Here is a 263,332-nt window from a genome sequence, read left to right as displayed (position 1 = left end):
AGTAGACCAAGCTGAACCGAGAAATCATTTGTGCCTGTTCCTGTTCCCCTTTGTGTGAATTTCAAAAGAAGCCCCTGACCTTGTGCTTACGCTGTGTGTTCAGGTCCTTTTGTACCAACAAGATGCTAACTACACAAAACACTGTTCACACATTTGAAGTGGAACATCTGTTAAAGTGGAGAATAAGCTCCTTTAATCTTCCTGAGCCATTCTGCATTGAAAGTTGCAAACATGGAATTGGGGTTTCTGTTGTTCTGCAGCTATTGTTGCAGAAACAGAGCTGAGCTGACGTATCTGTAAACGAGGGACGAGGTGTGAAGTTATAAGGATGTGTAACGTCCACAGCCCATCACCAGTAAGATAACTTAAATGAAGAAGTCAGAAAACAATCATGTCTGTGAATTTTGGATGCAGCAAGGTCCAGACACAGATTAGCTCCAATTATAAGGACAGTTAAAGTCTTCATATGAGATTTTTCACACTTAAATGTAGAAATCAAGTATATCTTCTGAAAATAACTCTGTGAGTCATGACTGTCTACAATGGGTGTAACACCCGAGTCCCACTGTCTGTGATGTTTTCAGAGTTTTCAGAGTCCTATCTTCACTTTGTTTACATCGCCCGGACGGCCGGCTGACTCCTCCCCTCGTGTATAAAAGTTGTTTAATTGAGGGACTAGAGAAAAGAAGAATAACATACTGTACTCACTGCTTAACTGTGTTTCTAGATCACGCTCATTTCAGGTAAATTTACATGCAGTGTGAAGATACGAGCATAATAAAGATCGCTAGCATTAGCATGCTAACACAACAATGCAGCACAAGTTGTTTTGGTTTCATGCTGGCGCAAAGAAAGCCTTTAAGGGCCGATCTTTAAGGTCTGCAGAAAGCTGTGGATAAAAACTTGAAGTATGGAATTTGAAGGCTAAGCAAAATCACATATAAAGCCTTTAAAGACATTTTTTTAATGTTTAGAAAGGAATGTCTCAGCTGAGGCGTTTGTAATATGCCACACAGGAAGCCGATGTATTAGTCACTGTTTTGCTTCCCAATGGCAGCAAGCATGATGGGTAAAGTCTGTCATATGGGAGTGACGGCGTTGTTCATGGTTAAATGTAAAAAAGCAAACCCAGCATATTTATAGCACAGTCCTTTAGGTGCTGTTTGAAAAGAATCTTTTAAGCTTGACCTCTGATCTTGTCTGAGTTAAACACAATTCAAGCTCTCCTGTCTTGAGCCAATGTTAACATATTGTTTGTTTTGTTTGAAAAAAAGCCCAGGAGGACACACACATGTTCATTTCAAAGACACAACAAGAAGAAGGAAAAAAAATCACGAGGAGCAGGTTCAAATGAGTGAGAGTGGGTTGGCGTGTGAGCTCATGGTTTTGGCACTTTAGAGCGGTTTGCATGTCTTCTTGAACTTCAGATCAACTTTGAATCTTAATAATTTAACAAAGATGAAATCCAAAATCCCCACACAGGCCGGCTGCCAGGAGCAATTAAAGCACAAAGCCAGCTCCGCTATGTTTTAAACAAAAGATGTTAGTCTTTGCACATTTGGATTTGAATTAACAAAACTGACAGGAGGCACCGTTGTTTTTGTCTGTGCTGTCTTTCTGTGGGTACATAGGTGTGCCAGCCCCAGGAGCTGATTGGCCTATACCGCTCATGATTGGCTGCAAAGAAACTGTTAAAAGCATAAAGATGAAGTCGCTGCATCACGGGGGGGGGGGGGGGGGGGGGGGGGGCTCCATCTCCCTCATCTTCCTACCAGCGACGCCACCTTTCCTTTGTTAGGCTGTTGTTCTTAGTTTGCTTTGTGTTGTGTGATGCACCACCATAAGGCGTCCCTTCATTGGGGCTAACAACAATCCACAAACTGACCCACTAAAACACTTCAACAAAGTCAAAATCAGGGGATTAATTATCAATGGACCGACAGACTAAATGATAACAAAACACAACAGACAATCCCTGACTTAGCAGCCGCGCAGGCCTCTCCTCTCCTGAAGCCAGCACCGGCCTTTTAATCACTGAGGCCAGGCGTAACCTCGTCCGGTGACCAGGAGCTTCACCTGGGCCGAGCTGAGAGCAACAGGAAGAGGAGGCGGTACAAACAGCAGAGGGAAACACACAGCAGTAACAGCTAGGTGTTGTAGGGGTGAATATCCAGTTAATTAGTGCCCGAGCAGGAATAGAACAGAATAGATGTTTATTGCCATTTGCACATGTACAGGACAGTACAGGTACAGGACAGTACAGGTACAGGACAGTACAGGTACAGGACAGCACAGGTACAGGACAGTACAGGTACAGGACAGCACAGGTACAGGACAGTACAGGTACAGGACAGTACAGGTACAGGACAGTACAGGTACAGGACAACACAGGTACAGGACAGTACAGGTACAGGACAGCACATGTACAGGACAGTACAGGTACAGGACAACACAGGTACAGGACAGTACAGGTACAGGACAGTACAGGTACATTGGAGTTTTTGTGCGTTTCTCCCTGAGTCAGCTTCTACAAAAAAGTAAAAATTATATATAAAATAGAATAGCATTGTAAGAAAAAAAGACCTTTATTCATGCTGCGTCCTGGCTTCCCCTATAGGCGGGGCCAAACAGGGAAGGACTGGAGCTGAATAACTTCGGCTAAGTTTCTAAAGGCTGCTTCTAAACCACTCAGGATGTGTGATAATCGAGAAATGAATCCTGCTTCATCGTTACCAAAGAAACTGACAAAAAAAAAAAAATGTCTGTCCAACCACAGCTCTCAATTTCTTAAAAAAATGTATGAATGAACTTGTCACTGCTGATGACGCTCAGGCTCGGCAAAGAGGTGGCATGAAGAATGAAAGAAGAAGTGGAGGATGGATGAATTTAAAAAAAGAGAGAGGAGAGGAAGGAGACAGAGAGGACAGAGAAGGATCAAAGACGGAGGGATGTCAGAGAGGAGAAGAATAAAGAGAGGTGAAAAGAGAGAGAGAGAGGGATGGATTGAATCCAACTTGTGTTTTTTAGTGAGAGGCGTCTAATCCCTCTCCATGAACGGAAAGCTCACTTGATGCTTCCCACCCACGTTAACCCTCTCCTCTCCTGCTGGGAGTCGTCATCATTTCACAGGCATGCACATGTGTTTGTCAGGATGCTGTAACTTTTTAACCCTCTAAACAAACCTGTTGTGACTTTATCTTAGTTTTAGAAATGATTCTCCAGAGATTGCAAACTGCTCTCTCTCTCTGCAGGATGCATGCACAGATTTACAAATGTTAATGTAAAAATGTAAATGCATATGAGAATTCATGTAAATGTAAATGCATACTGCAGCAGAGGACAGCTCCTGTAGCTTCTCAGCTCTGAACCAAATCCAGGTAGAGGCTTTACAGCAGATTTAATGAAGCTTTGCAGGGGAGACCAAGATAAAGAAGAACCTGGCAAAATGAATTTTTCATCACTTTCTCAAGCAGGGAGTCACCCGCCCAGAGGAAATCCAGCAGTTCTTTATCTGAGTTTTTGGCTTTCAGGATAGCAGAAGAGGAAGCCATTTTAATGGTCATGAACAGCTGGGTATCTCAGGGGAGAAAGTGAGTTTGTTGGTGGACCAGAACTCTGCTAGTGGCTTCAACAATTGTGCTGTTTTAACATGTTTTTTTCTTTTTTGGTTCAACATGCAGTTTGAGGGCTGTAGCATCGTTTTTTAAAGCAGGGCTCGTAAATAGAACATGAACTCAGCCCGCCTCTATATCGAGAAGTCTCCTGTGATTTCAGACAGCAGGGAGTCAAAACAAATGTGATTCCACTCTAGGTAACCTTAGCTTTCATTTGCATGCATTTGCCTGCTCTCTTTTCCTTAATTTGCCTCCTGTAGCCTTAATCCAAGAAACTAGAAAATACACAAACATAATGAGCCAGGACTACACTTTTATCTAAATTGATTTCTTGCTGATGCTTCCTACTGTCTTCTAGATTATCTCTAAAAGATTGAGATCATAAATCATTCAAAATATGCAAAAGATCCCTGCTTGTGCTGTAAAAATTGATTCAAAATTAGCAAACAAGATGGAAGTTTTGGTTCTTTTTGAAGATATGAAAAGATTAGAAATGCTTCATTTTGTCTCAGCTGGATGAAGATGAAGATGAACTTTATTTGTCCCACAAAGTGAGACATTAGTCTTTGGCTCTTCAACCATGCCACAGCCATTAAAAGACAACATTTAAGAATCATTCACATTAAAAAAATAATAATGAACTTTAGTAAATAATGCCCAGACAAAAATGAAGAATCAGGTTTTTAAAAGACCATTGCAAAAACACAGAGACAAATTATAGTCCAGTTCCTTTCCTGTCTATTTGTCACTTTTTAAAAGTTTTAAAGTCACTACAGGGATAAATTAATCTTTAAACCTGTTCAGTCTACAATGAGGAACTCTACAATTCAGTTATCAGACGCTTTTATCCAAAGCGACGTACATCAGAGAGTAAGAACAACACAAGCAAGGATCTAGAAAAAAGGGAACAATGTCAGTAAGAGCAAACGATCAGCTTTGAGTCTGATTGGACACACAGGTGCTGACAGGAAGTGACCAGAGGCAAAGCACAACATTGAGGGCAGTTCTTGAGAGCTCTAATCAGTATAGAAACCATCTTATAAGTCGTCGTTATCAAACAAAAACCATCGTCATTACCATCATCATCATCAATAATATGGAGACCATCATCATTAAGTTAGTAGGTATTCATGAAAGAGCTGGGTCTTTAGCTTTTTCTTAAAGGTGCAGAGGGACTCTGCAGATCACATGGAAACTCTGAAACTCTTACTGGAGGGCAGCAGCTCATATATGAAGAACATGGGACGGGTCACTGACAGTCTCATTGGATGCCTCAGAGTAGCCTGATCAATTAAAGTCTGCAGCGATGTTTAAAGTTTATCTCACATATCGCATGCTGATTCAGAACACAGACGTCTTTTTATTCAAAAATTGCAATAATAACTTTCTGCATTCTTTTGAGGCTAAAATTCAGACGTGGAAAAAGACAAACCATCTTTTTTAAATCTCATGTTAAGTGTGAAATTAAAGTCTGGTCAGTCTAAGTTCATTTTGGTTGTAATTGATCCCAATGGGAGACAGTTTTCAGATTTCCAAAAAGAACCAAAACTTTCATGGAAACTCAAAACTTTAACGTCCCTCTGTAAGCTTTACTTTACTTTATCACCTTATTATGGTGAACATATACTGTTTACTTGTTGTCCCAAACACTCAGATGAATAAAAAGTCGAAAGACAGACAATGAACTGATAATCTTTGTAATCAGTTACAGTTATTGTCCCTAAAAGCCAGATATCGTCCAGAAAATTTAAAATGTCCCACAGGTTTTTTTAAAAGGTTTTTTAAGGTTTATTTTTGAGACTAGAAGAAAAAAACAGTATTTAGTTCAGTAATAAGTTAGTTTTAAGAGGACAGAGTCAGAAACCAAGGAGAGAGAGAGAGAGTGGGGTATGACATAAATGTTCACTACTTCCTGACTTACTACGACTTCCTTCATTTGGCTGATTAATCCGCCTCTTTAATTTGTTTATCGGTAATGAAAACAGTATTCACCGCTCTGCAAAAAACAAACTAAACACACACAAACATGTAAAACAGGAGTTAGTAAACTAAGCAGACACGGGTCATGTGGTGTATTTGCATGCAGACAAAGTGACTCTATACTTCTTGTATCCCATTAGTTAATTAAAGACATACAAGAGGAAAACTATCACAGCAAACAAACTCAATTTGAGGTCAGTAATCCACCCAGCAGCCTCTGCAGGTGTCCATCAAGAAAAGGAGATTAATTCCATGGATTAGATGAGATTAGATTTTTACAGAAGTGTTAAAGTCTACGCATTAACTGTCTGAACACAGTAAACACACACACACCCGTCCAGATTGAAAGGATTTGTTAGCAAACACTTTCTGCATTGTTCTAACATTAACATCACCTCGAGCAGAAACATCCTGCAGAGTGATGGATTAGTCTGGATAACGATTTTAAAACGGTTGACCCAAAGAGCAGTGAGATCAAATGACTTTGATCACATAAAACTTTTAGAGTGCACCGAGGTTGGATCAGACAAAGAACACTAAAAGCAGACTAATCCACGAGGAGACACTTTATAGAGCAGCTTTGTCAGTTGACTCCCCTCTTAGACATCATGTTTATGTTAGCGTAGCTTTGTTTATGTTGTGGTTCACCCTTAGCAGCCCCTCCCGTCCTCATGTATGTTGTTAGTTTTCCTCTGTCTGGCCCTTTCCGAATAGCCACAGTTCAGTAGGCAGTACGTACTTTTCAGTAGGGAAACTTTTTTTTGGGTCCACCTCAGTATTCTGAACATTTCAGTATGGATACTAACTTCCTGGTTTCATGCAGTATGGATCGGATGCGTGCTTTCAGGAAATTAATTGTATTTTTGCCACCCACAATGCTGTGCGAAATTAAACGTAAATCATCACGTCCGCCTCCAGATGAAAACAAACGAGCGTGGATTAATTTAATCTAGAGTTAAAGTCCCGACTGAAATCACTACTTTTAATTAACAACAGAAAATAAAACAAATATCTGCATTATTATAAAACCTTTCCCCCTCTATTTAAAAAATGATTTCACTATTTCAATGCTTCTTTATTGGTTTATTTTATATTCTGTATATTACTGTCTTTCATTTGTTCTTTCCTTTATGTACTGTATGTTATTTACTTATTTAATCTTTTACTTGATTTACATTGTGATATTGTTTTTTGTTTACCTGACTGTATATGCACATTACTCTTCTTGAATAAAGATAAACAAAAAAAAAACAACGGGTGAATGGGGCCCTTTTTTTCTTTTTATTTGTTTAATAAAGACGCATTTAAATAGTGAAATCATTATTTAAATAGTGAAATCATTATTTAAATAGAGGGGGAAAGGTTTTATAATAATGCAGATATTTGTTATATTTTCTGTTGTTAATTTAAAGTAGTGATTTCAGTCGGGACTTTAACTCTAGATTAAAAATTGATTCAATTAATCCACGCTCGTTTGTTTTGATTTGGAGGCGGACGTGATGATTTCCGTTTAATTTCGCACAGCATTGTGGGTAAAATACAATACATTTCCTGACAGCACGCATCCGATCCATACGGCATGAAAGCAGGAAGTTAGTATCCATACTGAAATGTTCAGTATACTGAGGTGGACCCAAAAAATTCCTACTGAATGACCACGAAAGTTCAGTATACTGAAACTCCTACTGAAAAGTACTGACTGCTGAACTGTGACAATTCAGAAAAGGCCTCTGTCTCAACCCTCTGTTTCTCCTCCCCTGTGAGTGCAGGTGGGCGTGGTTTTCTCCCCAGGCAGCCCAGGTGCAGACAATCAACCTCATCATCAACAGTTTATCTCCTCCGGTCCTTTCACCGCTCGTCGCCTGAGTATACAATATCTCTCTGTGGTGTTATCCTCGTTTGGCTCTTATCTTTGATTATAGTTCTGTGTGAACTACTCTCGTTGCTAACTTCTACCTCTGTGTCTCTCTGCCTCAGTGTCCGGTGTTTCGTTCTCTGGCCTGCCTGCGTACTCGTGGACGTCTCTCCCTTGTGGATTTTTTGGTTGTTCCCTGCCAATGCCCTTTTTGGCATTGTGTTTTTTTATGTTGTTGCACAATTAAAGAACTGTTTGGATTGTGCTTCTGTGTTCGGCGTTGTGCTTTTGGGTCCGTACTCTCGTGCCGAGTCTTAACAGTTTAGCTTCTCTTTTTTAAATCTTTATCTATGTTATAATCCTCGTCTCAGTTTGCTCTCTACACTCTGTTTATCTGTGCTCAGTGGTGGACAAAGTACACAACTTCATGACTTGAGTCCACGTACAGATACTCCTGGTCAAATATGACTCCAACACACAAGTGAAAGATGCTCAGTCAAACTATCACTCGAGTTAAAGGAAGAATGTGTGACTTTTTAATCCAGTTGTTGTCGCTCCTTGAGCACCAGCATGAAACCAAAACAAACTGCTGTTTGGCCACGCCTCCTCTGTCCTCCAGTGACACACCCCCAACCCCCCCTTGAGTTATCAATTAGAACGCACCATAATTAAAAACCATGAACCATGACATCCAAATAATCAGTGAGTATGTTCTTCTTCTTCTTCTCTAGTTCTTGACTAAAACAGCTTTCATACACAAGGGGAGGAGCCGGCCGTCCCGTCCATGTAAACACGGCTCTGACAACAACACAGCCAGCGGGACTCGAGCTTCTCCCTCATTGTAGACAGTCATGACTCAGAGACACATTTACACTGGACTGTCGCACATACTCCTTTAAAGTGGAGGAGAAAGTACTTAAAACTTAAAACTTTGTATTTTCACTTTGCACAAGTGAATCTAACAACGTGACATAAGTCATACCCTCCACACCAGGAAGCTTCTTTTTATCAATGGGACCTTTTCTGTCCGACATTTATTCATCTCCCACCGAGACGAGGTTATTGGATTTCATTGTCTGTATGTTACATGATATTCCTGAATAGTTGATGCTGTGTAAGACTCAGGACAGACATCACAAAGAAAGGTCATGTCGTCTCAACAGCTCTGCGTCAATAACAACCACAGGGGGTCTGAATAATTACACCCACAGCAGAGAGATAACAGGATGGCATGAAAATAATGGAAAGGATTCAAAAAGAGAAAAACAGAATATGAAAGTTTTATCTTTTTTTAAAAGTGATAAATCATTGTTACTTAAAGGTACAATATGAAGAATTTGATGAAAATGTTTACATAAAAATATGTAAATGAATTAAAAATTGACTAAAACCATGTTATATATTTTTTTGTTGTTGTTGAGTACTTACATGAACTCAAATATTTCCAACAGTTAGCAAAGCCAGAGAAATCTGTAATTTTAGAGTTTAGAGCCGCCATGACAGACGCTTAATGTTGACCGTTGCCAAGGAAACACCGGATTTTACATTCTGTGCATTTAAATAACAATCACTCCTACATGGAGAATATTATTTTATCATTTCAGTTTAAAAAAAAAAAAGAAAAACCTCATAATCACAACAATGAAATAATGAAAGATACATATATTGTCACGGTTGGAGGAGTCAGTATGGTAACTTAGCACTTTTATGGCACCAGTGAAAATGAGTCGGCGGCAAGAATTATAAAAAAATTATGAAAATACTTCAATAAGAGAACTGATTTATTCCTAATTTAAATGTACAGACTGAGACGGAACGACAAACACAAAAAGCAGGGCGGAAGAATTTGCAGATTTAAAGAGCGAGACGAGATGGACTGTAGCTGACCGATTCAGATATTCTAATAGATGCATGTGAGATTGTTGGGTGGATAGCTGAAAGGACTGAGAGGCCGTGAGATCAAGTTGAAGTCATGAACACTCAGTTGGTCATAGTCTGTAATTTCAGAGGGCAGTGCGGCTGGAGGAACCTGCATGAACTGCTCATGAAAAAAGGGGCAAAATTCCAATCATCTCGCTGTAAAAGCCGCCAGTCGAATCAACACAACTCTAATATTCCTCCTCTTAAGCCCCGGCAGTGGTCTGTGACAACACCCGTTGCTAACAGGCTTATCAAAGGAAAATAAATAAATAAGTCAGTAAGTAAGAAAGCCGGGCTATGGGATACACTTCCTCACAACAAAACTGCATTCAGCCCCTCGGCTCTGCTTGTAAGGCGTGCGGGGCGACAAAGCAGAGAGCCGGTTGGGGGATTTTTTCCTGAACAGAGGAACCATGTTGCTAACTATGTAGATTCTCCTTCACAAAGTTATCTGAGGACATACACACACAGAAAACCAGAGAGGGCTCACACACACACACACACACACACAGCAGGATGTAAAGTAATAAAGGAGGAGTTACAGAAATGCAGAGAGGAACTCTGAATGGCCTTCTCTAGAGTCGATGCTCACACAGGTCACCATGTGGTGGACTCTGAAGCTTCAGTGTTTATCCAGCTCTGCATGGGTCTGTAAACCTTTCTGTGTTCTAACCTCTCTCCATTTTTCAAAAGCATCTCCAATATTGATCCTAGTTTGAGCACGTTTCTGCTCGTGGAGCTTATTAGAAACATGCAGAGGCTTTTTAGGTCGGGTACAATCACTTCTATCTGAACCACTTCTCTTGCCCGCTTCCATCGCTGCAACACCTGTTGACCTGATAACTGCTCTCATATCTGACAAACCGAGGGGCGTCCAAAACGGCCGTGTGGTGGAGGTGCCTTAAAAGCGCCTACCTTCTCTGGTCCAAACAAATCCAGAGCATTCAGGAGCAGAATCTAAAGTTAGAAGGAGGACATACTGGCTGCTGCATTGTTGTCAGAGAAGCCAGCACTTCAACATAGCATGTTTCATTAATGTCTGATCATATAGTCAGCTCACTTTATAATTTCACTAAGTAGATATCTGGAGACATATTGGACCTTTAACGTTATCAGCTGTCTCCAGTCTCTGAATTTTTCCTCAGATATATTAAGTGTTTAAACATCTTTTCTTTACATCCTTCAACTTTACTCTTTTGGATCCCACTGCTCTCGTCTGTGTTCTCTCCACATCCAGCAGGATAAAAAAAACGCCCAATATCTCACGAGCAGGTGAACATAGTGTATCATTTAGCAGCAAAGGAGCTGTATGTCCCTGAGGAGTTTTTGGAAAACAAAACAGCTGAAGGAAAAGTGAAATCATAAGTTGGAGGTACAAAAACACAACCCGTAATGAATGCTAATGCTGCTCTGTGTCTGGTGAAATACACAGTTATTGCTGTTTTAAAAACAGGGTGGGTATTTTTTTTTAAGAAGGCACCAGATGCAACACTGCTTCTAGTAAACAGAAATATAACCACACAGAATCCAGAGTGATAGAAAAGCAGTGAAGGACACTGTGTCTGAAAATGATAGAAAATCAAGCAAAGCACCTCCTACGCTGTTTACTGACGCAGGTGAGCCAAAGAGCAGAACAACAACGCCGCAGCCATCAGAGTAAACAAGATAAATGTGCAAATTAATATCTGTGTTTGTGTTGGCCAATATGTTCGACTGTTAACCAGGATGTTTAACACCTTTAGGAAGCTCACGTCATGCCACAGGCTGCAGGCAGACATAAGGTGCACTGAATGTCTACCAAACAGTTTTTTCAGTAGTTTCAGATTATGCATTTGGCATGTTTGTGTTTACTAGAAAGTTTTTTTTTTACGAGAGTTCAAAGTGAAGCCAGCCAAGAAAAAAAAAATTGGAGAGGAAGAGATGCACAACAGAAGGTCGTAGTCTGATTCCACCTCTGCTACATCTGTTACAGCGAGGAAACAAACACAGCTACAAGGCGTCTCCTCGACTTTAAAGGAGCACTCCACTAATTTACAGAATGAGCACAGTGAGCAGTCAAAAAGTTTCTGACTGGGCTAAATGTTTGGTGTGAAATAACCTCACTCATCCCCTAAAAATCCCCTAAACATTTGACTTGCATCGATAGACAGAATGCATTCACACTTTTGTGACATAGTCCATCTTGGGTGTCTGCTGGAGGTGATGTAGGAGTCCGTTGAGAATCATTCACTTTTGCTCCTGTTATTTCCATTTCTATCTATATTAAAAAGGAAATAATCTTCAGAAAAGGTAAAGGGGGTGATAGTGGAGTTGAAGTGTCTAAAAATGTAAATTCTGGTTGGTGTTTTTTGGTTTTGGAGTTTGAAAATGTCAAAAGAAAAATCAGAGAATCGAAAAAGACCAAGTACTTTGAGTTTTCTGTTGGATCTTTCATCACTGGAAGAAGTACACTGATTTACACAAAGTCTTAAAACTGTGAGTCTCTGTGCAGCAGCTACCCTGAGGGAAACTTCAGAGGGATCCAGCTGCTAGATGGTTCGATTAGACGGGCCAGTAGTGCTGAACCACAGCGATCTGATCCCAGTCACAAGTTGCTGCTATCAATGTGTGTTGTACCTGAGAGATTTGCAAGAGGCCGTACAGTTGCCATGGCATCTCGTATAAAGCTTCAAAGAGGGTTATGGTCTTAGATAAAATTTAACCGACAACAGCAGAAACCTTTATGGAGCAGAGTTACACAAACTGCCATGAATTTCTGTCCTTTCCTTTGTTTTTTATTCTTCTCCTCACACACACAGTGGATCCTACCGGCCGGTCACACTTCAACTGATTGTCGTCCAACCAAAGTCAGTTTGATGCATCCTCACTCTCTCTTCCTCCTGTTTTCTGTCTCTGTTAAGATTTCCTATCCAAGGTGCGGTGCAGATGGCCTAGCGGTTATGTTGAGCCCCCCCCATGTATGTATGTATGTAGGCTATAGTCCTCATCACAGCAGCCGTTTCGGTCGGTTCAAATCCAACCTCGACCCTTTACTGCATGTCGTCCCCTGCTCTCTCCTCACAACATTTCCTGTCTCTCTTCAGATAGAATAGAATAGAATAGAATAGAATTACTTTATTGATCCCAAACTGGGAAATTGTGGCGTTACAGCAGCAGGTTGTCCAAACACACAATATTAGCAAATAAACACAATATAATATTAAATACAAAGTAAATAAGCACTAAAAATATCAAAACTAAGAATGGGAATATATACAACCAGGATTTAACTTAGCATTACTAGTCTTAAATATGAAAAGATTAAATACAACATACTTTCCTGGAGATAGATGTAAATGTGCAAAAACAGAGTTGTAAATGGACAGTAGAAGTCCTATCCAAGAAAGGCCCAAAATAAAACAATAATGAATGCCAAAAAATAAATAGATATTGCTTTACTTTAAGAGGTACGAACAGCTGTTGTTGAATGCAAAAAATAAATTCTCATACAGTCTAAGGTGCAGTGAAAGAAACATGAGATCTTTTCAAACAGACGATGAAAGGCCCGTAAATAATCCCATCACTGCCACTCTAACTGCTGGAATTTATTAACCAAGACAAATGTTGTAGTACCCTCGTCATTCACTTTACAACAACCTGATCGTACGTGTTGTCCTGAATACTAAATGTTCTAAACATTCAAATATTTATATAAGAAGGTTGTGTAGATGATCTTATACTCCTCCTTATTCCACGGTTACATCAGATATTTTCTTGGTAAATGTTAGTGCGCCACTGACTTGACATTTAACTGACATGTTTCAGATAAAGGGGAACAAGCCTGTGTGTGTGTGTGTGTGTGTGTGTGTGTGTGTCTCAGGGGCTGACTGTTCATATCAGAGCTGACTTCCCATGAGCTTGGTGTAAAAAAAAAAAAAAAAACACCTACGCACAAGGTAAACACTTTGTTACCATAGAAGCTGTAACTATGGATCGAGAATCAGGCTTCACTACGGACACACACAGAGACACACACACACAAACAAACACACACACAGAGTACACAACTAGAAGGTGGAAAGACTTTTAAATTAAAAACTGTTAATCTTGCTGACTTTGTTTCAGTTTTCCCACCAATGACATTTACAGAATTTAACTGTAATAATGAAACAGGTTGAGGGAGAGGGAGGGAGTGCGCCTCCTTCTTCTTCTTCGGTATTTAAAGCGGTGTAACTCATAAAAAAGGTATTAGTCGGTCTAGGTGACCCACAGCACACACTATGAGAACATTATCCCCTACATTTTGATTTAAAGCAGAATACACCTGTGGTTTTTTATTCTCATGTAAGTGCAGAAAACAAGACGGGGGACCATGTGAATTTTTCCACACAGTTAATGAATATGTGTGGGTGTGTGGAGAGCACTTTAACAGCAGCCTTGCATGTAAACAGCTGAGTCTCTCCTGCCTGCACACTTACAGCTGGAGTCTCACTCTTCACACAGGAGACAGACGAGAACATACAGAAAAAAACAAACATGCAGGTCAGTAGTAATCATTTATTTCGGTCACACGAAAAAACAAAAACATTTTGACCGAAAAGGTGTCGGCTGAAGCTTTAGTTTATTACACCTACCCTCGTTACAAATCTTATTATTTAAGACACGACTAGTTTGGTTACAAAAAACACAAAACATATCAGAACAAAAATTTGTTCCAAGAATTTATTTCAAAACAAAAACAAATGAAACAAACAAACAAACAAAACAGAAGTCACACTCACAAAAAATAATCAAACCGACCTTTTATATTTTGTTAAACACCATTTTTTTAAACAGAAATTTAAATCTGGAAAGTGAACGACACATTCTTAATTCCATGGCATAAGTATTCCACAAGTTAAGTTAGTTAGTTAGTTGATGTGTTTTCTTGAACTGTAAATAAAACCATGTACCCACATGTGACGTGATGAAAAAGTGCATTTCACATGATGGTAGGAAATGCTCACCCACACAGATCAAAATAAATCTGAGCGACATGGCAGCGGACACTCATAAAGGATGTTTTACTGGATAGGGACTTTCTGCAATCTTGTCCAGTGTCTTTAAAGAGGTCATATTCTGCCCTTTTTGGGGTTCATATATTTAATCTATGTATCTACTAAAGTATGTTCACAATAGATAAAGTTCTAAAGAAGTGTCTGTTTTCATGAACTGCCGCTCCATGCACCGGCTCTCTTCTGACTCTCTCTAAGGCTCTGAAGTGCCCACGTTCAGAGTCCCCACGTGTGCCAAGTCTGATCTGATTGGTCGGCCTGCTGGCTCTGCCGTAATTGGTCAGTCGCTCAGCGCGGTTCTCGGAAATGTCACGCCCCTTTTATCATATTGGGAATGCAGCCACTTTGGCTCCGAGGGGAGCATAAACATTAGCACCTTAGCACTACTGTGCTACCGCAGGCTACGGCATATCGTGGGCGTGCTACAGAAGTTAACGGGCGTACAACATGAGCTGCTGGGCTTGCCACAATGAGCCAATGGGCTTAGATCAGTGATCTCACACTGACAATGACGTCGGACTGACAAATTTTTATCGAGGGGGGCTAGAACCGAGCGTTACATGCAGCTAATGCTACAGCTAACAGGAGGAGGTAGGAGAAGCCGCGTTTCTGCGGACTTTGAATTCTTGCACATAGATGTGCCTAAACATGCACAGGACACTTGGAAAACACACTAAAGGGCATATAAAACCAGAAAAACATAATATGGGACCTTTAAGGAACGGGACAATGAATCATGCTCGTGATAAACATGAAGCTGACTGATACGCCTGTAGGAGGAGTATTTGTGAATTCTATTCTGCATCATGAAGACTTAGCTCTGGGAAATTGTGATGTGCATTTAATTTGATAGTTTGACTTTTTCTAGGCTTGTTGTTGACTCTGAATATAATATGGAGATAAACTCCAAATGAGAACAGTCGTAGGAGGAAGCTCTTATTGCATAAAAACATGAATGTGCATTTTATTTACTGCCTTTAAGACTCTCTAGCAGCATCTAAAACCCACTTCATGTAATCATTCAGCTGTTTGACAATTTGTTTGAATGTTCTGAAACTGACAATTTGACATTTGCTCCGACTTCACTCATTTTGTCAGCCGCCTGCAGGTGAGAGAGTCAAAATGATTCTCTCTGAAGCTCCCCCCTTTTTCAGCCTTTACGCAACGTCTTATGTCACTGTTTGTGTGTACAACCACACAAACGCCTATGAGGAGGGAGGCGTTCCGAGGCTCGCGCCCTTATTCCCATTTGTATCACTCATGGTGTCAGAACTACAAAAACAAGCAAGAAACTAAATGACATGGAGCTCCTTAAGTGAGATCAGGCAGCAGAGACGGAGAGACGTGTGTGTTTTGATGTCTTTTCTTCCTGAATGATTGAGATGAATCCACAAAGACGTGATGCTGTGCAGTTTTGGTGAGAAGAGCCCGAAGCTACAGTGCAGACATTTTTGAAGTCAGAGACAGAAGTTGAAGATCAGAACATTTTATGATTCAGCAGGAATAGTGTTGTAGTTTGTTTGTTTCAATTTGAAGTGGTGTAGATCTAGTCCAAAGTTAGAAATCCAGAAATGTAAGAAGTTTTGAAGCCCGTTTATTTACCCAACGAGTTACTGTAACACCTCTACTATTTGCTTTACATACTTTATTAATCTCTGAGGGGAAATTCTGGTTTACACTCTGTTATTGAGAGCTGTTTGGGGTTCGGTGCCTTGCTCAAGGGCTCCTCGGTTGGCAGTACTCGGGAAGCGCCCTGGCACCTCTCCAGCTACCAGACCAACTTCCATATTTTTGGTCCACACCGAGACTTCAAACACTTGCGTTAACTAGAAGTGTATTTCCATATACTTTTCAGATTCAATAACGCCGTTACAATTACAGAAATTAAAAACAACTTGTCACTCGTTACTTAACGTGAAATGGCCAAGAACTACATTACATTAATGTTACGCTAACATCAGCACAGTAGCATCCTGGGAGAAAGAACGTCACTCACAGTAAACACACAAACAGACTGATGATCATTCAGGCGGGAGATTTATGTCTTAGAAATACCGACGTAATAGTTCCCTGCTTGAGTTAACTGACAAGAAGCTAGTGGTGAGTTGAAGTCTGTGTGCAAGACTAACAAAAAAACTGTCCACGGCCAACAACAGTCATTCTAATCTCACCAAGCACAGAACTAAACAACAACATGCTTCTACTAAACTAGTTCTTAGAGAGCCCGGTGATGCAGACACAGGAGACCAGCAGGAGCAGCTAGCGTTAGCTCGACCAAAGAGGAGATTCTCCATTCAAACAGACAAGGCTTGATTTTTAAAGGCTTTATATGCGATTTTTTGATCCAGCAGATGTTGCCCTTGAGCACCAGCATGAAACCAAAGCAACTCGCGGTGCATTGTTGTGTTAGCATGCTAATGCTAGCGATCTTTATTATGCTCGTATCTTCACACTGCATGTAAATTTACCTGAAATGAGCGTGATCTAGAAACACAGTTAAGCAGTGAGTACAGTATGTTATTCTTCTTTTCTCTAGTCCCTCAATTAAACAACTTTTATACACGAGGGGAGGAGTCAGCCGGCCGTCCCGGCGATGTAAACAAACTGAAGATAGGACTCTGAAAACTCTGAAAACATCACAGACAGTGGGACTCGGGTGTTACACCCATTGTAGACAGTCATGACTCACAGAGTTATTTTCAGAGGGTATACTTGATTTATATTATATTTAAGTGTGAAAAATCACGTATAAAGACTTTAAACATCGCCAGCTCCATGATCTGTTAGCCAGGACCAAACAGACTGATAAGACAGGTCTGTTGTTGACGACATGCTTCATATCAACTGTTGAGTCTGTCGCCTTCAGTACATATTGAAAATGTTAAGTGAATGTGACAGCTGTTTCCTCTCACGTTGCCACAGCAACACTAAATAATGTCAACATAAAGATGAGTATTGAAGACTAGTAATGCCCAACCTTCTAGTTACTTTTAATGCAGTTACTCAGTTAGTATCTCTGTGCATGGTTACTTATTGTCAGTAACTTGCTCCCACAGCTAAACACAGAAGACCTTTTAAAACTGAGCCGTGACCTCCAGGCTGCATGGCAGCTATTCTAACCTGTAGGCTAAGTCGTTTTGAAGAGTTCAGGGACAAAGGGTCCACAGCACAGTCTGGTCAGCGTGTCTGCTGTTGGATGGACGGCCAAGAGGATTGGCTCTGGAGTCTGGAGGCCAGGTAAACCAGGTCCCAGATTATACCTTCAGCTAATCGAGGCAGAGGCCGTGCTGCACAGGTGACAGAGAGGAGACTTGCAGACAATTCAGAGTAGACTTTATAACATCTACCTGCAGAGTTTAAACGAGAAATAGAGAAATGGTTTCATTTTATCTGAGGAAAAACTTCCCGGAGAGGACCAGGAAAACTTAATGTAGCCATTTTGCCACTGCTGTTATGTCTTGCCGATTTGTGTCGCTGAGAGCTCATGATGGATTAATGTTGGATTTTCGTAGATAATAAAACAAAGAGTAGAATATCTGCTGTTTAGTTTAGCGTCTTGATATAATGTTTGTTATAAATTGGTGCTTTAGGAAAAAAGATTGATTGATTGACAAAGTTGATAGAAGAAAAATATTTCAATATCAAACTTTTCTGTGGGATAATTTGTGATTAGGACGATATCTTTATGACTCATTGGCACCAGTGGCGGTTCTAGACCACTTTTACTGAGGGGGCCAAACTGGGGCCAGTTGTTTTGTCAGGTATATATATATATATATATGCCAAATAATAGCGCACATCATTAAATAACACAACATAAAATACCATGATTGATGTTTGTTTCAGTAACAGAATTAAATACTAGATTGTGAGTCAAATACTGTTTACGTGTTATGTGTTATTAGGTGAGTTCTTCCTATTGGAGGGGTAGCCACAGGGGGGAACCAAGCTCAGTGTTACAGGGTCACTGGCCCCTGTTGGCCCCTGTCTAGAACCGCCCATGATTGGCACAGGTTAAGCGGGGGCAAAAAGCAGAGCAATCCTTTTGTGAATCAGGACCTGAGAGTCCTAGAGCACCGGCCAAGCGAGCCAGAGCTGGTTGAGATTGATTGATCCTCAAACACACACTGTACAGTTACATTTCTTCTTAGAGCCGATACTTGACAGCCAGTTTGTCTCCGAGTGGTTCATTACAGGCCAACACAACCCTCCCCTGAGTTGTTATGCTGCCATGTCCATGACACTTCAAAACTGAGGAGGAACAGCCTCTGGACCCGCTGAGCAACGACTACAAATGACTACAAGTGAAGGGGTGTGATGAGTGGCGCTGAGGCTAAAGGAAAAAACACTGAACAGGAAGTCTGTTGAGTGGGTCGTCCCTCCAGCGTTGGCAAGTTGAACTCATACCAACACACATCTGCATTTTACAACTCACCGCGTCAACTCATAGCGAGTTGCACAATTGCATCCACCAATGAAGCGTAACAACAAGGGGACAGTGGATGCATGACTTGTCCTCCATTCTGCAGGACTTAGCCGCTCGCCTCGCCCTCGGCCTCGCCTGCTTGACTTCCCCAGCCTGACCCAAATATGATGTCCCAGAATGCATCCGGGGGAACTGACAGCTCTTACTCCAGCTCTATTTATTCTTTTTTCTTTAAAGTCTTTATATGCGATTTTTTGATCCAGCAGATGTCGCCCTTGAGCACCAGCATGAAACCAAAACAACTCGCGCTGCATTGTTGTGTTAGCATGCTAATGCTAGCGATCTTTATTATGCTCGTATCTTCACACTGCATGTAAATTTACCTGAAATGAGCGTGATCTAGAAACACAGTTAAGCAGTGAGCACAGTATGTTATTCTTCTTTTCTCTAGTCCCTCAATTAAACAACTTTTATACGTGAGGGGAGGAGTCAGCTGGCCGTCCGGGCAATGTAAACAAAGTGAAGATAGGACTCTGAAAACTCTGAAAACATCACAGACAGTGGGACTCGGGTGTTACACCCATTGTAGACAGTCATGACTCACAGAGTTATTTTCAGAGGATATACTTGATCTCTACATTTAAGTGTGAAAAATCACATATAAAGACTTTAATGTTTTTTTTTTATTTCTTGGTTAATAAGCCGATATCTCCACCCGCCTTTCTTGCTCCAGCGATCTTTAGATTTCCGTCTCTCTCCCCGTTGCTTTCACTCCGTCTCGCTCTCTCACCTGCTCTGCCAGATAGCTGCGAGCTTAAGCTGATGGTGGCATTATAACATTACCTTGAAAAACGTCTCAAACATTCAACTTATCTTAATGCCACGGCTCTTATCTCCCCCCCTTTACTCAGTCTGCTAATATGCCAGGCCCTGTCGCAGAAGAGCTTTCTAAATGAGATGCATCACTTTCCGCTCAAGAGTTCAGGAGCTGCTCGTTTCACTCTACTGATCTACTTCCCCCCTCTTCGTATACCATAAGAACACACTCGATGACACAATGAATGGCCTTTCATAGTCAAGTGTTGGAAATGCACCGGGCGACTCATTGTGATGGAGTCGTGCAGCGATGCTTTGAATTCAACAGTTTGTATTGTTTAAAAAACTGAACCAAAGCTGAAGCACCGCTCAGTTTAACAGCGTTTCTTTGAAGCGCTCGTCATTTTGAAGTCCCTTCAAGTAGCAACCCAAACACCTCCTAAACTTCTGCACCGACAAGATAAATACACAAAAGATTATTTGAAAGCAAATTAAGCCGGCAGAAAAGGGGGGGGTCTTTGTGTTTGTAACAAGGCTCATCTCGGCTTCTCTTTGAAGGATAAATGTGTCTCTTACAGCGGAAAACTGAAAGCACAAAAAAAAAGAAAGAAAAGGGAAACGGAGAGAAGCAAGAAAGTAATCAGCATCTGCCATGTTGGTGGTCTAATTCATTTGAAGATTCTTGTTAGAAACAAGTCGTCGTTAACTTTTAACAGGCATATAAACATTAAACTTTAAAGTTTGCAGCTTCCTCAATACCTGATTATAAAACATTTGATTCGGCGCAAAAAAACGATTGGAGAGCGGAGAAAAGGGTGTGACTGTGTACTTTTCCAGAGTCAAGGAACTACCCTTCCCACAATCCATTGCGAATTCTGTAGTTGTTAAAGTGTTCAAACTGTTGATACAAGTGTTGTACTATCTTGTAGTTTTGTGTTGTTGAATATATAAACTACATTCACTGCGTCATTATAATGTTATCATTATGATTTGTGCAAGCTACCTGACTAGCTAGCACTGAGAGCAGGATACATTTCCATGGCAACAGAGTGCACCACTAATCATGGACATCATGTGTGACACTCTAGGATTGTGGGTAGTGTAGTTCTTTTCTCTAGATCGAGGATAGAGCATGTTTTTTTTTTTCTTAAAACAATGTTGATATCATACAAACTTGTGACAGGAGCACAAACCATCGATTCACACTCAGGTAGCTCGGGGTAAGTCGACCTTGGCTAATAATTTAATCCACTATGGAGAAAATGAATGAGATTTTAACCACACTGTTGCAGCTTGCTTCCCAATTGTTTATCTTTCTTTATTCACATTACAACCCAGAGTGTGTGCTTGGCTGCCCTCGGGGTTCCCTTCACACAACAGGATATCAGATCCTAAATATTCTACATCTTTAATGTCGACTATTTGATGTTGGAGTGGCCCCGCAAAGTTCTTCTGAGCAGATCAGAGCACAACAGAATCTAGCTAAGAAGATAAACTTCAGGACCTTAAAAAAAACATGTTCATTAAAGTGGTGCACACCTTCCTAAATCCAAATTAGCGAGAATGTATCCACAAGTAAATCCTACATGTGACAGATGTAAGACTGTGGATGCAACACTGATCCACATGTTTTGGTTATGCCCCAACTTAGAGGGGTTCTGGAAAGCTATTTCCATTCTGACTGTTAGAATTGACCCAGACCCCCTTACGTCTCTTTTTGGAGTAGTTCCCGAGGGGACGCAGCTACCAATCGGAGGGAAAAGAGTTGTAGCTTTTACCACTGTCTTGGCTCACCGCCTGATACTCCTGAGGTGGAAGGATACTGCCCCACCTTCAATTTCAGAAGGTGAAAAATCAGATGCACACTGCGTGGTTCTGAAAATAAATTCAATGAAATCTGGAGATCGTTCCTGACATTCTTTGGCAAACCCTCCACACATGTACAAGAATAAATAGTGAATTTGCTTTGCCTTGACCCTTGACCCATTCTATCTACTGACCTGGTCGTGCTGCTTCTGGCTTTTTTTAAATTTATTTTTATTCCATCGTATCTATACATCAGAATATTATTATTAATACTTAATTGTGTATGTTTATGTTTATTTGATTTATTTTTCACCAAGTGCCTCAACTATTCTTTCATCTTAGCCGTCAACAGAATATGGCGAGGTAGTGAAAGAGTCTCTATATGTGAGTGACAGCAAGGGGTGGGGGATTGTGTGGGGTGTGGGATCTGTTTGTGTTAATGTGTGTAATTATCCAAAATTCAATAAAAATAACTTTGAAGAAAAAAACATGTTCAGCACACATTGTTGTTGTTTCTGAATGCAGCCTCAGAGAGTTGTAGTGAGGCGGCGTCTCTTCTTGAATATGACGCCCAGCTTTTGACACGCGCTCCGCTGTGACAGAGATCCGACCTCTGACTCTTCCATTGTCTCATTACTAAGCATGCCATCAGCGCCGAGTCACAGAGGCACCAAGTCACCCCTAAACAAGCGTTTGGTGATCACATAGAAAATAAATGGCTCTTAAGTGGTATCACATTCACATGGAGACACCAGGGCTTAAAAAGAGTTTACTACTAAGTCAAATATCTCATAAACCTTTGTCTTTTTTCTGTAAACATTTTTTTCACACAAGTATAGTTCATATTTTCCCCATTAAAAAAAAAACTAAGCTTAAATTCACCTGGATGAATCAGGTAAGAGCTGGCAGAGTTTAAGCAGCAAAATGTGCAAATGTTTGTCCACAGCATCAACGTCCACACTGTAACTTTCCACTGGGATGCTGCTTTTCTTTAGCTTCACCTCCTCCGATGAATCAGTTCCTTTTAAAGGCTTTATTTGCGATTTTTTGATCCAGCAGATGTCGCCCTTGAGCACCAGCATGAAACCAAAACAACTCGCGGTGCATTGTTGCGTTAGCATGCTAATGCTAGCGATCTTTATTATGCTCGTATCTTCACACTGCATGTAAATTTACCTGAAATGAGCGTGATCTAGAAACACAGTTAAGCAGTGAGTACAGTATGTTATTCTTCTTTTCTCTAGTCCCTCAATTAAACAACTTTTATACACAAGGGGAGGAGTCAGCCGGCCGTCCTGACGATGTAAACAAAGTGAAGATAGGACTCTGAAAACTCTGAAAACATCACAGACAGTGGGACTCGGGTGTTACACCCATTGTAGACAGTCATGACTCACAGAGTTATTTTCAGAGGATATACTAGATTTCTACATTTAAGTGTGAAAAATCACATATAAAGACTTTAAACATCGCCAGCTCCATGATCTGTTAAGCAGATACATTTGAAATGTTCAGTCTACTGAGTTTATTTATTAAATTAAAATGTGTCATCTGTGCTCCATGTGGATTTGGATTTCTCAGTCATTTACAACTTCTCACTCTTGAAGAAAAAATAAAAAAAACATATCACATTTCAGTTTGGATATTTGTCACATATTCAAATAACTGAATAATCATATTGGATTGAAGCCGTTGGTTTTCCCGACCGTGCACCTCTCTCCTCTCTCCTGCCTGGCTGAGCCTTCACAAAGACTATAATCCCAGATTTGTGAATCCATTTCATGAGTAGCAACATGTAGCTAAAGGCTATTTTGATACCCTTCCACAGGACTGCCGCTGCAGGCGAGGAACTGCGAGCGCTGTATGATGTTTTGGGTCTTGTGTTCTTCTGATTATGCAGCGTGATCTCCCCCCCCCCCCCCCCCCCCCCCCCCATAAAGCCGGGGCAGCGGCAGCTTGAAATGAAAGAAGAAGCCGCCGTGTGACGAGAGCTTTTATCAGTTTTGTGTTTTTTTCACCTGCTGGCAGACACATCCCAGGCGGAAATGAAAACGTGTTTCTCTCCTTTAATATCTTACACATTAAAGCAGCGCAGGGTTTTCATGAGAAAAAAACATGAATTAAGAAAGTTAAAACACAATCCTAAAGCTAATGACACGATCATGATCCTCCCCTGGACGATTTATGGGACAATAGCAGAGCTCAGTGTTAAAAAGGAGGGTGAACATTGAAGGATATTGCTGCGAGAAATGATTCATTTTAATCTCCAATAACGTCTGAAAATAGCAATAAACATCCCATCTCTATATTTCCGTCGCCCTGGGTCTCAATACTGCATGTTTGTTTGTGTCACAGTCCAAAATATTAAAAGTATTTCAGTACTTTTATTGCTATAAACATTCATCCCAAGGCTGTTTCTGCTTCAAAATCACACAGCAGCAGGGTTCATACAAAGTTTAGATGGGCTTACTTTAAAGTTTATATTTAAGGAAGATGTTTAATTTTAACACAATCAATAATGTGAACTGGAAATCTTTCATTTGAAATAATTAATCCTGATGTCTTATTCACCATGGGGGTCTCAGCAGAAAGAACAATAAAAAGTTAAAGGCCAGACGGTGGCATTGGTCCCCCTTGAAATCTGGTTGGCCAACCCAGTCGCCATCCCAAAATCCAAATGTATGATTGGCTATTTGCCCATCAGAGGCGGGACTTAAGTACAAATCAACTATTCTGGCTGTTTTTTTAACAGGATAATTTAACTACTTTCAGTTATACATAGATACTTTGCTTTTTCCATTAAACATTTTGTGGGAAAAACTCATGCATACTGTCGAACTTGCAATAGACTTAATTGCAAATAAATGTATTTTTGCATGTTAGACAGCGTACAAGAGTATGCATGCAATTTCCTAAGTACTTAAAATGTGACTTTGCACTTTTTTTGTTTTTGAGTCCCTAAAGAATCAAGATTAGAAGATATATATGTTGTTGCCTTATTGTGTTTTTTTTCTTTCTCTAACTAATTTTTCATTTATTTTTCATTTATATTTTTTATTTTCATTTATTTATTTATATGTTTTGTTTATTTTCTCGCTACTCCCCTCGCTGTTTTGCTATTTTGTGTCAATTTTGTCTGTTTTATTTTATTTATATTTTTTGTCTTTGTTTATTAGTTCTCACTTTAGTTGTCATGTCTATATATTCTTGTTTCTTTTTGTTCACCTTATCAAAAAAAAAATATATATATATATATATTGTGTTTTTTACAAGTCCATATTATTAGTGGGGTTAGAAAGGGTAATTAATTTGCATGTGTGTGCCCACAAACGTCATGCCTCCCCTGCATAAGTCAGAGCCTCAGGTGGGCCACCCCAGTTTAAAAAAAAGTCTGAGACACGCCCCTGTTTGGGTAAGTGTAAAAAAACACAAGAAAATCTGCTTTTGTCTTCTGTCTCTTTTGTAAATCAGGACAGCCTGCACCGTGTTATTCTCCTGACGAGCAGCAGTCTTTTCTAACTTTTAGAGCGTAGCACAATTTTATCTTTCTTTGAGTTTCATCAAATTTCACAAGATTATCCCGCTGCTAAATGCAAAAGGCGGTATTTGTGAGTTTTCCATCTCTACCATTTCAAGCCTGCAGTAAAGAAGTTAAAAACCAACAGTGTGGATGTTTGCAGCTGTTTGAATGATAAGTAGACTACTGGAGCATGCAATCCAGACTGCAGCCTAAAGGATAAGAAATGCAAGCTTGCTTCAAATGTTTGGCAAAAAAAATGTATGCCATACAGGTGTGAGTAGATGTATTATTCTTCTGATAAAAGATCTGTAAATGTTGGCAGAAAGATGTGAAAAGCGTGTCAGTTCTGCACGTTTTCACCTGCGTTGGGAGTCCTTGGCTTTGTGCTGCAGTGACACATTGCCTCTGGTGATCAGCTGGCATTATGTTGGAGGCGAGTTAGACCGTGGCTGTGTGTGTGTGTCCTGGAGCGTCCTGCTGCTTAGGGCCGTCACTGTCAGAGCGGTGACATGACCATGTGTGACAGCACCAAAACACTGCACAGGAACCATACACAACGTTTCCTCATGCAGACGCTGCTACAGTGTGACCGCAATCATGCAAACATACATTTCATCAGCTGTTTATTTTCCTCTGCATGGTGAATTTTCTTAGTTTTAGACAAAGCTAAATGCATGATATTCATGTCAATGAAATCATTAATAATTGCATGCTTTCATGCTAAATGTTGGGTAATGTCATATTGAATCCTGTCGCATCATGTTTGACCTTTGTTGTGGAACAGATGGAAGCAGAGAACAGTTTTAAATATTGAGGACATGCAGACATGACGGAGGGCCCGAGGGCTGCGACCCAATCCCACAGAAGAATCGAAAAGCAGCAACATGATCCCGTTTTTTTCAGTCATGATTTGAGGAGAATTTCTTATTTTAATGAAATAGAAAAAAACTGAACTGAGCACTAATTGTGTTCGCTAACGCCGGACATATCTTAATCTTGAATACTGAAAAAATGTATGTTGAATGAAGCATCAACCGGCGTTATTTAAACCATAGATATTGTGTCACCATGTCACTGCAACATTATCCAGTAACAAACAGCATCAGCCCTTCAGATATTTAAAGTCTCCATAGAATTCTTTGTAACATGATAGCTCGTAGTATTGTGGCGTCTCATGATGAATAACTTTCAAGTGTCAATAAGAAGGACAGAGGGAAACAGAAAGTTCTGGGCTCATTCAAAATACGGCTGACCTTATAATAATATTCATGTTCATTTATTATATCTGTTAAGAGGAGTGTTATTAATGCCAATTCACATAATTCAACACCATCCAAAATAAATGTGTAGGGGGGCTCGTCATGACAACAGAGGGGGTAGACTATGAAGCAGGATTTGCTGTTATCGAGGTAACTTCAGGGTTAACTCTGTTTCAGTACAAGAAGGTAGTTCACTTCTTTGCCCGGACTAAATGCGCAGCTCCGCCTTTTTCTGTGCGGCCGCTCCAGAGGGCTCAAGTTGAAAATCTTTCAACTTTTCAGAAAAGGCGCCGTTGACGTCACCGGCACGCTTTTCAAAATGTATGTGTTAGTACGGATTTTCATGAATTCATACATTTTGGTAACTTTGGTATCATTTGTGAATGAAGCATTTAAATCTGTCTACCATCTAAGAGTAACTCTTCTCTTAGGTTGAAGATGTAACCATATCTATGTATCAACATCTCAGAGCAGCAGAGTTATATTTGGTTTGGAGCCAACTGTCTGTTTTAAGCAAAGGTTTGCTAAAAATGAAATGTATATGTCTGACATTTAAGAGTCAAGCTGATGTCTTCTTTCTTGCCTTATAGAGATGTACCAAAGTAGCCAATCATTTGTATGATATCCCCCTACTGGTTGTGTCATGTGTTCACATCCTCCCTGCTCCGTGTCTGATCTGGAAATAAACGATTTAAAATAAAAATAAAATATGCAGTAAAAAGTAACGGAGCCGTGTCGGTCAAACAGCGGCCGTTTGTCAACAGACTGTCGTCATAGAGACAGGACGGACATGCAGCGCAAAAAAAAACCGTTTCATACAAGCGCTCCTAATAGTACAGCCAGCGCTTTTCTGCTGCTGGTGCAGAGGGTAAAACTTTCAGTTTGTTGCACCTTTTAACTGCAGGTCCAACCTAATGTTACACCCAGACGTCTGCCCAGCTGGTGCACTCGGCTCGTGAGGTTAGTGCTAAAAAAACACAAATATAATGTAAGAGGAAAGGGTGTTCAAAGATATGATGGGCAATACCAAGTTCTATGGATGCACACATACTGCCATGTTTGTTAACTTCATGGGATAGATCATTTTTAGAATAGAATAGAATAGAATTACTTTATTGATCCCAAACTGGGAAATTGTGGCGTTACAGCAACAGGTTATCCAAACACACAATATGAGTAAATTTAAACACAATATAATATTAAATACAAAGTAAATAAGCACTAAAAATATAAAAACTAAGAATGGGAATATATACAACCAGGATTTAACTTAGCATTACTAGTCTTAAATAAGAAAATATTAAAAACAAATGCATTTTTATTTTATTTTATTTTATTCATTTTTTCTTAATGCATTGTGTATTCATTTTGAATCTCTAGTGAATCACTCAGATAAGGTGGTACTGCAGGCCAACCCAGAAGTCACTGTAGGACAGGGGTCTCCAACGGGTAGCTCGGGGGCAGGTTTTTAGTAGCTCACCTATAGGTTGAGCGACTGTGTTAAAAAATTTTTTTAAATGCACCTCTTTCTTGGACTTTGATGTGGATTTTCAGCACCATAGCTCAGTATGTGGCACAATAAGAAGTGTAAAATATTCATGTTTTTTTCTTGGACTTTGATGTGAATTTAATATTATTGATAAGCATCGGCTTATTGCAATTTCACACAGTGTACAAACTGTAGCTTAATTCAGCTGATGTGTTGCTATGTAAATAAATGCGAGCGATTTGATGCAAGTAGCTCTTGGTCACTTTAATTTTCTTTCAAAGTAGCTCTCAGATAAAGAAAGGTTGGAGACCCCTGGTGTAGGATTTATGATTTCTTGTTCACACAATCCTACGTTTTCAGAATGATATAACACTACCTCATAGAAGTGCAAACACGTATGCAGTTGTTTTGTTTGAATCAGCTGTTAAGAGTTCACAGGAACTGACAGAGCCATCGGAGACAAGCTGTCAACAAACTGAAAAACTCAAGTGAATCTGTATGCACACAGTTCAGTCTGCACGACCTTTAACCCTCACACATCGTCGACAGCAACTGAGCTCCCACTGCACCAACAAGAACACCATACTCTGCAAAACGTGCACATATGTCAGATCTGGTATGAATATTTAAAACATGCTCACTGTACTTTTCTAAAACTTAAAGCTGATACTTTCTTCTTCCTGGTCTCTATATTTCAACATGTTCTGCAGAAATCCCCTCCTCACATCACATCTTTCATACGGGGATTTGTATTCTGATTTACCCAGCTGTGTCTGATATTTGCTTTTTGAAGCATGAGACCCCTGACAATAATTATAAAAAAAGCTGAATCAGACACCAGCTCATCATTCCAGCACACATGACTCTGCGTGCCACTGATGCATCTTCTTGTTTTTATATCAGGAACAGGGAAGTGACTCAGATCTGCCAAACATTACGATTGCAAATTTAAACCCTACTGGGGGATGATCACAGCATCTAATGAGAATCTCCACAGATGTGCCCGCTGCTCAAGAAATATCCAACTAGGAGGAATGTTTTCGACTGGCCAGAAAAACGCTGAAAAAAAAAAAGAACGACTCAAGACTCAGACACACTATTTCTCCTGACACAGCGTCAACACCCCCAACTAAAAGATTTGTGTTGCAGTCAGCCTCCTCTGCAGAGATGTGAGAGTGCGGGGTCAGCCACAGACTGGCACTCAGTACGTTGCTCAAGGACACTTCAGCAGAGCATATGCTTGCTGTCATGACGCCCGGGTCCTGACCTCACAGTTGAAAGACGCTCTCTTTAATCATTTTAAAAACTAAACTGCAGAATAACAACGCCTGTAGCAACAAGCAGTTATCCACACACACTCTGAACGACCTGTCCACACATTTCTACTTCTTCCACCCTTATTTCTTATTCCTACTTTCGGTTGTTTAGTGTTGTTAAGATGAACCTTTGAGGACCTTAGCTGCGTTTAAGTCAAAACAAAGTGTAAGTGAAATCATGACATCTTCCATATCTGCACAAATAATGCTCATGTTTGACTCCAGGAAGCTTCCAAAATGAACATTTAACCCAGTATGAAACGCTGGGAAGCTCAGTGGTTATTAGATAAATTACAGACGATGGAGCTTAACGTTGTTTTTTCAGTTAAGTTTTGTGTTCAAATCAAGGCTGTCAAACTTTTTAAATTTGTAATCGTGATTCATTTCTAAATTTCAGTAGTTACTGTAATCGCATGTTTGAAATTCCAATATTTTACATTTTAAAATAAAATTGTTAGGCTTTTATTTTGAAATTGTATTACCGTTTTAAACTGAAAGTACATTACTCGCTGTTAGAATTCAACCCTGCTTTTATTTTGAAATAAAGTAAGGACCTTCTGGTAGATGAAAGGTTAGGACATGAAGTTAAGCACAGAAACAGGAAGTGGTTAGGGATCCCAAATTGACGTCAAACATTTCAAAGGAATAGTACCAAAGGTCAATGTGTGATGTCATCAGGTCAATGTGTGATGTCATAAGGTGGATATGACTTTGGACTCGTCAGCTGAGCTGTCTGAGAGTTTGTTAAAGTGAAATGAGACATTCAAAGATGCAGCAGTGTCCTTCTTTTACATCACTGAGACTACAGGGAGACACTGAGGACGAGTATCTACGGAGAGCCTGAAGGGACAAAATATCATGCGATTAATTAATTAATAATAATTAATTTCAGACCTTACAGTAAATAATTGCAATAAACGAGTTAATGCTGAGATTTTAACAATTTTGAGAACATTGTCTTTAATACTCCTGTGTTCTAAGTCTTATGAGTCAGTCTTGAGTAACTTTAAGTTTAACAAAGGTCAAGTCTGAGAGACTAAACTAAGAGTTTATAACACAAAGCCTCATTACAAACACCTGACTTTGAGATAGAAAACAATGTGGGAGCTTTAAAGGATATTGTGTCTTTCATTTTTTTTGTCCTATAAATATTGACTTCCTCTCCTATTCACCTTTGTTGAAGTCAAAACTACGGATGAACTAAGGCATGTGTTTCCTGCTGCAGGCCTTCGCAGACTTGCAGGTCAGACAGACACCTTTGTTCAACTGCGACTGAGCGGATGTGTTTGAATTAAAGCCAAAAGAAACATTGATTAAAAACAGTTTAGCATGTTTCATCAACAGATGAAGCACTTGGCTGGATGTACTTCATACTTTTAGGGATTTCAGCAAACCAACCCAAAGATTATACAAAAAAACACTGTCAAAAAAAGTCAAATAATTAATGCGTTGGATTTGTTTTGGTAGACTAGATTTAGAAGAAAATGGTAAACGGACTTGAGCTTGTGTAGCTCTTTTCAAGTCTTCTGACATCGAAGGGGTGGGAGCTAAGTTAAGTGTCTTGCCATGGGACACATCTTCATCTGGCTGCAGGAGCTGAGAGACGACCGTCTCTACCAACTGAGCCACCGCCGCCCAATAAAAACACAATTTGTGTACTCGAAGCCAACCAAAGCAATCCTTCTGCAACCTAAACCGACATATTATTGTTTCACATAAAGGGCCAGCAGGGTACCCCCCATGTACAGCATACACGTTCTCGGGTGTGCACGGTTGCAGGAACACATCATGAAAAATGAAACAAAACTCCAAGGCACACTGAAAATAACTTTACGGTATTTTACTGTATTTTATTGTGAGCGAAGAACGCGTTTCGCCTGCAGCTTCTTCGGGTTTGTGCAAACCTGAAGAAGTTAATAATTATGTTTAAATAATTATATTGATAATTTGTTTGTCTGTTACCAACTTTAGGCCGGTCAGGTGTTAAATCTCAACAAAGCCCAATTCAGATAAACGGTCATCTAAGACATAAGAGAAAAATAAGACGATACTTCTGTTTAGTGTCAAAACTATAAGAGGTCAAAGTTCAAATACAGAATTAATATTTTGTATTCAAAGCTTCAAACTATAGTTTTTATCAGCACATAACTTTAAAAACCTTTTATTCATCCTGAAACATATTGTACCGATATGTCTGCTACTTAAAAAAATTCCACTGAATCTCTGATGCACATCATGAAGAGCTTCGATCTCTGCTTTGTCCTTGGTTCAACATCTTTTGAAGTTTTCCCCTTCGGTGTCTTTCATGTCTGAGCGTCCTTCACTGAGTCTCTTTACGCCTCTCTGCTGTTAAGAAAAATAAAATAATAAAACCCTCTGGCCTTCCTTTTTGATGAGTGTTTAATAAACATTACCTGAGCTGCAGGAGTCTACCTTGAATATTTCACTTCAGTGTTTGACCTCACATCACACTGGCGTCAGTGAGGTGAACAAAAAAACACACCGGCACATGATAGCTGCAGATGGGTTTCCCTGGCAACTGTAACCTCTCTTGAATACATGCCAGATTTCCAGCGGTCCCTCTCTTATCTGAAATCCACCTAGGCGTGGTGTCTTAAGGAGAGGGAATCCAGACGTTAATGAGAAAACACTTTCCAACTGGGATCTGCTGCACGATGCTGGCTGGCATCATCATCTCCCCAGTGGCGCTCACCCACAGGCGTGAAATGATAATGATACAACTGCAGGAAGGAGCCTAATGCACCTCTGTTCTCTAGTGATGGCTGACTTACACCAGTATTAATTAAAAAGAATAGAACACTAGCTGAAAATGTCAAGAGACTTTCAGGTGGACTGCGCCTGAAATCCTCCTGATCTGAAAGAATGACGCAGAAGTTGCAAACCAAGCAACAGAATCTGCTAAAGAAAAATGTTTGCCTTAAAGAGGACATATTATCCCCCTTCTCCACCTTTTCAAACAGTCCCCCTGTGGTCTAAATGAAACATCTGTGCTGTGCTTTGGTCAAAATATAACATGAATCAAGCACCAGAGGAGGTTTGTGACCCTGTATAAACCAGCTCTCTCAGAACGCTCCGTTTTGGTGTGTGTGTCTCTTTAAATGTAATGAGCCCCCCACAAGCAAGTTGACAAGCGTCAACACCACCCCCTCCCACTCGTTAGAGGTGAATTCTCCTGATTATATCCTTCTGCGTTCTCACATCAGCTCACATGGATTTTCTGCAGAAAAAAACACCAGAAGGCCGGCAGGAGAAACTCTGGATAAAGTCAGAGTAAAAATTCAGTCCGTTTGCGTTCACACATGCAGCTCGCCACAAAAACTTCAGGAGTATTTCAGGAGTTTTGTGCGAGTGTGAATAAGGCTTATGAGGGACATGCAGTAGGTTACATTAATTTTTACTGGTTTGGGGAAAGCATGGGTTGTCACACATAAAACCTTTTTTTACCATCTGAGTAATTGTGCCTATTTCTGTAGATATATCCTGCCATGTTTGACGCGAGCCATAATGAAGCAGAGCTATATGAACACCACTTCTGAAAGGAGCTTATATGCTCCCGGTGTGTTGGCATGTTGCAGCTGTGTGTTTTACCGGGTGCGTGTAGGTGTGAGGGAGGCGAGGCTTTCATGCTGCAGCTCAGAGCTGTTAGAAAAAATGTTAGAGAGAATATGTCACAGAACATTTACTTTGTGTAGGTGTTAGCTGATAGACATTTGTTGCTGCTTCACTGATAACGCCTCCCACGAGCTCGGAGCGTGTTTGAGACAGAGAGCAAACGTGTCAGTCGATGGCGTCAAACATTGATGAGATTATAAAGACGCTGTTACCTCAGTGAAATGTCACGCAGTGATTGTAGAAGGAGTGATGATCGAGCGATGCTAATTACACAGAAACATCACAGTCAGAGGTGTTTCTCAGGTCGATAGTTTGACAGTTAATTGAATTCCAACTATGCAACTACATTTTCCTTTATGCATCCAGGTAGTTTTAATGTGACAGCGTCTGCAGATGATCCACTTTATAGACAAGCAGCTGAGAGAGGAGCTTAATGAAACTGGTTTAAAAGACAAAGTCACAGAATCTATCATCACTTCCTGTCAGTTTGCAGATGAAACTACAAGTTATTGTCAAAACACAATTTGTCTAAAACATTTTTTTTAAATGGCACATGTGTCTCTCTGCAGAAGTAAGGTCTTCATGTAGGTGATGTCATTCTAGGTTTCACCTCCACCTTTAAAAAAAAACCACCTTGAACAGGTGGTTTTATGGTGGCAGTGCGGAGGAAGATGAGAAAGTTGCAGTAGTTACACACAACAAGATTTTTTTCTCTTAGTCCACTGCACAGCTCCTACATTGCACCTTTTGTACATTTTGTATTTTTTATTTTTATATTTTACATTTTTTAATTCTATTTGATATATTGTAACAGCTTCTTATACTGTAATATTTAAGTTGTTGCTAGTTCTGCTTTATTTCCTTGTTAACTGTTTAGCACCAATACACCAAGTCAAATTAAGATAAGATAAGATAAGATATACTTTATTCATCCCAGCAGGGAAATTTAGGTGTTCCAGCAGCCAGCATACATACAAACACACAACACAACACATATATACAAACATATCCCACCCATACAAAAAACATGAGCCCACAATACCTAGCCAGGATAAAAAAGTGGTATGGATGGTCCATGTGCACAAGTAGCTGTTACTCATAGATAACAGTACAAAATACTAGCTCTGCCAGTGCATAGTATGATCGATAAATAAAGCATTATTATAAAAAAGCAGTCAAGTGTGCAAAATACAGTTTGATATATGCAGCTCAGGCTAAATTCCTTGTATGTGCAAATGTACTTAGCAATAAAACCTGATTCTGATTCTGAAATACGGTAAATGGTAAATGGACTTAAGCTTGTATATTTCTTTTCTAGTCTTCCGACTACTCAAAGTGCTTTTACACCGCAGGTCACACCTACACATTCACACACTGATGGTAGAGGCTGCTGTGTAAAGTGACCATCCATTCATACACATTCACACACTGCAGACGAAGCAGTGGGAGCAACTTGGGGTTAAGTGTGTTGCCCAGGGACACATTGGATATGTAGCTGCGGGAGCTGGGCATCGAACCCCCGACTCTACCAACTGAGCCACAGACTATCCAAATTGAAGCATTGCAGTTTATCTGATTTAAATTCTATATTTTTCTGTTTTTCATATAAGTTTCATATTATAATGTGTTAAATTCCTTTAGGTTTTTGGACTGTTTAGTCACAGTTGTTACTCTTCTTCTGACATTTCCAAACTTCCCTGGTCCTCTGTTCAGACTGAGATAACAAATAAGTGTTTGATATTTCATCATTGGATTTGATTAAAAAATGTAACACACAAGCTATGACTGTGTTTGAGATTTATTTCGCTGTGGAGGTTGTACTTTTTGTTCTCTGATAAATCTTTTAAATTCTTAAATATATAAATATATCTGAATAAGAAACTGTGATCCAGTGTTAAATTTCTGCTTGAAGAAGTCCACACTGTTTGTACCACAGGCTGAAGTGAAGATAGAGCTACATCCACTCAGCCCTGAACAGAGCTCCACTCTGACATCTGCACCACCTCCAGTCACAAACCGCTGGAGTGGAAACTACTTTTCTTCACTTGTCTTATACATTTTAATGCAACAACACGTTATGTTTTACAACAAGCAGCTCAGCCATCAGTGCAAAGGGAGTTCCTGTGACATGCTGTTGCAGAAATGACAAGCTCTGCAAGTCCCAAAGGTTTTGCTGCAAACCAGCCTGTTTTCATAAAAACAGACCTGACAGATCACTGGATACATCGTGTTAAATATCTACACACGCTCTGCTGCTGCTATTAATACACACATCATGGCCTTTTGCTTACACCCCGTCCAAAATTCCGGTGAACCCAAAAATAATAATGAATTCCCCGGAGCCTCTCTAATCAAAGGAATGTCAAAACTGTGTGCGCAAGCGTTGTCTGCAGCTGAACTGTTATGAACGAACCAACAAATTTCCACATGATTTCCAATTCCCCGTCCTGCATCATTGGGTGGGTGCACCCATGGGTGAACTAACAACTTCACTGAGCAGTGGTCTGCTGCTCCATAGGATTAGGGACATGAGCCCCCCGAGTGCTGGTGACAAACTTGAATCTCAAAAGGCCAACAACATATGGCGCACTGGCTTATGGGATTACCCAATTAACAAGGTGACTCAGAGAGCTGCTAATCTGCAAAATGTTCCAGCGTAGTGTGTTTCAGACTGTGACGCATGGCGGGGTGTTGCATCTTTTTGACCATCCACGACCCACTTAAACACACACACACATTATTTCTGTGGGTTAAGCAGCCAGCTCTAATTGTATTACACGTAGATCCAGGCGCGCTCAGGCTTTCTGAGTGCCCAAATAAACATCTCTCTCTCTCTCTCTCTCTCTCGATGCGTGTAGAGCTGAGCACGTCATGCTGTCAGCAAGAGGTTCATTAGTTGTCATTATGTGGACACAAAGTGCGCCGCAGGCAGAAACATCACCTCTTCATGTGCGCTTTTTAGCTGTGCCGCGCAATTCCGGCACTGACGCACGGGCGGACAGCAATTCCAATGCGTGGACACGTTTTCACGCAAAAAAAAAAAAAACACAGAAGAGAACCTGGAGAACATCCATTCAAAACGGCCGCTTGCTGATTCATGTTCATTCATGGGAACTAATGTGTTTGCATGCAGAGTTTTTTCGCATGCCAACTGAGTGTTAGACTCAGTAATGTCGCTGATTTGAACTGGAAGGCAGCTGATCCTGGATTCCTGATATTTCTCACACCAATAAATCCAACATGAAAACAAATTCTAACATCCAGACCAGTTTTTAAAAGTGACTTATCCCAAGATATCACACTCAGTCAGTGTATGTGCCCATTGATCTCATTTATGTGATACTTTTGAGAAACAGGATGAGAACGCTTACCTTCTGGGAAAGCGTTGGGTTGCACCACATACAGAAATCCGTGCACCAGGTGGAACAGGATGCCTATCGGTCCCGGTTCGTAGTGTGCCAGAGTCTCGTAAACTCCCGCAGGCACATAACCGAAATCCAACTTTCCCGGCGGTGGGAGTCTCCGCGGCTCCGTCTCTTGTTGGAGTTCACCGGACGCCTGGAGCACCCACAGGAGCAGCAGGAGAATCCCGCTCTTCCACATCGTGCTTGATTGACTGACTGGCCTTCAGACTTGGGGGTAAATTCCCGACCCAAAGATTAGATGGAAGATGACCTGCCTGGATTCGTATCTTCCGTATCTGAGCTGAGAGTCGGATTTTAAAGTGTCCAGATTAATGGACCGCAGCTTTTTTTAAGTCCTGCTGCCAGCGGAGAGTCTCGTTTTGAGCATCGTTCCCCCCGCGGTAAGAGGTCTCCTGTCGGACGCAGACCTGGGTGGTGATCCTGTCTCCTCCCGTCTCCGCTCCTCGACGCGATCAGTCCCACAGAGATGAGCGCGCCTGTCGCTTCCACTCCAGCATCGGTGCGCACGGGGAGGCGCTGCGTCACGGGAACGGGGAGCGGGAGGGGGAGGGAGTGCGCGTCTCCGTCACTTCTACAAGAGGGGAGGACTGGTCCAGAGGGAAGCGCTCCTCCTGCCGGGGAGTGGAGGGTGGAGTTTAGAGAGGAGGAACATCTTGTGTTTCACTTTCTCTGTTGTGTCTCGTGGGTCTAAACAGTCTTTTGTAGTCAGTTGAATCAGATTCAGGCTGACACGGATCCTAAAGGGGGGGGGGGGGGGGGGGGGGGGGGGATATAACTAAGATAAGAGAATGATGTTCTTCATTCACAATAAAGCTCAGTGTAAAATACTGTTTAAAACACTAAAAACACATCACACTCATCAAATGAAATGCCCGTTGTGACGTCAGTGTGGTCCCTCTCAGAGCTGAATTCACATGGGAAACATTTCAGTGTTTAGATGTTATAGCCGAGGTGGATTTAAGGGAAAATTGTTAAGGATATTTCATCTTGTTTTAAAATCTCTGAAAATCAATGCATCAGTCAAACATTATCTGCATCATACAAATAATAAACCATGTAACTAGTACTTTGCTTTTTCTGTTTTTAAATCACACATTGTATATTATATTTAAAACAAATCAGACTGTGGAAAGTCTCATCTGATGCTTTCCACAGTCTGATTTAAAAGTCTGATTTTTTAGTCTGATGCGACTTTAAAAAACTTGGAGGCAGACACATCTGGCCGTAGATGTTCTGCCTAATATACTCATGATTTCAATATGAATATGAATCAATATTTGCTGGTTTCAGTGGTTATTCAATGTCTTTTTAAGGTATGATGCTCTTTGTGTGGCTGCTTATTATTTGTCAGAAAATTGAAAACTGAGCTGCCGCATGTCTTAGCCAGGACAACACGTGGGAAAGAGATTTGTAATCCCAATGAAAGGTGAAATAAACATAAATAAATAAACTTAGTCTTAAGAATTTTTACTTTGTAATTTTACTGCTTTAACTCAAGTTATAGATCCTAAAGACACTAAAGTTTGACAACCTCAAGATAAGCTGATTGGCCTGTTGACAGACCCTTCCTCATGAGATAAATTAATCAGTTAGGTTAATTATAAAACAAAAAAAGCCAAACACATATTGCTTTTAACTTGTGTAATGTGAGGATATGACTCTTTACTTTTGATTGTGTTGTCACAGACTCAGTATCTTTGAGGATTAGAGCACCTCACCTCTGACTAATACACTGAAAAATAATCAAACAGGTATACAAGGAAACAAATGGTTGCATTGTTGTTCTTCATTATAGCAAATGGACATTTTTCCAGTCATGAATTTGGCTTGTAGTTTGTTCAGTAGACTTTAAAACAAAGAAAACTCACTGACAGTCACTTGCTTGTTTGACTAAAACGTCCCGTCTCTAACTTCCCATCTGTTCTGCCAACAGGTGCTCTCTGTCTACCTGACCATTGGGCCCTTCTGCCCCCCGAGGACAGACAGAGGACACCTGAGGTGCAGCCCAGAGGAGCTGATCCGATTGGTTGAGCAGTGAGCAGGTGGGGCTCTGCTTCTGTCTCTTTGCACAATGACATCCTTGTCCTCTTACTGGAGCATACCTGCTTTGTGGCCCTTGGACCCTGGAGACAAGGGGGACTCCTGTTTGGGGGGTCTTTGATCAGTGACTGTGTGCACCTTTCTGCACTGGTCACACACACTCATTAGACCTGCAAACGGGCAGATGGGACTTTCAGCAGCATAGACTTTTTCATACACTGAAGAAGGATATGGTATGACCTGCTAGAGGACTTTCTTTAGCCATTTTCACACATGCACTCCTGAAAATTACTAGTACATTTCCAGGACAGGCTGCCCCTGAAATCGTCCTGAGCTGAGACCAGCCCTCAACAGCAGGAGATGTTAGCTTTTAGAAAGGGAAGCAAAATAAGTCACAGCGTTTTCTACGTAGAGACACAGTCTGACACTATAATGTCAGTTTTTTTTGCCTTTGAATCAATGCACATGTAATCAATTCACAGTATCAACAAATGAGTGAAAAAGAACATACTGGTAGGTAGAAAAGAGTTTCAAGTAGATTCATAACGTACAAGAAGATCGAAGCCGGTCGTGCAGCACTTGCAGGATATATATACGTCATCATTCCCTCCAGCTTGCTCGCGGTGAATTGTCCTGAATATTGTTGACAGTCATGACTCACAGAGTTATTTTCAGAGGATATACTTGATTTATATTACATTTAAGTGTGAAAAATCTCATAAAGCCTTTAAGGTGTGGGCCATTTGAAGCCAGACACAAAAAAAGAGATTCATTAATTCATATAACTCAACCCCAAAATGTTGATGAACTTTTAGGAGTTTTGTGTAAGTGTGAACATGCTTCATGCCCATCAAACCAAAGAAGGTGTTTCAGAATATTATTTGATCTAAAAATAACTATTATTTTGATTTTTTTTAAAGTAAAAAAGTCATCATAAAAAGCCGTTCCCCCTCATATTATTCAGAAAAGTCTCACTATCTTGAAATAAATCCAAATAAGGGCTGTATGGATTCAGTTTCCCTGCTTCCTACTTAGTCTTGTGTTTGCTGCTGATCTTGCATGTCACACTTTGCATCATAACATCCCTCCTCAGAGTCAGACAGCCTGGATTCTTTCCAAGTACTACTCTACTACTGTTGTCCTGTCTGCACACCACTTCCCTTTTTTTTCTTCCTGCAACCGAGCTAAAGCTCATCTCAGTCTCCAGGTCTGTAAGGAGATTAGCTTTCTAAGAATGTCTGCTGAAAGGTTTACCCTACCTGATCTCACCTCCCCATGCAGACACAGTGCAGCTCAGCGTACAGATAGGTGAGGTCAGAGGTGGTGTAAACATTAGGTTACAACTTATAAAAACCTCGGTGTCGCGAGCTGTAATCCTCAATCATTTCAAAAGCAGGGAATGTCAAGGTTTGTGTACTCGCCTCTCAAGGTTCACTTAGCTAGCTTTTTCAGAGCTTTAAGCCAAACTGCACAGCGTTCATCAGGAGTTGGGTTTTCTCAGTTGTCATAGTGACTGATCCTTTAATGTTCAACCAGGAAAGCCGTTATCATTTAAACAATGTTGGCAGAGAAAAGTGAAACATGCAAGTTGTGTGCTTTAAACCTCTCCATCACATCCCACTCCTGCTTTGTGACATTGTGCATGAGTGTGTTTACATTGACCATGACGAGGAGCACCTGATGCTCAAAAACAATGCTCAGATAGTTTCAAAGGGGGCTTTGTGAGTCAGGAAGTATTCACCACCAGCAGTGAGGGATCGCTCATCAGCGGTAGTTTCCTGTTGTGAATTGAGAGGAGTGAAACCTGCTGTTGTCTTTCTTCCTTATTCTCTTAGTCAGAGCAACAGATGAACCTTTTGACCTCGTCTGCATGCTCTGATGCATCAATCAGCTGTCCCATGATTGGCTTTAAAGAGGATTGCATTAACAAGCAGCTTTACCGAACACTCTTCTTAATAAGTTTATCAACACAAAAACACAAATTTATGACATCCTAAACATTTCTAAAGGTTTATCAAAACCCAATTTCATGAAGAAAAAAAAGACAATATTTTTCAAGGTTTTCTTTTGTTTCACGCTATAATTTATACAAAGTTTGGCCGGAGAACGTATATAAACATGGACGTATTCTCAGTGACATCACCCATTGGTTGCTGAAGCAGGCTTTTGAAGCCTGACCATGGTGGTCGCCATATTGGAAAAGCTGTCTCAAACTAACTTTCATTCATAGAACCAGGCGAAGAGCTGGATCTGAGGGGGGGGGGGGGGTCTAAGCCTCCTGACAAACAGCCAACCCATCAATCAGATTAGCCACACCCCTTTTTATGAATATCTCGTATCCTTCATATAATTAAAACAGATGAGTTGTAAAAAAAAAAATATGCAATGTACAATTGGTGCCGATCAAGAAATGAACTTTTTAAACCGAAATCATTTTTTTTTTAAATGAGGCTGTAAAAAGTTTCAATTGCCTCAAGTGGACAGTCGAGGAACTGCAGTTATTTTGCATTTTCACATTAGCTTCCTTAAGGTAACCAGAGGTTTCAGCTTGACTTTATCATGTAATCTGTTGATATAACACATGGGACATGAAAATACATGATGTGTGAAAGCATCAGATTTCACATTGTTTAACTTTTAGTTTATCAAAGGTTTAACACTTTCAGATGTTATGCATAAAAAAATTGCACAGCACAGAAATCTGTTCCACTGATACTTTTGGTATGGATAAAAATAATATATATTTTGCTTTTGATAAGGGTGGATATGGGATAATAAATAACATTTCGTAGTTCTCTGCTAATAGTTCAAAATCACTCAATTTGATGAGGTATTTTAATTATGCGTACATTTTTTTTCCTAATTGTGATCAAAACCTTCATGAAGAGGATCCAAACAAGTCAAAAGACTTACTCTGAGCAGATGGGGAAGTGGATTTAACTTACTTACTCTGCAGCTGAGTGAACCTTTCGTTTCAGATCTTTAGGAAGTTTGTCTCATCGTGACCCCGAATCAGGACGCTGTCTGGGACAACAGGAAGTCTCTAGATGAGTCAATCCAGCAAGACTGGAACAGGGAGAATAGAGAAACGCGGGGTATCTTCACAGAAACTCTTAGTTCAGGACAATGATTCTGCAGCAATTAAACAACAAAGTTAAGAAACAAACTTTTATTGATCCAAAAGGGGCGTATTAATACAGTAATCGAGGTAGGAATTTAAAAAAAAGAAAACCAAACTGAAACAAAGCAGGCAGTGTACTGGACCATCGCACTCCTCAGAACAACGCTTCTGCCTCGTCTCTGTTAGCTCAGACGAGCTCAGATGGGTCCGGTTGTGGTTCTGACAGGCTCTTTTTGAACCGCAACGAGACCGAGCTCAGGCCAGTGGAGACGAGACATTTCACAAAACCACAAGCAGGGACTGAGGAGAGTCACAGACTTCATGCGCAGCAAAAAATCACATCACAAGTGGCAGCTCCAAAAACAGAACCAACGTCCTTATTACAACGGTAATGAACAAAATCAGAATCAAATAAAAAGCTGATATGTGTTTTTATTATAAACATCATTCTTCTGCATAAGGAAAAATATGAGGATTCTCTTCACCATGTGGAAGTTTCTGCAGAAGCATCTTTAAATAAATTATTGCTTCAACATGTAGGACTGTTGAATTCACACGGCAGAAAAAATACCTTTTTGATTCAAAAATAAATTAAGAGTGCAGCAGAGATAATGAACCTGAACTCAAGCAGACGTATTAAAAACATTGTTGTGCGTATAATTCTGATTTAACTATCCATGTTGCAGCACTGAACGGTTCCTGTAGCAGAGACTTGTAAATATGGCAGGAACCACTTCATGCTACTAACACACACTCCTCTGATTCAGATCACATTACAAAAGTCCTCGGAGATAAAATAAATATTTGGCATGGCTGCAGAATTATAAAACTCTGGTATAATATCAGGGTTAGACCATTTGATATATAGCTTACACTCTATTAAATGTATGGCTGACGAATGAGCGATCGATGATATCTGATCTGATAAATAATCTATTCATAGATTTATTTATTTTTCTTTGCAATGTCTGTAAAGTCTAAATCAACAAATTGTAAACAAGCATGCAAAAAGGCATTTTGTTGTGGAAGTATTGCTTCTATTTTCTACAATGTAAACATTAGAACAATTATTTTTTATGACCCGACAAACTTAAGACATCACGGTCCGTCAGTGCAAACATTCTCCAAACATGAAGGACAAATCAAACACGTGTTTCTGATAAAAGCGGCTCAGGTACGTTGTGAAGGTTAATGTAAAGTGATGAAGAGATCATGACTGAGGATTGAAAGAATGTACCCTAAGAATGAAGAACAATTAAGTTATCGTTCAGTATTTTTAGCGTTTTTTTTTGTATTTATTTGACTTGTTTGTTTCCCACATTTCTTTTTTCAGTAGACCTCTGAAAAAACGTAAGCAGCTGGAAGAGGCAGCAGATTTAGTGTCGACTGCTTTTCACATTTGTTAAGGTCCGGCACAAATGGGTTCTTTCATTTGCTGGGGCGGACTGCAGCATACACATAAATGCATCTGTTAGCTGAGTAAACTGAGAAGCTCTGTCTACATAAAGCTCTTATTAAAAGTCATATTCATATACCATTAAAAGATGTTAAGTGTAAAGATGCATCACTTAAATTCTCACTGAGGTTTAGACTTCTGAACTGAGCAGGTAAAGCCTCTTCTGGACCTCTTTAAACAAACTGATGTCTACTTGTTGAGCCCTCTTCACCAGTGTTGAAGTCCATGACTAGTTAAAGTTACTTTGAGTAACTCAGACACATGAAAGCTAAAAAAATATGCAGCAATTCTCAAGACAACTTTTCTAGACCTTGTGTGGGTCATGACCCTCAGGTTGGGAACCGCTGGCTGTAAATCTCTTATTAAAGGAACCTTTTAGACGCCTTTCACTTCTGAGCTTAAACTCAGAATCTGAATGTGTTGTTGTGTAGGTATAGCCCGAGGGTCGGATCATAAAGCCTGAGCGGTAAAAACAGGCTCACATTTCTTGCAAACTGTGCGGATATGTTGGATGACATGTTCAAAAATACAGATGAACAACCTTCATGAAGTCTCATAATTCAGGTGTTTCCTTTAATTTGTGGGTTTTGGAAGTTTCTCTGTCTTCTGACTGATAAGTTTAACTGAGAAGTTTCTCTCCTTCTGGTCCCAGTGCTGCTCTGACGGGGAAGTGCTTACGTTACACCCACACTTTTAACACACACACATACATATTTACACCTGCACACACACACACACACACACACACACACACACACACACACACACACACACACACACACACACACACACACACACACACACACACACACACACACACACACACACACACACACACACACACACACACACACACACACACACACACACACACACACACACACACACACACACACACACACACACACACACACACAGTTCATCCCTGACGACTGGGCTGCCACAGTCTCACTTTCTGTCAGCCAGCTGAAGTTTTCTTTGTGAAACTTCTTGACTTCAGGCTTCAGCAGCAGCAGGATCGTCTGACACCGAGCGCCCGTGTTCACAATAACTTACTGTGCTGCCGCTGGCTTTAATAAATACTCCGCTTTCTGCTGCTGTCGGCGAGGAGAGCAAACCTGAACGGCCCTTTTGCTCTCCGTCTTTCCTGAGTGGTTAATCGCTACATCAGCAGCGGCTCAGTCGATGCGGTTACCACAGATTGTGAAACGGTCGATCTCCAACAGATCTTTTTTGGGAGTCCTGTGCTTCAGCTCTGAGTCTCCTTTTACCTCCCCCTCCCCCTCCTCCTCCTCCTCTTCTTTGGAGAGTGATGTTGCACTTTGTTCAGGTTCAGGTGGGGGTGTACGAGGTGTGCAAGCTGTAGCACCAGAAGAGGAGTCAGTGGGCGGGGGAGGGAATAAGTCAGTCCTGGGAGTGGGCTGGGTGGTCACAGAGCAGGAGGGGTACGGTGGTCTGCTGAGTGGGGTGGGGATCTCCTCATCTTTGGATTCTCCTGTAAGGGAACAGAGAAAAACATATTTCATGACAAACAAATAAGCTTATGTTGCTCCGCCTACTTAATGGTCACTGTTGATAATTTACTAAATGTTTCCACAACAAATGAGGCGTTCAGGCACAGAGCTGAGTGTAGGTCAACTGAGCCAGCACTCAGAGCCCAACACTATATCTTTAGTGCCCAGACTAGAAGCATAAAAATAGTTATATGTATGAACATATAGCCCAAGTAAAACCGGAGTTACACTCCTGAGTTGTTTAAAAAAACAGAAGCAGAGCTGTTGTGTTCAGACGAGATGGTCAACCGAAAAATCTCAAGTTTGTTAATGTTTCTTGGGAGGCTTTAAAAAGTAAGACTAATATCATTCTGATCTATGTGGAGCTGGAAACAAGAGGCAGTTAGCTTAGTTGTTTCCCCCTGTCTCCACTCTCAATGCTAATGCTAAGCTAATGTCCTCTTAGCACATTGACATCACAGTGGTATCAAACCTCACATCCCAAAGTATGTCCTGTTGATTTAATGTATTAAACTAATGTTCTATTTTAAAAGGGGGAACAGAAGTGTCAGGAAAACACAAGACGAGACTCCTCTTGTATAATGTGGAGAAAGTAAAAAGAAGAAAATAAAACATGGGGGAGGGAGACGTGCAGACCAGGAGCATCGATTTCTCAGCCTGTAACACTGTTCTCACCTGAGTGACGGGGAGTGATTCAACCTGCCGGATTCACAAGTCAGCCAACGTATACACCCACCTGACTGCTCGCTATGAAAGCAGCACGGAGGCAGAATAATAAGATGTGGCCAGAGAAGAAAGCTGCACGGATGGTTTCTACTGCAAACTCCATCACATTATGTGAAAACACTGCACGGCCTCTTTAAACGTTGAGTGCAGTGTGTGTGTGTAACCAAAAGGAATAATTCATCATATTAGAGGGAATATTAACAAGAGTGTCCTCAGAGACGAGCACAGCCTGAGGCTACTGAAAAAAACTTTTATTCTTACAGTAGACATAGCTGAACCAACACTGTATCGAACCACCGCAACCCGCTGAGCATACAGTATATACAGAGAGGCTTTAAGAAGAATCACCAGTATGAAACAGGCCAATGGAAACAGACATTTGAAGCCAACTCATATTAGATACCGTCAGGTTGTGGAGCTAGATTACCTCGGGTTCTGCATGAATAATTCAGCAGCGAATCAGAGAGGAATTTATAATAAGGCAAGCTGTTGATAGTCAATAAATAAACAAGTTCAAAACATCTTTACGCATTATTTCTTCTTTTTCTTTAGTTTAACTTTGATTCCACGATCAGACGATGAAGTTTCACTTTTTCAGATCACACATTCTCGTCATGACTTTGTCGAAGCTCATGGCAGAGAGAGAGAGAGAGAGAGAGAGAGAGCAGGTTATCAACCTGATGGACGAACGTTCAGCTGAGTACTTTCTCACTATGTCAAGTCACAGGACCATCACTCCATTCAATTGGGAGATGAGCAGTTGGTAGTGCTGTTTTGAATTTCCCTCGGGATCAATAAAGTATCTATCTATCTATTCAAAGTGTTTCTACATTATGTATGGTGTGAAAGGCATTGCTTGTTATGAGTTATCATCAAACTGTGAAGCTTTCCACTGCCTGATGGAAACACTCAGAATCATTTAGACAGCGAGGAAACAGACATGAGGAAGAACCTGTGGAGGTTGCAGGTGCTCTAAGGCCGTCACAAACTTGAACTTTGGAGAAAAAGATGCATGCACAATGCATTATAAAGGCTTTATATGCGATTTATCACACTTAAATATAATAGAAATCAAGTATATCGGACAGTCGTGTGCAAAACTTAAAAAACACATCACAGAAGCCTATCTGTGCATGAGTTTCACAGAGACTGTTTTAAAGATATTTAAACAGCGAGATATTCGTTAATTAGCATGTGTGCTGCTGACCAACATGATGATTCTCTGCATAGTTTGTTTTATTAATGTGTCCAGTTAGCAGCAAAAAAAATATTCAATATAATCTGAAAGATGATTAAAAGGATTTTTGGGGATACATTTTCACTTTGGACAACTTTTTTCTTTTACACACACTAAAATAAGGATCATGTTTGAATACTCGTACATATTTTTGCGTGGTTAAAAACCCCATTAAAGGCTTTATATGTGATTTTTCACACTTAAATATAATAGAAATCAAGTATATCCTCTGAAAATAACTCTGTGAGTCATGACTGTCTACAATGGGTGTAACACCCGAGTCCCACTGTCTGTGATGCTTTCAGAGTTTTCAGAGTCCTATCTTCAGTTTGTTTACATCGCCCGGGATGGCCGGCTGACTCCTCCCCTCGTGTATAAAAGTTGTTTAATTGAGGGACTAGAGAAAAGAAGAATAACATACTGTACTCACTGCTTAACTGTGTTTCTAGATCACGCTCATTTCAGGTAAATTTACATGCAGTGTGAAGATACGAGCATAATAAAGATCGCTAGCATTAGCATGCTAACACAACAATGCACCGCAAGTTGTTTTGGTTTCATGCTGGTGCTCAAGGGCGACATCTGCTGGATGAAAAAAATCGCATAAAAAGCCTTTAAGCATGATGTGCATAATGTACTAATATATGAGTAAAGATGTATGTTCATGTACACACAGATCTGTCTACTGTATGTACACACACAATGAATTCATCATCACTGGTTGTCAATCATACACTAACGATACTGTATACCTCTATACCAGCGTTTCATCACAAATATATGGTGGATGGAAACGTTTTTTTTCTTCATTTCTTCATTATGAAATCAGGTTTTTGTTGTAATCTGTTAAATATGTAAAAACTAAATATGCTCGTTTGGCCTCCGTCAAGTCGCAAAGAGAAATCAAGCTAGCAGCAGTGATAACATCAGCAGTAGTCCTTTTCACCATGTTTTTTTTTCTCTTGTAATTGCACTCCTGTCTGCTTCATTAACATGTGTAAATACACTTCATCCTTAGGGGTAGGCATAACAAAAGATTTGGGAGAAATATTATTCTAGTCAGATACTTCACCCACACTCACACTCAGGGTCTTTTCAGTTTTTCTCTGCTAGATATGTGAGCTTTGATAAAAGTTAACCACCATCTGGAACTTGAAGTGGCTGATGCGAAAGCCCTCATTACCCGTTTCTGCCCTCTGGACAATAGCAGATGGCATAGCCAGTGCAACGTGAATACAGATCATTGTAAAGACAAAGACGTGCCGATGAACTTCACGGTGCAGGGAATCCACCGGAGCAGCAGGTGCAGCTCGAGGCACAGACCGGGGCATTTGAATGTTAGAACAGCGAGTGCGGGATGTGAGGTTGCTGGTTAAAATCCCAGCTCCTGAACGTGTGGAGAGCAGAAGACTCGCATTAATTCCCACTCTCTAAGTATTATACTCTATATGCTGGAGCATGGGCGCCTTAAGCCGTGTGTGTCTGCCGCTTTCTGAGAAACCCGATTTGTTTGAGACACAAGCGCTGGCAGGAGCTTTGATGTTTGATATGACACGAGGCACCATCAGGATCTTTGTCGTTTTAAAGCTCCTGGCTCAGCGTGGCAGGCTGGTCTGAGGCGCGCGGCAGAAGAGAGATCTGCAGGGATTTGGCTGCGGATGACAGGGAGATACTGCCTCCTCCAGATCTGTGTTTTATTGTCTGTGTGCCTCAGATAGAGGGCCTGTTCAACACTTTGTCCGGATATTTACATGAATGTTAATGAATACATTCATATGTTGATATTTGAATGATGGACTGAGGGGGTGTTTGCTGTTTATTATTTTAGATGTCAAGTCATACATGTTGGCTTCCAAAATACAAATGCATCTAAAGTCTAATAGATGGTGTCATGGTTTTTATTATGAATGAGAATTTAGGTTAGAAGGCTATAAAAGTTAGAAAACAGTTTCAAATGAACTTGAAATGTTATTAGTGATCAGGAGCATCACAAGAGGCCTGCATGTATTTGACTGAAGGGCTAACTAACTCACAAGCTAATAGGAGTTATTTTAGAGCTACAACTATCTTTAATAAAAAGTCTCTCCTCCCATTAACATTAAATCTATGTACTAATGATATAATAGTGGAGACATGATATGTTCTGAACTTATTGTGTCACATGCTATACCTGCAGCATCACCATCATGTACTGTCACATTTATGATCAGATCAAAACAATTAGAGCATACATACTGTAAATCGGGAGCGAAAAATGTACAGTTTTCTTTTCAGGTGTTGCAGCGATGGAAGCGTGCAAACAAACTGGTTCAGATAGAAGTGATTGTACCCGACCTAAAAAGCCTCTGCATGTTTCTAATAAGCTCCACGAGCAGAAACGTGCTCAAACTAGGATCAATATTGGAGATGCTTTTTGAAAAATGGAGAGAGGTTAGAACGCAGAAAGGTTTACAGACCGATGCAGAGCTGGATAAACACTGAAGCTTCAGTGTCCACCACATGGCATTGTGTGCATATCGACAATAGAGATGAGGGGGCAGAATTAAAGTGTTGAATTGAATTGAATTTGGACTGCAGTACCCATTTTAAACACTAGGTGTTCTCCATTACTATTTACAATAACTAACTAATGACATAATGTTCCAGTCAGGATTTTGTTTCTCTGATTAATGCAACTCCAGGTGAAAACAGACTGAATATGTCCATCAGCCGTCTGAAGCTGGACACTGAGCTGCCACCTGCTGACCTATCTGTCTGCATGCGAGTGTCAGCTAAATGTTAAATAAGTTTAATAAGCCTGGTGTTACATACATAGGACCAACACAGTGTTTGGAAACATTATCAGCAGAATTTAAGATATTAACGACTGTTATAAATCTTAAAATCAGATATACTACAGCAGTGCCTTATTTCCTCTGTGTTTTTAAGGAACATTGTGAGACACTTCTGTTTTATTAGTACAGTATATCAAAGTGCAGAGAGACAGGAGGGTTCAGCGAGTGAGTGAGTGAGTAGGAGGCAGAGAGCAACATGCAGCATTATTCATAAGTAAGAAGAAATCCAAGGACATCTCATTTATTCCATATATCTGAACTGCAAGAATCTTCTCTCAGGTCCCAACACTTTATATGTCTCTAAAATGTTACATGAGTTAAATATTCCAAGCCCATGCGCTGTGATTACAAGCTTTTGTGAAATTCCTAATAAACTAGTTTACGATGTTTTCGGGTGCTGCTCACACGGCAGCTGTAGATTTTTACATATTCTTTTTCTGGATTCAGATTCAAACTCAAACTGCTGTGTTCACGCTGCATAATGACCTCCAGCTGAGGGTTCCTACAAACTCTCAGAATTGTTCATGAAGCTATGTGAGCACACAAAGTAACATTTCTAATGTCTAGTGTTAGTGCTCCGATCCATGCTCGAGCACAGTACACTTCCTTGGCCCTGGAAGAGGTGTGATTCGGCAAGGTACACTTCATGCACGAGCACAAGCACAAGTACACAACGTGGGGAGCCTTCTGTTATCGATACAGTGTGTGTGTAGTTACTCCTTATGATTGAAATTCCTGTAGAGTATTTCATGTTTATTTTTTATTTGATAACATATTGTAGTGTTGAAACAGATCACAGATGATCCACAATCTGTTTGGATTCATTTCATTTGTTAGCAAGTCCAAATACGTAGATGAACAACAATGTTTTCTGAGCCTTTTGGCAAAAAACAACAGATCTATAATCTGTGTGTAAACATAAGCCCTCTGACTTTAAAAAAAAAAAAGAACATTCATTATGTTTTACGCTGGGGGAAGGAACAGGAAAAAAAAAGATGTGTTTGCGTTTACCTGAAGGTGTTGGACATCTGTCTTCAGCTTGGTTGGGGCCTTTCTCAGAGGAGGATGGAGTGGCTGTGGGCTTCTCAAACAGTTTGTCCTCCATGTTGGCCCTCTTGACGTAGATGCACGACTTCCCCAGCAGCACGATACTGTTCAGAACTTTCAGGGAGACCAGCCTGCGGAGGGAGAAGGCTGCAGTTTAGAGCTGTGCAGATCGGACGTGAAGAAATGTTTTCTTTCTTTCATCACAAAATGTCCCATGTACGGAGGCTATATTCTCCAAGCATTTTGCCCAGGTTCGATTCCGACCTGTGGATTCTTTCCTGCATGTCATCTCCCCCCCCCCCCCTCTCTCTACAATGTATGACCCTATCCACTGTCCTATCTCTAAATAAAAGGCATACAAAGCCCAAAAATAGATGTAAAAAAGATGAACTCAGCTGGATGAATAAACACAAATTAAATTTCTCTCTCATGGGTTGATTACACTGAATATCAGCAACTGACAATGTAAAAACATTTCACATTTCTAAAATACATGGAAATGTTTTTTCAGGGGGCAAGTTGGTCTATTATATTTTTATGAAAAAATAACAAGGATTATGATTTAAGTCATAACTGAGCAGCCATTTGTCCTGCAGTAGTGATGTGCAGCAGTGTTATCACAGTGCTGTCTTGAGTGCCGGGCTGCAGCTATAATGAATCTCTTCTACCATCTGGTTTCGATCGCCAGTGTTCACATCCCACCACTGACACCGGGATGTTGATGTGCACCATCCTTCTGTGTTTCTGGGGCTCTGCTTTTAGGCCGGCCTCTGCCACCGTGACGAGACAAAGATGGACACATTTGGGTCTGTGGACCACTGCTCGCCGTGACAGGACGTTTCGTACTGAGAGACTCAGTGCAGCTGAGTCTTAGTCAAGGCGCAGCGGCCTGTGTGAGGCAGAGCTATTTTTAAACCAGGGGGTGGGGAAGGCCAGAGATGGCACTAGAGATGACAACATTGTATTCTTCACCCCGAGGGAAACTCTTCAACGGTACGAGTCCAATGGGATCAGGCGAAAGAGAAGGAGCGAGGCTATCAGCAGCTCAGGGAGAATGTGAGGGCACAGTGTTAATGCTTATGTAACTGTGTGTGTGTGTGTGTGTGTGTGTGTGTGTGTCTGAATCTGCGTGTGTGTTTATGACAGTTCCTGCATGTGTAAGTGTGCATTCAATAGACCCTGCAAGCATGTTCATAAGTAGAGCATCAAAGATTGTGTGAGTCACTGTGCATGTTTGACCAAAACAATGTAAACAATAACATGCAAATACATGATGAAAGAAATAATAAAATATAGACAGTTTCTGCAAGAGGGTAGGAATGACAACATGCTTTATCAGCAGGTTAGTCTGCATGTTTAAAAATGTGAAATAAAATCAGTTTTAGCTTTAAATCTCTAGTACATAAAGTACAATTTATGAAACACACGTCATATTAAAATGTCATGTTCAGTGTAAGTACAGCTTTATAAGACTTTAAAGCTGCCTTGATTTTCAATCAGTACAGGGCATGTTCAATACACTCCGATAATAATAATAACAGTAACATCAAAGAAAACTGTTTAACTCCAGCGGACTTACCCGAGATAAAAGAGGAACACACACGTGTATGAAAGAGCCCCCTGCACCTTCACAGAACTCATCACCACTCGGATGAGCTGTACAACATTAGAAAGCAGAATGCATGATAAAACAATGGTGAGAACCATCAGGCAGCAGCAGCTCTCATCTTAATGCATTAAGATTAGATTTTGTAGAAACATCCGGCAAACATAAATGTGCCATTCACAAACATTCTGCTGGTATGTAATGTCTAAATGTCTCTTACCAGCGCAGCCAAAGGCAGAGGGATGAAGCCCATCCTCCGAGCCACTGAGTCACTGTAGTCAGTACAAGCCTACACAGTGAGAAACAAGCAGATTACAGCTCTCCACAATACAGCATTGATTAGCTGTGTAGGCTTAACGCTGTTCATGAAAGTATAATAACATTATTGTGAAAAGAGAGACACAGCTTACATTCTTCTGTCGACTGCTGACAAGATCGAAGGCCAAACTAGCTCGGTATTCACTGTACACCTGGAAGAGAGGCGGGTAAAGAGCAGACACACATATGACAAGTCGTTAGTTGGTGAATAGAGCTATTTAAGAATGATTAAATATTGGGTTTTCTTCTTACATCCGCGGTGATGTCGTTGAACTTGGTGATGAAAGCGTGTTTGATGATGTCCACGAGAATTTCAGAGGAAATGACCATGAAGACATCAGGGAACATCACCCACATGTGGTCTGAGGGCAAAAACAAGGAAACAATGACATTTTCTTTCCCCCCAAAATCAGCTGGCATCAAGTAAATTATCATATGACAACAAAATAAGTGTAAAAAGATTATGTTGATCCAAACAACATACATTTTAGCCATCAGGGTTCTTCCAACCGTAGTATAAATATTTTATAATCACAATAGTATCAGAGTGTTTTTGGTATCAGCCTCTTCTCAAGTCTACAAACTGGAAATGCTTGTATGTCTAAATCTCTCATAGCAACAATATTCACTATTCAGAGCAGTAGCCATGAAAGCAAATATCACAAAGCAGCAAAACACAGACGAGTGATGCTTTAATTTCCTGTTTAGCCGATGTTTTGGCTAAATAAAGAAGTGCAAATGCAGCATGAGAGATAAGTAAATTACTGGGGACTTGTGATTGGTATACCTCTTTAGCAACAGCAGGCTGTAACTCTGCTAGAATTAGCACATCTGTATTATGATTTCAGCTGACAGGACACGTCTGTCATCTACTGTGTGTGTGGCTCTGAGACTGGCAGGAAGAGATGACTGTTTTCAGAGGGCTGTCACACAGAAACGCCCCGCTTTCATTCTTCACGTCTGCTCTGTGGCAGGTTTGTGAGGGGGAAGATTCCCAAGGTAACGCAGCGGGTCAAGAGAGTCAGCATGTTTTGAGGGAATGTCTATCAAGCCTTGACAATAAAGAAAAAAAGCCAAACAATGGGGAACAAACTGAGTGCCTGCTGCTTGTTTGCATTTACTTTAATATAAAAAAAACAGATAATTACCTGGCTTCCAAAGAAACTGCTCCATATTCCTGAGACATACGATGAGCAGGAGAACGTAGCTGGTGAACCGCTCCTTGATATCTGCAGGGTCAAATCGACATTTTTGTGATTTCAATCTCTCAACTCTGGGAAAAACAACGTAGATAAGAAGCATTAACATTCCAGACACGTCTGCAGAAACTCTCACCCACACTTGGTTGCCTTTCACAATAGTTATGTGTTTATGCAGGTGGTGTTAAAGAAGAGTTGAAATGAGTCAGACCTGTCAGTTATCCTGCTTTGCTGTCAGAGGCGCTTTGAGCACTTCTCATACATCAAAGCAGCGTTGTTAAACTGACATTTAGTCTTACCCTACTATTGCATGCTATACACATCCATCTACTATAATTTAAAGACGCAGCTGTAAATGTTTAGCATGTAATCATCTGTGCTGCTAGCTTGGAGCATTGCTCAGCTCCTTAAACAGGAAATCTTCCAAGACATGAGTGAGCAGTGGGAGGGAAATGGCAGCTAATTAAGGCTTATTCTCTTCTGCTGTCATTAGAGCACAATGAGTGTGACAGAGATCAAACCTACAGCGTCAGGGAATCAAAGGGAACATGAACAATGCATTTAATATCGCTGCATTTCAGAATGACAAACAGATACACTCGTACAGTATGTGACTATGCGCAACCCTTGTTGTTGAATGCTTTTCCCATGTTTGATGCTCAGCATTGTTTTGAAAATCAGTCATAGTGATTAGATGTCAGTCATACATCTATCCAACGGAGATTCAGAAGAGCTTGTGTTTCATCTTTATGATATGCTTAAGTCAAAAGTAGTGATTTAAAACATGAAGGTGTAACTTTTCTTAAGAACAATATGATGTCAGATCAGCTACAATCTGTTGGTTCCAGCTTCAGGATTTGCAGCCTGTCTTTCTTTTGTTTCAAATGTCAAATATTTTGTCACCAGGAAAATTGACAAACCAACTCCCATTGCAGCTTTCAAAACCACAAGATTTGATTTAAAAGGACCCAGAAAAGAAGGTGTTCAAACTGTTAGGTTTTAATGGAGGGTTTGGTAAGACTTCATGCCAATTGTTTTTACAGTTAAGTTTTCTCTTTTTGCAGCAGGGAAGAAGTAATGAGCTTGTGCATGAAACGATGATCACAGATCTTTGGGACACTCAGTGATCATGAATATTCATACACCCTTTCATTTAGTAAATTCCAGTCTGTGCAGCCTGACATTAAAGCAAATAGGAATCCATTAAAGGTGCTATGTGAACAGATCTTTTTTAAAATGTAGGTACTGTATGTTTTTGTCCCTCTTGCTCTTTCCAATATTTTACATTATTATCTATCAATTTATAAAAGACACATGCATGTGCTATTTCTGATTTGACTTTGAATATCTTACCACTGTTCGACATTTGGAATAAGTTGTTCTTCCCAAATTTCTTGAAAACACTTCCTTTGATCTCGACAAACTGTTGTAGAGAACAGGAGGACAGAGGGAGAAATACAATTAGCAGAATTTGTGATCCAGAAAATACAACAGCAACAAGCTTGTTGCAGCTCTAGCGGTAACATTTCATCAGCAACATGCCAAGTGCAAAGTGACTGTCATACATCTGCACACAAATGATATAAGTGAAGCGTCATTTGTGAGCATGTGAACATGTGTTTTGTTTGCAGAAAGGACTGAAGCCCACAGAGCCCCTATAGTAACATAAAAAACTATATTCTGCCCACACAAGATATTGACTTGTGCATAAATATATGAACTTGGGCACACAACATAATATCTAGTGTGCAGCACAATATGTACATTTTTTTGCGATTTTGTTTTTTACTTTTTGCAACTTCAGGGTCTCCGTAGAAGCAGCTTGAACAATTTGCATGTGTGTGTGTGCATGTGTGTGTACTTACATTGTTGGACAACATGATGGTGAGCAGGGACTTGTTGTGTGAGTTGAAGGCGACGTTGAGGGTGGAGGCTTGGACCATAATGAGGATGGAATGGAGGACTGAGAAACAGCCACTCAGGAGAAGAACTGATTAATAAAAGCTTTTAGCACTGAGCACCACTTCATTACAACTCTAATAAAACATTCTTCACTGAAGGTCATGTACTTTAGAGAAGCTAAATTAGATGAAAAATGAATACACTTTAGCTTTTTGTGTTTCTGTCCATCTTGTTGATAGAAAATCCAAAACAGATCTCATTCTGGTTAATAGCAGCAAAGTCTTGAACCCTAAAAGTCTTCACTTTTCTTCACCAAAAAATGGTGACAGAGAGCTCCAGTCTTACAGAGAAGAAGTAAGTTATGGGCTTTTTCTGAGTGTGACTACATGTCATCTGTCAAATATATCACTGGGAAATAAGACAAGGGACACCATTTGTCAACACAAAAATAACCTCTACAGCCATATTCCTGCTGAACCAGAAGGATACAGACGTAAAACACGGCCATGATGAAGTGAGGGATGACTCCTATGCTGTCTCTTTTCCGTTCTTTGGGCTCTGTGGCCGTCCAGTAGAGAGCATCCAAGATGTCTTGACCAAACGAGGAGAAGAGGCGGTCAGCCACCTAACAGAGAAATGACAGATAAGATCATGAATTACTAATAATTCAATGAAACTTCCACCAATATGCTTCCTACATGAATGCATCTTCTTCTTATTGTTTCTTTGTAGTTTTTGGTTGTTTTTCAGCATCAGTTTTAATGATGCCAACTTTTTATTTTGTCTTTCGAGATAAAAACCATTTGTTTAAATTTAATGCAAGCTGTCTACTTTGTTAAAATCTGCTTTCTTCACTTCATTATGTCAAATAAGAGACCATCCCAACTCCATCAAATACAGTCTTGCATGAAGTGAACCTCAATCTGTTAAAACAAAAAGTAGTTTGTAGTCAACCAAAAGCTACTTGAGATGTTTATTTATTCATTTAAGACATTCAGTATTTATTTAAAATTGTGTTCTAGGTCTGGCTTCTCATTTAGCGACCTGTTTGTCTGCTGGACAAACGTCATACACATACCTTCTGAACACACATACGCTGTCATTCTACAGCACCAGGTGTGAGTGTATGAATGTGACTTACCTCCAACATGTTGTAGATGATGTAGAGTTTGATGACTGACTGTCCTCTGATCAAGTGGTACATCATGGAGTAGTCCACATAATGCATCATGGAGAAGCACAGCACCAGGATCAGGCCCTTCAGCATGTCACACACCTGCGCCGGCTGCAGCAGCCGCGACCCGCTGACCACGCACACAAAAACACAAAGATACTTTGAGTTCATCTTTCTATGTTGAATGTAAAAAAAAAAAAAAAACAGTCACACATTTAAGAGGCTTCTGAAACACTGATCACACAATTTTCATGCTGGGAAAATGCAGTATATTCTTAAGCAGTGAGTATGCTTCACATGCACACATAACCTCATTATAGTGACTGAGTGAACGGTGTAATGTGTTTGTACCCAGACACGACATACATAGGTATATGCTGATAGACAAAAACATACTGAAATGAGTGACAGCAGGAACACAAAAAAGTTCCACTTTTATCATCACTGATGCTCAGATCTACATGTGAGCTTTGACCACGACAAATATTACTGACTACAGCTGGTTAAAGACGCTCTGAATAACCACGTCTTCTTCTAGGACAACACAGACGGTGAAGAAATCATTTCCATTCAAAATAAAAGATATCCAAAAATGAAAAAGACACCAAGTCTTAACAACAGACAAGCTCACATTTTAATATTAAAGTTAGGATCTCCTTGATACCAAAAGGTGCCTCAGTCACTTTTAATATAACGCTGTTTTGTCCTGTGCTTCAGCCCCAACATGATTAAATCTGGGTTCTTCTTATCTACCAAACAGAAAATAGAAAAAGGAGGAAGTGCACCCGTGTAAAAGCATCTATCCTTTTTTAGAATAAGTCAAACTTGGTGCAGCATTTTAGACCAATATGTTAAATGGAACAAAAGTGGGTGAACATGCAAACTTGCCAGATCATGTTTAGTGGGTGTTCACATGTTTGGTACGTGTGCAGCTTTCATAATTAACAGCAATGGTCGGAGCATGTTAAGAGAAGGGCTGACAAATCCATAGGACCCCTTATTTACTGTGACAGGGATAACCGGGAGAGCCAGAGAGGGCTTAACTCGTAAGACGTCCTGCATATTCCACATGTCAGCTATGTGGCTGCTCTATACTGTATGTCTGCATGGCAAGCACCACAAACTACAAGAGGGAGAGTATGATTCCTCTTCTCCCAACATGAGCTCTGACTGACCATGAAACCAGTCTTCAATATGTATACTTTATAAAGATGGATACTTTCCAGCTGATAAGACTGTTAAAACAGATAAACTACAAGATCTATCTGAAAAATAGAGCAACACAATTCCTCTCAATAACATCCATTTGTCTTATTATTACTAATCACTATAAACCACAGGAACAAATACTACACAGACTCACTAGTGCTCTAAACAGCAGGACAATGAGCTACTCTAATACCCATCATTACCTTCACTATAAGCAGCTGGTGGTAAGTCTTGCATCGTAACAACAGGGCTACTCCTCTGCTCTCACTATGTTAACACAGGAGTGAAATCATGAATCAGTGGGGGTGGGGGATGGGGGATTTGTAGGTATCTTAACAGTTTACAGAGCGAGCTGCTGAACTTAGATGTAAAAAAAACACAAGCTTGGGAAGACGTGTAAATTAGCTCAATCAGCTGTATGTAGTGAATTGTAGTATTGTATCTCACAGTCTTCAGAGTCTGTGTGCAGCTGAGCTGTGAAGGGAACAAGATGGGAGGAACATCTGGATCCTTCTTTTTCCAAAGGCATTAAATACCAAAGAACACAATGAGTGTACAATATGGTTCACATTTACATGTATTACACTAAGGTGAGCTATCATACGATACATTTACCTTCACTGCTTTCCTTCCTAACTATACATATTACTAGCCCTATTATATTATCCTCAGAGTGAAAATGTCCTGGTTTTTTTCTGTGGTACTACAGCTCCATCCAGTGGTCAGACATGTGAAAGAGGCATGGCTCAAATATAAGAAAACTTTGAGGTTTGTGTTTTTTCTGTAGAAGAGTGAGAGGATAGAAGAAGTGAGAGATTTGAAGTTTTTTCCACCCACGATTTACTGTTGAGTCATTCCATGTTGAATATTTGAGGAGACCGTTGATCCAAGAATTATTTTTCTTACAGCATCACAGTGCACAGTTCAAATACATTACCACTATTAAAACCATTCTAAGGTTTATGCTTGACAACAGAGTCGCTTTGCAATGCATTGAGAAAATCGTTTTCTGCATGCAAGCCACTTCTCAACGTATCTATACTTTTGTTTTTTTATCACCAAATAATAACGTGTAATAAACAAAGTCTTGCTTTAATCTTTCTGGGTTGTTTGTTGTCTCAGGGGTATTTTCTGTTGTACCCTCGAGTGTTTGTTGCTTTGCTGCAGCTTTTCCCAAAGTAACCTGAATTAACTGTATTCCACTGGGTTTTTTTTCTTTTTTAACTCATTTGCTCATTCCTGTTCAGAAAATATTAAAATTGTAGTCTACCCTTATTGTCGTTTTTTTTTTTTTTTTTTTTTTTAGATGCAGGGCTTTAGTTTCACTCGTTTTGTATCGCTGTCTGTCTCTCCTCTGAGCAGTAGTTCAGCTCTGCCTGCGGTCTAACGCCATGCACTGTAGACGACAGCTAAACCCAAGAGACTTTCAGACTGAGCTGAGATAAATGAGCGCACGTAAATGAGGTGAAAAATAAATAAATAAACAGGCTGATCTTGTTTTTTTTTGCTCTGGGTTGTGTGTTGTTTTGCTGTGAGCGGGGTTCACCTTTCTGTTCTTATATAGGCGGTGCTCAGCAGACTGAAACGAACACAGAGAATAAACAAAGTGGCAATGACTCTACTCCATAAACGGCTGTACAAAAAACACCTGAGTGACAGCTGACGACGTAAAGCAACAGTTTATCTCAACATAGCCAGTGCCATTTAAATCATAAGCTAACAAATGCCTTCTATCCTCCAAACAAGTACTCATGAATATATGAGATCTTTTGCATAAGATGGACTTAAATAAATAAACGGTTCCTTTCAGTATTCTGACTGAACAAGATGATTCAGTCCTCTAGTTCTAATCAACAATATCACACTTCTTCTTTTAGAAACGAGTGCTGGTAAACAGCAGCTTTGGTATTCAGGTGGTTCAGGTCTTATCCACAACATGTACGTCACACGGCTCCCTGGAGGCACAAAGCTGCTGCAGCCGGCTGGTAGCGCAGCCTGCACAAAGCAGTCCTCACTATCTCTCTTCTACAAGCTTCTCCATAACACACATGTAAAGATTACACATTGTTGAGTTCAGTTAGCCATATGCAGCATTTTAAGAAGCCATGACTATGTGCCATTCATACATTAGCTTCAGAGTAGGCATTAAGTCGGTGCACTAGGAAAAGAAGAAGAGAAGGCCTGATTTCTGATTACAAAAGCTTGTTAGAGAAGCAGGCGGTTGACAGAATAGAAGCTGTTTCGCTTCTGTAGAGCATCTGGGGGTTTCAGTGCAGGTAGGAACGGTTTTCACCTTTCTCTAAAGCTGCTCATTGGAACCATGAAACAAGAAAAAATGAGCCCCAGACTGATCCAGAGGAGCTGGGCAGTAGGCAGCCCTCAGGTTGAAGCATGTGCAGCTGTACACTAACAAAAAAAACAAAAACAACACCACGATAAGAATGTGCATGCACTCTCAGCAAACCTTCCCTGGATGGGAAAAACAAAAGACTTATGAAGAACCAAGATGGCTGCTCTAGATTGGAGACCGTGACTTGAGGGGCCAGGCTGTGTATTGGTGGACAAAATGAAGATGGAGAGAAACTGGTGAAGGGATGTGCAGGTCAGGTCAGGACAGTGATAACTGTGAAAAGGGCTTTAGGGAGCATACCTGCTTCTTCTGCAGTAGGGGCATGTGCGTGCCCTGCAGGTGGTGAGGAAGGAAAGGAAAGAGTCAAAACAGAGGGTGAGATGGGCAGGAGGACAGGAGGTGTCCTTTTTTGGGGGGGGAGGGCTTGGGGGAGTACGCCTTGTAGCATTCGATTACAATAAAACATTCTTTCTACAAATTATAATGATGCTTTTTTTAAGTGAAACAACTGTAAAAGAAAATACATTTAAATATTGTGCAAAAGCTACAATGAGGAATGTTTCCTACATCCTAATTAGAGGTAAACCATTAAATGAGACAAAGTTGGACAGCTGACGTACAATGAGTGATGGACAGGTACCTTTAACAGAATCTCCATACAGGTAATGAAAACAGCTTCCTTGAACAAACTTCTACTGCAACCCCCTCTTTGTAATGAAATACACAAACACCTGAACTGGCGCATAGATAGTATTATTAACTGCAGCTGATCAGCGTCCTATCATGCTGTATATAACAGGAGCTCAGAATGTGGAAAAGTACTGCTAAGAAGAAGTAAGCATACATGACCATGTCTGAAGAGACAAACAGCATCATTTCTGCATGGCGCTTTTTGTGCAAATGTAGCTCATCGTCTACTTTAAAAGTGCGTCTGTTCAAACCTTTAAATCAAATGTCTTATTATTATTATTATTATCATTATTATTATTACCGGAAAATAAAAAATAGAAAGTGTGAGGTAGCACAGCTTTAAGACAAACCATGATTGTTTAAAAAAAAACGGTTATTCTGACCAAAACCTTTACACAAGTGTTAATGTACACACTATAACATGTTTGTATTCATGTTGCATTTCATTAAAGGGCTGCACATTTAATTACCCTCTCTTAGACACTGACACTTTGTATTGAGATTTTCTATCTTGCATGCTTTCTATAACTTGCCTTAAAATGTAATCAAACAAGAACATTACAGGACAAAGTTAGTTGCATTACATTGTAAAAAAAATCCAAACTAGCAAGGAAATATTATGATATTCTACTCCTCTGCTACCACACACACAAAACTACTTTTAAATAAAGCTTTTAATGTAAAAATTATGAATTCATGTATACAGTCAAAGGTGCAGAGACATGGCAACAATCAACACTTTCAAGACTTTAAAACGGACCTGACATTATTTGTAACTCATAACACACTAAAGTTCAGAGTTCAACAAAAAAAAGAATTATACTTGAGCTTGGAAATGTCTAACAAATGATAATGCTGCTAATTATATAATCATCTGTTCAACATTATAAAAGTTAATATTAGTTTAGCTGTAATTGTGCACATATTGAATGTTTGCTCACAATGTGTGTGTTTGGACCTGAGGCTATAGTGATACTGTGCAATTATAACCATATGTTTTTGTGTTTGATGTGTATAGGAAGTAGAGTTTGTACAGTTTTTTTAGGCTCTGACCTGAAGCCACAGCATGGCAGAGTGAGGAGGCGGAGCAGGGCCAGCAGCACCCTGAGGGGCAGCAGGGTGAAGACGTACAGGAAGGCATCCACACACAGGAAGAGGCCAAAGGTCATCAGCTAGAAAAGACACACAGCAACACCTCCAAGTCAAACCTCGGCTGTCAGTGTGAACAAAGGTTAAGAAGCATTTCTCCGTTTAAAACAACGACAAAAACATCAGAAATAAGATATCAAGATAACAGCTAATTCAATTAGTCAATCTTTATTTCTAAATAACTAATGCAAAACACATCTTATTTCCAGACACACTAATCATTTTTAAACGACCTAACATCATCCACCATGAGTCAGCGGCAGACAGAGGGATGGAAAGAGGCTGACAAATACAGAAACAACAACAACAACAACAGATTTATGGCTATTACTGCCACATGTTACACTTAAAAATTAAGGCTAATGCCTAAACCGAGAGAGCAGTCACATACCTTAGCAGCTGTCCATATACTTTCAAACACTTCCATGTCATATTTGAAGAAGGTTTTAGGAGAGGTAACGTTAAAGCATGCTGATGTGTTTAAAAAAAAAAAAAGCTTGAGGGAGGCTCTATCCCTCATTGGTGGATTTTGTGTGACTTTTCTTGGGGCCTTGTCAGGCGCGGGTGAAGTTGGTAAGTGTGCTTAACATAGTGAACTAACTGAGGTCTTTTATGTTTGCACACATTCCTCTCTCTCCCCGGAGGAAGAGCGAGTGAGAGCTACATGAGTCTGGGCTGACTTGTTCAGATGTGTTTCTGTGGAGGGACAGTCTTCTCAAATTCCCCCCCCCCGGACCTTAACATTAAATGCAAACAAACAGGATACCTATAATGCTCTTATTGTTGGATTTACATTCATAACTGTGATTTAGCAACTTCAATAACTTTTCTAAACAGGCTACATGTTGACCTGTGTTGATCATGGTAAAATATGTGAGATAGTCCTAGAAAGAGGGGCACATTTAGAGGAACCCATATTTTATATCTCAACACTGCCCTCTAGTGGTTCATGGGGCAAACAACAAAAACATACAGCAGAAAGTAAGACACATGATAAATGAAATATATTTTATATTGGGTATACTTTGCTAGTAAATTATACAGATTAAGGAATGTGTTTTATAATGCAGCTAATGTTTATCTTAATAACTAACTCTTATTTAATGTTTAAAATAGTAACAATAACATAGTTTAGTGTTGTTTTATATATCAAAAGCTACTGGTTATAAATAAAACATTCTCTTTTAAATGAGATAAACAAGCTGATTGTATTTAAACAACATGTTTGGTATCTTAAACTCAACAAATGACCAAAACAATTGAATCAGTTCAGCATTAATACACAACATGTGGGATGATTATTCAGTGTAAGACAGACTGAAACAATCATGAGCTTATTGTACGTATTGTGAGCTGTAAACTGACAACATGTCTGATGTGTGTTTTTGAGAAGGACAGCACACAGATGGAGAGATTTGAAGAGGAAGGGGTGCAGCTGAGTGAGTTTAGGGCCTTTGTTGTACCTTCTCCAGCTCCTTGGGAATCCGCATGCATGTGTACACTCTCTCTCTGCGCTCTGTGTATTTTGCCTCATTGTGTTCGAGGAAGTAGCCTCTGGTGAGCTCTGCAGAGATGAATCGCGTCAACGATGGATCTGGAAAAACATTTGAGCACCAGTGTTAGCACAGGGCCATTGTCTGCAACAATTACAACCACAACTATCAACACAATGACAGCGCTGACCTTTCCAGTGTCCCATACCGCAATGTGAAAGAGAAGGAAACTGCTCTGAATGGTACCAACTGAGGGGAGCTTACTGTCTGATTCAGTAAATTAATTGATACATCATTATAATCCCTGATCAAGCAACATCTGTCTCTTATTGGTTTACAGCAGCTACTGTCATGGCTATCATTCTCAAGCATGAAATACATGAACTGAATGACATACAAGCACATGGCAAAAGGTCAGAGTCCAAGACAACACCTTTGGATTGCTTGTGTTGTTCAGAACTTAAAGATATTCAGTACAGTTTTTTGCTGTTGGTTGTTGTCTTGAAATATGACTTTCAAAATAGTTTGTATTTCAAAACTGTTGCCATTCATTATTTCTGCATCAATAAAAATATAATTCAGCTTTAAATGAAACTGCTTTGAAAGTACTATAATGCTTTATTCTCGGGAATGCATCCTTTTAAAAAACAGAAATGAAGAGACATATTAAAGTCTAGTTTTGTGTCTAGTGAAATCTAGTGTTGTGAAAAGGGTTGGTAAATAGTTAAAATAAAACTTTTTTGTTGCAAACAAACAGGCTGGTTTGGGTGAATTGTCTCTGTCCGATCTAAATGCCCACATACCATCTTTAAATTATGTCTTGTTGAGCTCAACTCGTGAGAACCTGTCAAACATGTCATGCCTCATAACCTGAAGACAAAGAACAATAGACATCACGTGACCTAAATATTTAACGTTTGCTCAACATGCCACAGTTTTGCTGTTTAAGTCAAAGTCGCACATTGAGCGAAGTTTCTCAAATGTTTAACTAAATTTAGAGTCGATGCCATGAAGACGATGTGATAACAAAGACAGTTAACAGTCTTATTAACCAAAGCCCATGAGCAGTGTGCACACTGTAATGCAGTAATAAATTTTAATTACATTGTAAATGTTCCCTCTTGTGCAAATTTGCTTCGAGTCCCAGCTACAGTGTTTTTGGTAGTGGTACTTTACTCTGTTCAATATTTATTCAGTAGTGTAGTGTTTATGCAACCTGGGATGTTGCCTTGACTTGTTCTTGACTAGATAAATCTACTATCTCTCTGCAGGGTCAAATGAGGATCCATGAACGTTTGTATGGTCCATTAGTTATACCAACATGAGGTGTCTTATTTTTAATGTGTTTTATATTCAGACCATCAGTTACAAACATAAAAATATTAAGTTATCCATCATTTATGACAAAGAACAACTCTATTAATCAAGTCACAAATACTTCTTCCAGTCTTTAACCTTACACTATTGTCATCATATCTATCAAAACTGAAGACTCTCTTGGCGTCTAAAATGTTCAAAATTTGACTGTACAGCAACTAAAACCTGTGACCATGTCAGAAAAATACTATCAAGGCAGGCAAGGCTCTGCAGTGCTCAGTAGGTGGACTGGCACATCTCCAGCTGCCAGGACAATTTCCAAGCTGGGTCCGTACTGGGACTTGGGGCGGTGACCCTCCGGTTCCCAACCCAAGTCCCAGCTGAGCTACTGCCACCCCAAGAGGGCAGCAGCACACGTCATAATAAGTATTACATGATACATGAAACATGAAACAAATGTGTGTAAATACATACCAAACTATCGCTAACGTTTAAAGGTAGATCTAAGAAAGATATCGGCCAAAGAATTAGTTTATCCTCCCTTATATCGATATCAGCCCCAAAAATCCCATATTGGTCCTAGATAAAATTGATTTATAGCTACACTGCCAGTAATAATGGTAAAGTTAGGCTACTAGTGGTGTTAGGTAATAGGCTTATTAGTAGGGCTGGGCGATATGGACCAAAACTCATATCTTGATATTGTTTAGCTGAATGGCGATACTCGATATATATCGATATGTATTTTATTAACAGTGAAAACACATGGAAAAATAAACTACCTGTTTGTGAATTTAAAAAGTAATATTATAAAATAAAAATGTTCCTTAAATACAATAAAAGAGAGAGAGAGGAGGAGCAGGGTGAAGAGGGACAGACAGTCAGTCATCATCAGTGAGATTAGAAAAATAAAACTATATCCATATTAACGATATTGTCTTACCCTATATCTTGTTTGAAAATATATCGATATATCTTAAAAACTCGATATATTTCCCAGCCCTACTTATTATTAGTCTAATAAATCAGCAACAACAACAATAATAATGAAGTGGGAGGACTTGTATGTTAATTAAATATAAGTTTAGCAGCTTAACATTTATTGATATGAATTTGTATGTAACCCGGATGTAAACAATGACGTATTAAATAACTGATACAGAGTGGAGTGAGGTCGTCATGGTTACCGCCCACTGGACTGTTAGCATACAGCTACATGGTGGATTACTGTATGTAAACTAACTTTAAACATTAGCTTCACTGCAAAACAGAAGACCCAGGACATGTTTTTAATGATTAACTCTACTCTGTGTTATCCACTGAGCTGCTATTCTTAGTTTAATTATGTATTTAAGGAGTTAATCAAGCTAGAAAGCGTGCAGTGACCGTAACGTTAAACAGGAGCCGTTGGGACGTTTACCTGCTGGCTGCTCCAGGTGCTCCCTCCTGACAGCACCGATGTCGTAAAATCCCAAAGTTTCCGGTAGTTCTGGAGTTATACGGATTTTACCCGACCTGTGCAACTCCTCCCAAGGTCGTTTCTGCCGTTTCTTGAGCTCGCTGTCTGTTTCTTTCTCGTCTGACAGCTGCTCGGTCCCCGATGTGTCCGCCATCTTTAACTCTGTGCCGCCGCGTCGCCCAGTGCAACGTCATCGCCTTCTAGGTGAAAACAAATGACGTCACCGAGATTAACGGGAACAGGTAGATTCAATGGTTTTGGATAGATGTATCTCAGGATATTGTTGATACCATTTGACTTATTACAAATGTAGCCTACTGTTTATGAGGGACAAAAAATGACTAAAGTATAAATAAATAAATAAATAAATAAATGTTGGGAGAAATGCATACAATAATGCATAAATAAATAAATAAATAAATAAATGCATCAATAAATATATAAATGTTAAAAACAATACATCAATGAATAAATAATAAATACACTTTGTTAATGAAAAAGGCTATTTATATATTTTTTACATGTATTTATTCATTTATTAGCGTATTTCTACAGTTATATATGTATCAATGCATACATTTCCACATTAACTGAGTTATTAATTTATTTCAGTATTTTTACATTTACACATCTATTTATTTCTGTGTGGAAGAGGAAAAGTATTTATGTAAATTTGCTTCTGTCTGTTTTTCAAAATTGTCCAATCCTACTTCAGTAATGTTAGGACGGCCCACTTAATTTACATATTTACTTTTCCTTGTACAACATGGACACAGAAATACATAAATAAATATATGAATATATTTATTTATATATTATTTTTATATGAATTGTTGCATTTATATATATATATATATATATATATATTTATTTATATATTTATTGATACATTTATTTAATTATGTATTTATTTATACATTATTGTATGCATTTCTCCCAACATTTATTTATTTATTTATTCATTTATTTATTTATTTATTTATACTTTAGTCATTTTTTGTCCCTCATAACTGTTTGGTTTCCACAACAGCAATAGTTAAAAAACAGAAATAAATACCATCTACAAAGCCAAATTTAGTCACTCCAAACCTGAGCTTAGCTTTAAAAAAGGAAAATGAGCAACCATATTATGTGATTCATAAAATTAGAGAGCTGCTAAAACTCTTGTGCTCTTTTTCCATGAGAGCTCTTAACTTGTTAATGCATGACTTTGACAGTAGCGTATATTTCAGGTTTTAATTAAGACGCTAAAAAACTATTTAATAGTTCGATAAGGTTCAGGTTTGTAATTTGAAAACATGGGTGTTTGAAATATTTTGATTTTGGACAATTTAAATACAGAATTATTAATTTATGGACCCCAACGTGTCTAAAGGTTTGGTAGCATAAAGAAACGTGCAAATCTTTAGAGAAAGAAGAGTGCTTAAAGACTATGACCTACATTTTTTAAATAGCCTACTTTAATAGAAATAATGATAATTTTATTCGTAGGTTTTTTAAAACACATGTTGGGGGGTAATCACAACTTTAAACCAGAAATAATGTAGACTTGAAAATCGTGTTCGGCTTATTGATGAATATTGGAGTTATAGAGACAAACAAATAAATGATGTAGGCCTATTTTTATTTAATAATAATAAAGCCATACTGGTTGTTTGAACACATGAGTCTTTTTGAGGTTAAAATGAATTGACGACAATTATTGACCTTATTCTAAAACACTTGGATACTAATTGTCTAAATAAAGAATGTCAAACTAGTCATTTCTATATGATTATGAAATAATTATTTAAATTAGTATATTAAAAGTGATTTGATGTAGTTATCACTGGGGTCCACTTGGTGGCGCCAGAGCTCCATCAAATCGTACTGGTTTTAAAGTTTACCCAACAACAGCGCTGAGGCTCCTATACCGAGTTATCTGCTGAACTTTTCTGAGGATAAAACTCAAAAATAAAAATACATTTATTCATGTTCCAGGTTTCATTTGAAAATGTATTCAGGTAACTCAGGTGACTCAGGTGACCAGCTGCTTGAATATCATGGGAAATACAGGGGAGAGCACATCTGCTACATCCATTTATAAGTAAATCTCAATACATGTAAGAGTCCTGCATTCAAAAAAGTAATTTATTTAATCAGAAAATGAGCTTAAAGCATTAAAAGTAAAACAAAACAACCCAATAAAAGAATATTGTTAAATGCAATAACATTATTGTCACTCACGTTCACATCAAAGTAGGATTGTACTGTTGTCATAGGTTCAAAACATAAGAGAGAGCTGTCTCTCCCCCCCCCGCCCCCTCCTCTCTAGAGTCCATGCTCACACAGGTTGCCATGTGGTGAACTCTGAAGCTTCAGTGTTTATCCAGCTCTGCATGGGTCTGTAAACCTTTCTGTGTTCTAACCTCTCTCCATTTTTCAAAAGCATCTCCAATATTGATCCTAGTTTGAGCACGTTTCTGCTCGTGGAGCTTATTAGAAACATGCAGAGGCTTTTTAGGTCGGGTACAATCACTTCTATCTGAACCACTTCTCTTGCCTGCTTCCATCGCTGCAACACCTGTTGACCTGATAACTGCTCTCATATCTGACAAACCGAGGGGCGTCCAAAATGGGCCGTGTGGAGGGGGTCGCCTTAAAAGCACCTACCTTCTCTGGTCCAAACAAATCCAGAGCATTCAGGAGCAGAATCTAAAGTTTGAAGGAGGACATACTGGCTGCTGCATTGTTGTCAGAGAAGCCAGCACTTCAACATAGCATGTTTCCTTAATGTCTGATCATATAGTAAGGTCACTTTATCATTTCATTCAGTAGATATCTTACAGATTGCTACTTAAACAAAGTAATTTAAGAGTTTGAACACCAGGGCATGTACAAGATGATGACCTCATGTTAAAAAATGCATTGTGGCTGCATTGCATGCTGGTCTATATTTTTTCTATATTATTAGTTACTCTGCAATCTGATGAATACATGTTGGTAGAAGTTGCAGCTCTGGGAAGAAGCTTTTCCCGTTTTTTGCAGACTGACACAAAAACAGCTGATGTTGATGTTGAATAATGTTCTGCTATTTGACTTTTTCATGGATGCAGAAATATTTGGATGTGCTTTCCAATCACCTCCTGTCACCTGTTAGCATCTGGAACAAGAACGAGTATAGATACACTCTGAGAAATGAACGTTGCACTGAAACCTTTTTTTAGTGACATGGATGATAATGAAACTGTACCCTATTCCCATGTCACAAAAAAACAATCAAATCCACTTTTGTTAGCAGAAAATCTTACTGTCATGGCAACGTAGTCTCTCTCTCTCCATAGAGTCCAGTTGTTTTGGTTTTGTACGTTTTAACATTTCCATTTCTTCTGAGCGTTCTTAGTGATTTTAAACTTGCCGGAAAAGACTAAATTAGAATCTCTAATCAGATGAGAAAAGTCACAACATATTGTTTTCTGTCAGCTCCTGTTTTTCAAAGTAAAAAAATGAACTCTCCAATAGCGTCTCAAACTAAACAGACACAAGGTTAGTGTGTCACATCAAAATGAAGAACTGGTGGAAGGCCGATAGCCCAGTGGTTATGTCCTGTGTGGAGGCTGGACTCCTCATTGCAGTGGCTGTGGGTTCGAGTCCGTAATTCCTGTCACTCGTCAGCTGTCCTATCTCATAAAGGGGGAAAAAAAAGGCCCAAAACATAACTTAAAAATGAAATAAAGAAATGGTACATGCAAACATGTGATGTCTGTAGCCAAATGAAATCGATCTCCTTTGTAAGCACGGTTTATTGGCACACATAATGGTAAAGCATACATACCAGACATCAGATATGACACTGAACACCTCTGCTATATAATGTACAAATGGTGTCTAATAATACTAGGCTCAAACATATTTAGAAATGTGTTAGCTTCCTTACAAATGCACAAATAAATACCCATAAGATCCAATTGTATAAAGACGTCTGTGGCTGTCTTCTCGCCCATTTTTCAAACTAAAGTCCAACAAAAACGAGGATCAGGGATATAATATCGATTCAAACAATCGTGAACACAAACGCAGGGATCTCAAAGCATTTCTGCGGGGTGGAGGTGACTCGATCTGCGTGTCATTTTTAAAAAAATGTTTTGTTTTCCCTTGTCATGTCACAGAATACACAAGAAATGTGATCGTGTGACGGCTAACTTTGTGGCTTTGGTTCTGCACTAGCTCAAGAGGGAAACATAGGAGGCAAACAAAGTCCATCCAGACACCACCCGACAGAAATCTGAGTCTCCTGCACAAAACAAAACAGCTGCCATATCCAAACTGCTTTTTCAGTGGCTGATTTTACAGTGGACAAAATAGATTCCACCTCTATGTACAGAGCTACAAACCTTTTAACAGTGTTCCCAAACTGATGAACCCGAAAAACAACGGATGGTTTTTTAAAAAGTACATATATCAAAGAAAATAAAAAATCCTATAAAATCATGCAGGAAAAAGGCTTTTAGTATCAGTTTGGGAGTTAGGTCGTTAAAGGGAAAGAAGTCCAATTTTTCAAGAAGGGAGAAGGAAAAAAAAAATCAGCATTAACGCATCAATGTGTGTTAAGTTCACTACTAAACGGCAAAATTACAACGTGATTGCAGAAAACGGGGTGTTCTGAGAGAAGCAAAAATACCAATTGACTACAAACACAATCAAACTGGTTTGCATGAAATCACAATCTGTGACGCGGTTAAATGTGGAAAAAAAAAACAATCCGAGGACGCAATTTTTTTCCTCGTTTGAACGCAGTCCATTGCGGTAGAGAATTTCTTTATCTCCCCCTTAATTGGAAATGGAAATAAAAAAGCAAGAGCAGAAAACAAAACCAACAGCAAACTGAGTCTAGAAGAAAAAATGCATTCGCCCTCAAACAGTGTTTCATTTGTCTCCGCTGTGGTGAGATGCTTCCAGTGGCTGTTTTTTTAAAAAAAACACCTTGAATTCTCACGGTTGAGCTTTTCCTTTTTTTTTTTTTTTTTTTTTAAAGACATTTTGTTTGTTGTTTTTTTTATTCTTCTTTTTTCTCTCCTCACTGTCTACCGTCAGCATGATGACTCGTGACCTGCAGGTCAACCAATCACAGCTGCTGTATTCCACCAGACGAGCAGTTTGTATATCCGAGGGGTCCGAGGAAGGAGAATCTGAACTGGATTTTCCACTGCATTCCTCCCCCCCAAAAAATGCAGACGCCTCGCCTTTTTATTTTTTACATTACAGTTGCATACGACTTGTACACAAATTTTGATGTCTGTGTCATGTGGATATTGCTGTGCCAACCTCAATGTTCTCTGAGATGTTACAGTGATTCAGAGAAGAAGAAGAGGACATATTTTGGCTGGACATGCCGGTGAAGAGTTTGCAGACGGGGGGCGGGGGAGGAGTGGGTTCAATGTTATGAAGCCCTCAGGGGAAAAAAGGGGGGTAAGGTTAAAAAAGTCCAGTCCACATGGAGCCGAGGAGGATCTGTTGTTTTTCTTCTTCTTCTCTTTCTTCTTCTTCTTGTTTTACTGAGAGGCTTGGGGCGCCGTGCTCTCGGGCTTGCTGTCCTGAGCGGCCGGGGGTTTGCTGCTCCAGGGGCCGTTGTTGCCCAGCGCCGGGGAGCCGTTGAAGTCGTCCTCGTCGTCCAGGCCGTTGGTGGCGTCGTACTGTGTGTTCTCCAGACGGGTGATCAGACGCTCATCCTCGTCCCCGAACTCGCCGCCCATCAGGGTCGGCTCGCCCACCACCATCACGTCCTGGAGAGAGAGAGAGGCCAAACAGGGAGAGAAAATGGATCAACTAAAAAGACAAGAGACTTTAAATAGCTTTGTTTTCTGTGGCACCACTTTTAAAAAAGTTGTCTTTTTTTTGTCACTTTTTATCCCTCATCTTATTTTTCTATTTTTGTAAGAACAACTGAACAACCTGGATCTTTTTGAGCCCACCATACATTTAAAGGCTTTATATGCGATTTTTTGATCCAGCAGATGTCACCCTTGAGCACCAGCATGAAACCAAAACAACTCGCGCTGCATTGTTGTGTTAGCATGCTAATGCTAGCGATCTTTATTTTGCTCGTATCTTCACACTGCATGTAAATTTACCTGAAATGAGCGTGATCTAGAAACACAGTTAAACAGTGAGTACAGTATGTTATTCTTCTTTTCTCTAGTCCCTCAATTAAACAACTTTTATACACGAGGGGAGGAGTCAGCCGGCCGTCCAGGCGATGTAAACAAACTGAAGATAGGACTCTGAAAACATCACAGACAGTGGGACTCGGGTGTTACACCCATTGTAGACAGTCATGACTCACAGAGTTATTTTCAGAGGATATACTTGATTTATATTATATTTAAGTGTGAAAAATCACATATAAAGCCTTTAATGGGGTTTTTAACCACGCAAAAATATGTACGAGTATTCAAACATGATCCTTATTTTAGTGTGTGTAAAAGAAAAAAGTCGTCCAAAGTGAAAATGTATCCCCAAAAATCATTTTAATCATCTTTCAGATTATATTGAATATTTCTTTTGCTGCTAACCGGACACATTAATAAAACAAACTATGCAGAGAATCATCATGTTGGTCAGCAGCACACATGCTAATTAACGAATATCTCGCTGTTTAAATATCTTTAAAACAGTCTCTGTGAAACTCGTGCACAGATAGGCTTCTGTGATGTGTTTTTTAAGTTTTGCACACGACTGTCCGTTTTTTTTAGCCTCGGGGCCGATTCCAACATTAGCATGCTAAAGTGATACAAAAAATCACCAAAGAAGAAATGAATCCATATCTGTTTCATCTGATTCTGAGACCAAAGCACCGTTTGAATACCAAGTTAAGGCACATGCACCAAAAAAAAAAAAAGACCTGATAACATTTACTCCAGGAACATGAATATGCATGGCAGCTGCTTTGCATAATTTTTTAGCACAAAAACAGGAGGGTTTAAAAATAGGACAAGGTCAAACATTTACAAGACCCTGATGCCTTTAAGGATCTATCTGTGTGTGTGTGTTCACCACATGTTTTCAGTTTTCAAACTGAGCAAAGAGCGCCTGAATGCCCCCCTGCGATGTTTTCGGTGTGTGTTTCCTTACTTCAACAACAGACCCCCTGCATGCGATTGGAATAACACAAGGTGTGTGTGTGTGTTTTGGAGCGTTTATGTGTGTGTTCAGTCCAGCGATCCCCTCTCGGAGCTCTCTGTGCAAATGAAACCTCCCCGTGCTGAAAGCAGATTCCCCCAGCGCTCCGTTCCCGCCCTAATCAATACTCATCATGTAAGACATATTTCACAGAGATGGCCTTCTCGCAGCGGGTCAGGGGAGGGAAAGAGAGAGATTTATCCCGTTACCCTGCGCTATACCAGAGACTCTCATGATGTGAAGGAATGTAAATGATTCTTATGAAGGGGGACGCCACCATAACTGTTCAGAAGCAAATTCTTCTACAGTCAGTTAATCTGCTGACAAATAATCACTGTGAGTGTAATTTGTGTATCCAAACATTGATCAATATGCTCGGAATCATGACTGTTTGTGTTGTGTGTGTGTGTGTGTGTGTGTGTGTGTGTGTGTGTGTGTGTGTGTGTGTGTGTGTGTGTGTGTGTGTGTGTGTGTGTGTGTGCTAAGTCGTCCTCTGACTGCCTAAGCATCTTTCTGCTCCAGCACCGCCCACAGTAAACTGGGAAAGAAGCTGTACAGTTAAATGGAGCGCACGCTTCACTGGCCATGTGTGTCAACGCTGCCTGGCTTGGGAGATCTCGCTCCTCTCTGCCACACACACACACACACACACACACACACACACACACACACGCACGCACGCACACACACACACACACACACACACAAACACACAGCAGAGACAAACAAGCACATGCACTGACACACAAACCCAGATTAGCCTACTGTACAATCACACCTTCCCACAAACACAGACAAAAGCACTTGAGCGCAAACCAGCATTCACAAAATGAATCAACACACACACACACACACACACACTAAGATCCAGAGATAAACAAACATGCATGATCAGATTCAAGACGCGTTCATGTAAACAAACAAACAAAACTAGACAAACTTTAAACACACTCTTGGATGAAGAGCGCGAGAAGCGGGAGAGGCGGTTTATTTATCCCCAAAGCCCCCCTAGCGACCACTTCTACACCCCACTATGCCTTAATCAGGCTAATTAATTTAGGTGAGCTTTTCAACTAAATGACAATATCCACACTGATTTGTCAATTTGCATAGCTAATTAAGTCATTATCTAAAAAAACGTGCTGATTGCCAACAAGCCTTGCATTCACCATCTGTTCCTGTGAGGAGGCCTGTCAACCTTCCTCTGGCCAATTTTAAGGCCCCCCCAAAAAAACTCCCTCAGACGATAACAGCTGGTGGCGAGTCAGTGGCTGGGGAGCGCTAATTGCGAGCTAATTAATACTGTCTACTCTTCTACTCATCTCGTTAAGAGTTAGCTTCAGTGCTAAGCTAAAGCTAAGCTAAGCGGTGAGGCTTTGAATGAGGTGACGCAACGCTGAACGCCTCTCCCCTCATTCACTGAGCGGTGTCATTAGCATTTATTTATTTATTTATTAATTTTTTTACAGAGATTAGCAGCTAGTAGCTTGGCATCCGAGACAACAGGTGGGAATTTAAAGATGAGGGCGGAGAGATCTAGTAAGGACAAGGTTAGCTTAGAAAAAGCATGGTTGTAAAAGCGGCATAAAAAAATCAGGACTTATCATCCATCCTTAACTTTGAACTAACTCAGAGAAATTCACACATGCAGGAACTTCAGTTAAATGATTGTTTGTTTGGGGCTAACTCACTGCTAACATCGTTAAATAAAACTTTGAAGGTAATATTGTTTAAATACTTTAATTCCAGTGAAAATACATTCTGTCTGTCATTGTTAAAAATCTTTTATTTTAAGTCATTGGGAACTACTTCCTGTGGTGAAATACGACACCACAGGTGTTCAGTTGAGTTTTGGAGACAGCAGGACGGTGAATGTTGGAATGACATATTTCATATTAACAAAGAAACATATCATGTACAACGGCGCGCTTCATCCTGCAACTATCACTTCATAAAAACATCTTAATTAATCACCCACTACACCGATCAACAATCACTTGTCTGAGTCCGTTTTCAACAGAAGATTTCTCTGATTTCAGCTTCATAAATGTAAATATTCACCTTTTTTTTTTGGGGTGATTTTTTTTTGTTTATGTTGAATTTCAGCCGCTCCCGTCTGGGCGGAGGTATAAAGTACCATCTTGTAAAACCAAGCGATACAAAAAATAGCTTTTTCCCAGCAGCCATTAGTGAGATGAACAAGACCAAACAATACAGCAGGGATCAAAATTCTACTATTTAGTACTATTTATTGATCTCTGCACATTTTCTCTTGTTTTCCTTTATCTCGTTTTTACTAATTGATCATTGATTATTTTTATCTTCTTGTTATTCTCCCTGATCTTACTGGTGGCTTATTTGATCTTGTTTACTAAGAGGTTTTTCTTTCAGTATTGAACACTGTTGTTCCTGTGCTGTCGACTCCCTCTACCTCCGGGTACAGACAAAGTTAGCTTAGCTTATCTGTGGGTTCACTGAATAAAACTATTACGGTTATTATTTTGAGATTTGGAAGATGGAGGAAAATAATCTTTGTTTGGAGCACTAGTTTTGGTCTTTGAGTGGGATCTGTTTACTAAAAGACATGTAGAAAAAAAATACTTAGCTTCTCTAAAGGGGTAAAATAAAAACTCGAAATTATTTTTTGTAAACATAACTGCTTAAAAAAAGTTGTTCAGCGAGTGTGCAACATAAACAAATAACTGCATGAATTTAAGGATGGCTTTGACTGTCACTCAGGCGTTATTTAAGCTTTGCATGGATGCATAATGATCTTTAATATGTGGTCTACCAGCTTAATTATGTATTAAAGGTTTATTCCAGGATGTGCTTTAAATACATCCTTCAAATAAAATTTAGAAAAACCTGCTGCTGGAAGCCTGCTTTGTTAAAGAAACACGCTGAACACTTCATTCAGGCCACTAGAGGTCAGTGTTGTTCATTCTATTAGCGCCCCCCCTCCTCTCTCCCTGCACCCCTCTCTCCTTCAGCCGCTGGTAAACCCCCACCTCCCCTCACGAAGGGTCCACTCCTTATTGTCATTGGGCTCACGTAGGCTCGTGCTCAGCCACAAACGAACAACTTCTCAGACAAAGACAGCAGGCGCGCAACATATGTAACCAGCATGTAACCAGCCAACGCTGCCAGTCTTTAAGAGGCGCGTCAATGCAAGGCGTGTGTGTGTGTGTGTGTGTGTGTGTGTGTGTGTGTGTGTGTGTGTGTGTGTGTGTGTGTGGGTGGGAAGGTGGTGGTGGTGATGGTGGTGGGGAGGGAAAGAGGGGCGGTGATGGTGTAGAGTGCGTGCATGTGACAGGGGAAGGAGCTGGGGGTGGACAGTGTGTATACAGATATCGGTGATAATGAGAGCTGGCACAGAGCCAAACTGCCTTCTAGAGAGAAAACAATTGCACCCCCCATTGTGTGTGTGTGTGTGTGTGTGTGTGTGTGTGTGTGACGTACATTATATATGTGTGAGACGTAGAGAAGGAGGTAAAAGACGGAGGAGAGCAGAGGAGAGGAGAACAGATCTGGGGAGGTGACGAGACAGCAAACCGGGGACTGTACAGCGCATATGTGTGTGTGTCTATATTTAGAAATACAGTAAAGAGAAGACGGGGAAATAAGTTTTCCAGAGCAGATAAAAAAACTCCAACCTAGTTTAAAAATTAGAGAAACTATTCCTAAATGTATCAGAAGGATTGATCCAAATGGGACATGTTGCCTCTACTTTGATTCTTTACATTCAATCCTGAACCCTGAATATAGATTACTTATTTATAACAAAATCACATCAAATAATGTGAAAACACTCGTTATATTGGCCAAGTCTTAAACATGTTCTCAGGGTTTTTTTTCCTGGCATTATCAACTGAGAACTGAAACTTCAGCTTGAATCTCTTTTGTTGGTCTCGTTTAGTTGATTACTTTTTTTTATAAAGTTGAAAGTTTGATGTTTATGGTCGAACACTGAAAAAAAACATCTTGTTGGAAAACATTATCTCAAAACCAAAACCTTTATCACTTTGGTTGCTTTAACCTGACAACATGCAGGACTCTAGTTTCTTGTGTTAACAGTCCTACACTTTAAACCAGAGGAGCCCAACCACCGGGCCTCTGACAGGTACTGGGAACTTGGGCCGTTTCTAACTGGGCCGCGGAAACACAGTCGGAAGCAAGAGGGTGGATGTGATTTCCATATATGTAGCCTACTGCAATGAGTGTTCTTGCTTATTTTCCTGGAAAAGGACAACCTTTTATCACCTAACACAAGGCACATTATTTAATTCAAAGGTAAAATTAACAATATTTTTACAATTTTTTTGAAGTAAAAGTTTAAATATGAAGGTAAAAAACATTTGACTGATTAGGTCACATGTGGGTCAAAGCTGCGTATGGAGCCAAGCGGGGAGAGAGGACACTTTCAGTCAGTAAGCTAGAGAGGAGGACACATGATAACATCATACGACGATTAACACGATTTTTTTTCCTGGGGCTGCTGAAAAAAGGCTCATGGACAGTGAGGATAGTGAAGACACTAAGAAGAAAAATCTACATAAAACATAAAATACGATGACTACATGAAGACTGGATGTTAGAAACACACTGCGCCTGTCATTCACACACATAACGCCACGCTTTGACCACATTGGCGCCAGAAAAATGGGCTCAGGGCTCACACTGATGGCGGGTTGAGTTTTGATTTTTGAGGTGTTTTCTGCAGTAGTTCGGGTTGCGTTAGGCTTTTAATATCTGCTACAATTCTACAATTTTACAATTCACTCAGCAGACGCTTTTATCCAAAGCGACGTACATCAGAGAGTCAGAACAACACAAGCAAGGATCTAGAAAAAAGGGAACAATGTCAGTAAGAGCAAACGATCAGCTTTGAGTCTGATTGGACACACAGGTGCTGACAGGAAGTGACCAGAGGCAAAGCACAACATTGAGGGCAGTTCTTGAGAGCTCTAATCAGTATAGAAACCATCTTATAAGTCGTCGTTATCAAACAAAAACCATCGTCACTACCATCATCATCATCAATAATATGGAGACCATCATCATTAAGTTAGTAGGTATTCATGAAAGAGCTGGGTCTTTAGCTTTTTCTTAAAGGTGCAGAGGGACTCTGCAGATCCAATGGAGTTTGGAAGTTCATTCCACCACCGGGGGGCGACAGAGGAGAAGAGTCTAGTCAGCGTCTTAGGACCCTGTTGTGAAGGTTGGATCAGTCGCCTTTCTTTGGCAGAGCGTTCAGCGTATCTGAACATGACATCAGAAGGAAATGGCCATAAGGTTTAAATAATCCCCCCCCACCCGGTCGGTACGTCGGAAATATGACTGTCTGGTCCGTGGAGTGAAAAAGGTCGGGAACCCGCGCTCTATACCCTTCAGATAACACATGGGGGGCAACACAAAGGCAGCAGCTATCTAAAAATGTTGAAGGAGAATCGAATAAGTTGTTTAAAATCATAAGATAACGGGAACATTGCTGCTACGCTTCACATGTAGTTTGAATACAAACGCATCAGCACCTTTTAAATACCCCATTATGCAGAATCCAAACCTGCAACCCCCTTTTCAGTATCAGCTCACTTTTAGCTGAACTAGAATGACCTGCATGTGAAAACAGCAGCGCCTCTACAGGAGAGTGAGGAGAATGCAGTCGTGTAAATATAATACAGAATATGTGTAATCAGTAATCAGCGTATGGAAGTCGAGTCTGTGCCGGAAAAAAAAAACATACACTCGGAAGTGCATTAAGTCCTGGAGGGGGATTGTGCAGCATGTGGTGTAATAGTCAGCTGTGCAAGAGGCTATTTAACCTCTAACTATGTCAAGTGGTCTATTATGGAGACATGCAGCCAAATCAGACATTCATACTCTGAAACACAGCGTGCACATGAGTCAGGGAGCTGGGGATTTTTTTTTTTTTTAAATCTTGTTTTCAGACAGGCTACTGTCTCTGCATGTTAAGATCAATAAAAAAAATTCACTGTTATACTCGTCTTGTTTTTTCAGGTATTTGCTGGTTTGCATTGAACTGAAATAAACCGCTTTATCACTGAAGCTGCTTTGTGAAAGATTTTAAAGGCAGCTGTGCACGCCAGAATATCACTCCAACAGTGTGTGGGCTGCTGGTTTCCTGTTTTTTTTTTTCAGTGAGAAGGGAGCAACTTTGGAAAACAGGTTGGATCATTGGGACACCTCTAGTGACTTTTTAAAAAAAAAAGTAAAATATTTATTTTTGGGCTTTTTGTGCCTTTAATTGAGCGATAGGACAGTGGATAGAGTCAGAAATGGGGGAGAGAGAGTAAGGAATGACATGCAGGAAAGGAGCCACAGGCTGGGTTCGAGCCTGGGCCGCCCGCTCGGAGGACTATAGCCTCGGTACATGGGGCGCGCGCACTAACCACTGTTCCACCAGCACCCCACTTCTATTGACTTTTGAAGCATTTTATTGTATATTTATAGAAACATTCAGAACAGCAGAAGATTTAAAACTAAAGATTCAAACAATAAAATCATTAGAAAAATTATGATTTACATAAACTGCTGATTCTATAACTCTACTGCTTTTAATCCTACCATGTCACTTTAACATGATCCTCTCTCACATGTCTCAAACCGTCTGGTATAGTTTTGTGTGGCCATATTATAATTTTCATATCAGTTATAATGCCTTTTTTTTTGTTTTGATTTGGGGTATTTATTCACTTGGCTTATTTTTGTCTTTATGATGCTGCGACACCTGAATCTCTCCCCTCAGGGATCAGTAAAGGATTATCATATCTTATACAATCATGGTGTTTTCACACATGCCGGAACTGCCAGAGATTTCCCAACATTTTGGTGGTGAGCCGCATGTTTGAATGCAAACTGCAGAACTTTTCACCTCTAACATTTTCCTGCCAGCCTCCCAGTAAAATGTCTGTGTGATGTTTGGGGTGAGCTGATGAGTGAACACAGCAGGAAGACTATTTCATGACGCTACCGGTGTCACCTTTGTGCGCGTGATGAAGCTGCTTCATATTTCTGCTCACCGTTATCTCCTCCTCTACTCGTTAGTTGACACTGTGAGTACGTCCGCGTCTTTTTTTACACATTGTCTTGCCTCCTGAGAATTCCTTCCCCTTTTAGCCGACAGGGAAAACTTCCCGCTGTGCGAACTCAGGAAGATCACAGGGACAGGATGTCCTGAAATTATCTACAAATCTTCAGGAGTGCATGTGTGAAAACAGCTACAGAGTTATTTTGGCAGCCAGTGGAGTCGCCCCCTGCTGGCCACAAAATGTCATATATATATATATATTTTAAAAGAACATCAACAGGGCAGGAGTCAGTACGGTGAACCAGGAACCTTCAACTGTAGATTATTATCCTAATTTCTTTATAGCGCTGAAAACTAATGAATTTATCAGACTCAAAAACCAAAGCAGCTAAGCTCTTGTTCTTGTGACAGGATATCAAACATTTACTCCAAACCTGTGTAGTTTACAAATGTGTCACTTTGACCACCATGCAGTCATTGGAAACTTTTCCCCAGCTGCTGTTTTTTTTTAACTTTTACTCACCAAAACGTGCATACACACACTTACACCATTAAAAAAAAAGAGGGGGAACTGTGGTACGATACAGTTTTGCAAGCAGATTTAGACAAAAACAAACAAACAAACAAAACAAAAGGAAAAGGGTCAGTAAATAAAATGAATGAATTAGAAAGAGGGACAAAATGAGCAAACAGGACAAAAAGAAAAACATGGAGGACAGAATAGTAACACAATTATGTAAAATAAAACTTGTGGGATAGGTTGTACACACATGGTGATGATTTTTGGTGTTGTTTGTTTTTGTTTTATTTTTCACTTGCTAACATGATGATTGCCAAATACAGACTGTTTGTAAATGATATTAAAATTGTTGTGTCTAATTTCCTCTCTCCTCCCCAGCTGTGGGAATGTAACAGGAAGCTGCTTCAGTTAAACTACATGTGAAGCTCATTCGTTTGTTTCTAAAAAGCATTTATTTCCATTCAGACAGCTGCAGACATGCAGAGCTGCAGCAGTACAAGCAAAACTGTTCTTCCAGTCCTGTGGGCAGCTTGGGAGTTCAGCGACTTGGTCAAGGGCATTTTCAACAGTGGTGTCTGAGAGAGGGTGCCCAGAGTCACTTTCCCCCACCCACATTTTTTCCCATTTGGTCCTGAGATTCAAACCTTTTTTTTTTCCTTCCAGCCCCTCCGGGCTATACGGCCACTTGGTTGAGCAAACGGGTCAGCTGGGTCTTTTTTAAACTTACATATTCTGAAGTGCATGGACTCAGAGAAAGTGTTAGAAAAACTTGAGAAGAAGCTGCACATGATGAAACCTGCAGCAAAGGGAAATTCACCTTTTTCTTGTTGTTTGTAACTTTAGCTGTTCTTGTACCGCTTCCTGCTTTGATGATTTTAATGTCGCTTGGGTCACTTTTTATGATATTTGATGTATTTTTTTTCTTTGTCTTTTCTGGCGTTATGTTTTCTCACAAATCCCTCGAGGTTGCTTTTGTCTCACTTCTTGAGTTTCTTTTGTACCTTCTCTTTCTCCGTCTGGTGTTTTTTTCCCCCCTCCTTTGTTAAAATAAATTAAACCTAATAGCTGCAATACCATTAGGAATATCTTTTTGTAGTCCTGCGAACATGTGCACGTGGAGTCAGAAAAAAATAAAATAAAAGAGGGAAATGGAGCTGATGCTTACAGGTACCTGACTGGAGAGGCTGAAGTTGGTGGCGGGGCTGCGTTTCTTGCCGGCGGTGGTTCCCACGCTGCTGTTTGCGCTGCTGGCCGAGTTCTTCCGTTTCCTCCTCTTGGTGGTCGTCTGTCGGGCAGGCTCGGCTTTGGCACGACCAGCAAAGAGAAACAGAGGCAATGCCAAGAGCATAACGCATACAGACGGAGACAAGGTGTAGATATGTTGTGCTGTGTGGGTGTGGGAGGTCATACTGTAGCAGAGGCTCAGACAGGCAGCGTCACATGCAGATAAAAATGTCTATAAAACATGCATGCATGAAAAGACGGAATAAGACAGAGACGAGGGCAACTAGCCTACAACGATGCATGCTTTGTTTTCTTCAGAGGTGAAACATCTCCCAAGACATGCACTAGTAAGACAGGACCCGTGTTTCACTAGCTCAACAATGGACCCTGATGCTAAACGTAAATCTGCTCATAATTTTGTTTGACCAATTCCTCATGAGCCTGATTTAAAGGTCACATATTATGAAAGATACATTTTACCATGTGTTTCTAACTCTAACATGTGTCTCTAGTCTGTCTTCAAACCCCCCAATGATGTGAAAAGTCCATCCTCTCCGTCTTCTGCCTGCTCCACTTTTCAGAAAATGTGTGCTCAAACAGGCCGTTTGGAGATTTTCCCTTCATGACATCACAAAGGGCAGTAGCCCCTCCCCCAGGTGGGTGACACTCCCACAGCTAGGTGTTTGTTCTGCCCTCTGAGTCTGCCTTCTCACCGTAAACAATAGGACATGGAGCGAGAAAGCACCGAGTACACCCAAGCCCTTCCAGAGAGGGGGCGTGGTCAGACACAGCTCATTTACAAATTTAAAGGTACAGACACAGAAACAGCCTGTTCTGAGCAGGGCTGAAATAGAGGGGTTTATATACTGTACATGATCAATTGCAGGATCAGAGTGGATTTAGAATAAGACACTTCACACACATGTTTTGAGGAGCTCTGAGACTTATTTTGAAGAGGAGGAGAATATGTGACCTTAAAACTGCTTTGCTGAGGCAGAAAGCAAATGCATGTTTGTTGTACTTGTCTTGCACATTAGATTAATAACCAAAGATTGTTCTAGTATGAATGTGAGAATTCTGTTAGGTGCATTGAAACTGAAAAACACAAACATATGTGAAAGGTCTTCTTTCAATCATGCAGCTGAGCATCCATTATGAACGTGCAGAAAAAGAAAATGTATTTCACGGCATTCAAGAAAGCACCAGACAGACTGAACTTCAGACATTTAACACTGTAAGAGGGAAGATACCTTTTTTGTGATTTGTGGGGAATATTTCCGTTTTGAAGTTCTGTGGGTGTCCAGCTGAAAACCGGAGCCAAAACTTAGATTCAATGTGTTCAAATGGTTAAATGATCGTATTTAAGACAGAATGAGACCCAAAATGATAACAAGAGAAAAGTAGCTCAACATTCAGAGCCGTACAGAAGCTACGCAACACCACGGGGGGAAACTAAGATAAAAGATGTTTTCCAATCATAACTTAAACATAATTCCTGAAGGTGCAATTAAATCACAAGTGAATACATCATTATTAACAGATATTAAGTACTGAAACAGGTTAAGTAGAGATCTAGGTGTTCCTCGTGTTTACAAAATAATTTATGTAATGCATAATTTATGAATACATGATTCTGTAACTTATGAAGAAAGAAAAACATTGTTCCCTTTAATCTCGAGAGAGAGGCAAGAACACACAGCTGTGAACTTCAAACAGAAGCCTGAAAATGAAAATACAGTTTTTCGAGGTTTCTTACTAATCACACCCAGGGAGATGCTTTTATATCCAGTTACGACAAGCCGGCGACTCGTGATACAAACAAAACTCAAACTGTAAAACCAAAAGAATAAGGGGGGATTTTTATCGGTATCTTTTCTCTGTTTGATTCCTGACTTTGACAGAAGTGCGCACACACACAAACACACACACACACACACACACACACACACACACACACACACACACACACACACACACACACAGAAAACAGGCCCTACTGTCAGAAACAATCACTTCTGTTGTCGGACTGGTTTCCTTCAATGCCGAGCTGGTGACGCACTAAAATCACTTCCATTTCCACCAAAAGGACTTATCAGAGCATAAATGTGCCTGTGGCTTCCTTCCTGGCTGAATCCCAACCAGTTGCCAAGTGTGAGAAGAATTGCAGGAAAGGGGGAATGACACGGCACCAATAAGGAAAAAAACGCAATTCCAGCTTAAACCGCTAAGTTCATGTCCAAATATAGACCGACGACATTCAAAGAGGAAAAACAGTCTTCGTTGGATTGAAGAAGCAAAGAGGAGAAAAAAGTAAAATAGGTTTTAAAAGTTAAGGATCTTAACTTTAGCTTTATATTAAAGTGAATAAAATGCGTAACTACTTCAGCTACCTCATGAATCTTACATATATGTGCATTAAATCTACATCCCCTATATATGATTTGGTACAAAGCTCAGCTCTCTGTGCACAATTAATCATCAATACAAGTGCTCTCGTCTCCCCTCAGACTTTATATTCATAAAATGCTTTCCATGTTTTTTTTTTTCTTTTCTTTGAAGAGCGTCGTCGACACTGGGGAGCCGCTGGCCGGGGAGCTGGATCTACTCGTCTGATTACAGCCGGCACTCTTAATTAAAGTTACACAGGTCTGAGTCAAAGGCTTTTTGACTGGTGTTGGTTTTTAAAGACATCTCGTCACGCCTCGCTAAGCATTGCTGTAATTTGCAGCCACTCCCGATGTGTCCAAAAAAAAAAAAAAACCTCATTGGCTTACTCTTTCTCTTTACGGCTTAAGACCGAACAGCCAATTTAAGCCCGCTACTTTTTTTCTGAAACCGCCCTTAAAACATCAATCATAGAAAGCTGAGAGGCCCGTCGAGATTGGTTGAGGTTGAGATTCAAGAGGCAGCCCTGAATTCTGATTAATTTCACATACCTGACAGGCAAAACATATTTAAGGGATTAACACATATAATGGCACATTTGGAAACGTAAATGACGCAATAAAAACACAGAGTGAGGAGAAATATTCACGTGCGTCCAAGGTGAGCGACGGAGAAGAAGTCACTTAAGCTTCAGCGAAGGAAACGATGAACACACAAATGTCAACTATATTCTGTTGTCACTTACTCAAACCAGATTTAATCCCATTTTGGGATGAGAACTACCTATTCAATTCATTTCTCCGTCGTGTTCGGAGAAGCAGGTGTACCCTGAAGTTACCTGATAATCTTAACAAATAGAAAACCTCAAAAGCACGTTTCATATTCACCCTGACCTTTAACCAGAGAAGCCTTATGTCTCAACGTGCTCCTGCATCTTTACACAGATGTTCAGTTGACCTTGTCCTTGTCGGGGTTGGGAGTTTAAGCACTGGGAAGTATTTTTGTAAACACAAAAGATGGCCGCTGCTGAACCTTCAGAAGAAGCTGTCGTGTCAGTATTAAAATAACTGTCGTTCATTTGACCTTCAAATGGAAAGTGATGGCTTTGATATCATGTATAATTTGCATGTTGAAACGGGAGCGTGCCTATGTTCCCACATTTCTAAAAATGTTTTCCAAAATTAGACCCTATGTTCCCACGTTTCCTTTTTCATAAATTTGTATCAGTTAGGGTAACTTACCCTAACCCTTACCCTGTGGGAACATAGGGCCTAATTTTGAGAAAATTCTTAGAAATGTGGGACCACTGGGCTGTGGGAACATAGTGCTGACCCCGTTGAAAACTAGCTACATAGCCTAGCGGCCTAGCGCTATGCGTCACCAGTCAGCTCTGACTGGTTGTCAGATCCAGAAACATTTACGCCTGCAACCAGGTTTCAAACTTATTTGATGATGCCACACAAAAGGTTCCGGGTTGTACTTTAAAAGAAAAAAAAAAACAAGAGTAAATATATTTTCCAGGACGCAGTCAAAGATAGTTACCTGGTGGAGCTACCATTCTCTGCCATTTCTGGAATAGGCATGTCTTGAGACAGTCCCGGGGGCTGAGGTTGTAGGTCTTGTGCCGCGACATGAGCTCCTGCATGGGCTCCAGGATGACACACAACTGCGGACACAACAGGGACAAACGACACGTTGTGTTAAGAGCAGATTTATGGATCATGTGATGAGAGGAGTGTCCACTGCTGCAGCCTCAAATCAAGGTAAAGCAAAAACAGTGTCCATAAAAAACTACGTTTGTTGCTCGATTAATCACCGCACACTGACTTTGAGTGATTAATTGAGCAGTAAATCTTTTTATAGATACTATAAATAAAGTACCTGTTAAAAACAGGTTTTATTGTCAGGAGCTCTGGAGAGGCACACGGAGACGGATAGAGAGGGGAAGATGGGCAGGAGGATACGTTTCAGTATGAGCAGCCTTTTGTTGAGCTGTTTACAACCCACAACAAAGTGTGTGACACATTCACGTGTGCATACACACATTTATCTGACTGTTCCCTTACAGAGCAGTCCCTCGTTCTCCCACAATGCACTCCAACAATATTCTGCAGTTAAAAAGACGTCAAGTACAGAATGCAGTCTGAAGAAAGCTGTAAATCTGTGGTGAGCTGCAGTGAGAGGAACCAGAGGTCAGCCTGTCATCTTAAATACATTAGGCTTAGCTTATCCAGATAACATCTGGATAACGTTACAAGCTGGTCAGGGCCTTCCGTCTTTAATAACAGCAACCATCCGAATGCCTGTCGGTGGAGTCAGAGGATGCCGATTGGACAGTTGTGAGGCTGTCTTTTGCCGAACCAATCACAGGATAACACCGGGATCAAAGTCCAAGGCAACCTGCCTGTTTCTTTTCTCTGACTGGATTCTGTACCTGACTCTTCTGTCTCTGAAATGTGTGCATTACATGATTTTTGACCTATGTTCTGTTTTATGACCGACAATAAAAGTTGATGTTTCTGAACCTGATAAAGCACAGCACACCTTTGTTATTTTCTGTCTCAGTCAGTAAGACATTTGAATGTATGACGGTCACCTTTCAAAGAGCCTGACACCCACTACATCTTGTTTTCTAAATAATCCTGAGCAGTGAAACTGTTTAAAGGTGGGGTTGGTATTTTTTCTCCAGATCTACTTTTTAAGATTTTGGTTGAAATTGTCTTTAGGTCCTGACAGAAATTAATAACTCAAGTTCTCTGAAAAAGGAACGAAGAAAATCTGTCATCTGTATCAATTGTCTGTAAAAACTTCCACCAATGTCTGCCACGAAGTACCAATCTGATGAACCAATCAGACGCCTCCCTGTCTCCCTGCTCGCTCTCTACCTCATGCATGCACGAGCCCACAATCAAAGCATGAGCTGAGGTCCGCTTCTGGACCAACGGCGCTTGTGCATGTCAGTGAGGGGGCGTGGCTTTTGAGGGAGCACATAGGGGAGGGGGCGGGTGCAGACGTAGCACTGAGGGAATGCTACTTTCAAAATCATGCTGGTTTTCAAAAATGACCAACCCTGCCTTTAAGGTTGCTTGCTGTAATATATCAAAATGTTTTGATCTGTTATAGGCAAGAAGGGTTTCACCTGATCATCATTTACAGAATAAATTAAAAACTGAAATGCTTTTTTTAAATTATAGTGACACTCTGTCATTTTGTTTTTTAAGCAGCTGTGAGTGAGCAGTGAGTTCCCACCCATTGATCTGTGATTGGTCTGTAGCTTCAGTGGTGGAAAATATGAGGAACTAGTTTTGCAGTTTCACCCCGCTAACCGCAACAGCTTCCAGTGACGCAAAATTACGATTTTTGCATCACTGGAAGCTCCTTTTCAGACTCAGAAATACAAAGATTTCCCATCTCAGGGGAAAATGAGGGCGGGATGCACGACCATTCAAAAATACTACCAGGTTTCTAATGATACAAAGCTTAATGTAAATGAGTGAAGTATCCCTTTAAGACCGTTGTGAGGCCGACATATTGAGCTCGTTACTGTGATAAAATCAACCAGGCTAGTATAAGTTCATGCAGATATATTTTTGCTGTTTCAGTTGGTAAATTACTAGAAACTGCAGTACAGGACACATTAGGATTAACATTAATGTCACCAATAATTAGTTTTCCCAGAGGACAGCACTGATGAGTTGACTTCACCTGGTAAATGTCACATTAAGTATGCACCTATAATAAACTATTTCATAATTGACCTGAAAAAACGTACTTGTAGCACTGTAGTCATTTAAATTAGAGACAGACCGATTCATCGACCAGCCGATAATATCTGCCGATATAAGCTAATCAAGTGAATATCAGTATCGACTAATTTCACTGCAGATATTACTCGATTTATTCACCAGTCAAAAAGCATTTTATCAGAGAATTGCTGAATAAGCTGCAGTTCTTTAGTACCAGCAGAGTCGGCCTAATGGATTAAAACAGAGTGTCAAGCGATGCACGTACATGCACAGCTATTTTTTTTTAGCTGAGTGACCATCTTGTCTACGTTATATTTTATCTTTTTTTTTAAAAGTTTTTGATAACTGCATTGGAGGATCACATAAATAAATGTGTATATCTATGTCCATCCCTACAGATTGAAGATAAATCTAAGACAGATATCGGCCAATATATCGGTATCAGGTTTTTTTTCCCTCCCTAATGACGATATCGGTATCGACCCCAAAATCCATATCGGTCGAGCCCTAATTTAAATATTGTGAGACAGTTTTTTGTCTTGCTATTCTGTACTCATTCCAGACCAACTTAGTCCAACATCCCTGCAGCAACAGGTACAACAGGTGAGAACTAAAGAACTAAACATTTACTGATCTGAAGTCAGATTAGACAGGAGAAGAAGGATCTGACATCACAGGTTGATATGGTTAAATTAGGGCACACAAACAGTGCTGGGTATTTCCTTCAACCCCACGATATGATACATATCATTGCTTCTGTATCGTGAATTCACTACAACAGCTGTTCTTCATTGTTGAGAATAACAGCAGAGGCATATTAAGGATCCTGCAGCTTAAACAACTTCAGTTCAGGTCTTCAGAGATCCTAGAAAAACATTAAATTATTTGAATCCCAGACCTATGACTTTGGTGTTTTTGTGAACTGAACCATAGGTCGATTATCTTTCAAAACTGTCATGACAGATTTTGCAGTTGTATCCATTCTGTAACATCTCCATCGATGGCTCCCAGTTACTGCTCGGATCAAATTTAAAACTCTGCTGCTCGCTTACAAAACAGCGACAAAAACGGTTCCTCCTTACTTTAACTCTCTCATCCAGGTCTGCACTCCCCCCCCCCACTACGGTCTGCCAATGAAAGGCGTCTGATCCAACCTTCACAACAGGGTCCTAAGACGCTGACTAGACTCTTCTCCTCTGTCGCCCCCCGGTGGTGGAATGAACTTCCAAACTCCATGTGATCTGCAGAGTCCCTCTGCACCTTTAAGAAAAAGCTAAAGACCCAGCTCTTTCATGAATACCTACTAACTTAATGATGATGGTCTCCATATTATTGATGATGATGATGGTAATGACGATGGTTTTTGTTTGATAACTGCGACTTATAAGATGGTTTCTATACTGATTAGAGCTCTCAAGAACTGCCCTCAATGTTGTGCTTTGCCTCTGGTCACTTCCTGTCAGCACCTGTGTGTCCAATCAGACTCAAAGCTGATCGTTTGCTCTTACTGACATTGTTCCCTTTTTTCTAGATCCTTGCTTGTGTTGTACTTACTCTCTGACGTACGTCGCTTTGGATAAATTGTAGAATTGTAGATACATGCATTGCAAGGAGCACATGACGATATCGATATTTTGAACACAGACCTACACAGGACCTTGTTAGGATTAGGAGAAGAAATTACAACCCAGTCGGTTTGTTGGCACTTTAAATCCACCACACAGGCTTTCAGTAGTCGCTCAGATCAGAGAAGACTTCCTATCCTACAGCCACCATACATTTCTTTTATGCTCCATCGTGATGCATAATTTATACACATATGGGTGGTTGAAGTGCTTTTTTTTTTTTCCACAAAGAAGAACATTTTAGAAACACAATGTAGAACAAGTTGTTCCATCTGACACACAGCAGAGGTTTCCGCTGACCGGCCAAGCAGTTTGGGAAGTTGTTTCGCAAAAATGTGGTGTAAGGTCAAAAATGACTGGAGTGGAAGTGGGCGTGGGTACACTAGCTCAGCTCAAGGGGACTTTGAGGGTCATTACAGACAGAAAGGAGATTTTTTTTAATCATTCACTTCATGCTCAAATAATCTCGGCTGACCTTCATCTTCCCACCAAACTTACATCTCTGATGCCAACTCTAATATACTTGATCGTCCTGTCTTTAACGGCGCTGTACAGTAACTGAAAGACAAAGCAGGGGAGACACTTTGAAGGAGACTGCAGTAGCTATTATAATAACAACTACATGTTAAATATGTTTGGAGACTCTTGTAAAAATCACCTGACAAAACAGGGAATCCTTGCAGGGGTATTTTAACATTCAAACTGGGGATATTTTCAAACTGTTTCAAACTACTCTTTCTAACAGCTGTGGACTTTGCCGCCGACGCCAAATTACCCTACATAAACACAGTAATGTCTGCTGCGAGTGCCTGTGTTTGGATGCCATGCAGCTCGAGGTAAAGTGAACATCCCTGTAGCAGACTAATCCCTTGTTCTCCTCTGATAGTTCCCTCCTGACACAGTAATATCCCTCCACAGCTCAGCCAACAAGCCCTGGCTCTCCGCCTGAAAACAAGGGCTATTTTCAGGCTGAATAGTAGGAAGCCAGCAGCTCCAATTCATGGAAAGGCTTAAATACTCCAAATGGAAAAAAAAAACCTGTGTGTGTGTGTGTGTGTGTGTGTGTGTGTGAGAGTTAGAGAAAGGCCGGTTGTAACCTTTTAGCCAGGAAACGTCACTCTCTTTTGGACGGACTGATAAACGCTGGGAAAGGTCTTTTACACAGACGCATTATTGCCAGTTTAATATGAGGAAAGGGTGTATTTAACACTGACATCCGTGGATAACAGTGGGGGGGGAAATATGATTTGCAAAGTGTGTGTCAGATGAATAACAGTGACAGTAAAGCTGGGGTTTCCAAACATGGGGATCAGGACTCCATGACGGGGTCTTGACAGGATTTATTTTGCAGTATGGGTAACATTGCACTTTGACACCCTGGACACTTTACACTGTTTACATTATTCTATATTTTGTATATTCAAATATTTATTTTTTAATTGTACATTATATTTCTATATGACTGTATTTATGTGTATAAGTCATTTGAGTGTTTATTGCATGGCCAGTCTTTACATTTCACTGCACATCTGTATGAGCATGTGACAAATAAAAAAATCTTGAATCTTGGACATTTAAAATCTGCTTTTCAGCCATCTTTGCTTTGATATTGTAAAATATTGGTATTGTTAAATCATTTCAGACCCCAAAAATTATCATATGAGCTGAACAGTCTTTAAAGAGAAATCACATTTGCTTCACATTAAGGGTCGCAAAAATAAACTGCTCTAGAGGACACATAAATACTCAATGAAACACTTAAAACATCTGCATTGAGGCCTTACATTTTTTACTTCTGGCCACTTTGGGGTCCTTCAAAATTGAACTCACATGCTTCAAATGCAAATTCAATCATCCCCTTCTCTTGAACTAGTGAAATAGTTTATGATGTTTTCATTATTATTGAACTGGAAGAAGAAGAAAAAAACCCAGATCGAGGTTAAATCCCCTCCCCTAACCCTAAGAACATTTTTAAAAATCAAACCACATTGTGCTCTGGGAAAGTCGGCCGATTCCTCATTTCACAGACGCAAAAAATACTTCAAGTCCAGAGTCATTTCAACATCTCAGCCAGAGCTGGAAATATTTAGAGCACAAACAACGTAACCTCTTCAATAAGAAAAACAAAAAACAAAACGTGTGTTGTCAGCACGCTGGAAAACAAACAGCATGATCCCCTTTGTCGTTTGTTTGTTTGCAGAGAAGTGACCGTCTAAATAGAGGCACAAGCAGAGGCTAAACTCTTTTAATTACAGATACTCCAGTTTTTCTCTTTCAATAGCTCTACAGTTGCTTTCTGTGTAGAAATAGAAAAACAAAAACATGCACCCTGCTCTCCCCCCCCCCCCCCCCCCCCCCCCCCACCCCCCTCTCTGTCTTCCTTCACTCAGTTATTATAAGCAGCGGAGGTGCCGTTCCCTGATTCGCGCGCCATTTCACAATTATGAGTCTCAACAGGGAGCGTTCATTAATGTTATGCTAATTTTCTGTATCCAATTAATTCTCCTCTCTCCCGCTCGCTCTTGTTCTCCCATTTGGAAATCGTGGCTGTCACTCAACTGTGGCGTCGGGGAAACACAAACAAAAACCCTGTGAAATAATCACTAATGTATTCAGCCGGCTTAGGCTTCCTATTTCTGTAAATTATATTGCTGCGGTCAGGTAGAAAGAAAAAAAAAACATGTATATGCAGGGAGTAAAGGAGGAATAAGTGCTTTTTTTTTTGATGCCATGAAATTATACGCTCAGGTTTGAAATGCCCCACAGTCATACAACGTGTTCGGCACATAAATACCAGCATAAGCTTTCAATTTCATGAGGGAGACGGAGAAATATTTACATTTACAGTCACGATATGACCTCAACGTTACAAAGAAGAAGAAAAAAAAGAAAAGAAAGAATCTTCAGAAGTCAGATATTTCACATACTAACGGAAAATTCCAGTAAATGTAAAAAAAAATGAAATGAAATCATGCAAAGAACAGGACAGGGAATACATATTGTACATGTAACAACATCTTTCTGCTGATTAGACACAAGTACAAGAGAATGAGTAAGAAGATATGAGTGACATGAATTACATATTTTTTAAAAAAGGGCTAAAATTGTTCATCTGTGAGCGTTACAATGTGAAGAAATAAGAAACAGAGTGACAAACACAGACACACAGATGCACACACACACAGACGCAGAGACCTTACCCTGAGGTAGTTGAGGGTGAAGTTGGTCAAACCCATGCGAGTGATGTTTTTGGACAGTTGTTCCAGCACCTGAGGGTCTTGTGCCTGAAGTCAGAAACAGAAAAAAAAAAAAAAGAAAGAAAATGAGCCACAAATGCGTTCACAAGCTTTTCATACATATAGATTTATAATCCTACATCTATAACTTGTGTTGTTTGCATTCGACTCATGACAAATAAACTAATTATCTACAGACAATTAGGCTAATTGGCATTCATCAGATGTGCACAATCACCACGCTCGCACCCTCCAGTCGTAAACGCAGCTACTTAACATCGTTATTGCGGTTGTGCCATGAAGCCGAGTGGAAGTGTTTATGGAGCACGTCGTTTCACACTAATGTCAAACTGTGCACTAATTAATTGATGTTACTTTGTCATTCCATTTCAGTTTCTGCATATTTTTTTAATTTAATATCCTCGCTGGATGTTGGTGGCGTTGCTCTGTGTCTGCACGCCGGCTTTAGAGAGCGAGGGGGGGGGGGGGGGGGGAATTAGTCTAATAAAGTAAAAGTTTAATGAAACAAATAAGAGGTCAGAAATAATCAGATGTTACCGTCTCCACTGGTGCAGCTTCCATGGTTTCAAAATGTCTGGTTATTTTTCATGTTTGTTTACCTTTTACAGATATTAGACGTACAAATAAAGGGGCTGATTGTGAAAAGTTTAATCACTTCTTATCTAGTTTGACTTCATTCTTTAATTTACTTTTTCAATGATTTTATATTCGATCTTTTTTGTTTTCTTATCTTTGGGCTTTTTGTGCCTTTAAAGGAGAGATGGGACAGTGGATAGTCAGAAATCAGGGAGAGAGAGGGGAATGACATGCTGGAAAGGAGCCACAGTGGGACTCGAACCTGGGCCGCCCACTTGGAGGAGCAAAGCCTCCATACACTGCGTCGCCAGCGCCCCATTCAATCACTATTTCTGATATAGCTTTGCTAAATGTCATACATCTTTCCAGTAGAGTGACCGTCTTTTTTAGTTATATATCAACAAGTGATAACATGATGGTGTTTGATAACTGCATGTGAGGGATCAAATTGATATCCATCTAAATTATCTCATAGATCTGAGAAAGATATCGGCCGATGAATCAGTATCAGGGTTTTTTTCTTCCAAATATCGATATCGGTCCCAATAATCCCATATTGGTCGGGCCCTAATAATAACTTTATCTGTATAGCACTTTGAAAAACAGGGGATTACAAAGTGAGCAGAAGCAAACACAACGACAAAACATAAGAACCCAACACACAGATGAGATGCCCAACCAACAACAACAAAACCCAGACAGTAAAAGAACCCAAACAGAAACCCGACCGACATCAGAACCCTGAACATCATCAGAATATAAGACGACATAATAACTCAGAATATTTAGCCTTGTATGTATTAGTTTTTTTGCTTATATTATCTTTATATTTAATGTTGTTCTTTTGTACATTGAGAGCACAGTTACAGAAGACAAATTCCTTTTGTGTGTTTAAGCATACATGGTCAATAAAGCTGATTCGGATTCAGATTCTGATAACGCAGGCTACACAGGAAGACAGGCAACTTAGGTTGAGACCAGGAGGATCGAGGATGTGAGGAGGAATATAAGAAATTAAAAAAGATAGAAACTAAACAAGATTCAAGATTCAAGATTCTAAATGTTTATTGTCATGTGCACAGTAGGAAACATGTTTCCCTGTACAATGAAATTATTTCTTTGCTGTCCACAATGAATGCCAACAGTAAAATATTAAAATTAAACATAGTCAAATAAAAACAATAATAATATCTACAAATATACAAAAAATAAGGCAATTTGAAGGCAGTCGAGTGCAAATAGAAGATTTAAACTGTGCAAAAAAGAAGAGGGGGGTATTAGCTATAAATTAAAGTAAACAATACAAACATCTAATGCATTAAATAGATAAAAGTCAGTGAATAAGATGCAGTTAAAAGACGATGTGAGCAGTATCTTTAAATGTGTTTCAAACAAACAGCACTGCATCGAGTGAGTGCAGATGTATGCACACGTTGTGATTATGCAGCATTTGAGGGAGTAAAAAAAATAAAAGAAAGAAGAGTTATAAGATTTATCTGATTGGAAATAAAAAAGTTAGTCAGACTCATAATTATTCACTCAGCTTGTTTTTACACTCCAGGAAAAAGCAGTCGAATCCTATAAAAAGCTTTAGGTATTGACGGAGTAAAAAAGAAAAGAAAAAAACCGAGCTCAGACTGAGGAGGAGCAGTGAGCTCACTCGCGTTCACCGCCTCATGAAAAATGCATAATTCTATCTCCAGTCGAATCTCTGTGTGGAGAGAGAGTGAGGAGCGGGGGGGGGGGGGGGGGGGGGGGGGGCGAGCGAGCTTTTCTGTACCGTCAGCAGACCGACGTGAGTGACGGGAGAATTGAATTAGTGTGCTTATTATTGGCAGGCCGTCACAATCCAAACTCCTTTACTCATCAGGTGGAATTAGGCTAAACGTAGTGTACAGGAATTTGTTTTGGCAGGGCTGCTGTAGCGATGTTGCAACAATTTTGCAGAGTAAATAGTCAGGGGTACATATGGAGCGGGGACGACTCGGATACAAAGATCAAGAGGCCAAAAAAAAGGAGAAAATAAACCACAATGTGTTTAAACATTGAAGACAATAATATTATAAGTACACGGCTCACGCCTTGTTCATGTTCAGGTCTGAAAGTCTAATCTCATCCTCACTCTGCTCACTTATATATTTATGAATTAAAACATCTGAACGGAGTTTATTATGCTTGGTTTTATTATAGCTTCCACCTGCAGCGGGACCTGACTGCCTCACTTTGTTTCAGACTCCCTCTGCACCGCCTGCCTGCATCTCAGTTTGCTCTGTTTGCTTTGTGTTTCCAAAGGTGGTTATGTGTTGTGTTACTTTCCGCCTCATGCAAAGTGTGAAACATGAAGTCTCTGCCACTAACTGAGATCTGAACATTGAATTTAAATCATCACCATCGAACCAGACATGCAGGGTTTCCAAGTTTTAATACAGTTTGATAGAGAGCTCTTATGTTCAACGTTCAATCCTAAAAATTAAAGATGGAGTTTATTCCTGCTTTAAAGTCTTTATATGTGAAAAACTACTTCCACTTTAGTGCAGCAGTAATTATCAGATCATTAAATACAGAGCAATTAGTGAGGTCATTTATTGAACAAATAATGCAGTTTTTTTCATTAGTAAAAGGTCGACTTCTTCCAAATAAGCCTCCTCTTCAAACCTATAACAATGACGCAGTGCACATATTGTTTGTGTGAGTGTCTCTTTGTTGACAGAGGAACGTATCAGGGCTTTCATTGATGTGATTAGCAGCTGTTACGTCTTTGCCGTGTGGATGATATTCGTCATTGTCTGTAAATATTTGAGTTCTTGCTCTACAAACTCTCCCTTATGTTTGCATAATGAATATTGTATGTGTGGGGAGGGAGGAGGTGCAGCAGATGTTTGGGAGGAGGAACGTAACAGCACACATCACCTGAGACGATGAGTGCTTTTATCTGTGTGTATTTTTAATTGTTTGTCCCTCGTGTTACAGAAGTCACTTTTAAACAGCGTCGTAAAGCAGGTATAAAAACGACCATGTTTAGGAAAAGTATGAATTTTAGGGTCTTTATATTTACTTCAGTATTTCCATTTTATTCCAACTTTTAAGAAAGATTGAGGAATTTTAAACTCTCAGAGCACACTTAATTTACTTGTTAGGCTTTAAAGGGGACATATTATAAAAAATCCACTTCTACAAGTGTTTTTGAACATATATTTGGGTAACCTGAGAGTCTACTGACCCAAAACATGTCAAATAAACCCATCCAGTCCTTTGTTTGTGGTCTGCATAAGTCTTACAACACAGAGAAAAATGCTCTGTTTCAAATTTGCTCTCCTTGTGATGTCACAGTGGGATTCTGGTAAAAAAAAAAAATCCCCTCCCCTCCCCTGGTATCTCCACCCATGGACTCCACCTCCATCCTAGAGCAAAACTTTTGAGCAGGTCCTCCATTTTTATTCTCTCTACAGAGGAGTGATGTCTACCTGGAAAATTCAGAGGGGGGTCATTGCATTTAAAGAGACACACACACCAAAACGGAGCATTCTGAGAGAGCTGGTTTATACAGGGTCACAAACCTCCTCTGGTGTTTGATTCATGTTATATTTTGACCAAAGCACAGCACAGATGTTTCATTTAGACCACAGGGGGACTGTTTGAAAAGGTGGAGAAGAGAGATCATATGTCCTCTTTAAATGGATATCAAATATGAAACAAGATCAGAATCATCATTCCATGAACTGTCTCTTTTAGTCGATCATCGTCTCATTTGTTTCTGTTTTATTCTCCATGTTTTATTGGTTAATTGTGACCTCAGGATTTTATTGTCGTGCATTTTACTGCAGGGATTTTTATATTCTGTAAAGCACTTTCTGAAGTTTTTTGTTAGTGCTTCATAAATAAACTTTTATTATTATTATTAATATTATAAAACCAGGTGATAAATCTACATAAATACTGTCAGGGTTTAGGTTCATATTTCTTTATTCTTTTCTTCTTTCCCTTCAGTAAAGTTTACGAGTTCATGATTGAGTATTTTTAGATTGAGGTTTTAGTCACTTTTTGTCACTTTTGATTTAACCAAATGATCTACTTGTTTGTTTGTTTTTTTAATTAAAAAGTCAAACCTGACCTTAAAACTTGAAACTTTATTTTGAAGGGACTAAAAGACAGTTTAGTGATGGCTTCCATCTTTAAATAGCAAAACAAAGAGAGGGATAAGTCGAGCCATCTGTCAATCAATCACTCAATGCTCAACCATCCAAACTCTTTTTCCCTTTAAGTCTTCAGTCAAGTCACATGCCCCTTATGAAGACACGTTTAAGAAACAGCATTTTAAAACACAAGAAGTCTCAGTGATGAATATTTCTGATGCTGACTTTTTGTGCAGTCTCTGAAGTCAGCATCTAGTGGTCGTTCCAGGAACTGCAGATTATTCTGGGTTCATCACTCAGATGTGATTGTTTCACACATCTGTTCCCACAGCTGTAATTATTATTGTTAAGACACTCTGAGACTAGAATACCAACTTAATGAAACATGCTTCATAGAAAATGTGCTGAGACATAAACAATGTTTGAACCTAAAGGAGAGGCTCTCACTTTTCATAGTGTGTCAGCGACTGATCCCATACTTTAGAGCACTTTTTTTTTCTTAACACGAACACCTAATCTGCCCTCTTGTTGTCATTATACGATGTAATATCCTCCTCATGATAAGTGTGTCATTGCTGCTTTTTAAAAGGCTTTCTATGTGATGTTTCACACTTAAATATAATATAAATCAAGTATATCCTCTGAAAATAACTCTGTGAGTCATGACTGTCTACAATGGGTGTAACACCCGAGTCCCACTGTCTGTGATGTTTTCAGAGTTTTCAGAGTCCTATCTTCACTTTGTTTACATCGCCCGGACGGCCGGCTGACTCCTCCCCTCGTGTATAAAAGTTGTTTAATTGAGGGACTAGAGAAAAGAAGAATAACATACTGTACCCACTGCTTAACTGTGTTTCTAGATCACGCTCATTTCAGGTAAATTTACATGCAGTGTGAAGATACGAGCATAATAAAGATCGCTAGCATTAGCATGCTAACACAACAATGCAGCGCGAGTTGTTTTGGTTTCATGCTGGTGCTCAAGGGCGACATCTGCTGGATCAAAAAATCACATATAAAGCCTTTAAGGTAAGTAAAACCACTCTAGAACTCACAGGAAACATCATGTTGCACCATTTAAAATAAACTCAGAGATATTTATTTTGACTGAAATGCATTACAGTTTATTTATAAGTGTATCATGACCGTGCCAAGCGTTTTATGTCCTCAAAAAGACGATGCCTTTAGCTTTTTTTATCCTTTATTTTGTCCACACTGATCCAAGAAGCAGCTCAAACAAATCCAGGAAGTCCTTCCCTCTTTCCATCATGTTGCTAAAACTCCTGTACTTCATGTTGATTCAGATTCATGTTTTGATACTCTTTAAATCAGGTGATAAAAACTAATTTTCCTCCTACATTTAACCACTAAAATAGTATTTCCATTTCTATCTTTCATCATAAACTCCACAGCAGCTTCATCTGAGCTGCTGCTATCTGCAGTTTTAACTTTTTCCTTCCTGACTCCCGTGTGTCTGTTATCTGCTTTCATTAGTCCCGGCTGCGATCAAAAGACTGAACTCACATAAGATCTGTCCAGGACCCACAATACCCGGCAACATCCCGCTCTCCAGGAATTAGCGTGAATGCCCAGAGGGGCCAATTTATCGGTGAGTGAAATTCATGTGAAGGTTTGGCCAAAGCAGAAGAAGCTGGTTAAAGCGGTGAAGCTGCCTCTTACACACACCTTCAGGTCCATGGGGGTAAGTAGAAAATATTGGGAATGGATCTTGTTTTTATTAATCAAGCATCTGCATGTGTAGCACCTGAGCTGCAGACAAACTGCAGCTCATGTAAGAGCACTACAAGTTATTGTTTTTCTGGCTTCTTCATTCTTTCTAATTTGTGAATATTTTAAAATTTTCAGAGTTTATTCAGCTGTTTCCTGCTGCTTATTTTCCAAACATGAGAGGATTGATTTATAGCTTTACTAGCTCTCACCTTCTACATGAGAGAAATGTTTCCTCTTGTCTAACAGACTGCATAACTTTTAGTTTGAAACATACAGTATGTCATCATTAAAGCTTTGATTGTAGCTGTTAAAACTTCTTCTCCAGTAAGTCTCTTCATTACGCTTAAATTCAGGATAGTGGAGCCCGGAGCATCAATTTACCACAGAAAAGATCGAGCAGGAAGTCAGGACAGCGAAACCAACATTAAAACATCTGGTGTATTTTCAGAATAAAAGACTCAGTTTTGACGTTTCAGGAAAAAAAAAGCCTGTTTGTGTGTTTGTTTACATGTTTTAAATAGTTTTATACCAAATACATTGTATTATCTCGCGCTGTGTCGCGATTTGAATCTGTTAAATTACAGCGGGGGATTCCTTTGTCTTGACACTCCGGCTGCTCTGACGACGCAGTCTGTGGGTGTCGACGGACGAGGGTGCACAGAGCCGTAACAGATTTGATTTAAACATTTAGCCAAAACGATACTTGAAACAAAACCTACTTAAGTAAAAGTCAAATTACAGCAGTGGTGGTTCTAGACCACTTTTACTGAGGGGGCCAAACTGGGGCCAGTTGTTTTGTCAGAGGGGAACATTAAACCCAGGTGAAAAATAGACAAAGATGATCGCTTTAATATATATGTATATATATATATATATATATATATATATAATATGCCAAATAATAGCGCACATCATTAAATACCATGATTTATATTTGTTTCAGTAACAGTTTTTAATAGATTGTGAGTCCGGTTGTTGAGTCAAACACTGTGTATGTGTTATTAGGGGGGCTCTTCCTTTAGGAAGGGTGGCCACAGGGGGGAGCTCAGTGTTACAGGGGCCCCTGTTGGCCCCTGTTGGCCCCTGCCTAGAACCGCCCATGAATTACAGATTTTAAAAAGTACTTCACAAAATTTCACAAAAAAGTAACGCGAGTAAATGTAACTCGCTGCTTCCCACGTCTGCCTTTGATTATCTTAAAGTAGAAAATTAACGATATTCAAAGTTTCTTGTGGTTGCTGTAGATGTTTTTGACTTCATGTGTCCTGTTTGCACAGCGTTTAAAATAAAGGTTATAAATGACGTGACAAGAGAAGAATCTTCCTATTTCTGTAAAGCGTATCAGAGTGTTTTTTTCTTCTTAAAGCAGAGTTGATCATATTTGTGAAAACTATAACAGCCATCTTAATCAAGTAAAAACAGACTTACAGTAGGCTACATATCATTTGTCTTTGAGTACTGTGCTGCTGCGCTCTTCACAACATCAACATTCAAATCACACCTCGTCTGTGTGCGGCGTTGAGGACGAGTCATCAGCTCTGACCTCTGTGGATCGCTGCTTCTTCAGACATGTGACGGACGTGTTAAATTATTATCACAATAATATAACGAGATGAAAAGAGATCTGTAGAGTTTCTTCTTTTTTTTAACCCTTGAGGCGTATCGAACTGCGGCTCTATGCTTCGGCCCCTTGAGGCGATCCATCCAGTTTCAGGTTTATTAGTTACATTTTTAGATGTGACTGACAACTGCTGCCATAAGATCCATAACCCTGTATCTCTCTATCTCTAAATCTCTTATTGGACGTTCACCCTCTCATATAACATCTCTGCTGAACTGGACCAGCGGACCCCGACCACACTCGCTCTACTGACCGTCTATTCCTTCAAGTCTCACGGGGTTTTCCTCTGAGCTTTTTCACTTCAAAGCTGTGGACTAATTCACACAACACACTTTCAAGATGAAAACTCTTGGACGGTTTCTCTTGGATAAATCAAGACAATGATCGCAACCCTCTTCACCAACACTTTGCGCTGAGAATCACCCGGTCTTTGTTTGATTTATTTGTGCTCTCTTCAGGAAGTCGACATCATCTTAAATGAGGGGAAACCTCGATGATTCACCTTCAGTATTACTCAAATATTTTGCCACACACCCTACAAATTCATGGAGGTTAAAAAGTTCAGCCTTTGTCAAAACTAGGTGTTGAATAACCTTTATGATTATTATTTTTAAGTTGCAGTTTATGAAGCTTTTTCTCTTAAAGGCTTTATATGCGATTTTTTCATCCAGCAGATGTCGCCCTTGAGCACCAGCATGAAACCAAAACAACTCGCGCTGCATTGTTGTGTTAGCATGCTAATGCTAGCGATCTTTATTATGCTCGTATCTTCACACTGCATGTAAATTTACCTGAAATGAGCGTGATCTAGAAACACAGTTAAGCAGTGAGTACAGTATGTTATTCTTCTTTTCTCTAGTCCCTCAATTAAACAACTTTTATACACGAGGGGAGGAGTCAGCCGGCCGTCCTGGCGATGTAAACAAACTGAAGATAGGACTCTGAAAACTCTGAAAACATCACAGACAGTGGGACTCGGGTGATACACCCATTGTAGACAGTCATGACTCACAGAGTTATTTTCAGAGGATATACTTATATTTATATTATATTTAAGTGTGAAAACATATAAAGACTTTAAGAAGATATTTTTGTTATTTTCATGAAGGTAGATTTTATTATAGTTTTTGATAAGTATGTTTCAGAGTACACATACCCCTCCTTCATTTATTTTTCCTCTTTTTTTTGTGCAGCTTCAGTTCAATACATATCTAGAAAAGCATTTCCTTCTGCTTGCTCCAGCTTCACTCCACGGCGGCTCCGGTGACTAAATGTGTGTTACACTTAGTGGAATTAAGTAGATTATTCATTCGACCTTGTTTTTTTGTTTTTTCTTCCTCTCTCTTCCTTTACAGACAAGGGCTTTTTTTTTTATCCTCTGTGGCCTTTGATGTCTGCAAATAAATTGGTTTGCAAAAAAAAATCCCTCCAAACTGCTTTGTTGGCATTTAAATCTCATATGCTCATGAATATAGTTTGTAAAAAAAAGAGTCTTGGTAGAGTGCAGAGACACTTGTTAGGAGTCAAGAAGTGACACCTTAAACAAACAAACAGATTTTTTTTTTTTTAGTTCTTGTCGCGTGCTAATGATGTCACACTCACGTGCATGGCGAGGATGCTGCGGGGGATGAGCTCTCGGTACTGCCGAATGGTAAAGTGCCACGTCTTGATCCTCATCAGATCATCAAAGGCGAACTCCAGTATCATACGTCCCTCCGTACAAACCTGGACAAAGATCACAGAGTGAGTGTTACTTTTACAATTCCTCCTCAGCCAGATATTTCACTCTCAGTAATCTTCCACCGGCTGGCAGGCGAGCGTCAGCTGATTTGGACGCAGACAAAACAGAAATCAAGTGTTTATAGGCCAGGCGTGATTTTGATAAAAAAAAAAACTCTGGAAGGGTTTCGTCTCCGACTTGGAATTTGTTCAAGGATTTTCTTCTTTTTTTTTTTTTTTAAAGCGCAGAGCGAGCTATTATGCTGCTCATATTTACTCCGCTCACTTCCCTCATTCCGAGCATCTGTCCTTGGGCCTCTCCAACCATCCATATTTCTAAAATGTGAAAATAAATGTAATCTGGAGAAGGGTGTGTTTACACCAGAGACAAAAGAACTTCAGGTCAGAGAGAGTTGCCAATTAGGAGGAGAGAGAGAGAGAGAGAGAGAGAGAGAGAGGGAGGAAGACGGAGACAGAAACAGCAAGGGAAAAAAAAACAACATTTTTTTCGCCCCTTTAGCTGGATTCAGCGCTTGCCGGGGCCCTCGCGCTTCTCCCGTATTTCGTTGCTGTGACAACCAGCGAGCGAGAGGAGAGAGAGAGAGAGAGAGAGAGAGAGAAATGGAGAGACAGACAGAGAGAAGGGGGGAAAAAAATCAGCTGATTAGTTGGCATGGCAACGGCAAAGATGTAATCCCACCAGACACACTCTAATCAATGCCCCCAGCGCAGATGGTCTCCTGAGGATCAGCAAGAAAGAGGCTAGCGGCCATACTGCAACCCCCCTCCACACCACCACATCCACCCCCCCAACCCTCCTCACCCTCACTCCCCACTTCCCACCCACCCATCTACCCCTGCTGGCCACGTGCTCCTACGCTAACTCCAACACACTCAGTCCAAAAAAAAAAAAAGAGAGAGAATAAATAGAAGCTCAACTGCTCCAAAAAAAAAAAAAAAAAAAAAAAAACCCTGAATGCAGAGCTGCTTCCCTCCCGTCTTGACTGACAATGTGGAAAACTGTATAGTGCTCCCACTGTTTTGTGCAGTGCTGCATTTCGTTGGTTATTTTACCAAGTGAGATTATTACAAATAAAGAGTGTTGTTATTCCCATATTGAAACAGAAACTACTGATAGGGAACATTTTAAAAGCAAAATGCTCATTTTAACCAACAACAACGAAAACAGCTGCTGCACATTCGCTTTTTCACATTGACGTCAACGCTTTTGTGCTTTATTTGAACGTGGCACATTGTAAACATGCAGGCTACAACATAACATCTGAACCTTTTTATGCATGTCTAACCTCGTTATTACTTTGGGGAAAAAAACGGGAGAAGAAGAAACATAACTAACTCTAAACTACTAACTGTGCATTAAATGAAAAAGATAAACGACCGACCAAATAATAATACACAATTACTGCTGTAATTATAAAACTGTAAAGAGTATTTAAATAGATTTCAATCTTTTCCACACTCATTTGCAGGATTTGCATTTAGGGATACATTTTCACTTTGGACGACTTTTTTCTTTTACACACACTAAAATAAGGATCATGTTTGAATACTCGTACATATTTTTGTGTGGTTAAAAACCCCATTAAAGTCTTTATATGTGATTTTTCACTCTTAAATGTAGAAATCAAGTATATCCTCTGAAAATAACTCTGTGAGTCATGACTGTCTACAATGGGTGTAACACCCGAGTCCCACTGTCTGTGATGTTTTCAGAGTTTTCAGAGTCCTATCTTCACTTTGTTTACATCGCCCGGACGGCCGGCTGACTCCTCCCCTCGTGTATAAAAGTTGTTTAATTGAGGGACTAGAGAAAAGAAGAATAACATACTGTACTCACTGCTTAACTGTGTTTCTAGATCACGCTCATTTCAGGTAAATTTACATGCAGTGTGAAGATACGAGCATAATAAAGATCGCTAGCATTAGCATGCTAACACAACAATGAAGCGCGAGTTGTTTTGGTTTCATGCTGGTGCTCAAGGGCGACATCTGCTGGATCAAAAAATCACATATAAAGCCTTTAAAGCAACTGTAATGTAATCTGTATAAGTTTCTCTTCTCATCTCTTATTGTATTTTGATTCAGCGTGTTCATGAAGCTCGTTATGTTTTTTGATTTCCTGGTCAGAGTTTGTGATTTTGCGTCAAGATTTTTTCCCCCAGAGGATAAAAACAAAATGAGAAACTTTTGGGTTATAAATGTATTTATTTAAACTAAATGTAGAGAGTGTAACACGTCTGTTTAATTGCTGTCTACATTCAGTGCTGATATTGTGTTTTATATAAAGAACACTGGACGAGGGGCTTGTCTGAGCGAGATAAGTGTGGATTAGACTAAAGCAATGTTTGGATTTAATCCGTGGTGTTTTAATGGATGATGAAAACTGTTGTTGTTTTTTTTTTTGTCCTGCAGCTGACCTCTGAGTTCAGGAAGAGTCGACCGTGCATTAAACAACAACTTTCTAAGAACTCAAACCGGTGGTGAAATGAATCCCTGTCATGTGAAACTGTTTTGCTTTTAAAATGTTCCCTAACTGAACAACAGAAAGTTCAGAGGAAGGCTGTCCCAAACCTTTTTTCTTACTTAGAGACCTCATGTGTCCGACACCCAGAGTAGTGAACTGATGCTCTACAGCTTCAGAAAAGTCTTGTTCTTCCTTCAAAGCTGACTGAACGATTTAAAGCCTATTGGACGATCTTTAAAAAAGAGTTGTTTGTATTCACTTAAAAACCACTTATATTCATTATTTTGCAAAAAAGAAAGTACCCTTATGATTAAAAACAAGAGCATTTGTGTATTTCAAACTTATGCATGCATAATATTTAAGCTCTGACTCTGCACCCCTCAGGGTTCCTGCTCACGTTGAATGTTGTAATTAATCCACCTGTCCCTAAATTGCTATTGAAAGGTGAACAAACAAACAAAAACAACCACAAACTTCTGTGTTTTCCTTTTTTCGTAAATTGAATGCATCGTGTTCATTATGTGTGTGGATGAGTTTCATGCCCTCTGGCGCGCTGAAACCAATCAAAGACAGAATACTTCGGCATGTGCGAGGGAATAAGTCGTTCTTTACATCGCTTCTGAAAGTGCACTTTTTGGTAGATTTGTGTTTTTTACCCAGCAGCTGTGAAATAACTTCTAGAGCCCGACCGATTTATCGGCCAGCAGATACTATCAGCCGATATTAGCTTCTCCAATGTCTGTCAGTATCGGCTCATTTTATTGCAGATATGTGCTGATATTACTAGATTTATTCACCAGTCAAATAGCATTTAAATTCATTGTATTACACTAGCAGTTCTTTCACCAGCAGAGGGCGCTATATGGATCACAACAAGCATCATCACTCTGCAGAGTGTCGAGCGGTGCTGAACATACATGCACAGTTACTATCAAGTAAAGTGACCATCTTGTCCTCGTTAGAAATCTTTTCCACAAGTGTTTAATAACTGCATTTGATGGTTAAACGCAAAAAAAATTGTGTAAATGTATATCTATGTATCTCTACAGATCGAACATAAATCTAAGAAAGATATCAGCTGATATATCGATATCGGTATTAGTCCCAAAAATCACACATCAGTCAGGCCCTAGTTGATGCTTTCCAGGTGCTTTGGCTCAGTGGTTCTGAACTCGTCTAGCCTCAAGACCCACCGCCAACTCCTCCCTGAAAAAACTGCGACCCAAATTTCTGATATTTTTTTAACCAATCAGATTTATTTAATGCAAAATTGTGCTGCGTTTGCAGTTTGCAGCTTCTGAAAAATGTTTTGCACTAAACAGCTGAAGGAAGCAACAAACTGAACAAAACAAACATGTTTAAAAAAGCGCTTGACAAACAGTTTTTTTCCAGGCACATGCTCGCGGCCCACCGAACACAGCTCCGCGACCCACCTTTAGGTCCCGACCCACCAGTTGATCATCACTGCTTTAGCCTACAGTAAAAACGCCGCTCAATTGATTGATTTTTCTTGAAGCTAAATGTGTATTTAGTGATCATTCACTGATACTAATTTCTTTCCACAGGCGTTATACGTCTCTGTAATTGATTAATTATTTGACAAACCAGTCACATCAGAACCACTAAAAGATAAACGGCAGGTCTTACTGCTGCTGGTGCTGGTGGTTAAAGAAAAATGCAACCGAAGGCGCCTTCTCCTACACATTGCGGTGTGGATTTAATCACAAAAAGCTGTTTATTTCTCCACATTGAGAGAGAATTAGTTAAAATCAGTTAGTATTTTCCACAATGGCACGATCTTATTGGAGCTAAATAGTGTTCCCCTATGAAAACGAAGAGGAGGAAAATCCCCCTTGAATTAAAAAGTGCTCCATTAAACGACACGGCCCCCCCTCACAGAGAGTCCCCATTGATTTAAGAGCAGGGTCATAAATCTTCCACACAACGCGGGCCGAGACCGGGGGGATCTCCGGCTCCACGGAGCGGGGAAGAATAACAGCGTCCTGCTGCTGAGACACTATTCAATACTGTACCCCAAACATGACAATCAATTAACAACAGAGGAGCTGAAGGTCATTAAATCGATTATTATGAGCATTCAGCACAGCTGCTGGTGAATATTAATGGGAGTAAAGTTGACAAAATATGATCGATTACAGCAACGGGCTGCGGACACGTTTTAATATACTGTAACTGAACTCAACCTTCTGTGTATGTTAGAGCTTCACAGCTTTAAGGTTACAGCTTATACTGTTGGCTATCCTCCATTTATATATTACTGGAATGAACTAGTGACTGATACAAACATAACAAACTATAAAGGAGGGACGGGAAAGTCATCCAGTTTTGATTTCAAATCATTTTTTACTTCAAGAAAACAAGATAATTGAGATTATACGATTACTGTGCCGCATGCCGGGTTACACTGTTTTGACCTCAGGTTTGTTTTAAAGTTTTTTTTTGCTATTTAACATATTTATATTTTCTACCTACTAATTGTTATTTATTTTGTTTTTTCAGAGTGTTCAAATGTTACAGTGTTTTTTTTGTGCCTTTAATGGAGGGATAGGACAGCAGATAGAGTCAGAAATCAGGGAGAGAGAGAGAGAGTAGGGAATGACATGCGGGAAAGGAGCCACAGGCTGGATTCAAACCTGGGCCGCCCGCTTTGAAAATTTAACAATTTTTGCCAGTCGAGCGTCCCTACTGTGAAGTGATGAGCAGAAATTTAAGCCAAAGTTGCAGCTCCTCAAACAGACGTATGATAGTGTTCTTAGTTTACTTTCTATGCAAGTCAAAACATATCTTTTTGGTATTTTTTTATTTTATTTACTAAACTATTATATTCCAATTCATCAATGAATCAATGATTAACATCGTCAAGGTGCAGTCTTCTTGGGGTGGGAATCACCAGAGGCCGATATTATTGCGATTTTAAACATTTTGTGATATGCTGAGCATTGCGATAAAAGATATTAAGATTTAACTGATTTAGCTGCTTATTATGTTTACAAACTTAAACTACATCAAGAACTGTTCAGTCTCAGTCTCTTCATCTCACTTCAGTCTTTTTATTTCTACACAGTGGGAGTCGAGGCTGCATGCTCCTCACAATCTGTTAGTATTTCAGTCTAATCCAACTGAACTGGACACAAACATGTACGGACGACTGGACACCTGCAGGAATTTATAACAATGCAGCTCGTTCAAAATGAATTGTGCAACCCCTTCAGCAATTAAACATTTAAAAAATCATATCTGCTATTAACATAATAAAAATATCGACACTTGGCGGCCATCAATCTGAATAATATGGCCACCCAAAATATTGCAATGCTATGCAGTGTCGAGTCTGAGTGTGGCTGCAACGTCACAACCAACTTACATCTGTGGAGATATTATAAGAGCTTTAAAAATGTTTTTTAAGAATAAAGAGGTCATGTATTAAGATGCACACAAGTGTTTCAGTTGTTAGCCTTCCCTCGTTGTTTTCTAAGTGTCTACTGTCTTCTGTCAATAAAGGTTACATTTTGTTTAACCAAGTATTTTCAATCTGAGTAATATAGTCTATAATCAGTGCACAAAAAACCCCAATAAAAACAAACTGGGACTCCTGCAAACAGTTTGTAAAAACAGGTTCCTGAGCGTCATAGACCTCTATGAGGAATTCAACAAAGACGTCAAAGAGCAACATTTTACATCCTGTAACGACTTATCAAAAGGAGTGACTATTCACCAAAGTCAAACAGACATTTATTCATTTATGTAAATGCACACCTGAAGCATACATAACGACATCAATGCATGCAGTGAAAAAGGTGAAACCAATCCTGATCTGCAGCAATAAAAGAAATGTGAGCAGCTTGTTGTGATGAGTGATAACCAGTAACTTTGATTCTTTTTTTTTATATTCACCAGCAGGAGTCAGGAATGCACGCAGTCTTACAATAATTAGATATGTTCAGGCCACTTTTGACAGTCGTGTTAAAGACACATTATTAAATCAGATCTGATTTTTATGAATGCTGCAAAAAGGGGTCGACTATCCCTACTTATAGCCTCTTAACAAATACTAAATCAAATCATCAAACAGGCTTAAAATGTAAAGAAACTACAGATCAAAGTAAAGCTCAGAAAAGGAGAAAGCATGGACAACACTTCAACAAGTCAATTTCTTTACACACAAAAAAAACACACACACACACACCCAGGGAATTAAATTCACTTGAGCTGAGCTTGCCGTGTCAAGAACTCTCCTCTTGCTCCTCGCTCACCTCCCAGCATGCAGAGACCCTCCCCAACTGGGTACCAGTAACGAGGGCCGTGCCCTCTCAGCTAACTCACACCGGCCAGGGACAGCGAAGCCTGCTGGGTAGTGAATTGAGGCGCTGGGATAACGGGGCCGGCTCGGAGGTTGGGGGGCTTTTGGTCAAATTGGCACCCCGTGCCACCTTGTCAACACCTTTGCTGCCCTGTGAACCTGCACACATTGTTCCTCGGCACCTAGGAAGCACCCCCCCCCCCCCGCGCGTGCTCAGCGGTGTGTTAACCCCATCCGCTTGTTAGTCTGTAGATGAGCAGTGACGGCGGGGAGAGAGCAGGAGAGCACTCCTGTTTGGATTTCATTCTTCTTTCTTCTTCTTTGGTGGATAAAGATTTCTAATCAATGATTTTATTTACTTAATGACAGTACAGTGTACCCTTTTATATATTTAAGAATAAGACTTGCTTTGGAAAAACTGTACCTAAATGATCATGTGTCTTATTACAGATTATTTTTGAAGCTTAATCAATTACTTAAAATCTGAAATCTGCTTTTTAACTAAAATCAAAACATTTGGAAGAATTGTCCACTACTGACGACCAAAGTGGGTGTTTTGAGGAAGCGGCCAAGAAGCCTTGGACTCATGCTTTCCTTTTTTTTGTACTTCTGGGCTAATCGTTAGAAACTGCTTTTCTAAATGTAGAGTTCAGGTACATCAAAATGGAACAAACAAGCTGTAAAAACCTTATTACGACGTGCAGATAAACGACAGCTCAGACTGCTGATATCAAAGATTGTGTGTGGCGATTTCTGCTCGATGTTTTCTGGCAGACAAATGCAAATATGGTTTTGCTGTTTGAAATTAAAAATGAATAAAGAAATGGAAATAAAAAGACGCATTTGTGTTGGAATGAAAAGTTGGCACAGAGAAGTTTACCTGCACAACTATGAGAATATCTGCTGTCATTGTTCAACTAGCTTGTGATCGGTCGTAGAGTAACAGCTCTCCTTCTATTCATCTCCAAATAACTCCGGCTAAAAGAAATTGGATTTGTGTCTTACAACTGGGTGTTGGATTGAAGTTTTCTCACCTGGCCGCTCCCTGTATGCAGACGGGCCACTGTACAGGTGACACTCACATTTTTTGTCACGCTTCTAAAATCTCTGCAGAACTATTTAAAACCAAGTTTGAGGGTCGATAACAGTATTACTATGGAATATAGTATATATATACATATATATATATATATATATATATATATATATATACCCTCCTACTTTCAAAACTCACCTCTTTAAACAAGCTTTTAATGTATGATTGTGATGTATGTTTTGTTTTCTGTAGTTTTACCTTTATTGTTATTGTCTTTATGATTTGTGTGTAAGGTTGTAATGTCTGTTAGTCTGTCCTTTACTGTGCTGTTCTTTCTGTTTTTTAACAATTGTACAGTGTCTTTGAGTTTTTGAAAAGCGCTTATAAATAAATTGTCTTATTATTGTTATATATACAACAGATGTTATCTCTGATCTATTGCTAACTTAAGAATTTATTCATGAAAATGAAATCCATCTTGGTGCAAAAGGAAGTGAAATTTGAAACTGTCATAGCCAACATTTTCTTTGCTCTTTGCAGGTGGAAGGTGCTAATTTCAAACCATTACTTATAACATGTTGAATCTAGAAGTGTAAGCTTACCAACCTGGTTAACATCTGCACTGTATGTTGTTTTAAATATCTAACACTGACTAATAATGATGAGTACAGCCTGTATCGTGTTGGTTTAGTTAGTAGTATTATGTTGGCACATCTATTGAATGCACGCTTCTTTACTGTTTACATCCAGGACGATAATAGAAATCACTCTTTATAGTTTTACCCTTGACCTTGGTGTTGGTGTTTGTTATTAGCCGTCCACCTTCTCCTAATGCCTAATAAACACGATATGGGATGATATGAACGCTCATGTTCAGTGTTTTTAGTATCCTAGATCTCAACAACTAAACTTGGGGGCTACATTGTTTTTATTTCTGAATCATGTCTTAAAGTGCAAAAAAAAAAAAAAAAAAAAAGGTAATAAATCAGTGTTATCCGACACGGCCATGCCAATAATAAACCAAATCTGAATTAGAAATGTTGAAGTGGGGGAGAGATAGAGAGAGAGAGAGAGAGAAGAAAAGACGAGCAGAGAGAGAGAAAGAGACAGAGAGAGGTAGAGAGAGAGAGAGAGAGTGGGAGAGCAAGAGAGAGAGAGAGATAGAGAGAGAGAGAGAGTGAGTGGGAGAGCAAGAGAGAGAGAGAGATAGAGAGAGAAAGAGAGCGAGAGAGAGAGAAGAAGAGACAAGCAGAGAGAGAGAAAGAGAGAGAGAAGAAGAGAGAGAGATAGAGATAGAGAGAGAGTGGGAGAGCAAGAGAGAGAGAGAGCGAGAGAGAGAAGAAGAGACGAGCAGAGAGAGAGAAAGAGACAGATAGAGGTAGAGAGAGAGAGAGAGAGAGAGTGAGTGGGAGAGCAAGAGAGCGAGTTGGGAGCTGGGGATGATTTCTCTAGGGATGAAGGATGTGTGTGTGTGTGTGTGAGAGAGTCTAGGTTGGTGTGTCTGCATGTGTGTGTGTGTGTGTGTGTGTGTGTGTGCATGTCTGTGTGTAAAGGGTGCAGGGTTGGTGCGGGGGGGGGGGGGGGGGGTTGAGAAGAAGAAGGGGGGGGGGATGAGACAGAGCGGTGGAGTAGAGAGCGAGGGGAGAATGAGAGAGAGAGCGAGTCAGGCAAGGGGATGAGGGGGGGGATTGAGGGGGTGAGATGTGGAGGAGGATGATGGGGGTTGGAGTGGAGGGGGGGGTTTGGTTGAGGAAAGCGAGGCGAGGCAGAGCTGATTGAGATTCGGGCCTCCAGAGCTGCAGGCTCGCTGCTGCTGGGAGCTCAGGGAGAACACGCTCAGTTATTGGAATTCTTTTTTTTCTTTTTTTTTTCTAATGAATTAATTCTTCTCATCCAATTTAGGGGGAAGATGAAAAGAGCGCAGCGCTGCGAGCATCAAATTTAGCTTTTTGTTGACCGGGCCTGGGCCGTTCTGTTTCTGTTATGTACTGTTAATATCGGACACTCGTAATATATTATGTTGTTTTTTTTTTTTTTGTTCCTTTTGGGAAGCCGTTGTTTACACACAGAAAAAAAAAAGCAACATAAAAAGACTTCCTGTTTGTGTTATTGGGGAGGTTTCTTTCTCATTTACCGATACGAAAACAAAAACAATAATCCCCACCACCATCATACACACAAACACATACACCCCCCCCCTCCAACAACACACACACACACACACACACACACACACACACACACACACACACACACACACACACACAAAACATGTCCGACCCTCGCCACCCATGAACCACCACATGAATACAAAATCACCTCCCCTCCAAATGTACAGAAAATGTGGTCTGACCCCGTGAACCCCCATCAACACAAACCCACATGTGTGCAGTCATGTGTGTAAATATACACTAAGTCACACACACACACACACACACACACACACACACACACACTGAGGTAAACACCTGTCACATCCAAAATGGTGATAGGATTTGACTCTGCAGCGTTACATTAAAGGTCCCGCCCTACACTACTTCCAAACTTTTTCATGTGTAAATGATGAAAAGAATACGGCCTGAATGCTTCAATTTGCTTCATTTAAATTTCCATATACAAATGTAAAGAATTAAAACATGTGTATACGGTAGAGGCAGAGGGATACAGCTCAGGTTTATGTTTGGGCATCATTTCTATTTCAAAGGTTTTAATACGTCTCCATTATTCTTTGAGCAGACTCTGAAAAATCACAGAAATATCGAGCCCTGATCTCATCACCATATTGTTAATCAGAGAAACTTTAGACAATAAATTCACATTTATTAGTATGTAAAGATTAAAACAGACCTTATCAAGAAAGATTCTGATGGAAGAATTCATCTGAGCAAGCCAAAACGTTCCCAAATAACAGAAAATAATGCAAAAACGAATTGTTGTGGTGGCTAAGATTGAAGAAAGCTGCACACTAAGAGCGCCTGTAACTGTGACTCGTTCAAATCCAGATACATTTGTTGATTTATTCAACAAAAGAGTGAAAAACTATTCTAAACAGAAGGTCCAAAAGAACATGATAAAGATGATTACCATGACAACAACGGTCAATAGAAAATATGCAAACCCACTCACCCTCTTTGTCTAGCTTCCTGCCACAAAACTGAACATGTAAAACATCTCCCACTGCAAATAACCGGAAGTGATAGCCAACCCAAAGAGGAAAACACAACAAATAATCAACAGAGGTAAAAACACACCGTCATGGCTCCTTCATTAAGTTTTTGGTTTCAGTCGGTAATAATTACACAGAAGTAACGGTAAGGTATTATTGCGATTGTACTTTTTTTAACTGCATATTATGTCCACAATATGCAGATCTCAGTCTCTTCATCTCACTTCAGTGTTTTTATTTCTACACAATGGGAGTCACCGATTTTGAATATCAGAGAAAGAAACCGATGTTTATAAAAACAACTCAGCCGACAGCGGGTTCCAATCTTATTTTCACGACTTCTGTCGGTTTAAGACTCCCACGATGCCCGTCTTTCTCTCAAGTCTGACCATGAAAACAACAGAGTTTGTCCAACAGGTGACCTCTTCTCTTAATTAGTAGTTAGTTGTACTGGATGTTAGCATTACATTTATACGACACAACAGAAAACATCGGCTACTAAGATCGGTTCATTGCATATTATTTGCAGATTTTCTGATGTCGGTCAACAGGGCGGATATCGAGCGATGCCGATGTTAAACCGATACTGTTGTAGTTTGAAAGGTTGAATCATAACAGAAATACACAATCTGGTAAGCAACAGGCACAAACCAATGGTTATCTAACCCCTGAATTTAGCCAGGTCATAAGGTCATGTTCTGATACACACACATACCCACCCACCCTTTCCTGGTAATAGACCAGATCGTCCGGCCAATAAACTTCTAGGAAATGTTTTTTTATATAGCACACATGTTGTAATTGCCCAGTGTGATGATTGCCAATAATGGGATGATTGGGATGCTATAATAAGAACTGCTCCGAGAGAAATAAACAGATCCTCGATTCACAAGCCATAGTCTCTGTCTGATTGTTCAAGAGCTTTTACTCTTCTACATAATGGCGCTGCGAGCACACTAGGAAGAATGACCGGACACCTGCGGCATCCAGGGCTGGAGTGACACTGCACAGTGGCCACAACAAAAGTTAGGAGCTTCATCTTACCAAAATGTATATGTGCAGTGTGATTCTATGCCTTAGATGAAGTAATAGGTATTCTCCAAAAAGTGCCATAGTGATCCATAGTGGAACCAACTCTACTCATCCTGACTCTTTACTTTGTAGACATTAAAGAGCAAAAGCATTAAAAACAAGAATAGAGCGGCAAAACTGCCTAATTATCAATAAACTGAATAAAGATAGAAATATAGAAAGTCTTGAATCACAGCAGTGAAAGTTGGACTGATTTGTGCACTCCTTTTCCCCATTTCTTCTCAAAATATTTGATAGTAGAAAAGTGCTAAAATGGAAATTTTCTTTTGCTGTGATGTTTTTTTCTCTTCAGTACCACAGCCCGTGGCAGGTCAGCCAAAAAGTTAATTTCAGACTCTGCACACTTCACACACACATACTTGCGCACACACACACACACACACACACACACACACACACACATACACAGAAGTGAGTGCATACTGTCAAGTCGCGAAAACAAGAGGGCGTAGAGCTGTTTAATGTCAGAACAATCCGGTCCGGTGCTGAAGCTCAGGGTTCATGCTACAGGGAACATGGAATCCCTTTAGCTCAGCCTGCTCGGCGCTGACAAGGTATCTGGCCTCAGATTCATTTAGACAGTCAGCAGAAGAGCGTTAAGAGTCAGCTAGCCATGTGGATCAGACAGTGGTGCAGCAGATATTCACTCGGGGCTCACAGGGGGATTCTCTCCCAAAAGACAAAAGCAGATGAGCTCAGCTGTAGTGCTTTTCACAAGACCTCAGTGTCAGGTTTGGATTATCTCACCTGCGCAATTTGTGTTTCCTTTGCTATTTCCTGCCTCCTCTTGCCTGTTTCTCACTTATACTGGAAGCTGCACCTCACTCTTCAAAGACCCAATTCATGTCCCCCTAGCATTGCCTTTGGAGTACCCGAGGGCTTAACAATCTGTCGGCGTCTTGAGCATGAGAAATGCCAGTGGACTTCAGCAAAAATGCTGATAAGTGAAGAGGGTAAATATGGCTGTGTGTGACATTTCCCTGTATCAATTCTAAACTCCAAATACCTGGTTAGTCCAGGTATTTGGAGTTGGAGATTGTGGGTAGAGTGCTTATTAATGCTAGATTTCAACACACAGTTAAAGTCTGAATCACCGTTGTAGTGAATTATTAAAGGGGACATATTATGAAAAATCCACTTTTACAGTGTTGTTGAACATATATTTGGGTAACCTGAGAGTCTACCGACCCACAACATGTGAAATAAACCCATCCAGTCCTTTGTTTGTGGTCTGCATAAGTCTTACAACACAGAGAAAAATGCTCTGTTTCAAATTTGCTCTCCTTGTGATGTCACAGTGGGATTCTGTTTTAAAAAATATCCTATGTTTTGGTACGTGTTACCTTTACAATATATCGTTTTCTACTACAGAATACATATTTCTTTACCTCTGCAATATTAGCTCTCCTGCCTGGGAAATCCATCCATCCATTCAACCAACCAGTCATCCATCCATCCATCCATCCATCCATCCATCCATTCAACCAACCATCCATCCATCCATCCATCCATTCAACCTTCCATCCATCCATGCATCCATCCATTCAACCTTCCATCCATCCATCCATTCAACCAGCCATCCATCCATCCATCTATTCAACCAACCATCCATCCATCCATCCATCCATCCATCCATCCATTCAACCAACCATCCATCCATCCATCCATCCATCCATTCAACCTTCCATCCATCCATCCATTCAACCAGCCATCCATCCATCCATCTATTCAACCAACCAGCCATCCATCCATCCATCCATTCAACCTTCCATCCATCCATCCATTCAACCAACCATCCATCCATCCATCCATCCATCCATTCAACCAACCATCCGTCCATCCATCCATCCATCCATTCATCCATCCATCCATCCATCCATCCATCCATCCATCCATCCATCCATCCATCCATCCATTCAACCAACCAGCAATCCAACCAACCAACCACCCAACCATCCATCATCCATCCATCCATTAAACCATCCGTCCATCCATCCATCATCCATCCATCCATTCAACCATCCACCCAACCAGCCAGTCATCCAACCATCCATCCATCCATCCATCCATCCATCCATTCAACCAACCATCCAACCAACCAACCAACCACCCAACCATCCATCATCCATCCATCCATTAAACCATCCGTCCATCCATCCATCCATCCATCCATTCAACCATCCAACCATCCATCCATCCATTCAACCAACCAACCAGCCATCCAACCATCCATCCATTCATTCAACCAACCAACCAGCCATCCAACCATCCATCCATGCATCCATCCATTCAACCATCCACCCAACCAGCCAGCCATCCAACATCCATCCATCCATCCATCCATCCATGCATCCATGCATCCATCCATTCAACCATCCACCCAACCAGCCAGCCATCCAACCATCCATCCATCCATCCATTCATCCATTCAACCAACCATCCATTCAACCATCCAACCAAGCAGCCATCCAACCATCCATCCATCCATTCAACCAACCAACCATCCATCCATGCATCATCCATTCAACCATCCACCCAACCATCCAGCCATCCATCCATCCATTAAACTATCCATCCATCCATCCATCCATCCATTCAACCATCCAACCAAGCAGCCATCCAACCATCCATCTATCCATCCATTCAACCAACCATCCAACCATCCATTCAACCATCCACCCAACCAGCCAGCCATCCAACCATCTATCCATCCATCCAACCAGCCATCCAACCATCCAACATCCATCCATGCATCCATCCATTCAACCATCCACCCAACCAGCCAGTCATCCAACCAACCAGCCATCCAACCATCCAACCATCCATCCATGCATCCATCCATTCAACCATCCACCCAACCAACCAACCACCCATCCATCTATCCTTTCATCCATTGTTTGTAAAACATGGACAGTCATTGTCCGTCCCAGACTATAAGCTGGATCTCAGAATATCATCACCAGTATCTGTGCATGTAAAGTCAAAACATCAAATGTTATAATTACGTCTCTTTGAGATGGTAAAATAATCACAGCGACAGATTTAAATTATATCACCAGACTATTATTGTAAGACTTTGATCATTGTGAATCATGAGGAAGTGTAAGTTAAGACATTTAAGACTCAAAGAAACTAATCAGATAACACATGATCATTATATTTTATGCAGGAAATAAACATTACTTCTTTTCACCAGGGAGGAATAGGGACAAAATGAAACAGGAAAAATGAATAAAAGGTCATGTAAGGATTTGATCTCTAACCAGTTAAACTCAGCGCCATGGTCCATTATCATAGCTTGTGATCAATTATTCATGGTGAGAGACTCCCAGGGGTCAAGCGTTACCTTTGTAAACATCGGCTTCCCGTGCTGGGTGACCATGGTGCACTGTTCACAGTCCAGGGTGATGCAGGAGTTGTGAAAGGACTCCTTGGAGTGTTTGAGGATGTAGTGGAGCTCGCTGACCCCTCCCTCGAATACCGTGCTGAAGTAACGGGGGATCAACGTCCGGCCGATCGCTGCGGGGAGACAAAAGAGAGAGCGGGGTGTTAAAACACAGAAGAAACCAAATGTGAAAGACGACGAGCTTCATGAAGAGTGAGGAGGAGGACATTACTGCAGAATATCACTGATACAATATGATGATGATGTTTGAAGTGATAGGGATTAAGCTTCTACTTCAGTAGTGACTGTGCAATTAAGAGGTTACTACTGTGATTACTGTAAACACTGGTTTGATTCTTTCAATTAGAATCAAACGCTGGGTCGTGAACTTCTTCGGTACTAATGCTGATAACATACTTAGCTCCAGTTTTGACAAAATAACAAATAGTTAGTTCAGCATTTTGAAACTGATATTCCTCCCTGCTAGTTGTATCAGACACTTTTTTCTACACCCTCAGCCCTCTTATACCCTCAAGGGTGGAGCTGGAGCCTGGTGATTAACTTAGCAGTTGCTCTGGAAACGAGGGGAATCAGCTAATCACATTATTCTGATTATTTTTTATGTATGTTTGTGGAAAGTTTTGACCAAAAAGATGTAAAAAAAAAGAGCTTAAGAAGGGCTGAAAGGTGTCCGTTTTTTTTTTTATGTTTTTTGGGGAAAAAGCATGGCAAGATTTTTCCTCCCTTCTTTAGCTCTTTCATGCTAGGCTAAGACAATCATATTTTGGCTCTTGCTTAATATGTCACACCGAGTCATGCGAGTGTTGTCAATAATTTTCTCAAAATTTCCGCAATGGAGGGAAAAAAAACAAAGAATATCTTACTGTTGCTTAATTTAAGATAGCTTACATAAATATGTTCATCTGCAACACCTTTCTTTGACGTCCCCATGAAATGAAATGAAAAACACATTTTCCAGTTATAATCCAGCCAGTGTTGCCAGATCTACGCTAACTATCGTATTTGTACCATAATTTTGCCCTCTGTACGATGTACGATCAATAATTGCAGAAAAGGCCAAATGTACGATAATTTGGCAATTTCAATGTCCCCATAACAAACATTGTATGTGATCTGAGAGCAACCAATCATATCAGCATGACTGAGACAGCGATCACACACGCACCATTTAGCACCTAACCGGCACGCCCGCCGCTCTGCTGCCAGGCTCTAACTGCCAATCAGATCATCACCTGATGCCCTGCTAACGCCTGTGGTACGATATGCCAGACAGGCTGAAAAAAGAAGCACATCACAACAACTTCAGATGCTACTAACTCAGCTACACAGCAGCTGGAGGCGGAGCAGTTCGCAAAGAATTTACACTTAAAAGTTTGTTCTTTGTTTGTTTATTTAAATTAATGTAGTAATGTATGTAATTAAGTAAAATACGATAATTTTAAAGCTGCAGTACGACATTGCTGTATTTTCCATCTGGCAACACTGAATCCAGACTTCCTGTGTTGAATGTTCATTTATCTGCAGTATGTTTCTATAAAGCATTTTTACATCAACATATTTGTATTTTCTCTTGTCTTGTATTTCTTCAAATGTCTGATGACTCATCCTGCACTACGGGGCGTTTACTCATCTTTCGACCAATTTAAAAGTTTTGTCGAAGCTAACGATCCAATCAAATTATTCCCAACGCTATGTCCCGCCTTCTATCTTGTGATTGGTTTTATCATGTTTAAGAAATACATCACAACACTGGAGATACTCTCCAAGTTAATGTTTCTTCTCAGCGCAAACAAACGCTTTATGCATCTTCCACCTTCTCTGACACTAAAACAAAAAATCTGACAGAGGACTCCTGATAGAGACTCGGGCATATTAAAATACTTCTCAGTACATTTAAAAATGTAAATCCTGGTCGGCATTTTTTGTTTTGGATTTTAAAAAAATTCAAAAAATCAGAGAATCGAAAAAAAGACCAAATACTTTGAGTTTTCTGTTGTATCTGTCATCACAAGAAGTACACTGATTTTTCGCAAAAGCTTTAATGCTGTAAATATAAAACACAACAACAAAGCACAGATATGATGTCACTAGATGTTAGACTAAATGTTCAACAAACATTCTCTAAAATACGGGATTCAATTCAAGCTAATCAAAGGAGATAAATAGCACACAATCCAAAAAAGGGAAGAAAAAAAGTGAGATAGTTGATTCAGAGAGAAGACGAACAGCTTTATAAGGACATCTGCTGTAGATTCATTAATCAGGATAAACATTTTTATTGGCTGTCTAAGCTCCTCTGAGGAAGCAGGAGACTGATCAGATGTTCAAATGAATGAAATTGATTAAACATTTGAGAGCAAATATGTTCAGCTTTTTTTCTGTCTGACCCTTTTTCAATCACACAAAAAATCATCCCAAGAACACGTTAGAGATTGTTAAGCCTGCTGTCTATTGATTTGACTCTTCTCTCAGGACTCATTACAGCCGGCGGCTCGCAACACTGCAAATGTTGGAAGTCGCTGAAAAAACTCACTTCAGGTTTCTTCGTCTTCTAAATCCTCAAATCATGCACACGCAATGTTGGCATTAGAAAATACAGAGCATGCATCCATTCATATTCCCCTTTTATAAAACCCCATTAAAGGCTGAAAAGCACAAAAAACAATAAGTGCTAAACCATTTCTTACACAATCATTGAGAAAAAAAAGTATAGTTGTGTCGTAGCAAAGGAGAGAAATCTGACTGCTAAATATGTGCTATTGATTCATTCTGTTTGTGACCAATTCATGAAACAAGATTCTCAACGCAGCCGGCACATTATAGATTTACAGAAACGAAAGGATTGTCCTGAAACCATCGATTCACGACTACCGAACGCACTGCAGCCTTCAGAGAACCTGCTCAACCTCCGATAAATACTCAAATCCTTTATTTTTAAATTGAGTCTGATTTTCCCCCCCAGAAACAAGCGTCAAATAAATCCTCCCGAGCAGCCAGGTAGAGTCAACTCGTTCCAACAGGTGACTGACGGCATCATGAATGTGGACCTCTCGATCATCACACTCATGAGTGAGGAAAGAGGATATTATTTTCACTCATTCTTCAGACTAACTCGATTTCCACAACGGAGTTTAGCGTTAAACTGAATTATTAAGACGGATAACTTCTGCTATGCAAACTTCTACAGAAGCCTAACGAGACAATGAGCAGGCTGCATGATGAAAACTGGAGGAGGAGGAGGAGTCAGGGAGGGAGAGGAGTCTTCAGTGTGGTTTTTTTCTGCAGCCCTCGGGCTTCGTCTGGTTTGTCTCTCCTCTGTGTTCGCAGGCTTCAAGCGGAAGAATGGATGATGCAGAGGAAGAGAGAGGCTTTACATTTCACATTACATTATGGATGCTATGTGATGGCATGCAGGGCACATATCCCTGAATGCATGGATGTAATTTATACTATGAAATCATGTCCTGTGATGCCCCTCAGCTTGGAGATGATGACAAATACAAACGGTTTTTAGTTTGGTTTTAAAAAGGAGCTCTGTCTTCCTCCAATTTCATAAAAACTGCACCATACCTAAACTTCAGCTCTACAGCTTTGAGCTTTTTTGTCTTAGAGTTTCTCAACCTCTGCAACACTGATGAAGATCACAACCCACCTCCTAAATAAAATCCTCAAATCCTGCAACACATGTCCTTTCCACCAGACCAGCATGCAGAAAGTCCTGTTTCTAATAAATAGTGCTTTAAGGTTGGCAAATAAAAATCAACTCATGATGCTTAAAGGCTTTATATGTGATTTTTTGATCCAGCAGATGTCGCCCTTGAGCACCAGCATGAAACCAAAACAACTTGCGCTGCATTGTTGTGTTAGCATGCTAATGCTAGCGATCTTTATTATGCTCGTATCTTCACACTGCATGTAAATTTACCTGAAATGAGCGTGATCTAGAAACACAGTTAAGCAGTGAGTACAGTATGTTATTCTTCTTTTCTCTAGTCCCTCAATTAAACAACTTTTATACGTGAGGGGATGAGCCGTCCGGCCGTCCCGGCGATGTAAACAAAGTGAAGATAGGACTCTGAAAACTCTGAAAACATCACAGACAGTGGGACTCGGGTGTTTAAGGAAAGACTTTAAGGAAGAGACTAATTTGCCAGAATGTCTCCATTTAAAAAATAATATTTTTTTAAAATAGAAAGTAAGCCAACACTTAATGATTTATCTTCATCAGAATGGATCTGTACCCTTACTATTGATCTGTTTCTGTTTCAGTCAAAGGTCGTGACTCCACCTTCAGTTTAGAAAACTAAAGAAAATAAATAATGCATGTGTGAGAAGCATGAAGAACTGGACTGTGCAGCCTTTAAAAGAAGTCACAGTTATTTTGGTCAGTAGACAAACTAGTAATGAACAACTTAACCTCTCAAAGTAAAGTCTGAATGAAGTCAATACATCATAAATGACTTGTTAAAATGATTTTCTGCAGAGCTTTATTTCAGAATAATGCAAGGAGAAAGTCTAAAATGAGATGCTAAAGTGCAGGTTTTACTCAGAAAAGTCGATGTCGATGCTTCTGCACAGCACCGTCGGAGAGAGCAGCTGTGTCAAACAGCTTTCAATTGGGACAAAAGCTGACGCGTCTGCAGGAACATGCATGAGCTAAATATTACAATTTCCGTTTCATTTGCAGAGCGACTCATACCAGCTACATCACATCTGAGCAGCAACATTCCTCGGTAAAGATCCTGTTCTTTGAAGCCTTTATTTTTTTCTCTCTATATATAGCTATAGGGTTTCTGCTGAACACAGATACTCACTCTGAGCACCGCCCTGCTTCACACTCCTGCACACATTCATGCCTGAGAGCTGCACTGCGACCACGGGCTTCATCCAAACATCACCGGGCAGTTCCACACGAGCAACTCCACTTGCTCGAGGGCAAAGCCAGCGGAGACTTGAGGGATAAGGTGCTACTCACTCACTCAAACGCACAGCAGGGGATCTGAACCAGGAACTTTTAATGACACATCTCCTAAATATGAAGATCTTTGTTTTCTGTTGAATATCTTTGCAGTTGTGAACACAATGCATGTTTGATGTTATCTTGTAGTCACACTCTTATAACGCAAGACACTTATGCTTAACTATAGGTTTAAGTTAACCAAAGTCATTCACACACATGGTAGAAGAAAAAATATAAAGTAAGTGTGAGGTAGTACTACAAGAGCTATGAAACTTATTTTACACTGACTTCCGATTTCTTTTAGGATAGTTTTTAAAGTTGTACTTCTTACTTTTAAAGCACTTCATGGTCTGGCTCCAGAGCCCCTTACCATCCACTGTACAGCCTGAGATCCTGAGGCAGGAACCTTCTCACTGTTCCCACCTCAAACTTAAAAAACAAAAAGGAGAGCGAGCATGAGCGCCTCGGCTCCTCGCCTGAGGATCTCAGACTATCAACATCAGTATCTTCTTCTAAATCAATTGAACCCATGATTCTATTTGTTTACTATTTTATTCTCCATGTCTTATTTTTTATTGCTACATTATTGTTTTAATTTTAGATTTTATTGCTGTGTATTTTACTGTTTGGGTTTTTTTCATGTTCTGTTAAGCACTCTGTGATGTTTGGCTTTATACATAAACTTTATTATTACATATATTGTATTATTTTAGAACAATTAAAAGTAGGTGCTCTGGTCTCACATACAGTCCCCGTCGAGTCCCGATCAGGACGCTGCTGGGTGCATGTCATCCGCCTCTCTCTCTTTCTCCCTACATTTCCTGTCTCTCTAGGTCTGTCCTTTCAAATAAAGTCCCCCCCAAAAAAAGAATGAAATGAACATGTACATAAGGGGGAAGAGTAGACCTAAGGCTTCATACAAATCTACCAGTAATGTGTTTATACCAAATGTCATGTCAGAGGCTGCTGTAAGCCATGGTTTAAACGTAGTGTTGGATGAGCCTTCGTTTGCTGCGGCTCGGGCCTCCTGCTGCATCAATGTAATGGCTTCATTAAAATGAATGAGGGGGCTTCTTTTTTTTTAATGTAGGGCTAATGTCAGTCTGATTCTCAACCCGGGCTACTTGTACCCACGGGAGCACTTTAGCAGTTACCAGTGGGTATGCAGGGATCAGAGGGTAGTTTGGCTAATTTGAATAAATGACAAAGATTAGCAAAAGAGCACCCCATATTATGAAGCATGTACCAGTCTGCTCTAACACCTTTACACCACAGGGTGCTCACTATCTAGTTTAAGTGTTTTCAACATAAACATACACACACAGGTACGGTATGTAAACAGCTGCTGAGGTGTGTTCGTTTAGCCTTTTTCATTTTTCAATTTTTTATCAGTCAAAGAAAAAAAACATTAACTAGTGCTCAATCTCTGCTCGCCCCAACTGACAATTGCTCGCTCTGCTGCTGCAAGGGAGAGAGAATTAGAGATAGACGGGGAGAGAGAGAGAGAGAGAGAGAGACGGAGATTGAGAGAGGGGGAGATGGGGGGAGAGAGAGAGTGAGAGAGAGGTAGAGAGAGAGACAGAGATTAAGAGAGAGAGAGAGATGGGGATAGAGAGAGAAAGAGAGCGAGATGGGGGGTGAGAGAGAGAGAAAGAGAGAGAGAGACAGGGAGAGCGAGAGAAAGATAGACGGGGAGAGAGGGAGACGCAGATTGAGAGAGAGAGACAGAGATTGAGAGAGAGAGAGAGATGGGGGAGCGAGAAAGAGGGGGGGGAGAGAGAGAGAGAGAGATGAGGAGAGAGGGAGAGAGAGAGATAGTCGCCCTCCTGTAAAGTCATAGATTGCGGTGCAGCATGTCCTGTTTTATTTTACGCCTACTTCTGATTTTGTTTATATATTTTGTGTGTTTGCATGTAAGTGCACCTGATTGGTGCCGATGTAATTGGACAACATGATGGTTCTGAATATGTTGATAGATGTCATTACTGAAAAAGCCTGCTGCTGTGAAAACATACTCACAAAAAGTGAGTCCACGTTGTGATGTCTTTTGATGGGCACATTTATAAAAAAATCAATTCTACTGATGAAGAAAGTATTTAAAACAGACACAGAACCTTCCAGGTATAGAAACTATAAAAACACAGCTTGGTGCAGTAAAGAGTGTGTGCTGTGAGAGGCCAGAGGTGCAGGTGTGTGCTGGGGAAAGAGAAGTACAGACGGAATAAGGTGAGCTGGTAGAAGCAGAAATAAGGAAAAATATATATTTGGAGAATGGAGTTCAGCTAAATGTTGCAATAAGAAATAACTTACTAGCAAGAGTCCCTCTGCACCTTTAAGAAAAAGCTAAAGACCCAGCTCTTTCATGAATACCTACTAACTTAATGATGATGGCCTCCATATTATTGATGATGATGATGGTAGTGACGATGGTTTTTGTTTGATAACGACGACTTATAAGATGGTTTCTATACTGATTAGAGCTCTCAAGAACTGCCCTCAATGTTGTGCTTTGCCTCTGGTCACTTCCTGTCAGCACCTGTGTGTCCAATCAGACTCAAAGCTGATCGTTTGCTCTTACTGACATTGTTCCCTTTTTTCTAGATCCTTGCTTGTGTTGTACTTACTCTCTGATGTACGTCGCTTTGGATAAAAGCGTCTGATAAGTGAATTGTAGAACTTACTAGATGATGTGGTAAGAAAGGGGAACACTGAACTTTGTGAGAAGACAAATTCAAAGCAGGATAACTGAGTGAAACATCCAGACGTTTCCTTCCCAAATGAGACCAAGCCGAAACACTTTCCTAAAGTCACTTTGTCTTGCATGTAAATAAAACAAGATCATAAAACATGTTAGAATCAGCTCAAACTCATAGATTTAGTGTTTGGTTCTATATTTTTTTTTTACTGGGTTTGGTGAATCGATTTTGTAATCCCACCAAGAGTGACCCCGGTCTACACCCTGAGCAACACCAGACTGTTAAATAAAAGCGAAAAAAACAAAAGAAGTCTAAATCCTGACTTTGGGATTATGAAGGCGAGCATGTTGGGATTGTCCTTTAGCCTCTCATTCCTCGCCGACTGGAACAAGTCTCTCTGTTCCTCTACATTTTTTGCTGCCTGTCAAATCTCCATCATTAGAACGCGGCTGAGGGGAAGAAAAAAACAAACAAAAAAAACGGGACAGCCACATTATCCAGCAGCACATGGCCTCTGATTCCAAGCAGAAATAATCCATTTTAGAGTCAACACTCTGTTGGCTAGAATTATGCTCTTTCTCCCCTTCCCCCAGGGTGGGTGGGTGGTCAGGAGGAGGTATGTATGTGTGTGTGTGTGTGTGTGTGTGTGTGTGTGTGTGTGTGTGTGTGTGTGTGTGTGTGTGTGTGTGTGTGTGTGTGTGTGTGTGTGTGTGTGTGTGTGTGTGTGTGTGTGTGTGTGTGTGTTGAGGAGGACAAGGGGGGGAGTTGAAGCATGGGAATAAAACTTCATTTGGAAGTGAAATGTCCCCAAAGACAGAGTCTCGAGAGGCTCTCGAGGTCAGACCTGGATGGTAGAGTCTCAAATCGAGAGAGAGAGATGGGGGGGGGGGGGGGGGGGGGTGATGTTGGTGGATGGGTGAGGGTGCGGGTGTGGGGGAGGCAAGGGAGGGGTGTACCCGTGACTGGCATGTTTTTCAAATTCGATAAAGTCAGGCATGACTAAATAACACATAAAATGTTTGGCATCGTGAGCAGTGGCTGAGGAGAGAGAGAGAGAGAGAGTGAGAGAGAGAGAGAGAGAGAGAGAGAGAGCGAGAGAGAGAGAGAGAGAGCGAGAGAGAGAGAGAGAGAGAGAGCGAGAGAGAGAGAGAGAGCGAGAGAGAGAGAGCGAGCGAGCTGCAGGGTCCGCTCGGCCTGGATGACTGTGTAAATGATGCTCTCTCTCTTTCTCTCTCTCTCTCTCTCTGTTTAGCACTGCTCTCTCTCTCTCTTTCCTCTCTCTCTTTCTCTGTATCTCGCTCCCTCCCTCGCTCAGCCTCCACCACGGTTGAAAAACAAAGTACGTCTAGGAGTGGAGCTGACTGCTAATGCGGAGGAGCTCTGAGGAGACGGAGGGGGAGGGAGGGAGGGGGAGGGGGGGAGGTAGAGGGATTGGGACTGAAAAAAATGAGCGGAGGATGAAAGAGAGCGAGAAACAGAGAGAGCGAGAGAGACGGAGAGGGAGAGGAAACTAGGAGGGAAGATGAAAAAAATAAGGGCTTGTCAATGAGGGAGAGAAGACTCACTGAGGGGTAATGGGCGAGAGAGAGGAAGACAGTGAGGCAGGGTGAGACAGATACAGAGAGAGAGAGCGAGCGACGGAGGGAGGGGGGGGGGGATGCTCAGGTGATACGCAGATCTGCTTCTTGCCCACCTCACCAAACCATGCAGGAGTTTTTTTTTTTTTTTTTTGGTTGTGTCTCCTCGAGCAAAACTGTCCTAATAAAACCCAGCGTGCGTAGCCGGAGTGACAGAGTGATAGATAAGCATGTAATGGTAGTCATGCTAGCAAGTTTTGGACCATTTCAAGCGCAGTATAGTCTTCTGTTTCTCTTCAAATATTTTCTGGGCCGCCTCACTCAGTATTTACATTGTATGAAAACACTTTAAGCCAGGCCTCATTGTCCTGCTCAAGGGCACTTTTAGAGGACATTTGACAGTAACTATGTTTAAAACCAATGATATATCTGAGGTGCATGTTTTGCTTGCATGAGCCCACAGTATTTTGAAAAAACAAAAGAGCTGGAGTACAAGCAAAAAAGAGTTTGAAAGAACGAGCCGTTTTCTGCTCTTTTCAAATCGTCGACTTTTTAGATCGTTATTGAAAAAAACAACATTTGGTTTAAAGACAGCACGGCCGACTTCACAGATCTATGGAAGGAGTTTGTTTTACTCTGTTTATTTAATGATAAATAAATCGTGTTTGCCGTTTAGTTTTCAATTTTAAATCAACCAATCCTTGCTCATTTTACCTCTACGTTCAGTTAGCAAATGCAAAGATGCATTCTTAAAAAAAAACTTAATGTAAACCATAACCACTGACAGCAGAAAGCATTAAAGAATTACAACTAAAATAGATATGCATGATATGGAAGCTCATTTCCGCCAGTTAAAAAAATGCTCCTAATTATGACTTTCTAGCTCATAATTATGACTTTATCATCTCTCTTTTTATATTTTCAACTGGCGGAAATGGGCTTCCATAGCATGAAGTCGACGTAGAAGATAAAAACCTTAACATTATAACATCATACTGTGGTGCTTTACAAAAAGATATATGATTTGAGCACGAGGAGAAGTCAGAACAAAATGAAAGTTGTCCACAATGTGGAACAAAAGAAGCTCCCGACACGAGAGACAAACTCATTTACCACGCAGCCAAAAAGAAGAAGAGCCTCATCAGCCCCATGTTGCAGCCCCCACGTCACCAAACACTATCATTTATCTTTTAATAGGCTGATTACACACTCACCAACAGCGCACAAGCCAAACAAACTTCAGACAAACAACAGCAGAACAGCAGAAAAAAAACAAAAATCATTCTTGGAGTCCAGATGAGATGAAAAATATGTGTTGTTATTTTCCTTCCTCTCTCTGTCTCTCTTCTTCTTCTTCTTCTTCTTCTTCTTCTTCTTCTTCATGTTTTGTTTTTCCTGCACCCGTGCTGATTGGCCCGTCTTCAGACGCGGGGGCACTCCAGAGATACGAGATTAGTTGGCACTTGTTTGGGGCGAACACGACAAGCAGCATATGCCTCTCAAGTAACGTGTACCCAAACATGCAATTTACAAATAATTAACGTGGTGTTAATTAGTCACATTAATTCATGCCACTTTGTTGGGATTGTTTCCCCCCGTCGGTCCCCAGGACTCCTGCCAGCGACGCCAGCCAGTGAGACGGCGAGAGCGAGTTTGTCTGCTCCGAAAGCGAGAGCAGGGCGTCAGAAGAAAGAAGGTTTGTTTACACACACACACACACACACACACACACACACACACACACACACACACACACACATATAGAAGATAAAAAAACACACATGTAACTACACACACTAATAAACATGTTAAACTATATTGACAGTGGTATGTTGTCAATATGAATATTCTTCCTCTCCACCTGTGCACACCAACATATCAGACCACCAGCTGCCCTACCTGCAGGAGCAGATATAAGATGTCATCCACAACAAAACAAAAAGACTAAACCATTTGTTAGTCACTTTCTAAATCGATGAAGACTTCCCGACCTCGCCTGTAGCGCTCAGCCCCAAACCTGTTCATCCTCACTGCTGATATTCATTACAAATATAAATAAGGTCTGGGTTCCCCCCCGCCCTCCCTTGAAGGTCAAGTTAAATTTTAATTTTTTAATTTTTAATTTTTAATTTTTAATTTTTAATTTTTAATTTTAATTTTTAATTTTTTAATTTTTAATTTTATCTTCTTCTTATTTTTATTTTTATTTTTTATTTTAATTAATTTATTTATTTTGTAGATTTCTTTTTGGGCTTTTTTGTCTTTATTGTCGAGATATGATTGGATTGTGGATAGAGTCGAAAGTAATTTAAGGATACCTTTCCGATAGAACAGGACAGCTGTCATTAAAAGTAACGCATCAACTGTGTCGCCGTCCGTCTGCCCACACCCCCTCCCCCCAAGAAAAAAGCTGTAAACCTAGGGGAAACACTGAAGGTCCCACATGTACAAATGTAATATTCTTAAATATCTGTATGTTTAAGTGCAATATAAAGTAGTGCAGCTTCTGATACTCGTATCTGATAATTACTAACTGGTTTAAGCCTGAAGATGTGCATACAAGAGGCTAACTGTAAGCTACAGGGTGCTCATGTTCAAGGTGAAGAAGAAACATGTCAGCCAGTGTTACGATGCGTTTCAGTGATAATAACGCAGCACTATGTTACATTGAAAAAAACACATCATCTTATGTTTTCACAAACAATTCTCTCTTTGTTATATCAATTTTTTAAAGAGCTAACAAGCTATAGAAAATGAATTTTTTCTGGTGTTGCTTGTCATTTTTAACTCTTTAATCAAAAACAATTGCATCCAAATTATTCAGAAATTGCAGAAATGGAAGATTTTTCAAATAAGTCAGAAGCTGTTGGTTGATTAAGAAACCAGGTTAGGACATCTTTTTAAAGAAAAACTGGAAGTATCAATGTTCAGTTGGTCATTTGAATCGCTTCCAGGAAGAAATCTGTGTTTCTTTAGGTTTGAGTTTTTCTCATTTAACTCAAGGATAGGCCGGATCTTTGTAACATAACAATGAGTAAGGTATTTTACCTGCTTCTTGTAAAGTGTCTCGAGATAACACTTGTTATGAGTTGACGCTACAAATAAAAGTTGATTGATTGATTGATTTAGACCGCTTTAGTGTGAGAATAAAATACAGAATTTGAACATACTTTTCCTCAGAGATGTTTCTAAGAAGTTTCAGCTAGGTGGAGTTACGAGTGTTTTAATACCATTGTTAGGAACTGAGTTGAAAGTCTAACATCAGAGTTATTAAATGTCAATGAAAGCAGGTACAAACATGGTGGTTAATTACGATACGATACGGTACGATACACTTTACTGTCCCCATGGGGAAATGTGTCTTGGACTCAAAGTGTTGCCAAACATTCAGCTGCTTCCACAAGAATCAATACATCAAAAAACAACAGTAAAACACTTCCAGAAAGGCAAATACCAATACACAACACCGCAACATATATAACAGAGCACATTACCCGTGTTGCACAAGATCTGCAAAAACACAGCATGAGAGAGCGAATATAAAAACATATAGGAACACCATGACGCTAATGTACAACCCACACAGACTCATGAAACATTGTTCAGATTTAGCACAGACCAGCAGACAAATGCAGGTACAAGATTAAAGTGGCAGGTGAATTTTAGACATCGATTAAGGACCTGCTAATAAACATGTAAACATGAGAGGTAGATGGTCACAACTTAAATAGGTAATTTATAGAAAACATGGTGAACTGGACAAAAGATGCATACTTAAAATGAGGGAGAGGTTTCGCTTCCTCAAGAGTGCTTAGCCTAAGCTCCTAAAATGTTTAAAAAATAATAATAGAAGTTAATAAAGGAGGACAAAACACTCACATGTATTGGGATGTGAGCCAAATAAACTAGTTAAATGTTAGTGTTAACTTTGAATTTGAGATGTGCTGCCTTTCTGTTCTTATTTTTTGACTCATTTAAGGTTTGAAACCCATCCTTTGTCTGTTTATTTAAATGTATGAAGAACAGACGCGTGCAGTGTTTTCCTGTTTTATCTTCTGTGTTGAATATCTTCACCGTTATACACATGTCCTGTAGTGTGTGAATGTCTTCTTAAACAATATGTCTATATGCATGGAGGGGATTTATGCACATATACATTTTCCTGTGATTCTCAGTGTGTACTTCTGTGTGTGTGTGTGTGTGTGTGTGTGTGTGTGTGTGTGTATACTTTACATACTGTATATCTAAGCTCCAGTGTGATTCTGCATGTGCTTCTAAGGGCTTCATATGGGCTGACATCCATGGTGCTCAGGAGAGCAGTACAGCTATATGCTGTGCGTTGGCTGAATATGTGTTGTCCATTCTGATGCCCTCACACACACACACACACACACACACACACACACACACACACACACACACACACACACACACACACACACACACGTACAGCATATATACGTGGACAATAATGATGCACCTAGGGAGTACAGAGGCAGCTAGGTAAACAATATGCACACCCACATGCAAGCAGAAAATAAAGATGTAAACATGCAGAGATGTGCCGCGAAACACAAGTGAACCATCCACCATCCGATGGCCCCCCCTCTGAGAGGAAACGGACCCTCCATTATTATTATTAATACAGATCAGAAACCAAGATTCAAACAGGATCCTATTCTTTTCTTGTAAGAAGAATACATGTAATGTATCTTATAGCAAATGTTTATTTTAGTAGTTTATTTTAGTAGTTTGCATATTTGTATATCCCAGACCATAGTGCTCCAAAACCGAGATATTTAGGGATCAAGACAGAGTCAGGACCAAGACCAAGGCAGGGCGAGATTGAGACAATACCAAGACCACCGTGGGATAAAAATAACATTTTGAATGAATTGAAGATATTTGTTCTTTTAGAAAGAAGCGTTTTCCTTCTTATCACAGTAATGACGTGGAACAACAGCCTTCCAGTGAAGGTCTTGATTGGTCTCGATTTAAAATCTTGAAGTGCGTTCGATTCTGAGACGAGATCAAGACTTTCAAAAAGTGGTCTTGAGACCAAGAGCAATTTCGAGTACTACAACACTAATCACACATATTTCTATATCATAAAAGAGAAATTAATTTTCCATCCCAAAACAAAACAAGAGAAAAAGAACAATCCAAGTCCATCAGCGGGTTTCTATCTCTCTGTTCATGAAGTGGAGAGCGGAGGGCTGAGATCACGGCGGCAGATTGAAATAGCAACAACGTTAAAAAAGAGAGCGACTGTCACAAAGAGCGCTAACACACACAGAGAGGAGGAGCTCCACACTCAAACAAAGACAACACCTGGAAGACATTACTTAAAGTTCATCATCAAATATCTTCAAAAACAAAGACACTCTTAAGTGTTGAAGGGCAGCCATGTTGTGATCTTCAGATTAAAGCTTCTTGATTCCTTTGAGGAGTCAAAGAGTTGTGTCTATTTTTTGACTGTCAATCATTTTCAACATAAGATGCGCTCCTTTCTTTTTGAGTGTGTGTGCTATCTTATGGGACAAAGACAAACCCAGACTACTCAGACCGGTCAGTACTTGTTCGTCCAACTTGTTCCGCTAGTTGATTTAAAAAACTGCAAACTGGTCACATTAGAAAGTGGCACGGGAAAAAAAAAAAAAGAGGCAAGAAAAGTGTGAGGTACTCAGTGGGCGATTATGCAGCAAGCAGTTCTCCGCAGTGCAGAAAAGAAAAGGATGGAAATGAGGAAGGGGGGGAGCGAGAGGAAATTGTAAATGATCCATACTTTGTATATCTTGCAAAAATAAATTTTGACTAATGGCAAAGTCCAGGTGGAGCTCCATAAACAAAGAGAAAGGGACTTCAGCTGCCTTAAAGATTTGACTGGAAGTGAAGGACACTAGAAATAACAAAGGAAAAGGTTCAGATCCTTTTGTGGCTTTCTGGAAAACCTTGACACTAAGGCAAAGTCTTCACTGTAAAAACCCCCCCTTCCCCTTTTCTTTAATTTAAGATGTATTTCTTCTAGGAACAGGTAAAGTGAAAAAATGACACTATGTGCATCATGTATCATCTAACCTTTGGTTTTGAGCTTTACAAAGTCTACAATCTGCACTCTACATTTAACTTTATTTCTCTTCATCAGGCAAATAGCCAACATGCCAAACGATTTAAAAACATAAGGCAAACATTTTGGCAACTTTGGATCTACCACAGAAGACAACAAAAAAAAAAATATTCTTTATAAGTTTATCAAGATATTAAATAGTTTAATCTCTATGTATCTTCAAGGGAGAGCAGCCACATCATAAAACCAGGAGGTTTTTTTCTTCAACACATGAAAACAACATGTGAGACTTTCTCTTTAGAGGACAGGTTTAACACCAAATGTGCAAAAAAACAAGTTTAACCAAAACATAGAGTTGTAAAACTAATTTTAAAACACAGATCATATTAAAGTTAAGGGTTTGAATGTTTGATAAACGGCTTCATAATGAAGTAGTGTAGTCCTGCAGAGATACTGGTTCACAACTGGTCTAGCCTCAGTAGGAGGATCCACCACCGCCTGATGATGCCTTGATGAGATTTCTGAAATCATCATGATATTTTTCATGTAATAGCCCTTTAAAAAGGCTCGATATCAAAGCAACAAAGTCACCAACAGAAGTCATCTGTCAAAACACCCCCCCCCCCCCCTCTGTGTCATGTTGTGTTACACCATGTTTCTTTAATGTTATTATGATGTTTAATGTGAATGCATTGTGTCAAGTCACATCATGTCAAAGCTAACTGAACAGAACAAACATAAACAGACGTCTTCATCACAGGCAGACGCTAATATGTAGACTGAACCTTATCATTTGAAGCATATGTTCCCCCAGAGGACTTCTTCTTTAACCATCAACACTTGTGCTTTTTTACATTTGAAGACATTCAGCTCCCTCCCTCATGTGAATCCAGTCCCCGGTGGTTAAAACGACTGAGCGGGGATTTAGTGTCTGTCTCTCTCTCTCTCTCTCTCCCGGAGGATTATCTCTGACTCCCCCCAGTCACTGAATGGTCTGTGTAACCTCTTCTGCCTCATAACCCGTACATAAGGTTAGGCTAAAGCACACAGATTATGGGAGCTGAAAAAAAATGCAGTAGATCAACAGACTCAGATAGGTACTATTGATTTTCTTTTTCAGCCTGCGACGTGTGTACAAACCTGGTGCTTGCTTAGACCTAGAGCATGTGTACTGATCAATAAGCTAAGCTAAAAATACTATTATAATCAATTATTAGCCCTGGGTATAAGCCGGTGTTGATGATCGGTGAGAGGAGAGACGCATGAATGAAACCAGGCTGACATATTGATTCGAGAGCTCAATCGATGGTTGAAAAGAGTCTACACTACTTGGCAAACAAATGTCTATCTCTATTGACTCATATCTCTATCTAAACACCCATAATGAGCTACCAATACTGAGCAGGGAGGGGGGTATTAGATCATTGGTAAACTGATTAGGTCTGTCAATCCTCGGACAAACAGAACGATTGCAAAGTGCTTCTTAAGGGAGAAATTCAAGGTGGTAAAAAACCCAACATCCCAACAATTTTAAAAAAATCTTAAAATCTTAAAAACTGTTTAGATAAAGCTCACATGCTTATATCGACCAATACTATGTGTTTATTCTGTGCATACTAGAAACACAGTTAAGCAGTGAGTACAGTATGTTATTCTTCTTTTCTCTAGTCCCTCAATTAAACAACTTTTATACGTGAGGGGAGGAGTCAGCCGGCCGTCCCGACGATGTAAACAAAGTGAAGATAGGACTCTGAAAACTCTGAAAACATCACAGACAGTGGGACTCGGGTGTTACACCCATTGTAGACAGTCATGACTCACAGAGTTATTTTCAGAGGATATACTTGATTTATATTATATTTAAGTGTGAAAAATCACATATAAAGCCTTTAACCAACTAGGAACATAGTCGGTAAGGAACATCACTACTCCAGGTAGATGCATGAAGGCAAATAAGTAATAAATAATAATAATCAGCTAAATTAACTCAATGCATAGGAATGCATTTTCACAAAGAAAAATGATTGTGTAATTTCTCCTTCATCTTTTAAGATATAGTCACACTAGAAAAAATATCTCCTCATGAACCGTATGAAGAACAGAAATGATCAGAGCGAGCACCGCACATCTTTGAGTGTACAGACGTCATGTGGGTACTGCATTACAGGAGGTCTGACATCAAGCTGAAACCAGTGTAAACATACAAAAAAAAACTAAACATCTACCGTCCCAAAAAAAGGGGAAAAAGGGTTAAAACAACCCGGCATATTCTGGGGCACAATTTCACATAGAAATACTAGGGGGCCCACGCACCAAACTGTACACACGCATGCATGCACACACTCGCTCAAACACACACCAGAATGTGGGAATCACTGCCCAGAACATGAAATATTCATCAGTCATAAAACTTTAATTCAATCTCTCTCTCTCTCTCTCGCTCGTTCTCTCTCTTGCTTGCTCTGTATTTCCTGTCATTTTGGAGGCTGCTGCGTTCTATTTCTCGAGGTAAAGACTTCCCCCCACTGCCCCTAAAAATGAAAAACAATAATAGATTTCATTAAAAAAAAATCCTTTTGCACAATTGTCCAAATGCACGAGCCAAAGCACATCATTAAGACGACGCTACGTTTTCAGATAGTAGAAACGGGCTGTTCATAGTGTTCAAAATTACATTTCAAGGCAGGAGAAGCTGCTGGGTGGCAAAGAGAGGAGCGGTCCGCCTTTAATACTGTGCAGCTGAGTTTTAGAGGTCCCCTGTTATCAAAGTTATTGTGACTCAAACGCAGACAAGAAAAGTATACACCTACCACTGCCTCAATATTGCTCATCCTGGAAAAAAAAAAGAAAAGAAGTAGCATGCGTTCTCTTATTCAGTGTTTTCACACATACTTTAATTCTGAGGCCAATCGACATTTTGACAACCAGAAAGTGTGAGCACAACGAATCAAAGCTTGACCAAAGACAACTCCAAACTTCACCAATTAAATACAATAGAGAAATAATTTAGTGCCAACAACCACTTGTTATGAATTGGCGCCATATAAATAAAGTTTGATTAATTGATTGATTGACTGATTCTATGGAGCATAATGTTGTTTATATTGAACACTGAATGAGTGCACATATCCTGACTTATTTCATCTCAGTTATTCCAAGAATCTCTCATCAAGACGAACATTTTTGAATGATTAGAAGAAGAAAAATTCAAATATGGTAGTTGGTGAACTTAAACTTTCGACAACATTGAATGATGTTAAAAAAAAATGTCTCTAACATTGATAAGAAAAGGTAACCCTAGCAGTATACTTATATCAGATTATATTAACTTTTTCTAATTGATGATATATGAACCCAGTTTTAAGGAGACACTGGTGATAGTTGGCAGATTCAGATTTTCTAGATACAGTTTTGAAAAAAGCTGAGAAAAGATGTTTGTGTCATTCAGATCTATGTCATGTGAAAAACGATGAACAGACAATATTTACAAGTTGCTGGTCAGGTCTGCATCATAATCAGTTTATCACCTAAGAATACAGAAATGCCACGCAGCTGTAAAAAAGGTAGCCCAACCTAAACCCCCTCCTCATTTAAAAGCTATAGCAGCAAACGGTTGAAGGCTCGGTTGCCACGGCTGCAGGATGTCAGATACATTCATGTGGACCCCGTGTCTCACAGCACTTCACATCTGTTTGTGCAGATCATTAGACGTCCGTAGTTTGGAGTTAAATTTTGAGTCAAAAAGCTCAATAATGCTTTTAATACACATAAAATATACCGAACTCTATCGAACATTCAAAGCTCACAGAACATTTCCAGGTTTTGAGGGGAGGAAACACAAACACAGGCCAAAAAAAAAGGACTTTCAATAGCAGCATAATACTTCTCTGGTGAATCACAGAGTCAGAGACGGCACGTCTTAAGTCTCATTTTCTCAACATCTGCAGACCAGTTTCAGCTGAACGGACCTCTATCATTTTGACTTTCCCAGCAGAAATCTGTGCGGGAGAGGAAGCGAGAGATAAGGATGAAAGTGCAACAAGAGAGAAAGAAAAACAGTAAAGCAGAGAGACGGAAAGAAAGAGAGAGAGAGACACATCTCCAGTCACCCTCGTCCAACCTCACGCCACGCGCGGATGGCGACCGTTTGGGGCAGAGGGAAGCAGGAGGGAATGGGGAGAGGGTTGGGGGGGGGGGGGGGAGTCGGAAGTGTTGGGGGTGGAGGGCAGTATGTCCCCCTGAGGCCAGCCCTCATCCCCTCTTCACCTCCATCCATAATTCAACAGGGGCCATCCCCTTCCCCAGCTGCACCGACCCCCAGGGCCCGGCTCCGCAGGGAGGACACAACACGCAGAAGGACGGAAGACACAAAGACCCCCCCCCCCCCCCAAAAAAAAAAAAAAACACCTCCACCATCACCACAAATTGTGCAACACTCAGCAGTGAGGATCATCAGTTCCCCCCTTAAGACTAAAGTGGAATATCAAAAACTGCAGGATGTTGAGTGAACAAACAACTGAGATTCTCATAGAATGAATTAAAAGCAGACACAAAGAGCACACACACACACACACACACACACACACACACAAACACACACACACAAACACACACACACACACACACACACACACATAAACACACACACACACACACACACACACACACACACACAAACACACACACACACACACACACACACACACACACACACACACACACACACACAAACACACACACACACACACACACAAACACACACACACACACACACACACACACACACACAAACACACACACACACACACACACACACACACACACACACACAAACACACACACACACACACACACACACACACACACACACACACACACACAAACACACACACACACACACACACACACACACACACACACACACACACACACACACACACACATCTATGTGTGACTCAGACTCCTGGTGAGACAGAATCAATGGTAATGAGCATCGCTTTGCGCTGTTTGGCCTCTGATAATGGAGCTCTGATCTAAAAGAGGAAGTGATACCTGCTCAGCAGCTCACCTGCATTTTGTTCCTCTTCTTCTTTCATGCAATGACAAAAAAGTGCCCCCCCCCCCCCCCCCCCCCCCTATCCTGAGGGAGGGGCACATTGTCGTTGGATGAGGAATGGGGGGCACTGATTTTTATTTTTATTTTTAATTAGTCATATCTACTCACCCTGATGCAACTACAGTTTTAAAAATGAAAGAGGATACAACATTGCCGTTTGCATTTGACTGAACAAGAAGCCGTTTCTGCTGGAATAAAATGCTCATACTGTTTGTTTTTTTACCTTAGCTCAACATGTTAAACTGGTCTTTAAATTAATCACTTCTAATGTTTTGTTATTGGTCTCTCTTCCATATCGCTCTTTACCAATCAAAGCCTGATTTAAGTCAACTTAAACACTTGTTTTAAAGGGGTTTGCACGATTATGGCCAAAATGTTAATCACAATTACTTTGACTTATAACGATTATTCATTAATTATCGTGACCTTTTCTTTGTTTATTTTTTATCCTGAAGCTGAACATATATATCCTGCTACTCTTGCCAGGACCGGTTTGGGACAAAAAAAATCTCACCCTGGCATTTTTGGCTCACACCGGACCCTTAACATTTAGCAAAAACATGCCCCAGCAACGGCCCCAATAAAATACTGTACACCCGCTGCTCCACTGTGCCACTCCTAGCTGACTCCCGGGGTGTCAAAGGTCGGTGAGGAGGAGACGATATCACTCAAACAGAAGCATGTGAAGCAATTATCAAAGACAAAAGCTCGAGTGTTTAGTATTCATACTCATCTTAGAACCTATTTTATTTAATGGTGCTTCATATTTTAGATCAACATGACAGCCTTAAACATCTATCGCAGTAAAATGCATGAAGCACGTTGAAGCAGCTATCATGAGTAATAGTAAAACACAGACAGGGGTCATTAACTGCAGAATCAAAGCTTTTACTTTTATAAGAACGTTGACTTAATTTAGATGATAATTCAGTTGAACACTTTATTTTCACAGTGTGGTGTTAATAAGTAAATGATCTGGGCTTCTCAGTACAGCTGCAGATGCATCCTATGTTTCAGTCTTTCCTTCACCTTTATATCCTGCAGACTTATGTTTAGCTATACATCGTTAGCTCTTTAGCGAAAGCTAAAGGCTTTATATGTGATTTTTTGATCCAGCAGATGTCGCCCCTTGAGCACCAGCATGAAACCAAAACAACTCGTGCGGCATTGTTGTGTTAGCATGCTAACGCTATCATGCTCGTATCTTCACATTACATGTAAATTTAGCTGAAATGAGCGTGATCTAGAAACACAGTTAAGCAGTGAGTACAGTATGTTATTCTTCTTTTCTCTAGTCCCTCAATTAAACAACTTTTATACACGAGGGGAGGAGTCAGCCGGCCGTCCGGGCGATGTAAACAAACTGAAGATAGGACTCTGAAAACTCTGAAAACATCACAGACAGTGGGACTCGGGTGTTACACCCATTGTAGACAGTCATGACTCACAGAGTTATTTTCAGAGGATATACTTGATTTATATTTAAGTCTGAAAAATCACATATAAAGACTTTAAATATTTTTAAAAGACGACCACACACAGTTTTTTTTATGGGCGGAGCATGCATTTTAAACGTCAATAAATCGCCATCCATCATGTTTCTTTCATCGATGGAGTGGGCAAACTCAAATTAGATGAATTGTGCCACTGTTTTAAGTCCTCCAAATGCACTCATTTAAGAATCCAAATGACTTCCTCTCCCCGGTGAACGAGGGGTCAAAGTAGGCTCACTGCTCCTCTTTACAAACACCGCAGTCCCTCCTGTGTCGGCATTTATTATTCAACTCATGTTGACAGGCGCTGAGAAGCCGACCCTACGATTTGTTAACAGTTTACTCTAGCTGCTGAAACAAAGCACACATCAATGCAAGATGCATACCAATGCATTTATTTTTGTTCCAGTATCACAAGTTTAGTGTAACCTCTGATAATCACTTAAATACACCTGTGGGTACAGAACTGGTAAAAATAAATTCATATATGTCCCATCTACTGTCCAAAAACACGCAAACAGAAGAAGTCAACAAGATAAAAAAACGTCACTGCTACTGTTAGTTTTTGTGTGTGTGTGCGTGTGTGTGTGTGTGTGTGTGCGTGTGTGTGTGTGTGTCTGTGTGTGTGCGTGTGCGTGTGTGTGTGTGTGTGTGTGTGTGTGTGTGTGTGTGTGTGCGTGTGTGTGTGTGTGTGTGTGTGTGTGTGTGTGTGTGCGTGTGTGTGTGTGTGTGTGTGTGTGTGTGCGCATGTGTAGAAAGTTTATTGAGGGATGAGAAAGCGCCACATAAACATTTAATACCTTAAGTAAAGCAGTGCAGACCCTTTCAAAGACTATGGAGACTGATGGGTCTCCACCACACTGTATTATATATAAATATGGATTTCTCCATGTGTCAATAACTTTGCTCTCTCAACATGCACTTTGTGTGTGTGTGTGTGTGTGTGTGTGTGTGTGTGTGTGTGTGTGTGTGTGTGTGTTTTAATACATGGGCCAACACTTTCTCTCTTTATACCTGAGATCAGGTGTGCCATGCTTGCTTGCGTGTGTGTGTGCATATGTAGACTAATAAGCATTCTTTCACTGCCTCTCTGTATTTGTGTGATGTGTATCAGCTCCTGCTTTCCCTGCGTGTGTGTACGTGTGTGTGTGTGTGTGTGTGTGTGTGTGTGTGTGTGCGCGCACATAGTGTGTTAGTATGTATACATACAGAGCACGCTCTCCAGGTGGAATTCCTCTACTACTCTCCGGTGTGTGGATGAAAATGCTATTCATTATTGATACAACTCTTCCCTCTCTCTCTCTCGTTGACCTTTCTGAAATGTTCTCCTGTTAAAAGCTCGTATTGCACTTCACTCTTCATTTTTTCATGAACTGCATGTTTGTCATCGAGACTTGCAGCAAACATTCACAAATTCCATGTCAGCAGAAAACAAATCGCAGATGCGTCGGGGTAAGAGACCTCATGGGATAACTTTCCCAGGATACTTGGAATGTAATTCCATGTTTATTTAATTCACAGCACGACGTGGCTTCACAACGGTTTGGAAAACAAAATGCAGATATTCTCAGTGAACACTTGACAAGACACAGAATTAAGTTCTTCCCTGAAAATAATTCTAAACATTATGAAATTGATGCATCGGTTTAACAACGGTATTGGCCGATATTGAACCGGTCGAACAGACATCGGCAAATAATGTGGCATGAAGCCATGACAGTAGCCGATGGAATTTGTTGTGACAAATCAATTTAATGCTAACATCTAGTACACCTAACTACTGATTCAGAGACGAGGTTTTTTATAGGGCAGATGAAGTCACCTGTTGGACAAACTCTGACTTGTTTTCATCGTCAAACATGAAAGCGTGCGAGTGCTGCATCAAAATAATTCATAAAACAAACTTTGGAATCAGCCATCGGCTAAATTGTCATTTCAAACATCGGTATCGGTATGAGCTCTGATTTTCTCAATCAGTGCATCTCTACTGAATACTCATAGGAGAGTAATCTATATCGGTTCGACCTCAACTCATAAATGAGTGAAGGGTTAGGGTCAATTTGAGACGCAAATGTTGTGTCTTCAGAGCATCAAATGTGGTATAATAATAATAATAGACTTTATTTGGCATGGACATCGAAGATACATTGGACGAACCAGATGCATTGTTTAAGTGTTTTAGTAAAGCATGCTAGTTCCTAACACCTGTCCACAGGAGGCTTTTGAAAGGAAAACAATTAAGCGATAAAACAGAGAAAAACAATAAGGAGAGAATAGATAAATTCACGTAAACTGTAGAGCAAAGGCAGCATGATCAAACAATAAACCAGTAAATGTTGTGTGTATCTGTCCCTTCTTAAAACGACAGCAAACTAATACTGCTAGATGAAACATTGGTTTCCATCCTGTTAGTTAAGTTTATACTGAATGAACCCAGATTCAGTTATTATTCCCTCTTCACCTCACACACCGGGTAAAAATAATTTCAGTTCACACTTTTTGTCAGTAACATTCTCAGCGGCTGCAGACTGACTGCATGTACCATCTAATGTCAACTCAACACACAGACTATACAGATATACAGACTGCACATACACAATCATTAACAGGTAGAACAAGAAGATGGAGAAAATGAGCTAGGAGGAGGAAAAAAGAAGGTATGAGTTGAGAAGCGAAGAGAATAAAAAAAAGACGTAAAGCAGAGAAATGTGAAGAAGAAAACAGAGACGGAGAATGGGGGAGAGAAAAAGAGCAGAAGAAGGAGAGATGGAGGAAGACGAGGTTGGAAGCAGAGCGGGGCAGTTTGAGAAAATCTATTGTTTCTCAAACTGGAAGGGGAAGCTGGTTTTTGTTTTGCTGCAGGGCACACAGAGTGTTGAGAAACAGGAAGCCAGGGGACCTGCCCATCCTCGCGGACAGCTGGTGCCCTCCGATAGCTGTTCCCCTCTTCCTGTTATACACACAATGGTTCCCACCCCAAATCCAGGCCACCTGGAAAGCAAACTAACTGACCGCTCTTCACAGAGTTTCTATCTATTTGCTGTTACTGCTTCACAAATTTGTAGTATTACCCTTTTAGTGTTTCCATGCTACTCGGTCTTACAGCTCATACAAGAATCCTTTTTCCCTGCTCTGTCTCGGCATCTTTTTGTTTATGGCAAATAAATAAGCAGTTGCCCGCTGATGCTGCTAAGCTAGTAGGTGGTAGCTCAAACTTAAAGTATGTCAGTGATTTTTAAATGCTAACTTACTTTTAGCTTGTCAACTAAGCCGTCTGTGAGTTTCTCAAAGTGAAAAGAGCCATTTGTTAGGGCAGTGTTTTATTGTCCATCACTGCTGCAGCACCAAAAGTGACAAAATACAAAGCGATAAATGTGATTTTAATAAATATATTTGTTCAATTTGGACCTTAAAGTCTTTATTTGTGATTTTTCACACTTAAATATAATATAAATCAAGTATATCCTCTGAAAATAACTCTGTGAGTCATGACTGTCTACAATGGGTGTAACACCCGGGTCCTGGAGCTGAGGCGGGTTTTAAGCTTCTTGACAAACCGCTACCTCGCACCCACCTGTCAATCATCACCTGTCAGCTACACGCCTTATTATGGATAACACATATTGTTTTCAAAATCCACCACCCGCACAGTGTGTGCCAGTGACAACAATAACTAATCAGAACAATATTTTTTTTTTGTACCAGGCTGTAAACATTTTTATTTACGCTATAAAAACGGCAATTTTTGCAAGTCATGTGTTTGTGACTTCCTGTGTTCCTGGAGCCAGCCTCAAGTGGACACTCGACGAACTGCAGGATTTATCACTTCTGCATTGGCTTCATTTTTCAACACCTGAGGTTGATGCTTCTTAGACAAGACAAACCTTTCCCTACTATAGAAAGCGATTCAACAACAACAACAACAAAAAAGCACTTTCTTCTATACATTCATTATGGCAACATTTTCAGAACCAGGAGAAATTTAAGACATTTAGCAGGAGGGTTAAGATGAAGCCATACAATATAGTATTTTATTATAGATATCAGAGCAACACAGTCAGACAGCTTTATATGCTCGCAGATAAAATTAAAATCCACATGCTCACATTTTCTACAGCAACCCCACGGCTGGTTTGAGACAGACAGTTCTTGGTTTGAGTCTGACGTGAAAGTGACCCATTTAGGAAAGCATGTTGAGCTATGTATCAAGATGTTTTGATAAAAAAGAGGATGTATTCTCTTTTAAATTATTATCTGCACCCTGTATAGAGAAGAACGTTTTTTTTTAGCAATTAGTCATGTGCTGATAAAAAAAAAAAAAAAAAAAAAGTCTAGAACACTTAATGGGACATTTTTCATGGTAAATTATGGGCCCTCCTGCCGGCGGCTAAACGTCATAGCTCACTGCTTCACTGTCATGCCCATAATCCCAATAAGGAAAAGGACGTCTCGGATGTTACTGCAACAGAAAAGTAGGTCGGGTTCAGGTCCCTTGAGATACTTGTGGAACTGAAGTTAACTTTATGTACTGTTTTTACAAAAAAAAATCACTTTATTCCACATGCAAAACAAACTCACATGGCTGCTTGTTTATTTAATCTTTAATCCGTCCCTCACATCCTTTATTTGCTCGGTTAATTTGAAAGCACTCAATAAACAGAAAAGGGGGCCGAGTGCAAGAGAAGTAATGGCACCCAAGAAAAGCAGTAATGGAACACAATAATATTTCCAAGCCTCTCTTTGGCTTTGTTAAAAAAACTGAATTGTAGGTACCTCCTAATGCGCTTTACTTTCATGCCAGCAGGCTTTTTGTGCCAGAGTAGGCGTCAATTATTTTAGATATTGGATATTGTTTTAGAACAAAAAGGCTGCAATTCCCGGCAGCATCAGAAGAACCCCATTATGTCTTTAAAAGGCCGATCTTTCTTTCTTCTTTTGGTCAAACAGTCCGACAAAAACCACAGCTCCCGCCTGCTGCTGTATATTTTCATCAGACTCTCGGATAAAATGCACACTGTGCTTACACCCACGGATTCACACATACTGCATTAAGAGGAGAAAAAAAAAAAGCCAAGAGAGCAACAGAAATCAAGACTGGATTCACATCAATTTGAGCCTCTGTTATTGATTGACATGAGGTCGATTTATAGAGGGAATAATGGGTTATTAAGATTCAGCCCTGTCTCATTTTGTCTTTGTCTCTTACTCACTTTGATGGTGATTCTTCACTTTTTTAATTGCATCAGGATTCCAGCTTATTTGAGGCTACAAACCGTGTGTAATCATTAAATCTATATGCAAAAATGAAGGTGACTCATTTGCATACTCATGATCATTTAGTGTAAAATCAGGAATTTAAGTCGCAGACTGTTTTTGAAGATCTTCATGACGATTTGTATCGTATTCTGAAGTCTACAACGAACAGTTTCTGTGCAGCTGTGTCGCTCTTTTAGTCCCGCCTGTTTTCACTTTGTGGAGTTTGCTCTCCTACTAGCTACAGTACGGTAGTCGAGCTCTCAGCCTGCTGTGAAAGTTGTGAAGCAGAGACCAGCTAGCTTGCGAGCTTTCAGCCTGCAGTGACTCCGCTGGTCGCTCTTTAACTTTAATAAAAGGACTCTTACAATCAAAAGAGAACTAGACAAGGTTTATTTACGGAAAACTGTTTTCTGTAAATGAAGGATTAAGACCACGTGAGGGAGAAAAGTCGCGCAGCCAGACTTCCCCAGTACACCGGGTGATCAGCTATCAATACACAATGAATAGAGATGTATCTTCAATTGGTCGTCCACAGCGATGCTGGCTGCTGCACCTGCGGAAATGACGGTGCATGTTTTAACATTTGATGCTGTTTTATCGATCGCGCCGGTGTATAAGACGCAGCCAACTTTTAAGATGAAAAAATTAGTATTAAAAGTGCGTCTAGGGGGCGCTGGTGGCGCAGTGGTTAGTGCGCGCGCCCCATGTATGGAGGCTAGTCTTCCAAGCGGGCGTCCCAGGTTCGAATCCAACCTGTGCATGTTGTTCCCTACTCTCTCTCCCGGATTTGCGGCTCTATCCACTGTCCTGTCGCTCCATTAAAAGGCACAAAAAGTGCATCTTTTACACCGGATTTTACGGTAATTGTTGTTAAAAAAGCATAAAATCTAATCAAAAACACGTGTTTCATTATTGTAAACGAATGCAATTCACTACGACTACAAAGAGCGGTTCATTTCTACAATGTTCAGGGTTCATATCACTTTGCACTTTGCACTTTAATAACTTGAATTTCCATTCTGGTACGGGCTCTTGACTGATTTTATTGCGCTGTTTTTATTTGGTTTTATATTTTGCTGTGTTGTCTGATTTAAAAAAAAAATTGTTTTGGTTTATGTTTCATGGTGATTTTGTCCTTGTGTTTCTTGTCTTCTGTGTGCTCCTGTTGCAACGCAAATTTCCCCTTGTGGGACAATAAAAAATCTGAATCTGAATCTGAATATCAGCAGCGAGGAAAAAGAGGAGAAACCAAACATAAACTGAAGGAGTTAATCACACCACAGAACATGCCTCTTTTCTTCAGGGGTTCAGCTGCATAGAGACAAGAAGCTACTGCCCCTTGTTATGGGAATCGAGCCACCGCCTCTAATAACTGTTGGTATCTATAAAAATGAGCCTCTTGATCTGCCTCACTCAGAAACTGTCAGGACACAGTAAACATCGATTAACCATTTTCAACCCCATGGTTTCCATATTTTCTACGATGAAATCACCATTATTGTCTTCTTCTTCTTGGCAGATAATGTGAAGTAGCCATCGCCATGTTCACCTTACACAACTGTAATTTTAACTGGCGGCGAGCGGATGTGATTGGCTGCACATATCACACACAGAGAGCAGAGGAGGCCAGTTACAGAGGCAACAATAACAGGCTCGTAGCCGAGTGAAACACAGACAGAGAACAAAAAAAAAAAAAAAAAAGACAGAAAAAGTCAAACTTTTGGTGTGCTGGAAGTGAACGATCCACAGGACAAACTTTAGGTCTTAATTGGCCCCAGACAGAAGTTGTAGTAAGAAAGTGTATAAAATAACAAACAACCCGCCATACATCGCTGAAAATGACGACACATAATTATTACACAACAGTTTTTAATGAGCTATAAATCTAAAGGTGTCATATCACAAAGAAAGGCTGCAACAGGATAGACAAATATCCCTCTTCTTGCATCTTATCCCATCTCTCCCCCTATCCCTTTCCAAGCCCGGCGCAGTCTAGGCCTGTGAAGACTGTTTCATCATGAGCCGGGGATCCGGCCGAAGATTTCTGCCTTTTAATGAGGCAGTTTTTTCTTACCACTGTAACTTTTGCTGCTTTGCTAAAGTGCTCATGATGGATAGGCCGGATCTTTGTAACATAGCAATAAGTAAGGTCTTTTTACCTGCTCTTTGTAACATAACAATGAGTAAGGTCTTTTACCTGTTTTTTGTAAAGTGTCTTGAGATAACACTTGTTATGAGTTGACGCTATACAAATAAACATTGATTGATTGATTGATTGATTGATTGATTGATAGAAAAGTGACTTATTCAAACTGAATGAAGTATAGTTTTGAGGATGCAGGAAGTCTTTACTTTTAATCAATCAATCAATCAATCAATCTTTATTTGTATAGCGCCAATTCATAAAAAGTGTTATCTTGAGACACTTTACAAAAAGCAGGTAAAAGACCTTAGTCTTTATTATTTAATTTTTTACAAAAGAGCAGGTAAAGTAAACATGTAGGTAGTTAATAAAGTGCATTTCTGTTAATTGATAAAAGAAGAAAATGTGTCACTTCTCAGGTCAGCTTTGAAAACCAGCAGATGATGAAGTGAGGCGCCACCGCAGTAATGGCGGCTTGTCAACTTATTCAAAGGTTATTCACTTTTATTTCTTAGCATCTGTAACCTCCAATTTTGTTTTCATTTAAGGCCTGAATATAGGATCATTTTCAGTTTTAGTAACTACAATGACGTTTATTTTGATTTGGAGCAGTTATATAAGAGTTACAGGATTTCAGATGAAAGTGGGATTGGGAGATCTGCCGGAGCGGACGATAATGGTCGGACTGTGTGACCCTCTGGTCGAATCTTACCCACTGAGACAAAGAGCTCTTTAAACTGTCAAACAGTCTCATGGAAATGTTTTGTACAGTTTGGAATCAAAACTGATGTTTACGGCTGAACCCTCCCGAAGCCGAGGCAAGGGCACAACGATGCATAACACAAACTCAGAGACACAATATAAAATAATGTCTCCAAGAAAACTACAAACAAAGGAGTTTAGTTTTAAAAGTCATTTGGATGTTTTTTCCTTTTTACCAAAAAGGAAGCCAAGATGTTTCTATTTTAAAAAAGTAAATGGTAAATGGACTTGTATCGCCTTTTTCTCATCTTCTAATCGCTTTGGTGCACCGAAGGTCACACCTACACACTCACACACACACTGATGGCAGAGGCTGCTATGTGAAGTGTCAGTATCAGCTTTTCCCATTCAAACACATTCATACATCGCTAACCAAGCAGCGGGAGCGACATGGGGTTACATTTCTATCACAAAGACACATCTGCAGGAGCTGGGGATTGAACCCCCGACCGACTCTACCAACTGAGCCACAGCCACCCCAGATACATTTCAGTAAAAAAAAAAAATTAATCAAGTAAAAGGCTAAACTGCATGGGCTATCAGAAATACCTTCAATTAGCGTCGCTGTAAATCAAATATTTTAGATTTTGAAATGTTTTTCTAATCTGAAGTCTTCACTTTTGGCTCTAGGAAGTTGTTGTGGCCATTTTCGTTTATAGAAAAGTCTAAATAACTCAAATCTAAAATAACTCATTAGTTGCCGTCGTTACTTATATGTAATGGTTGTTAGACAGATATTGCCCCCCCCATCTTTTTTATGAATCCTGGGAGTATACATTTAATATATTTCTGCGACGTCATGGTGCTCTCCTTATGACTCATTGTTCCTTTGAAGGATAATCTCTCTCCCTCTTTTTTTGCCCTACACAGTTTAAAACAAAACAGTCTGATGAGGACAAAGTCACAACCGTCAGAAATCATAGAAAACACCATGAGCTCAGTCTACAATAGATGGCAGTGTGGAACTATTCAGGAACAGAGCGTATAGAAATGTTAGGGCTTCATATTCTATATTTTCTCCAGCTCTCCTCTCTCTTTCTCCCTCTCTCTGTTTCTCTTTGCAGCCGATCCAGCGCGGTCGTTTTTCCCAGGCTGGGCTCGGACTGTCAATCAGCAGCAGCAGCCCTACATCTCAGTGCTGCAGCTGAGCCAGGGCCGCATCATCCCGCCTGCCAATCACTGCTCTACACCTTCAATCCATCCTATCTATCTCTCTGTAAAGCAGCTTCGCACACCGTCCCCCGCCCCCCTCCCTCTGCACCCCTCCGCCTTGCAAAACACCCCCGCTCCCCCTGCTCCCCCTCCTCCCTCCCTCCACAGAAGCATTGCAATCCCCCTTTAACACTCAAACCAGCACGCACACCACACTCACTGCCACATTCACACACAAACATTGGCCATCGCTCAAACAGAGAAAACACACTCACAAAAAGATACAGATACGGAGGCACAGATATAACACACACACACACACAAACACACACACACACACACACACACACACACACACACACACACACACACACAAACAAACAGCTCCGACTCTGCACCACTCCCACACCTTCATTTGGGACTCCACCTCTGCTTCTCTTCATTCCACCACCCGATTCAATAATACAGCCGTCCCCCCCCTTACAACTCAGCCTGTCCCAGCCCCTCCGCTGTCAATCTTTTATTCAACAGAAAGGAGTCAGATCACAGCACTGGACTTATCCTTCCATCTCAGACCCTCCATTCAGGGTTTCTTTCACACAGAAAACTGTATTCAGTCTGGTCTGTAAACATCTTAAGAAATATGTGTTGTGAGGGCAAAAGATTCATGGACACAAACCGGCTGGTTACGCGGTTAAAACACGGGGAGGTCTGACCATTTACATCAGTCTGAAATCATACTAAAGCATAAATAAATAACTGTATGGTGACCATAGAAACGGGTAAGCAGAAAGGAATAACTTTACTGCATTGTTTGTTGTTTTGAAGTAATAATTGGCCAGTGAGGTCTCATTTATTATAACAAAACAAAGGAGCAGGAGGATTAACTGTAAGCATTCACATTGAAGCAGAATTAGTTTGCAGGAGGGTCAGATGGGATATGCAAACAGAATTTTTTTCAAGTTAAAGGCTTTATATGTGATTTTTTGATCCAGCAGATGTCGCCCTTGAGCACCAGCATGAAACCAAAACAACTCGCGCTGCATTGTTGTGTTAGCATGCTAATGCTAGCGATCTTTATTATGCTCGTATCTTCACACTGCATGTAAATTTACCTGAAATGAGCGTGATCTAGAAACACAGTTAAGCAGTGAGTACAGTATGTTATTCTTCTTTTCTCTAGTCCCTCAATTAAACAACTTTTATACGCGAGGGGAGGAGTCAGCCGGCCGTCCAGGCGATGTAAACAAAGTGAAGATAGGACTCTGAAAACTCTGAAAACATCACAGACAGTGGGACTCGGGTGTTACATCCATTGTAGACAGTCATGACTCACAGAGTTATTTTCAGAGGATATACTTGATTTATATTACATTTAAGTGTGAAAAATCACATATAAAGACTTTAACCTGCAGCCTAGCATCACCTTTCAGCCCCTTTTAGTGCATTGTTTTAATTTTACGCAGCTGTCGTCACAGAGCAAGCTAAAAAAAAACCTGCTGCACATAATCTGCCCATGCACCAGAGCTTACAGAGCAGAGACTGCTGGAGACCAAAACAGAGCTACAAGGGCAGTTATCTAGCTCCACAGGGATGCTCTGTGTCTGCTGCATGTGACAGCAGGTAATATTTGGCTAACACTTATGACATTAGGATTTAGATTGCACAATAAACTCTGTGAAGAGATTCACATGTTTCAGAAGACGTATTCTGAATAGTTGTGTTTTACTGTGAATAAAGAAGAACATCTTCAGATACAATAAGATGTAATTGTGTTTTCTGTAATGGTTATAATTATGATGCTGTTTATTTGTAAAGACTGGCCGAGGAGACAACATAACCTTCTTCACATTCCTGAGTGGATAAACGTGTTTATATCGATTAAAAACTTTTCGTTTTTACTTCACAGCGCAGATCCCGATCACAGCCTGTTTCATCCCTTCACTCGTTTTTTTAAAGTCTGTGTTTTTCATCTTCCTCATTATGTCCTCATGCTTGCTTAAAGATTATTAGCTGCGGTCATTTCATTGCTGCAATTATTGCGTGCTGCAATGCAAGAATAACCAGATGAATTGTAAATGTGTTGTGAATCACTTTCACAGTTTGCCCTGAATCAGCCCCACTAAACATGCAGAGTTTTTCCCTCTCTTGTTTGAACTACTTCTAAAACGAGCCTTGCTCTTTGATTGCATCATGGAGAGCAGCTTTCATCAGATGCCTCAAAGATTGCAGAGCCAGACAAGGTACTGGGGCGAATGTTAAGGCCACGGCAATTGGGGGTATAATTAGACAGAGTTCCTGAATATTTGGTGCAGAAAACAATAATTGGCCTGCCACGATGGAGAACTCGTTTTTTACACCCTTACTGGTATGGGGGGGGGAGGGGGGCACCAAAACACTCTCCCTCCAAAGACGAAGACCACATTAAAAATATAAATTCTTATCAAAGCAATAACGTTTCATAGCAACACGAGGCTTTAATAAGATTTATTTCCAAAGACGATATTAAATATTATGACATATTGGAGACTACAAACTCTCACTGCTCACATTTGGTGCTCCTCAGATCATGGCCAGAACAAGGCGAGGCAAAAAAAAGAAAGAAATATATATATAATGCAATCTTTCTGGATAAGCTGCTTATGTTGTCTTCTTGTTACTGATACATGTAGATCACAATTAGACACAACAGACGATCTGGTGGAAGTTTGTTTCTCATTAGAAGACGCAGGGGTTGGAGGATATTCAGACTGCAGCATCACGCTCTGATTCTTAAGGCCGTCGAATCTCAGCTCTGTCACTCCGAGGTTTTCTATCTCGGTCACTAGTCGGCTGGTTCATCCAAATATGTTGGGATTTTCTAGCCACAGCCGACAATGAACAAAATGAAGTAAGCGACTAATCATCTTTTAACCTGCTGATTGTATTTTGTTAATCAATTCTTCAAGTTGGCAATTCTTTTCAATAAAGAGTTCACAATCAAATCAAACTGAAAGATGAGTAAATCCATAAAAGAGACAAAAAATGAGCGACAACTTTCAGAGCCCGCTGCAAGCACGCTTCAAGCAGATCACACCAGACAGGAAGTCAGCAGAAGCATCCAGTCAATATCAAAATAAGATACAAATATTCAGAACCCTGATCGTATATCCCATCACGTCGAAACAGGCACCAGATGAACAACAAATCAACGTCAGAAAGACAAAGTACCCGCTGGTTTTCTTTATTCCTGCGTGATCTTTTGAACCCCGGGAGTCCGGCTGCTCATGGCTGCGCTCTGCTGCACCTAGGCTTCAGAAACGGACCCAGTTGATTAGGGCGCGCACCATCAGACGGAGCAAAACCACGGCATAGACTGAACGCTGCGCACAGATCCTGTTGAATCCGTCAGTTAAGGAGGTTCTCAAAGAAAGAGTAAAGAGGTCAGGAGAAAACAGGCTTGTGTGCCAGTAAGGTTTATTTTTTCAACAAATCACCACTGAAGGAAAATATGATGTAGGGAGAAGCACACCAGTCAATCAGTCTTTAGTGTCTTGGTGACAGATTTCATACAAACTAAATAAAAGTGTCAATTTAACAGCATTTCTTTTAACTTCTAAAATGATTCTTTTAAAAAACGCTGCTTGCAACTTTCAAGTTGGACCCTGGACTGTATTTTAAAGGTGGTGGTGCAGTGGTTAGTGCGCATGCCCCATGTATGGAGGCTTGGTTCCTCCAAGCTGGCGGCCCAGGTTCAAATCCCACCCGTGGCTCCTTTCCCGCATGTCATTCCTTACTCTCTCTCTCTCCCTGATTTCCGAATCTATCCACTGTCCTATCTCTCCAATAAAGGCACAAAAAGCCCCAAAATAAATCTTTAAAAAAACAAAAAAGCAGTTAGGTCACGCCCCATGTACGTAGGCTATAGTCCTCTGAGCGGGTGGCCCGGGTTCAAGTCCGACCTGTGGCTCCTTTCCTGCTTGTTATTCTGTCTCTTTCACTCTCCCTCCTGATTTCCTACTCAATCCAATTTTCTATCTGAATAGAGGCAAAATATTAAAAAAAATATATAAATAAATACAAATTCCTGAACTGATTCAAATTACAATCACATAAAGCAGAAAAGCAGCATGTCCTCAAATTCTGAGAAGCAGGAAATAGCGATTGCTTCATAAGTGACTAAAATGACTCATCAATAACGGTTATCAATAAATTGTTCACAATGTTAACAAATAATTTTTCCATCACCTTATTAATCAGCTTTAGCTAATGGCCAGAAGTGATTTAAAAATGTAAAAATAGCATAGAAAATAGCAAGAAGAGGCAGAGAGAGAGAGAGTTCACAGTGGACATAAATGCATTAGTGTTAGTCCTCCAACAAATAACACCCAAGCATTTCCAATATGATCTATTTCCTCTGAGAAGCCGTAATAAACAGCAGCTGGAGACAAGTTACAAAACACCTCAGCACAGGTCCAATGCAATGAGAAAAACAGATTAGGTAAATTGGCTTTTCTAATTTTTCCTCCGCTGAACATTATGAAATTACATCACGTCAGAGCGGAGTGAAATGATTTGTTTCCTCCTAATTATCCTATAAGCTGCTCTGTGACTGAAAACATATAATTCAACAAGGATTGGAGTCCTTATACATACACCTCTGTACATTAAACAGAGTGCCTCGGTGATAATAAATACCTAAGTGTGTTTTTTAAATAACCAGAAGCATTGCTATAAGTACGAGTTTTTCATGCCGATGCAGTCATTCATAGCTTAAGACTTTAAAGACTTGCCCTTTCCATTTGCTTTGTACGTTTGATCTTTAATGATACACATATTCCATTTTCAGTTTAGAAAAGCTAGGACAAACATGTGATACAGTAGATCACACATCTCTCTACACTAGACTACTTTAAAGAGGACATATTATCCCCCTTCTCCACCTTTTCAAACAGTCCCCCTGTGGTCTAAATGAAACATCTGTGCTGTGCTTTGGTCAAAATATAACATGAATCAAGCACCAGAGGAGGTTTGTGACCCTGTATAAACCAGCTCTCTCAGAACGCTCCGTTTTGGTGTGTGTGTCTCTTTAAATGCAATGAGCCGCATCTCAACCCTGCGAGGTGTGCCGACACAAGTTCAGCTTTGAGCTTCCATGGCAACTTGTCAGCGTGCCCACTGGAAAAAACATGGCTGCCGGAGACAACATAGGAAGGGAGGGTATTTTGTTTTACCAGAATCCCACTGTGACATCACAAGGAGAGCAGATTTGAAACAGAGCATTTTTCTCTGTGTCGTAAGACTTATGCAGACCACAAACAAAGGACTGGATGGGTTTATTTCACATTTTGTGGGTCAGTAGACACTCAGGTTACCCAAATGAATGTTCAAAAACACTGTCAAAGAGGATTTTTTTTACAATATGTCCCCTTTAAGATTCACATACAGCGCTTACAGTGCTTTAAAGTGAGAGCCTATAATTTGAACATTTATCCCATTTGATAAAACTTTTTGGAGAGACTTTGTTCTTCTAAAAAATGTTAAGACCTTTTGTTTTGTTGTAACTCATCCACCATGTATGTACGGCCCACCACTCTCCACCTACACCCCTTACATCCCTATTGGTCAGTCTTCCTCTGACCTGCCTGACAATGACTACATACAGCTGTGTTTTTTCACACTGCTTCACAAGCAGAGGTTATTTCAGAGTATGGCCACTTAAGGGTCAAATTTACATTTTGCATGTACGGCAGTTAGCTGGCGGTCTTGTACAGAATGACTTACAATGAGGGCAGCGGCAGAGTGAGCTTAAAGTCTTGGACTGTAACGAGTAAAATCCAAAAAAACTAAAGAAGCAGGAGTCCAAAGCCCCCCCACCCCCTGATAACAAACAGGACAGATACTCCTGTGCCACTAGAATGATTCTGTATAATAGAAAAGGTGAAGGAAAAAAGGTTGATACTGTTTTTGTGGTGGGTCAGGGGGGAGTAGATACATGCTGAGCAACATATTTTATTAACATACAGTCTTCCCTCTTTGTTCCTTTTTGTCATCTCATGTTCAGATGTGTTGACAAAGTGTTGAATAGTGACTCTTTGTCCCGTCTCCTAAAGCGACTAGCGGAACTCTTTTAGAGCATCATTGTGAAACATTCATCCAGACATGAATGGTTAGTGAATTTAGCACTTTTGATCCCCTTACAGACATGGTTGGAAATTAACTTTTTCGCCCACCTGCCACTGTGACTGCTGGATTCAAAAACCTACCAGCCACTTGTTTTCATTACCTGCCACTTTATTTTAACCTGCAGCGTTATGTAATGACGTATAATATCAAATCAAGGCTTACAGTATTCCAGTAACAGGATAATTTATGAATGTCTTGCATATAAACAGAAAAAAAAGGTATTTTAGTTGATTATTTTGAGGCTGGTAAGAGTTTCCATTGCAGCTATCGTTTAGCTGATTTAGCTGCAAATGAACCTCGACGAGGAGGAAAGATAATACACTTGTTGTATCACTCTGTTACTTTTATTTACCAGTCACAATGACTGGTAAAATTAATAAATTCACCCGTATTTGACCGGTGCTAATTTCCAACCCCGCTGATAGAGTAACATTGCATGCACTGAATTTGGACAACAAAAATCTTGAAAGTATCTCCTAGTATTCTAGTATTTCTGTTTGATTGTTTGTTGACTAAATGAATAATTTAATTAATTGGCAGAATAATCAATACCAAAAATATGCAGTTAAGACTTAGTTATGGCATTTTTTACCCCTTTTTTTTCCAGTGTCCGTTAGATAAGAAGGCTGTCTCCTGAGGAAATCTGCATCTTCATCAAATGTTTGAATGATTTAAAATGCAGTATATATCAGAGTAAACGTAAGTGGTTTAAATCGACACAATACAAAAAGCACACAATAACATGGTGCATACACGCAGTTTAAAATACAACAAAATAAACATTTCTTTTTTTGCTCTCGTACTTTTGAAAGGAGGTCAGCTGGTCTTTTGCAGACATATAGGGAAATACTCAAATGTATGAGCATGGAGCAGGAGACCAAGAGGTCTGCAGTGGACTCTGGACCAAGAGGTCTGCAGTGGATGTAGACCAAGAGGTCTGCAGTGGACTCTGGACCAAGAGGTCTGCAGTAAGAGGTCTGCAGTGGACTCTGGACCAAGAGGTCTGTAGTGGACTCTGGATCAAGAGGTCTGCAGTGGACTCTGGATCAAGAGGTCTGCAGTGGATGTAGACCAATAGGTCTGCAGTGGACTCTGGACCAAGAGGTCTGCAGTAAGAGGTCTGCAGTGGACTCTGGACCAAGAGGTCTGTAGTGGACTCTGGATCAAGAGGTCTGCAGTGGAGTCTGGACCAAGAGGTCTGCAGTGGACTCTGGACCAAGCAGTGGACTCTGGACCAAGAGGTCTGCAGTAAGAGGTCTGCAGTGGAGTCTGGACCAAGAGGTCTGCAGTGGACTCTGGACCAAGAGGTCTTCAGTGGATGTAGACCAAGAGGTCTGCAGTGGACTCTGGATAACTTTGTGTCTTTGTCATCATAATTGATGGAAGTTCACTGACTTCTTATCTTACCCCAAAGACTCCGGAGTCACCTTGAGGAGAACACTGGAGTCCACCTGCAGAATGATTGTTAAAATTATTCAGAAGCTAAAATGAATTATTTTACTGAGTGAGCACTGAGCTCAGTATAATCTAGCTCAGTGGTTTTCATGTCATTTACTCATGTCATGCTTTGTACTGTTGTTTTATAATACAGAGACAGAACACACCATTTCTCTTATGAGGCAAATCTGTAGCTGTAGGTACATGATGAGTAATGTGTTTTTTTTTCTGTATATTGTTTTGTGTGTGCCTGCATGTGTGTGTGTGTCTTTGTGTGTAACTTAGCGCACCTGAATGTGAATCGAGGAAGGCTTGCGACTGACGGTGAGTCATCATTGCCATGGTGTTAAGCCGCCCGTTCCCGAGGGAACAGGGTTACCGTCTCTACACCACTGGGGATTTGTATTTTTACATTTGAAAAGCAAACCAGGGACAGGCTTCACAACAATCCTCCACTCCCTCTCTCTCCTCTCTCTCTCTCTCTCTCTCTCTTTCCTCCTCCATGACGGAGCTAAATCGCACACACACTAACACACAAAAACGCCTCCGACTCTATACTCTGCGTCTGCTCATTTCAGAGCACCATGTCCTTATCTATGTCTTTGTGATATTCAATATGTTTCAGATATCAAAACATGGACCTATGCAGATGAGATGAAAGGGACAATACACCACAAACTCAATAACAACTTCTGCTGAAGACAGAACATACTGTAGCTACAGTGCTGCTGTTTCTTAATACTTCAGATCAACTAAGTCAAGTTTGGATTCATCAATTCTTCACATAATGGATATTTAAATTCAAGCAAAAGTTGACCTGAAGTTACAGATGCTGTGCATTAAGACTGGAGAACAACGCCGATAGTAGGGCTGGTTAAAAAAAAAAATCGATTCAATGCATTGCAATTATTATTTTCCCAATTCAGTATGGATTCAGGGAAATCCTGAGATCAATTTTTTGTTTTCATTGTAATGACACCCCTCTCCACTGGGGGCACTGTGGGTGCTGTGAATTAAGTTCATGCACAATTTTTGGACTTTAGATCATACTGTACTTTAATTCTTTGTTTTTTAAAGAACAATGCAACGATAAAATACATTTGAGAGAAAGAAAATACAAACACTGGTACAAGGTACTGTGAGTAGTTATCTGGGTATTTCTCTCATCTATGTGTAATATTAAATAGATATTGAAACATATTGATCAATATCGAATCGAATTATGACCCAAAGAATCAAAATTATCAAAAGAATTGAAATTGTGAGGTTGTGGACAATACCCAGCTCCAGCAGATAGCTTAGGGTAAAGACTGGAAACCGCTACAACCTGGCTCTATCTGTTGTTGAAAAATGTAGCTTCCATCACCTCTAGAGCTCAGTAACTTGTACCTTGTGTCTAGTTGCAGTTATAGTCGCTAATTGAATTTAATATTAGCCAGAATTTGAAGGCTGACTCATTCAAACAGCTAACAAAGTCCTGTGTTCTTAAAAAAAGTTTAAATCTGCTCCATTGTTTGTATTGCATTTTCTGATCTCTTGAATAACTACATACTTGACCTTTACCATCAGCCAAATTTGAATATGAACACATTCACTCTTCTTCTTTTTTCTTCCTTATGATTCAACAAGTTGAACTTTTTTGTCCGTCAGAGCCTCAAGCACCTCAAAGTAAAAAGCCTTGACAATGAACAATGAACACAACTTTCTCGTGTGGAAACATGGGCTCCGAACACAACTCGTCCAACACCTCATCTCTATTGAGAGGAAAGCTTTAACAGCGCCAACATGCTATCAGGTTCCTCACACTGTTCATGGGGGGAAAAGGAGCTAAAGATGACAACCCAAGAAAACACCACCATTATGGTTTTGTACAAAAGGAAAAACGTTTTGTCAAGTGTCTCAGTACAGATATTCACAGTATTTTTTTTTTTTCTGAGCCTGCAGTTAACATTTACATGTTTATTTGAAAAAGCTCAGCCCACAAAAGAAGCACCGTGATGAAATCTCCAGAACGACCTTAACAGTCTTTATGTGAGGCGTCGCACTATTGTTCGGTAATCTTGTAAAGAGAGGGCACTATTGTTGGAAGATACCAATTTTCTCACTGAAGGAGAAGCCCTTGAGTACGACACAGAAATGTTTGGCTCATGGTTGCAGATTTTTTTCTTCTTCTCTTCCTTTCAGGTTAACAAATCTTTTCCTCCGAGGTGTTAAAATGTATTTCGGGGAATCAATATCGTAAATGGAAGTAGACAAAGCAGGATGAAGCAAACCAAATCTTTTCTCTTATCCAACAGAATCACAAACACCGTCCAATGAATGGTTTAGTACCACAGATTGAGGTATTTAATAATGGGGATGCTTTCTCTAAAATCTCTCAGCATTGTTACTTTGGGGACGTTTAGATGCCTTGCAGACATGAAACTTTATATCTAGATATCAGAGATCTAAAGTACTGACAGACTTGACATAATACCACAAGGTCACAGACATAGGAACCTTTTCAATGAAGGAGAAATGGGAAATTATTTGGGCTGGTCTGCGTTCACATTAGTAACATTATTCTGTAAGCGAGTACACTTGGGTATGAACACATTTCAAAAACAGCGGTGGCAGTATACACATAGTTGGTTTGCAAATCCACCATGAAGCAGAAAGCGGAAAATGCAACCATGGCAACCACTCACAGACTGAGTCCATCCTGCTAGCTGTGGATGTTTTTGTCATTTCTGAGATGCAAACAACGACCCTCTTCCTACGTCCACATCAGAGGATGAAAATGTGCCCGTGCTGCACGGATACTTCAGTTTTTTGAAGCGCCAGGAGCCATTTAGAATGACGTCATATAGCAGTCCACTTCCTTGTTTGAGCATTGCCTTCCTATCTCCTGAGGACCGTACTCGAGTACACATGAATCATGCCTGAGACCATCTCTTCAAGCGGACTTGAACATTACCCAAGTATGGCACGAGTACGGTATGCATGTGGTCACACTGATCAAATGAACAGAACTTTGGGGTCCAGGGCACTAAGATCCAGGCCCGGGTCCCTAGTGTGAAACCCCCATTAAAGTCTTTATATGTGATTTTTCACACTTAAATATAATAGAAATCAAGTATATCCTCTGAAAATAACTCTGTGAGTCATGACTGTCTACAATGGGTGTAACACCCGAGTCCCACTGTCTGTGATGTTTTCAGAGTTTTCAGAGTCCTATCTTCAGTTTGTTTACATCGCCGGGACGGCCGGCTGACTCCTCCCCTCTCGTATAAAAGTTGTTTAATTGAGGGACTAGAGAAAAGAAGAATAACATACTGTACTCACTGCTTAACTGTGTTTCTAGATCACGCTCATTTCAGGTAAATTTACATGCAGTGTGAAGATACGAGCATAATAAAGATCGCTAGCATTAGCATGCTAACACAACAATGCAGCGCGAGTTGTTTTGGTTTCATGCTGGTGCTCAAGGGCGACATCTGCTGGATCAAAAAATCACATATAAAGCCTTTAAACTGTAATGCAAAAAAATAAATCAGAATGTATGACGTGTGTGAAACTGAAGCACGGCATGGATAAGGTAAGAGGAAAACCAGCGGTAGAGTAGACAGAAATATAATACATATATAAACCACCAGATAGTAAGGAGGTGTTTTCATTTCATTCAAGATATTCTGTCAATGTATCGTACACTTTCCTAATAAATCAGAGATTTCAAATCAACTACCGGTATTTGACTTTTTCAAAAGTAACGTTGTGATTTGTGAAAGCTCATAGTTCATAATTGGTGCAGCAGGGCTCTTACTATATCTCTTTGGTCCATCTTCCAGGCAGAAGGAGAGCGTGAGGGTGGCGTCCTCCTCAAAAAACTCTGTAGCAAAAGCATCCCACCACAAACTGTCACTTTCCTGTAAATGGAAGAAATAAAAGAAATTACACAGAATCCTCAGTATTTATAATCAATATTTATCCGCTAGCAAAATGAGCTAATGTTTATGTTAATCTTTAAACACAAATGAATGAGCAGGATGTAAAAACATGTCAGAGCAGTCCTTTAAAAGCAGCACAAGTTATTTCATTTTTCTCCTTTTTCTTCTATTATTTAATAAGCCGGTGAATTTCCTCCACCCAGGTTTGTACTCTTGTGCTGTTGCATTTGTTTACATAAATTCAATATTGATTCATTCTGATAAGACACAGATATTGTGACCATGCAGGCTTCTCGTTGAGACAAGATGAAAACAGAAACATGTTTTTTTTTATTTTATATATTTATGAAGTCAGCAGTGCAGGGCAAGTATTCCCTTTATTGTCGATTGGTTTTGTTTGTACCTTTTCATTAAAATGAGTTTTATGAGCTTTATTTAAATCGCCTCAATCACATTCAGTTCAGAGAGGGCTTCAACAATCAAAAACCATAAGACGGTCAAACAGGAGAGTTGTAAAACAAGTTATGACCCTGAAAAGAGAGCACAATGAGAAAGGAGGGATGAGAGCAAAAAGGCTATCGGCTACAGAAAGAAATAAAAAAAAAAAGCATACAAACATGAGTCCATAAATCTGGTTTCAAACAGTGAGCTCAATCCTCCAGCTGCTCGTCTAAGCCCCCAATGCAGGTCGATGTAAAGCCCGAGTCTGGTAGCAGCCTTTACTTCTCTTAAGCCTGGACTTCAGGAGAGCCCTGCCTCAGGCTCCTTCAAGTCTGAATTACAAGCCGAGGTCCAACACCTTAATAATTCACTGCTGCTGCTTTGACTTTTTACAGCAAGGTGAGGAAACATTTAATATGTAGCTTTAAAAGTTAACCACCATTATTAGTTTCATTTCGTTCCATAACTTTAATAGTGGTAGTAATTAGGACAGGGAATCTGTGGGTGTCTCATGATTCGATTTGATTTCGATTCAGGATTCTGTTTTCGATTCAAAACGATTCTGGAGTCATTGATCCATGGATTCAAAGTCTATTTTTGAATGAGTACATACTTCAGGATCTACTTCAGTCACCTGTGAGACGAGTTGAATTTCTTGTTGCTCCATTTGGCTAGCATTAGCACTTGTGCCTTGTGTGTGGAGTGCCTGATTAGCCAAAAAAAAAAGAATCTATTTAAAATCTCAGGAGATAAGAAATCTCAATTTTTACAAAAATCGATTTCCCACCTCTAGTAGTAATGGTGTTCAATACATACAGTATGTTTTTAGTTACTTTTTACTAAGTTAATGCAAGTTATAAATCTAAAATGTGGAGAAAACTTGAACGTCACTGATCTGGTGTTGGAAGAAAAGCGACATTATTTTCAGAATAGTTTCAGTAGAAGCAGACTAAGACTAGTTTGAACACTAAAACCAATAATACTGGGGATGCTGCACAGCCTAGCGGTTGTGTCGGGCACCTCCGTGTGCAGAGCGTATAGTCAACTTTACGACAGCCGAGGGTTCGAATCCGAACTCTGCTCTTTGCTGCATGCAAAAAAAATAAAAAATATTAATGCTGACAGTTATCGTACCTGTTGTAGGGCTCGTTGTGTCAATTCAAGCAATACTAATAAATCAATCATAAAAAGGTTGTAAAACCAGCAGGTTGAAGTAGTTAAGTTACAGTGCTAGTAGAAATTGATGATGTAGTTATGATAGTACGAGTTGCTTCAGAAGACGTAATAGGGATGGTCAATAGCAGTAGTGGTACTAGCAGTGCTAGAAGAAGAGGGAGTTAAAGAACGAGAGGAGGAGGAGGTTGTTACACTTTAGAAGTCGACTAGAAGAGGTAGGGATGGTAATAATGTAGTTATAGTGTTAGTGTTAAGAAGGTAGAATTACTCTGAGTTAAAACATCTGTGACTCTGACTCCTCTAACAGTCCCTCGCCCTTTCCCCGCCTCCTCCAGAAATCCCCAGATTATGTTTGCGGGACGTCCCCTCACTCCCCCCTTGCCCTCACCCCACCACCACACTGACGTTTGACTGACGCTAATTTCCTGTGACACGTTATGACAGATCACTGTATTTCATCCGGAGCAGGGATGAGGAGATGGAAAGCCCTTCCCAGGTGTTGACAATTAGCGTTGTCACCTCAGCACCGCGTCAAGCTCAATAAGCAGCGACCAGAGCGCCACACGGGTCAACGTGTCTCAAACGCAGCGAGTCTCATACAAAGACACACAAACCTGGACCTTCATTCATCCAGTCAGTCAATCAATACATGAGTCATGAGTTAGTGGGATGGTCAATCAGCTGGAAAACAAATCAGCTGCGTTGTGGGACAAGGAGTCTTCACATGTATGATGCATTTTGAAGATTAGGATATGTCCCTTGTGGAAAGATCAGCTTCTTTTAATGTATTTGTTATCAGAAACAGGGGCCTATTTTTTTAATATTTGGGAACTAAAAGGTAATTTGGCGCAGTGGATCCCCTGCTGCATGTTATTGTAAAGTGTTAGTGCGGAAAGGAACCCTTCAGAGATAGACCGTTTTGTAAGAAGTAGGATCCTCATGTTTAATAAGAAGCAGAAGTCTTGCTCTGTAATCTCACAAGAGGCGAGTTGTTGGACAATACGGGAAACGTGAGTCAGGGTTTGAAGTGAAAGTTTGTTGTGTTTGAGAGCAGAGAGTACATCGACGCTTGTCAGACACTCTTAGAAAAACAATCTTAGCCTGTCATCGGCAACACAAAAAAAAAAGCAAGCACTTGTGTTGGACTGACGTTGACTTGGCTCGTCAGCGGAAGAGATCGACTGGAGCAATTCCAAATACTTTTTGCACTGTATTAGTGATTCAGACTTTAAAAATCTGTAAATATGGCCGAGGTTGAAACAGTCCTGAATTACTCTAAGAGAAAAGTTTTTAAATAAATGTTTACATTTTTCATTAATAACTAAAAAGTCTGTAAAGCCTTTTTTCACATCTGCACTCCTGAAAATATCTAGATAATTTCAACTCTGGAGATTCTCCTGACCTGGCTGTTCACATATGCTCCTCACAGCTGGAGACTATCCCTGTCAGACAGGAGGGGGGCGAGGGGGTCTTCTGAGGTAAGACGTGACATGAAAAAAAAAAGTCGCAGAAGAAGCGGGCGAAGCAACACAGTCTGCCATATGACGCTATAATGAGAATATTTGCCTTTAAATCAATGCAAGTGTAATTCAACAGAATTACAATGTCAACAAAAGAGCGGAGAACAACAAACTGAAGAACAGAAAACATAATGCAGCTGTTTAATTACATGCATAGAGATTGTAGCTGTCTCTCGTTCATACACTCTATGCACCGTGCAGCAGTTACATACAAACGTCTCTCCCCTTTCCTATTGGCTCGAGGTGAATTCTCCGGAGAATATTCTGCTGCATTTTCACATCATGGAAAAAATAGGAGTCTGGCAGGAGAAACTCCGGGTAAAGTCTGAGTTGAAAATATTGCTTGTTTCTGTTCACACATGCAGCTCCTCCGGCATATATCATAAAGTTTTCTGCAAGTGTGAAAGCCCTATAAGATAAAACCACCATGCAAAACATCCTGAAACGATTGTTTCAATAATGAATAATTAAGTACCATAAAAGTCTGAAAATGAAAAGTTCAAACTCCTCACATTCACAAGAAGCTTTGTTTGTGTGTGACAGCAGCAGCAGCAGCAGTGTCACATTAGTGATGTCATTTTAAATCTTTGACATATTTGTCCACCATCATCATCACCTAGACAATAATTCTCTAAAATGAATTCAGTACAGTAACACTGAGCCAAACGTTTCAATATGACAAGTTTTTACTGAATTCAGATGTGTCCAAACGTTGTGTGTGCAGCATGCAAACATTGACCAGTAATTATTCCACTCCCATTAGGTCAATCAGTGTAATTGTTTGAATGACAGTTCAAAAGTACATCAGCCAGCCGCAGCGTACAACAAATGGATTTGTAAATGCATGTGGCACTGACCAGATGTCCACTGGGAATAAACTGTGTGTGTGTCAGTGTGTGTGTGTTGACTGACTGTCATATTGTGAAAATCAGCAGGTGTGAAAAGCCAGCATGTGTGTGGGGTCTGTCTGATATGAATACATCTATTTCACAGAGACAGACTGAGAAGAGTGACACACGAGGACAAAAACAGACAGAAATAGACGGACTCTGGTGTCACTCAGCGTTCGGATTGACTTCAGTTTATAGTCCGGGACAATGGGGGGGGCAGGAACTCCCGGATTAACGGTCAAGCAAAGAAAGGGACAAGAATCTTTCTTCAAACACGACATCTCTCTGGGATGGATCTGAGTTTGACTTTGAAGGTGGACTTGTTCTGTTCCGTTATTCCTCCTCGATGTAGTTTTAACAACATGAGAGAAACAAAGCGCAGACATCAAAATGACAAACAGCATCTGTATTTAGCATTAAAGGATAAAGCTGACATTGTCCTATTTTTTTTTTTTTCAGACTGTCAACAAATCCTCTCAAGAGACCGACCGAACACACTGCTTCATCTCTCAATCAAGTCGAGTCAATTTTATTTATATAGAAAAAAACAACTTACAATTCCCCTCGAGGGGTTTAATAATCAGCACAGCATGCACCCTCTATCTTTAGACCCTCAGTTCAAATAGAAACGCACCAAAAAAACCTTAAAAAGAGCAACAGAGGACGTGGAGAAAACCTTCTACTGGATGCTCCTTCCCTTAGTCTTACATTTCAGATTTTCTTACTCTAGCGTGGAATAGTTTGTCGGCCAAAGACACACACTTAATGACGCCGCTTAAGCCTTTGGTTCATCTCACTGAGTGTCTTTACATCATAGACCTGAGTACCCTGGTCTTGATCTGTTTTTTTTAATTTTTTTTATAAGAATCCAGGTTTTATGTGTGTTTACATTTGATATATCAGAAACCAGGATAAGGTGTTACCCAGATTTTTAAGAAACCCGATTTTTGCTTCCTGGAGCACCCCAAAACGAACTGGGACACTGTGGTATGTGGCCACTACCTGCACAATCCCGGTCTCATCCCAAGTGTTGATTAAGATTAAGATTAAGATTAAGATTAACTTTATTGTCCCAGTGGGAAATTTGTCTTGGACTTCACAGAGCTCTGATGCCGTAGCAAAAAATAACAAAATACATTCATTTGTCGGTAAAACATGTCAGTTACAAAATGCCATACAAGTGAATTACTAAAACCATAAATATGTAATAGTTATGAAAAGTGATAACAGTGCAGGTACATCTACACATCTTCACACACACACTCACACCACCTCATACATGCACACGTATACACACACATTACAGCTTAGGTACTGTTGAGGGCTTTGATGGACAAGGGAACAAAGGTATTTCTGAAACGGTCGTTCCTCCCTCGGGGTGTCCTGTATCGTCGGCCTGAGGGGAGGAGCTGGTACTCAGGGTGAAGAACATGACATGGGTCTGAGATAATTTTTTGTGCCTGTCTGATTATGGTTATGATTAGCAAAACAAACAAACACAGCCTTACGCCTAGAGCGACGAAGAAACTGTTCGTCGAGTGTCCGCTTAAGGCTGGCTGCAGAAGCACAGGAAGTCACAAACTCACCCAGTCACAAAAAAAAAACATTTTTACAGCAAAAATTAAATTATTGGAATCTCGATCGGCACACACTGTACAGGAGTGAATTTTCTTCGATAACTCAAGCGTTGTGATTTTCATGACGGATTAACGTAATTCACAATAAGGCGCGTAGCTGCCCTGATTGACATACGGGCGCGATGCAATGTTTTAAAACCCCGCCTCAGCTCCAGCTCTCAGCCTGTCGTTAGGTTGACTGAAAGTTATTCTGAGACAGGATTTCCAGCATGGAGACCGCCATCGACGGGACTCCAAAGCCCCCCTGCAGTAACACAGAGATGACGTCAATCAGGCTCGTCTATTGATATTTATAGCACCAGAACAGTATGTTAGAGACTGACTCATATGAACCGATAGTGTTCATCATAATGAAGCAACATGTCACACAGAACAACTGTGTGTGACTCATCTATGTTGTAGCACCCCTGGCTGAATAATGGTGTCACTCTTTAACTGGTTGGTGGTTAACAAAAGCTTCAATGATGAACAGAGCACTGTGGTTCTGTAGCTCCATGAATAGCATCAAAATATTTCACAATATGCTACCACAATCTCTACAATGTGTAGCGCAAATGTCAGAGTATTTAAAAAATCTGTTAAGACATTCATGAATTATTTGACACTGAGCCAATGTAAAACATATTGATCTCAAATTAAGTGATATTTACACTACTGCTAACAAAAGAAAGGTGAACATAGACACTTTTAACAGATACAACAGTAGCAGGTCTTAATCTTAATTCAAATATATATTTTTTTATTGTGTAGTATTTCTTATGACGGAGAATAAGGGCCACCAAAAAAAAAAAAAAAAAAAAATCTCAAGATTAAACTAGTAAATTTACGAGAATAAAGTCATACATTTACGAGATTAATCTTGTAAATTAAGGGTCTATATTTTGGGGTCTACATAGTATGTATTAAAGTCCCATGCTGCTTTATAATTTCCCTATAGGCTTCTAAAAGGAAATATTGTTAAACTATTTTTTTTTCTTGTTTTAAATCCATTCAATCAGGGTGCAGACATTTAAAATGAGGACGTGATGCACCCTCTTATAGCTCTGCTTTGTATCCCAGCACAAAACCCTGTTTCACCTCATCGACTCTGCTGAACTCCCCCCGTCTGCTCAAGCAGGTTTGGAGGATTTCATGAAAAAAAAAAATGTGATCCCCAATTTGACATAAACTGCCTGGATTTAGAGTTGGAGATGCATTTTTCAAGTGCTGTCATCCTGAGGGCTCCCATCTCTGTGTTTGACAGACTGCTACTCATTAAGCTGCCTCTTACTGTTTTAATGAAAAGTGTTTTAGTTAAGCCTCCACTTCTCTGTTTTACAGAATCCTCCTCCTCAAAATCCCCTTTTACTCACTTTCATAGGAGAGGAGGGTTAGTTAACCTCCACCTCCTTTTAATCCATACTGAGTATCAGCGAATTCAATACTGGTCTCTGTTTCAAAATCATTTTCATTGTTCCTCTCTGTTCCCTTCAAAAAAATTACATGATTTGTTAAAACTAAAAAGTTCATTTTGCCTCCTGATATTTGGCTCGAGTCTACAACCACCACCCAAAAAAAAACGAGCATGTATTTTACAAAGAGCGGAGTCGACAGTGGTGTCAGCGGGCTCTAACCATTGTTGACACCGTTTAGTTTTCTTTCTGTGTTGGAAAGCTTCCGCCCGGACAGCGCAGGAATATGAAAAAAATAACGAGCACATTTCATGCAACATGACATGAGCAATACAGCTTCAGCCCCCCGCCACAATAAAATAAAAAACGACACTTGGCAGATTCGGTGCTCTTCTCCAAATCATTTAGTTTGTGAATTAAATATCCATTAAAGCGGCGCTGGCTAATAAGGATAAATATTGCTCAAAAACCCCTTTTCCATTACACGCTGCGAACAGTCTCTTTAGAATCAGAAACCATTAATCCTTGGAAATGGAGCTTTTTTTTGGGGGGCAGCTCTTGGCCAGTGTCTCGCCAAGTTGTTAAAGCGTGGCTGGCTGAGCTCTGGACCGGCAAGTTTTGGCCCCGGATCTAAAGACAGAGGAGAAGTTTGGATGAGAGCCAGCCGCGGGGCCAGAGAACGGCTAAAGCCTGGCCAGTGGACGAAAGCCATACGAGTCCTCTGGCTGAAGGCAAACCAAGCCGCACTTGAGGCTCATGGGGGGGCTGAGGATGTTTGAATTTTGAAAACTGCAGAAAATGTGAGAAGCTTTGCTTTTTACTCTTTCTTTGTTACCAGGTTATAAAAATATAAATGACACATTTTTCTTTTTTTTTTTAAAGATTTATTTTTGGGCTTTTTTGTGCCTTTATTGGCGAGATAGGACAGTGGACAGAGTCGGAAATCAGGGAGAGAGAGAGTGGGGAATGACATGCGGGAAAAGGAACCGCAGGCCGGATTCGAACCCGGGCCGCCCGCTTGGAGGACCACAGCCTCCATACATGGGGCGGGCGCACTAACCACTGCACCACCAGCAGCCCAAATGACACATATTAAAGAAAAAGAAAGCCTGCATCTCGTTTATATCCAATCATCCTCTCAGGCTTTTTGTTTCTCTCCATCCCCTCTCTCCTGTCCGTCTCCTGTCCTCTCAGCAGCTGCTCTTTTGACACACATCATCCCGCCTTCATTTACGCCCGCGGTACTCTCTGACGAACCACGTGGCGTGACTATGTTTGTTGTCAAACGCTACAAATCAGGCCCGACTTGAGAGGGACCCGAGGTGAACCGACACGGGGTCCGCAGCCGTGACGGCCGTCAGCCCGATAAGGCTCTATTGATTCAAACGGATCGCACTCCATCTGGGGGGGGGGGGATTTATCAATGTGTCAATGGCCCACTAGCCAACCACAAATCACCAGCAACATGCACCCGGTCCCCGGGGATTTAAAAAGGAAAGCCAGAGGATTGGAGGCACGGCCGAGGGAGGATCCTCAGTAAATAGCAACAGAGCTGAGGGTTAAATCCACGCGTGTAAAGAAACGTCCGCACAGGAGAGGCAGATGGTACGATGTGGAAACAAGACGAACACAAAATGAGGTTTTCTGTATAAAAATGACATATCCCTTCAACTGCAACAAAAACAAAATATATTCATTCATGTGTGTGTCGGCTGTATGTAAAGTGCAGAAGGCTTTATCTGCATCCACACAGCCACATATGAGGAGACTCTTTTCTTTCAAACTGTATATAAAACACCAATATTTTCTATGTTTAGCATGAGCCATTTTCCCAGCGAGCTTCTGTGATTTTTTTTTCTGTATTTTCGCTTGCAGCCTCTTGTGGCAGAAAAAAAAAAGCCTCCCTGAGTGTAGGCGTGTCTGGGGCCCGACCTTGGAGCGTTATCAATGTCTAAAAAACCCCCATTCAGCTCCTGAATAGCACGGCGGCCCGGCAGCCTGGTGGGCCAGAGAAGTTTCAGTGTTGTGGAAGAATCAAACAGCCCCAGGTTATTGAGGAACATAACAAACCAAACAGAAGCTGAGACATCTCTGGATGTTTCCAAGGATCCTCAGCGGGGGAAGCTTTTGTTTGATGGTATGATGAGGGTCCTTGAATGATTAGACGTTTTAATAAGAGGTCTAATAAAACTGTTTTTTTTTTCCACTCACATTATTTCGATTTTTTTTTAGGCATCTCCTCGAGTGGAGGACACACTTTCATCCAGCAGCGTATTTTATGTCTGAAATCTTCTCTTTATATTCACATTCTAAAGTACATGTTGATTTTATTACAACAAAGAATAATACACTTTTCTAAACATTTTATTTAATTTCTGTGACCTATAGATGACTAATGATTTTGATAATTGATCACTGTAGTTACTGAACAAGCACTAAAACATTTTCTCCTTTCGCTGCTGTTTTCACTATGAATTACTTATTCCTTCTGGCTTGAACTCTTCGTTCGACCCAGAAAAAAAAAAGATTTTGATGATGTCAACCTGGACTCTTTCCAGAGTTTTAAAATTCTTTGTTGACATAAGCTGGTTAATAATAGTCACTATAGTCTTTAAAGGCTTTATATGTGATTTTTCACACTTAAATGTATAAATCAAGTATATCCTCTGAAAATAACTCTGTGAGTCATGACTGTCTACAATGGGTGTAACACCCGAGTCCCACTGTCTGTGATGTTTTCAGAGTTTTCAGAGTCCTATCTTCAGTTTGTTTACATCGCCCGGACGGCCGGCTGACTCCTCCCCTCGCGTATAAAAGTTGTTTAATTGAGGGACTAGAGAAAAGAAGAATAACATACTGTACTCACTGCTTAACTGTGTTTCTAGATCACGCTCATTTCAGGTAAATTTACATGCAGTGTGAAGATACGAGCATAATAAAGATCGCTAGCATTAGCATGCTAACACAACAATGCAGCGCGAGTTGTTTTGGTTTCATGCTGGTGCTCAAAAAATCACATATAAAGCCTTTAAAAGACACTTGAAAAAGGTAAAATGATAATTATTGTCACATGGGAAGAAGCTGGCAGGGTAGACAGTGCCTGGTCCAAGGTCAAAAGATTTGTACTGTAGTTCGGTGGTTCCCAAAGTCGGGGGTCCTCAGGACCCACCAGGGGATGGGGTCGCGAGTGCCTTCCAAAATAAACTACATTTAAATAGTATATTTTAGCCATTATTGCATAGAAATAAACACATTTCATTAAGTGAAATGAAAATGAAATAATTCTTTAAAAAGTACAAAATAATTGATGTAAGTTTGCTCATGATAGCAACAATGTCTGCTGCTCGTTACACATAAAGATGAACACACCTGAGTGACATGAGGATCGATGGGGGGCGCTGTGCTTCTCATGAGGGGTGCAGCTAGAGCACGAGCAGACAGTCTTTAAGAACTTCTTGAAATACTGTTTGTCCACTCAGTGCTGAAGTCAAATACATGGAGATCACTTCTATTCTGCTTCTCTCCTTTCTAACAATAAAATTCCTATATAATATCATATTTATGGATTTTAGGCTGCTGTGTTTGTTTGTGTTGTTATTTTGTGTTACCAGTGTTTCTATAGGTCTGTTAGTGCAATGGGGGCGTGGCTGTGCGCTATTTAAGACCACCTCCAGGGACAGTGGGGGTCCCCAGTCTATGGCACCCTTATTTTGGGGGAGCTGAAAAGTGTAGCGATGACTGCAGTATAATTTGTTTTGCAAAATAACCTCCTGCTACGTGGTGGCCCCTGGAACAAACGCAGCCACTCAGGTGCTGCTTCTATAAACGGTTCTTTAGCATGACAGAGTACGAGAGCCGCTCCTTTAGACTAGATGAACAACACCACTTTAATCACCTCCGACTCGCTGCACACTAATGTTTGCATCAGTGCAGTTTGTAAGTGTGTTTTTTGTATAACACAAAGTTAACATGTTGCTGTGTTCGGCCACCTCACAGCCACCAGCACAAGCATTATGCAAATGAGGAGCAAATGAATGCAGCGAGGGGAAAAGAGTCATTGCCCCTTGAACAGCAGAATGCACGATCTCCAGGAATGAACTTTCTCTTTAGAAAATGGAATCGGTTTCATTTCAGATCTCCTCATTTACTTTTTTATTTTAACATAACAATCATCTCTCTTTATTTTAAGTGTCAAAAGTTACAAATGCCAGATATCAATGTTTGTGTTCCAGGACAGATTACAGGCCGAGGTTAAAAACATGCATGACGAGGAGCTGCACTAACATGGGCTATCGGCTTAAAGGTTGCATGACTGCAGAGAGCATGTTATCGTCCTGCTGACGTCACTTTCTAATACATATTACTTCTTGATGTGAGGGATGCATGCTGGAACACAACGGCTTGATTTCTAAGAAATACACGTGTTCAGTTGGAATTTAAAAACTGAATCAATCAATGATTTGTTAATCCATACACTAGAACAAACTTTGTATAGCACCTGAAGTAAATCACACAGTTACATACTTTCAGATGGGTGTAATTTCATGTTATTAGCTTGTGTTATGTTTAGCTTTAGAGGCCGGACTATGTGATATTTTACAACAAAAAAATACACAAACACTTCACAATGATCTTCTTTCCTAACTTGTTATTATCTGCTGACCCTTTAGATTTATGTTGTGACCTCCTTGAGAGATCTCAAGTTTCAGAAAACCTGGATTACAGGATTGCAGGTTTTTCTGTTTGAATAAAAAATGATAATTCTGATTTATTTGTTGTCCAGAAAAGACAGGCCAATGAAGGATATAACTGTTGACTGTGAAATGTTTTAAATGGCTAATAAAAGCAATAATCATGGGGCACCAGTGGTCTAGTGATTGCGTTGGTTATGTGTATGTACGGAGGCTAAAGTCCTCGTTCAAATCTGACCTCTGCCCATTACTGCATGTCATCCCCCCCCTCTCTCTCCTCCTAACACTTCCTGTCTCTCTTCAGCTGTCCTAAAGGCCAAATCTGAAATCTAACAGCAAACACAAACTCCCGCTTTACGCATACATTGAATACAAAAGTGAAATGTTTTTACAAGGTTCAATAAACACCCGAGCAGCTTTAAAAGGATCCCTCCTCCGTTAGACAAACAAACAAAATAATAATCAATACCAGCAGCAGACACAGAGCATTAGGGCGACATATTAAGTGACAGAAAACATCAATAATAATGCAGAAAATGACAAAAGAAACAGAAAATGTTTGAACGACAAAGAGAGGCAAGAGGATTCATTAACACCGCCCATGAGAAATTAAAATCCAAAGGAAGGTGAGGAGGCAGACACACTTGTTTTCTCACCGCTGGGCTAATGAGAGCGACGACCAATCAACACGCGGCACACTTCCTGTTTCAAAGACGCTCGATCGATACCGGACTTCATCAAATCCGGAGGACGCTTTGATTTCAAACACATCCTGACCTGTTGATCATTAGTCTGATCTTAACACGTCTCTGCACAGAGTTCACTTTTGTTCTGAAATTTTGATTTGATTTGATTTGATTTGCCAAATACAAACATTTTATTTTGATAAAAAGTTAGTTAAGAAAATAAAATAAGAAACAAACTTTTAAAAACATCAGGCAACAGATACACAAATTAGGTCTTACATCTTTGTCTTATTATCTTCTAATATTAGGCTATCCTAAAATATGATCCCTATACAAAAAAAGAAAAAAGAATTACAGCCTGATTAAAAGTATTTGCCAACAAGTCAATATTCTGTGTTTACATTCATATCTGTTCACTCATAATAAAGAAAAATTGTACATTGTAATTACAGCCGCTATTATTCAATGAATCCATGACCTATAAGAACCCATTGTCAGTCTTCAGCCTGCACTATTACTATAAAAAATTACTAAAATAAATTGTAAAGGTTTTGGAGTAACTATAAGCCACCACTTAAATGGCATGTTTAAATCCAGCGTGTTATTTAGATAAACACTTTTACAGAAGTGTTAAGATGACAGTTAGGGGTCATAAGAATGGGTCAGAGCAGAAGTCATAGTGACCCTTGACCTTTGAGCATCAAATACTGGTCGCGGGTTTAACTCCCGGTGTTGTTGTTTTTTGGTGCATGTCATTCCCTACTCCCTCTCACCCACATTTCTTGTCTCACTCAAGCTGTCCTTTATTAATAAATGTATAAAAGCTCAGAAAAAGATATACAATTAAATTCAGTCAGTTCATCCTTGAGTAAGAGCTGATAATTTCGCAAAAATGAAGCTGTCATTACTGAGAATCAATGCTTTAAACTGCGTCATCAAAATGATTAAAAAAAACAATATTCGAGCGAGTTCCAGAGAGCTGAAGTTCAGTTTAAGAATCTGATTTAAAATGTTGTTTCATGCTTTGTGTTCGTACATCTGAGGACACATGACTACTTTTAAAAAGAGCACACAATCCTCAAGCAGGGTTCTCAGCGGGCTCGCTCGAGCCTGTGACCTCCCCACCTGCAGGACGGGCTATCTGACCACATGGAGGAGAGAGAACAACAGGACATTAGACGTAACTACAGGCCCGTCTGTCTCCTCTGTTATCTGAGCGACAGAGGCAGCCTGGAAGGAACCACGGGAAAGGGCCAGGAAAAAGGTGGGTCTATTGTCCCGGCATCCTGCTGCATGTGACTGACGCTCATTGTTTGACTGGAGGCCCTTTTTTTTTTTTTTTTTCTTCTTCTTCTGGGAACATCCTCTGAGTGCATCTCATGTACAGTGTGACATTACAGGAACAACAGGGTGAAATGAGACCGCTGTTTGAACACGTGTCGTATGAAACAAACACATAGAGGCCTATTTATGCATTTATTTAGGTCTCCACTTAGAGGTGTGGTACATTTATTTGATAGAAAATTGTATTTGCATTTGTGTTAAAAATCATAAAGAAACTGAATCTTTAATAATAAAAAATCTGCAAAAATGCAAATTCTGGAGCTGATGTGGGTTTTAAGCCTCCTGACAAACAGTCCCATCGCGCCCACCTGTCAATCATGTAAGCTACACGACTAACTACGCATAACGCCTATCGCTTGTTAAATCAAAATAGATGGGTTATAAAAAAACTCACATAATGACAATAGCTAATCAGACATATTTTGTTTTTTGTACCAGGCTGTAAACATGTTTATTTCTGCTGTAAAAACAGCTTTTTTGAATGGGTGTGTATGTGACTTCTGGCGCTTTTGGAGCCAGCCCCTAGTGGACACTCGACGTACTGCAGCTTTTTTGCACTTCCGCATTGGCTTCATTTTTCAACACCAAAGATTGCCACTTGATATTAAACTGAAATGTGACACCCGAGCACAGTTTAGAAAAATATCTTCTCATGTCTTAAGATATTTGTTTTCTTTTTTTTTGCAAACAATGACGCTTCCTGAATATCTACCGCTGTTGTCTGTCTGAGCCGATCTTGATAACTGTTACCAACCACTCTGAATAATGCTTTGTTAAGTTATTCCAGGTTCATTTAAGAGTTAATGCATTAATTAAATAAAAGAAGTGCATTAAAATGTGATTTTTTTTCCGTCTCCATTCAAGGATTTCACATTAGAGAGCAGAGGAGTAAAATGATAAACAGGCAACATCCATTCAGCTAAGTTAACAGAAAAGACCGCAGTCTTTGAAAAAAAAAAAAAAAAGGCTGCTTTTCTTTTCACGACTATCAGCCCGCCCGCTCACCTTTTAGCGGTATTATTCTTTAATTTGGCGAGGGAGGATGCAGGCGGCGAGTTAACTGACAGAAGCAGAAGCTAATGTGATTCAGTCCTTTCACTGACTGGCAGCATTATGAAAAAAAAAAAAAAGTAAAATGTTTTTGTTTTTTTTTAATGCAGGAGCTGCGAGCAACGTTTTACAAGGTCCACAAAAGCAGATGTCTGGTTATTGTCAATAAGACTGTGAATCACAACAACGACACATCATCCAGAAAGAGAAATAAAAGAACAATGCTGTTTAGTCATTCAAACGGATAATAGATGCTGCAGACTTATCCAGGACTTCTTCTGCTCTGACTTTGTTTGTTTGATTTTTTGGAGAATAATTGATGTTGATGAAAACACATCTAATCAATACTCATATTTCTTAACTAATTTAAGAATAAGCTGTGAAGGCTTCCAATGTCTCTGATGGTATTTTAACTACAAATGATGAATTAACTCGAGCTTGTATCGTGCTTTTCTAGTCTTCTGACTCCTCAAAGCGCTTTTACACCGCAGGTCACACCTACACATTCACACACTGATGGTAGAGGCTGCTGAGTAAAGAGTCCACCAGTAACTAATCCCATTCATACCCATTCATATGCCGCTGACGAAGCAGTGGGAGCAACTTGGGGTTAGGTGTCTTTCCCAAGGAGACATTGGACGTGTGTCTGCAGGCAGTGTTGAATATCACTCGAAATCGGGTTTCACTTTTTGAAGGTCTCGTCTCGAAATCGAAAACATTTTTACTCGGTCTCAGACTGGGCAGACCCCGGATTTTAAATCAAGACCATTCAAGACCACCACTAACAGGCTATTTTTCCAAGTCATTACTGCCTCTTTCTAAAAAAACAAATAACTTCAATTCATTCATTATCTGAATTGTATTCCTTGGTTACGTCCACAACCTTACTGGTGTTACGGTCAAAGTGAGTGACACGATCCCCTGCACACAAGATGATGATTTCTAATATATATTTATGGCCTTGGTCTTGTCTAGGTCTCGCCCCACACTTGGTCTTGGTCTTGGTCTTGTCTCGATCTTGGAGCTCGCTGGCCTCGTATATGTCTTGGTCTTGATTAGTCTGGTCTTGATAACAACACTAGCTGCAGGAGCTGGGGATCGAACCCTCGACCTCTCCGGTTGAGAGGCAACCAACTCCACAAACTGAGCGACAGCCGCCTCCTGACACGCAGATTTATTCAATTCTGAAAAATACTTGTAAATGTTTTTAAAATGATTTGAAAGCTTTTTTATTGCAGCTGTTCATTGTTATAAAAGTGACTCAAACTCTCACAGTGTTTTCAGTGATGCCTCCAGTGGTCCTGTTTTCCCTGATTGTAGATAAAGACCGACAGTAATGGTTCAGATAAGAGCACTGTGATGTTCAACACCTCACTGGTAATTACTATCAGCCAGTTCCACTTAAGTATGCACCGCAAAGAAATGTCAAAAAAATGTCCGTTTCAAGACTTGACTTGTAACCTGTAGTTTTTAAAAAGCAGTGAAATGATCATCAAGTTATTATACTTATTATACTTTTAATTTCTGAAGTTTTGCACAAATCCTGCACTGCTGTGATGAAATTATAATCTGCACTCTGCTCATTCATGTTTCCCACCCCAGTTAGAGTTTTATCTGACTGGTTTTGCTCTCTTATGCGGGTAGATTCTTTAATTAATTGTGTCAAGAAAAAGCAAAAACTTAGGACAAAACACAAACTGGCAAAGGGAAACACTTGGCACTTTGATAGTAAATTGTAGTTAGTGATTGAAATAGTAACAAATATTTAAAAACTACCAAAGCAGATGCTTTCTTTGGAGTTTAATCTGTGGTAAAAGTCCTCACTCATAAAGGAAAATTACATCATCAACATTTTTTTTAATCCATTTTCTGACCTCTTATATCTGCACAGTTATCCGTCAGATGTTTTAATGTGTTAGACAAACTCTTAAAACAATGTGTCTTAATGTAATAATCATAAAATGTGTTTAAATCATTGATTGATACTGTTGCTAAGTCTGATGATGTTTTGAATTTCCTTTCACGGTAACACAATTGTCTCTCCCCATGGAAGCAGGTCCCATTAAAAGGAACAACAGACGTGATCGTGTGTGTTTAGTGTTGCTCCTTTGAGACTCAAGACGATCAAATAGATCCAATTTCTACAACAACAAAAAAGATGTTGTGTTTTGTTGTTTTAAACACCAGGAATGGTTTGAAAAATACTGACTTGTTAAAAAGAATGAGTCATCAATTAATCACGAGCAATTTGGGTGAGTAATTGTTGTACCAATTTTCAAGGTGGGGGGGGGGGGGGGGGTTGCTCGTTAAAGCCTCTACAATGAAAGACTTCTGATTTTGTTGGTTTCAAATGAGAGAAAACGAAACAACTGTGTGTCTCGCAACGTTTCCTGACCGTTCATATCCAAACGTGACGGAAGGAAATCATCTTCACAAGCTTCCTACAATAATTAAAAATCGTTATTTCTTTTGTTCCCCCTGCAGCTTGTGAAGTAACAACTTCCCTCTTACATGCAGACTATCACTAAAGGAAATCTGCGTGTGTGAGTTCCTGGGTGTCTCATCTTTAATCCCTCTGTGTGAACCTCGCAGCTCAGAGCCAACTTGACCTCCACATCATAAGCCTATTCATGTCAATCTGACACGTCGCGCTGATGGGAACAGATCCACTTTTTGCCCCTGACAGGAACAAGGGATTTCACCGTAATGAACACTCCAGTTCTTCCAGTTGCCCGATGCGTCAGGTCTGCCCTGTCTGTGGGCCCATTTGAATAATGAGAATGAGACTTAACTATGTGCAATAGACACAAGAATCCAATGAATGGTCCTGCCAATCACGGGTACTGATTGCATGTCTGTCCGCAGAGGAAGAGTGTGACCATTAGACCCGGCAGCAGCAGCAACAGAGGTTCCTGAACGCAGCCCTGTGGGTGTTATTATGTCTCCTCCATTAAAATGCTTTTGTTTTCCTTCAGTTTCACCCTCAGTGTTGTACTTTTACTTACACTGTTATCCTCTTCCGCCCCGCTCCCTTCCTCTGAATATTAATGTCTCCTATGCTAATGGCCCTTACATCGGCTTGAGGTCGATCAAGCTCCTCCTCTGAATGTTAATCCGCTGCCTCATTTGCATATGCGTAAGTGTCAAATTCCCCCACAAATCATTGCAGCCGCCTCCGTAGGAAGAGGCCAAGATGCCCCCCCTCTGCCCCCCCGAGCGACAGCACAGAAACAATGTGGAGGCAGCGTATGCAGGGCATCAAATCCACATCAAAGCCTGTTTAGATTGCCAGGTCACCGCGGGTTCACGCTGTGTAAAATGAAGGTAATGGGATAGCAGTCAGCGCGCCGCAGAAACACAGGCAGCCAGGTAATAAGTATGAATGGAGCAGGTAATAAGGTTGGGATAGAAGCAGACCCCCGTGTCATCGCAGGAGCACGACTGTTTAAGCTGCAGCACAGTTAAGGGGTGCAAAAAGGTGAGTGCTGATCCCAGACAAGCTCCCCCCGCACTCGATGTGTCGTTTTGGGGTTTTTACTCGCATGTTTGTACAGAGGGGCGTGCAAGGTGACGCGGCGGAACAGAAAACTGTCCTTCAGCAGTGTTTTAAGGTAAGAAGTCACCTAAAAATAAAACGATCCGCTTTGTTCATCATCAGTATTTCTGTCTCAAAGGCTGCTGCTGTCAGGTTTTTCATATTTTATATGTAATCATTAATATTATTAAACTGGAGCACGAGGATCATGAGGTGATTAGGAGATGGAAAAAAACAAACTATTCTGCAGCTGTTTAGAAAATTCTGCAACTTTTGAGAGTTTCCTTTTTTTCAGATCTACTCTACTACTACTAATTAATAATAGGTAGATGACTCAGAGGAATCGACTTTGGCTGAAGGAAATCGTGATGATAAAAAATGATGTAAAGAAGAAAATTTGTGTTTTTTGTCCTGTTTTTTTATTTTTTATTTATTTACCAACTTTTATCTTTAAAGGCTTTATATGTGATTTTTTGATCCAGCAGATGTCGCCCTTGAGCACCAGCATGAAACCAAAACAACTTGCGCTGTATTGTTGTGTTAGCATGCTAATGCTAGCGATCTTTATTATGCTCGTATCTTCACACTGCATGTAAATTTACCTGAAATGAGCGTGATCTAGAAACACAGTTAAGCAGTGAGTACAGTATGTTATTCTTCTTTTCTCTAGTCCCTCAATTAAACAACTTTTATACTCGAGGGGAGGAGTCAGCCGGCCGTCCGGGCGATGTGAACAAACTGAAGATAGGACTCTGAAAACTCTGATACTTGATTTCTATTATATTTAAGTGTGAAAAATCACATAGAAAGCCTTTAAAGGAGAAAGTACAAAGAATTATTTCAGACCCTAAGTTGACAAACATCCAAACATTTAGTTTTACTCCGTTGACCTGTGATAACGAGTAATTTCCGGTTGTCGTTTTTTCCGCTATCTCTACTTATTCACGTCGTTATCTCAGGATAACAACACTTTTTTTTTATCTGTGATAATGAGTTCATTCTCAGGACGCACGGGAAATTAACTCTATATCACAGGAAATTCAGCAATGTTATTCTAGATAACTACGTGAATAAGTCAAGATCTCAAGAAAACGACAAAAAGTTACACGACATCCCAGGAAAAACAGGGTGTAATAAAATGTATAGAAGTATGTCCTCTTAGGGCTTCTGTAGATCAAATATGGAATCATTGTTAACGACCGATATGGAAGTTTTAGGGCCGATACCGATATGAGGGAGAGGAATAATTATGAAACCGATATATCAGCCGATATCTTTCTTAGATCTATCTTCAATCTTTAGAGATGTATTGATATAGATATGATCACACATTTCTTACATTAATCCCTCAAATGCTGTTATCACAAATTTGTGAAAGATTTATCATTATTATTTTTTTTAAAGTTGAACAAAAACCTTTATTGGCAAGAAAAACTAAAAACAAAAGTGCACTGAAAGACTAATTACTTAAACATGATCAATTATGAATAAACACTATATATAATAAATAATAATCTTTGTTATATCGGTACATACTGGAGATAAAATTAGCCGATACTGGTAGTAACATGATGTGCTAATATCGCCGATGTTATCGGCCAGTTGATAAATCGGTCGGGCTGTAGTATACTATTGCTCTGCACACCTTAAACAGAGCAAAGGCAGGCAATAGGAAACACATTACAGACACCAGAGCTGCAGTACAGGACTCACTCTAATGCACTGAACATCACCAAAATTGACTCTAAACTGCCCTTAATGGGACAGGATTATCTAAGTGTGGTGAGGTGAATTTCTTTGGCTTTTTAAAAATGATTCAGCAGATCGTAGATAGCTGCAAACACCGTCCACTAAAAAGTTCAAGTGCATGCATGCAACAACAACAACACAAACGGCAGAAATGAAGTCAGATGAACACGTCTCGGTCTATATCGAACAACTTCTTTCACTCCCCCCCCCCGAGGATTAAGTGCATAAAGCTTTTGCTGTATGTGTCACTTAAAACTCCAGCCTCCTCGCGGGGTGAAGCCTCCCGGAGTCCTTGAGTCCTGCGCCTGCCAGTGCGAGCGGCAGCCGCACCACCAGCCAAGCAAATTCAAAAGCACACTCATGAATAAGACAAATGGGAGGACTTCTAACAGAGGAGTGACTTCAGTCGGCTCCTTCCACACTTTTTCTAAAAAGGTGGTGTCACAGGCGAGGCTTAGTCAGGAAAACTGCTCAGAACGACGAGCATGCAGAATCCGAGTGAGTCATTTTTAATATGACGGCCCGCCAACGAGCCCCATGTTGAGTACGCTCGCAGCTATTCTTACCCTTAACAATGGCTGTCCTTTCAGCGTATTAAGCGTCTTTACGCGGGTGATAATTCTGACAAGGCTGCTATTTGCGAGCTTGAAATCGTTTTGACTGGATCAACAACACAAAGCAACAAACCCACTCAAACAAAAAAACACATTTCAAAGTGTCTCCTCACACCAAATCCTGCAGAAGAAAAACTCTGTATTACACGTTATCTGTTTCTGAATCTTAAAGGACAAACACCCGAAGCTGCTCATACTTAACCCTGCTGGACCTGGAGACTCCTGAGCTCTCTTTAAACAGTTTCATCATGATCACACTCTGACGTTGTTTCATCACCTTTTTAGTTCATGACCTGCTTTATTAACAGGACGAGAATTCAAACTACATGTTTCCATTTGCTTCACTGTTGTTGGTGTTGCTTAATTAAGAGCCTGCCTGACTGATACATCGTTTAGCTGATATGATCATTAATCTGTATCGGAGGTGATGTTTGTAGACAATAAAATGAACATTTTCATGTTGTTTTATAACTGAAAAAATAAGCCTCGTCTGATGGACATGTTGCAAAAGGATCACAGCTGAGCAGAAGATGTTCTGTGCTAGAGATGGCTGACAATAACATGTGGAATAATCTTATTATTCTTTCAATTTGTTACTTTTAGAAACCTTTTCATAGCCATGTCGTCGCAAAAACCATCACCTTATCAGCTTAAAAAAATATGTATTTTCCATCTCAAAATCATGTTGTAATCAGCTTCAGTATTTCTAAATGATTCCCTCTTTAACTGACTTTGTTATTGTCTCATAAAATGCCAATCCCTTTTTATTTATATTTATATTTCCTTTTTTTTTTTTAAACTTAAAGTCTTTATATGTGATTTTTCACACTTAAATGTAGAAATCAAGTATATCCTCTGAAAATAACTCTGTGAGTCATGACTGTCTACAATGGGTGTAACACCCGAGTCCCACTGTCTGTGATGTTTTCTGAGTTTTCAGAGTCCTATCTTCACTTTGTTTACATCGCCCGGACAGCCGGCTGACTCCTCCCCTCGTGTATAAAAGTTGTTTAATTGAGGGACTAGAGAAAAGAAGAATAACATGCTGTACTCACTGCTTAACTGTGTTTCTAGATCACGCTCATTTCAGGTAAATTTACATGCAGTGTGAAGATACGAGCATAATAAAGATCGCTAGCATTAGCATGCTAACACAACAATGCAGCGCGAGTTGTTTTGGTTTCATGCTGGTGCTCAAGGGCGACATCTGCTGGATCAAAAAAATCACATATAAAGCCTTTAATGTCCTGTGTCTTTGTCCAATTGAACTGTCTACCTCTTGCACATGTTTTCCAATGTGGTTTTTATGCTACAAATGGTAATAAACTGAACTTAACTGAACTTCAGTCAGGCTGTATTTTCAAATCAAAACCATTCTCCCCAATCCCAACTGGATCTATTTTTACTTCTTTAACTTCAGTTTTATGACGAGAGTCAAGAGTCAAACTGTCCAAACACACAAGTGCATATATTTGTATTATTACTTGTTTTTATTGTTTCTTTATTTAATACGGATGATGCAGTTGAACATAGTTTGAATACAGAGCATGAAACTGATGTTCTGCACAGAGAGTTCTTGTCCCTCGTTGGGCCTTCGGGTAAACAAAGGTGTAGGAAACATAACTGCATTATTTTCACTATAATTAGAAATGATTCGTTCATGCAAAGCGTGTATACATTTGGTGACATACCCATGCTTTATATTTGTACTTTTATCAAATCTATGAAACCAAGATGCACAGGAGTGGGATCCCCAAACAAAGAGGACAGAAAGCTAATGTCAGAAACAATTCAAAACAAAGGTAAACATTGTGATATATATGTTAAGAAAAGTGAGTGAGTCAAACAGACTTCCATGCAGCATCAGCTCACTGCCAGCAGTTTCTCTCAAACAGACGGATATGGATCTGCAACAGCTGCTCGCAGCAAAAACCTTGATGAAATATTCAAGAAACTATCCAGCAGGACAATTCAGCTATTTTCATCTAATGGAATCCAGATTTTTTTTTGTGTGTGCTGCAAGACAACATCCCAAAACTTCCTGTTTTGTAACAACAACATGAGCCTGACCCAGCGCTCATCACTGACACTCATTTTTTAAAGAATGTGTGCTTAATTTGAAAGTGTGGAGACGGACTGAGCGGCAGCAGCTCGGTGATAAAAAAAAAAGAGCAGCAGAATAACCCTCCAGGCTGGCATCATCATTAAAGCGACCAGCAGCGGCTCACCTCGATGTATACAGGAAGTGAACAGCTCCGATAAGTTTGTCTCATGAAGCATGCTCATGATGAATTTATCTCAGTAAAGAAAGATTCCCATCACAATCCTTTTTCAATATTTCACACAAATATTTTTCACATTTGTGCTAATTGATGGCTTCAGTTTTGCATTCATGAGGATAATTACGATATAATTTGGTTAAAGCGCCTGAGCCGGGCTGTACGCCACATCTGGATGCAAACAAATTGCCTTTATTTTGCAGCATCGAGACACTCCTCCTCCCTCATTATATACAGCACCTGCATATTTCACTCAAACAATAACCTCATCGTTAAAGAGAATGTATTGTACACTGCTGCCAGTGAAGAAAGAGAGAGAGACAAGGATGAAGATGAAGGAGGAAAAAAAACTAATTATATTATTATGCAATTATATAATTTAGTCAGAGGAGATGCAGGTAATGGTTTAAACGTGTTTGTGGGCTCACATCATGACATATTATCAACTGCATGTGCTATTTGAACAACTACACATGCACAGGTCCTGCTATCTCTGCGTGTGTGTGTGTGTGTGTCTCTGTGTGTATGTGCATGCTCTGTGATTGCACTCGGTGTCTGGGTATGTGTGGAGCGGGAGTTGAGGTCTGCTGGGGTTTGGACCACTCCGCATGAATAATGCATCAGGCCGGGCCGTTGCATCTCAGCAACATTGCCTTGGTCGGCTTAAAGTTGCAAGTTCCTCTTTAGAAAAGTCTGCAGCAGCATCATTTCTGCAAAAGCTGCTGCAGGAACACAGCCGCCAGAGTCTGGCCCCCGAAAAGAAACAAGATTTACTAAATAACACTAATTTTGTAATTTTGTAATTTCTTTCTCAGATTAGAAACAAATTCCAGCCTTCGAGCTTCAAACAGCAAAACAAAGAGGCAAATTATCTTTAAAAATGTGATGATAGGACTTGAAACAATTAATTATTTAATCCATGAGCGTTCTGATAGGGAAACAAATAGAAAGTATTTTTTTTAAACGATGAATTTCAAAGTAAGATTTTGAATGAAAATGTCAGAAGTCACAGATTCCAGCTTTAAATGTTGAATTAAAACATTTCCTGATTTTTTTATTCTTTTGTTTTAAGGATAATGTCTGTTTGTTCGTTTTTGTTGTTTTTTGTTGTTTTGTTTTGGTTTTTTTGGGGGGGGGGGGGGTCACACATAATTCAGGGGTCAAGGGACCTGAGGACTTATCATACTATTTGCTCATAATCTAAACAGGCATTCCAAGTTTATTTCCATCGCACATTTCATTTAGAAATACAAAAAGTCACATATTTATTCATAGTACCTCCATTTTTGGGGGTTTAAGGGGATTTTGTTTTAGCCTTAATGATTTAATAAACAACAACCAGAAGTTACTCAAATTGATATTAGGAGCAAAAACAGTTATTGCATTAATAGATTAGTCTGCTGATATGACTTTGGTTTCCATTAAATGTTTATTTCAAGCTTATATTTGAAGAAATATCTGGCAGAATTCACTGTTTAAAGCTTCTTAGATGCAAAGAGCTTCAGGATTTCTTCTTCCTGTGTCTCATTTTATTGTTAATGTCTCTCTGTTTGAGGATATCAGACACATTTTAGACGTCATGCGTTCAGGCAATTTCTGTTGGCTGTTTTTGCTATAACCTGACAAATCTATAAAATCATATATTTATCGAAACAAAACAAATAAAAACTAAATTTTTACTTCTGAGTTTCCAGGCTTAAAGCTTCAAACAGCAAGCAAATGTTACATTGTTTAAAATAGAAATTGGTATCTGGAGCTCAACCTGACATGGATATTTACCATCAATAGAGAATAACATTACAAAACATATATTATAAATGTATTGTCATTAGCTCATGAGTGAAGAGTATTTTCTAAACATCTGGTTTGGGGAAGTCGGACATATTTGAGAGGTCAAAAGGGTTATAAGAAGTTGTGATGTTATTGACAATATATCGACCAAAATGAACAAATTCAACAAGCTTCAATGTGCAATAATGATGAAAACTATCCTGTGCTGAAATGCAAAATTAGATGTTCAAACAGTGAACAGTGAAGCTGCTAGATTTTTTTTTTTCCATCATTCTGCAGCTGTCTTTAGATACCTTGTGAAGAAGGCCTGACATGCTGAATGAACTTTTTATCTGCACAGTTACACATTAGTGATCACAGAACAGATGCTGAGGACAGATGCTGGCTGGGTAATTCACAGTGGGATCACCAAAGGTTTAGCTTTGAATGACACTGTACACTCCACACACTCGCTGCAAGCACCAGAAGAAGAAAAAAAAAAAACAACACAGACATGAAATGAACTCGTCCTCAATTATGTTACGATCATCTTTTACTTTGCAATCAGGGAAAAACTTCAAGGTACTGGATGCCGTGATGAATCATGGGATGGATTTAGTGCTTTGAGTCACTCCACAAACACTTCTTCAGTGGACAGACTCTCTGTATACTATTCTCGTTGGACTTGCTTTGCTTCGGCCTGAACACAGAATGCAAATATATTTTAAAAAGTGATATGTAAATGTATGCAAATGAATTAAATGCACGTCAAAAGGCTACCTCAGTCTGTGCAGCATGGCCAGACTTGAGTAGTCCACCTAACTTCTTTAATGCATTATTCCCCCAATTCCAGACTGTGTGATGATTGAATGAAACTTCAATCTTATTCTGATTTATCTCGAGGTGATCAAACATTTACTTTTATGTGCAGTTTCACGTGATTCTCAGATTATGATAAAACTAGTGACGCTTCATGTGCATCCCTCCACTCATACAAGACTATACTTCACACTTAAAACTAGGGTTTTAAACTAGTTAACTGCCCACATGAAAGTACAATCTCTACAGTCTGTCCTTTTCTCTTCTGTTAAGATATGAATGTAAGGCTGTCAGAAACAGCTCACTCCACAGGATGATATTTCACGCACCTCCGGACCCTGTTTACTTTCAGCTCAGGAATGTTTGGCACTTTGGCATCTCGTCCACATCTCCTGATTGACAAGACAACTAGATCCCCCCTTCTGTTTTCTTTTCCATCTTCCTCCTTTCCTCCCATCCCTCCCTCCCCGTACCGGACCTCCACAGCCCCGGTATTACCCTCCCCGCACGGTACCGCAGCCGGCTGCCGCTACTCTCTCCCCCCGGCTCCTCTCACCTCTGTGCGCGTCTGCAGCCGCTTGTTCATCTCGTAGATCCGATACTCGGGCTGGACCATGTAGGGCGAGTGTCTCCTGTAGAAGGGTCCGAAAGGAGACGAGTAGAACGGGTCGTGGGTCGGGTTTGACATGGTGGCTCCTGAAGAGGCGCACGGCGCGATTTCTCAACATCCAACGGGCACAGCGGCGCACATGGGGAGCGCGATGCTCTCCGAAGACCCCCAAGTGGGAAGCAGCCGCTGCCGAGGCTGAGCTGCACTCTCTGCAAGTTGGCCTGCCTAGTTCTCTGCTATAGCGTGGAGCTGCTGGAGGAGGAGGAGGAGGAAGAGGAGGGAGGGAGGAGAGGAGAGGAGGGGGAGGAACAGTGGAGGGAGGGAGGGAGGAAGGGGGGAGGAGGGGGGGCAGATTTGCAGGGGGAGGAGGGAAGTCGTTTCCTGTTCCCTCAAGACCTACACTCAGTTTTGCACTCTTGCAAAGTTCAAGTAAGACCTCTGTGTGCATGTGTGCGTGTGTTTGTGTGTTTGTGTTTCTGTGAGTGTTCACTAAAGTTACACATTGATTTTGGTTTTTAAGTCTCTAGATTCACTGTTGATGTTGTGTTCTGTTGTGAGGGAGAACATATCTATATATATCTATGTTCTGTATATTAGAGGTTTTAAAGATAAAAAACAGAAACTCAAAGGCTGCTTGAAAAACATAATCCTGATCAGTAATAAAAACAAACAAGATCTCAATGTGACTTAATTAATAAAACAAAAGTAAGACATTGTCTGTGACTTAGCAGCACAATTTGGTATTTCAGAAAATGTGTTGCAATATTGATTACGATTCTGCTTTTAGCGCTTGTTTTTTGTTGTTGTTGTGCCTACATAAGCAGATTTTTATAAATGCACCCTTGAAGATTTCAAGAACATTTCAGTTCAGCCTGGCCCCTGAAATCCTCAGTTGCTCGTCCACACGGAGAGAGAGAGAGAGAGAGAGAGAGAGTCCGGCACCAAAATGACAGTCTTCTTTACTTTTATATCAAAGCTTATGTGTAACTGGAGGTATCACAGAATCAACGAACGAGTCAATTTTCCTAAATATTACCTGCTTTTGTTCGCCCAGAAACAAGTCCAGGTAACGTCTGGGTGATTTTGTGATAAATTTACAAATTATCCCTGCACTCAAGTTCACTTCATTTGGCTGTCTACTCGCCGTTATATTGAATAGTTTCTGCTGATAACATGTCTACAGTCCTACACTTTAACATATGTCAATACTGTCCATTTACAACTCTGTTTTTACACATTTACATTTAATCTTTCATATTTAAGACTAGTAATGCTTAGTTAAATCCTGGTTGTATATATTCCCATTCTTAGTTTTGATATTTTTAGTGATTATTTACTTTGTATTTAATATTATATTGTGTTTAAATTTTCTAATATTGTGTTTTTTACTCATATTGTGTGTTTGAACAACCTGCTGCTGTAACGCCACAATTTCCCAGTTTGGGATCAATAAAGTAATTCTATTCTATTCTATAACACCAACACGCAGTATGAAGCTGAATACAGAGGCAAAGTCGAGCCTGCAGGTCAAACACCCTCATGAGTGTTGTGACTATTCAGAGCTGAAAGTGTTCTCACTGCAATCTGACTCTTGCAATTGGAAAGAGAAAGCAACCAGTTAAGTGAAAAAAAAACTGGTTGCTTTCATTGTGTGGGGGAAAAAAAAAACATGCTTTCAAAGACGTTTCTTTAACAGAAAAGGAAAGACCTTCATGTTTTATGTCTGACATTAAAGATAAAATGCTGACTGACCTTGGATTGACCTGAATGCAGTTGAATATTTCCAACTTGAGAAGTGTTGGAGTTAAATGCATAAAGACTCTCAGTCAGTGATGAGAGATTCAGGCTGAAGAGCGCTGCACTGATTCACAGTCAGTTTTATTTCGCAGCATGGTTTTTTTTATTATCGTATTGATTGTGTTGCCTGCGGTCAATGCTGCTAATGACACAGTCTCAGTACCTGGCTAGTTATGCACCGAGTGTCATAATTTGTGATTAAAGGAAGGTAGGGGGGGAATACTCTGCTTTATTTTCTATAATCCCCGATGTTACTCTGAATGTTTACGAGGCTAAAACCTGCATTTAAACATGTCAGATTTTTTTTTATCATAATGCAGGATCAACCACACATGATTTCAAGCTTATATATGCATAAGTTAAATATTCAGATTTTGTCATAGTTTGGTTTGAAGACAGGACATTAGCCCTGTACACATTGCCATTTCAAGGGCGGGGTATTTACGCCCCTGTGATGCTTTGTCTGCAATGTGTAACACACAGAGAGTTGGAAAGGTGGGGGGGACATCAGAAAGCAGTGACAGACTAAATAAAGGTGAGACTGTGGCAATGTGTATCGGAGCCTCTCACCTGTACACAACATCACAATGCAATGTGAAATCACACGCTTGGACAACAAAATTAAGCTTTACAAAAGTGTAGAGATGGAGGAAATTAAACACAATTCTACCCCTATACATGCTTTTTTTAAGAATGATTGTTAATGGCCAAAACAGCAATGGACCCTGGGGCCAAGACCGGCTGTTGGACTCCTATTACCCCCCTCCCGCTGACCTGAGTGCAACATGTATTTCTATCCTGTCACCTCCAAGTGCCTATTAAATCCAGAACAACCAGTAATCATATGCTCCAATCATATTTTGTGTTAGTTGAGTTATTATGTGAGTTCTTATTTGAAATATGCACCATAATGAACATTGTTGGGTTTTGTAGATTGGAGAAGAATTTCCCCACATCAGTATAACACTTGCCACTAGATGTACAATGGTTTATGTAAATATGCCTCTATTTGTAGACATATTGTGGCCCAAGTGACAACAGCGCCAATGAGAAGGAGGGGCCCTTTTTCACCCACAATGCTGTTTGCCATCTTCACCTTTCTATGTAGGTGTATATGCCATACTTGGTGATGTAATCCCTCATCATTAAAACACACAAAAAGCCAAGAGTGAGGCTCAGCACGGCAGAGCATGTCCATGGAGATATAAGGCTGATAACACAGAAGCTGCCTTAGATGATATTGTTCTTTACACATGAACATTGCCAAGGAAATTCACAATTAATCAAATGGGGGGAGGGGGGATTCAGATGCCCTCTTTGCCCATGCAGTTGCTAATCCATGCCTAGTTGTTCACTGCTGTTCAGTTGATCTCCACAAAACAAAACAAGGAAGGGAGGTACATTCTTTGATGCATATTTAAGAAAACTTTAATATTTCAACCAGCAGATCAGTTTTCAGTTTAAAAGATCAGTCAGACACTTCAGTACGACTGATTACACGAAGTAGAAAGTGCAGGAACTTTATCAACAGAAAACCAAAGATGTCAAATCACTTTGCAGACAGTTTGATTGACAGGTGATCTGTAGTTAACACCGAGCAAAACCCACCGTTTCCATCAGAAATCAATGTTCATACATGATGAATTTAAATAAAAATAATGATTTCATCATGTTTTTTTTTATTGTTCTAGGCGTATCACTATCTATAGATAAACCCTAGGACCTGTTATCAACACAGACTGTAAATCTTAATGGATGAAGTCTGAGTGATGTCATCCATCTGTTCCTGCAGGGGGCTCTGGAGGCTCATCAGCAGCAGCCGCCATGTTGGAAATGCTGTCTCAGTCTAACTTTCAGTCAAACTAACGACAGGCTGAGAGCTGGAGCTGAGGCGGGTTTTAAGCCTGATGACAAACCGTTAAATCACGCCCACCTGTCAATCATGTCAGCTATGCGCCTTACTATGGATAACACATATTGTTAAAACAATCAAAACGGAGCCGTTTTAAAATAAATCACCCCCCGCACAGTGTGTGCCAGTGATGACAATAACTAATCAGATCTATTTCGATTTTTGTACCAGGCTGTAAACATGTTTATTTATGCTGTAAAAACAGCTGTTTTGCCTGTTGTGTGTATGTGACTTCCTGTGTTCCTGGAGCCAGCCTCAAGTGGACACTCGACGAACTGCAGGATTTTGCACTTCCGCATTGGCTTCATTTTTCAACACCGGAGGTTATCAAACATTTACCTCAAATACCATGTCTGCTTTCTATTTTGATTTATTTGTTTAATTCCTACATTTCCCAGAATGCACCTTAGCTTGTCATTATCACCTACAGTTGTTTTTGGCTGAAGCTAATTAATTAACCTGGTAATGATCAGATCAATACATCTCATAGATTGTCCCGGATTAACTTCAAATGCTTTTTCAAGTTCTTAAATTAAATTATTGAGCACGTTCTGAAAACATTTATAGATCCAAGATCAGAAAATATCGGTTTTAGAGTAGCTCTATGTGGTAACTAGTTGCCTGTTTATATTTTCTGTCTTGGACACACATGCATGTAAATAACACTCCAGTCCAGTACAGACGTAACACATTTATTTCCACAATTTTCCCCTGTGTCCCATCCAACACATGTCAATAAGACGATTTGCTGTGACAGTATGTGTCACTAACATGTTGAATTTGCAAACCCAACACAGCAGGGTGCGTTGAAAATCTTTTTGCGGGCACACCGATTAAGATTTCACTCCATGTTCTCTCAGTGACAGATTAGGCCGGGGCTGCAAAGTATAGCCACAAGAATCTAAAAATAAACAGACACTCAGAGCTGCCGAAACGTTGCAACCGAATCTCACATTAACTGCCCGCGCTGGGAATTAATGAACAGCATTTATGAAGTCTGACTTTTAATCCAAAATGGCTGAATGGGGAGAGGCAGTCTGAATCGAGTGAGATAAAAGTTGTAATCCAAATGCCTCAGGCATCCAGTCGGGTAATTAAAAAAAAAAGTTTGAAAAATCTATTAATAAACCTTTAATTAAAAACTACATTTTTAATATCTCAAGACCTTTTCAATTGACATTTCTAACAGGATTTGGTTGCTCGCCTTAAGCGCTTACCACTCGAGTGTGGCTGCTACACAGTACACTGAAGAGAACAGCTCATTTAACAGATTCTAATATGAACTTGTATTGTGTGGAGATGACCGTAAACACGACCTGTATGTGAGGTGGAGCGCTGCGTGGGGTTGTGTGATGAACAGCACAGACTGAACAGACTGATTCTGGAGGTTTCCCTTTTTCAGCTCACAGCGGCTCTTCTCCCAGAGGTGCTACACTCACACACGAGAGAAAAAAGACTCTTAACCCTGAATGTATTCCTGATTACTGAGGTAAATTACAGGATGCTCCACTCACAATATACAGTAGACTATATGGGGAGCATGTTCACAAGTGAGTGTACAGTCCTCTCTTCATTTTCCCCTTCATGAAATCAAAGATGAATATCTCCACCCTTCTCGGCAAATAATGTAATGAACTGTACCTCCAGAGTAAAATACAAACATAAGAAATACACAGACAGTGAACTCTAACGGGATTCAAAAATTGGTCACCCTCCAATCATATGTAGTCTTTCCTAATTCCCCCGAATGTTTAAAATACGTTTGCAGCTGAAACAAATGAATTTTAGGTAAATATCTCATGTAATCCTGATTTCACTCTTGAAAGTGTAACTAAGTTAAATGTAAGTATGACTGATGGAAAGCATGAAAGCAATAAAAATAATTATACTTTTTTTTTTTTAAACCTTTGAATTTTACTCTTCTACTTCTGCAATCGTACAAATCAATATAGGAAACTAAAGTATTGTATTTAGAGTATGTTCATGTACCTTGACTATTTATGCAAATGTGAATGTTATATGGTGATGTATATAATGTTGTTTTTGTCGACATCAAATCCCGTATAAAAGCTACTTTATTATGTCTTTAATTTAATGAAGTTATAACATAAGGCATCCCTTCATTTAGGAGTCAGAGTTACAAACACTGGACACAATTTTCACTCAGCACACGTTTGAATGTCTTAATTTAAACTTCTCTGTTACAGCCATCATTGATCTTTTTATCACTTTGTAAATACGATTAAGTCAGATGTAACATTTTGAATATTCCGCTTAATATGTTTGTCTTCTGACCTGCTGCAATAATAAGTTATATGTGTCATAACTATTTGATATTTTTGAGGATTTCATTCTTCCTGTTAGCGATTGTCAGATTCCTCTGGGTGAGAAAGGTGCTTTTGAAATAAAGTTTATAGCTCTGCTGTAATTATGTTTATAATCTGAGGCGTTGCTCATCAACAGGTAAGGCAGGCAACTGTTAGGAGCCCCTTGACCAGTAGGGCTCACAAACTAAAAACCAAAATGTACAAATTTTGCAATGACAGTAACCTCCCTAAGGGGGCCCCATCTGACAGCACTCATTCTTGTTGCCCTGCTAAGTGTTGCGTGCATTATTTCTGTGAAAACCAAAGTTTATCAATGAAAGTAAACAAAGAAAAATTAAGAAGAATGATCCGTCTACAGGAGAGAAAAAACAGCGAGGAATAAAAAGGAAGAGGAGTTCGTCGGGACATGATGTTGATGAACGCTGGTCGGAGGGCCCCCCTATTGGTTCTTGCTTAGGGCCCCAAGAGACTCTAGAATCGCCACTGTTTATTATAACAATACATCATGAACAATATGACACTGTGTATGTTAAGATCGCTGCCGAGGAAATTAATCCAGTTTTACATTTACAATAACTGATGAGAATTAGTTTTAAATTTGAGGCTTTCTGTTGTGTTCATCGCAACATTTGAGTTTTTTTTTTGTTCTTCTGCAGAGGGTTTAGTCCACTGGAAAGCCCAGTTAGTTTGAGGAACTCTTTTATTTTGCAGCTTTTAATTAGTTTAACTTTGGTCTGTGTTCTCTTTGTAGGAGGAGTCCTTGTTTCAGATGAAAAACCTTCATAATTCATGACTTCACTTTCTCTCTGCTTTGTTGAACATACTTTGATGTATTTTTTTTTTTTGCGTTTCATTCCTCTTTTCATAGCGAGCTCTTTTTTCCCTTTCAGGAACAACAAAGTTGAATTGAATCGAACTGAATGGGAAATGTACCTTGAAAGCTTGTTGTATCCGGCGAGCGTTAGCTGAACGTTTCAAACCTCGACCATTTTTTTTCGCTAAATGCAAAAAAAATCCATCAAGGATGAAGGAGAGGTGCTTTTAGTTGTTAAACAGCAAGGTGAGGGAGACAAAACACTTGTGGATGAGAATGGAAATGGGTCAGGACACATATAGACACTCTGCTTCTGCTGGGCTCCCTCATGGTGTTACTATGGTAACGTATCCTATCTCCCTACCTACCTACCTACCTACCTACCTGCCTTCCTTCCTACCTGCCTTCAGCGCTCAAACTACACAATCGCAGCTGTGCTACAGGTTTTGCACCTGAACGCACCGGTGCTGCTCCTGTTTTGTAGGACCCTGAACACATCTCATTTCACAATAGAGATTCTGTATGAAGTTGTAGCTGTGTTTAAAGGAGCTGCTGCTGGTGGAAACAGTAATTTTTCCTTTTCTTTTTGTCAAGTGAAACATGTGCCAACATGCAAAATGTTTGATTGTAAAAGAGCGAGATTGTGATATCAATATAAAGGGTTTTGCTGGTGATTGACGTGCAACAATGAGACGGAGGAAGGTGCTAAAAATAGAGCAGAATTCACAACACGATGGAAAAACTGCAAATAATCCACTGTAGCTGTTTCTCTCTTCAGCTAAGTTGAAGTAAGTAAAAACCTTCACCTATCTCTAACTCTCTGACAAGATTCCTGCTTCCTGAATAAATAAAACAACTCAACTGTAAACACCGGGAAGTGTGTCCCCTATTTTGTACTCACAATTGTTTTCCAAAATATGGATGAAATATACCCCGGATGCCGGAGCAGCAACTTCTATGGTGGAATCTCATTAGCATCGTAATAGCTTCCAGGCTCATTTGCATTTTGCCGTGAGTGATTTTTTCTTTCCCTCTCTCTCTCTCTCTCTCTCTCTCTCTCTCTTTCCTCTTCACTGCTGGATGGAATAATAATTTAAAAAGAAAAAAAAAAAGAAGTAAAACTTTGAAGCACCATATTTTATTTCATTATTTAAGTTAAACAAATTGTAATTGAAAAGCACTTTTCAATTATGCCGTTTCCTCATACCAGTGACAAATGAGTCTTACAGTCCTGTCGAGCAATTACGGGGAAGACACACAAAACTACAAACTAATATTTGCGCTCAGGGATAACAAATTAGTGTAAATAGATTTACTGCAGGAAGTGGAGGCTTTTAGCTCTATTGCAGAAATGCTCTATATGCACAAAGGTGGGGTTTAAAATCATATTTGCACCAATGTGCTGAACTCTGGTGGAGGGGTGACGTGACAGGAAGACGTTATGAAGCGTACACAGGCACCAAACAAAGACAAAGATTTCAAGAAAAAGGGATGTTTAAATGATACATATTTCTAAGTAGTATGTAAAGTAATTAAAAAGGCCTTTTGTGAAGCCGGCAGCAGCTTTAACAAGGTGCCAGCGCGTCCTTGTGTTTGGATACAAGGATACAAACACACAGTGCTGCTTGTCAGACCTCCACACTCTTCTTCTCTTACGCTGAATTTTTGCAGCCAAGCAGCTCGGCAAGCGAAGAGTTAATATTTTCAACCAGTTCTGCCTCTAACACACACACTAACACACACCGAACATGCACGGAAGAAAGCACGCACACACACTCTCATATTCCCACAACCCATCACCCCTGATCACACTCAGACTCGTGCACACACCCACACACACACACACAACCACACACACACACTTGCACACACACTTGCACACACAAACCCATAATTCCCAACACCACCACCTCCCCCTCCTCATCCACCGCCTCCTCCTCCTGCCTCCCTGGGCTCCCCCTCCTCCTCCTCCTCCCCTTCCTCCATTCTCCATCTCTGCCCCCCTCCTCTCCCTCCCCTCCTCTTCCTCCTCTCCCTCCTTCCTCCTCCACCACCACCGCCGCCGCCCCCCCTCAGGTCAGTTAATAAGCGAGCCTGAGCCTGTGCCTCAGCTCGGCTGTCTGGAGGACATGCAGAGCAGTGTCTCCTGGGAATTGGCTCATGCAGAATGCTGCTCCGCCGAGAGAATGGAATTTTACCCTCGCTAGGGCTCCCAGCCGCACCGCGCAGCAGGAAACCTGACAGACAGACACACACACACACACAGATAGGAGCATGCACAACCAACACGTGCTGCAAAATAAAGCACACAAGCATCCTCTCACACACACACACACACACACACACACACACACACACACAGACATGAAAACACAGAGGTCCCAGGAGTGTGTTTTCATGAGACGTCCCTCCATGCACAATCCCTTTAAGTAAAGTGACCACTACCTTAAGAAAAACACTTATTTTTACCCTGAATCATCAAGAAGCCATCATTAACTTAATGGCAACACAGTCTTCAGGGACACGCAGGGGTAGTGTGTGTACCACAAAAGCCTCCAATGTAAACACACACACACAGACTCAGGGACATCAGTGGCTACAATGCCACTAATGAGTTGCCCCGTAGATTCAGAAACAGTGTCTTTTTCCACACTTCTGTCTCAACTTCAAGTGTTGAGAAAGTCAGCCCCCTCCCTCCCTTCCTCCCTCCCTTCCTCCCTCCCTTCCTCCCTCCCTCCCTCCTCCTCTGTACTCCTTCCTCCTCAAACCCACAGCTCCATCTATCGGCGTCCCCGCGCCAAATGTTTTTAGAGTCTGCAGGCTGTGGAGAGCAAAAACATCGAACCACTGGAAGGGATTCAGTCGGATGCTGTAATCACCAAATCCGGCGAGAAAGGGGAACTGTTTCATGTTTATGTAAATCAAAAAAAAAAGATCGGCTGCAAAACAAGTTTGGCTGTAAACGAGACGAACGGTTGAAAACATGTTTGCAGAAGGAGGAGAATAAGTGGAGACATAATGACACAGAAGCAAAAGGGAAATAAATGCCTCCTCGCGTTGACATTTAACCCTTCTTTTGGTTCGTTAAATGTGTTTTTTTTCTGGTATTCAGAAAGTCTCTAAGTGTGACCCCTTATGGTTTAAGAGAGCAGCTAGTTTCAGGACAAAAGAGGTCTGATGAATCATATAGCCCGGCGATGTTGAGTATGATTCATGCCTCCAACAGGGCTGTGTTTACTCAGGAAAAAAACAATGCTCTCTGCATTGAGCCTGCACATACACACAGCATGCAGGAAAGGCAGGAAAACGTGTATTTTTATAAGTTATACATTTATAATCATAAATATGGAAGGTTCAGTGAGAGCTACATTTTTTTGCAGGTGTTTTTTTGGCCCTTTAGCCTTTATTAATTAGATAAGACAGCCGAAGAGAGACAGGAAATGCTGGGAGGAGAGAGTGGGGGGATGACATGCAGCAAAGGGCCAATGTCGGATTTGAACCCACGGCCGCTGCAACAAGTACATCGGGTGCATGACATGACATAGCTCAGCTATCGGAGCCCTGAGCTACATTTCTTACTGCAAAAATTCAAAGCTTATAAAAGTGTCATCATAGCAAATCCAAGCAACATTCACCTGACAAGTCCAGAGAAAAATCTTATTTCAAGATATTACAAGCCAAAAAGTGTGATAGGAATTGTTTGTAATGAGTAAGATTAGCAGCCAATGCTAATGGTAGCTATTTGAACCCATTACAAGCACTTCAGGCCACTTGCTGACTTGCTAAGATTTGAGTTTTTGCAGGTGTTTCTCTAGTTGCTGACTTGCTGAGATTAGAGTTTTTGCAGGTGTTTCTCTGGTTGATGAGAGGTTAGCTGTGTAATTAAAGGAACACGACCCAATCCCATTGTCTGCAGCACGTACACAGAGTCTGGACGGGGTCTCTCGCTGGTTCCTAACACCTTCATGTGTAGATTACCGCCACCGCTCCAATGGGATTATAGCAGCCACACAGATTGTAAACCTGTGTGTTGCAGCATGGATTGTATTGTCCACAGACAAGCTCCCTTCTTGTTTCCTCGCCGTCGAATGTCTTTAATGCAGGAGAGCTTGGCTTGTCCGCCATCTTTAAATAAGAGCCAATTATAAGCGCTGTTCAGTGTGGATTGGAGCCGATCACAAACAAGACAATTCTTACTTTTTCTACACCCTGTTTCGACTCGACGAGGCCGCAAAATAATATTCACAGAGCAGCTGATAGGAGTTGCAATGTGAAAACAGAAAGCCTAATTGTAAATGAGATTCCTCCCCCCCCCCCCCCAACTAAATGTTATTTGCCATCGCCAAATGCACCATGACAGAGGTGGAAAAAATTGTGGAAATGGTGGTGGAGAAATGTAGACAGGGACACACACATACATGCACACACACACACACACACACACACACACAAACACACACACACACACACATGTAACCACAACCTTCAATAAGCGCCCCTCCATGAAACGTTGGAGCCAAGGCAGCATTTACACCATGAACACCTTTCAAATAATAACAGCGACACTTTAAATGTGAAATATTCCTCCACTTTTTTTTGCATTGTAAATATTTTCCACCTGCATCATTTGTCAGGTATAGCACACACAGAGTTTATCACTATAATTATTTGTTCTCCTCTTCTGGTGAAACAGCCGCTGCCTGCCTGTCTCAGCTCTGTGCTGTTTGTAGTGCAGCAAGCCGAGGCAGCAGCGCTCTCTTTGGGATTTAGCCTTTCAAAAGTCCTCGTCAGATTTGCAGCGCAGACGTACTTCTGCTGCCTGCCGCCCCCACAACTCTGCCCCCCCCCCCCCCCCCCCCCCCCCCCCCCTCCCCATCCCTCTAACCACCACCACCACCAAACCTCCCCCCTCCTCCCCCCTTCAACCTCCTTCCTCTCCTCTCTCGGCTCACTCCTCGGCTGCAGATGTTTTGGATATGTTTTCTCAGCGTGGAAGCTGCTGCTACTGCCAACTAAAAAAATGCCCCATGGTCGTCTCCTTAAGCCACTGGTGGTGGTGCGGCGGCGGCCGAGGTGCAGACAAACGGGTGGTGAGCGAGACGTTAGTGTACAAGGCGGCCAACATTCCTCAGACAGAGAGAGGTTGTGCAGAGGTCAGGCCCAATGGCTGCCAACGTGCACATAGCAGGATCCAAATCGCCCCAACCTTGCAAAGATTAGCACACCAAACTCAGGAGAATAATTTTAAGGATAAAGTGATTAGAAAGAGAGGTAGAATAAATATCATCTGGTTTATCTGTGTTTCCACTTCCTCTGTTTGGACTCACAGGGTTTCAGTGTTTGTGGGTTTTTGCACCACTATGTGACAAACATTTGCTGAAGGGATTTCAGGTTTCAGTTTGGGTTTTGGCTGGAACCGGTCAGCTCATTATAGCTCGCCCCTGCTCTGTGGCAGCAGCATCGCAACTGAGCAGGTGCAAAACTTTCTCCAAGACAAGACAAATGACAGAAGAGACCTCCCAGTGCTCCTGTCCCGCTCAACACATTCTCCCAGATTTCACAAGTGTTGATTGTTTTAGTGACAATTATTCTCGAGTGTTGATTATGCACTCATCGAGTTGGCTGTTTGAAACTTACTGAAAGTGTCAAATTAACTCCTGTCGGGATGGAACAACACAAATATTGGCACACTGTTGGTTGTTATAGCACTCACAATGTAGCTGTTTTCACCGTTATATTTAAACAATTTCTGCAGCCTTTTAACTTTCTTTGCTGGTTTTTCAATATTTGACCAGTTTTCTTATTTCTCCCTAATCAAAAGCATCATCACTGTCCAGCTAAACAAATGAAAAACAGAACAAATAAGGACGCAGTCTGAACAAATGAAAACCTCAGAGGATGAATCCATGAGGTGCTTTCAGCTGCTTACCTTTTTTTAATATGATACGCTATATGGTACGGTACGACACGGGGAAACGATATGCTTTATTGTACCCTTTGGGAAATTTGTCCTCGACCAAGCGGCAACCTCCTGGGATGAAAAAATGAAGCTGATGCAGAAGTGCAAAATGCTGCAGTTTGTGGAGTGGTCCGCTTGAAGCTGGCTGAAGACGCACCTGCACGCCCAATCAAAAAAAAGTCAGTTATTTCAGCCTGGTTTAAAAATCTAAATTGGTCTGACTAGCTGCTGTGTCTCCACCAGTACATGGCTCTCTTTTTGATAACTAGTCCATTTAGATTTCATGAAGGATACGAGTTATGAATATATGAATAGTAGGTTATGCAAATAGGCGAGTAGCTGACAGGTGATGATTGACAGGCGGGTTCGATGTAACGATTCATCAAGAGGCTTAAAACCCGCCTCAGCTCCAGCTCTCAGCCTGTCGTTTGGTTGATTGTAAGTTAGACTGAGACAGCATTTCCAGCATGGCGGCTGCTGCCGATGAGCCTCCAGAGCCCCCTGCAGGAACAGATGGCTGACATCACTCAGGCTTCAAACATTAATATTTACTGTCTACAGTCTATGTCTTGGAGTGATAGCACTGAACACATTGAGCTGCCACCACTGTAATTTTATGAAATAAAAAAAATAAAATAAAAGCAAACAAAAGTTCACATGTAAACAGAGAAGCACACAAACAGTATACTGCAAATTACTCATATTGCACAAGATAAGCACGAGGTTTCAGAAGACAACGGTGTAGCATCTTAAAAGAAAAGGAAAGTAGGTAGAAACATCCAATTATTGCCCATACTTTTGGCCAATAAAACCCAGAATATCTGATTTTTTTAACTTTGTTAATGAGCATCTACATGGTTTTTTAAGAAAAAAATATTATATATATATATATTTGAGTGCACTTGATAATTAAAGTAATCACAGCCCAGCTTGTTTAATTCATGAAACATCAACATTTTTCAAGTCTTAGTTAGCTAACATCATATTATTCAGACGATAAAAATCTGTATCTTTGCTCAATATTATTTTTAGCCACCATATTTTGATTAATCCAGTGTCTTGTATTTACATGGATCAATACACAGCTGTACCTTCCTGAGATCATCAATAGTCATGTGTCTTATATGTTGGTTTATCTAAAGATGTTTGCATCTTTAGCCAACAGCAGATTTTTTCTGTGGAGGACGAGGCTGATGGGAGACCAAACTTGATGTTCGAGAGAGAAAGAAAGAAAAATAGCTGGCTGTGCTGCTACCATCCCCCATCTCGTAGGCATGGCAGCAGCCTCGCACACATGCGCCTGCACACACACACACACACACACACACACACACACGCACGCACACACACACACTCATGAACACACAAATACACATGCATACACAGCACACATACATAAACGCACTCACAAACACACACACAAACACACACACTTGCTCATGGACACACATACACATAAATACACATGCATACAAAGCACACATACATAAACGCGCTCGCACACACACACACACACACACACACACACACACACAGAGCCCATCTCTCTCTGCTACCTGATGTGAGGCAGAGAGAATATTCCAGAAACCAAACACAATGAATGTTCCTCTGCTGCTCATACAAAACAGAAAATCCCGCTGCCATGGTCCTAATTCAAATTAAGTCCATGCATGTATTTAAAGCTGCTCTATTTAGTCTCAAGGATCAATTCTTAAATCACTGGAGAATAAAGAAATAGACTGAGGAGGTTGGAAAAAGTTTACAGTATATAGCTCCAGCGCTGAATAAATAAAGTGTTTTAAGAGGCAGACATGGTGGAGTGTTTGAAGGCGGGGTGCAGCCGTGGTGGTCTGTGGTGGTCCCGCTGCCCTCCCTGCTCCTCAGTAACACTCACACAGCAGCTCAGGGCTGATTCATTCTGCATGCACAGGGTTTTTTTTTTCTTGAGGATGTTCTCATTTCAAAGATGATTTAAACATTTGAGCAATGGTTCTTTCTTTGTGTTGTGCAGCTATAATGAGGAAATAAGGACATGTCTACCTGCAATTTGGATGGAGGTGAAGTCAAGTCAGCTATAGAGCGCTACAGGAATGAGGAAGTTAGCATTTGAGCGCCATGGGGTCTAACGTCTAAAAGTCAACAGGGATTTTGAATGGGTTTGTGGTTAGACGCCTGAAATAAGGTCTGTGGTTAACACAAGCTGAAGAGATGTTGGTGTTTTGTTAGATCACATAAACTACGTTAGGTAATACCTCCACTTGTGAAGTTTGAAGTTTTTACTCGTCTTTAAAAAGGCGGTTGCTAACAAGTGGCTAAATGTGACTACAGCGGTCGTCGGGGACATTAAACGTCATCACGCCGGACACAGAGGACGGGAACTCTCTCTCTAGTCGGAGATGTCTCCTGTAGGTTTAATCTTTAGGTTAAGGTGAATATTATGTTAGTAAACTATTTATTAAGCTACGTGGATTAGTTTATCGGAGATCGTCTGAAGCATAACGCTAGTGACGTCACAATCATCCGACCGTGGTGTAGTTAGCTTGTAGCATAACGTTAGCTTTTTACTTCTGTCGGCCGCATTAACGCTTCAAACATCATAAAAATGGCGTTCATCTGTGAAGATTATCCTGCTGAACAAAACGCCTACGCTTCAGAAACGTGTGTTTAACACAGAGATTATTTTCTGCAATGATCCAAAATCCAATTAAAAAATCCCACAGGTGAATTCTAGTTAGACCCCATGGCGATGCTACTTCCGGGTCCTACAAAAACACGTCATATGGTTTGTTCTCTATTGGGACCTGGATTGGTCTTAAAGGATACACTGTAGTGCCTTTAAAAAAATATCTGCTTGCAACAATCCGCTCGTAGATGTTGTTCTCAACAACTTGTTTCTTAAGTTTTCAGACTAACTGTAAACAAAGGCAACGCATCCAAAAGGAAGTTTTAGCCAGAAGTCTGAAAAATGTTGGCCATCGTTTCCAGAAGCTCATATGATTGTCTGATGTTTTGAGGTTGACATAAATCTGATATATTTAGCATCTTAACGTTGTTGCCTAGCTGTATGTTCATGCAGTTGTTGGTGCGGTTACCTTAAAACAAGAAAGGTTGCTGGTTGGGGCCCACGGTGAGGAGTTTGCATGCCCTCCCCTGTGCATGCTTGGGTTCCCTCCAGATCCTCCAGCTTCCTCCAACAGTCCAGAGACACGCTCATTAGGTTAATTGGCGACTCTTAATTACCTGTAGGTGTGAGTGTAAGTGTGCCTGGTTGTTTTTTCCCTGATTATGTTTGTCTCTGTGATTGACAGGTGACCTACCCCATGTTTACTCTGCTTCTCACCCAATGACAGCTGATAATGGCTCCAGCAAACCCCCCCCCCCCCCCCCAGGACCCTGAATTTGGACAAGCATTATAGAAAAAAAATCCACATTTTAAAATACAGTTGAAAAATCAGTTTCCAATACATGAATGTCAAATGACTTGCGCATAAATTACCTTGGTGTTCCTTGATGCAGCTGTGGCTCAGTGACACAGTCTCTCAACGGGAATGTCGGAGGTTCAATTCCCTAACTCCTCCAGCCTTATGTCCAGTGGTGTCCCTGGGTAAGACAATTAATCCCAAGTTGCTCCCGATGCTTTTTCAGCGATGGATGTAGGTCCCAAAGAAAGTAGACCCCATGGTGAAAAAGGAAAAGTAAGCAATTTGAAAAGCAGACTGAACCTCGGTGAAAGGTACACATCAGGATCTAAATGTTGATAAAAGGATGTTCCCATCACCAAAAGTTAAATTACTCTTTAAAAACCTGCGTTCACTGCTGCAATACAAGTATTAACACCACAATAACACATATTGTTGTTCACATATCAAAGCCCTGGGCAGACATTCATCCATTTTCCTAAACTTTAAACAATACATCTCCCATCTCCCGAGTTGCAAAAAGCACGAAACAACTTACCTCATTAGTGTGGGCGAAAGCAGCACGGCATGTGGTCACCAGAAAATTGTTTTGTTTGGTAGGTCTGCACCATTTTCATGAGGAAAAAATTTTTTGTCAGCTGGAGAAAATGAAAAAAATGACTCGTTATGACGGGAAAATGGAGTAGATAAAATGTTTGGATGCATGTCAGCTTAGGGTGTCTGTATGTTGAAGCTTTGATGATTCAAGGAACAAAAAAATGCAGATTTTCAATTAAATGTCACATTTGATACTAATTTTTGTTCAGAACAGGCTGTTTCTGTGTCTGTACCTTTAAATATGTAAATGAGCTGTGTTTGACCACGCCCCCTCGCTGGAAGGACTTGGGTGTCTCGGGCTTTCTCGCTCCATGTCCTATTGTTTACGTTGAGAAGGCAGACTCAGAGGGCAGAACAAACACCTAGCTGTGGGAGTGTCACCCACCTGGGGGAGGGGCTACTGCCCTTTGTGATGTCATGAAGGGAAAATCTCCAAACGGCCTGTTTGAGCACACATTTTCTGAAAAGTGGAGCAGGCAGAAGACGGAGAGGATGGACTTTTCTCATCATGGGGGACTAGAGACACATATTAGTGTTACAGAAACATGAAGTGTATTTTGCTAAATGTGTGACCTTTAATCAAAGCATCTGAATACTTCTTCCACCACTATTTATAATAAATATTATATTTAGGTATTTGAATGTATCTGATAACATAACATGCAATAAAGCGCTACTGTGTAACAATCAACTTCAAATTTGACACAACAAGTTAAACACCTTTGTGTTTCAGAGTGTTTAACTTTTTGACTCCAACATGAACTTCCACTGCTTAATTTATCCCTGGAGTTTACCTGGCCAGGTTCAGCCACTCTCCTTTTATCATTTTAAATCTCTAACAATGCATTTCTTTCAGGCTTTCTTTGTGCGTTCGGCATCATCCCAAAGGCGATCAATAGAGCACCGGATTTACAGCACTGCACTCGTGGACGCTGCATCTCCAGGCTTGCTGATTATTGGACTTTGCATAGAGTTGAATCAGTTTCCTGGGCTCTTGTCTGACCACCAGCCAGGTGTAACTTGGGAACAGATTCTGTGTTTGAATAGGAGCCTGCAGCTTCTGGCAACATCAATGCGAATCAATGCCCGGGCCAGGGGCACCACATAAATTGTTTCCCCTGAAAAACAGGAGACATGCTTTCTTATTTTTAACTTTACCTGACTTCGATCGCCTGACAGTTTAAAAAAAAATAAAAAATAAGCTGGAAAAAAAAACAAAAACAGAGAAGTTGGAGACTATGGGAGGTAAGGGATGGGGTTTGTGGGGAGGGGTGAAGAGGGGTGTTTTCTAATGAGCTTTATAGAGCGGTTGCTGCCACGTTAGAATGAGAGGAAACAGACCTCCCACCAAATATGAATACCAGAAAGATGCAAATGTACTCAACAGTGAATTTATTATTCCGAATATGTTCAGAAACAAAAGGCTCTGGATAAAAAACAAAAAAAAACAGAGGGAGTGAAAGTGAACTGCACCCCTCCCCTCCTCTCCTCTCCTCACTCGCATTAAAAAAAAAAAAAAAAAAAAAAAAACGTAGACAGGGAGCGAGGAGGAGAGGATGGAAGAGGCAGATAGAGCGGGAGGGGTATGAAAAAAAAAACCCAGAGAGAGAGAGAGAGAGAGAGAGGGAGGAAAAAAAAAATCCTGGGTCCTATTTCTTCTATTTTTTTTTATAGCAATGGCATCCTGTGTTCTTGGATGTGTCGTTTCCATGGCAACTGCAACTTGGTGACCTCGTTATTTCTGCCTAATCCCGCGCTGAAATTATGGTTGCTCCACCCTTTTGCCTGGCTGCCCTGATAACACAATCATTGCAAATGAGGCAGGGGAAGGGAGAAGAAGAATAAGAAGAAGAAGAGGAGGAGGTGGTGGTAGCAGTAGAAGAAGAAGGAGGAGGAGGAAGAGAAGAAGAAAAATATATACTGTTTGGCATCTTTTAAGCGGATAAAAATAGCCTGTCATATAGCACTAGATGTATACATACTGTTTACTTCTGCTGCTGTTCTTGCTGATCATATTTAAACAAAACTTTATAGATGCAGCACCTTTAAAAACAAGAGATTAAAAAGTGTTTTGACAAACAAGCCAATCACAAATCTCAGTATAGGAAACAAAAGAAGCCAAACAACACGACCAAGACAAAGTGAAGGAGGAGCTGACATCAAGTTAAACCAAGAGGGCAAAAATGTAACAACAACAAAAACATAGCAAGAGCAAAAAAAGTGCAGAGAAATAAAAGACTATAAATAAAATAGGAAGACGTGAAATCAATAAAAAGATAAAAGTTTGTGAGCATCGGTTAGCTTTACAGAAGTTACTCTCTATGACACTAAATTTTTACATCTATCTCCAGCAAAGTATGTTGTATTTAATCTTTTCTTATTTAAGACTAGTAATGCTTAGTTAAATCCTGGTTGTATATATTCACATTCTTAGTTTTGATGTTTTTAGTGCTTATTTACTTTGTATTTAATATTATATTGTGTTTTTTACTAATATTGTGTTTTTTGCTCATATTGTGTGTTTGGACAACCTGCTGCTGTAACGCCACAATTTCCCAGTTTGGGATCAATAAAGTAATTCTATCCTATTCTATTCTATAAATACATCTGTCACTAGCACTACCAGGCTAGTAGGTGTTTTAATATATTAATATATGTTACTCTATTTTATTATAACTGCAGCTTGTCAGTCGATGTTGTCTCACATTGTAAAGGTTCTTTTGTTGTTATTTGTGTTGTTTGGGTTCTCATGTTTTGTCCTTCTGTATGCTTCTGCTTGTTTGTAAGTCCAATTATGTTTTTTTGGGGGCAGCAGTAGCTCAGTCTGTAGGGACTTGGGTTGAGAACCTGAGGATCGGCGGTTGAAATCCCGGTGCGGACCAAGTCTGGAAATTGGTTGAGTAGCTGGAGAGATGCCAGTTCACTTCCTGATCACTCTTGAGGTTCCCCTGAGTAAGGCACCGAACCCCCCCCCCCCCCCCCTCCCCCTGACATCTCTCCATCAGTGCATAGGCTGCTGTTTGTGCATGTGTGTGTATTTCAGCCTGTGTGTAGCATGTTCAACAACAAAGTGTAAAATTGAATTTCCCCTCGCGGGATTAATAAAGTTTATCTTATCTTATGTTGTGCAAAGTAAAAAAAAAAAACAACACAAAATTTGGACAATGCATCCTCTAAATGAACACCAGACAAAAACAGGTCTACTGTCCTACTCTCTCTCACACACACACACACACACACACACACACACACACACACACACACACACACACACACACACACACACACACACACACACACATATATATGCACACAGCAGCACATAAACACTTGAATTATTGATTTCAGTGTTTGATTACGTTTACCTATCGGACAGGGCACCACAAGCACTCTGAAAAATTGATGGATTTTTGGAGATAAACATGCAAACTAATAAGAAATCTTTAGTCATGCCTCTTCAATAATTCACGAAATTTACATATTATTATTGGCATATCTCATTACCCCAGACCAAGACGCACTTATATATTCCAAAATTTTATTAGTTGGGTTTTTCCGTCGCATAAATTAGCATGAATAATGAAAGACGAGCTCTCCTTTATAGTCCTGATTCAAAGAAATCCTCATTTAGAAACAAGAGAGGGAGAGAGAGAGAGAGAGAATGTCTTTGTGTGGTCAAAGAGGCCGACGACTCGTCAACAGCTGGATGGTTCACATGTAGCAACGACTATGAATACAGACAACACACACGGTCTAATGTGGGAGGGGGGGGGGGGGGGACGCGAGGGGGGGAACTCAACGTTCAACGTTTTTGACATTTAATGACGTTTTCAGTCACTGTTGTACTCATTATGCCTCTGTCCTTTGTTTCATTTATGCAATATGATGTGTGGGATTCTTGCATTTAAGAGTATAATATGCAACATTTTAAAGATGAATAAATCAGATATCAAATATACCAACGAGATATATCCTCTCTTTACTGTCATAAGTGAAGTCAAACTCCCTTTGGGCTTTGTTGTTTTCAGCTCTGTGTTCATACGGGGCAGTGAGGACATTAAGAAATCAGACCTTTTTTAAATTTTTGTACCAGGATGTAAACATGTTCATTTATGCTGTAAAAACTGCATTTTAGCCAGTCATGTTTATGTGACTTCCTGTGTTCCTGGAGCCAGCCTCAAGTGGACACTCGACGAACTGCAGGATGTTGCACTTCTGGATTAGCTTGCCGCTTGGTCTGTACATAGACATGATTATGTCTATATTTACATTTCTATTTGTTTGATTATTTAACATGGACTTACATGTCCCCCCAGTGGTGGATTGAACTTCCAAACTCCATTGGATCTGCAGAGTCCCTCTGCATCTTTAAGAAAAAGCTAAAGACCCAGCTCTTTCATGAATACCTACTAACTTAATGATGATGGTCTCCATATTATTGATGATGATGATGATGGCAATGACGATGGTTTTTGTTTGATAACGACGACTTCTATACTGATTAGAGCTCTCAAGAACTGCCCTCAATGTTGTCTTTACCTCTGGTCACTTCCTGTCAGCACCTGTGTGTCCAATCAGACTCAAAGCTGATCGTTTGCTCTTACTGACATTGTTCCCTTTTTTCTAGATCCTTGCTTGTGTTGTTCTTACTCTCTGATGTACGTCGCTTTGGATAAAAGCGTCTGCTAAGTGAATTGTAGAATTGTTGTAGAACTTACAGTAACAAACATGCACAACAACCACAAGTCCCAGATGCACTGCTCTTAGTGTTTATGGCAAAATGCTCATTTGCAACACCTGTCCACAGGAGGCTTTTAGAAGTAACGGTCAGAACTAAAATATACTACAATTAATAAATAAAAGAAAGTCAGTTATGAGTACGAGACGGAAAAAATACAAGGCTAGCAGTCTACAGACATTTGTGAACTTGTGTTTTACGTGTGGGGACAATGTTGTTTCTCCTTCATCCATGATTTAATACCTTTGTTAAAAACATGAGATTAGATTAGATGTTTATCGCCATTTAAAGACAGAACAGGTACACTGGATTTTTTGTGCATTTCTCCCTAAGTAAGATACAAAAAAGTATAAAAATGGACGAGCAATATAAACATAAGACAGTAGAACAAATTAAAAAAAAATATTACAATTAAGAATATATAAACTGTACAAAAAACAAGTTACAATTGGGTTTCGGTGGTCTAGTGGTTGGTGCCTTCGCCCCATGTACGGAGGCTGTAGTCCTTCAGGCGGCGACCCAGGTTCGGATCTGACATGTGTCATTCTCTCCACTCTCTCTCTTTCCCTAATGTTTGACTCTATCCACTGCCCTGTCTCTAAAATAAAAGAGCCCAATAAGAAAGGCTTGTAGTCTCTTGGAGGAGTTTTCATGAGACAGATTTTGTTTTAAGCTATTTCTCAAAGTGTCTCTCTCATGCGTTCACACTGTTTGTGTGTTTAGTCGTCACTCTGATGAATGAAAGAGAGTTAAAAATCTGGCTCATGAAACACGAGAGACTACATGTCACTTAATGGGATCCTCCTGCTGTTTTAACTTTTATAACATCGACCCGACTCGGTGGTCCTTATGGCAACAAAGGCAGTAAAAAAAGCATGGGGTGTGGTCTACAGCGACCCCCATGTCAGCTCAACCTGAACCTGCACATGTTCGTTTCTTGAGTCTGAATCTGGAGATAATAAATGTCTGGAATAATTATCTGTGACATGCAGCTCACTCGTACTTCAACATTTAGAAAGTTTTTGAGTTCTGTGTACATTTGATCTCAATAACGCTGCCTCGTTTTCTCGAGGCCCAGAGAGTTCCTTTCAGGGGCTTGCATCAGAGTCAGTCACACAACATTGATTTGTTTTAGTCAAGAATCTGGGTCAGATATCTTACAATGACATTTTGGTGGAATTTCCTATAGATTTTATTTATTTTGGATGTGTAAAGTCAAATGCAGCTCCGTCTGAAGCATCGGGGAAAACATTATTTTTTCTTCTTTTCAAATATCAGCTATTCAGTTTTTTTCCATGCAGAACTTATTTTCAAAATAAAATATGATCACAGCCAATCGTGATGCAGATAGAGCTCAGATAAATCTTTTTAAATTACAATAATTAAATGCACTCCCCAATAGGCGTCATAATGTCTGCATCATAGAATAGGATAGAATGTCTTTGTTGTCATTATACAACAAAATGATGAAGCTTCACCTGAAAGTGCACACACACACAGTCATCCAGCTAAAAACAACAAAAACTCTCAGACAGGTAAGATGGGCAGTGTATGTGTAGAAGTATTTACATGAGGCAGTATATAAAAAAGAGCGTCTTGCCAGATAACAAAATAAATATAAATGTAAATATTGCACATGCCAGACATTACAGTAGAGGGGGGAAAAAGTAAATAAATATACTGTTGTATCAAAATATATATATATATTGCACAAAGAGGAGCTATCAGCTTTAGCGCCCAGTTTGTTAGCATATGATTTAGTGCATAGTGTTGCTTGAATGCCGCTGTTCTCTGAAGTAGGAACGTAATGCTTTACGGCCCTCGCTAGTTAGCCCGTCTCTGTACTGTTTGATCCAACGGCTGAGGCTAAGAGACGGAAGAGGAGGTGACGGGTGAAGCAAACAAGACAGAAAAAGAGGAAGAAGAAGCAGAGTGTTCATCCCTGCAGATTGTGACTTACCGTTAGGCTGTTTCGTTTGCTGGTCTCATCGTTGTTGTTGTTTTTAGCAGCTTTACCGAGTGCACAAAGTCATCTAACCCAAGTGATGTCTCATGCATACATACAAATAAATAAATGAATAACTAAATCTTACGCTCAAAGTCATCTCCACAACAGGCTGTAGACGTTAGCAGAGTCGTATTTGTGCAATTCCATGTTGTTACGGCTGTGTGTTTACCTGTGCTGTGTGTTCCTTCTCCACTTCCTGTTGTCTCCAGTCCAGGTGAAGCCACTGATTGAACAACAAGGCACACCTGGCCTCAGTGTTTAAAAGGCTAGTGCTGGCTGCAGGAAGAAAGGTATTTGGAGTTGGGATTTGGAGTTGGGACTGCTGTGCGGCTCAGTCAGGGATTGTCTGTTGTGTTTTGTTAAATTTCTGTCTAATTTGATCTTTGTTATCATCAAGTTTAAGTAATTGTAATAAATCCTTTTGTTTTGACTTTTGTTAAGGTGTTTACTGTCTTTCAATGTGTGGTTTGATGTTAGCCCCATAGGGCCGCCGTATGACCTTGTCAGGTGACATTGTTCTTCTCGCAGCAGTTCATGTAGGAGCCTTTATTTTACAGATTTCTTTTGACTATTGTTACATTTTCACATTATAAAGTGGATGGCAAACCGAGCTTGAAAAGAGAAGTCAGCGTGTATCTGCCCCGTTCTGATATAATTGGGTATAATTGAACGATTTTGAGCAACAAATCTGCCAGTGTTATTACAATTATGTGCAAATGAGTTTTACAAATATCTAAAACCTGACAGGCCAAGCATCAGTACCTAGAGAGGGCGGGGCTTAGGTATTGACAAAGTGCATATCTGTTAAATTTAAAGAAAAAATTATGGATCTCTTTGATTGAAGTCACGACCAAGAGGCAGCCCCCAATGCAGAAGTGCAAACAAAATGCAGTTCCTCAGGTGTCCACTTGAGGCATGCTCCAAATACCAATAAATCACCATTAAAGGCCTTTTTAAAAAGTTTATTTAGATTACAATCTGGTGCCAAAAAAAAGGTTTAGGTATCAATAGCACATTACTTTGTTGTTATATACTGTAATGGAGGCACATCTTTTTTAAAAACTCATTTGTTTTGATTATATTAAGGCAGAGAGTCATGCATTATTATAAGACTTGACTTTACCATACAGTTCTACAATTCTACAATTCACTTAGCAGACGCTTTTATCCAAAGCGACGTACATCAGAGAGTAAGTACAACACAAGCAAGGATCTAGAAAAAAGGGAACAATGTCAGTAAGAGCAAACGATCAGCTTTGAGTCTGACTGGACACACAGGTGCTGACAGGAAGTGACCAGAGGCAAAGCACAACATTGAGGGCAGTTCTTGAGAGCTCTAATCAGTATAGAAACCATCTTATAAGTCGTTGTTATCAAACAAAAACCATCGTCATTACCATCATCATCATCAATAATATGGAGACCATCATCATTAAGTTAGTAGGTATTCATGAAAGAGCTGGGTCTTTAGCTTTTTCTTAAAGGTGCAGAGGGACTCTGCAGATCCAATGGAGTTTGGAAGTTCATTCCACCACCGGGGGGCGACAGAGGAGAAGAGTCTAGTCAGAGATTTAGGACCCTGTTGTGAAGGTTGGATCAGACGCCTTTCATTGGCAGAGCGTAGTGGGCGGGAGGGAGTGTAGACCTGGATGGCTTTAACTGTTGGCTTTGTTTTTATCATTTGGAATATGCTAGCTAATTGACGAGTTATAGACGGGCATGTTTCTGCGTTCATGATAATCCTGCTTTTCGATCAGCTGGAAGTCAGTTGGAGTCAGCATTTCCAACATGGCGTCCACCATCGTTCGGCTTCAGAAACCAATGGGTGACGTCACTGAGACTACGTTTTATACACTCCATGTTTAATATGTTTTTTTCTCATAAACAAGTTTCCTCACTGATTTTTTATTACACAATAATTACCGGGGTATTATCACGGCGCCAGACTGCAGATGTGTAATTATTCTCTCCCATCAGCTGTCACCTTTTTCTAAATCCATTTATTGTAAACGAATGCTTTTTCTCATTATTTAATAAGCGTAGGCGTCTATGTTTTCAAAACGTTGGATCCAGCACATTGGAAACAAATTCTTTATTTATCGAGAAGGAAAAACATGTGGAAAACTTAAGACGTTTCTGATCCCCCCCCTCCCTCGCTATCCAACACCCACCCAGCCCCCCCCTCTTCTTTGACTGAACTTAGACCCAGGATGTAAATGAGAAACAGATGTGTAGGAGGGTGGGGGGGGGGCACCGAGGAGACCATGTTTCCACAAAGACCCGAGGCTTAGGAGAACCAGAAAATCCCCAAACTTGGATCTTTTTAGACGTGTTTCTTTCTATGAGGCGCCGTCCTGGAAAGTCAACAGGGTAAAACAGAGACAGCCAGACGGCATATGGACAGATGTGTGTACAGTAGAAAGAGAGACAGAGAGAGAGGCAGTGTATTTGTGTGTGTGTATGTGTGTGTGTACTTAATCCGCCCTGAGAGAGAGGACCACATGCCTCCCAAGAGGCTTATCTTGGTCAGATCCTGTTGCTTGTATGGAAACTCTCAATTCGGTCACATCGTTCGTCCAGTGTAGTACAAAACCCCACCACCTCCACTCACGCACACACACATACACAATTGCATTCATGCACACACACACATACGCCCTCCCACCCCCATCACCACGACTGACCTGGATTTGACTGGCTGCTGCCTGCAGGATCCGCCCACATCCACTTTGACGGGCCTTCTGGCTGTTGGATGTTCTAGCTCACTTACTTCTTTTTATAAAATAACAATAATCTGTTGTGAATCACAGATTCTGAACATTTGTTACAGTAGAAGTGAAAGTATCAGAAGCAGCTGTAGAATTAAAGTATCGGTGGAATCAGTGATTTTGGTAGCACTAGCTGTTGTTTTATCACTCACAGGAAAATTGGTATGAATATAGTGAGAGCTGATTTGGTGGGCAGCAAAAAGTCAAAGCAAAATGTTGATGAAATAATATAATCTCACTTCCCACAACCTCGAGCCACTTGATTGCCATGGCACCGTATGTTAAAACTTTCCTATTTCAAGTTTTTATGCAGAATGCTACAAGCTATGATATTTAATCTTAATACTTTGATGAGCTGTGTTCTTACAGTAATGGTTCCATTTGGGTTATTTGGTCGCTTATGAACGGTGTCAGATCCTCTTCTTTGCAGATCTTAAGCTCACACCTGATGATGCATAAAAAAAAAAAGAACAAAGATTGGACAGGGAGGGGTTCACTGGAAAAAAAACACATAACGGGAAGCTCCATCCAGTCATGTGAACACAGAGCCGAGAACAACAAATCAAGATGGAGTTTCTAATGAGCCTCTATTTAGGAAGTCATCACTCCACAGTATTTAAATGGGGTATATTTAATTTTTGCACATAAAAATATCCACATATTGTGCCTTTACAGAGAAAAATACTCATTATTTGGATGACAAACGAGCATTTTTGATTATTGTACACAGTTCTAAAACATGCTGACAGCCCAGAGAGCTGAATAAAAACGTGTGAAAAAACAGAAAAAACCTTAAAATCACCACGAGAACTAAAGGATTAAAGATAAACACAGTTAGCACAGGATGTGTGTGACTGTGTCTGCTCTCGGGGGAGATGAACACATCAAACAGAAGAATCCCTCTCAACATACATGACGTCGTTACACGGTGTGTGACATGTTTTATTCCCCGTCAGATTACACGCTTTACATCTTTTTAAAGATCTCGATGTGTTAATCCCCGACTCGCAAATCAAACGCTCCACCTGCTTTGTTATGAAGTCAGAACAACCAGGAAGAGAGAAAACCTGTTAGATACTTCTGGTCCCTGACGTGACAGAAGTGATTAGATGGGTCAGAGATACACACTAACACACACACACACACATTTCAAGCCTAATAACGAGGCTGCTACCTGTAATGACAGCCTGCCTTCATCGCCTCTGATGTTGCAGGAGTCCAATTTGGCCAGAGGCGTTTATATTTACATTTTGTGTGTGTTTTTTTTTGCAATATATTATGTATATATATTCTAGAGCGACAACATGTTAAATTTAAATCTCTAGATCTCTGATGTTAAAAGCCACAAACTGGGCAGAACGAGCAGAATCATAGCCATGACCGCTCGCCTCAAACAGCTGTAGCACGGACCCCAGAGTAACCACACATGTGACAAAGAAACACTTGTTGGAAATAGGAGCTGATACCCCGAGGCCCCGGGCCCCCAGACTGCTCCTCCCCCATCACCTCCCTCCACACAGGGGGACGAGAGGGAGCTGCTTTTACTACACATGCAACAAAGTTTATTTCTGGACATCTCTCCAGCATTTGTTCTGTTTATTGATTAGATGTTTACTGTAGCTAAGTACTGCCAGGGGCCGCTGCATCCCTGATAGCACCTCCTGGCAGGTGCAGCTGGGAGATGCTGGGGGGGGGGAAAGTCGATGAGGAACTCGACTCATAAGGATCTATTTTTGGGGTTTAAAAGTTCAAAGAAAGCAACAAACACAGGTATAGGTAAGAGGTATGAGGGTCAATCTTGGGCCTGAACACAGAAATTCACCCTGCCATGTTTTGTAAGAAAAACTCAGGATTTCTCTAATAAACTGCAAATTTAAAAAATGAACATATTTGAGATAAGACAGGTCGTGTTGATGAGAGCTCTAATAGGAAAAAAAAACTGATTGTAACCTCTCTCATAAAACCTGAGAAAATATTCAAAATCTCCCCCCCCTTCCACCGTGTCCAAGTGAGGGGAGTGTGCTCTTCGTTAATTTATTTGCAGGTTTGATGGTTTGATCATCGGCGCCTCCTCCTTACAAAGTGTCCTTGAGCAAGACAGCGAACCCTAAATTGCTCGTCAACGCAAGGCCATCACCTTGCATGACAACTCATGTTCCACATCACTGTGCGTGAGTGTGTGTGTGTGTGTGTGTGTGTGTGTGTGTGTGTGTGTGTGTGTGTGTGTGTGTGGCACATTGTGAAGGGTATATAAGATTTAGAGTGCGAGGATAGGTCGATGAATAAATTTGTCAATCAAATGAAAATGACCTGCCAGCTTTTTTTTTATTTAGTGTAACATAGTTAAAAACATTTGCTGCTTGAAGCCTTTTAGATGTATGGATACGCTGGTTTTCTTTTCATGTATGAAGGTGAATTATTTGATTTTGGACGGCTTTTTTAAATGTATTTTTTTACTAAAAAAACAGTTTGAAGGTGTTACTTTGGGCTCTGAAATTTTAATGAGCAAATTAGCAAAAAGAAAAGGACATCTTATTAACCAAACGTTTCAATTATTTACAGTGAATTTGATCTGTTTCACAATAAATATGATAATCAGTAAGGAAAATAAAAGTAAGACACAGCACTGAATAAGATAAATAAATATATTTATTAAATAAATGTATTTATGGATGGATAAAGGTTTTCAAGAGAACACTTTGCAATGATGTCGTCCCAGCGTGGAGATGTGTACAATGGGAAGACAAAAAGCAGCGGGTTGGTTTGAAGATCCCGCTGCTCTTAGAAAGCTCAATGACGGTGAGACACAATAAAGATTAGACAACACGAGCGCTACTGCAGGTACGACCTGAGAAAAATATGTGATGTGCGGTAACATTGTCTAGTTTTGCGATAATGAAGTGTGATAAATAAAGAAACATTAGAGAGAGCATATATTATACAACTCACAGTGGTGCTGTAGTACTCCAAATCAGTCTGGAGTCCACTTTTTGAAGGTCTCGGTCTCGTCTTGGAATCAAAAGAGTTTTTAAGCGTCTCGATCTCAGACTAAGCGGACTCTAGATTTTAAATCAAGACCACCACTAACAGGATACGTTTCCACGTCATTTCTGTGATTAGAAGGAAAATGTCTCTTTCTAGAAGAACAAATAACTTCAATTCATTCATTATTTGATATGATTTTTATCCCCCCGGTTACAGCCGCAACTTTCTCTGTGTTACGGTCTCAATGAGTGACACGCCCACTGCACACAATATGATGATTTTTTATTGATATTTATGGTCTTGTCTCGGTCTCGCCCTGCCTTGGTCTTTGTCTTGTCTCGATCTCAGACTGGGCGGACTCAGACGCCCGTTGCACACAATATGATTGAAAATATCAATACATTTTTATTGATATTTATGGACTTGGTCTTTGTCTTGACTCGGTCTTGATCACTAAATGTCTTGATCTTGGAGCACTCTGGTCTTGGTCTTGTCTTGGTCTCAGTTAGTATGGTCTAGCCTACAGCATCAGCTCACAATTTTCACTAGTATCGCCTGTTTCTTGTTTTTGTTTTCCAAACACCGGTTTGCAGCATGTTTCTTCTGAATCTCAAATAAAAACCAAAGACAGTCGTCCCCCCCCCCCCCCCCCCCCCACACACACACATTTAAATTGGTACCAATTAATCTGAGGGTATCTGCTAGCTGAGCTTTAGCTTCATCTGACTGCATTAAAACTGCATGAAAAAAACATCACGCCCAGGTTTCCACCCAAGGATTTCAATGTTTGCATGCAGAGTGAGAAAGCCTCATCCTGATAAACTCAGACTTGTGCAATGTGTTTATTTTGAAGATCACAATAAGGATGAAATTGTGATTGATTGCGCAGCCGTAACCTGATCATGCACATATTAAAAAAAACATTGCACGGCCGCAGATTTGAGTTCTTTTCTGAAAACACTCAGACTTGTACTGAGACAATCACACATGCCTTTAAGAACAGCTTCTTTTTTTTTGACACTGCGTCCACCCTGAATGGACAGTGAAAGATGTCAAAATGTGACAGTCACAGAAGTCTCCTGTATTCACCAGCTCAGACAGGAAACAGTCGTATAAATAGTTGAGGTCTGACAGAAAGTGCGTGCACAGCGAGTCCTTGCTGTCAGCCTGTTGTTACTGTAACAGAGACGCTCCTGACAGGCTGGAAGAAACACGCTCCATCAACAACCCTCCATCACTTCAGTGTAATAACAAATCAAAACACCATCATGATCAGCTGTTTCACCTGAGAGCGTGCAGAGTGATTCATTGTGTGTTTCAGCATCAGGGGAACTCCTCACTTTTGTAACTTTTCTCTCCTAATTTGGTTGATTTCAGAGATTTGTCCACATTGAATGAATATCTGGAGCAGGTCTTCACCAGCCTATCATTTATTCATCGACATGGATTTCTTCTTCTCCCTAACAGTGGCTCCTCACCTCTCTCTCTCTCTCTCTCTCTGAGCAGATGTTGAGCACCAAGCCCGAGCAGCCTTGATCTTAGGAGACACTGGACCGACCTGCATGTTGCCTCTGTTTGAAAGAGAACATTTTCTCCGTCTCTCGCGTCGACCCTGAGCGGAGAGTCTCTGGCTCGGGGGGAATTCAATTAAATCAAAAACGTATCACTCAAATTTTTTAATTGTGCACCCGTAGACCTTGGGTATTTTCAGCTATGACTTACTGCCATCTAGAGACCAAATGTGGTAAAACTAAAAACTCCTGATCCGACCATGTGAGAGCAGCATTAGTCTTCATTATGTACATTACAGGGTATCATGACTGTTAAGATTCACTGGATGAGCCTGCATCTTTCAAGCCTTTACAGAAAAAGACGACAGCATTAAAGAAAAGTAAATTTGTACATTTTTAGTCCAGCTTTAAATTAGCTTCTTTTGGTATCTTTAAGTCTGTTTTCCCTCTTAGTTTGAGGTTTTTATTCTTGACTTAATTCCACTCCTGCCTCTGGTGTTGCCTTGCTTTTAAGTGATGCTTCCTTTATTTATTTATTTTAATTTCTTCATCTGTCTCTATCATTTTCCTATACAGTAGAGCCACCTCTACTATCTCGTTCTCTCCTTGTTTTAGCCGTCATGAGGATGGTTTCTCCTGATGTTTACTGTCATGTAATTCAAGTTATTCTGGTAATTCAAATTCAAATTCACATTCAAAAAACTTTATTTGGGGGCAATTCTAAGGCACACAGATCAGTAAAATAACAACAGTGCAGATAGAACGAAACATTTTAAACCTAAAATTTAAAGTGTCAATTTAAATACAACTTAAAGCTTAAACTTAACTTAAAATACAAAATATTAAAAAGAGTAGATATAAGTGGACAGTGATCGGACTAACAGATGTAAACAGATGTAAAGAGAAGTAAGTGGAGTAAATGAGAAATAAATATAAATATGAAATAAATATATATATATTATCCTCCAGTCACTGCAGGCTGTTTCCTGCTGGAGTTGTGTATTAATGCATTTTTATGTATTTGGAGTATCTATGCATACGTCCTGTGGTCCTTCACTATGAATGTCTTGCATAGCTTATATTGTATATTGTTCCTGGTTTTGTATCACATGACCTGTGAGGTGACCTAAGGGGTTGTATATATATGTGGACCTGTGCCTATTTACTTGTTCATGTGAAGAAATTCTGATGAAGGGCGAGTGCCTGAAAAGTTACATGTGGTGATATTTCCATTAAATTCATTGAATTTGAGCAGCTTCTGGTGTGCGGACTTTTAGTCTTTTTCTATCTTTGGATGTTTTTTGTTCAGCACCAAGTACTTCATTTTTTGGAAGTGCTTGCTATTTGATATTTTGGTACACCTCACTTACATGAAATGTGCCATGAACAGAAGAAAATAAAATCAATGTTTTGATTTAGAAAGGCAAAGAGAGACATTAAAAACATGTCCGCTGTTCACTGGAAAATAAACGTTGTATGTTAAGGCACTTTTTTTTAACACCAAAGTTTGTCAGTGTAGAAACGACAGTCCTGATGCACTCAAAGATTTGTTCTGTTTACTGTTTACTCGACTGCACAAACAAACACAGCCTTGTTTTTCATTGTATTCTGTCCTTTTATGTTTTATACAAACGTTTGTAATATGTCTTATTGCTTTACCCTGCTCTAATTATAAAATAATTTCTAGTTATCTCTCTGTGAGTAACACGGAGGCGGACAATAAAGCTGCAACATAAAAATGGATCCATGGATGTGATCGAACTGTAATAAACATTGGTAAAGATTTTGGTAAAGAGGAGACTTAATGTGTCTTTAAGAAAGTAGTGAAGTTAGCAGAGATGTGTTTCAGATTCCATGTTTAAGAATGAGCTGTACAACAGAATATACCAATCTGGAAAAAGGTTTTGAAGTGTAAATTGTACTAAGTACAGGGGTCAGAACGGAAAAAAATAGGCTGTTTGCATTCACACATTACAGCTCCTCCTGGAAATATCAGGAGTTTTTCAGGAGTTTTCTGCAAGTGGGAAAGCCCTATCAGTGTACTAAGAGATTATGATTACCCAGTAGTTTGTGTAGTGTAATCTGTTATAATGTGTCATACTTCTTATTCAATGCTGAATCAGTCAAGAATAAAAGTGTAATGTCCGCATAATAAGACGTAAAGGTGTCAAAGTGACAGAACTTCCTGTTGTTACAGAAAGTTACATCATGGTATGGTTACATAAGATCAGGTGCTTTGGCTGTAAAGAAGCCTGAAATGTGTATTTGATCACTTTAGCACCATTTTAATGTTCTTCTGGAAGTTTAATCTGAGGCAGTGAATGATAAAGAAAGCTCAAACTGCAGAGGAACCTCAGATGTTATTCAAGGTTTTAGGGGTTGGAGAAGAAGTGCATTTCACCAGTGGTCTGCAAAGTAAAGACGTTTCTTCTGTCCTGAAGCTAACAAGGAGATTCTTTAATACTGACTGCAGTATATAAAAAACAAAAAACAACATCAGACTGTTAATAACACCTTGACAGACCTCAGGATTCTCCATGATCCTGTCTCTGAACTGTTCCTGTCTGATCCCGTTTCTACTTTGTTGTTTTAGATCCTCGGTTAAAAAAAACATGCCGGGGCTCTGAGAGCGGGGCAGTCAGGAAGCCGAGAGGCAGTTCTTTTGGGTTTTTTGGGCGACTTACTCTCACGCAACACATGTGGCGGCTGGTCCTCGGGAGGCAGAGGGGTCCTCCCCTGCAGGTCAGGTTACCCGGAGCAGCCAAGGGCTAACCACTACCATCTGGCCTCACCTTCCATGTTCGCTGACGCTCAGGGCTTCAATGGCTTCCACATGGTGCCCCGCCATCTCGACATAACCTCTACAACACACAGAAGTATACACATAGATGCACACACAATGCACACCTATGAAAGCTCAGCTTCATATAGGCATGTAAGTAAATACATTTACACACATTTATCTGCACAAAACATAAGAAACAAGTGTTTTTAATTTAGCTTTTTTTAATCCTGTAGTTTTAAGGTGCAACATAGAAAGAGAATAAATAGATGTGACAAATTAGAGAAATGAATGAAAATGACTAAATCTGAACTTTTAAGATCAAGAAATGACTTAAAATCAAGTTCAAAATATTCAGATTCTTTAGACAATATGAACTCATTTTGCTCCTTAAATTCATAAAAACATACATGCATATTGCATACCTACAACACATGCACATGTGCAAAGAACATATGCACTCACACACACTGACATACATGCACAATCTGCACTTACGCACACACAACACAGCACACACACAAAGGACACACTCAAAACCCACATGCTCATACAAAAACATATGCATGCAAGCACAAGCATACATCCGCTCACACAACTGGAGGGGGTTTTCGAGCAGGCAGAGGAGGGAGGGGTTGTGGGGGATGGAGAATGAGGAGGGGATGGGGGGGTGGGGTGGGGGGCTTTAATCAGGAAATTCACCTCCAGGGGTTTCATGTAAGCTGGACTGGACGCTGCTCTTCTCCTTGCTTCACACAATGAATCACTGAGACAACCTGCGCTTGAGCGCCTCAATCCACTGTCAATAAAACAAATGCTATCACAGACTGTGTGTGTGTGTGTGTGTGTGTGTGTGTGTGTGTGTGTGTGTGTGTGTGTGCACTGTAATATGTTATATGGGTTCATATGCAGCACGCAGGAAACATCCAGCCATGTCTGTAATTATACAGAATCAACATAAATAGCAGACTGGAGTTCTCACAGTTGCATTGAAATATACATATAAAAACATGGTTATTGAATCTAAATGTGAAGAGAAATACAGACTAACAGAACTGTGGGAAAGGATGATCTGCAAGAGGTCATGAGCCTGTTTGACCTCTAATTATCACCAGTTTCCCTTTTTGTCTGCGGTGGTTTACGGACACAAAAGAGCGGTGAAAATCAGTTCAATGCCTCAGTACGCCTCGCTTTCTGCATCTTTATTGTGGAAAGAGACTAAATACATTTACTCAAGTTCTGTTTTTAAATTCAACACAAGCGTTTTCATTTGCTGCCACTTTAAACTTCTACTCAAGGAGAAGTATTTAACTTTCCCCCTGTTATATTGAGTTTATAAAATATGATTTGTTGTAGATTTAACCTCTAAAAGTTACGTAAAACATTTCAAATGAGTAACTCATGAACATTTACAAAAGTCAAATAGAGCTAAATCCTTTAAGTTTCAAGTGAAATAAGGAGTAGAGTAAAGAAGGACTCATAAAACTCTTGACTGAAGCGGGCAACAAGGTCGCTTATATGTAGATTAAACAGCATAAATAGGATGACCTGGGGGGGGGGGGGGGGGGGGGGGTTTCTAGAATCTGGAAACATAAAGAAAACAGCTTGTAAATAAAATCATTGATCAGTTTGAAGTTAATTTATTGGTGTGCAGTTTAGGAATAAAAATAAACAATGTAGAAACGTATTTATCAGAAAACATCAGAGTTTATAAATTCTGTTTGTGTAGAGTGGCGGGTATAATTGACCACGAGATGACGCCCGTGAGAAATGTTGCTTTACACTTTCCATTAGAGCCGTCAAACGCTTAAACCTTTAAAACGCGATTATTCTCATTTTTTTATGAATGTTTTAAATTCCATTATTTTCCATTTTATGTTATGCTTTTATTTTGTATTTTTGCAGTCTTATACAAACCTGCCTTTATTTTGAAAGAACATAAGTTGCTACTGGTAGATGGAAGGTTACAGCATGAACCACAGAGAAAAGAATCAGAAACGGAATAAAAACAGCTTGAAGAGGACGATAAAAAAAGGTAAATGTTTGATGTCATAAGGTGGATATTACTTCTGACTCGTCAGCTGAGTCGTCTGGGAGGTTTTTTTAAAGCGATATGAGACATTTAAAGGTGCAGTGGTGTCTTTCTCTTCCCTCACTGTGGCTGCAGGGAGAAGCTGCTGTGGCTTAGATGGGGTCTACATGGACAAAATAGTATGGGATGAAAAAAAAAAAGCATTTATTTTGGACCTTGTTATGATAATGCGTTAGGAGGATCCACTTCAGTGTCTTCAGCAGTAGGTGTGGTTGGTAGGAGGAGAAGCAGGGTCAGTACTGATGACACACCTGAGGGGGGTGTGGTGGCTCTGTCTCTGTAATCTTCATAAGCAGCAATTTGGGAAACTCACTTTTTTGTAGTTATTTTTTGTAGTTTATTAGATAGGTTAGATGAAGAGAGACAGGAAATGTTTGGAGGATAGTCGGGGGTTCAAAAAAATGATCACCTGAAGAAGAAACGTAATCAATTAAAACATTTTGTTTTATCTTCTTAGGATACTGGGGTATGACATATGGCAAAGGGCTGAGGTTGGATTCAAACCCTCGACCACTGTAAGGAGAACTATAGCCTCCATACATGGGGCGCGCAACATAACTGCTAAGCTATCCGACGCCCCACTATCACACATTTTGAATCCTTATTGGGATGTGTTGTTTTATGTTTGGGTACTTTATGCCTTAATTACTTTTTTAAAGTAGAGTCATTAGAAGTAATTTAAGGAGTGAAAGATGACATATAAGGATGATCTGGAGAAACATCCATAATCCACCTAATACAGCCTTTTCTTCATTTAAAGTTTGAATCTGGATGTTTATCTATTTCAGCATTTTCTTAATTAGAGAGCGTTTACACTTCATCATAAAGATCTTTTATTTGGTATAAGTAAGTATGAATCGGTCGTCTCTAAATGGATAAAGGAAACAGATAAAGTGGAATAATAATAGGTATGTAAATTAAATTATATTAAATTAAGAGAGTAGTGAAGGAACACCCCCCCCTGCCCCATTCTATTTACAGTTTTATTTTTATTTTATCATTATTATTCTTATTAGTATTATTTTTTCTTTCTAAATCTTAATTTAATTATCTTTTTTCTCTTCATACCTTTCCTTTGGATTTTTATTTTATTTCATGTTGTATGTATTCTTGTTTGTTTAAAAAATTATATATAAAAATGTGCCATGATGAACAGAATTTGTGATGAAATATGACAACTTGTAATGCAGTAAAACAGCCTGCAATAAAGTAAAAAAACATTTAAAAGTATCGGTCGTCTCTCAGCAGGAAGGTCGGGGGTTCGATTCCCAGCTCCTGCAGCAACATGTGCAGACATGTGGGCAAGACACTTAACCCCAAGTTGCTGACTGCATATGCATGTGCATGAATGGGACGAGTCACTTTACACAGCAGCCTCTACCATCAGTGTGTGAGTGTGTAGGTGTGACCTGCAGTGTACAAGTGCTTTGTGTAGAAGACTAGTCCATTTACCATTCACCTTAACCAGGTTGCACTTTCCTATCACGGCTCATGTTCACGTTGACCTCGCGTGACTCTGCTCGTGTCAACAAGACAGACGTTCCTAACTTACATAAGTCACCTTGTATTAACACACTCACACTCACACTCACACTCACACACTCCGCAGATGAGACGTTGAGAAACACACAGCTCGCAGCTCGCTCCCAACAGAAGAAGTCCCACGGATAAATCCCCCTGAGCGAGCGCACGCCGCTGCACCTGTGACACACACACAAAACAATTGTGCCTCTCGTAGATTTCTTGTTGCTTCGGAAAAACAAGAGCATCTGTGGCGCCGGGTGACAACTTATCTGGCCCAGCTGAAACAGGAACAACACACTCTCGTCTCAGCGGTAATCTTTGATCAGCTGAAACGCTCTGTGATAAACATTGACTCCATCCCCACGGGCAATCACTCGACTGCGCCTGGCATCGTGGGAGGTAATGTATGCATAGACGTGTTGCATTCGCCTCAGGCTCTCACACACACACACACACACAGGTGGAAACACACACACAAATGCATACACACAGTGAGATGAATTGCAACGCCACATAGAATAAATACATATCAGCTACAGTGAGCCGGACCGCTTTGCTCTTTCCTATTAATCCTCAGCGTGGTGATTTATTGCAGGGTGCTTGTCAACAGCCATATAGTCCCAGGAGCTGCAGCCGGGCCGGGCCGAGAGAAATAGTGGAGTTTAAGACCAAGGCCCCTGCAGCAGACCCGTATAGTCTATTTATGTGCATTCTGGTCCACGCTGAAGGAGTTGGGGGGAGGGGGAGGGGGGGGTATATGGTTGGGTTGAGCAACAACAACACTTTGTGCAGCGAGGAACGGAGCTGTAAAATAATCTCATCGTCATAATCCCCCTGCTTTTAAATCGATGTCTTCCCCACGTTGCACAGATTTGCATTTTCCAAGGTGAAAGTCCCGGACGCTCTGCAATCAGTTCAGCGGCAGGAAGAGCCACGCTGTAAGTTATTTTTATGCAGTGAATGCATGGCAGGCAGCATTCAGATTGTTGTGATTTTCAGTGAGAGGGAACACAGATTCACAGAGCGGCAGTGGGATTCTTATTCAACAGCGCCATCTAGTGGTCGTTGAAGGTGCTTGTGTTGGATGGCATCATCAGACTTCTCCCTCAGAGCCAATAAAAACAAAGAGACACCTTTTTCCTCATTAGATTAAATATGGCTGCTTCAGTTTTTTTTGTTTGTTTGTTTTTTTGCATTGATCTAGCCGACTCTGGGACATTCAGTGACCGTCCGTTGTTCCTGCAAGAAAACTAAATCTAACAAATGAGAGCAACTAAACCTGTGACATACAGGAAGGATGATAGGTTAAGTTTCTCACCTCAAGGCGTCAAGTCTAAAATCATAAAAAGATGTTTCATATGACATACTAGAGAAGCCAACACTTACTTCAAGAACCTAAATTAGACTACAGTGTAGTTCATTAATTATAATGCAATACAAGAAGGTTTTACTTCAGAGGCAGCCCTCAAGGTTTGTTTTATAAAAATGCCTAAAAAACGCTAACATGTGATTGGCCAGACATCAAACAGGACGGATGGAAATCTGTCAGAACAGGATTGGGGGTTACATGCATTATGAATATGAAATATAAATTAATGTGAATTTGCAGATTTTATTTGGTTCTTAGTTTAGCACAGAAAGTTAAGTAAAGTTAATTGACCTTGAAGTGAGTTTTTTTTTATCATCATAAAAATGCTTGAACTCCTCTTTTTACAAAAAGAACACGTCTGAACATTTCAAGACGGAGACAAGATGATGCAACATTTTGAGTTCAGTCATCAGAAAGTTTGATCATCTAACTTTTGTTTTTTTTAAAGATTTCTTTTTGGAGGTTGTACCTTTTAATTGATAGGACAGTGGATAGTAGGAAACCAGAGAGAGAGAGAGAGGGAAAGTGAAAGGGAGAAAGAGAGAGGGAGAAAGAGAGAAAGTGAAAGGGAGAAAGAGAGAGGGAGAAAGAGAGAGAGAGAGAGGGAGAGAGAGAGGGAGAAAGAGACAGAGAGAGGGAGAGACAGAATGAGAGGGAGAACAAGAGAGAGTGAGAGGGAGAACAAGAGAGAGGGAGAGAGAGACAGAGGGAGAGAGAGAGAGAGGGAGATGGAGAAAGAGAGAGAGAGAGAGAGAGGGAGAAAGAGAGAGAGTGAGGGAGAGACAGAGAGGGAGAGGGAGAAAGAGAGAGAGGGAGAGACAGAGAGTGAGAAAGAGAGAGAGGGAGAAAGAGACAGAGAGAGAGAGGGAGAGGGAGAAAGAGAGAGAGGGAGAGACAGAGAGTGAGAAAGAGAGAGAGGGAGAAAGAGACAGAGAGAGAGAAAGAAAGAGAGTGAGAAAGAGAGAGAGAGAAAGAAAGAGAGTGAGAAAGAGAGAGAGACAGAGAGAGACAGAGAAAGAGAGTGAGACAGAGAGAAAGAGAGTGAAAGGGAGAAAGAGTGAGGGAGAAAGAAAGAGAGAGAAAGAGAGAGAGAGACAGAGAGAGAGGGAGAAAGAAAGAGAGAGTGAAAGGGAGAAAGAGAGAGAGGGAGAAAGAGTGAGTGAGAAAGAAAGAGAGAAAGAGAGAGAGGGAGAAAGAGAGAGAGAGACAGAGAGAGAGGGAGAAAGAGAGAGGGAGAAAGAGAGAGAGACAGAGAGAGAGAGGGGAATGACAAGCTTATAGCCTCCGTACATGTGGCCAAAACTAACCGCTAGGCCATCTGCACATTTCATGAAACATGAAATCATGAAAATCTTTTTTAATGCATTGTTGCTGAGCATGTGTGTTTCAAAAGCTACCATGAATTGTGCGTACATTTCAAGCTTTATATGTTGTGTGCGGCCATCTTTACCGCCAACACATTTTTTATCTGAGTCCTGTGGGGTCGGGGTCGGGTGTTACTAAGTGAAAAGTTTACTCCGAGGTCAGAATGAAATTTTAACCTCCAACCGACTGAAGAAACACTTTTCTTAAAACTTGTTTTTTTTTATTGTGAAATGGACACAGTTACAATACATGACTTTAAAAAATCCACAAGAGGAACAGAGCGGCATCTTCACAGCGGCAGACAACAAGGACACTTTGACTCGACAGCGACAGACATGAAATAAGGCCACTCCACTTTGGAAAGTGTTTTGTCCGTTTGAGAGATGACAGCGGCTTGGGCTTTGACTTTGGACTGTTTGTCGGCCCTGAAGTTTTTCTCTGTCAGCGAGTTCTGCAAACTAAAAGCTGTACAGATCACTCATGTTATGCTGAACGGACAACGACTATCACTACTGTATGTATGAGGTGGAAACATTTGGGTCAAGGTAAGGACACCCTTCATTGTCATTATTTTAAAATTATAATAATGTAATAATGCCGCTACCACACAGAATCTCAACAGTATGGTACACATCATTCTGCACATTTATCTCCATCAGTGACCACTTCTGCAGACTCTGGACATAAAAAGGGGGTTACATACACATTTTGATATGAAATGTTTGACTGTCTGAGAGTGAAGAATGCACTTCTAAGTGGGATGCAAACTGGTGATTTTGGGAGATTTTACTCTGCCGGTTCACTGTTGGCATTAATGCAGGGGTTTACAGCTAGATGGCGCTGTGGGGCTGCATTTGTTTGGTGAACCCCCCCTCCTCCTGCTCAAAAACAAACCCATCTAGCAGCCTCTCTTCCACCATCTCTTTTCTTCTCCTCTTCACCTGAAACACTCTTCATCACTCCCCCTATCTTTATGAACTCACCTTCCACTATCCTCCTGCTGCTGCTCTTCCTACCAGTTTATCTTTGTGCTCCTTCCTCTCATGTCTCCCTCTCTCTGCCTCCATCCATCTCTACCTCTCCATCTCTCTCCCTCTATATCTCCGAACCCCTCCATCACCGTCTCCACAGCTCCTCTGCGTCCTCTACTCCGCGGGCACCGCCTGGGTTTCCCCTCCGGAGGTCATCAGCTGCATCAGGCTTCCAGAAGCCGGCCGGTTCACTCCTGTGGCCCAGTTGAAGAACATTCTGGAGGAAAAGGAAGACATGAAGCTCATTACAGTGGTACATTTTAATGCAGGAGGCTCACTGGAATCAATGCACGCCCACAATCTTAATTCCCCCTTTCTAGACTCAGGTTGGTCTGTAAAGGAAATTAAATCCTTCTTACTCTACACAACCTACCTAATACCATGTGCCTCCTTAACCCCCCCCCCCCCACTAGATTGGCACAAATAAATCAGAGGGTAGCTTAAAGCTTTAGGTTCATCCGACTGCAGGCAGAAGGTGTGAAAGAAGGATCATTATAAACAGGCAAAGAAAAACACTGAAGAGGATCTTTTGGATAGAAACGTTGACCTGTTTAATAATAAAGTTGCACATTGGGAGCTGAGCAGTGTGCAGACCTCTCTCTTATAGCTACGTGTTATTCACAGGCCTCCATCCATTATTCTACAATTCACCTAGCAGACGCTTTTATCCAAAGCGACGTACATCAGAGAGTAAGTACAACACAAACAAGGATCTAGACTAATGTCAGTAAGAGCAAACGATCAGCTTTGAGTCTGATTGGACACACAGGTGCTGACAGGAAGTGACCAGAGGCAAAGCACAACATTGAGGGCAGTTCTTGAGAGCTCTAATCAGTATAGAAACCATCTTATAAGTCGTCATTATGAAACAAAAACCATCGTCACTACCATCATCATCATCAATAATATGGAGACCATCATCATTAAGTTAGTAGGTATTCATGAAAGAGCTGGGTCTTTAGCTTTTTCTTAAAGGTGCAGAGGGACTCTGCTGATCACATGGAGTTTGGAAGTTCATTCCACCACCGGGGGGCGACAGAGGAGAAGAGTCTAGTCAGCATCTTAGGACCCTGTTGTGACCATTATGTGTGATGTACACATACTGAGAGAGAAGCTGTGTTTTTGATTTATTGCTATAAAAGCAGATTTTTGCATCGTGTTCATCGTGAAGGCTCAAATCGCTAAAAAAAAATTAATTAATTGTGCAGCCCTAATTCAGACATTTCAAAAAAACTATGAAAAATGTGTTTTTCATTTGAAATAAAATAGACAAAAACCCCAGTTATATCCTAACTCTGGTATAGCATCAGCACTACAAGAGAGCGTAACTTTAACGTGAATAACAGTAGTTCTATAGTTACGGTCAAACCAGTTTTTGACGCTGAGAAAATTAGACTAATCATGATGTTTACTCGGAAACAACTTTACATGAACATCTTTGCAGGAGTGTTACGAATTACATTTCTTAATTAAAGCTTAACGAGAATAAAGTAGAGATAAAAAAGCAAAGGGACAGTAAAACACACAGAGTCACAGCCCTCATGTCCTCACCCTCAGATTATTTCTATTTCAGTCCTCAGACCCTCGTGTGTGTCCTCAGGGATTATCAAAGTGGATCAAATCCCCTCTAATCTACCTCGGCCAACACTCAGGGTCAACACTAATGAGGGGAGGTCCTACTCAATAACACAACAGTGTTTCCAAAATGCTCATCATCAAATCTAATTTACTCAAGTTAATTTAGATTTTAATTCAATCAGGAAACATGAAGTGCAGATTTTTTTTTTAAACATTTATTATGTCATGTATGTGAAAGTTGAATTGATTTATATGAAGTTTTGGTTTCTTAACCAGAGACTTAAAGAGTTGGTGTCTACTTTAAAAACTAGAATATTCCTTTTCAGAGGTTTATAATGGAAATGCACTGAAGGTGGTGGTGGTGGTGGGGGGTGTTTTGAAGGATTCCCTGCCTTACTACTGAGTGCATAATGATGAGTGCATTGATGAAATCAGACAAAAGCAAAACAGCCTAAATATGATGACAGCCTCGCTCTGACAGTAAATCATAAAATGAAACCAAACTCCCCCTCAGCACTCACTCTGCGATGAACTCCAGCGGCGTCCAGGAGCCGAAATCTGCGTCAGGCATGAATTTCCTGTTCATTGGCGTATCCAAGGTAACCCTGTCAAATTAAACCAGATGGCGATCAGAGAGAGAGAGAGAGAGAGAAGCACCTCCACAGAGAACAATCAGAGAGCAGAAGGTTGAACAAGGTTGTTGTGTTTGAAGTCTTTTGCATCATGTTTTGGCTTTTTTAATCATAGTCATACATTCATATATTATATTTAACACTGCACCTTTAGTTCTTTAAAAGGTGGAATGTGTGACTTTTTGATCCAGTAGATGTCGCCCCTTGAGCACCAGCATGAAACCAAAACAAACTGATGTTTGAGCCACGCCTCCTCCATACTGAAGCCGCCGCCCTCCTCCAGAGACACACCTCCAACCCCCCTTCACTCGCGTTCACATGAAGGAGTCATCAATTAGAACGCACCGTAATTAAGCAACATTTAGAGCAAGAGGAGGAATAAATTGTCCTTTGCTCAAGCTGCAGTTTCCTGTGTCCTGCATTGTTGAGTGATTTAAGAGTACCATTTTTTCACTAAATAGTAAAACTTCCTGACGTTAAGGCGTGGTCGATTTCTGTTCAGATCATCATCAGGGTTTAAAAGCTAGCTCCACACTGGTACAGTTAGGGTTGTCAAAATCCCAGATTGTGTACAGATATTAACGTGTGCACTGATCTGGCTCTTCTTGATTTGGACGTTGCACGTTATTGTGTTTCTATGATTACAGTTGTTCTCATTATGATTTCTGTTTTTCTCTTCTGATTTATAATCATTTGTGTGGATTTTAACTTCATGTTTGTATGAGTGGAGCCCAGAGAGAGAAGTTGATACTTTGTTAGTGGCTGATAAACAAATCAATAAAATCTAACTAGTAAAAAGAATAATATCTGCTTTGATACCACAGAAACTGAAATATAACATGTTACCCCGCGCACAGTTGCAGGAACATAGCATGAAAAATAAATCAATAATCTGAGGAACACTGAAAATAACTTCACTGTATTTTACTGTGAGGTGTGTTCCTCCTGTAGCTTCCTCAGGCTCGCCCAGCACGATCACCTCACATCAAATATATATACAGTATATACGTTCTAGGTACCCAGTATCAGGTAATAACCATCTTTTTTTATTTTTTAATAAGATTTATTTTGAGCTTTTTATGTTTTTATTGTAGAGAGAGTGGATAGAGTTGAGGAGTGACATGCTGGAAAGGAGCCGTACCCTGGGCCCGCCCACTACGAGGGAAACTGCCTCCGCACATGGAGCGCCCGCACCAACCACTAGGCCACCGCCACCCCAAATATCTTGTTTTAAAGGCTTTATATTTTCACAATTAAATATAATATAAATCAAGTATATCCTCTGAAAATAACTCTGTGAGTCATGACTGTCTACAATGGGTGTAACACCCGAGTCCCACTGTCTGTGATGTTTTCAGAGTTTTCAGAGTCCTATCTTCACTTTGTTTACATCGCCCGAACGGCCGGCTGACTCCTCCCCTCGCGTATAAAAGTTGTTTAATTGAGGGACTAGAGAAAAGAAGAATAACATACTGTACTCACTGCTTAACTGTGTTTCTAGATCACGCTCATTTCAGGTAAATTTACATGCAGTGTGAAGATACGAGCATAATAAAGATCGCTAGCATTAGCATGCTAACACAACAATGCAGCGCGAGTTGTTTTGGTTTCATGCTGGTGCTCAAGGGCGACATCTGCTGGATCAAAAAAAAATCACATATAAAGCCTTTAAACTGCCACAATTTGCAGGCAATGTCCTGCACACGGTCTACATTGCACAAAAACGTATTTGTGCAATTTACACAGTGCTCTCTCCCTCTCTCTCGTTTATTCAAGGCGGCTTTAGGTAAAAAGATAGGACAGAAGATTTTTAGTTTTCTTAAAACTTAACTGTTCGTCATTCAGATGTCTGAGATAGTTTTGCTTTGTGCTGGGAAGTGGAAACAACACGACTCAAAGTATTGAACAACCGAGTATTTTGACAACATTAGACTGTAAGAGCAACGATGGAAAAGGTATGTTTACATAATGATGCTTTCTTATTTGGCATACTTGCTTTTAGGATATTACATTCCTGAAAGCAAAAACACAAAAAGCCGTTGTTGGCTCTCCTCTCTCTTTGTGGAAAACACTCGGTCCTCTGAATGCCTCCAGCTGCTCTATCGTGTTGTTAAATGACGCAGCTCGGAGGGGGTTGGGGGGAGGGGGGGGGGTGCAGGATGCAGACTGGAACAGAAATGCAAGTCATGGGGCTAATGCTGAACAGATGTGACAGCACACCGGAGAGGCAGACTCAGTGCAGCTTCATCTTTAATGGAAAATACAACCAAAGAGAGAACAGGAGGGAGATACTCCCCTGGAAATTCATTTTTCCTGCTTCTCAGGATGACTGTGCAGGTTTAACATTCAATAAGCAAACGGGGGGAAGGGGATCATGCTATGGCCGACTGCGTGCGTCATTCATCTCAAACAGATCATGTGCACAACCAGAGATCTGCTGCCAGCCACATCCATCTTTTTGTTCCCGCAGCTTATGTTGAGCTCTTCAAACAGAAAAAAAAGACTTGATGCAAAGCTTTTTTTTTTTTGGTTTAACAGCACAATGACTTCATCTTTACTCCTCTTATTGCAGGCTTGAATGGTTGCTGCGTTTGAAGCTACACTGTGAACGATATTTGTGTTAATAAACACACAGAAAACGTGTATCTTAAGATCTGCTGCTGGATATTGACTTCACCAGGATATCTTTATTTTCTACCGACATCCAAAGCGCAGAGAGTAAAGCGCTCCGTTCAGGGAACAAGAAAGAAACACGTCCCTGGTTATATTGTCATAAAGCATCGTAGAGCTTCAGGGCTCGGGAACATGAAGGTACTCTGTGCAGTTTACGAGCATCATGTTTCAATATCAGCAGCTAACGGAGAGTCTATTGGATTCCCTTTCTTACTTTACCCACAGCATTAAGGTTGTGTGGTGATGAAGCATCTCAGTAGTTCTTCTGTTCTGATAGGGTAAGGTGTCGTTTAAGTGACGGCCCCATGGTCTTAAATCAAAGGGGAATAAATATTAAGGCCATAACAAACAGTTATTTTCATTAGCTATCTATATATTTTTTTAATGATTTGACTTTTAAAAAAATAAAATATTAACATATGGAATTTCACAATCCTATACATTAAGTCTGGATGTCTTCTTACATCACCCAAAAATGTGTCTGAAAGTGGTTCTGTTTTTGTATTCAAGGACACTGTGCTGTTCATTTGAGCGCCTGACTTTCAGGAAATCAGAAAGTGGGCAAGTCAGTAGACAGTCGATCACTTGCAGGTATTTCATGAATATGACATGATGTGAAGTATGACTGACAACATCAAGTGTTGAAAAATGAAGCCAACACTGAAGTGCAAAAAAACCTGCAGCCCCTCCAGTGTCCACAAGAGGCTGGCTGCCATCAACAGGATTCCAAAGCCGCCTTCAGTAACCAATGGCGAACGTCACTCAGGCTTCTTCCATTTTAATTTATTATGTCTGATTATTACTAAATGAAACTTAAAATATTAGCTTGTCTGTAAACCATGAATTCTTGCTGAGTCTCACTGGATGGATTGTGGTTGTTTACCTATGAAGTCAAAAACTCCCAGGATCCAACACATTTATATAACCATCCAATAAACAATGAACCAATAAATAAACCTACTGAAGGTTCATACTATCAGGGGTAGGAGCAAAGCACCTCAATCGGTGCATTTACAAGAGGGATGTCCGGACAGTTGACCTTCTCTCTCTCCCTCTCTCTGAAGCTGATGTCATTCTGCTGCGTCTTATCTCTCTGCAGGAGTAGAGATTTTTTTTTAAACGGGAGTTTTGTTATGTTGCGCGGAGCTGCCGAGGGCTCAGGCACAGTTTTTAAATTCTGTGCGCTCAGTGAGGTCCTCGTGCACAGCTTCTCTCTCTCTCTCTCGGCAATTTAAATGAATAAATTAAAGATAAATAAAAACAGGACAGAAATGTACTTGGGCGACCCCCCCAGGTATCGTCTATGTGTGGGAAACAGGAAGCTAGTATTCTATATTGTAGAGAGATGTTGTGCACTGACCTGTGATTGCTGTAAACACACACACACACACACACAAGTACTCACGGCAGTATGGCCACAGCAGCAGCTTCCGACGGCATCCCACTGTTCTTTGCTGCAAGGCTCTGACACAGCTGGTGGACGGCAGCTTTGGCCATGCCGTATCCGACCATTCCTGAGGATCACAGAATATTTCTTTTAGTGTACTGGAGGGAAAAAAACAACATGGACCTCATCAAATGCACCGCACACTGTGCCCAGGAGAGGAAGTCATTGATTTAAGTGAAGAGAAGTCAAGTGGAAAGACTCTGGAGGATCTATCGGAGGAGGGAACAGTTTGAAAACTTTTTAAAAACTTTAGTAAACCGCGACTGGATTCCTCACACTGTTTGTACTTTTTTAAAGACATGGCTAACTGCTTGTTGTGTTGTGATTTCCTCACAAACCTCCCAGTGATGTTTCTTAGCTTCAGCATCTGGAAACAGTAAGTCCAAAGAATGCTAAGCATCTTCCCCGGCAGCCTAAACCAATCATATGACAGGCTTACAGAGAAGTGACCAATGAGAACAAGGGGTGGTGACATGGCTTTCATGTCAAGCTTTTGTTTTTTTGTTTTTTCTCCCTGAGTGAAACAAAAAGGAAGCACGAGTGTAGTGTAGGGGCATGAGTCACATGTTCGTTCCTTCATAGAGCCTATGCGAGTCCCTTCACTCGTAGATCTCCTTATTGTCTGAATTGTCCTTGAAACACATCTGATACTGTTAGGATCTAGTGTTGGGAGGAACACATTGCTACAGTAGTCTCTGGGAATTTGATTTGTGATTACTTAGTCACTACTATTTGCAGTAACTAGTCATGTATCTAGTTACTTTTCAAATTCAATAACGCCACTACAACAATAATTGCAGATATTTAAATGGGCGCCTGTGGCTCAGAGGTAGAGTTGGTCGTCTCTCAACCGGAAGGTTGTGGGTTCGATCCCCAGCTCCTGCAGACACACGTCGATGTGTCCTTGGGCAAGACACAGCTTTGTTGCCGGTGTTTGAATGGGAAAGCTTATACTGAGTGTACTGACAAATGTTAATTGACATCTTCTCTCTACATCAGAAATGTCTGTTCTGATAAAAAAAAAACGCTGAAGTTATAACTTATCGAGGTCAGAATGTAGTTTCTTCTGATCCTTGGAGCAGAGAGCTGAAACAGAGGCTGCAGCTTTGGTAAGAGGACACGTCTCTGAAAGTCACTGAAAGCTATTTTTGTTTTACTATTTTAGAGGATAAGAAGAACAACAGGGATTATGGAAAATAAATTCAAGTCACATGGAGATCACAGAGATGACCTCTGTGTTGATCCCTTTGTTTGAAAATCAGAGGTTAGGTTTTTTTTTTTTTCTTCAAAGCCTCCACGTGGTTCGACCTCCCTTTTGTTGGTCTTTATATTTTTAAGATTGCTCTATCATTTCAAGTAAAGGCCATTGCGCACTGAGTCTGTTTTTAATGCTTTTTTTGGGATCTGTAATCGAACAGAAACTCCTTGAACACAGAGTCTGATGTGTTCATTTTTCTGTGCATTGTGAAAATTCACAGTATGAGACAAAAGGTCTCGTACTCGTCATGCAGTGATCGAGCGCTGAAGATTTTGTGGTTCATTCACTCCTTGAGAAAAGAAAACAAGAAGTTCGTCCACTCCTGAAAACTTGACAAGAGCGAGGAGAGTTTCACTGTCGATGAAGAGCAGCAGGATTATACTGATCACTTCCAGGTGTGTTTCAGGAAGTCAATGGTCCAGATTGATACGCTGCTCGATATACTGGAAACACACATTAAAAAAAAAAAAGCTGACCAATTTACTCAAAGAAATTAATCCTGTGACGATATGGACACACCATATTTACATCTGTTAGTCCGATCACTGTCCACTTATATCTACTCCTTTATATTTTGTATTTTTAAGTTAAGTTTAAGCTTTAAGTTGTATTTAAATTGACACTTTATATTTAGGTTAAAATGTTTCGTCTACCTGCACTGTTGTTATTTTACTGCTCTGTGTGCTTTTGAATTGCCCCGCGGGGACAAATAAAGTTTTTTGAATTGAATTGACACCAGACACAAACACACACACACACACACACTGGGACAGATGCAAAAAAAAAAAAAGCACTTCAACAGAGTTTCAGAATCGGTGTGCAAACACGACTGACACATCATGAGAAAACATTTTGTTAGGTGCATCAACACAAAACATGGACTCAGTGTGCAAAGGCCTGAAAGATTGGACACAATCAAACCCTGACTTGTTTATTCTGAGAAAGTCAAACTCAGAATTTTAGAGATAGACCAATTCATCGACCAGCCGATAAAATCAGCAGATATCGGCTCATCCAGTAGATATTGGTGTCGGCTAATTTTAACACAGAAATGCGCCGATATTACTAGACTTATTCATAGGCCTGGGCGATAAAACGATAACGATAATTATTGCAATATATTTTTTGTCAATTTAAATATTTAAAATGTTCGATAAAAGTTCGATAGATTTAAACCTGTAATTACACTATCAAAACATAGGGAAATGGGGGGGCACTTTCTTCTACTTTCACATAGCAGCAAAGATCAGCTTTTAAATTTGAAATAAATAATGATTGACAATTATCGTGATAATTATCGATATCGACTTATATGAAATTTTTTAGCTTGATAATATTTTTTGTCATATCGCCCAGGCCTACTTATTCACCAGTCAAATAGCCTAGTTCTCTTTCTGGGTGTCACCAGCAGAGGGCGCTATATGGATTACAACAAGCATTTTAAAGTGTCAGACACGTACAGTTACTCTCCAGTTGAGTGACCGTCTGGTCTTCATTATTTATCTTTTCCACAAGTTTATGATCTGCATTGGAGCGATCGAATGAAAACATGTATATCTACATCTACAGATTGAACACAGATCTAAGAAAGATATCGGCTGATATATGGGTCTCAGATATTTTGTCTCCCCAATATTGATATTGGTCGGGCAAACGTTGATTTGAAACCACATTTTATGATCAAAACAAATAGTTATGCTCATCCATCTTCACATGTTTTCACTGCACAGATGTCCAACACTCGTACACTTTTTAATCTCATTACTATTTTTTCATTTCTTTAAACTTTTGTTAAAGTGTTTGAATCAGATGAGGTAAAAACTAAAGGCTTCAAAAGGGACAGGTTTCTACATAAATAAACGCTCAGTGGAAAAAGAGAAGACCAAATCTAAAAGTATCAGATCAGTGAACACACTCAAGTCCGTGTCAACAAAGAGAGGGGAGCATTAAATGCTGAGTCATTCTCCTCCTAATCCAGCAGCCAATGAGCTGTCTGCTGAGCCCGGACTTTGTATTGCTGTAGCTGGATGTCAGCCCATCACATGGTGGGTTTAAACACAGAGAGAGGGGGGGCCGGGGGGGGGGTCACATGGCACCAGGCCAAAGCTTTTCTGCTGCCACAGAGGCGACGTGAGGCGGGCTGCTGTCTCCTTAACAATAGGTGTTTCATACGTCATTGCCACATCAGCCGATTAGATGGAGATCAGGTTATTAAACAGGATTCGATGCCTGCAGGATATTGACTCTCCTGGCAGGCTGCTTTCTTTCTTAGAGCGGGTTTGGTGCTCACCATGGTTTATATTTAACGTCCTTCTCTGCAGAATTAAATTGAACATTGGATCATTGGCTCCTGTGAGGAGTCTTTAACTGGTTAAAATTTAAACCGATTCCTCTAAGGGACCATCAAAAGCTAACAAGACAATAAATTAGTTTTCACATGTCCACTCTTTAAAAGTTCTAGAGAATTTCTAGAGGACTGTTCCTGAAATCCTCCTGACCTGCTTCAGAGTGGGAGACTATCCCTATCAGACGGGAAGAAAGACTCAGAAGTGTCCACTATGCAACGCTGAGATGTGAATATTTGTCTTTATTTCAGCACTACGTGTACTCCAACAGAATCACGATATCAACAGAAGAGGCTAAGAAGAACCTACCAGCATACTGTCACATCAGCTCACTCTGACGTTCTGTGCGAAAAAACACTAGTCCACTGTCCTGTCCTATCGATAAAGGCATAAGAAGCGTCCAATTCCCAAGAAAAAAATCACCAAATAAAATGTGTTTTCTTGCCTTACTCATGATCATTTAGCATCTCTATTTCTGACTAAACTGAAGTTTGAACTTTTTTTTTTTTGTGTGGCATTGTATTTTCTTCTGTTTCTGACGACCGCAGTCCGTTACATTTGAACTCTAAACTGTTGTGGGTTGAAGGCTGTGATCAGGTCGGGGTTGGACACCGGCAGAGAAAAGGAGGGTCGCTGACGGACAAACAAGCTGCTCGTTTGTGAAACGCTCAAACCAATGATCGCTGCTGTTTCCACACGACTCATCCGCTGTTTCTCTCTTTCATTATTCCCTCCGTCTCGTGTCTCTTGGATCCATTTTATCGACACATTTCCCCTCAGACTGTTGTGGTCTGTGTGAGTTATGTCAACGCCGCTCGTCTGATCCCTGCAGCGACTTCTAATACCTTCATTATTTGAATTGGCAGGTCTGACAACAAAGACGCTCGCTCAATGAGGTCCCCGATACATATCAAAGTCCCTGTGTGTAACCCTGACATGAAGCGAGGTCGTCCTGATGAGAACGGTAAACACTAACGTGTGCGTGTGTGTTTTTACCTCCGGTGCCCGACTGAGCTGCTTTAGCCCCGGCCAGAGTCAACAGTCCTCCTGCTTTGAGGTGCAGAGCGGCGAGGCGGCTGGAGATAGTGGAGGTCCACACACTCTGCTTCCACATCAGATCGCTGTTTTTGAATAAATCTACAAAAAAAGAGACACAGAATCATTTGTAAGACACCCCAAACTATTCATTTTTAAACATGCCTCACTTTATTAAGTTCTGACAGTAATACACACTGTGTGTTGGCTGTCCGGCTGAGAATGAGACACAAAATGACTACTAGCACTCTTTTGTCTTTAAAGTCTTTATATGTGATTCTTCACACTTAAATATAATATAAATCAAGTATATCCTCTGAAAATAACTCTGTGAGTCATGACTGTCTACAATGGGTGTAACACCCGAGTCCCACTGTCTGTGATGTTTTCAGAGTCCTATCTTCACTTTGTTTACATCGTCCGGACAGCCGGCTGACTCCTCCCCTCGTGTATAAAAGTTGTTTAATTGAGGGACTAGAGAAAAGAAGAATAACATACTGTACTCACTGCTTAACTGTGTTTCTAGATCACGCTCATTTCAGGTAAATTTACATGCAGTGTGACGATACGAGCATAATAAAGATCGCTAGCATTAGCATGCTAACACAACAATGCAGCGCGAGTTGTTTTGGTTTCATGCTGGTGTTCAAGGGCGACATCTGCTGGATCAAAAAAGCCTTTGAGCTAATACACCCTGTAGTTAGCTTAGCTTAGCTTAGCATAAAAACAGGACACAGCCTTCTCCATAATCATGACAGAAACAAACCTGTCCTACTGAACAGGACAGAACCAATCAGAAGGCTGCGGCTCAGTTGGTAGAGGTTGCTATGAGTAGTGTCTCATCTCATTCATACACCACAGATGAAGCAGCGGGAGCAACTTGGGGTCTTTCCCGAGGACACATCGGACACATGTGGCTGCAGGAACTGGGGATTGAACCCCCGACCTTCTGGTTAGAAGACGACCGACTCTACCAACTGAGCCGCAGTGGCACACAAAAAATAAAAAAAAACTACATTCAATGAGGACAAGAGTGAACTTCCTGTAGTTTTTTAAGCCTGGTTTTCAGCATGCATCACTGCAGGAAGTACATGATGGCTGATTTGTGTCGCAGCAAACAACAGGTCGGTCTCTTACCTTTGGAGCTACAGCTTCCACCGGCCCATCCTCCTGCCACACACAAGATAGCATCCACTTTCTGTTCCCCTAGCAACTGGGCCACATCCGCCGTCACCTGCACAGAGCCAGAGATAAACTGCTTACACCTTTTAATAAAGCCACAGGGTCGACGTCAAAGCAATCGAATGTCAACCAGCCGAGAATAATGGAAACATGTTTTCATGCTGCGTTCAGGTCAGGTATAACAAAATCTGGATATTTGGAGAAACCCTTCACATCACCTTCAGAGTGTGCATGAAGTTATTTCTTTATAACCTTTATAGAAAGATGTTGTAATTATTAAAGATTACAAACTGTTTTTACAATATGCTACGGGATTTAAACCAGGAAATATATGAGAGTAACAAAAACATTATGTGAACCATTTAAAAATCATATTTACTCTTAACTGATTTTAATTGTCTCAGGATGTTCTGTCTTGGCTACTTCCACCTATTTGTAGCAATTGTAAAATTTAGCAAAACATTTCTGGAACTCGCTACCTGATCGCTTGAAACTTACTGAAAACTTTACCACCAAATCGTGGTTAGTTCAGCAATAAGCTTGTACTCATCATGTCTTATTATTCTGTAGTTATGTCATTGCTAAATGTGTGTCTTAGTCTATCTTATTGTATCCCTCGCTTTCTCCTTTTAAACTGTTTTAATCTTGTATTCATACAGAAGCCCTTGGAGGGAAGACCGTGCAAATTAACATCTGCTATAAACACTCTGATACTTGCATTAAATGTCTGTTTTCAATTTAACTATCTATATAGTGCATGTCCCTAACAAATAAACCATGAAGGGGTGAATGGAAAAAAAATATGCATTATTATTTAGTATTAGCTGTAGCAAAATGCTGATGTTTCCCATCAAACAACGCGGCGAATAAATCATGTTGTTAATTAAATTAAAAAAACAATAATATTCTTAATATTTAAACTCACAGAGACGCTCAACAGAACTGATTAAAAAAAATGTTTTGTTTTGGGTTTGTGTGTGTGGGTTTTTTTTTCCAGTTTTTTTATGTGGGTTGCTTTCTTTTTTGTTGTTATATTTTTCAAATAAATAAAAATAAATGAATGCACAAAAAAAAATTCTCTTTTCACCCTTTTTCCTCAGCGTATCTTGAACGCAGCATCAGCATATTTATTAAAGCAAAAACACTGAAATAAAAAAAATCAACATCGTCATAATAAAGCGACACTTTAAAGTGCTTTCATATTTAAATGTAGACTTTAGCAGCTTTTTTTTTTAAGACAGATTCATTTAAATAATATTCATAACATTATTAATAAAAGTGGCTCACCTGTCCAGCTTGCTCAGTGAACGACTCACTCATCTTCACGATCACGTTTTCGTTCGCCTCCTCGTTTGCAGCCATGTCGATGCTCGCAACCCACTTAGACATAAAATAAATAAACAGTTAGCTTAGCATTCAGCAGGCAAACCAGAGTGTTAGCATGGGGGGGGGGGGGGGGGCTTCCTGTCAACACTCACCCATCCGCTGGACTTAAAATGCTGGACACACTTTGAGCCCAGGGCGCCTCGTCCACCGTACACGATCACCCGGTTAGCAGCCATGTTTACACCGTGATTAGCAGCGAGCAGAGTGAGAGAGCTGTGGCCGAGCTGCAGCTCTAATACCCGGGGAAGGAGGGGGCGTTCCTCCGCCTGTGCAACAAGTTGGCTGAACTGATGCTGCGTTCAAAGACCGACGGAGATATCAGGATTATAAGGCTAACTAAACGATAGATAGATAGATAGATAGATAGATACTTTATTGATCCAGAGGGAAATTCAAAGCATCCAGTAGCAGGTTACAGAGACGTACATGACATGAAACATTTGTTACAAATTAAACTACAAAACCGACACCCCCCCCCCTCCCCTCCCATACATATATATTAACCTGAAATTTTTTTTTAAAGAATACCCCTAGATGAATCAAACTTAAACTGTGCAATTAAAAAATAGACTTATACAAAAAATGTACATAACCTGTGCAGGGATAAAAAATATATGTGCAATTTAAAGCAAGAACCTAAAAACAGTTGAGGAAAAAAAAATCTGTAATTAGACCTGAATATAAAAAAATAAAAAAGTGTTGACCTTCTGAAGCTGTGTTGTTTATATATGTACAGCAATGTTTAGAAAAAAGCAGATAGTGCAGAGTTATCAAAAACAGACATTAAATAACAGGCAGTGCAAACATTAAATTAAAGGTGCTATTTAAATAATTGTGAGGTGAGCATTAAAGTGTCTAACTAGAGGCTGACTCTTGGGACAGCTGTGCAGATGGGAAATGGAAAAAGGAAGATTTAGTCCAAGAACACAGGTTGTCAAACGATCACATTTTTAATCTCGATTAATCGATTAATCTCAGTAGTTCAACTCGCATGTTTGAAATTCTATTATTTTACATTTAAAAAGTTAAAATTCTTAGGCTTTTATTTTGAATGTTTGTACTGTCCACTTCTCTGTTCTTCTTTACGACATTTATACGATCTTGATACGCATGTATGTGTACACCTATGGCTGTACATGTGTACGTATGTGTGTATGTGTATATTTATTATTATATATATATTTATTACCATCATCTCTCTTTTTATGATGGTCAAATTATTACATTTATATCATTTTATCTTCTTTCCATTAATGTTTACATGCATATATCTTTGCATGTGTTTTGCTATTTTGTATCTGTTTTTATTTTTATTTTTTGTCTTTGTTTGTTTGTTCTCGCTTTAGTTGTCATGTCTATGTCATGTCTATATGTTCTTGTTTCATTTTGTTCACCTTATCACTAATTAAAAAAAATGTTTGTACTGTCCTTCCCCTCGTTCATCACATTTTGTTTACTTAACTTGTGCCAAAAGCACAAATAAACTGGTTTGCCAACCGCCATCAAACATTAAAAAGAAGAAGAACTTTTGCCAAATGTTCCAGCGTCTCTGGTGTTTTGGACCTTAACTCAGTATGCCCTGTTGGTTTTACTTTCCTGGTTTTGACCCTCACCTTCTGCAAGTAAAGAAGCCTAATATATGTTTCTGCTCTGCCTTCACAGTCCTGCGTGCAAACATGAAAGAGACATGAACAACACCTCAAAAAGTCACTCCTGCATGTGTTTGCAAAGCATTTTAACAAGTGTCATGTGTCATGCTGTGGTTTGTTGTGGGAGGATAAAGATTATTAGACTAGTCAGAAGGACGGGGACTAGTGTTACAGGCAGTAATGTAGTGATGCCTAAAGAAGGGGTATGCTCTTAATTTGAACCCCACATGTTTTTTTCAGCAGAGGATAAACAGCCTCTGTTACAAACAGCGACATGTACTAAACAATAAGAGAAAAATGCAGCATATACTGAATATTGTCAGTCAATCATTGGTGTGAATCAAAGGAGATTTGGAAGTGGATATTACCTATGGATACTGAAAATATGTGGGTAAACTCCATAAACTTGTACCCTGCACTACACTAATGGTTATAGGTTTTGTTCCTGATTTGTCAGAAGTAATCATAGAGAAGCTCAGGAGCTTAAAAAAAAAAAAAAACTTCTTGTTTTTACGATGTGTTTGCGCTTGTTCTTCGGCCCAAGTTCAAAATCAGTCATGGGACTTGATTGGTCTGAAATCTCAGTGTGGGTCCGGCTTTAGGTGTGTGTATTATGTTTTCCACTGTTGTGTTTTGGAAACGTTCTCGTACATGTTGTTGTTATATTAACCCAGAAGCCATCAGAATTAGTGAAGTCACCTCTTCCTCCTGCACACTTACCCACTCTCTGCTAAACCAGAGTACTTTTAGTTGTGAGCGTGCATATAACAGAGAATCTCCACCTGCAAGGTGCATGTAAATGGACTTGAGCTTATATAGCGCTTTTCTAGTCTTCCAACTACTCAAAGCACTTTTACACCGCCTGTCACACCCACCCATTCATACCCTTTCACACACTGATGGTAGTGATCGCTATGTAGTATCATCAGAAGTAACTAATCCCATTCATTCACCGCAGCGGGAGCAATTCAGGGTTAAAAGTCTTGCCCAAGGACACATCGGACATGTTGCTCAGCTGGGGATGGAACCCTTGACCTTCCGGTTGAGAGGTGACGACTCTACCAACTGAGCCACAGCCGCTTTATGAGTGAAAGAGGAATGTTTGAGCAGTCTGGTTTATTCATATCTTAAATATGTACGTTATGAACGTTATGCTACATGGCTTTGTATGTGGTCAGTAATTCAGCATCAGGGTAAACTTGGTGTTCAAACCAAATCTCACTCCACATTTAGAGGTCTTGAATAGCATCAATGTTTCAGACCCTCCATGCAAGAGTGCAAACTGCAGTGACGTTTGATGGAGCAGGTTTAGGAGGTGGATTTAGAAAGACCCTGTTAGTACGTTTCATTCATCTTGATAATTTTTGTGGATATATCTTTGAATTGTGTCAACCATCTCAGAGTAATTCTTCTTTTAGGTTTGTGAAGCTGTAATACACATGTGTTAGAGACCTCATAGCAGCAGGGTTATATTTGGATTGGAGCCAAGTGTCTGTTGTGAGCTGAAAAGGAAATGTGACTCTGAAGAAATGAGACTGAGGAAATGTATCTGTCTGATATTTACGAGTCAAGGTGATGTCTTCTTTCTGGCCTTTTAGATATGAACCGAAGCAGCCAGGAATTTGTGGGCTGTACCTTCTAGTAGAATATAAGCAACACTGTGAAGATGAAGACTTTGCCACTTTGCCTGTGATGGCCAATGTTTGTCAATGATTGCCAGTGATTGTGAGATCTTGGTCATGGGTCAGCGATGGTCCGCACTTTGTCAGCCATTGTGTGTTGTGTTTCTATGTTGTCTGACCACGGCTGAATAAAGATGAAGAGAATCCACAGCCTGTTTCACGATTACATCATTGTTCATCTACTATAAAAACAACCCCCACCTAACAGACCCATATTCTGCTTTGCACTGTATTTTTCAACATGGAAAAAGAAAGCAATTCCTCAAATCGGGGATTATTTTCTGTTTATTCCCCTATAGAGACTGAATGCTGATAAAGAAAAAAAAAGTCATGAATTCAAGGTTGGAGCCAGTCAGTGTTCATACAGCGAGCACTAGGTGCTGCTGTAAGACTGTGATGCTGCTGATGACACAGCAGTGAGCTTCGACATCCCATTATTTTTTGCCGCTGTGCTATCTGTGCTGTGCCAACGAAACATCCCCGACTCTCATGAATAATACAAGCGCGATGGCCTCGGCTCCCCTGTCGCTGTACTGAAGCTCCCGATCTGTCACACTCACCTGGATGTGACACACACTCTCCTGCTACAGGGAATAAATGCCTGGTTTGTCTTGGTCTGACATCCACACACACTCACATATAGAGTGTAGAAAGGGGCAATACACACGTACACTATTTCCAGTGTTGTAAACAAAAGGTATTGTACAATCCTAGGCTTGCAATTTTATCTCTTGTATAAAATGTACACACAAAACACACACATTTTTTTCTGGAGTGTGAGATGAGGAGGAGCTGTACAGGTGACGGGAGTCGTCGAGGCTGATCTCCTCGAGAGCCGGGTGATGTACCGAGGAACACGCAATAATTATGTCTCGCTGTCTGGGTTCAGGCTTGGAGGAGACATCATGCAAGTTGCTGACAGTTGACAAACACACAAAGTTATAAGTATACACCGCAACAATCTGTGCCAGGTCGAGTATCTGTCAGGAGCTCAGCGTCTCTGGGCGTCAAGTGGACACAATAATGACTCCAGCAGCGGCGGCTGTTGGAGAAGCAGTAGTTTTGAGTGGAGATCGTTGTCGTTAAGAGATGTGGTGGAAAGGTTGCTGGTTTGAATGCAGGGCAAGGATCTGGAATAATTCAGAAACAATTTGAGGGTCATTTATCTAGGAACAATGGTAAATTCCCTAATTCTACCATTAGCTTGAATGGCTAACTGGCTAGCTTTTATCACTGAACTTATTTAAAGTCTTTCTATGTGATTTTTCACTCTTAAATGTAATATAAATCAAGTATATCCTCTGAAAATAACTCTGAGTCCTGACTGTCTACAATGGGTGTAACACCCGAGTCCCACTGTCTGTGATGTTTTCAGAGTTTTCAGAGTCCTATCTTCACTTTGTTTACATCGCGGAGACGGCCAGCTGACTCCTCCCCTCGTGTATAAAAGTTGTTTAATTGAGGGACTAGAGAAAAGAAGAATAACATACTGTACTCACTGCTTAACTGTGTTTCTAGATCACGCTCATTTCAGGTAAATTTACATGCAGTGTGAAGATACGAGCATAATAAAGATCGCTAGCATTAGCATGCTAACACAACAATGCAGCGCGAGTTGTTTTGGTTTCATGCTGGCGCTCAAGGGCGACATCTGCTGGATCAAAAAATCGCATATAAAGCCTTTAAATGAAAACTACTATTGTTGAAGTCTTTTTGAGCAGGATACAAATCAACATTTAAAGCTATGCTAAGTGTTGCTCTAGGGGTGGTAAGACTGTTTGGCTACTCTCTGTCTCCTTGTCAAGACTGAATCATCTCAGCATTTAACAGTGGTTTATTCGCACAGCCCATGTACAGAGGTTGTAGTCCTTGAAGCGGGTGGCCCGGGTTCAAGTCCAACCTAAAGCTTCTTTCCTGCATGTCATTCCCCACTCTCTCTCTTTCCCACTCTATCTACTGTCCTATCTCTACAATAAAGACATAAAAAAAATAAACCTTGACAATTTTTTTAACTAGAGGGATTTGCCATGCAGGGCTTTGTTGTTCAAAATAATCCAGCAAGAATGATGATATCAGAACATATCAAATCTTGAAATCGGGTAGAAAAGAAGAAAATTAAACCTTTTGAACAACTGGGCGAGGAAATTCACATTAAACATCCTATCATACTGCTCCTTCATTAAATGTAAATCATTAAGCATTATCTATTGGTTCCTGGTATTTGAATAGTTTTCTATTTTATTCTTTTGTAGTACTTCTTCAGGTATTGTGTGTGTTTGTCTTCCCAGGGGCTACAAACAAAAATGATCTCTTTAGCTAACGCTGGAACTTAAACACTGTTGAGTAAAGGTTAATGCTAATTAATATGCATTTCCTAAATAAATGAATACCCCCCCGCCCCTCCCCCAGGATTAAATGTCACTTTGCTGAATCCCTGTCTTTTCTTTAGGCCCCCCTTGATGTTAAAGTCTTCATTCAGACAATTTGTAGCATAAGAGTTATTTAATTTTAAAAAAGCCATATTTAGGAGTTACAAAGCGTAAGACACAAATTGCTCCAGCAGGTGTCACCTTTGAGTTCAGAAGAAGATATGGAAGATATTCGCTCAGGAGCGAAGCCAAGGCAAGCGCGTCAATGAATGTTAGTCGAATTAAAGCTAGCATGTCTACGTAGCCCCTCAGTGGCTTTAAGTTTAGACTTAGACGCTATATGTGGTCAGCGGCGATTTTGGAGTCTGTTGGGACCCAAGGCAAATAAATTTGAGCCACTGTTGTGGTCTGAAGTTTATCAGCCCTTGGGGGCCCCCTACTGGCATGGGGCCCAAAGCAGTATCATGCCTTGCCTGTTGACAAGCAACGCCTTTGTATGTGGTTTTAGCCCCAGCTCCTGCAGTCCAATCTTTGAAGCCTTCTCGGACAAGACACTGAACCTACCAAGTGGCAGAGTCAGTGATGTATGAATGTGTATGAAATAAGTTCATTCTGATGGGCATCCTCTGCATTAATGTGTAAATGTGACACGTATCCAACAAGCGCTGTTCAGTCCATTGATTGGTTGTCAACGTAGAATTGAGACATCATTAGATTCAAGGCTATGAAAATGTTTCCTTTTGAGGGATTTTCTATCCTTATCACCTGTCTTGTTCCAGTTGCTTTAAAAGAAGAAGTTGTGAAGTGGTAACACGGCAACAGTTTGTCTGCGTGAGACTGGATTTCACATCATATTCACTTTGATTGAGGAGGTTTAAAAGTGTGACAGCAGTAAGTATCCCTCCCATCCCCTTTTATCCTCAAGATTTGGACTTGAGTTTGATTTGAGGATGTGAGATGTGATGTCGGGGCAACTGCAGTTGTCAGAACCACCCAGATCAGAAACCTAAATACCTGCTACATTTCCTGGATTCAGTGGAAAGCCCCAACCTTTTCTTTCTGTGAGAGAAAAGCTTTTTTATGTCTTGGTTACGAGGCGATATTTTCAAATACACCTACATGTTAAAACAGTCAGTACGTCAGAGGATTTAGACAACAACAATGTGATCTTGAGGTCCCAGATTAATAAATTCATGTTCATAATAAACACAAAAGTTACAGCTTAAACATTACTGTTGATGAACGTAGCAGCCATGTTGGATTTTAACTCGGGCTAATGAAGTTTCTCTGAAGCTTCTAAGTCATAATTCCGACTTCAGAGGGGCGTTCCTGATGATGTATCAGACCGGCAACTCGAACTTTCCGACTTCCGAGATCATATGAAACGCATCTTTTATGTATTACAAATGAATCTTGTCATACTTAAATGATGATCAGTGGGAAAAAAATGGACTTAGGTTACAAACGTATGTTGTTGTTTTTGTTGTTTCAGACAGTTTGACTCTTCTTAAAATGACAGCGTGCACACAGGTCCTTGAATTCAAAGTGTCAAGGTGGCTTAAATGTCATTTGAATAAACAAAGATGCACTAACAAGCCCACAAACTTTTATCTGTTCCCTCCACGAGTGGCATCCATCTACTCCAGGTTTGACCTTCAATCTATCTCATATCTAAAAGGATCGTTTTATTGCACTTAGCGACCAAACTGAGAACCCACAACAGGAGCAGAAAATCCAGTAAAAAGGACCTGAACTTTAGACTAATTGAGACCAAATGCCCAGTTTAACCTTTAAACAAACAAACATTCTCACAAAAGCACAGGCTGTTAAAACTGTTTCTCAAGACTCATTTCACAGGTTTACTGTCCTTACGTAATTTAGTTTTCATCTTCTTGCATTGTTCCACTCTGCTGGCTCGTTTTAACCTCACTCGCCCTCCCCGTAAGCATAATGAGACTTCTTCTAGCCTAAACATTATACTTTGTTGAGTAACTTTGATTATGTGCATTAATCTCCGTTGTTCAGCACTTTATTGGTTTTCAGAACGACCCGTGAAAAAAACATAATCACAGTGGTATTTGTGAGTGGCCGAGCACAGATGTCTTTTTTTACAAAAAGGTATTCTCTGCATGTTGGAGCCTTCAGAGAGGATTTATACGCTACATAAACTCTGTAGCCATTACTCTGACATTTTAATGCATACATTAGCTGCTACCCTCCTTCCAGATGTCTTTGCGCTCTTTGCAAATGTTTTGCATTCTCTCCCTGAGAAAAGGTCAGGTTATCACTTGTTTGATACCATTGTGTTATTTTTCATACTGAAGGGATTTCGCTCCACAGCCTTTATTATTTTTTTTTTTTTACCTTCGGTGCTGCTAATGCCGGTTTAATGTTGGCTAGATGATTTGAAAAAGCTGCAAAGAGAGGATTTTGACGTGTTGCATGTAGAAATTTAAATAAGATGAGCTGGATAAAATCTGCTGGTAAGTTGTTTCCTAACATTTGATAGTTACAATAGAAAGAAACTACCCTGCAACAGAATAAACTGAGTGGAGTTTCTGGACGGGCTCAGTATCAAACTGTGATTTCATACCAGTTTGGGAAAAAAATTGCAACTCTGTATCCAATAGGAAGCTTTTTTTAAATTAAATGCAATTGTTTCCACCACCACCGCCTGACGCCCAGCAACCACCATCAGACTGTGACTTCCCCACAACCAGAGGTGTCCATTAACTAAGTACAAATACTTCCTTACCTTAAGTAGACATTTTGGGTATCTATACTTTACTGGAGTAATTATTACAGCATTCATGGTCCTGTGATCACCTCTTCTGCTTCCGTGTTCAGTTCATCGTGTGATGTGCTCTGTGTTGTGAATCACTTAGCTTACACAGATACTGACAAAATAATTATCAAACATGTATATAAGGCAAGTTTGACTTTTTGTTTAACATTTACTGTTCTCCACTCCAGCGGAAACACTTTTAAATACAATCTGCAGTCCATCCTTAAAAAGGGCCATTCCAACAACTTGAAGCACAGTTAACAAATGCAGTGAGTAAAACACTCCCTTTTCTTGGGCTTGCATGTCTTGGAGTGCATCTTCAAACACAATCAGTTGAAATGTAGAACACTTCATTTTCTGCAGCATGAGAAGTTCACAGCAGGATGAAGGTGATCTACAGATTTTGATCACAAGGACTGGGAAAGATAAAACAACACTGTAAAAAAAAAAAAAAAAACTAGTTATGACTTAAAAAAGTTAGTGTCTGGGTTGCCTTAAAATGTTAAGTTACCTGAACTTAAAAAAGATAAGTTGAGATAAATTTGTGATTATTCCAAAGAAATAAAATGTTCTATAGTCAAATAAACTTGACATCAAGTCAGTTGTACTTAAATCTTTAAGTTCACAAAACTTTTGAACACAACTCAGTTCCTGTGGAATTATCTCGTTATCTAGTTGAGGCAAAATGCTCTTTCAATTTCTTTTGACTTGAAATCCCAAGTTAAAATACTTCATCAAAAGTTGAATCCATCTAAAATATTGAGTTAAATGAATTAATCAATTTAAATTGAATATATATATTTATATTTTAGTCAATTTAAACATTTTTAGTGATTCTCTTTTCTGGAAACTTTCAACTTCCTTTCAAACACAAAAAAAAGATATAATCTCCACAGGTTATTCGTTTTATCATAGAAACCAACCAACTTTAGTTCTTCAACCTTTGACAGATCAGATCAAATAGCACATCTAAACATTTACAAATGTTTTTACCGCTTGTTGGTAAAAACATTTCCACCCAAGAATGTCCAAAAAATCAGTTGTCCTTCTTTTGCTGCATTTATCATTTATTGGTCACTTTTCTCAGTATTTTCAGATGCAATAAACGTATAAAATCAGGTAATTTACACATTTAATGAGGTGATCTTACCGTGGTAACGCAAACATTTCAGAAAAGATCTGTGAGACAATGTCCAAATATTTCTTGGAAGCTTTCAGAAAACTCCCGACCTCACAGCTTTACAAAGAAGTGTTTTTCTCAGTCCATGGACCCTTGAAGGGGGCAGTGGTCACCACCGATATTCAATAGGTTCTTCTGTATGACTTAAAATGTATACTGTACTTCCTTTTGGTAGTCAATGTTAATTGCATACAGCAGACCCATGAGCATAACTACCAATAGTCATGCTGCTTGATCTGATGCTCCAGGACGACCTCATCTTCTATCACCGGGAGGATGCTGACGTTCATATGCTTTGTTATGCCGTCCTCAGTGTCTGTAGATTTACTAAAGACAGAAAAAATAGATAAAGCTGTAAATTGTTTGTAATACTCTGAGAAACAACATTTTTAGCCGGCAGATCCCCCTATAATCCTTCACTCTGTGAGTGAACTGAGCACAGACACTAAATATGGCAGCGCCCAGTAAGACCTCAGGGTTTCTCTCTTCCTGCAACCCTAGCCCTGTGGTAACACTTAGGGGAGTTTACAGTCAGCTGAATCAGCGCATAGAGAACTTGACAAAACATTGTGACAAAGTGGGTGAGAAGCTCTTCTCTTAATCACCACTTGTCACTTAAGTCTTTATTTAATATCAAATCACATCATTAATTACATTTGTGTATTTAGCTTTAATTTATTATTGCTTGTGTAACATTGCAGCACTTACTACTATCCCGGGTTTGTTTGTGTTCGCAATAATTTACAGTTCACATCAAAGTATAAATTAACTTAAAGCAAACATACAGTCTTGACTTAGTTCAGTCATTTTTATTTAGTTTCTGGAACTGCAAAATATCATTGATTGTCTTATCCATACTTACCTCTGTTCGTTCTTTCATTCAGTTTCCCATGTGGTTCCATGCAGCTAAAAGTGGATAGCCCAGCACTTCCTGGGTATTTATCAGATTGATGATGTCATCGCTGACATCACTGGGGCAGACCACTTTGAAGGGGTTTTATTTCTGAGAAATGTTTTCTTTCTAATAATTTCTTTAATGTTTGAGTTACTGGTAGAATATAATTTAACTATTTAAAGTTAATTTAGTTGAGTAAATGATCTGAGGTTAATTTAAGGGTTTATGTAGATTTCTTTGCTGTAAGAGAAAAGTGTAAACCCACTACTTGAGTTGTGCTGCACCAAGCTGCGGCCATTTTGTTAATGGGGCCATCTATAAAGCCAGGAGACATGTGCTCTTGCATGAGGAGAGGTGAGGACATGCTGCCTTTAACATGGTTCTTAGTCTGATTTAATCATCAAGTAAGTTACCTTATTTACATTGAACTTTTGTTTAGTTTAGTTAACATGTGTTGGTTTAATCACTGTAAATACTCACCTCTTGGAAAATCTTCATCTGCTGAGTTGCCGTTCTACAACCTTCCTAGACAGTTGTGCTAACTACTTTACAAACATTGAGATTAACATTTCTTTCCATGTATCTAGCGATGTGGAAAATTCCAAGCTTTGGTCTGCAGGGACTCAGACTTTTTCTGACAAAGTCCAATCAATCAATGTGAACACTACTGTGCCAATTTGTAAGTGTGGAACTGTTGTTTTTTTTCAGATACAGGCAGATCCCAGTCTCTCCTCCTCCAGTGGTTCAAACTGGAGTATTGTTGTTGCTGCTGATAAAATGGTTATCCTGTTTTGATCAGAGTTATCAAACCATCCTGCTCCTTCTGGTCATCTCAGTAAGTTCCTCTCGTCTCTGACTCACTGTTTGCTATCTGTCAGGGGCCTGTATCAGAAAGAAGGTTCAACAAATTATCAGGCTGTTTTTGAAACATCTACTATATTGATTACGTACTGATTTATCTGGCAAAATATTCAGTAGATCATCAGAAGACCAGTCTTCACTGACTGTTTCCCACAATGCAAAGCGCCAGGTCAAAAATTGAAAAGACGGACAGCAATGGCTATGGTACCAGAGAAAATAAATACACAAATCAGACAATTTAACCAGATATCGCAATCTTTGCTCTCTATAGGCTTCTGATGAGTCACATACTTTGCATTTCAGAAACTGAAGTGGATGCCATTGATGTTTACCTGGACGGACCTTCATTCAGACGTCAGGTCTGTTTTTTGAGTCCATACCTTAGTTGACATCTTGTTGATTTAAAGTTATATTAAGTTGACCTCTTTTATAGGCCTAGTTCTTATAATTTGGTTTGTAAACTAGAGGTATTTATGTGCATATGGACATTGATGACTCTCTTAATTATGAATGGGTGAAGTCTGCCATTCTTGCTAAAAATTACATGAATCCTGAGACTTACAGGCGAAGATTCTGCTCCCTGGACTTCAACCCTGATGAGAGCCCTGAAGAGTTGTGTGTGTGTGATGCTAAACCCATCTCGGCTAAGATGACACAAATGTGCTAAAATGACTTTTATATTAAAATGCAAAACACTGAAGTTAATGAAACCATTCTTAGGGCCTTGCTTGACTCTGGGAGTGATTAGACACTGGTACACAGGAAGTTTGTACCACCCGACATTGTCATCAGCAGTGCTCCACTTCAAACACTACCCATTATTGGCACCCCATTTGAGCGCCTTGGGGTGGACATTCTTGGTCCTGTAGAGGGAAGCAAAGCAGGGCACTGTTATATGCTGGTTATAACAGACTTTGCTACCAAGTATCCAGAAGTCTTCCCACTAAAATCCATCCATGCTTTCTGTTTGGTACAGTTCTTTTCAAGGGTGGGCTTCCCTTGTGAAATATTAACTGATCAGGGAACTAACTTTGTCTACTCTGCTGAAACAGGTGAACCAGTTACTGGGTATCAGGAGCCTCAGGACTACACCATATGTTCCTCAAACGGATGAGCTAACAGAGCGCTTTAACCAGACCCTGAAACAGATGCTCCGGAAGTTGGTAAACAACACTGGTACAGACTGGGCAATGGCTGCCATACCTCCTTTTTTTGCATACAGGGAAGTACCCCAATCCTCCACTGGTTTCGCTCCTTTTGAACTTTTGTATAGACATGAAGTTTGGGGGTCGTTGGCACTGTTGAGGGGGTAAGGGGAGGGTGGGGTCTGTTAACGTTGTATCCTATGTCATCCAGATGAGAGAGCAGCTGGAGAAAATGGGTGAGTTGGCCCAATCTCATGTGGCCGACGCCCAGCAACAACAGAAGTCCTGGTACGACAAGCCGGCCAGGCAGAGATTCTTCGACCCTGGACAGAAAGTGCTGGTGCTAACAAGAGTGGGTGCAGCGACCTGAAAGGAAAACAGAAGTCATGCTAATAAGTGTGCTGGATTAAGAAGTGGATGAGCAATACTTGCCTCTCTAGTGACCTGGTAGACCATGAGCTCAGTAACCAATAAGGCGGCCCACGGCTTCAGGTGAGATCCATCTGTAATTCAGATGTTTTCCAGGAGAATCCTGGTAGAACAAATATTGTTGAACATAACATTGTTGTTAGAGAAGGTGCTTCTGTGAGAAGATTAAGTTTTTCCCTGAGCGCCTGCTGGCCTCACTGACGAGGGAGGTTAACCTGATGCCTTCCCTGGGAAGGTACTTGTACCAAAGAAAGATGGAGGCATAAGGTTTTGCATTGATTTCAGATACCTGAATTTAATTTCTCTCTTTGATTCCTATCAACACCAATAATGTGAACTGCTTGAAAGGCATAATACTTGACCACAATAGATCTCTGTAAGGGTTATTGGCAGATTCCTCTCACCGATCGGTCACAGGAGCTGACAGCCTTCAGCAAACCATGGGGCCCTTTCCATTTCACAGTAATACCATTTGAGTTTCACAATGCTCCAGCAACTTTCCAGAGACTCATGGACCAGGTCATTTTTTTATTTCTCTGGTTTTGCTGCAGCATATCTAGATGACAGTGTCATTTACAGTAACACGTGGGAGGAACACCTGCAAGCTGTCTTGGATCGCCTTCATTCTGCCAGTCTGACTGTCATCCTATCGAAGTACATAGGCCACGTCATCTTCAATGGGGTTGTACGCCCTCAGGTCAACAAAATCCAGGCCATAGAATCCTGTCCCCTGCCACAAACAAGCAGCTCCAATCTTTTTTGGGCTATCAGGCTTCTATCACCGCTTCATACCCAATTTCTCCAACAGGGCAGCACTTCTCACGGACTTGACTAGATCCTGGAGTCCCAATCAGATCCAGTGGACAGAGGCGGCAGCTTTCAGTGATATCCAGCAATCACTAAGTAAGCAACCTCTTCTGTACAGCCCAAACTTTGACGAACATTTTCTTCTGCAAACTGATGCTTCTGACAGGGCTTTGGGAGCTCTGTTACTTCAGGATGATCGGCATCCAGTCGCCAACATCAGCCGGAAACTGTTCCCCAGAGAGGTTCGATATTTGATGGTGGAGAAGGAGGCACTGGCTTTGATGATGTCACCAGTTGTAATAATCCCAATGGATTTCATTACCTACATAACGATGTGGGTTCTTCTTTTTAGGCTTTGGTAGAGAAACCATCCAGTGGTGTCAAGACGTACCACTATCTCCTCACACAGAAATACGAGGGAAAATACAAACAACAATTTTTCTGCTGTTGTACGTTTGATAAGTGAGGGCCAATATGTGTTATGTTTTTGTCAACAGGGATATACAATGTGTTTCTACTCATGTAAAGGATGGGTTTTTCCACATTTCAAACTTTGCCTTATTGTTGACCAAATTAAACATCATTTTTTTTCTTTTTGTCATCACAGCCATGGATGTAGGATCTTTGAAAGAGGTTAGTCGAGACCCTCTTCTGTTAGGGTTATTTTTCTGATAAGCAGAACTTTAATCCCACCTCTCTACACACTCAGCTCCAGTCTCAAATCAAGACAGACTTCTGCTCGACCAATGATTACCACATCAAGGGCTGCAGTCCAGTGGTGATGTTCAGTCTGGGCCATGAAAACACACTTATTGTTTTATTACGGCGCTTGAAAAAATAATTTTCGCTGGTGTATCCATGAATTGAACTGTATTGGAAGATATCCTTGCTGCCTTGTCCATCTTATACGTTTATCACTGATGTTTTTCCGACTGCATTTTAAACTGGTTTTGGCTCTATTTTTTTTTTTTTTTTTTTTTTTTTTTTTCTTTCTCCCCAGACATGTACATTAAAAAATTCGTGAAAAGTAAACAGAAATTTTTTGCACAGCTGCCAGTCACTCAGTAAACCCAAATAGGCTGTAAGTCCGTGGTGGTAACAAGGTGAGTGTTCAACCCACATCAGCTTTGGTCCAAATGGACAAGAAATTGGTCCCAAATTGCCAAGAATTTTTATCGAACTTGTCCTCAGGAACCTGAGTTTTTCCATTCGTATGGCTGACATCATTTCAGAGATCCATTTTTGAAGAGAGGGTGGGGAAGACGACTTCCAGTCTGTCAGAATGAGTCTCTTAGCGATAATCATCCCCAGTGCTAGGGAGCATTGCAAGTGTGAGGGAAGACTTCCAGTTAACTGTGAGCAGCCAAAGATTGCAACTTCAGCATCTGGATAAAATAGTTTGTTATAGGCCTTAAAGTACCAGTCAAATATTTTGGACCAAAAGCCAGTGAGCAAAGGACAGGACCAGAAGGCATCAGTCAATGTGTCCTCTGAAACTTTGCACCTGTCACACAACGGGGAAACAGAAGAATAGAATCGATGCAACCTGTGTTTAGAATAGTGAAGTCGGTGGACCACCTTAAATTGAATCAGCTGGTGTCTACTGTTCACAGAGCAAGAATGTATCATAGACAGACTCTTATCCCACAAAACCTCTGACAGAGCAATGCCCAATTCCTCTGCCCAAGCCTCCTGGATCTTTACAGTATGGGCTGAGCTACAACTGTCAAACACACAAACTTAGAGATGAGATGTCTGGAGTTAGGAGGGTTTTTCAGGACATCAAAAAATGTGTTTTCTGCTGGGAAGATCTCAAAATCATGAATTTCGGCTCGAACATAGTGTCTCATTTGCAGATAGTGAAAAAAGTGTGATTGGGGCAGATTAAATTTCTCTCTCAGCTGATTGAATGAAGCAAAGTGTCCGTCTATGTAGGGGTCTGCATAGACGTTTACCAAACCCTCTCTCTAGACATGATGGGTTTTATCTAACTGGAGGCAAAAAAGAGTGGTTAAAGTAGATTTAAAAAGCTCCTGTTCTGGTTTAAGATTCTGATAGAGTGCTTGATAACAAAGCTTAGAGCCTTAAAGGACTGGAAAATAGCATGGCTGGCAAACTTTCCTTTTACATCCCCTTGCAAGTGACAACTGTTGTTTTCTTTTCAATGATTTACCGAAAGACATTTTCATTCTTTCCTCAAAGGTATTTATATTTTTATGCTGCGTTAGTTAAAGTTAAACAACTTTCGACTTGCTCAAAACATTCAATTATTTTCAGGATTGTAACCCTTTAAAATGCAAGGTTATTAGTGATTAGAGTCTTTGATATGTCAAAGACTAGCAACCTCTGGACACCTTGATTGCCTGCAATAAAATGACAAATATTTGCGTTTGTATTTTGCTGTTTTCTGCACTTTTTATGGCTTTTGAGAGACAGGGCGGCTGCGGACGAAATGTCGCGCGAGAGTTCTCCCTGGCCCCCGGTCTCGGGTGTGTGAGAGATCAGGGCGGCTGCGGGTGAAATGTCGCGCGAGAGTTCTCCCTGGCCCCCGGTCTCAGGGGTGTGTGAGAGACAGGGTGGCTGCGGGCGAAATCTCGCGCGAGATTTCTCCCTGGCCCCCGGTCTCAGGGGTGTGTGAGAGACAGGGTGGCTGCGGGCGAAATCTCGCCAAAAAATAAATATTATTGTAAATATATTACTATAATAATAAAAATTTGTAATAAGTAACGAGGTTATAGCAATGATTATAATATTCTTCCACAACATCATTTGCATCATCATTATTATCACCATCATTTTCATCACTACCAGCAACAACAAATTTGCAGAATTATTATAATGCCATTGGAGACAGCGTGGTGTGCCACAAACCCTCCCATAGAAAAACCTTAGTTCAGAGCCTCTCAGAGAGCTCACAGATTCCTCCAGCTAAGCTTAGATGTACATTTACATTCGTATAAAGGCTATTGATAACATGCCTCTGAAGTTTGACTTTTTGCACCATTACAATACTCATAGGCAACTAGTCATCATATCTTCCACTCCATGAAACACATGTTAATGCTCAGCAGTTCACATATGTTTCTTTAATGTATTTGCATTGTAATAAAATGTGTTCATTTCCAATGGGCATAAATGTGGCTGAAACAGGTGCAAACCACTACTTTTACACTTTTACTTGAGTAAAAAGCTTGAGTTGATACTTCAACTTCTACAGAAGTCTTTTTAAACCCTAGTATCTATACTTCTACCTGAGTAATGAATGTGAATACTTGTGAATACACCTCTGTTCATAACTGAATTAACTTAAAACAACGAGTTGAATCAACGTCTCTCTGCTCTAAAAATACAGTTTCGATGGACCAAACACTTTTCCTGTATCAGATATTGCAGAGCCACTGTGAATAGATTTTTTTATCTACATTTCATTGCCATTGCTTACTGCTACTTACAGTTGGGTATAACCAGTTAGCTGCAGCTTCCTTCTTTAAAAATGACAAATGTTGTTGGTTGTTCTGGTTTCCGGCTGTGTCTGCCAGTGCCATCAAGCCACATTGTTTCGACTGATTCCCTCAATCTTGACAGAGGACACAGCCCTAGTCTCTCTCTCTTTCTCTCATGGACTTTGATTTCTTTTGACACATAAATCCTCGGCAGCTTCTTCATTCATCCCCGAGCGGTGTCAAGCACCACTTTGTTGCCATTTGAATTCTCTGTCTCGTTGTGGCAAGCCTCACAAATGGGTGTTTGGAGAGTTTGGGCCTGGTGTGAGTTTGTTGATTGCGCTGCTTTATGACTTGTAAATGTGCTGGGCTGCTGAGCGGCTTGGAGTGATTTCTTAATGGGAGCTAATCAAAGCTCGGGAAGCAGGGAGCAGCAGGGGAGGCGAGAGACAGATAACAGGAGCAAGATAAAGTGGGAGCCGAATGGTTCCTCTACTGAGACACACAAACGGACGCCAGGTTATTCGGTTTATTGCCAGTACTATGCATTTGCATACAACAGTCCAATGCATTAAGTCTGTCCTTTATGTAGGTTGAAACAGTTGCTACCCAAACCTAATGTTTCAGAGAAGTTTATTCGGCTGCAGTTTTAAATTACTTTGTTTCGCAGTCTCCCTCGCACATTCCCATTCTCCAAATTGCTTGCCATTCTTCGCCGGCACAGCATTTCCTCTCAGACGCTTCCTCGCTTTTTAGATCCTGCAACTTGCATCTCCAATGCATCACTTCAAACATCTCATCACACCCCTCAACTGAGCCTCCCACCCATCATTTCTTTCCTACAGCAGCCAATTTACCTTTAATCAACACAATTTATTTTTTTTCCTGGGAGTGGGAACGCTGCTCCCCGACTTTAACACGATGTATGCTAGCAGCTAGCAGCATCAGAAAAGAAACAACAATCTCTTTTAATCTATTTTCTCTGTTTCTGTGTATTTCTCTCTATCTCTATATCTATCTGTATCTTAACTTTTCTGCATTGTCATATGTGTATACCTCTCTTTATTCCTTTAGTTCTGCATCTCTCTCGCTCTCTTTTGCTCCACATCCATATTTCTCTATCTCTATAATTGTATCTCTGACCTATCCCTCTTTGTTAACATCTCCTCTTGTATTTATATCTCTCCATAGCTTTATCTCTTTATAAGTATATATATATATATATATATATATAGAGCTCTCTGTCTATTTCCTAATCATTTTCCACCATATTTATGTCATTAAGGATACACCTCTCCCTGGACAATGCAATACACTTCAGCATGTCTCATTGTAAGAAGAAACAAATACATGATTGTTGTTTTTGTACCTCACTCATCTTCAACCAAACCTTATCGTCCAGTTTCATTTTGAAGTGGAAGTGTAACCCTACTATATCCTACCTGTGCGCAGTGATCTCATGATTTATCACATTTATAATATTGGCAGAAAAAAAATGTGTTTAATGGGGTTGTAGAAGACGATTTAACACGTCCATATTAGCTGTGATTATTATTGTTGGACAGAAGAGTAGATATAATTCATGCAGGGAAAATTATACAATTCCTCCTTTTTCCTTCCATCAGTGAACACTAGATGTCCCCATGAGCCTTTTTTAAAAACCAACAAATATCTGAAGCCCTGGCTTGTCTTTCAGCCTGAGCCAAAGCCCTGTCTTTAAATGATCATTAACATGCAAACTTACAATACAAAATCATTCCAAGAGCATGTAAATCAGATGCAACTGATAAGATTTACAAGGATTATGCATCGAAGTAGGATTTGCACATTGCTGATGGGAGGTAAAACGCCAAACAGGTGAACTGTGGGGCAATTTTTGTTTCAACGGTACATCCCAGCGGCCTGCAGACAAAGTATGAGCTCTGATAACAAAGCCCTGTGCACTGTGGGCCAGGTGATCCAAACAGAGAGGATTAGATGGTGAAGCTTCAGGGGTGTAATGTCTCCGATGGCACAGCAGCCTCGCTCCAAAGTGGATTATGAAACTAATATTAGTGTCAGACGCTTACTGGGGGGCAGGACATGCGAGGGGAAAAGAGAGGGGTCTGGGTAATCTGTTGGCAGATAGAGGAAAGAGAGGACGCAGGCTGATGTGGGATAAAAGTATGGCTCGCCTGGAGTAAGACTTAAGATCAGCGCCGGGGCGAAATAAAGCGATGGTGTGATACTGTAGAGGCTGAAAGAAGGGGCGAGGCTGTGATTAGAGAGAGATTGGAGGGAAGATCCCAGGGAATCACCGGCGCCTGTGCAGGTGCTTATTGAGGTCTTACTTTCATGGCTGTGAGGAAACAATCAAGATAGAGTTGGTGAAGAATCAAGAGTGGGGATTGATACATCTGTGCAGGGACTCTGGGCTAAAAGACGGAGGAGGAGGACGAGGGAACTGGAGTACTGTTTCTTCTCCTGATTATTTTAAGGAAGTTACACGTGATCACAACTTCACAAGGAGAGAAAGGCTTTCCGACACTGTGTCGTATTTGAAGAGGCTTGTTTAATTTTGTAATCAGGAGGTGACGAAGAACTGTGACTTTAATTAAAGTTTTTTTTAATAGATAAACTTTCCTAAAATGAGTGATTTCACACATCAGCGGTAGCAGAAGCATTGAGACGTAAAACGGATAAATGCTGAAGTGTTGAGAGGAGATATAATTCCTTAAAATGTGACGATTAAGGGGAAAATTCAGAGGCGTAGTTCAGTCGGGCAGAAAGTAAAGCGAGAAATGTTGCTACTTTTCTGCAGCTCTCTTTTCCTCCATGCATCTTTGCAGAGAAGAAGTGTAACATTTTATTTTTAAGAGCTATTTGTTCAAGGTCTGTCAGAAAACATTACATGGATGCTTCAGGATTCTCAGCATCGGTCTGTCCATACAGGGGAGACCTTCTCTCTCCAGCACCAGAGGAGCAACATCCCTAAAAGAAGAAAAACAAATAATTTAATAAAGGAGAGTGAAATGAATGTTACCTGTCAAAAATAAATAAATGATGTCACAAAGATTTTCTGACTGAAAACAAGATTTGATATTTATTTCTGATGTTTTATTCAGAAAGTCAGAAGCAGCAAAATTATGACACTGAACATTCAAACGTAGGTTTTGACATCTCCAGCCAAATATCAGCAGAAATCTGCTTTGTTGTTTCAGGTGTGCTGCAAAACTGAAGTGTCAGAGTGAATCAAAATCAAAGACGCTGCGTTGACATCCGCCAGAAAGTCAGTCAGTCACAAGTCGAGTGTGAGTTTAGATACGGAAACAAGTTGTGTCATCTATTGAAATAAACTGACAAAATCATAATTTGTATAGCGCCAATTCATAACAAGTATAATCTCAATGTGCTTTTACAAAAGAGCAGGTGAAAGACCTTACTCATTGTTAAGAAAAATGTGTTAGGGGGAGATGGGATAAGATGCAGCAGGAGGTGGAGATCGGAGCGGGCCGTTTATGCCCAATGACCCAATATAGGGTGCCTATAGGGCTTCTAATTATGTTGCCACGGTAACCAAACAGGTGTTGATATTGTTTGACTCTTACTAGAATCATATTTAAGTTTAAACTTCAGGCATGGTGACAACCCTCTGGCACTGTAGGCTCTGGAAAACAGCTTCACATGAAGAAATTAGTAATACGGCATAACACAGCTGCTGCCAGATGTGCGTCACCATAACAACAGCGATAAGGCTTTGGCTTTAAACAGGCGTTAATTAACGATGTTTTTTCTGCACTTGCTGTTAGAGATGAAACAGATGGGCGGCGCAGATCTGAACTTATGGATTAAAAATGTCAAGTTAGCGCTCTACTCCTTCATTGTCACATTAAATAAATCACAACATCGGTATTAAGCTTTGAATCGCGACTGAAACTCTCAGAGCTCACACACACACATCATGCAGCCCTCTAACAGTCACATCTCTGGTTCTTCATAACAAGGCTACTGTCTTTGTCTAAACTGAAAGGTGTCTGTGTGTCTCCTGTTAATTAACTCAACATGTTTCTCTTCTCGTATCACGCTCCCTCAGCTTTGTTTGAATTAACTGCGCCGTAGTTTCTCCAGGTTGTCTCTTCTTCGTTCTCAGTCTGCGCTCATCGTTTCAATCCGATTTTTCGGGTGTAACGATGACCCAACCTGACTGCCTGTGCATGACGTGGAGAAATAATCGACTGACAAATAAAGCAACAACTCTGAAGTTTTGAAAGAATGAGGAACATGTTTTTTTTTTTTTAAACTGCTTTAATGTTGTTGCCTGTCAGCGGCTGTGTTAAAAAAAACAAAACACTGTCAATCATGTCTTTTGTGTTGGATGAGTTGCTTGTACATCTTGTTGGCATTTTAAATTTGAACGTCTTTGTCACTATAGATTTTCTC

General features: G+C 40.3%; 4 protein-coding genes across 23 annotated transcripts in view; all 4 read right to left on the bottom strand.

Annotated features, from left to right (window-relative positions):
* Nucleotides 1-36,752, bottom strand: part of prom1a (prominin 1a) — a 105,039-nt gene extending 68,287 nt beyond the window's left edge. For 10 of the 16 annotated variants that reach the window (XM_061047635.1, XM_061047636.1, XM_061047637.1 and 7 more), the window contains exon 1: nucleotides 36,039-36,751. In XM_061047635.1, coding sequence (XP_060903618.1) covers nucleotides 36,039-36,270 — 232 coding nt within the window. In that variant the 5' untranslated portion in view covers nucleotides 36,271-36,751. Of the gene's footprint in view, nucleotides 1-36,038 lie in introns of all 16 variants that reach the window. The other 6 variants (XM_061047629.1, XM_061047630.1, XM_061047639.1 and 3 more) reach the window with 4 other exon arrangements.
* A 4,534-nt stretch (nucleotides 36,753-41,286) lies between these two features.
* tapt1a (transmembrane anterior posterior transformation 1a) lies at nucleotides 41,287-66,117 on the bottom strand. 4 transcript variants are annotated; one of them, XM_061047624.1, is made up of 16 exons: nucleotides 65,895-66,117; nucleotides 63,128-63,258; nucleotides 61,569-61,687; nucleotides 60,126-60,158; nucleotides 56,234-56,396; nucleotides 55,582-55,717; nucleotides 55,056-55,153; nucleotides 54,544-54,613; nucleotides 53,140-53,220; nucleotides 52,244-52,353; nucleotides 52,084-52,143; nucleotides 51,894-51,962; nucleotides 51,647-51,723; nucleotides 50,032-50,198; nucleotides 43,566-44,204; nucleotides 41,287-43,429 (listed from the first exon to the last, which is right to left on the bottom strand). In XM_061047624.1, exons 1-15 carry the CDS (start codon nucleotides 66,085-66,087, stop codon nucleotides 43,888-43,890), a joined length of 1,824 nt encoding a protein of 607 aa, XP_060903607.1. In that variant the 5' UTR covers nucleotides 66,088-66,117; the 3' UTR covers nucleotides 41,287-43,429; nucleotides 43,566-43,887. The 4 variants fall into 4 exon arrangements, with proteins under 4 accessions (XP_060903607.1, XP_060903608.1, XP_060903609.1 ...); XM_061047625.1 differs by having other exon boundaries at nucleotides 43,584-44,204; XM_061047626.1 differs by having other exon boundaries at nucleotides 43,590-44,204.
* Nucleotides 66,118-69,697: 3,580 nt separating this feature from the next.
* Nucleotides 69,698-187,380, bottom strand: ldb2a (LIM domain binding 2a). 2 transcript variants are annotated; one of them, XM_061047606.1, is made up of 9 exons: nucleotides 187,081-187,380; nucleotides 160,809-160,911; nucleotides 118,123-118,295; nucleotides 102,560-102,682; nucleotides 92,840-92,923; nucleotides 85,811-85,934; nucleotides 83,134-83,187; nucleotides 81,825-81,961; nucleotides 69,698-71,695 (listed from the first exon to the last, which is right to left on the bottom strand). In XM_061047606.1, exons 1-9 carry the CDS (start codon nucleotides 187,210-187,212, stop codon nucleotides 71,465-71,467), a joined length of 1,161 nt encoding a protein of 386 aa, XP_060903589.1. In that variant the 5' UTR covers nucleotides 187,213-187,380; the 3' UTR covers nucleotides 69,698-71,464. The 2 variants fall into 2 exon arrangements, with proteins under 2 accessions (XP_060903589.1, XP_060903590.1); XM_061047607.1 differs by having other exon boundaries at nucleotides 81,831-81,961.
* A 39,931-nt stretch (nucleotides 187,381-227,311) lies between these two features.
* Nucleotides 227,312-241,914, bottom strand: qdpra (quinoid dihydropteridine reductase a). The gene is made up of 7 exons (XM_061047619.1): nucleotides 241,761-241,914; nucleotides 241,570-241,662; nucleotides 240,238-240,334; nucleotides 239,062-239,202; nucleotides 234,421-234,529; nucleotides 230,232-230,315; nucleotides 227,312-228,349 (listed from the first exon to the last, which is right to left on the bottom strand). Exons 1-7 carry the CDS (start codon nucleotides 241,842-241,844, stop codon nucleotides 228,247-228,249), a joined length of 711 nt encoding a protein of 236 aa, XP_060903602.1. The 5' UTR covers nucleotides 241,845-241,914; the 3' UTR covers nucleotides 227,312-228,246.
* Nucleotides 241,915-263,332: the final 21,418 nt, after the last annotated feature.

The sequence above is a fragment of the Labrus mixtus genome, chromosome 10 (genome assembly GCF_963584025.1).
Source record: "Labrus mixtus chromosome 10, fLabMix1.1, whole genome shotgun sequence".
Classification (NCBI taxonomy): domain Eukaryota; kingdom Metazoa; phylum Chordata; class Actinopteri; order Labriformes; family Labridae; genus Labrus; species Labrus mixtus.
Note: the sequence above shows the minus strand (reverse complement) of the source record. Positions and strands in the feature narration are given on the sequence as shown.

Excerpts from the sequence above, each read along its gene's own strand:
- tapt1a (XM_061047624.1), bottom strand. The coding sequence starts at position 66,087 with ATGGCGGACACATCGGGGACCGAGCAGCTGTCAGACGAGAAAGAAACA. Across the intron at positions 56,397-60,125 it reads CCCTACTGCAGAAGAAGCAG|CGGGTCGCGGCTGCTGCAGC; the intron begins GTATGCTCCCTA and ends GTGCGTGGTCAG. Across the intron at positions 55,154-55,581 it reads CATGGCCGTGTTTTACGTCT|TCCTCCATTCCATCCTCATT; the intron begins GTATCCTTCTGG and ends GCTGTTTCTCAG.
- ldb2a (XM_061047606.1), bottom strand. The coding sequence starts at position 187,212 with ATGTCAAACCCGACCCACGACCCGTTCTACTCGTCTCCTTTCGGACCC. Across the intron at positions 92,924-102,559 it reads GCAGCATCCTCGCCATGCAC|GCACAAGACCCTCAGGTGCT; the intron begins GTGAGTGTGACA and ends TTCTGACTTCAG. Across the intron at positions 71,696-81,824 it reads GCCTCTCCAGTCAGGTACCT|GACGTGATGGTGGTGGGCGA; the intron begins GTAAGCATCAGC and ends CTCTCTCTCCAG.
- qdpra (XM_061047619.1), bottom strand. The coding sequence starts at position 241,844 with ATGGCTGCTAACCGGGTGATCGTGTACGGTGGACGAGGCGCCCTGGGC. Across the intron at positions 239,203-240,237 it reads TGGAAGCTGTAGCTCCAAAG|ATTTATTCAAAAACAGCGAT; the intron begins GTAAGAGACCGA and ends CTTTTTTTGTAG. Across the intron at positions 230,316-234,420 it reads GCTGCTGTGGCCATACTGCC|GGTTACCTTGGATACGCCAA; the intron begins GTGAGTACTTGT and ends TTAATTTGACAG.